At 41.7% G+C, this 243,793-nt stretch overlaps 5 protein-coding genes, 1 long non-coding RNA gene and 3 other non-coding genes across 25 annotated transcripts in view; 4 read left to right on the top strand and 5 right to left on the bottom strand.

Annotated features, from left to right (window-relative positions):
• Positions 1 to 254: 254 nt before the first annotated feature.
• Positions 255 to 14,921, bottom strand: PLA2G4F (phospholipase A2 group IVF). Of its 3 annotated transcripts, XM_019442461.2 has the most exons (20): positions 14,682 to 14,919; positions 13,605 to 13,677; positions 12,872 to 13,008; positions 12,663 to 12,791; positions 12,175 to 12,215; positions 11,869 to 11,911; positions 11,325 to 11,391; positions 9,093 to 9,262; positions 8,848 to 8,961; positions 8,597 to 8,634; positions 8,226 to 8,361; positions 6,403 to 6,539; positions 5,909 to 6,131; positions 4,661 to 4,775; positions 4,298 to 4,435; positions 4,088 to 4,195; positions 2,683 to 2,877; positions 2,265 to 2,431; positions 1,277 to 1,463; positions 255 to 984 (listed from the first exon to the last, which is right to left on the bottom strand). In XM_019442461.2, exons 1-20 carry the CDS (start codon positions 14,790 to 14,792, stop codon positions 764 to 766), a joined length of 2,550 nt encoding a protein of 849 aa, XP_019298006.2. In that variant the 5' UTR covers positions 14,793 to 14,919; the 3' UTR covers positions 255 to 763. The 3 variants fall into 3 exon arrangements, with proteins under 3 accessions (XP_019298006.2, XP_019298008.2, XP_019298009.2); XM_019442463.2 differs by lacking the exons at positions 12,872 to 13,008; positions 13,605 to 13,677 and having other exon boundaries at positions 14,682 to 14,921; XM_019442464.2 differs by lacking the exons at positions 12,663 to 12,791; positions 12,872 to 13,008; positions 13,605 to 13,677; positions 14,682 to 14,919 and having other exon boundaries at positions 11,869 to 11,997; positions 12,175 to 12,211.
• Positions 14,922 to 16,739: 1,818 nt separating this feature from the next.
• VPS39 (VPS39 subunit of HOPS complex) lies at positions 16,740 to 69,103 on the bottom strand. The gene is made up of 25 exons (XM_019442459.2): positions 68,870 to 69,103; positions 61,086 to 61,151; positions 57,785 to 57,849; positions 57,205 to 57,247; positions 55,930 to 56,024; positions 54,641 to 54,739; positions 54,146 to 54,238; positions 51,999 to 52,182; positions 48,764 to 48,884; positions 48,534 to 48,654; positions 41,461 to 41,590; positions 28,404 to 28,546; positions 25,320 to 25,463; positions 24,701 to 24,842; positions 24,474 to 24,560; positions 24,100 to 24,173; positions 23,662 to 23,760; positions 22,952 to 23,069; positions 22,342 to 22,470; positions 21,598 to 21,700; positions 21,320 to 21,365; positions 20,265 to 20,414; positions 19,965 to 20,099; positions 19,610 to 19,701; positions 16,740 to 18,823 (listed from the first exon to the last, which is right to left on the bottom strand). Exons 1-25 carry the CDS (start codon positions 68,940 to 68,942, stop codon positions 18,748 to 18,750), a joined length of 2,628 nt encoding a protein of 875 aa, XP_019298004.1. The 5' UTR covers positions 68,943 to 69,103; the 3' UTR covers positions 16,740 to 18,747.
• Positions 69,104 to 70,731: 1,628 nt separating this feature from the next.
• Positions 70,732 to 111,113, bottom strand: TMEM87A (transmembrane protein 87A). 2 transcript variants are annotated; one of them, XM_019442466.2, is made up of 20 exons: positions 110,958 to 111,113; positions 109,624 to 109,684; positions 106,383 to 106,468; positions 103,202 to 103,315; positions 100,951 to 101,004; positions 100,830 to 100,874; positions 96,094 to 96,211; positions 91,721 to 91,782; positions 90,756 to 90,939; positions 89,661 to 89,760; positions 87,070 to 87,163; positions 86,232 to 86,303; positions 83,410 to 83,518; positions 82,362 to 82,420; positions 81,488 to 81,591; positions 76,452 to 76,525; positions 75,996 to 76,057; positions 75,265 to 75,320; positions 74,744 to 74,774; positions 70,732 to 71,994 (listed from the first exon to the last, which is right to left on the bottom strand). In XM_019442466.2, the coding sequence occupies exons 1-20, from the start codon at positions 111,111 to 111,113 to the stop codon at positions 71,953 to 71,955; spliced, it is 1,683 nt and encodes a 560-aa protein (XP_019298011.1). In that variant the 3' UTR covers positions 70,732 to 71,952. The 2 variants fall into 2 exon arrangements, with proteins under 2 accessions (XP_019298011.1, XP_019298012.1); XM_019442467.2 differs by lacking the exon at positions 86,232 to 86,303 and adding an exon at positions 85,555 to 85,623.
• LOC128773376 (U2 spliceosomal RNA) lies at positions 102,853 to 103,049 on the top strand. Its single transcript, XR_008417631.1, has one exon. It is a non-coding gene; the product is annotated as a U2 spliceosomal RNA (small nuclear RNA).
• On the bottom strand, positions 105,297 to 105,398 carry LOC128773148 (U6 spliceosomal RNA). Its single transcript, XR_008417430.1, has one exon. It is a non-coding gene; the product is annotated as a U6 spliceosomal RNA (small nuclear RNA).
• On the top strand, positions 111,041 to 186,279 carry GANC (glucosidase alpha, neutral C). Of its 12 annotated transcripts, XM_053889156.1 has the most exons (26): positions 111,292 to 111,509; positions 112,116 to 112,223; positions 113,867 to 113,929; positions 115,250 to 115,358; positions 124,910 to 125,037; positions 129,553 to 129,735; positions 133,437 to 133,595; positions 139,703 to 139,748; positions 144,217 to 144,283; positions 145,676 to 145,772; positions 147,439 to 147,619; positions 147,840 to 147,993; positions 155,436 to 155,671; positions 158,832 to 158,958; positions 159,890 to 159,969; positions 161,966 to 162,109; positions 163,166 to 163,262; positions 167,830 to 167,931; positions 169,226 to 169,469; positions 170,878 to 170,942; positions 172,562 to 172,638; positions 176,444 to 176,518; positions 178,942 to 179,055; positions 180,263 to 180,375; positions 183,750 to 183,853; positions 184,443 to 186,279. In XM_053889156.1, exons 2-26 carry the CDS (start codon positions 112,195 to 112,197, stop codon positions 184,550 to 184,552), a joined length of 2,904 nt encoding a protein of 967 aa, XP_053745131.1. In that variant the 5' UTR covers positions 111,292 to 111,509; positions 112,116 to 112,194; the 3' UTR covers positions 184,553 to 186,279. The 12 variants fall into 12 exon arrangements, 11 of the variants coding, with proteins under 11 accessions (XP_053745135.1, XP_053745138.1, XP_053745131.1 ...); XM_053889160.1 differs by lacking the exons at positions 111,292 to 111,509; positions 112,116 to 112,223 and adding an exon at positions 111,041 to 111,147 and having other exon boundaries at positions 115,225 to 115,358; XM_053889163.1 differs by lacking the exons at positions 111,292 to 111,509; positions 112,116 to 112,223 and adding an exon at positions 111,103 to 111,147.
• LOC128773276 (U2 spliceosomal RNA) lies at positions 131,786 to 131,982 on the top strand. Its single transcript, XR_008417552.1, has one exon. It is a non-coding gene; the product is annotated as a U2 spliceosomal RNA (small nuclear RNA).
• LOC128772968 (uncharacterized) lies at positions 142,984 to 143,437 on the bottom strand. Its single transcript, XR_008417108.1, has 2 exons — positions 143,342 to 143,437; positions 142,984 to 143,085 (listed from the first exon to the last, which is right to left on the bottom strand). It is a non-coding gene; the product is annotated as an uncharacterized LOC128772968 (long non-coding RNA).
• A 7,913-nt stretch (positions 186,280 to 194,192) lies between the features above and the next one.
• The window catches only part of CAPN3 (calpain 3), a 51,074-nt gene continuing 1,473 nt past the window's right edge, over positions 194,193 to 243,793 (top strand). Inside the window, exons 1-22 of one of the 3 annotated variants that reach the window (XM_019442450.2) lie at positions 194,194 to 194,811; positions 219,931 to 220,000; positions 221,645 to 221,763; positions 223,590 to 223,723; positions 224,443 to 224,611; positions 225,479 to 225,622; positions 227,685 to 227,768; positions 228,845 to 228,930; positions 231,484 to 231,561; positions 232,341 to 232,501; positions 233,736 to 233,905; positions 234,245 to 234,256; positions 234,974 to 235,182; positions 235,966 to 236,002; positions 237,958 to 237,975; positions 241,136 to 241,249; positions 242,218 to 242,295; positions 242,696 to 242,753; positions 242,849 to 242,913; positions 243,328 to 243,396; positions 243,486 to 243,564; positions 243,779 to 243,793. The exon at positions 243,779 to 243,793 is cut by the window's right edge and continues 102 nt beyond it. In XM_019442450.2, coding sequence (XP_019297995.1) covers positions 194,503 to 194,811; positions 219,931 to 220,000; positions 221,645 to 221,763; positions 223,590 to 223,723; positions 224,443 to 224,611; positions 225,479 to 225,622; positions 227,685 to 227,768; positions 228,845 to 228,930; positions 231,484 to 231,561; positions 232,341 to 232,501; positions 233,736 to 233,905; positions 234,245 to 234,256; positions 234,974 to 235,182; positions 235,966 to 236,002; positions 237,958 to 237,975; positions 241,136 to 241,249; positions 242,218 to 242,295; positions 242,696 to 242,753; positions 242,849 to 242,913; positions 243,328 to 243,396; positions 243,486 to 243,564; positions 243,779 to 243,793 — 2,278 coding nt within the window. In that variant the 5' untranslated portion in view covers positions 194,194 to 194,502. Of the gene's footprint in view, positions 194,812 to 212,525; positions 212,870 to 219,930; positions 220,001 to 221,644; positions 221,764 to 223,589; positions 223,724 to 224,442; positions 224,612 to 225,478; positions 225,623 to 227,684; positions 227,769 to 228,844; positions 228,931 to 231,483; positions 231,562 to 232,340; positions 232,502 to 233,735; positions 233,906 to 234,244; positions 234,257 to 234,973; positions 235,183 to 235,965; positions 236,003 to 237,957; positions 237,976 to 241,135; positions 241,250 to 242,217; positions 242,296 to 242,695; positions 242,754 to 242,848; positions 242,914 to 243,327; positions 243,397 to 243,485; positions 243,565 to 243,778 lie in introns of those variants that run through there. The other 2 variants (XM_019442453.2, XM_053889155.1) reach the window with 2 other exon arrangements.

Raw genomic sequence — 243,793 nt, 5'->3', positions numbered from 1 at the left:
CCATTGAGCTTCTGGGAATGGCGAGACTATTTGCAGGAGGGGGCAGCTATACACCTGACAAGAGAGTGTGGCCCGAGTTTAAAGAGTAAAGCATCAGCAATTAGCAGGGAAACGTGTGCATACCCACCAGCCGGGATGCCATCAGGAGGCTGAGCAGAGAAGGGTGGTGAGCAGTGAGGTGAGGGGGCAGGGGAAGCCAGAGGTGAAGGAGAGTCGGCAGGCAGGAGGGTGGAGTTAGTGATCCAGACTGGCAATCCATGAGGTCTCCCTTTATTCTTGATAGCACTGAGCACTGCATCCAGGAGCCCGGCCATTTGCAGGAAGTGTGGATTAGACGGAGGAGTCTCTGCTTTTGGTCTCAGCTTAACCTGCTTTCACAGCTTCCAGTCTTGGTGAGGGTGTGAAGACCTGGGCCCCCTAAGGTCCTTCTGGGTTTGGGCCATGCCCTGGGGCTAGATTGTGGCCTCATCCCTCTATACTCCAGTGTAAAATTAGCACTGCTCACTCGTGCCCTCCTCCTCCCCAAGGCCCCTGGGGGAGGCATCCCCCCCCCTTTGTCTCCCAGAAACACATATGAGAAGGGTGCAGCCCCAAAGCCAAGCTGCCGTTCTGCAGGAGCTTTCTGAGGCCTGAAGGACCTAGAGCCAGTCCCTGTAACCTGGTAAGAAGAAACCCCACAGAGTCTACCACTCCTCCCCGTACCAAGCCCCGGTCTGGGGCCCACAGTTGCTCCCCTCTCACAGCCCTCTGACTCCAGCCTGACTCAGCCTCCAGCCCTGCCCCCAGCCTGCCGTCGCTCCAGAGCCAGCCGGAGCGCATGCCTCAAGGTCTCCACATTGTTCAGAACATTGTATCGACTCAGAGCCACCAGCCGCTCAAACTCCTCAGGCTCATAGGTGAAGTTCATCATGCCATATGGAGTGTCTGCCCCATTGACCACAAAGTCCCCGTAGGCCTTCTCCTCGGCTGTTTGTCGCTCCACACCTACAGGTGGGAAGTGGCAAAGAGGCCAGGCTGGGGCATTCTGTGGCTGGGAACGGCCAGCCCAGAAGCCTCCACCCCTTGCCCTAGGACATCTGGCGGGACCAACATTTCAGCTCTCTCCACCATCAGGAGGAACCGGGCCAGTGTGGATCCTGAGGCCTGGAAGGTGTGGAGCAGTGGCCAACCTGGGCCCTCCAAGAGGCATGGGGTCCAGGAAATCCACTGTCAGAACGGCACCCCACCACCACCCTGGGCTGTGTGAGTCAGACCCCGCCCCAGGGCCTCCCCTCACCTGGGGCCAGGTGTGTGCAGAAGGTACGGTTGACGAGGGGAAAGTGCAGCACGATGGGAGAGCGGGGGTCCTTGGCCTTGGCGAACAGGTAGCACTCACGGGGTTCCTCCAAGTCCTCGGGGAGCACCTCGATACTTGGGAAGGGGATGCCTCGGTCCAGGCAGTACTTCTCTGTCGTCTGTAAGACCTGGGCAGGGAGGCCAGCTTTGGACCCTGCCTCCGGCTGCCTGCACTCACATAGCCCGCCCACTAGCTGAGTGACTGCAGGTGGGCTACATCACCTTCCCCAGCCAATTTCTTTATTTACATAATAAAAAAGAGAATAACTCTGGGGGGGGTTGTGGAGATTAAGGACAATCATTAGTGTTCCCAGTGTCATTCCTCTCCTTCCCTTCTCTGGCTCCTCCCTGCTTCCTCTTAAGGGCTGATTTCAATGTCACCAGGTGGAAACTGAATGGTTACAGAAGGGCACGTGGGAAGAGGCTTTATTCATCATCTAATCCCAGGCTTTCCTTGGACCCAGGAGGATTAGGAGGAGGAAGCCAAAGATAGAAGGGCTGGTCCAGCAGCGGGACCAGAAAGCTCATCCAGATGATGGAACCCATCGGCTACCCCACAAGGTTTGAGGGAGCTGCCCCTAGAGACTCCCCGAGGGGACCTGATGGTAACTAACGGAGGGCAGACCCAGACGCCAGTCCAGATGGGAGCAAAGAATGCTATCAGGACAGGCAGGGGCCAGAACAGGAGCCTTCTCTTCACCAGTATGGGAGACTTCTGAGGACCTTCTTTGGCCTCTTCTCCCACCTCCCCCTCCATCTCATAGCCTCAGCAATCCCCCTCCTTCAGCTGGGGAGACCAGTGCCACTAAAAGTCTTCACAAGGTACCCGCCCTTGGATTAGAACCCAGGCCCTCCATGAAGGGCAATTCCCAAAGCCCAGCCAGGCCGCCCTGCAGAGAACCTCAGTTCCTCCCCACCACACACCTTACCTCGAAAGGGGCCTCCAGGGAGTAGTCAAAGGACAGAATGAGGTCCACCGCTCTCTGGGGCAGCAGGCTGAGTGGGAACGGAGAGTTGATGGCAAAGCCCCCATCCACCAGGCACAGGCAGTCCCGCATGGGAGTGAGCTGGTTGGGGAAGGCGTCAGGGTGCGTATCTGCAATAGGGACAAATGCTCACTCTTCTCTCTCTGTAGAGATCTCTCCTCCCTTTCTTCTGATGGCAACAGAGTCTCCCACCCCAGCCCCTGGCCCTGCCTCCTGGCAGACATCCCAGTCCTTCCCCATCAGCCCCTGGGCAGCAGGAGCCCACAGCCCAACCTCCAGGAACAAAGGCAGTGCTGGTCCAGGTGAGCCGTGAGCCGGAGGCAAAGGCAGCGGGGGGACCCCCAGCCAGAGCAGCACCCACCTTTCCAGGCCATGAACTCCCGGCCAGCCACATAGTCTTTGTGCAGGCAGAGGCCCCTGGTGAAATTACAGTTCTCCGCGAAGGTAAAGCGGGAGGTGAAGATGTCCAGCACGGCCTGGGAGAAGGGCCCCTGGCGGGTGAAGAGCCTGGTCCTCAGACGTGTGGGATCGTGCAGCTGGAGCTTCTGGCAGTCATCTAGATGGGAGCACGTGGGTGAAATACAGTCAGAAGGGTGCTTCCTGTTCTCCAGTGGCCCTTATGGCCCAGGGGACCTTTCCTATCTCCCCCCACATTCACCCCTCCTTCACACCACCTCCCAAGCCTCAGACCACTGCTTCCCAGAACCTCTTTTAAATGACCTTTTCTTTCAGCGTCCCTATATTTGAAAGTTGCCTATGACAGTGTATTTATTAAGTGATAATTTATATGCCCTTTGAAAATAAAGTTGTGTATGGGGCGCCTGGGTGGCTCAGTTGGTTAAGTGTCCGACACTTAATTTCAGCGCAGGTCACAATCTTGTGGTTTTGTGGTCATGAGATCGAGCCTGGCATTGGTCTCTGTACTGAGTGGAGCCTGCTTGGGATTTTCTCTCTCCCTGTCTGTGCCCCTCCCTCTCTCTCTGTCTCTCTCAAAATAAATAAATAAATAAATAAATAAATAAATAAATAAATAAATTTTTAAGAAGTTGCTACAATCTAAAACCTTTTTTTAAAAAAAAGAAAACAAAGTTTTATATACAACTTCCAATCACAATTTCATCCATTAAACACCTACTGAGCAGTTACTGCGTGCTGGGCTCCTCCAGGGCTTATAGCCTACTTAGGGGGAGAGTCACATAAAGAGATCATAAATCATACCAATGCCCCAAGGTAAGGACAATGGTGGGGTGTGCACATAGTCCTATGAAACTTGGGTGCTGGGGGCATGCAGTAGAACAGAGAAGCCCCCTGACAAAATGATGTCAGAGCTGAATCTTAAGGGATGAGCAGAGGTTATCCAGGGAAGAAAGGTAGAAAAGGTTCTGTGCGGCAGGGAGCAGCCCAAACAGGAGCCCTGAGGTGTGTGGACAGATATCCACCAGATGCCCAGTGGTCCTGGTCTGCGTTGACATAACTGGAACCCAAGCAGAGAATTCAAAGGTGCAGTCTTACTATAGAGCACTCACAGCTCCCACTGGCTTTTCTGAGGTGGGCCTTCCCCTCCTTCCCCTGGTCCCCCTGCCACGCTGCCTCAGCAGATCTCTGGGCATCCACAGACCCTAAGCTACAAGTCACTTCCTCAGGACTTCTCTGAATGCAGTGGGACAGCTGAGTCCTGCACCATCCCCTCCCTCATCCTTTGTGCCTCCACCAGGGCCCCGATGCTGGAAAGAGCAGTAGGGGGAGGTCAGGGTGTCTACCCGCACCTGTGATGTTTACACTCCCTCTGTGGCAGTCTAGGAAGCTGAGGCCCGAGCCGGCAGTCTTCAGGAAGATCTCATCCAGGCTGGCTGCAAAGGCGCTGCCCCACACACCTAAGCAGAAAGGCAAGGCCCTGGGCCCTCACATCTCCTCCAGCCCACCTCAGGGCCTGGCCCAGCCCCTGCCCTGGCCCCAGCCTTCCAGCCCAGACTCACCCTGCAGGTAGCAGATCCGGGGCTCGGGCTGGGGCTGCAGCAGATGCCCCATGAAGAACTCAGATCCAAAGAGCTCAGTGGGAACATAAGCCCCGTACTTGGGGAAGCCGACCTCATAGGGTGTGAACTCGCACCATTCTGGGGATCCAGAGTGAAGGGAATGTCACCAGGGGCCTTCCACCAGGACCCCAAGGTTTCCCCTCACACCTGAGCACAGGAGCGGGAATCTCACTTGCCAAGAGCAGGAGGCAGCAAGCCCGCTATGCTCCAAGGCTCCCATCTATACACTGATAGCTCTGGCCTCTCCCACCTTCCTACCACCCATCGCCTCCACCTGCTTCCCAGGTCCCTGCACCCAGGCACCTGCGAAGTCTTCCCCACTGATGTTGGTGTGGACATTGATGCTGGCGTAGATAGGATAAGGGTTCTGGCCCTGGTTGACGGCCTCCTGCTGGTCAGACAGCTTGGCAGGGTTTTTCTGGTAGGAAGGAAAGGAGGCAGTTGACTTTTGGGGGTCCCCTTCCTCCCACCCTCATGGCTTGAGGCCTGATACCCTGAAGGGGATGCCATGGCCCACAAGGGACTGTGGCTGCCAAGGCCAATGCTCTAGAGACAGCTCTCTAAGGACGAGGCTTTAGGCTGCAGCAAAGGTAAGGTCCCTGTGGGTTTTGTGGAATTCCAGGGGCACTGGGAACACTCCCCACTTGTTTCCCATTCAAGAAAGCATATTGGAACCCAAGGGAGTCAGTGACATTTGTTTTTTTGAGTCAGTGACATTTTTAAAGGAAAAATCGAAAACCAGTTTACTTTCTTTAAAAAGTAAATTGTTTGAAAATATGCATTCTTTCCTCAGACATGAGAAACCACTTGTGATAGACATCCACAACGGAGAGCCACACACTGGGCCAGACTCCAAGGGCTGAGAACCCTGCTGGGTTCTGAATACTCTCACATACCAGCTCATACCCAGCCAGCAGTTCTAGGAGCAGCATGGCAGCTGGAACGCTCTCAAAACACACTGTGCTAGGCCTTCACCCCAGACCAGCCCAAATCAGTATCTCTGGAAGTAGGGCCCAGGCAAGGGTGTTTTTGAAAAGCTGTCCAGATGGGGGGCGTCTGGGTGGTTCAGTTGGTTAAGCATCCGACTTCTGCTCAGGTCACGATTTCGTGGTTCATGGGTTCGAGCCTGGCATGGGGCTCTGTGCTGACAGCTCAGAGCCTGGAGCCTGCTTTGGATTCTGTGTCTCCCTCTCTCTTTCTCTTGCCCCTCCCTTCCTCCCTCCCTCTCTCTCTCTCAAAAATAAAGAAACATTTAAGACATTTTTAAAAAGAACATTTTTAAAAAGAAAAGAAACGCTGTGCAGGTGATTCTAATATGCAGACGGACTTGAGAACTGCAGACCAGCTTCTCTCCTCCCAGGGGTGAGGAGCCAGGAAAGACGAAGTGGTGTCAGCCCACTCAGGGATCCACCTCTTGTCCTCAGAGAGCTCAGACCTAAGGGACCTCTTTGCAAATCTTAGATCTTACCTCAGCACCTAAGGTAGAAGTAAGTGTTGGCGGGGCAGGGGTGGAAAGGAGCTGTGTTTATTTATTATCTGCTCTTCTCTTACCTCCTGGTAGAGGAAATATTCAATGAGGAGACCCCAGATGTCGATGAGGGAAACTCTGTGGCCAGTGCTTTCCAGGCTCCCCAGTTCCTGGGCATAGTATTGTAGGCGCTCTGTGGACATCGCCCCCATCTTACTGCTGCAGACCCGAGCCTGGGCACGCTCAATGGGGCCCTGCAAGGCCACCTGGGACCAGGCTGGGTCCTTGTAGAGTGTGGAAATGCACCTGGGCATAGAGGGAATTGGGGGCAGTGGGACAGCAAGCACAGCAAGGGGAGAGAGGGAATGTAAGTGTTGGTGAGTGACCCTGCCTCTCCATCCCTTGAACCTACTGCCCTGCCCCACCCACTCAAGGAGGCCTGGGCACTCAGTGCCCCTCCTAACCCCCTTGGAGGCAGGATCCCAGCACGCCCTCAGGGACTCCACCTATATCACCAGCCACATTCTTGCCCCTTTAGGGCTCTCCTTTACTCTGTATCCTACCCCACCTCACTTACCAGGTAGATCCAGAGACCCCACTCAGGTAGGTCACAGTGTCCAGGAGGCCAAGTTCCTGTAGCCCTGCCAGGCTGCCGTACAGGGAAGACATGGCTCGGGTTCCACCTCCCGAACCTAGCACAGCCACCACAGGCACCTGGGCACAAAAATAATCATAACATTGACCACCACTGTCGCTTATGAATTATTGCTTATAATGTCAGACATTTGTCTACGAGCCTTATCTGTATTATCTCATTGAATCCTCATAAGCAACCCAGTGGGATCCCCATTTTGCAGATTAGGAAACGGAGGAACAGGAAGGTTGGACAATGTGCCCACAATCGTACGGGTAGTAAGTGATGGGCCATCAGACTGAAGCAGTATGACTCTAGAGATGGCTCTTGACAATTGTCTCGGGATTATATGTAACTGGAAGGTATCCTGGATTTCACCCAAAACTGTTGGAGCAGGGTTTCTCAGTCTTGACACTATTGATGATTTTGGACTGGGTAACTCTTTGTTGTGAGGAGCTGTCCTGTATGTTGGAGGATGCTTAGCAGCATTCTGGGTCTTTACCCAGTAGATGCCAATAACATCCTCTCCCCCGGCCCTGCTGGTAACAATAAAGCATGTCTCTAGACATAGACAAATGTCCTCTGGGTGGGGGGGTGGAGGGATGAAATGACCCCCAGTTGAGAACCATTGGGCTAAAGCGATGAAGACCACCAAAGAGCCTGGACTTGCCCCAGACGTGAGCAGTGCCCAGATGTCTCTTTGGGATCAGAGGTGCCTGGTGGGGTCAGACTAGAAGCTTTCTGGCTGCTCAGCTCTTCCATGAAGCTTTAGCTCATTCTGCCCCCAGACTTTTGGTTCCTTTCCCTGGCCTCCTTTCTTCTATCTTGAAAGAAATGCTCCCTGGCCAGTGCCCACAAGGACACTCTCCCTTCAGAGTGCTGGAGGACACAGAGCTCCCTGAGAACAAGATCTGTGCCCTCTTTACCCTCTACCTCCAGACAGGACATCTGGCACAGAACAGTCATTACCAAATGAACAGTCCGGTCTTGCTCACCTTGTCAGGACTCAGAAGAGGTTCTGACTCCTGAGTACACTTGTAGCAGGAGAAAGCCACCAACTTGTCCCCAATTTACCATAGCTCTCTGCCTTGGTGTGGCCTTGCCTCCTGCTTCCCAGCCACGGCTCCCGTGGACCCTCCACTTCCAAATTCCTTTGTCTACTGTTATGGTCTGAATTGTGCCCCTGCCCCTGCAAGTCCTTATGTCGAAGCTCCAGTATGACTATATTTGTAGAAAGGGCCTATAAGGTGGTTATATAGGTTATGTAAGGTCATAACAGTGGGGCCTTTATCTAATAGTATCGGTGTCCTTGCAAGAAGGGGAAGAGAGAGATTCCCCCCTTATCCCCTGTACATGCACAGTGGAAAGGCCATGTGAGGACACAGCAAGAACATAGTTGTCTACAAGTCAGTAAGAGAAGCCTCACCAGAAACCAACCCTGATGGCACCTTAATCTTGAACTTCCAGCCTCCAGGTGAGAAAATAACTGTTTGTTGTTTAAGCCACCTTGTCTGTGGTGTTCTGTTGTGGCAGCCCGAGGAGACTCATATACCTCCCTTGGCCAGGGCTGTTCATCCCTCATTACATACAGGGTCCTGACTCTCCTGATTTTGCCTATCGGCTCTGGCAAGCAGGACTGCCCCTTCCTCCTCTGTTTCCCACCCTTTCTCAAGGCTTCCTGTAACCACTCGGCCACACAGTACTCTCAAGGGAAGAGGCTGGATTTGGTCTTGGTGACCCTGGGGTCCAGCTCCTCCATTTCATACCTGGCCACTGTCAGGCACCTGGCTCAATCCCAGAACCTGTTGCAGGGCCTTGGACACGATCTGCTTCCTCTTGTCCAGAAACTCCCGTTCCCCATCACACAGGCCAAAACCAAGACGCAGGTCAAGGTCTCCAGAGCTGCCAGAGATGGAGTGGGGGGGAGGGGGCGGGTACTGGGTGACTGTTCATTGGAGGAAAGCCTTGGGCCCAGCCCATTTTTCACAGGAGCAGACCCATATTCCATCGAAACCCTTAGAAAGACCTCAGCAGAACCAGAGATGCCTTCCACCACCGGGCTGAGCTGAGTGGGCAAAGAGCCCCTACATATTCAGCCTAGCATAAGAGCCTTCCTCCTGAAGTCAGCCTTCCTCACCTCATTTCTGCCTTCATACTCAGAACCACCTCCTGGCCCTGAAAGAGACAACAGCCCCATCCCTGAGTGCCCTGAGTTGATTCTCCCACCCACAGCTCCTGTTGCTCTGGTAGCTCTGGCCCGTATGTGAACATCATGGCTGAGCTCCAGGCCGGCCTGAACTTGACCCCCTCTGAGGCCCCTCCCCCCAGCCTTCTTTTGGTGGTCACAGAGCAAGCAGGGGTCCCTCAGGCACCCAGGCAGAGCCTTACCTCCCCTAGGGCCACAAAGCGCTGTTCCTCTTGGCCTAGGGCCAGAGAGGAGAGCAGGATACCCCCCTCACCCAGCTTGTTGGTGTGGGCCTCCAGCTCAGCACTTGGACCACTCTGTAGAGAAGAAAACACCCAAGGAACCCACCATGGTGAAGGAAAACATGCATCCATGGTGGCCCCAGGACGCCCCTCTAGGATGGACTGATTCTATCATCCATCCCTTCCCAGACTATGGGCTCACTCACTTGCAGGACTGTGAGTCTCTCCCCCAGCTCCACATCCAGCCTGGAGCTGATCACTGGGTTCACGTGAAAGGTGAAGGTAGCTGGGAGGCCTCCCTCCATGGGAGGTTGCAGGGGCAAGAACTGTGGCTTCTCGTAGGCCCCGGGCACTGTCAGCTGAATCTGCCTAGAGCCTGGGAGCAGAGGGCCCAGGTAAGGGGGTGAGAGTGCAGGGGTGTGTGTGGCTCATGATGGCAGTGACCTGGATGGCAACTCCCCTTTGTTTCCTCTTTGGAGATGCCAACTCATCACCCTGCTCACCCTGTTCTGTGGCCCACAGCAAAGGCATCATGAAGGACACTCAGGGTCCTACAACATGCCCTGGTCAGAACTGGGAACCTGGGGAGGGTAGGAAACACACAATGCCTAGGGAAGGGAGAAGGGCAGGGAGGGAGAGGACTCCTTGCCCAAAGTTTATGAGGCTGATGATTTTGAGATCATGATATTAATTATATAAAATATAATTCTATAATAATTATAATGTTATAATTATCATACATTATTACATTAATTACCAATCTTCAACTGGTAGTTTCCCCATCTTTTGCCTCCATTCAAGCTCTGTGCTCATCACCTTGGGGAAGGTTTGTGGCCAGGGAAAAAAACAGATAGGCAATAAGTTGTTCTGCCCTTTGTTTCCAAGGTGTAAGACCTTGCGAGCACACAGAGGGTGTGCAGCGGAGGTGAGAGGAAGGTGTGGGTTCCTGAGTAGAGGCTCAGAGGAGCAGAGCAGAGCCAGCCCAGGCCAGAAGGAGGCAAAGAGGGAGGCCTGTGGGCTCACCCTGTTCCTAGCAGCATTCTCGGGAGGAGGAAAAACCCCAGAGAGAAATGTGCATGACATTCAGACAGGGGGGACCCCACAAAGGAGCCCCAGACCCTAAACATGACTTGGGAGCAACAGACACCCAGAAAGCCCAGAATGGCAGATGCCTCAGGAACAGAGGTCCACATGAAACCCTTCTCCCAACACACTCTCCTTGGCACTAAAATGAGACCTGGAGACATGACATGACTCTGGGTGGGAGGGAATTAGAGAAAATAAGGAAAGTGATACTTCTTTCACACCATGGTTTATGGATGGAGATTGATATGTGTTGTTCAGAGTCAGAAACAATACACCCTGGAGTGTCACAGACCTGGGTTTGGTTCCTGGCCTTATCACTCTCAGGCTGTGTGACCTTAAGCAAGTTTCTTCTTTGAGCTGGAGCTTCATAAATTAAGAGGATATAGTTGTATTTTCCAGGGTTGTTATGAGGATTAAAAGATAAAAGCCATGTGAAATGCTGAGCACAGTGCCTGACTCAGAGTAAGTGCTGGACATTTTCTGGACAGGACTCATCCCATGGGCTCAGACCCTCAGTGTCAGAGGAGACCTTAGCTGTCACACAGCCTCTGCTGCACTTCTGCTTCTGCGTCTGAGTGGATACCCTCTGTGGCACACTATACCCGTGGCCTCAGTTCTTCACTTCTGGAATGCCCATGCTTTGTCATGTGACTTCACTTCCTCCCACTGAGAGGCCAAAATGTTAGTTACTGACTATGATGTGACCAAAGGCTTGAAAACCACCTGCTCATCTGGGCTTGCTCTCATACCTCTGCTGATGCCTTAAGAACACAACCAGTCCAGGGCTCCTGGGTGGCTAAGTCGGTTGTGTCCGACTTTAGCTCAAGTCATGATCTCATGGTTTGTGAGTTTGAGCTTCACATTGGGCTCTGTGCTGACAGCTCAGAGCCTGGAGCCTGCTTCAGATTCTGTGTCTCCCTCTCTCTCTGCCCCTCCCTTACTCACTCTCTTTCTCTCAAAAATAAATAAACATAAAAACAACAGCAAAAACAGAACATGACAAGTCTCCTAGTCACAGAAGGTTGTTGAGGGACATATGGCACAAAGCCAGGTCCCTCCTGCCAAGCCCAGCCTAGATCATGATGCATGAGCTCAATAAATGCTTCCTGTTGTCTGCCATTGATATTTAGGGTTGCTTTTTTGCAGAGCAATAGTTGGACTGATATAGCCTCTATGCTTGAACACTTCCAAGGAGAGGAAATTCACTACTTCCAGAGGCGAATCCACCCCATCCTTGGTCAGTTTTGAGTGCTAAAACATTAAGAACTTTCCGCCTCAGACCCACCTTCTTGAAATCAGCAGCCCAACCCCTAGGAGAGAAGGCAAGACCCAAGGTCATGGACCAGACTCACCATACTCTCGATGTGGGGCTGTCCCGCCTTCCCTGAGGGTCCCCTGGATTCTCAGACAGGGCTGAGCCTGAGGAAGACAGAGGCCTGTGGGAGCCACCCATTCACAGGGCCCCACACAGGGCCCAGACCAGGGTGGAAGGAGGGGTCTCTGGGGCAGGGCCCAGTTAACAACCTTCCCAGGGCCCGTGCCTTGTGGGTAGGAGTCTTCTGTAGCAGCCTCCTTCCCAGGACTCAGAGGAAGTGGCCCTGGTGGGAAAGGGGAAGGAGGAGAGGGGCTCTGATAGTGATGCCTTTGGCAATCCCAGCAGCCAGGGGCCCAAGTAAGTGATGTGCTGTGCACAAGGTAGGATGGTGGGCTTCTGAGCTGTCCACTCAGATGTGGGATAGCTTCTTGCCCCTGGTCCCTGGAGATGCCTCCCTAGCACATTTCCCCTCTCAGGAGTGCTTGAGTGTCCTTCACAGGCAAGTGGGCATATAGGCTCAGTTGTGGAGTCTGCAATGCCCCCCAGCCCTGGGCAGCCCCAAGCTCGCCTTCCCTACTCACCACCAGGACTCCATTGGTGATGACTTCAGACGCAGGCACCTGGCTGCAAAGGATGAGGGGCTCATGGGACATCTGGCTCCCCTTGAGATGGCTGTTACTATAATATGTGACTGAAGCAGCTGAAAGAGCCTGGGGATCATGGCCAGGTTTGGGGGTGAGAGTGGGTTTGTCACCAATACTCAAATGGGTGACTAGACTAGGACATTCCCCCACAGGCCAGGCCAGCGTAGGTCCTGGTGATTGACAGCTGGAGCTGTCCTGGAGTCTTGGTGTAAATGGAAGGGTATAGGCACCACCTGGACTCACCTGTTCTCCAGAACAAATTCCACCTGCAGCTCCTGTGAATCCTACATGGATGAAGCAAGGAAGCATCCATTTGCAAAGGGCTCTGAAAGCATCAGAGACTGTCCCTGCCCCCTACCCTGCTCAGCTCCAGGGTCTAGAAGAGGTGACCGTTGTTGTGGCTTTTCATGGGCACAGGACTAGTAGTAGCATCTTCATGAGAAGCTTCATGCCTTCAAAACTGTGTTCCAGGCCCTGTTCTAGACATTGAGGGTTCAGCAGTGACTAAGACAAAGTGCTCTGCCCTCAAGGAGCTTACATGTTGGCTCCACTCAGGGAAGAAGTATTTGAGGGGAACCTTTGTAGGGTTTGTAGGGTTAGTGGTGTAGGATAGAGAGGGGCCTGTCTTGGAGGCCTGGCCTGTGCTGACCAGGAGCCCTCACCTCGGTGTCCTGTGCCCAACTTCCTCTCCTTGAGTTCAATTCATTGCTGGCACAGGTGTGGTGGCTCACCTGGTGGTTGAGTGGGAAGATGTGTCTGTAGGGTTGGCCAGACTTGAGGCTCCTCAGGTCAAAGAGTAGCAGGGAGAGCTGGTCACTGCCCAGGATGTCCTTATCACAGAGGGTGAGCTCCAGGACATTCTGGAAACAGGGCAGGCAAGAGGTGGGAGCCTGATGCAGGGCAGGAACATAGGCAGCCCTCTCCCTCTGCTGGCCCTCACCTTCACAGCACCATGGATCTGGTAGTGGAAGGTCTCGTTCCACTCAGGGTCACTGCAGTTAGCCACCATCCTTGTCTGGGCAGGGCTAGGGGATGCAGTGGGCAGGCGCAGTTCCACATAGCAGTCAGCTTTGGACACTGCAGGCGGGGTGAGGGAGGGGTCCTCACTCTCTAGCTCTTGTTGCTGAATAGGTTGCCTGGGGAAGGCTGGGGCAGAGGGGAAGGAGCCGAGGAGAATAGAAGCTGCCTGTTTGGGACAGGGCGAGGTGGAGAGAGCCAGTGTCCCTAACTCCATCTGGACCAGTTACACCACCCATTCAACTGTATCCTGTAGTGGCCAGTTGAAAAGACCACGTGGCAGCACAGATAGTTGAGTAATTCCCTAAAAGAGCCTGATTCAGACAAAGAACTCTCCTTCCATTGTGAGCACTGGTGTGGAAAGCTGCTGGAGAGCAGATGATTTCTGGCAACAGTGGGCCTCACATGCTCACTCAGGCTGGCACTGCTCCACTTGCTAGTGTCAGAGAGGAGTCCATGGTCCGCACAAGTCTCCCCTCCAGCCCCTCCTGCCTGCCCCCGGGGCTCCCTCACCAGGATGGATTCCCTCCACAGTCACCACGAGCCCCTCTGCCCCACTCCAGATACACACACACACTTCAGGCCAGCCCCTGCTGAGCTCTGGGGAGGCCCTAGGGAAAGGAAGAGAAGAAAGGGTGGAATTGGGGGTCACTCACAGAGATCTGTGCCCTGGATATTTCTGGCCCTCAGCACCTTCACCTGGAGGTCATAGTAGGGGTGGGTTTCCCGCTGAAACAACAGAACTCAGGAACTCAGTTCCAGGAAGTTGGGTAGGGGGCCTGATCTCCTCCCTGCAGTAATGCCCAGCTTAGTCTTCCCCCTTCCAGTCACAGAGCAGGAGCCTGGCCCAAGGTCACTGATGTCGCTGTGCCTGGGAGCTGAGATGTCTTGGCAGGGTCCTGGCATTGGGAGTTCAGCATGTTGGTGATGAGTTCAGGCTGGGTTCAAAGCTAAGTTCCACTAGGGACTAGCTGAATGGACTTGGGCAAATTACTGGATTTCCTCATGCTTCATTTTCCCCATCAATAAACGGGGGGTTACAACCTCACAGGGTTGTGGGGAGTTTTAAACGAGAAGTTGTATAAAGTGCCTGGTATAAGTGCTTCATACATGTGGCCGTTGTTACTAATTATGGTTATGAGGTACCACAAACTGGCAGCTTCCCTGTCATGCTGCTGCTATAGCTTGGGAACATAAGGGAGAGCTGGAGTGATGTACTTAGATTAAATATTAGACGGGAAAGCTGTAGTCCATCCCACACACTAGCTCGCTGACAAAGGCCACACCTAGGAGGCGGCAGGTGAAGGGAAACCAGGTGTCATCCAGCTTGGACTGGTCCGACTAGTCGCTAAGGAGACAATAGCTTGGGCCAAAGAGAGATAACAGCAGGCTGCAGCCTCCTGGGAGTGAGGCTAGCCCCTCAAAATCCCAGCAAACACCTTCCTCCTTTCCCCTGAGGGGCTCTACATCCAGGCTAGGGCATTCTGGGCAAAGCCAACAGCTGTAAGTATCACATGACCTCACTCTCCATTCCTAATTGGGGAGGGTGGGGGGTGGAATTATTTCCAAAAGCCAAGGTCTTGGCCAATCACTTTAAGCTCCACCAGGTTGGCTAGAGCAAAATGGTCCTAGCCCGGATCAAAACCCAACCCTGGGCTAGCCTGTCTTCAGAGGGGACTGAGCTCCCAGGACTCCTGCAGTCCACACGCCCCGGGGAAGATCAAGTACTTTACCCTCCATTGCCTCCACTGAGGTCCCCTCTTGTCTCTCTTCCGCAGCAGCACTGCCCCCAGGAGGGGCAGCCCCTTGCCTGCCAGCCACCTTGGCCAGAGCGCCCAGAGCATGGCCAGCCAGCCCAGTTCTCAGCAGGAAGCCCTGCCTGCTTTCCAGAGCCACTCTGTTCTCCTCTGGCTCCACTCACTGCTAGCTCAGGTCTGACGGTAACACCAAGGTGGGGAGGGTGGAGCTGGCCGCTCACAGGAGGACTGAGTTGGGTGGCCTGCTGGGGCTGGAGGTGGAGTTTGATATGCTCCAGGAAGTGGCTGGGGGCCCAATTCCCTCAGGCAGGAGGCACTTCAGTCCCTCTCCAAGAGGATGAGGAACTGGTACTCTGGCTCCCAAACCCAGCCTCTGGTTATTATTGAGCTGCTCATGGAAAATAGATACCTGAGTCTCACCCCCTAGATGATTTGATTTAGTGGGTGTGGGTCGAACCCAAGTGTTCATATTTCCAACAAGCCTTCTAGACAATGCTGATGCAGCAAGCCCAGGGAATGGAAGCCAGTAAGTTCTGCCTCAGGGCCTCCGCTCCTCCAGGTAGAAAGAAGTCCTAAAACCATCTGCCTTCCAAGTCCCACCTTCCCCATGTTTCTTAAGCAGGAACATGGAAATCTCCGGTTCAGTTTTATCTGGACTCAAAGGTGTTTCTAATCTCTTGTGGCCTCCCTCATTTATTCTCCAAACACAGACAGTCTGCTGTGAACCAAACCTGCACTAGGCCCTGGAACCAAAGATGAGGAGGACCCATCCATATCCTGAGGAAATTCACAGCAGCTTTTGGCCAGGGCCCTCTTCCTGAATGGGTAGATATACCTGGATGGTCCGGGTATACAGATGGGGATACAGTCAGGTGGTATCAATAGTGACAGCTAAAAAGCAAGTCTGCCTATCCTTAAGCTACTAGAAATAAGGCTTTAGTTCAGAGGGTCCTCTTTTGACCACCATAAGCCTCAGGCTACAGATGGTATGTGATGTCCCCTTTTCTGTGGACCACGACACTTTAGGTGGTGTTTTTCCATCCAGGCAGCTTCCAGAAGAAAAGATTTCTGGGGCAGTGAGCTGATGGGAGATAATTTCTATTCTTCAACCAAGACTTAGTCATCTCCACTCTCCTCCCCAAGGCATGAGGTGGAGACTGAAAAAACAACATCCAAAAAAGAGGTGATTCAATTCCAAAACGAACACTGTAGGCAAGTTGAGACCAGAAACTCCCAGAAAAAAAGGGGATGACTGCCACTGGCCAGGCTCCAACAGGAGGGCCTATTTCTGCTTAATTTGAGCCATGAAGCCAAGACCTGTGCTGAGGTCTCAGAAATGCCTTAGTGCTGCCCCGTTGGTGGTATCCATGCACAGCATGCAGGGGACCCGTGGATCCACACCAGAGGGGCATGAGGAAGGGCGCGGAGCTGGCTGGGGCGGACATGGCAGTCTGGCGTCTGTCTCCTGACGGATGTATTTTCTGGGCTGTATAACACTCTCTCCTGGGAGTCACAGGTCCTGTGCCTCAATAAAGCCATGCTTCTTAGTTCCAGATGCTCTTCATTCTCAAAGAACACTCAGGATGACCAGAGATGGCTAAAGACGGGGACAGAGAAAGACCAAACTGCCTTTTTGGAGCTGGCCAAAATGGACCAACCCTTCTCCACTTCTCAAACATCCTTGGATATATGTTTCATGATTCTCCCGGTCAGCAGGAGCTGCAGGAAGAGGCCATGAGGCCCTAATATGTGAAGTGCCCGGGGAGACAACTGGGATTACCTGGAGTTCCTGTGTGTCCAACACAACTTGGTGATGTCAGAAATGTTCTATACCTGTGCTGTCACACCATCAGCCACCACAGCCACACTAGCTGTGCTGGACGGCACAGATCGAGACACACAGGTGCCACAGGTGTTCTACTGTCTTTTCTCTCTTTGTCACGAATTGGCTTATTCTTCTCAATTCTTACCTAAATCAGTATCTTCTCATTGTTATCTCCATCATAGGACGCGTGGAAAAGAGACCCAAACAGGTTGGTTTCTTACTTTATGATGTTTATTATGAGATCCTCAAGAGTCATTACAGAGTTTCATGTCTAGCCTTCTCCACATCTCCATAGAGGGCAAAGAGGGTCCAGGGAAGGAAAAATGGAGTTTGGGAAAGCTGGATCGTTTACATATTCCAAAGGAAGAAAACACGCATTCTTTATTCTATTGCTTCAAACACATGTGCCACACAGGTCGTGGGAATGGAAGATACAAACAGAGCAAGCCAGGAAGACTGGGTCTGCATGGCAGGGCGAGCTTCTGCTGCACAGAGGAGGGCCGGCCTCATGACTTCACTGCTGCTTCCAGGGGAAGCTCCTCTGAACTGGTGCAAACAGGTCCAAGGGCAGCACTGCTTCTCATGGGCTGGCATGGCCAGCTGGGCCTGGCTCTCCTGAAGCGCTGCTCTGTCTCCCAAACCTGAGCAGTCCCCATCTGCGCGCATGATGCCGAGGGCACGCACTCTGTCCCTGCAGACCCTCCATGGACAGCATGCCCGGGAGGAGCCTAGTCTACTACACCAGTACGTCAGCCTACAACAAAGGCCCAAAATGGCACGGTGCTGCGGGTTAAAAAGAACCGTGGCATGTCAAGGACAGGCTACTAAAACACTGTCGGGGCTGGGCACCATCACCCACCCTCATCACCATTAAAAACACAGCAGCAACAAGACTGTGCGTTGTAAACCCCACGGAGGACGGGACACAAGGCTGCTCTCCCCGTGTGTCTGCCTGCAATGCTAAACACTCCTCCTGTCTGTCTCGGATACCCGCGGGGGTGGGGAGTCTCCCTGCCCCCTCCATGGATGTGGTAGGGAGTGACTTCACAAACCCACGTGCTGCTGCCACCTCCTGCAACGCTCTTGGCTGTCCCCGGGCACCTCGCAAGCGTGTCTGACATCACATCCCTGTCAGTTCCCGATGTGAGCAGTCCTGTGTGTGGCAGAAACCCACCCACCCGCAACAAGCCAGCTGGAGAGAACAATGGCCAGGCCAAGCTGTGAGAGGTAAGCGGGCCGCACTGGCTGCAAAGGGAAAGGTGCCCAAGGCACAAAGCTCTCAGCCCACAGACTAAACCAACCTGTCCTGGGTGGCTGGTGGGTGAACCAGGAGCAGGAGGCCCCTCAGATGTCTAAGAGATATGACAGGCCATCCTCAGGGCCACCGTCACACCTGGCCCTGAAGGACGGAGGATGACCCTCTCCTAAGCCTCTAAGCATAGAGCTCTCAGTCCAAGGAGGATCTATTTACAATATACCTGACAATCAATTATCGGTGTATACTGGAAACTGAGAACTCCTCTTGCTTCTCATTTTACCTTGTTTAAAACATTAGTTATTCCCGGTGTCGGGAAAATGGGAGACAAAGCTGGGGTAGAGCAGTGAAGGGAGATAAAGGAAGAAAATAAATAGCGAGAAAGAAACGGAGACTAAAAACATAAAGGGATGAGTGGGGAGCCTCCCAGGGAGACAGAGGGAGTGGTGACTATGGAGAAATGACTGTCATCACCTAGAGAGCCAGTGTCCAGCCTGCGCAGTGAGAAGAAACCTAGGACTGCTCTCCTTCCAGACCCCAGGCCAACTGCGCAGGGGGCTCCATGCAAAGTCCTGCATGTGCCTTCACAGAAAACTCTGAATAAACAATCTCAGGGTTATGGACTCTTGAGACACTTTCCTTGACCAGGTGATTGGTGTACAAAGGCAGGACACTGCCCTTCGTCACCTCCTCCCATCCAAGCAGGTAGTAAATTCTCTGCAACTGCCTGCAACATAATGGTATATAAGGTATAGCTAATCTCTTTTTTCTATCAAAAAGCTGGTAACACCAGACCACAAGTCTGATAAATTCAGAGATGTGCCAGGGCTCAAGGTAGCCAGTAGTGTCCAAATGGGGAGACACCTGGTGGTGGAAGCAGCCCCTCATTTCTAAGGCCAGTGCTCCTTCCCCTCTCTGGGATAGCTGAACTGTCCATCTGAAGAATTCCTGGCATGCTGGGCTCAGGTGTCAGCTGGGTTTACCTCTTTGGAACAGAAGTAGTGCACGACCACGCCATTGGGGTATCTTGCAAATGCACTGTAGGGAGGGAAAGCCACTCAGGAGTGAGGACCACCTCTAAGAGAAGGCGCCTTACCCATATGCGACCCCAGAAGCAGCCCACCCTAACCACGAGGAATGGCCCACCCTGAGGGTCTTCTGGATTTACATAGCCACCATCTCTGTCACATAACCAAACAGAGGATGAGCTCCATGCAGTTTGAAGGCATGGGAATATTTCTTATTAAATCATCAATGTGCAAAATGGGGCAGATGGAGCAGGACACCGGCCTGAGTCAGCACCAGCTTATGCAGATGTGACAATGCTCATTAGAACAAGTTTCAGGCCAATTCTAACAAAAGACAGAAGTAAGGTCTTTTTGGATTCTTCCACCCACATAAGAAAAAGGACAAAACACCATGCTTTGCAGGAAAGGGGATGGATTAGAATATATGCTTTGAAACACAACGTTGCTGGCTCAGGATTTTACTCAAGTCTTTTTCTTCCTGCAGAGGCACATCCTTAAAAGATAAGAACTTTCTGCCCACATACAACTCACACACACCCACTGGCTACATCACAACGCATAGTTGCCAGAAGGGAAAGGCTTTATAGGCAGAAAATCAAGAGCCCCATGCCATTTCAAGTCTTTAAATCCTCAAGCCCACCCGCAAAACACAACATGGACTGCTCTCTGGAGCCTCAAGAACTAACCATGGCCAAGAGTCAGCAGCCATGCTTTCCCCCTCAGTTAAAGGGCAGAAATCCGTCCCGAGCCTGACCACTATCAAGGCTGAAACTGCATAGCTGTGAAGAAGGCTCACCTGTTCCCGATCTTCTTCTTACACACCATGCACACCTTCTCCTCGGTGATGATGCACTTCACCTGCTGGTGTAAAATCCTCTCTTCCTGGACCTGGGAGAGCAGAGCGACTGGAAGAGAAGCCCCACCTTCCAGCACACAGAACACCAAGCAGAGGCTGGCTGGGTCTCACCTCCCAGCTCCCACAGAGTCCTCTAACTACAACACTTGCAACTAAATGTCAAGTCGGTTATTGTATCGGTTTGAGCTATGGTGTTAAAGCAACACAAAGCTCTGCTTTTGTCTACAGGGCTATGTGGTAACTATCTCTCATACTAAAAAGTATAGCTGCACCTTAGAGTTGGGAAAATTCATACCCTCAGAAATTCCGCATGGAGAAGGTTCTTGAGCACTTGATTGAACCGTTTCTTTTGTGCATTTTCTTCCAAGACCTTTTCCAGAAAGATGCGTATATCATTAATCTGAGTGTTTGCTGGGAGAAGGTTAATGGCCTAGGGACAGGAACAGAGATGGGAACACGGTGAAACAGAACAGAAGTAAGCCTGAGGAAATGTCTGAAGCCACAGAGCTCTCGAATCCCAGTCCATTTCTCTGTCCTCTCCTCTCATTCAATGCTCCCCCAAGTGCCCTCCATCTTCCTGAGAAGAACTCCTGACCTTAGTGGTGTCCAGCTTGCTGTGGTGCAGCTCGAGGACCTGCAGGGCAGCCTGGAGGTTGGCTTGTGGCTCCAGCAGTTCCAGCTTGATTGGTCCCAGGCAGTGAACACTGGGGGGTGACAGGTACATCCGGAGCAGGGACAGATACACCTGTGTCTCATACAAGTACAAACCACATACGTCAGGCTGGCAGAAAGCCTCCCAGAAATCCCCCAGCATGACCACATGTAAAAGTACGAGGGGTTAGTCTGTGGTAATAGCTGACAGGGGACACTTAAAACTCATCATTTTTCACATTTTAAAAAGATTTTGGTAAAGTCAGTCAATTGCAGATGTTAAAAATTAAGGGCTGTTTTTCCTGAGAGACAAAACTCAAATGCCTTATATTTGTTAAGCATTACACTACTGACAAAATGCCAACACTGCAAAATGACTCAAAAAAGATCCCTCCAAGGAATCTGGCTTTGAGGCTGAGGCCCTATCACATTTTGGCAGAGAAGATGAACCCAAGATGAGATGTCGTAATTTCCTACTGGTACCAGTAATGCAGGATTTCTCATCCTTAGCACTCAAGATTTGCAGCCGCATAATTCTTTGTTGAATTTTAGCACTCTGTTTAGCAGCAACTCTGGCCTCTACCGCCTAGATTCCAGTTACCCCCATATCCCTAGGCAGGACGATCAAAAGTGTTTCCAGACACTGACAAATCCAAGTGCATTCTAGACGGCGCACGTAAGTGCCCCTTATCACAACCATTAGATGTTCCTTCTCAACAGGCTGATGACATAATTTACCATTCAAGCTAGGACTCTTTTGAAAGTAAAGGGGCAGGGACGCTACTTATAATCACGTGGATGACAATAAGCCAGAAAATATCCCAAGCAAACCAGGATGTACGGTCACCCTGCCTCTTCCTCAATAAACACATGCAAAACCAATCAGTGATCTTAGCAATTCACACCAGTGTCACCTATGGCCAAATTAGAGAGGGTGAGGTGTACTCTGAGGGACACTGAAAAGCGCACATGCTCCCTGGGGCCAGGGTCACTACTTACATCTTTGTTGCCATCTTTATTTTGGTCATAATGTTTGTGGCAGTACCTGCAAGGGAGAAAGTGGTGAGACAAGGCCGGAGCAGCCATGTCTAGACAGAAGTCATCAATGCTGCCTCCTGAGCAGCCTCCTGATGGCGCCACAATCGGGGACCAGTACAGGAGGCGGGGGGGGGGGGGGGTTGGGAAGGGAGGGGGCCTTCTTAACCTCTCCCGCCTCTCCTCTCTCTGTGGGGCCAGCTGTTAGACTCCTTGGGTGGTATGTGGCAAGGTCAACGTACTCCTCAGCCATCTTTGTGTCCTTCAGGATGTGGACGTAGATGAAGAGGGCTTGCTCATGCTTCCCCATGCGCCCCAGCAGCAGTGCGCGCTCTTCTAAGAGGCCTGGGAGGAAGAAGCAGCATTAAGTAGCCATCGCCACACCATGTAAGCACAGGCCAGGGGCTAAGCTGTTAGACAAATGGGTGGCAACATTTTTATTACTTGGGATTTTGTCAAGAACTGCTAAAATTTAAAAAAGGGTGGAGGGAGATATTTTAGGAGGTACTTTATCCCATCTGTTTTGTGATCACTTCTAAAATGGGTAAGAACCCTCACTGGAAGAGACCAAGTACGTGATAAGTAAGCACCGACAATGTGCCAAGCACTCCAGCTAAAGAAAGTTAACACTTGGTCTCTTTTCTCCCGGAGCTTACACATCAGACAAACATGTCCTTTTCAGACAAATTATGCCAGATCACAAATATTGCTAAATAATGATCTTGACCAAGAACATGTACTGATGCAATAAACAGGTTTCAACCTGGCCATCAATTACCAAGTGGTTCACACCCAGAAGAGACTCCTCTCAGTCATGGTACAAAAGTGAGTCTTCAGATGGGACAGGAACAGCAGCACTGGCCTGAAACACGTGGTTTTTTCCAGAACCCAAATTTTGGGAAGACTAGGGCACTGGGGAAAAAGGGAAGAGGAGTTTTTGCATTGCCTTCTGCTGAATGGCTTCTGGCCATAAGGCAGACACTCACCATCAAAAGGGAAGTCACAGATGAGCCGGCCTGGATCATAGTAGCCAGAAATTTCCAAGAATATAAGGAGCTTCCGTCGGTATTCTCCCAGCTCACCTTCTTCCTCTCCAGCAGGAACTGGAGTTTTGCCTTTAAAGAAAACCAAACTCAATATGAAAGGATGCTATGGGGCAGCAATGTAGGGTCATCAAGAAAAACGAATGATATCACCACAATAATCAGAAAGGGCCTCCGCAGTGGGTTCCAATTGGACTTTTCTCAGTTTATGGTCTCTACGTGACCCCAAAACATCAGCTTGAGGTACAAAGAAAAACAAGCTGCTCAAACACCCTTGTAGGCAAACCTGTTTCTTATCGGCACAGCTGTCATCTTGCAGACAAACCTGTTCCTTCCCCCACCCACAAGGGTGATGCTCAGAGATGCCCAGATCCAGACAAGGGCTTGAGTCTCCCCTGCTGGGTCACTTAGCTTCCCTGGATCCTGAGGAACTTCCCACCATCTGGGCCTGCAGGGAAGAGTGGGGTCTGCTTCCCTATGCCACATGTCACCCTCGGGTCCCCAGGTCACTTCTAAAGCACAGGACCAACTGGCTGCCTATGAGAACTGGTACCTGCAGGGAAGGACAGGAGATACTCTTTCATCAGACCTTGCACCTTCTCACAGTACAGCTGGATTAGGCAGTTGTGGAACTGAGAGCCTGTCTCCTCCCAAACGTGGATGACATGTTCCTGAGGCAAAACACAGGTCAATCTGGTACCCTCTGCACTGTGACCCAGTTCCGTCACCCAGTCTCCCTCACATTTGTAAGGCCCAACAGGTCCTATCAGATTGTTCCCTAATTAAGCGATAGCTCTTTTAAAACCACCAGGAAGTTTTGGAATACAACCTACAAACATCAGAGATTATTTTCTTGATTTGCAATCTAAGCTCCTTTATTAATTTTGTCCCATGATCCTCTAAACTCTCACATCAGCCCACGGAGTTAAGGTTAACAGCTGCATTCTAGTACTTAAAACCAATGTGGTTGTCCTGTGGTCACTGATGAGTGGCTGTACAAACGTGGCTTAGAGAAGTTTTTCTCGAGCGTCATTCTTTTATTCCTCTGTACTTTACCTAGATTTAGAAGGCACTCATCAAAAAATTACATTTCCAGCTTCATCTACCAAGATCTCTTTCTTCAGAGGATGCTGAAATCATCTTCCTTACATTCTTACCAATCCCAAGTGACACAAGCCCCAATCCAAATTGCCCAAGAACTAACCCATGTGGTCCTGGATCCCATGTTTAAAGGTTTTTAGTTCAGCCCAAAAAAGATCTTACCAGATAAGGAATAGCCAGACTCTTAAAATTCTCCACCAAGAAGGCAAGCACTCGGTCTCGTGGCAGGGACTCTACCTCTGGGAGATCTTCAGTAAATATCTGTGAGAACAAACCTGAGTTCCAGTGGTGGAACGATCTGTCTGCATTGCCACCAAACACACACACACACCCAGGTGGAGGGGTCAAGTGGACTTCTGAAGGCAGAAGGGTGTGCAAGATGGCACCTGTAGCTAGTGGGACAGCCTAGGTCGCAGGTCCCCCAGTGTCTGTGCAAGGCTCTGTGTGCTACATTACACTGCTGTCTCATATTTCCCAGTCTACTCCTCTGAACACCAGAGAAATTGCATGAATCCCCCCCCCCCTTCATCTGCCACTGCCCTAACTAGAATCAGGACCAAGCATGGTACTAGATAAACCCAAGACACCCCCGTGACCTACCTTCAGGCCATCCTCTGGGAAGTCTCGCAGCACCCACACTGAGTAGGAAAAAATCAAATGCAGGTTTTCTGTGCCTGGAGGGGAAAGTCAGCAGGTGAAGCCCACCTGCCCATAGGACCGGGAAGGCAGGTGCACAGGTTGCCCCAGAATTTACTTTCCAGGGATAGTTCTGTCCAAGCACCAGTCACCTAGGGCTGCTTGGCCCTACTGGGCTGTCACAGTTCCACCACAGGAGGGCTTTTACCCCAAAGTAAAAACAAAGCTGGGCGAACACAAGAGAGAGAGGGCACTGACCAGCCAGAATCAGAAATGGAGGGAGACTGGGTCCATTGGAACACAATCCTTTCCCACTTCCCTTTCAAAGCTGGACTTACCCAAATGTTGCAGATACTGCACGGTCCTCTCATGGCCTTTCAGAGGGGAGTTTGCTTTCTTGGACTGGTCCACCAGCACCTGCAGAGCTGGCCATGAAGCCCAAAAACAAGGTCATAAGCCTCTTCCAGAAGGTGCGTCCCCATGGGAGAGTTATCACACATCAGTAGGCTTCCCCGATCTACATGTAAGAGACCCTCCCAGATGAGAGGAACCCTCGTCCAGCCACCTTTCTCATGGAGCCCCTTCTTCTCATACAGGATTATCAGTTCGCTGTACTTGTGCGCCTTCTTCAGCACATGCTCGCTCTCTTCGATGTGGCAGTGATTGTTCTCCAGGCGCAGCAGAGGGGCCACCAGGGCCACGTTCGTCTGCAGATGAAGCAGGACTTCAGCAGAAAGTCCTGCTTCATGGAGGAGCCCCTGCCTCACCTAGCCCAGGCCTGCCTCAGGCTGAAAGGCCAGGGTGTTAACACAAGCAAGGGAAGGCAAACCACCCCTTTTCAGGACTACAGGTAGTGGCTTTTACGGCATCATGCTCGTTCACACAACAGATGTTAATGTTCTGGAGGGGAGTGGGGGAAAGAAGGTGATGCATTCAGGAAACACTGCCCCCATCCACCCTGTAGCACTAACCCCAATCTTACCAGAGACCAGCCCACTGCAAATTCTGGGGCAATATCTTGCCTTATCCTCTTAATTCCAAGAAGCTCACAGGTGTCATGAAAAGACCAGGTGGTTCCCATCATCAAACATTTCACTTTTACTAGTGGCAAGTACCCCAAAGTAGCATTTTCCCAGTTTCAGCAGACTGGGAATTGTTGGTACCCGAATGCCTGGAGGACTCACATGCAGGTAGCACTTGAGCAAGGTGGTGTCGATGATTTGCAACAGCTTCTTCTTGGATTTAATGGTGGGAGTGCCTTCCATAAGCGGGGAGGTGCTAGACTGGTGATCAGAGTCATTCAGCTTCTTTACCAGTTGGCTTCGTTTCTGCGAAGGCCCAAAACTGTAGGGTCAAGGCCAGGACTAAATCATCCTTATCACCTGAGCTACCAGGTAATTCCAAAAACCTCCAAAACAGTTCACATACCCACCTTGATCTCACATTAGGACATAATTTTTATTAGGGATCAAAACAGATGAATGCCAAATTGCCACAGATACAGTAACAATTACTGATTGGGTAGTTACTGCACACCAGGCACTATGCCAAGAACTTTATGTTATCCTATTTTAAATCTAAAACAAATGCAAGTATTATTCTCCCCATTTACAAGTGAAGAACCCAAGGCATGGATGTTACATCTCTCACAAGCAGCAGAGGCGAGTTTCAAATTAGGGTCTAATCCCAAAGCCCATGTTCTTCTTCTTCTTCTTCTTGTTTGAATCAACTTTATTGAGGTAGAAGTAACATACAATAAAATGTGTCCTTTAAAAGTATGAGATCCATTCTGACGGACACACACGTGCATGTAACCACGACTCCAATCAAGGAACAGAACATTTCTATCAACCCGGAAAGTTCCCTTGCGTTCTTCTGAAAGGATCCCACCCCTTACACCACTGATCTGATTTCTATCATGAGAGATTAGTTTTTCCTATTCTAGAACTTCATATAAACAGAATCATCTGGTTTGTACTATCTTGTGTCTGGCAGTGCCCACAGTCTTATCTGCTCCATCATCTCTCTGGCATAGTAACAGTGTCAGTTAACTTCACACATTCCAAATCTCAGTAGAGAAGTCCAGGGAAAAGTGTGTGCTTGGAGTCTTAATGCAAGACAGTGGCAACAGAGAGCCTTCTTTATCACCACGGGCTTAGGAGACGGTCCACCCTAGGAATGTTTCTCACTTGGCACAGCCGCATGAGCTCTGCAGAGTGCAGACAGAGGCATGTCTGTATGTTCTTTGCAGGCCACCAGCCACAGCTGGATAGCCCTGGAGCCCAAGGTCAAGGAAATGCCAAGGCCATGCATGCCTGATCAGACCCAAAGGACATTTACTAACCCAGAAGCAGGTGGCTTACAATTGCCTAGCAGTAATTCTCAGGGCCTGGACAGGGGATGCCTTACAGAGGTCTTCAGAATATATAAGGGGAAAACATTTGCTAAGTTCTCTGACTCTGGGTGAGTGCCCAGGAAATTAATAGTAACCCTTTGTGAGAGAAGTTCAGGGTGAAAAGTCTTTAATGGAAACATTAGTTTCAGTGTTTACTTGAAAATTTCACTTACCAATCCATAACAGTAAACTGAAAAATAAACTTAAATCTAAATACTCCCTCTAAAAAAAATCATGTTATAGAAGAATACTTATTGATAGGAAAGAACTTTCTCAGTATACAGCCAGATTTTTAAAAAGTAAGCTAAATTTTAAAAAGTAAGCTATAAAACAACTTTAGTTTGATATCCACTAGCAATGATAATCCAATAAGTAAATTTTTTAAAAACTGAATTCACAAATACATATAGGAGCATACCTCAGAGACACTGTGGATTTGGTTCCAGACAGACCACTTCAATAAAGTGAACATCTCAATAAAGCAAGTCAAATGAATTTATTTCACACTGCATACAATGGTATGGTAGTATTATGTCTAACAAAATAATGTACATATCTTAACTTAAACATACTTTATTGCTAAAAAATGCCAACTATCATCTGAGCCTTCAGTGAGTTGTAATCTTTTTGCTGGTGGAGGGTCCTGCCTCGACGATGATGACTCAGGGTGGGGGTGGCTGTGGAAATTTCTTAAAATAAGACAATAATGAAATCTGCCACATCAACTGACTCTTCCTTTCAAGAACAATTTCTTGGGGGGCACCTGGGTAGCTCAGTAGGTTAAGCAACTGACTTCGGCTCAGGTCATGATCTCATGGTTTGTGAGTTCGAGCCCCACGTTGGGCTCTGTGCTGACAGCTCGGAGCCTGGAGCCTGGAGCCTGCTTTGGATTCTGTGTCTCCTTCTCTCTCTACCCCTCCCCTGCTCACACTCCGTCTCTCTCTTTCTCTCTCTCAAAAATAAATAAAGACTTTAAAAGAAAAAAAGGAATGGTTCCTTGGGGTGCCTGGGTTGCTTAGTCGGTTAAGCATCTGACTTTGACTCAGGTCTTGATCTCGCGGTTCATGAGTTCAAGCCCTGCATCGGGCTCTGTGCTGACAGCCTAGAACCTGGAGCCTGCTTCGGATTCTGTGTCTCCCTCTCTCTCTGCTCCCCTCCCGCTCATGCTCTGTTTCTGTCTCTCAAAAATAAACATTAAAAAAAAAAATTAAAAAGACCAATGATCACAGATCATAATTATAAATAATAATGAAAAAGTTTGAAATACTGTGAGAATTACCAAAATGTGACACAGAGACACGAAGTGAGTAAATGCTTTTGGAAAAATGGTGCCGACAGACTTGCTCAATGCTGGGTTGGCACAAACCTTTAATTTGTTTAAAAAAAAAAAAAAGCATCTGTGAAGCACAATAAAGAAGGCTAGTGTGGCTCTAAAGATCTAGAAGGACAACAATATAATGATTACTTTTCTCTGGGTGGGAGAGTTATCAGTGATTTGCACTCTTGCTTTATATTTTCCTGGGGAAAGCACATATTTTTCCACAAGTACGTATGCTCCAAAAAAGTGTTTCAAAAAAATTATTATTTCCTATCAACTAAAATTTATTCTTTTTAGTTCCTTTAACACCTTAGCGTAAATTTATCAGAAATCAAGTAAATTTCCTGGTATTAAGATTTGGCAACAAATAGCTCAATGGTATTAATGAACAGGGAGATGAAGGAGAATGAAATGTGTGAGCCCACCGTGATTGCTACAGGATTCATTTACAGAATATGCCTGTGGTTTAGAGAAGGCCCTCACTTCCATGTCATAGAAAAGCAGGTTCTAGAAGTCCCAGGCAAACTCTTCCACACACCTCTGTACTATACCTACCTGTGTCAGGTAGTCAATCAGAGCTAAGTGTGCCTTCTCCAATTCAGCCCCCGAGAGCACAGGCAGTGGGTTAGGGTACTGCAGCTGTTTCCTGTAGTCTGTGGGCAGCAGGTCCGGGTACAGGCCCATCACATGGGTAGGATCTAAACGGAAGGTAAACGTGATTGCCCAGGAAGAATCATGTAGCAACTTAAGGAGCCAATAAAATGAGACTATTATTATGGCAAAATAAGTTCCAGACTGATTTTTTTTGAGGATTTTTTTTTTTAATCTTTTAAGTAATCTCTACACCCAACATGGAGCTTGAACTCACAACTCTGAGATCAAGAGTCACATGCTCCACCAACTGGAGCCACGCAGGCTCCCCCAAGATGGGCTTTTTAAAAAAAGGAATGACTCCAAGTTCATAACGACTCAATGAGCTATATACACTTACATAATTCGAGCACTATTTATATTTCACCAAACCATCACAAAAATGGCTTGACTCTACATTCCATTCATGGACACATACACATACGCAGAATTCGAACTGAAAATTTATGAGCTCTCTGAAAATGGAGAAAAACTTTTCCAGGAAAAACTGATAAGGCAATTAAAGTTGAAAAGATCAATGACCTTATCTGTCAAAAAAGGAATATTACTAAAACAAATGGCCAAACGATAGGCTAGGGCATATATTTGCAGCATATATGGCAAGAGATTATTAAGTTGATTATATAAAACAAACCCACACAAATTGGTAAAAAAAAAAAAAAAAAAAAAAAAAGAATAAATTTCATTTGATGAACAGGCAAAAGACATGAACATCTGACAAGAAAATAATGTAAGTGGGAAAGCATTCTGTTACATTAAGAATCAAAACAGTACAGGGAGTCTTGGGGGGTTCAGCTGGTTAAATTTCTGACTTTGGCTCAGGTCATGATCTCATGGCTCGTAGGTTCAAGGCCCACTGAGCTGTCAGCACAGAGCCTGGAGCCTGCTTCGGATTCTGTGTCTCCCTCTCGCTCTGCCCCTCCCTGCTCATGCTCTGTCTCTCTCTCTCAAAAATAAAAAAAACAGTAAAAAAATTTAATAAAAGAAAACAGTACACACTAAAAACATGTACACATTTTTATATCCATTTAATTAGTAAAAAAAAAAATTTATATGATACTACCCAGTGCTTGAAATATTATGAAACTGAATCCTTTTTACACTGTCAAGGCAAAAAATACTGCTACCTCAATAAGGAAAAAAGCACCTGGACCCACTAATCCCAGTTCTAGGAGCTCACTCTAACAAAATAGTCTACAAATGGGAGGGGGAAAACACATCTGAATGAACAGGTAATGTTATCATCATTATTTGCAACGATGCAATTCTGGAAACAATGTGGAATTTCTTCAGCAGCAGAAATAAGAACGTATTTTTCATTCGACTAAGAGATTATAATGCAATCATCACAAATTATAATTATGAAGGGCACACAGCAACATGAAAAAACGCTCTAACAATTTTACGTGACAAAAGCTATAAAAGTGTACACCTTTATGATTATAATTACATTAAGATGTGGACATGTGGAAAAAGTTTGGATGAGAAGGAGACAAAATGAGAGTCAAGGCTAGATCTGGAGTAAGCTTCGTTTCCTTTAACACCGTAATAATGTTTTGTACTAGCATTACTTTATTTTCATTAAAAAAAAAATTTTTTTTTTAAGTTGGAGGAACATGAGAAGGCCATGTCCTTTCTGTAAGGAGGCGAGCACCACGCAAACAGACCAGAAGAGAAACGCTACACAGCCCTGAACCCTCCAGGACCCACATCATCCCCAAGGAACCTGTGTCTGGCCACAAAATTTCTGCCCAGCCAGGAAGACGGTGTTCCTCAAAATCAGAGAATCATGATAATGTGAGGAAGACACTCGTGAGAAGCAGCACCTGAATGGCCGAATGGGACAGTTGACAGTTGTACGTGGAGGCCACACAGAAACACAGTCTAAGGAAAGAAGACGGCTGTTGGGGAGCTGGAAGGAAGGGTGGCCCACAATGTGAGCCTCCATCAGCCTCCTGCACCACAGTGTGTGTCTACAAACAGGGCTCTGATGGTGTCATTGTACTTAAAACCGTGTGCCCAAAGCCAATCACCCAAAGCCTCCAATATGATGTCTGAACTCCCTTGCAGCATTCAAGGTCCTCTGAAATTTGGCCCCAGCTTCTCCTTCTAGTGTGATCTATCCAGCGCCACAAACATCCCACTGAGCTGTGGTTCACAGATCCTCAGACACAACTGTGTCCTCCCGCCACCTGCCTTCCTTTACACTCTCCTTTCCCCTGTATCTTCCAGGGCCCAGGTCACCTCCTCTCTCCCCTCCTCTTGAGACCTCCTGACTCAGTTCTCCACAAGCCTGAAGACCTATTTCACGCTTATTCCAATGTTTTACTGAGCAGTTTTACATGCAACCTCTTTATGGACACACAACATGTCTTATTTATCCGTGAAGCCCAGGACTGAAGGCAGAGCTGGTGCTGACCAGGCTTATCTGATCTGCCTTTGGGCTGAGTCCAGGATTATGCCACACATCAAATCCCTAGTAATACAGACAAATAATTAACAATGGGATTATATTTCTTATACAGAACAAATGATACAGATCAACTCTGCTCTGGCCACATGGATCTGGCTGCTCCCTGAACATTTCAACCTCACTGCCTTTCCACTAGCCATTCCCTCTGCCTGCAGTGCACCTCCCCAGACGTGTGCCTGCTTCAATAGCCTCCTTCAGTCCCTAACTTCTCAGAGATGCCTTCCCTGATCATTTAATCTCAAATTTCAAGGCTAATTCTTATCTTCAGTACTCCTTACCCCCCTTCTCCTGTTTTATTTTTCTTAGGACTTACCACTTCCCAACATATTATAATTTTGCTTGTTTATTTCGTTGTCTGCCCTGTCTCCATCAGAATATAAGCGCACAACATGGTATCCAGAATTGTCTTCAGTGCATGGTAGAAGCTTGATAAAATTTTTGTTGACTGAATAATGAATATACTATGTGAACCAATTCAACAGGCTCAATTTCAAGATCTAGATATGGGCTTCAAGAAATACAAAAATTGATAAATGAGAGGGTTCCGGAAGATGGCGGCGTAGGAGGACGCGGGGCTCACAACGCGTCCTGCCGATCACTTAGATTCCACCTACACCTGCCTAAAGAACCCAGAAAACCGCCAGAGGATTAGCAGAAGGGAGTCTCCGGAGTCAAGCGCAGACTAGAGGCCCACGGAAGAGGGTAGGAAGGGTGGCGAGGCGGTGCGCGCTCCACGGACTGGCGGGAGGGAGCCGGGGCGGAGGGGCGGCTCGCCGGCCAAGCGGAGCCCCCGAGTCTGGCTGGCAAAAGCGGAGGGGCCGGACAGACTGTGTTCCGACAGCAAGCGCGACTTAGCGTCTGGGAGGTCATAAGTTAACAGCTCTGCTCGGAAAGCGGGAAGGCTGGAGGACAAAGGGAGGGAGAGCTGCTGAGCCCCCGGACGGCAGTGCTCAGTTTGGCGGGGAACAAAGGCGCCAGCGCCATCTCCCCCGCCCATCCCCCAGCCAAAATCCCAAAGGGAACCAGTTCCTGCCAGGGAACTTGCTCGCTCCACGCAAACACCCAACTCTGTGCTTCTGCGGAGCCAAACCTCCGGCAGCGGATCTGACTCCCTCCCGCTGCCACAGGGCTCCTCCTGAAGCGGATCACCTAAGGAGAAGCGAGCTAAGCCTGCCCCTCCACCCCCCGTGCACCTTGCCTACCCACCCCAGCTAATACGCCAGATCCCCAGCAACACAAGCCTGGCAGTGTGCAAGTAGCCCAGACGGGACACGCCACCCCACAGTGAATCCCGCCCCTAGGAGAGGGGAAGAGAAGGCACACACCAGTCTGACTGTGGCCCCAGCAGTGGGCTGGGGGCAGACATCGGGTCGGACTGCGGCCCCGCCCACTAACTCCAGTTATACACCACAGCACAGGGGAAGTGCCCTGCAGGTCCTCACCACGCAAGGGACTCTCCAAAATGACCAAACGGAAGAATTCCCCTCAGAAGAATCTCCAGGAAATAACAACAGCTAATGAACTGATCAAAAAGGATTTAAATAATATAACAGAAAGTGAATTTAGAATAATAGTCATAAAATTAATCGCTGGGCTTGAAAACAGTATACAGGACAGCAGAGAATCTCTTGCCACAAAGATCGAGGGACTAAGGAACAGTCACGAGGAGTTGAAAAACGCTTTAAACGAAATGCAAAACAAAATGGAATCCATGATGGCTCGGCTTGAAGAGGCAGAGGAGAGAATAGGTGAACTAGAAGATAAAGTTATGGAGAAAGAGGAAGCTGAAAGAAAGAGAGATAAAAAAATCCAGGAGTATGAGGGGAAAATTAGAGAACCAAGTGATACACTAAAAAAAAATAATATACGCATAATTGGTATCCCAGAGGAGGAAGAGAGAGGGAAAGGTGCTGAAGGGGTACTTGAACAAATTATAGCTGAGAACTTCCCTGAACTGGGGAAGGAAAAAGGCATTGAAATCCAAGAGGCACAGAGAACTCCCTTCAGACGTAACTTGAATCGATCTTCTGCACGACATATCATAGTGAAACTGGCAAAATACAAGGATAAAGAGAAAATTCTGAAAGCAGCAAGGGATAAACGTGCCCTCACATATAAAGGGAGACCTATAAGACTCGTGACTGATCTCTCCTTTGAAACTTGGCAGGCCAGAAAGGCTTGGCACGATATCTACAGTGTGCTAAACAGAAAAAATATGCAGCCGAGAATCCTTTATCCAGCAAGTCTGTCATTTAGAATAGAAGGAGAGATAAAGGTCTTCCCAAACAAACAAAAACTGAAGGAATTTGTCACCACGAAACCAGCCCTACAAGAGATCCTAAGGGGGATCCTGTGAGACAAAGTACCAGAGACATCACTACAAGCATAAAACATACAGACATCACAATGACTCTAAACCCATATCTTTCTATAATAACACTGAATGGAAATGGATTAAATGCGCCAACTAAAAGACACAGGGTATCAGAATGGATAAAAAAACAAGACCCATCTATTTGTTGTCTACAAGAGACTCATTTTAGATCTGAGGACACCTTTAGATTGAGAGTGAGGGGATGGAGAACTATCTATCATGCTCCTGGAAGCCAAAAGAAAGCTGGAGTAGCCATACTTATATCAGACAAACTAGACTTTAAATTAAAGGCTGTAACAAGAGATGAAGAAGGGCATTATATAATAATCACAGGGTCTATCCACCAGGAAGAGCTAACTATTATAAATGTCTATGCGCCAAATACCCGAGCCCCCAGATATATAAAACAATTACTCATAAACATAAGCAACCTTATTGATAAGAATGTGGTCATTGCAGGGGACTTTAACACCCCACTTACAGAAATGGATAGATCATCTAGACACACAGTCAATAAAGAAACAAGGGCCCTGAATGATACATTGGATCAGATGGACTTGACAGATATATTTAGAACTCTGCATCCCAAAGCAACAGAATATACTTTCTTCTCGAGTGCACATGGAACATTCTCCAAGATAGATCATATACTGGGTCACAAAACAGCCCTTCATAAGTTTACAAGAATTGAAATTATACCATGCATACTTTCAGACCACAATGCTATGAAGCTTGAAATCAACCACAGGAAAAAGTCTGGAAAACCTCCAAAAGCATGGAGGTTAAAGAACACCCTACTAACGAATGAGTGGGTCAACCAGGCAATTAGAGAAGAAATTAAAATATACATGGAAACAAACGAAAATGAAAATACAACAATCCAAATGCTTTGGGATGCAGCGAAGGCAGTCCTGAGAGGAAAATACATTGCAATCCAGGCCTATCTCAAGAAACAAGAAAAATCCCAAATACAAAATCTAACAGGACACCTAAAGGAAATAGAAGCAGAACAGCAAAGGCAGCCTAAACCCAGCAGAAGAAGAGAAATAATAAAGATCAGAGCAGAAATAAACAATATAGAATCTAAAAAAACTGTAGAGCAGATCAACGAAACCAAGAGTTGGTTTTTTGAAAAAATAAACAAAATTGACAAACCTCTAGCCAGGCTTCTCAAAAAGAAAAGGGAGATGACCCAAATAGATAAAATCATGAATGAAAATGGAATGATTACAACCAATCCCTCAGAGATACAAACAATTATCAGGGAATACTATGAAAAATTATATGCCAGCAAATTGGACAACCTGGAAGAAATGGACAAATTTCTAAACACCCACACTCTTCCAAAACTCAATCAGGAGGAAATAGAAAGCTTGAACAGACCCATAACCAGCGAAGAAATTGAATCGGTTATCAAAAATCTCCCAACAAATAAGAGTCCAGGACCAGATGGCTTCCCAGGGGAGTTCTACCAGACATTTAAAGCAGAGATAATACCTATCCTTCTCAAGCTATTCCAAGAAATAGAAAGGGAAGGAAAACTTCCAGACTCATTCTATGAAGCCAGTATTACTTTGATTCCTAAACCAGACAGAGACCCAGTAAAAAAAGAGAACTACAGGCCAATATCCCTGATGGATATGGATGCAAAAATTCTTAATAAGATACTAGCAAATCGAATTCAACAGCATATAAAAAGAATTATTCACCATGATCAAGTGGGATTCATTCCTGGGATGCAGGGGTGGTTCAACATTCGCAAATCGATCAACGTGATACATCACATTAACAAAAAAAAAGAGAAGAACCATATGATCCTGTCAATCGATGCAGAAAAGGCCTTCGACAAAATCCAGCACCCTTTCTTAATAAAAACCCTTGAGAAAGTCGGGATAGAAGGAACATACTTAAAGATCATAAAGGCCATTTATGAAAAGCCCACAGCTAACATCATCCTCAACGGGGAAAAACTGAGAGCTTTTTCCCTGAGATCAGGAACACGACAGGGATGCCCACTGTCACCGCTGTTGTTTAATATAGTGCTGGAAGTTCTAGCATCAGCAATCAGACAACAAAAGGAAATCAAAGGCATCAAAATTGGCAAAGATGAAGTCAAGCTTTCGCTTTTTGCAGATGACATGATATTATACATGGAAAATCCGATAGACTCCACCAAAAGTCTGCTAGAACTGATACATGAATTCAGCAAAGTTGCAGGATACAAAATCAATGTGCAGAAATCAGTTGCATTCTTATACACTAACAATGAAGCAACAGAAAGACAAATGAAGAAACTGATCCCATTCACAATTGCACCAAGAAGCATAAAATACCTAGGAATAAATCTAACCAAAGATGTAAAAGATCTGTATGCTGAAAACTATAGAAAGCTTATGCAGGTAATTGAAGAAGATATAAAGAAATGGAAAGACATTCCCTGCTCATGGATTGGAAGAATAAATATTGTCAAAATGTCAATACTACCCAAAGCTATCTACACATTCAATGCAATCCCAATCAAAATTGCACCAGCATTCTTCTCGAAACTAGAACAAGCAATCCTAAAATTCATATGGAACCACAAAAGGCCCCGAATAGCCAAAGTAATTTTGAAGAAGAAGACCAAAGCAGGAGGCATCACAATCCCAGACTTTAGCCTCTACTACAAAGCTGTCATCATCAAGACAGCATGGTATTGGCATAAAAACAGACACATAGACCAATGGAATAGAATAGAAACCCCAGAACTAGACCCACAAACGTATGGCCAACTCATCTTTGACAAAGCAGGAAAGAACATCCAATGGAAAAAAGACAGTCTCTTTAACAAATGGTGCTGGGAGAACTGGACAGCAACATGCAGAAGGTTGAAACTAGACCACTTTCTCACACCATTCACAAAAATAAACTCAAAATGGATAAAGGACCTGAATGTGAGACAGGAAACCATCAAAACCTTAGAGGAGAAAGCAGGAAAAGACCTCTCTGACCTCAGCCGTAGCAATCTCTTACTCGGCACATCCCCAAAGGCAAGGGAATTAAAAGCAAAAGTGAATTACTGGGACCTTATGAAGATAAAAAGCTTCTGCACAGCAAAGGAAACAACCAACAAAACTAAAAGGCAACCAACGGAATGGGAAAAGATATTTGCAAATGACACATCGGACAAAGGGCTAGTATCCAAAATCTATAAAGAGCTCATCAAACTCCACACCCGAAAAACAAATAACCCAGTGAAGAAATGGGCAGAAAACATGAATAGACACTTCTCTAAAGAAGACATCCGGATGGCCAACAGGCACATGAAAAGATGTTCAACGTCGCTCCTTATCAGGGAAATACAAATCAAAACCACACTCAGATATCACCTCACGCCAGTCAGAGTGGCCAAAATGAAGAAATCAGGAGACTATAGATGCTGGAGAGGATGTGGAAAAACGGAAACCCTCTTGCACTGTTGGTGGGAATGCAAATTGGTGCAGCCGCTCTGGAAAGCAGTGTGGAGGTTCCTCAGAAAATTAAAAATAGACCTACCCTATGACCCAGCAATAGCACTGCTAGGAATTTATCCAAGGGATACAGGAGTACTGATGCATAGGGGCACCTGTACCCCAATGTTTATAGCGGCACTCTCAACAATAGCCAAATTATGGAAAGAGCCCAAATGTCCATCAACTGATGAATGGATAAAGAAATTGTGGTTTATATACACAATGGAATACTACGTGGCAATGAGAAAAAATGAAATATGGCCTTTTGTAGCAACATGGATGGAACTGGAGAGTGTGATGCTAAGTGAAATAAGCCATACAGAGAAAGACAGATACCATATGGTTTCACTCTTATGTGGATCCTGAGAAACATAACAGAAACCCATGGGGGAGGGGAAGGAAAAAAAAAAAAAAAAAGAAGTTAGAGTGGGAGAGAGCCAAAGCATAAGAGACTGTTAAAAACTGAGAACAAATTGAGGGTTGATGGGGGGTGGGAGGGAGGGCAGGGTGGGTGATGGGTATTGAGGAGGGCACCTTTTGGGATGAGCACTGGGTGTTGTATGGAAACCAATTTGACAGTAAATTTCATATATTAAAAAAATAAAAAAAATAAAAAATAAAAAAAAAAAAGAAATACAAAAATTATCTTACTCATATCATACTCAACCACTCAAGACTCCAAAACCCCAGGGCCTCAATGCAGTGTGTTTTCTTATCAAGCCATCATGCAAATACCGGCAGCACTTACCTTTCTATTTTGCATTAGAGCTTTTTATGTACAAGTTGTGGATTACCACAAGGAAATACTGCTAAAATATTGGTTCTTAAACATCTTTAGGATCTAAAACATCTTAAAGAATTTGATAAAAGGTCCTGATCCTCTCTCTAGAAAAACCCACACATGAAAAAATTTTTGTATCAAGTCTAGGGTGGTTTATAGATTTGATAAAGCCCACTCACAGGTCCCATGTCCCCAGTGGCAGGAGACACAGCTTCTTTCTGACTCATAAAAGCTAGAAATAGGACACCCTTGTAAGAAGCCTATCCGTGGAACACAGGAAAGAAAAGGGCAGGAAAGCAAACCTGGGCCCAGTCCATCCTATACTAGAGGGATGAAAGGACACTGGGCCCGGTAGTATTATATTCCAGCCATCTGAGACTGTTTTCTGCAGCCTGGCCTCGCTCTGTCTCAGAACATGCCTCCACAAAACTTCCTTTTGCTCCCATTCTGTGCTCTTGAAGCATTCTTCTGACTTGGCATCCCAGGTACACTCTTTTCTGCTACAACCTGAGTTTCTTTCATGTGAATTAGTTCATGCACAGTTGGTAAGTGGGAGAATGAGATCATTGTGAAGCAAAAATTGTGTCCATTCGTATGCAAAATTTTCCCAACTTGTTAGTGTTTTCAAGTGACCAGGCAAGCTTCCTCATAATTAAAGAGAAAGCCTAATTATACTGGGAGACCTAAAGAAAGGAACTTAAAAGTGACCTTTTTTAGCCCAGGGAGTGGCTGGTTAGTAGCTTCAAAACCGCTACACTTTCTATTAAGTTAAACCACCTGCAAAAGCTGAGAGTCAGAATGAAGCAAAGATGTTCTCCCCATATTAATTATTTGAGGGCTTCATAAAGAAGTCTATATCCAGGATGAGACGCTTTATTTTGATGAAACTAGTTTCTATTAGAAGCAAATATTCTCAAAGATTTGTATCTCAAAGGAAAAAGCACAGCCCCAGGATTCAAGATTGCCGAGCACTGTCATGCTGGGTACCAACACCAGTGGGAATTTAGTTTTAGTAGGACCGTTATTGTTTTAATTAGTGTTCCACTTACAAAGTTGCCTATGTCTTGAGTGGTCTGCCCCAGTCCCATTTTTCCCACAAGCCCTGTTATGTCCCATTAAGGATTTATTTATTTTAAACTTTGAGAGAGAGAGAGAGAGAGAGAGAGAGAGAGAACAAGCGAGCAGGAGAGGGGCAGAGAGAGAGAATCCTGTGCTGTTAGAGCACAGGCCAACACGGGGCTCAATCTCATGAACTGTAAGATCATGACTTGAGCCGAAATCAAGAGTCAGATGCTTGACCGACTGAGCCACCCAGGCGCCCCTACAGGAGTTATTTATTATAGAATATAAGGTTTTGCAGAACCCCATTCAAAGCATCATAACAAAATGCCTGTACCTCAATACACATAAAAAAGAGCGCCCTGGGTGCCCTGTATGAATATTCTAGCCACTGGAAAGAGATCTGGCCTCTCTACTGTAAATAAATAAAGGGATATTCTGTTAATATACTGGTCTCATGTGATTTTCGTCAGGGTCAGACTATACTGGTAGTCCGATGATCTCTGGATATACTAAGAACATCCACTTCTGGACCTGAGGACCAGACCTTAGTCTGAGGTCAATGGAGATGCTGCCCACTAGACAACATCACCACCAGCACACCTCCTGCCACTGGTAAGGGTCCACTTGGGCCTTAGTTCCCTACAAGACTGCTCTTTGAAAGCAGAATTTGTCTGGTTATAGTTGCTTGGAGCCCAGTGTAGTGCACTGTATGTATTTGTGGAATGAATAAATTAAAAGATACTAACTTCATTAAGACTGACTTTAAAGCTTTAGGATTGGGGTTCAATTATCATTGGTACATAGAAAAAGTACCAAGTTACTATGGTATTTATAGCTTATTATTCCAGGGTTTTCCCAAAGAGCTGGTAGTACACTGAAGATAAATGTCCCAAATGAGTTCATTCGGAGGAAGGATGGTACAAATTTATTGATTCAGGTTGCCCAGCTTCCACCCCCCTTCTTAAATAGGTGAGCTCCTTCTTCCATACCACATGTGGTCTTGGAGAATAGTTCTAGGCACCTACGTTTGCCTTCAGAAGCAAAGGGTAGCCACAACCTCTTTCCCCACCCCTAGTAAAGTCAGAAGATGTGAGACTCTGACCCAATCCTGGTCAATTGGATACCCGTGATCTTGAGAAAGTGACTCGAGGATGACAAGCAGTTATGGTACACACCAACAAAGATCACAGCCTACATGGTTCTTTTATGTAATGTTGATACTCCTCCAGCAAGAGGTAGGGTCTGTGTTCCCCTGCCTTGAACACATAAGAATATGGCAGAAGTGACTATGATAAAAGGCACTGAGGCTTCCACTGAGGTCTCTTGGATTGCTCACACCAGGAAAAGCCAGTCACTAGGAATGAGGACACTCAGAGGGACCCACTTGGATAAGTACTGAGGCTTCCAGCTCACAACCAGCACCAACTTGTCAGCTATGAGAATGAGCCACTCTGGAAGTGGATCCTCTAGCCTAGTCAGGACTCCAGATGAAGATAGCCGAGCCAACATACAACTACAATCACACGAGAGATCCCAAGCAACAACTGCCTAGCTGATTCCTTCCCAAATTCCTAACCATAACACATACCGGGAGAGATAACAGATGATTTGTTATTTTACGCCACTAAGCTTTGCGGTGATTTGTTACATGGTATTAGATAGCTAATACAAGCTGGTGAGGGGCAATTTTCATTGAGGATGTGGTAACAGGCAGTAGCAACAGCTCAGGAAGTAACTGTGCCAGTGGAGGACTGCTCAGCCTGTCCTGGTTCCAAAGGGATTGCTGTCCAGCTTCCTGCTTCTTGTTGGGAGGTTCTCTGGAGCTCCCTTGGTTCCTATCATTCCCAAGCCTGGTCTCCATTAATTTTGTGTCTACCTACCATTCTCTTAATATTCCAAGAAACCACGCTTCATTTACCCAGATACTGCTTTAATTAACCAGAACTGGTCTCCATTGCTCACAACCAAGAACCTTAACTGATACTGGGAGTTATCTTTAGCTCATTATTGGCCAATGATGAGGGAAGGAGAAAAAAAGGCAAAACAAAAGAAGAAAGGATAAATATTATATAGAGTCAAACCAAGTATATATAAACGGACCTAAATTAAGCAAAAATAGAATGTACAGAAACAAAACAATTTAATACTAACAACAAGCTAACTTTATTTGGCATTTATCCTGTACCATGCACTGTTCTAAGCACTTTACATAATCTTCACAATGCTTTGAGATAAGTATTATTATTCACCCTGCTTTGCAGAGGAGAAAACTGGAACACAGAGAGGTCCGCTAACTTTGCCTGAGGTCAGCAGTCAGACTCCAGCGTCCCTGCCCCTCACAACCATGTTCTAATGTCTAGAGAGTTTGTAGGTCTCTGAGAACAGGAAGGGCTTTGCAGCACTGCCTTGTGTGACTCTCAAAAGTAACCTACTGTTTAATCCTACTAAGCTCAGGTCAGGGACTTTTGCCTAGAACGGCATTCAATAAATACTAGATGACTGAATACACACTTGTTCACTTGAATTACTTTCTGTTTTCTTTCTCTAATGGCAAGGGTAAACCACTGTGGGCAACTGGAAGTCTGTGTTTATGGGTGAGACCAGATGCACAAGATGAGGGCTGTAAATATATAACCTGTGGTCACCCACCAGATCCTGTGAGGCATGAGGATCAATTGACATGAGCACTGGTCTCAGATGTCTAGTATCACTTCTTCTGTGATACTATGAAGTCCTTCCCTCCATGAAGTCCTTATCCCAGGGCCATACCCACTTGTTACCTGTGCCAAGCTTAGCAAAGACCTGCATGGACTCATCAAAACGCTTCTGGCAGAAGAGGTTGAAGGCATACAAGTTCTTAATGTGATGGATCTGTTGCTGCTTTTCACTGTCGGAATCATCTTTCATTTCCTAGTAAGACAGCAGAATAGGTAAGAGTTCACTCACTCACCAAATATTTATTCAGTATATACTAGGTACTAGACACACCCTATGAGGTCCACATACCAAAGTGTACAAGACAGCCACATGGCATCTGCCCTCATAGACTGCCCTGATATTCTAACCAAAAGACTGAGAAGAAATTATGTAATTAAAATATAACTGGGTTTCCACAAAATATGTGTGACCTGTATTCCTGAAAATTGTCAAGGTCATGAAAAATAAGGAAAGATTAAGAAACTGTCACAGATCAGAGGTCACTAAAGACATACAACAGCTAAATACAACGTGATTTCTGGACTTGAAACTGGAACAGAAAAAGGGCGTTACGTTAATGGAAAAACTGGTGAAATCTGAGTCAAGTCTAGAGTTTAGTTTAAAAACACAAAAAAATCAAAACCAAAACAAAACAGGGTGAGTGATGACAGAAGCACATGGGAGGGGTATCTAGTCTAGTCTGAGCAGTGGGTCTGAGAAGGACACCAAGAGGAATGTGGACTAAGACATAGGCTGAGCTGGAGTTAACCAGGGGAGTCTGGGCAGCTGACAGATGGAAGGGAAGAAGAGTGTGTTTTCCCAGAAAAGAGGACAGCACGTGTGCAAGGCCCTAATGTGACAGAGGGAACCCAGGCATGCTCAAGGATCAAAGGACATTTAACGTAGCTGGCACAGTAGGGACAGGTGCTGTTCACAGTAAGCTATTTATTATTTTTGTTTCTCCCTTATAACCCTTCATTCCCCTTATATTCTTTTAAACCCATCTTTAGGTTTAATTTCTTCCTTCAAACTGTCTTTCCATTTTTCCCTTCTTTTCCTTTCCTTGTGCCATCTATTGCCTTGTCTAGACCACCATCACCATGCGGCCACACCTGGTCTAAGCCCTCTTGGGTGCTTTACAGGCTTTCAAAACCTGGCACAGCCTCCTTATCTGGATTATTCCCAGACATTCAAGCATCACCCTCTGCTCCAGTCAGGATGGGCTCCAAACGGTTTCCACACTTGTTTTCACTTCTTCAACTTCCTCAGGCTCTTAGCATTCTCTGTTTCCTCACCTGATTCTGATCTATTCAGAAAGGGTCCAACCTGGGGATGCCGTGTCCAGCCAACAGGGAACTGCCCCTTGGCTAAAATTTTGCTCCATGTTTTGTCAATGGTAAAAACTTTAGTATGTTAATTGTCCTCTGAAAGTTTCATGTAGTTCTTTAATTTCTTTACAGAAAAAATAGGTTCCTCAAGAGCGAAGATGGTATTAACCAACCTTCTTTCATCACAGCACAGGATACCTACTAAGCACAAGTCTAGAAAAGAGAAGGAAAAATGGAAACCCACTTCTACCTTCTCCACTGAAGATTAAACACACAACCTGCAGCAGGAAGATCACTGAAAAGACCCAAGATCTTCCTGTGGAGAAAAATAAGATACTAAAAAAGCTATGCGCTGCATCATACCCTTTAAAGTTCAAAAACTAAATACATATTCTAGCACACAGATATATGTAAATGATTAAACAAGAAGCAACTTCTTAAAATTTAATTACAGGGGCGCCTGGCTGGCTCAGTCAGTTAAGCGTCTGACTCTTGGTTTCGGCTCAGGTCATGATCTCACAGTTCGTGAGTTCAAGCCCCACATCCGGTTCCACGCTAATAGTGCTGAGCCTGCTTTGCAATCTCTCTCTCTCTTTCTCTCTGCTTCTCCCTGCTCATGCTCTCTATCTCTCTAAATAAATAAATAAACTTAAAAGGAATTTTTAAATTTAATTCCAGTACAGGGATGCCTGGGTGGCTCAGTCGGCTGAACATCCGACTCTTGATTTCAGCTCAGGTCATGATCTTAGGGTTGTGGGATTGAGCCTCACATTGGGCTCTGCAATGAGTGTGGAGCCTGCTTGGGATTCTTTCTTTCTCTTTCTCTCTCTCTCTCTCTCTTTCCCTTTGCCACTCTACCCACTTGCACTCTCTAAAAATAAAAAAAATAATAATAAAAAAACATTTAAAATTTACTTCCAGTACAATTAACGTAGTATTATATTAGTTTCAGGTGTACAATATGGTGAGTTGACAATTCTATACAATACTCAGTGCTCATCACGATATGTGTACTTTTTTAAAAAAATGTTTATTTATTAGAGAGTACATAGATGCGCACATACGTATGGGAGGGACAGAGAGAATCTCAAGCAGTCTCCGTGCTCACACAGGGCTCAATCTCATGAACTGTGAGATCATGACGTGAGCCAAAATCAAGAGTCTGATGCTTAACCAACTGAGCCACCCAGGCACCCCATGATACGTGTACTCTTAATCCCTTTCACTTATTTTCCCTCATCTACCCACCCTTCTGATAACTACCAGTTTGTTCTCTATAGTTAAGAATCTGTTTTTGTGGTTTGTCTTTTTTTCTTTGGTCTTTTGCTTCTTAAATTGCACATATAAGTGGAATCATATGGTATTTGTCTTTCTCTGACTTATTTCACTTAGCATTATACTCTCTAGATCCCTCCATGTTGTTGCAAATGGCAAGATTTCATTCTTTTTATGCCTGAAAAATATTCCACTGTGTATATATACCACATCTTCTTCATCCACTCATCTACCAATGGACACTTACATTGCTTCCCTATCTTGGCTACTGTAAATAATGCAATAAACACAGGGGTCCATATATCTTTTAGAATCAGTGTTTTTGTGTTCTTTGAGTAAATTCCAGTAGTTGAATTACTGAATCATATAATAGTTCTATTTTTAATTTTTTGAGGAAACTTCATACTGTTTTCCACAGTAGCTATACCAATTTGCATTCCCACAACAGTGCATGAAGGCTCCAGTTTTTCTCCACATCCTCACCAACACTTGTTGTTTCTTATGTTGTTGATTTTAGCCATTCTGACAGGTATGATGTATCATCTCATTGTGGTTTTAATTTTCATTTCCCTGATGAGGAGTGATGTTGAGCATCTTTTCAAATGTCTGCTGGCCATCTGTATGGCTTCTCTGGAGAATGTCTGTTCATGCTTTCTGCCCATTTTTAAATTGGATTATTTTTTGGGTGTTGAGTTATATCAGTTCTTTATATATTTTGGATACTAATCCTTTATCAGGTATGTCATTTGCAAGTATCTTCTTTCATTTAGTAGGTTGTCTTTTAGTTTTGTTGACTGTTTCCTTTGCTGTGCAGAAGCTTTTTATTTTGATGTAGTCCCAATAGTTTGTTTTTGCTTGTTTCCCTTGCCTAAGGAGACATATCTAGAAAAATGTTGCTATGATCGATTTCAGAGAAATTACTGCCTGTGTTCTTCTAGGATTTTTACGATTTCAGGTCTCACATTTAGGTCTTTAATCCATTTTGACCTTATTTTTTGTGTATAGTGTAAGAAAGAGGTCCAGTTTCAATCTTTTGCATGCTGTTGCCTAGTTTTTCCACCACCATTTTTTGAAGAGATTGTTTTTTACCCATTGTATATTCTTGCCTCTTTTGTTGACGAGTAATTGACCATATAATCATGGGTTTATTTCTGGGCTCTCTATTCTGTTCCATTTATCTATGTGTCTGTTTTTTGTGTATTATAGTGCTTTTGTTAATACAGCTTTGTAGCATATCTTGAAATCTAGGATTGTGATACCTCCAGTTTCATTTCTTCCTCTTTTTCAAAATTGCTTTGGCTATTTAGGGTCTTTTGTGGTTCCATACAAATTTTAGAATTGTTTGTTCTAGTTCTGTGGAAAATGCTATTGGTATTTTTATAGAGGTTGCATTAAGTCTATAGATTACTTTGGATAGAATGGACATTTTAACATTTGTTCTTCCAGTCAATGAGGATGGAATATCTTTCCATTTGTTTGTGTCATTGTCAATTTCTTTCATCAGTGTTTTGCAGTTTTCAGAGTACAGATCTTTGACCTCCTTGGTTAAGTTTATTCCTAGGTATTTTATTATTTTTGGTGCAATTGTAAATGGAATTGTTTTCTTAATTTCTCTTTCCTCTATTTCATTATCAGTGTGTAGAAATGTAACAGATTTCTGTAGATTGATTTTGCATCCTGAAACTTTACTGAATTCATTTATCAATTCAAGCAGTTTCTTGGTGGAATCTTTTGGGTTTTCTATATACAGTATCATGTCATCCGTAAACAGTGATACTTTTACTTCTTCCATACTGATTTGGATGCCTTTATTTCTTTTTGTTGTCTGACTTCTATGGCTAGGACTTCCAGTACTATGTTGAACAAAGCAGTGAGAGTGGACAACCTCACCTTGTTCCTGACCTTAGGGAAAAGGCTCTCAGTTTTTTTCCCCATTAAGGATGATATTAGCTGTGGGTTCTTCATATATGATATTGAGGTACAGTCCCTCTAAACCTATTCTGTTGAGAGTTTTTTATGAATGGATACTGTACTTTGGCAAATGCTTTTTCTGTGTCTACTCAAATGATCATATGGTTCTTTATCCTTTCTCTTGATGTGACTTAACACATTGATTAATTTGCAAATATTCAACCACCCTTGCAACCCAGGAAGAAATCCCACTTGATTGTGGTGAATGATTTTTAAAGTACTGCTGGATTCAGTTAGCTGATATTTTATTGAGAATTTTTACATCTGTGTTCATCAGGGATATTGGCCTGTAGTTCTCTCTCCCTCTCTCTCTCTTTTTTTCTTTGTAGTGTCTTTATCTGGTTGTGGTATCAGGGTAATGGCCTCATAGAATGGATTTGGAAGGTTTCCCTCCTTTCCTGTTTTTTTCAAATAGTTTGAGAAGAATATGTATTAACTCTTCTCTAAATGTTTGGTAGAATTCACCTGTGAAGCCATCTGGTCCTAGACTTTTGTTTTTTGGGAGGTTTTTTGTTTGTTTGTTTGTTTGTTTTTTAATTTTAGAGAGAGAGTGTGCAAGCAAGTAAGGGAGAGGGGCAGAGTGGGAGAAAGAGGGAGAGAAAAAGGAAATCCTAAGCAGGCTCCACACTCAGCATGGAGCCTGGGGCATGGCTAATCCCACAGCCCCGGGATCATGACCTGAGCCGAAATCAAGTGTTGGACACGCAACCAACTGAGCCACTCAGGCACCCCGGGAAGTTTTTTGATTACTAATTCAATTTCACTGCTGACAATCAGTCTGTTCAAATTTTCTATTTCTTCTTGATTCAGTCTTGGGAGGTTATAGGTTTCTAGGAATTTATCCATTTCTGTTATTTGTCCAATTTGTTGGCATATAATTTTTCATAATTTTCTTATAATCCTTCGCATTTCTGTGTTGTCAATTGTTAATTCTCCTCTTCCTTATTTCATTTATTGGAGTCCTCTCTTTGGCTAATGGTTTATCAATTTTGATGATCTTTTCAAAGAACCAACTCCTAGTTTCACTGATTTGTTTTATTGTTTTTTAGTTTCTATTTCATTTATTTCTGCTCTAATCTTTATTATTTCCTTCCTACTACTGGTTTGAGATTTTGTTTGTTCTTTTTCTAGCTCCTTTATGTGTAAAGTTAGATTGTTTATTTGAGATTTTTCAACAAGAAACACATTTTTAACGGGCGTGATAAATACAAATTTAGGGTAATGGCTATGTCTTGAGGGAAGGTAGAGAGATGGGATGGGGAGGAACATATAGGTTATATAAGTTATTTTTCTTGGGTAAGATGGTGGATTCATGGGTATTTTTTTTTTTAAATTTTTTTTTTTTACATTTTATTTATTTTTGAGAAACAGAGTGAGACAAAGCGTGAGCGGGGGAGGGGCAGAGAGAGAAGGAGACAGAATCTGAAGCAGGCTCCAGGCTCTGAGCAAGCAGTCAGCACAGAGCCTGATGCGGGGCTTGAACCCACAAACTGTGAGATCATGACCTGAGCCGAAGTCGGCGCTCAACCGACTGAGCCACCCAGGCGCCCCATGGGTATTATTTTAAAAATGAAAATAATGGAGGGCAATGCATAGGTGGCAAAAAAAAAAAAAAATTAGTAAGATGTTAAATTAAATGCCCTAAGAAAGAAACAATCTTTATGGGATATTAAACATGTCTAACTATTAAGACTGGATTTTTGTTTTAAATCCAGAACATGTATATCCAAGATGAGTGTTACTTTTCAAAAGTATCTACCACATGTGACTACAAACATAAATTCCAAAACATGCAACCACTGCTTTCCTTTCAGAAAGAACTGACAAGATACTCTAAAAAGTAAGCTTTTAAAATACTACCTTCATAAAAATCTCTTTTACTAAATTAATTTAATGAGTAGGATCGGAATAATCTTTGGTTGTTTCCTAAACTCAAATCCACTCTCTACAGACAATAATCACCACTGGGGATGTTTAAAAGAGTAAGACAAATCTCAGAGATCAGTCTCCAAAAGTTGGCAATGAGAGAAACACCAAAATAAGAGCATGGTTACTACTTGGCTATGAACCTCGGCTATGAACAATATCCCATGGAAACATTCAAGGACAGTGGCAGCCATAAAGAGTGCAGCCTTCTCAAATGCAGCAACATGAGGTGGTTTCAGAATACCTGAAGAAGGCCTGCCTATCCAAACACAGGGGAACTACTGTTGAAAGGGATTTTGAGTGGCCCTCCAGTTGTTGCATTTAACCAGACTGCGGTCTTACATTTATAATTGCTACTTTAATACCTGCACTGTCTTTAATTTTTCAAGGCTGTAACGTATCTATTAAATTATTTTATTGTCTTATTAATTCTAGGAGATATTTGGCATTCTTCTCCATTTTACAGATAAGCAAACTGAAAGTGTGAAATTATTTAGAGTTTATGGCAGCATCAGATCCCAAATCCAAGTCTCCTAACTTTCAGCTCTGTGCTTATTCTACCAGTCTAAACCAAATATAAACATCTAAAACAAAAAAACCTGCTTTGAACAACGAGAAAGGCAGACTCAGATCCATATCTCAGAAACAATACTTACTGCAAGCTGTAGAGCCAGTTCAAACTGCTTGTCCTGGAGAAGCTGTTGGATTTGGGTTGCCATGGGGACAGGAATGAGTCTCCAAACAAAATGATTGCTGGCCACATAGATAATATTTGATCTGGGGGCAGGAATAAGAGTATCAGCAAAAGGGCACAGGCTTTATGATGACATAGGTGATTTTAAAGCTTTGCAATATGGCAGCTACAGTAAAAAAAGAAATTCCTTACCCTCCCGAAGTAATGAAGCGGGGCCTTTGCAATTCAATACTCTGGACCAGAAGCCTCGGTTCGAATGTTCGGATCTCCACATATCGAGGCAAAACTGCAATGATGTAGGGAGGCTGGTGCTCTAAACAAGAAAGACACCTTGAATTGCAGATCTGATCTATGAACTGCTTCAGTTTCCCATTTCTAAGCTGCACTTAAACAGGATCTCCCAATAGTCCACTAGTCAAATACCAAGTCAGGATCCTACATTGTGATATCCAAAGGGAAAAAATGTTTTGTCCAAGTGACGCTAAGAGAAATCTCTTGCACAAGAAGGATGCATCCAGCTTCGCTGACAGTGACCTGATCCCACTCCTACCATCTCCTCCAAAGGACTGGGTGAAAGCTTCACCTGCTCCCTTTCTCACCAGTCACAAAATTAAGCCAGAGAAAGGTCAGTAGCAGCTGCCCCTAACAATGCATCAGAGGGAGAATAAGGTTACATGACCTCTTCTTTCATTCTCTTAGGAAGGGCAGGAGGAAGGTAACTTCTTTTTTCCCTAAAATGAGGCTAACGAAAGAATTCCACATTTCTGGCCAAAGTTATTTCTGCTTAAGATTTTCACAGGGAAAAGATGTACACTCCACTTAATGCGTAATGGTTACAGAGAAGGCAGCTGGATGGCATTCTCAGGGTAGCAGTTTTCTACCACTGATGTATCTAGAAAGTAGAGGAGTGGTTGCCAAGGGCTGAGGGAGAGAGAAATGGGTTGTTACTTAATAGATATGGAGTTTTAGTTTTGCAAGATGAAAATATTCTGAAATCTGTTGCATGACCATACGAATATATGTAATGACTGAACTGTATGCTTAAAAATGGTTAAGGTGATAGATTTTATGTTATTTTTTATCACAAAACTGAAAATTTTTTAAATGTAAAAAAATAGTAAGAAATGAACCACTAGATGGCATCATTATCAAAAAGAAATGTAACCTCAAAGAATGTATTTGTAGTTTCTTAGTCTGGCTAACTTCCTATGAATTTATTTTCCTCATTTATTTTCTGATAAAAAGTTTTTCATATTATGTTTGCAATTTACACTCTAAATACAGTAAAAAATTTACAGCCAGAAGGGACCTGGCCTAAGTAATACTTCTATCACTTTGAACACCATCACTGTTATTAGGCTGGTATTTTTCATCTTACGAAAAAAAATAAAGTAAAATAAATGTGGTTTTGTGTTGGATTTTTTACTTTTCTTTTTTTGCTGGCCTCCTTTTTAAAAGCTAGTACAATTCCCTTTGGTGTTAATTTGTATAAATTTGAAAATTTCTCTCCTTTAATCTGGTCTAATTTAATGAAAAAGGTAATCTATAATAGAAGCACTCTTATCATTGCCCAGTCTCCTCAACTCTTTGACGATAGAGATGGTCTATATCTGTTTGTATCTTCAAAACTTGGCAGAGTGCCTGGTATACCGCAGATATATAACAAATTGCCAACAATGACAGTGATTCACCTATTCAGCAAGCATTTCCTAAAAGGCTATATGATGTCTCAGGCCCTACTCAAAGTGGATCAAGACATGAGTCCAGGGTTCACAGGGCTCCTACACGAGCACAGAAGACAGCTCAACTGTATCCAGTGAGACAGTGTCGGTACCATGACAGGAAAAGCTGAAAGAGCTTTGGAAGCAACAAGGGGAAGTGACTAATTCTGCCTGTGCATCAGAGAAGACTTCACAGGGGGAAGTGCCACTGAATAGGGCCTTGTCATGTGAGCTGGACAGGGCCAGGCAGAGAAGAAATCAAGAGACAACAGCACGTGTGATGATCACTCAGTGAGGGGGGTTCCACGATGACTGGAGCCTGAGTGAAGTGGTAAAGTTGAGAGCAGAAATATAAATGAAGTTTAAAATGCACACCATCTAAAGAGTTTAGTCTTCTTCTGTCCGGTGGTGATTCTCCCACCCTATCTAGAAAGAATGCCCTCTCCCCACCTCAGTATGTTAAGGCACAGAACTGTTTCTGAGAAACACTGCCAAAGGCAAAGGGCGCTAACAAAGGAACTCATACTAGGGAATCAGAAACATCCTTCAAGCGTATTACACACATCTTCATCAGTTCTCCCACAGCTCCTCTTCTGAAGGGAAAACAAGGGCCGCCTAGAATACCACACGAAGCTTCTCGCGCAGCTCTGAGCCCCTCAAACTTGTTAATATACATAATCTCGGGCCTTATAAAATATTGTCCTTTTGATTTACCTTCCTTCTGAACTGTTCATCTCTAACCACCACCAAAATACCCTAGAACCTGATGCTTTTATCCAAACATTTACCATTTAGGAATCCACTGCTCTGTGAGACCTTTGCACGGGCCTCTAACCGGCACTATCCTTATTCCTCCATAATTTGAGCCACCTGTTTTAGCCAGGGCAGTCTCCCTGCCTGGTCCAGTCCAATCGTACCTATGTAATGAAACTTCTTCCTGACAAGTTGAACAATGAACTTCCCCTTTCTCAACTACTGAATCTCAGCTCATCCAATTTAACCGCTCCAATAGTGCCTTATTTTATCTCTTTATCCAAGATGGAATCTTTACCTCCCCAGCTAGAGTCTTTAAAGATGGCATGTCTGTACGCCCCCCTCCACAGTGGTAACTATTTTTAAAATGCTCACTGTCCTGACTGAACATGAATTGCTGCAAGGGTGGTCACATGCTTCCAGGCAATGCCACTGCTGAGAGCCTGAGGCAGGTGTAGGAGCAGAAACCCTTAACATGGAGGGCAGAGACTGACATCTAAATGCAATGTGCACCTCCAAGCTACAAAAGCAGAAGCAATAACCACCACATCAAAAACACTTCAATATTGAGTTGCATGTATTACAGGAATAAATAAGGAATTGCCACTAATTTCCAAATGTAATCTATCTGGCAGAGGACACAATAAAACCATTAAAAAGAAGGTATAACAAAAAGGACTAAGAAGTAAAAATATACAGCAGTAGACAATCACTTCCTAAAACACACAACTCTGCTCATTTCTTTCCCCCGCAGGGGCAAAACCCAGCTTCCTACAAAAACCAGAATATCCCATTTTTAATGATCTTACAAACTTGTCTACTTATAGGAAGGGGAACTGAGAGTAAATGACACTGTAACCACAGTATGCTGAAGCTATGAAAGGGATTCCATTCTGTGAGGATGGCGCACAACCCCAGCCCACGGTGGGAAACAGCAGCTATGGTGGTCTCACCCATGGCCACTGGTATGTCTGTCCAGTTCAAGGCACACTTCTGTGTGCATATCCCCTCCTCATTGAGCACCACGGTGAGATCATCCTGACCCACAGCCACTTTTCCATCTGCCAGAGGTGCAACTAACGGCTCCAGCTGTTTTCCTGTTGGAAAGAGCTCTTTGATGGACCCCTTTCCATCCACCTATAGGAAGACACAAATTGAATCAACAAGCATTCTCTCGATAGAGGCATGAACATGGCCTGAAAAACCCAAATATAACTCCAAGCCTACAGAAGCCAATAATATTCCTTGCTTGGCATAAGGAAATATTATAGAGTTTGTTATGACAAATTTTGTCATCACAATGACAGAACCAGTTCTCTTTTTCTCTAACACAGAGGCACAAGCATCTGGCCTGGCAACTAACAATGTCAAGTGCTGGCGAGGATGCAGAGTGACTGGGACTCTCACTCGCTGCTGGTGAGAATGCAAAATGGTACAGCCATTCTGTTTGTTGGCTTCTTATAAAGTTAAATAGACACTTACCATACAACCCAGTAATCCCATTCCTTAGGTATTTGCTCAAGAGAAGTAAAAACTTATGTTTACACGAAAACCTGTACGCAAATGTTTATACCAGCCTTATTCATAGTGGCAAAAAATTGGAAACAACGTTGTCCTTCAACTGATGAATGAATAAACAAACTATAGTACATCCATACCATGGAATACTACTCAGCCATGAGGAATAAAATGACACGCACAACAATACAGATGGATGTCAAATGCATAATGCCGAGTGAAAGAAGCCATATTCAAAAGGCTACATACGGTAGGATTCCATTTATATGACATTCTGGAAAAGGCAAAACTATAAGAGATGAAGAACAGGTCAGTGATTACTAGAGGCTGGGGCATAGAAGGAGGGGTTGACTTCAGAGGGGCAGCATGACGGCATTTTTTGGGTGATGGAGCTGCTCTGAATCTTGATTATGGTGGTGGCTACACAACTCAAGGCATCTGTTAAAACTCAGAACTATACATCAAAAAGAATGAATTTTACTGTATGTATATAAATGAATAATTTTTTAATAGCTTGGGTCTAAACCAAGATTTCCCACCCTCAAGACTATACCCTTGAGAAGATGATGCCAGAATTCAAGACAGTCAGAGGGAGCCCGCTCCAGCTTCAGGCTCTGTATCCCTACCCCTCATGGACTTCTTTTGGCACCTATATGCCTCACTGTTATTCTGCTAATCAGTCAGCTGGAGAGCAGTGACTCCTCTATGAGTTTGCAACTCTGATGCTGATAAAATGAGGACACTCTAACAACGTAAATGTGGAACAGATATATTAACTAGATAAATAATGAAGAGCTAACATGGTGGGGAGTGGGGAAGTGGGGAGAAGTGAAGATGGAGAGAAAGACTTCTAGAATTGCCAAGTCTGGAATATGAGAGGGGTATAAAGCTCAGAAGTTTAGGTTATGCTATGAAATGAATGGTATATCAACCATTTCTACATACAGTATGACTACTGGAGGAAAAAAAAACAACGTCGTGGATATTGATACCACTTAGGAGAAGGAAAAAAAGTTGTAAAACAATGTGTACGACATCTTTGTAAATAGGCAGAAGTTCATATGCCCAAAGATTAACAATAACTATCTCTGAGTCAATAGATTATGGATGATTTATATTTCCTTTATTTTCCTTATCTATATTTCCTTATTTTTTTATAATAAACACGTGTGGCTTTTGAAATTTAAAAAAAGAAAGTAAAAATAATTTAAAAAATAAATATACAAAAAGATTTTAGGCAACAGGAAACTCAAGTCTTAAAAATGCTTAATACTAAAGTTAGTTTCTAATTCTTGAGGATTGAAGCCTTAAGATGGCAGTCTATGACAATGCTGTTGGACAGAGGCAAGCAGCCCTTATGATCTGTTCCAATAATTAGATACAAGATATGGATAATTCATGACGCTGCCTAGCTTCAGACATCTATTTGTGGAGATGCTGAGAAGCATAAAATATAACCAAATATACAAACACAAGCCTTGTTATGCCCAAACGCTACTTAAGGCAGTCTCTTGGCCTGTAGTTCAGACGTGCATAATCATGTCCCCCAGGTAAACTAATACATGCAAAATAATAAGTTTACCCTTATTAGGTAGTAGTCTCTCTTGAAACCCACACAGATAGAATTTTCACACCATGCCATGGACTTGGGCACATCTGGTACACTAAAGTCCCCCTGAGGAAAGAGAGCAAGAGTTCAAATGGAAAGATGTTAAAAGAAACCATGATCTTCTGTTATTCCATGCCCACTCTGCAAAATGAACCTCACCCTCATCTAAACACAATTCTGTAAACACAAGGCTAGGAAATCATCTGTGATAAAAATTTAAGTCACCCATGAACTGGATGACTAGATGCCTTTGGAAAAGGTGAAAACCCACTCTGAAATAAACACTGCTTCTGAAGTGTGTATAAACACTGCTTCTGAAGGCCGGGAGACTCTTGATGAGTGGGCATAAAGAGGCTCTCAGGTACTTACGGCAGAGCCTTCACCTGGAGAGAACTCCAAGACTGAGGCCCTGACCTTCAGTATCACTGAACAGGAGTCTTTCAAGTGGTGAATCAACATGGACTTTACCTGCAATTCGTGAAATTCCCTGTCCTTCCAGAAATAGAGCTGCAGCTTCTTTTTCACTGCCACACACATCCGCAACACCTCCTCACCAGTCTCTGTGTGCTGGGAAGAGACACCCAGAGCAAATGAGGATGTGTATACGATGGCTCCACGACTGAGTGACCACTAAATGAGAGACTGCCTACCTTGAAATGGCTACGAATCTGAAAATCCCCTGTAATACAAAGTTACCCTATCAGACAAGCTGGGTGGAAGAACACCATTTTTCTAAAATGTACTTAGAAACAACAGGCTGAGGAGCACTTCCTCCCTGAGGGCTGCCAAAGGTCCCAACCCCAGCACATCTCTTAAACATTCATAATTCACACGGAAAATCCCAGGGCAGGCCTCCACCTATGCAAATGCTTCCTCTTTTTTTCTTAAATGTTTCTCACTCATGGATGTCAATATCTGCTGGTCAGGGATCAGCATGTGTCAGTGACACTTTCAATCCTTAAAGGAACAGGGGAAAAGAAAATGTCTAAACATAAAGCAAAGCAGTGTCAATGTAGACCACAAATACTAAAAAGTGATCAAGCTGAGTAGAGGGTAAGGCAGATTTTGAATAATGTAAGGAGGATAAATTTGGAAAAATTAGGAGAAATGTCTTTCCTGAATAACAAAAAACACCCTCAAGACAAAGAAGACAATAATATGTTCAGAACAAGGTCAATATAATGTCCTATAGTTATGCCAATGATACTCATGGTACTGTTAAGTCTCGATTTTCCCCATAATGGTTTGTCCATGGCAAATGCTTTTTTTTTTTTTTTAATGTTGATTCATTTTTGAGAGACAGAGACACAGGGCAAGTGGGGGAGGAGCAGAGAGAGAGAGAGAGAGAGAGAGAGAGAGAGACACAGAATCCAAAGTAGGCTCCAGGCTCTGAGCTGCCAGCACAGAATCCGATGCGGGGCCTGAACTCACGAACTGCAAGATCATGACCTGAGCTGAAGTCGGACCTTAACCCACTGAGCCACCCAGATGCCCCTCCATGGCCAATGCTTTTATCCTGAGTTTGTTGCCTCCTCTGGTGCTCTGATCAGCACACACACAGGGAACCCAAATGTTTCACCTTCTGACCACATACAAAGGGGAAAATTTCTCTAATACAATCCAAAATCAAACATTTTCTTTGGATCTCTGCTGGATTTGGATATCCATGTTATTCTTCCCATCTGATGGTAGGAATAATATAGGAAAGAATGTATTTATCAAAATACAATGTCAAAATTCATCTTGCCTAAACTTACCTCAAGGTCACATGTGAACAGTGATGCTCCCTTTGCCTTTGAAACCGTAGTGATTTGTTGAAATGTCAACAGGTCATGGACATAAATGTTATTTTCTGTTTGGAAGGAAGTATAATAACCCTATAAATTATCATAATTCTCCACACACATGAATAACAAACAGAAGAACCGAAGTGAATGTTGGTTGAAGATGTATCTTTCAGTTTCACTAACAATGAGTTATTCTGATTTATTATCAGAATTACACTCCAAAATGTTTAAGAGGTCACTTCTGTTCCTTTAAATTTGGGCTGGCTTGTGTAAGAGAGCTGTTTCACTAGCAAAGCCCTCTTATACTCGGTCTTCCTCAAGTCTGGAAATTTGTGATGCAATATTTGTACAAGAATTGGCTTTCAAAGCTACTTCCATTAGGAGGCCTCAATAAAAGAAAGGAAATCCTCTGTGGACTTTGTACGATCCCATGATGAGGAATTCTTTTCTAGCTGCAAGCAAAATAATTTCACTCAGGCCTCCTATCTAGTTTTACTCATTAAGACATAGTTACTTTAAATGTTCCTCTCTAAACCTAGAAGCTAAGTTTAAAATTATTCTACCATTTGGGCCCTGGGCTGAACAGTACAAACATGAGGCAAGTTTCTAGTTCTCTGTTGCCAGTAAAAGGCCTCACTGGCTGCCTTCAATTGAATCTATGGCTTTTCAAACAAGGCCTGAATAGTCTGGCCTTGATCTGTCTCTCCCCTATCTCTTGCCACTGTGTCACTCTTCACCACATATCCTAAGTCTGGTCAGACTGCAGGGCCTCTGCTTAAAATGCTCTGCCTTCTTCTCCCTTCCTATCAAAATTCTAATCATCCACTAGATGATGCTGTCACTCCCATTACTAATATCCACAACATTTTTTATAAATTTCCATTGTAACTTATCACACTGAATCATGATTATTTTTTGTCATTTCAGTCTTCACAATCAGAACATAAACTCAAAGACAGAACCTATGTCTCTTTCAATTTGGTATCCCCAATGCCTAGGGCAGGGCTCAATAAATATCTGCTCAATAGCAATAAATATCTGTGACTGAATGAATGAACAGCACTCCTTGGAGAACAGAGCTCAAGTTTATGAGAGATGCTGTTGTCTTTAATACTCGTGTACCCTGCTGTGTCTGGTGTGGTACAGGTCAGTTTCACTGACTCTCAAATTAACCATGAAAGAGTTAGTCAGGTCACAGTTTTTATTTTTTGACACATGAAATATAACTACAACCCCTTTTCTTACCTAACAAGCTGACCAGAATCTTAAACTGGGAAACCACATGGATCTGGAAAAGAACAAATCATTAGACTCAATTAAACATTTCTGACAGGACTTAACAAAACTTCATTTAACTACAGTACTAAAAAGGGACTTGGGGTACAGGGGTGGCTCAGTCAGTTGAGCATCTGACTTCAGCTCAGGTCATGATCTCGCAGTCCATGAGCTTGAGCCCCGCGTCGGGCTCTGGGCTGACAGCGCAGAGCCTGGAGCCTGCTTCTGATTCTGTGTCTCCCTCTCTCTGCCCCTCCCCTGCGCATGCTCTGTCTCTCTCACTCTCAAAAATGAATAAATGTTAAGGAAAAAAAAAAGGGACTAAAGAGTCTATGCCAATGACAGGAATCTGACTTATATTTATGTGTAATCGCAATTTCTGCTCATTATAGAGGATCTCAGGCACATGATGGATGGACCACGATCTCTGCGTAAGTGGGAGAACAGAGAGCAGAGGATTCAGAGTTATTAAAAATGTTACCGAAGTTCTAGTTTTGACATGGTCCCACAGAAGTCAAATATTCTTGTAGTGACAACCATCACTGCCTACCTGTTGAATCTTTTTGGAGAAGTTTTTATTGGATTTCTCTAGTGTCACTTCAAACCTGTTGCAACCTATAGAAAAGAAACAAACATTCACAGTTCCAAACACAGGGACACATGTAAAACTTAACTATAACAAAAAATGCTGCTCCATACTGCTCTACTACATGAATCTACAAATTCCTAAGACTAGAGGCTAGAGATCTACACTAGAGAGCTCTCTTCACTGAGTATAAGAAGTCACTTTCAATTCTAATTTTAGAACAGGGGGTTTCATGCACCTTCACTTGGCATTGGCAATCATATGATGGAAGTTCAGTGACGCTACAAGGTACTTGTGAGTCTGAAGGTCTTATGCTGCAATATAGTACCTCGGCTAAGTGTTTGTAAAAAATCACAAATATAAGAACCCAAGCAATGAAACCCAGCCCAAAGCATCCTCAGATCTAGACCAGCTAAATCCCAGCAGCTACCCTATGTTCTGCATCACGGGACAGAGCAAACACTCAATACTGACCCCAGGACTAAAGTAATTTAATACATCTACACTTACTGCCACTTTCAGGAGATTCTACATCTGTTGGCACTGCTGCAAAAAGGGAAGAAAGTTACATACCACAAAAATATGTCATGCTAGCTTTGTGGGAATGACAAAAATATTCAGCCTCAAAAATCACCAACAAGGCAAGAAGAGAATAATTATCATGACAATGACATAACAACAAACTAAGCAAAAACTAGGTGCTGGGTTCTGGGTTTAAAAATTGATGTATATTTGCTAAAACCTCACAACTATTCCAAGAAGTAGGTATTACTGTTCCAATTTCATATGTGAGGCACCTGACAGGTCAAGCAGTCCAGTGAGAAAGCGCCCAGAAGCAAACTCAGGGCTGACTGGAAAGCCCATGTGCTGAGCCTACACTCTACCTGTCTCCCAGCTTGTGAAGAGACTATTCAGGCTGCTGACCCCGGGCTGCTCCCCACAACTAGTGGGGCCCACACCACCAAAGCTGGTCTTACTTTTTCCACCTGTCCCTCAGCAAAGGAGATGAAAGGACTCGGGAGATTCAAGAGATTCAGAAATGTGCCCTGTATTCTGCCATTATATTTCACAAGAAAAAAAAAAAAACCAGCCACTTCACACTTGATACAGAGCTCTATATTTGAAAAGAGCTTTATTTTATTACTTCTAACAATTCTCCTCAAAAGCAGAATTATCTAGGACTGAGGTTCTCAAATTTTTTGGTGTAAAGACTCCTTCACAACCTTAAAAATTATGGAGAATCCCAAAACTTTAATATGGGTTGTAGTTATCAATGTTTACCAGGGTAGAAATTAAGACAGAAATTTTTAGGGGCACCTGGGTGGTTCAGTCAGTTAAGCGTCCGGCTCTTGACTTCAGCTCAGGTCATGATCTCACATTTATGGGTTGAAGCCTCATGTCAGGTTCTGTGCTAGCAGTGTGGGGCCTGCTTGGGATTTTCTCTTCCCCTCTCTCTCTTTCACAAACCCTCTACTTTGACTTTTGGTTTCTCTTCTAACCAGGTGCCTTCCTCTTTTCCTATTTCAAGGGTAGCAGAAGAGTAGCAGAATAAGGTAAAGCGTAGCAGAATAGGCCACCCCAAAATCTGCCACTTTTGTACAGGGATTATTTTGAGCTGAAGGCAATTGAGAAGAAACAGGTGCAAGAAAAGCTCTCTGCCCTCCAATTTGCCTAAAAACAGAGCATACATTTACACAGGTGTCCCTCTACCCCCTCTCTATCAAGGACAGGATTTAATTAGTTGGAGACAACACTAGACCCTCAGCGGCCGACAGAGGATACCAGAGCAATCTACTAACAAACCTTACTAACTAGTCCTTTTTCCATTAGTTTCCCATGTGTGTGTCTTCTAGCAGTTTGCCATCCTAGAAACTCTAAGTCCTTTTCCCTTGCCTTACTGCTTCTTTAAAAATTGTTGATTTGTTAAGATGCTATATAAGCCCAAATTCCAACCAGCCCTTTCAGCTACCCATCACTAAATGCTTCCATGTGTATGTGTAATACACATGTTAATACACTTGTCATTCTTTTGTTAATCTGTCTTTTGTCAGTCCAATTTACATATTCCCACCTAAAATTGGTAGAGGGAAAAATATTCCCCACCCCACACACCTGAAGATGCCCTTTTTTCCCATGTTACCCTTGCTTAAGGCTCCAAAGGGAAGTACTATTACCTTAAGCTATTTACTACAGAAAGTCTATTAGGTTGAAAATTATGAAATGTAGTTTTTTCTAATACAGTCAAATAATGAAAGGGGCAGGGACACCTGGGTGGCTCAGTCAGTTGAGCATTCAACTCTTGATTGTGGCTCAGGTCATGAGCTCACAGTCATGAGATCAAGGCCTCTCCTCCCCCTCTACCCCCTCCCCAACCCCCCCACAACTGTGCTGGGTGTGGAGCTTGCTTAAGATTCTTTCTCCCTTTCTATCTGTCCCCCACCCACTCTCACTCACTCTCAAAAACTAAACTAAACTAAACTAGACAATTTCATATGGTTCAACATACTTGGGCATTTACAGCAGATTTCTATAGACTCTACAGCTCCAAAGTATATTATCTAAACACATCAATTTTCCATAAAAAGAACATCGAAGTAAAATTATGAAAAGGGAGTGAGGTACTTCTTCTCCCTCAAAGGAAGAAACTCTGACGAAATAAATTTCAAATACTTTTGGTTATTATTCTACATTTTGCTGACAATGTCACATTTGAGAGAGCTTTAGTTTTCAAAGGCCTTGCATCTGACCTCAACAATTTTCTGAGACAGACAGGCAGTTTATAGAAGAGGGAAATGACATTGGGAAGGACCTACTCATAGTCATTTAGCCAAAGAGAAGGAAAGCTGAGCTCAAACCCAGGTCTCCTCTCTTCTAGTCCACCCCTCACAAGTTAATAAAAGTTTTTAAACCAGTGGTTCCTAATTTTGTTTCCCACCCCCACATCATTCACACAAAAATCTTATACCCATCAGTAATATTTATTTCTGACAGGGAGTCACTAAGAAGTAAGGAGGGGAGGAATGTTCAACCCCACCTACGGGCGGGGGTGGGGGGGGGGGGTGGGTAGGGGAATAGAGTCTGAAAAAAACAAAAAACCCTGAAGATTTTCATATGCTTCTCCCCACTTTACCACAGTATTACTCTCAACCCCAATGGTTTTTAATGATCTAGGGATCACTGATTTCACAGTTGTATATTAGCTATCAACATTTTTTGCATGAGTAGTAAGCCATCTCTTTCTCAATTCTGGAGAGCTGCTACTTACCAGCATCTTTCCGGATCCTATAGAGAAGAAGATGTCCTTGTTTGGTGCCAACAAGAAGCCATTCCTCTGCAAGAGAAAAGAACTGTGAGAAAGGTCAATCAGCTTTACTAAAACCCTACTTCTTGAGCTGGGGCTTGTAATGAGAAGTCAAAGGGTCAAGAAAAGGAGTTGCTTTTGATAGCAGGTATTTTGCAAAACTAAGGAATATTTACATTCAAGAAATGTTTGAGAACCAACCAATCAAAAAAGCATCATTACTAGACTAGACATATCAGGGAACAGAAAATGTCCCTGCCTTCACGGTTTCAAAATTAAACTGACCAAAAATAGGATGAAAATTTATATAATCATAAAATGGGGAGTATAAACATGAAAGTAGGTCTCTAATGTCAGAAACAAAGCTAAAAGGTACCCTTTGGAGGCTTAATGATTTTATCTTAAGGAAAATTAGAAGTGCCACAGAGTATTAACCTTACAGAATTCATTATCTCAAAAGGCGGCCTAGCAGATCAAAACAAACAACTGCAACTCTCACACATTGTTGGCAGCAATATAAACCAGTACAGTCATTTTGGAAAAAAGTCTGGCAGTTCCTCAAAAACTTAAACGTACAGTTACCATGTGACCCAGCAATTCTACCCCTGGGCATATACATGAGAGAAATGAAAACATATGCTCACACAAAAACTTGGACACAAATGTTCAGAGAAGCAGCATCTGTAAAAGCCAAGAGGTAGAAACCACCCAAATGTCCATCGACTGATGAAGGGATAAGCAAAATGTGGCAAATCCACACAATGGAATATAAGCCAGCCACCAAAAGGAATGAAGTGCTGACATGTGCTACAATAGCAGGGATGAACCTGACATTATGCTAAATGAAAGAAGCCAGACGAAAAAGGCTACAGATTTTATGATTCTATTTATATGAAATGTCAAAAGAGCCAAATCTATACAGACAAAAAGATTAGTGGTTGCCTAAGGCTGGTGGGCTTATAGGAAAATGAGGGAGTAAAAACTAAGGGGTATGGGGCTGATAGGATAATAAAAATGTTCTAAAATGGACTGTGGCCATACTTGTACAACTCTGTGAATGTACTAAAGCCCACTTAACAGTATAGTTTAAATGGGTGAATTGTATGGTATGTGAATCACAGCTCAATAAAGCTCTTATAAGGAAAACAAACAAACAAACAAAAAGACGATCTAGGCCAGTGAGTGGTTCTTTGGTATGTATCAAAATTATCTGAGGATTTGTTAAAACACATTGCTGGCCCCTGCCCTCAGTGTCCGAGTCAGCTGGTCTCACAGCAGCCCTGGAAACTTGCATTTCTAACAAGTTCCCAGGTGATGCTAACACTGTTGGTTCAAGGACTGCTTTGGAGACACTAAAATGGTCTATGCGAAAAGTAAAGAGGCTTCAAAAGGGTTTAAATAATTACCCTGACAGATGTATATTAACTCATTAAGGTAAGTTAAGCATGTACAGGTACTTCCTCAGCTTTTTGATGTTGTAACAAACATAAAGGTCATTCATTCCTTTCATAAACTCTCTTGATCCTTTACGAGATAAAATATTGGAAAATGGTACAAACAGATACTTTATTGAGAATGTATTGTGTTCCAGGAAATGCTAAGCACATATCATATGTTAACTTCACTAATCCTCATAACTATCCTTTGAGGTACATCCTTCTGATAAAGCCCCATTTTATAAATGAGGAAGTTGAGGCCTAGGGGATAAATAATTTGTCCCGATTCATACATGTAGTAAGATGTGTACGGAAGCATCAGGACGTAACTACATGCTGTGATGTACTTACTAAGGCATCACATGTCAAAAGAATGGATTTTGGCCAGAGGTTGTCTGAACGACACTGGTTATATTTCTAAAAACAGGTAGGGGTGCTCTGGTGGCTCAGTCGGGTAAGCATCTGATTCTTGATTTCAGCTCAGGTCATGCATGATCTCATGGTTTGTGAGACTGAGTTCCACGGAGGGCTTCTTGCTGACAGCATGGAGCCTGCTTAGGATTCTCTCTCCCCCTCTCTCTGCCCCTCCCCCACTGGTACTCTCTCCCTCTCTTTCAAAATAAATAAATAAAGTTAAAAAAAAAATGTAAAAACAACAAAAACAGGGGTCAAAAGCCACATCAGGAACATTTCTCCTGATTGGAGAAATCTTCCTAAGGTTGATGTCCTTAGTCTTCCAGGAAAAGATAATGACTCTGTCTTCTTTTATTTTGTGTCGACACAGGAAGTAGGAGAATGTGTGCCTTTTTTTTTTTTGAGAGAGAGAGAGAGGGAGAGGATGTGCGTGTATGTGCAGGAGAGGGACAAAGAGAATCTTAAGCAGGCTCTATGCCCAGCGTGGAGCCCAACGTGGGGCTTGACTCACAACTGTGAGATCATGACCTGAGCCAAAACCAAGAGTCCAGTACTTATTGGACTGAGCCACCCAGCCTCCCTAACAGTGCATTCTCTCAATGACATAAGAGAAATCAGAAATAACACTAGCTCTAATGGAATGCTGGAGATTTATGTCAGAAGAGAACACAGAAAACAAAAGAATTAAGTTCACAGTGCTTGCTTTGTTAAAGATATTGTGCTCAATACTACTGTATTGAGCAACTGGTAATGCTAAAGTTGATTTTTAGGACACCCATTGCTATTTCAGATGTCAATAAAATGAAGTAGAAAAGTTTTTAACTCACTTAAAACATACATAAAAATCTATAACCAAAAGGCCAACATAATGTTCACCTTCCCTTCCCACTCTGCTTCCCAAATCCCTACTGTTTTTCTTTGTGTCTTTGAGAAACCTATCTTTACACCCAGGTCTGCAACATCTATCAATTTCACCTCTGTAAGGTACCTTGCAACAGCCGTATCCCAGGTCTCCAGTAACCCCTGTGATGGCCTCACCGGTCTCCCTATATGTGTCCTTCCATGTTTGCTATAGACAGATAGCAAACCTTAGACAGATCTGTGATACTGTCACACTGGGGCTTAAACCTTCATGAAGCTGCACCACTAACAAATGAAGTCAAACTTGTAAGCATGACATTCAAGAGTCTACTTTCCATTTTTATTGCAATGTTTACTTGCCAATAGATGTTTCTTATCAAATGCCTACTCTATTGGTCATAAAGTGGAATCAGACAAATTCATTGTAAATAAATAAACAAATAAATAAATAAAAATTTTAATTGAGATTTTATTTGGCCCTTTTCACGTTTTCATTTGAAGGTGCTGGAGAAAAATGCATTTATCATACATGCAAAGTATTGTAACAGCTTTCCTTTATATAGTAAAAGCAACACACACACACACACACACACACACACACACACACACTGCTAATACTCAAACTCACAAGGGAAAACAGTGCATCATCCAGATGTGATAATGGCACAGAATCTTGAAGAGGCTTCATTTGGTTTTGGAAGTCAGTGGGGGCTCAGGTGACCAGAAGACCTGACCCATGTTGGGCCTCCACATTCTATGACATGTCATCTTATAATACAATAATGGATACAAAACAAAGAGAATGAGAAGTCTCCAGAGCAGGCTCAAAATTTGAGTAGACAGTCCCTTCTGAGACCCAATACAGCAAATCAGAGAGTGGGACACACTACATAAACGGTGTATTCTGTGGATAACACATACATAAACAGATGTCAATCAGCCCTAGAAAATTCCTGACAGACTAATCCTGAGCCACAAGTTTGGAGCTTATTCCTCCTGGGAAGTGAGGAAGTGCTGAGCCCTCTTGCTCATAATAACCCTAATGAAGATCTGTCCAACAGTGCAAACCCAGCCCAAGCTCATGCGATATATAATTCCATTCCTGGCCCTATGCTGGCCACTGCAGGGAATACAGAAATGGAAAAGGTAGTGGTCATTTTCCTTTTTTTGGGGGTCATAGAGCAAAGAACAGTGTTTCTTAAAGCATAATCCTGATTAGCTATATCAGAACGACTTAAACTTATTAAAAATACACATTCCTGAGTGCTGATCTGATTTAGATACAATAAATTCTGCAAGAGTGACCCAAAATCTGCATTTTTGAATTCAATTTTTTAATTATACGACACATTTATGTAGTTTCAATGCTAAAACTGTGGGAAGTCTAGCTTCCATTCTTGTCCACTCTCTCCTGTCTGCTACAGGCAACCATTTTAGTCCTTTTTATCTTTCTATTGTTTCTTTGGAAAATATAAGAATGACTGCATATACACACATACACACACACACACACACACACACACACACACATTTGCATTTTTCTTTACAGGTTCTGAATATATATTAAAGTTTGGGTACCAGTGTCTAGAATCAGACATGATTTACTGGATATAGGACCTTGGAAAAATTACTTAAATTCTCAGGTTATTCCTCTGCAAAATGCAGTTATTGTTTCATAAAAGCTTAATACAGACTAGTACTCAATAAACGGAAGCTATTACTATTAATATCATCATTCATTCATCAAACATAGGTTTAATGAACACCTATTATGAAGAGCTATTCTAGGAACTATAAAGCAATATACAAAACAGAGTTCCTGCTCTGAAGGAACTTCTATTCTAATATGGAGTGAAAGAGACAATAGTATAATATAAAACAGCACTAAGTAGCAATCCATAATAAGAAGAAGGATAAGCCTGAGTAAGAGAATAGCACATTGTCTTTTATATAGCATAGTTGGGGAAAGAAAGTCTTGCTGATTTATGTGGCATTTCAGCAGAGACCTGAAGGAAAGGAGGAAGGAGGAAGGAGCAATGTAATATTTAGAGCAAGAGAGTTCCAGACAGAGGAAAGAGCAAGTGCAAAAGCCCTGAGGTAGGTACATGCTTTGGGTATTATGGAATAAAGAAGACTGTGTGACTAATAGGACAAAGGAGACGGGGTAAGAGCACAGGAGATGGGGTGGATGAGGTGAAGTAACCAGAGGTCTGATGATGTCAGATGTATGAAGCACAGAAAGGGCTTTGGAACTTATTCTAGTTGTGATAGGAAGCTACTGAAGGGTTCTGAGCACTGGAGAGATGTGATCAGATTAAATTTTCAAGGGATCACTCTACCTCCGTGTGGATAAAAGACTGAGAGCAGCACAATAACAAACATGGTGATCAGTCAGACAACTACTGCAGTAATCCAAATGAGAGAGGTGGTGCTCTCATCAAAGTAGAAACAGTACAGATGGAGAGAAGTGACTAGACTCTAGACTTATTCTGAAAGTAGGGCACACAAGATTTGCAGATGGACTGGATGCAGCATGTAAGAGAAGTGAAGAATGATTCCAAGGCTTTTGGCCTTAGTAAAATAGGTACATAGAAATGTCATTTGCTGAGATGTGGGATGCAGGGGGACAAAGCATGTTTTGGGAGAGTGGAATCAAGAACCGTTGTGGCCATGCTACTAGACGTCCAAATGAAGGTATTTAAAAATCAGACGGATTCTACAACTCTGGAGTTTAGGGAGAAGTCATCATCATCAGCATCCTCATTTCCATTTCCCTCATTTCCATTTCCCAAGAGATGGACTATGGTGTCTCTAAGACATCTTCCAGCTCGAATACTGTCTGGCCCTGCATGATCTGGTTTCTCGAGGTCCTGGATGAATTTTAGGTAAAAAGGGTAACGACTAGAAATAGTAGTATTTACTGCTGCTCAGGTCGGAAAATAGTTTTGAGTCAAGAGTTGGTAAATAGCCTCTTGTAGCCTAATATCTACTGCAGTGTCCTAGGAGGTAACGAGCCCGTCCCCTGCTGGGATCAAGGCAAAGAGCTACCTACCATTTCAAGTTTTAATTTATTTACTCATTTTAAGTAATCTCTGCACCCAATGTAGGGCTTGAACTCACGACCCTGAGATCAAGAGTTGCACGCTCTTCTGAGCCACACAGGTGCCCCAGCCCTACCATTTCAAAACTATCTTTCTGGAAAGCTCAAGTACAGAGAACCTTTACGGTGACAAAGTGGAGTTGGTGAGAGGCTGAGATACATGTACTACTAGTTCCAGAGAGTATCAGTCAAGGATTCTGACAAGTATGGTAAGCAGCTGCATTCATCCTTTTTAGAAGCATATGTCCTAGGCTGAGCTGGGTTCCTCTCTCCCATGTTTCTATATTAAGCAGCATATGCCTCCAGTATCATTTATCTTACATCATAATCCGTTCATATGTCTTTGTTTCTCACTCTGTGTCCTAGGAACACAGGCACTGTTTCCTAATCACCCTTTAAGCCCTGTCTTTAGCAGAGAAACTGGTCCATATACATACATCTAATACATATTTGATGAAAAATTAGGGGAATGTGTCCCTTTGTACAGTGTCAAGTCTTTCATTTTTTACATTTCTTTTCTCCTCTATTTATTTATTTTTTTTTTAGTGTTTATTTATTTTGAGAGAGAGAGCATGTGTGCACACATGTGTGCAAGATAGGGAGGGGCAGAGAGAGAGAGAGAGAGAAAGAGAGAGAGAGAATCCCAAGCAGGCTCCGCACTATCAGACCCTATGCGGGGCTCAGTCCTATAAACTGCCAGATCATGACCTGAGACAAAATCAAGAGTCCAATGCTTAACCAACTGAGCCACCCAAGCGCCCCTCCTCTGTTTATTTTTAATTTTTACTGAGCATTTAATCACAGAAAATGGAGGGTTTCTTGAGATATCCAGAGGAAGCAAGAGTCTCTCCTTAACCCAAGGGACTAAGACAGCTGTGAAGGTGTGATTTTAAAGCCCAAGGCTGCTAAAGGCAAGACAGTGCAAATTAACATGAAGACCTGTAGTGAAAGCACCTTACTGAAGAGGCTGTAAGGAACTCTGCAAGACTGACTGGGTGGTACTGTCTGTAAATGATCCAGAAGACACCAGCCACCACCAAGATTCCACCAGGCCCATCTTAGGCACCTAGCCCAGTATAAGATCTGATTAAGACTTCTGGGCCACTTTTTTATGGCCTTTGATTTTTAGCACTTGGACATTAACAAGAAAGACTTAAATTACTTGTTTGGTCTTCGGTGACTGTTATCAGACACAAGCACTCAAAGATAAGAGCATAACGTTCATAACTGAGAGTCAAGGTTTAGACTCCTGAAATCATTTTCATTCTAGAGCATACAGGAGATGCCAGACCCTGTTTTCTGTAATGACCAATCCCAAGAGGATTACACAACTTTTTAATGGGTTAGATTCCATGACAGCCTGGAATGATGCTCTTCTACCCACAGTTAGGTAACTTGGGACATTTTGAATACAAGGCAATCAACCACTTGGCTAAACTGAGTTTAGAACAACAACGTGAGCTACCTAGAAAACTGACAAGTGAACGATGAGTGATTACTAAGAAAAAAGGCATACGGTATTAATGTATTTAATGCCCCCCCAAAATAGTGTTGTCTTTCACCTAGAAAACAACAATCATCTGGACAAGTTCAAGCCCCCGGTAGGTTGAAAACTCCCCAGTGCTTGCTTGCCCCTCCAAACTGAAGACTTCTTGGGAATCGAAATGACCCAAAGCTGAGCACAGTTAATAAGAAAAGTTCAACCTTCAACTCTGTACCGAAAGCAAGGATAAACGTACCTAAAGTCTGGGTCCCTGAGGACTTGCCAAACAGTCCCATTTGACCTCGCTGTCTACAATACTATGCCCTCCCTCATCCCATGCCTCTCGGACAGCGTCCGATCGGAGTCCATACAGCCAGACTCCTGTCCACATCCCCAGCCTTGTGAAAGGCAGGAACCGCTTCTGCGCTAAACCCGCCTCGGGCCCTCGGCTCACCCCAGGCAGCCAGACAGTCGATCTGCAGAGGCAGCTTTTCCAGGATCGGCACTGGCTCGAAGGCGTCATGCATGGCGGCGAGAAGAGTCGCCGCAGCAGTCTCACCCGAAGTGTGCGGGGACGGGCCAGGTTTGGGCCTGGGCCGGGAACCAGCCCAAAGGAAGGGCCAAGCGGGACGCTGACCGAGACCCCAGCTACAGGCCGTTTGGCAACACAGCCAACACCGGACTTCCTGCCGGGCTAAGCCCGCCCCTTCCGCAGCAGAAGCCCACCCCTTCCGCGCAAACTCCTAACGCTCTTTCGAGGAACGCGCCGGCGCTAGGCTTCCCACCTTCACCCTAGACCCAGAACTTGTGTGTCATGGAGCCTGATTAGCGACGGGGCTTACCTAAAAGGCGGGGAGGGGCGGGGAGGGGCATCTTGGAACGGTCTCAGACAGTGTAGCATGGTGGTGAGTTCGGGCTTTGGCGTCACTTAGTCGGGATGGAGACCATTTAGGAAATTAGCCTTTGTTTCTTTATCTGCTAAAGGATGGTAGTGTTCCACACTAACTTGGTGTTGTGGACATTAGCAACTCCTGACACACTCTAAACACCCAATAAATGGTGGTTTTTGCATTACCATTATAATCCCAACTTCAACTATTTTACCCTTTTTTTTAAAGTTTGTTCTAGGCCAGTGGTTCTCAAAATGTGATCCCTAGACTAGTAGTATCAACATCACCTGGAAACTTAGTGGAAATGCAGCCTCAGGCCTCATTCCTGCCCTACTGGATCAGAAAATCTGGATGGGGAGGGGGGTGTTCAGGGGGTCCAGCAGTCTGTGCTTTAGTAAGTCCCCAGAGTGAGTCCATGGACTTTAATGTTTGAAAACTACTGCAAGACTGAGGTGTATCTGGCAACCCCTCCCTCCCCCCCACACACAAAGAATATAGCAGGTAGGTCATTAAAGCATTTGAGTTTAAAACAGAAGTCTACGATAAGTAAAAAAAAAAACTGGCCTTGGTCACTTTATTTTTATACAATGTCAGTTTCTTCACTTGTAAATTAGGATTACTGTCCCATCTTTACCAAATGCTGTTTCTGATAATCCAGTGAAATACTTTCAAAGTGTCAGTATTAACACAAAAACTGCTAAATGAATCGAGCATTATGGGTGATTTTCACCATAGAAATGAACACCTTGAAAATATAGAACTGCCAGCTGCTGTCCTCAAAGAAGGCCTGATACCTAGCAGTTTCAGGCCCAAGGACTAAGACCGATATAAACTCTCAGGTAACATGTCAATGTAACAACTATAAATTACTTCTGAACCAGTTCTAAGAAATGATACGCTGTATGTAATCACAGTGCCATAACCCATAAGAGAATGCAGAAAGAATTATCAGGTACAGTCTACAAAATTTGTTACTTTACACTACTGCTTAACACCTTAAGATTTTTTCCCTAGTCTTAAGTCAACATCTAACCACCCTCAAAAAATATTTGACCAACTATCTTGGTGCATTATAACTATTATTCACTTGTTAAGTGTCTCTATGGAAGAACAGCACACAACAGTACCACTAGCCCTTTGCTAATGGATTAACCTGAGAATATAGTCAGTTCTTCATATGTTCCTTAGAGATACCGCCTAGGTGACTTTTTTTTTAAATCACCACAGCAAAGAGCTATACAGAGATGTCAAATAAATGTAAACACTTCCACTATAGTATGAGTTAGTAAGATTGTGGTCATGTGGTCAATGGTTTCAACAGATAATAAGACAATGTAGAGTAAAAACCATGGAAGGAAAATTCCCACAAGAAATTGGGAGAAAGGATGGTCTTTAGAGAAAGTCTGAAAAAAATGAGGAAAATATATTAATTTTGTTAAAATTTTTTATATTAAAAAGTGGCATGAACTTTCTACGTAAAACAAAAATCTTGGGAAGGCAAAATTGGACAAAACCATTAAAACAAATATAGTGCTTCAAATGAATCCCATCACCTTGTGATGTCTCTTATAAACAGTCTCTAAACCAACACCAGGTATAAGAACAGTCGATCCTAAAGAATGAGCAGCAGTCCAGGGCCTCCACGCTACTTCATGCAGGAAAAACTGTTTCAATTAAGCCAGAAGGACCTGTTTCCTTTGTATTAGCTCCTGCTTCCTAAGCATTACAGTTCCTTTAGCAGGGCACTCATTCACAAGCACTTAGACGGAGTGCCTCTCTGCATCTAGTGCAACACCCAGTGAATGGCATGAAGGCAAACAAAGCACTGCCTAGGACTCTGCAATGCCACCGCCCTTGGAGGCTTACAAAACAGTAGTTAAAAGTTCTGGAGTGTGCACCACATTGCCAGCAATGGGATGTGTCACAATAGCAGATGTCAAGAGTTAAGCTAATATTTCTCTCTAAAGTACATCTGAGATAGAAAAATCTTTAATATACACCATTTGTAAACAAAATTGCACTTGATTTTTTTTTAAATGATCTGAATCATACTGTAACAGTTTGCTTCTCTCTTACATACTCTTTTGTTTTTGTTTTAAATCATCCATAGAACCATGGCTCCTTAGCTCGGGACTCTTTTTTTCTCCAAATTACCTCTGTAAGATGTAACCTTGGCTTCTCAGGAAATGGAAAGGTAATTGATAATTTCCCCCATCACCTATGTAACTCTCTAAATAAATAAAAATTATAGGCAGTTGCTCCTGGAGATTACATATTATGGCGTTGATGTCATAGTTCTTTAGAAGATGTTAAACTTTTTAGTTTGACAGATTAAACAATTTAAACGTTATAGAAGGTTCAGGAACAACACACATAAGTTGCATAAACATCCATGTCAGGGTGTGGGAGGGAAAGGGGCATCAATGTTGTAAATAAAAACTTGTAGATTTTTCTTGTCCTATGAACTTGTTTTCAGTAAGATGTTCTCCTTGTTCTGACACCTCTCACCAGCTCCAATGCACAAAGGTCAAGGAATAGATCAGGTTTCACTGCCTCCTTTAATTCCATGGAGGAGTGTAGAAGATTGACACAGAAGCTGATCTCTTCCGAGTCACTACCCATCTTCAACTGCACATCTTCCCATTCTTTACTCCATTTTGGACCTTTCAAAGTGTGTGATCATTCGTTCCTAGGGGGAAAAAAAGTCTTTTCTAAGCATATTAATTTTAAATGGTCTACATTCCAAGTATCCTCTATAAAGAGGATGCACACACACATTTCCCACAAGTACTTTTGCTTATGTCCACTAAATATTTAGAAATGGTTCCTATCTATGAAGATTTTGAAACACACAGATGCCTAGGCCCCACTGGAAATCAACTGAATCAAAATTTCTAGGTTTCTGGACACCAAACCACAGATCAAAAGGAACTGTATCTTTCTGAGTCAAATAAGATGATTAAACAAATATTTACTTAAGATTAAGCTTAAATGGGGGCGCTTGGGTGGCTCAGTTGGTTGAGCGTCCAGCCCTTGATTTCAGCTCAGGTCATGATCTCATGGTTCTTGAGTTTGAGCCCCGCATTGAGCTCTGTGCTGGCAGTGCAGAGCCTGCTTGAGGTTCTCTCTCTCCCTCCCTCTCTCTGCCCCTCCTCCACTTGCTCTCTCTTTCTCTCTCTCAAAATAAATAAACTTCAAATAACTTAAAAAAAAAAAAAAGATTAAGTTTTAATGAAAATGTGGACCTCCTCTGATTCAAGAATTTAACTTGAAGAAAATGTCAAGGATGTGGGCAAAGATTTAGCCAGAAACATTTCTACTGCAAAACTCAAAATTATAACAAAACAGAATTAAATGTTCAAAAACACAGGACTGTTTAAACAAAATATGGTATATCCTTAAAATGAAAGATTACACATTCATTAAAATTACACTTGACGAAAAAGTTCTAGAGATCTGTTGTACAACAATGTGCATATAGTTAACACTATGCACCTGACAATAATTAGGATGGCAGATTTTATATATTTTCATAATTTTTCTAAAAATCATGTTAAAAATTAGGTCTGATTAGAAAACAGTATTTATATATGCCATTTCAAAGAAGAAAATTAACGTGTTACCATTAAATTTCCTCTCTTATGTAATTTTTCACCTTAGAGTTAACATTTTTCATTTTGTGTTGTTTCACTTGCTAAAAGCACCTATCACCAATTTATCCTGAACTGTAACAGAAGTGTAAATACTTTTTCAATATGATCAATTACATCAGCCAATCTATCCTTTTTATTTTATTCTTAGAACTACTCCTCCTGAAGCTCTCTGGTCTGCTCCATTCTGGACTGGATGCCCTCTAAGACTGTCACCCAGCTATTGCTCTTGGAGTTTCTTACATCATCATCCTGGGAGTTTATCCTTGCCCCTCTGTTGGACCCTTTTTTTTTTTTTTTTTTTTTTTTTTTTTTTTTTTTTTTTTTTCAACGTTTATTTATTTTTGGGACAGAGAGAGACAGAGCATGAACGGGGGAGGGACAGAGAGAGAGGGAGACACAGAATCGGAAACAGGCTCCAGGCTCTGAGCCATCAGCCCAGAGCCTGACGCGGGGCTCGAACTCACGGACCGTGAGATCGTGACCTGGCTGAAGTCGGACGCTTAACCGACTGCGCCACCCAGGCGCCCCTGTTGGACCCTTTATTTCCTGAATCCAAAGTCTTTCTCTTTTTAGTTCTCTCAATTTATAAAGAACATTTTCTATTACTTTCCTGAGAAAGCACATATAGAATGTTAATTATTTTATTTTTTGCATGACTGAAAACATCTTTATTTTACCCTCATACTGACAGTTTAGTTGAAAATACAATTCTAGGTTGAAAATGATTTTCCTCAGGGGCCTAGGTGGCTCAGTTGGTTGAGCGTTCCATTTTGGCTCAGGTCATGATCTCGCGGTTTGTGGGATCAAGCCCCACGTGCTGGCAGCTCAGAGCCCGGAACCTGCTTCAGATTCTGTGTCTCCCCCTCTCTCTGCCCCTCCCCTCCTCGTGCTCTCTGTCTCTCTCAAAAATAAATAAACATTAAAAAAAAGAAAATAATTTTCCTCAGAATTCAAAGACATTGTTCTATTAACTTCTAGCTTCCAAAACTGAGGCCACAAAGTCTGATGCTGTTTTGATTCCTGGTCCTTTAAAACTTGTTTCTCTTGTAATTCATTTAAGTTCTTAGTTCTTGAATAGGTTTTTCACACAGGGAAATATGAACAGATAGGTGAAGTCGATATAACCAAAAGTACTGTAATAAACCTGTAGTGAACTGCCCAACTGGGTTTCACATACTCAGCCTTCTTTGACTGAAACAGAGCGATGGCTAGAGAGCTAAAGTCAAAAGGAAGCCCTGAGGGCAAACTATTAGCAGAAGCCCACAACAGGGAGATCTAGGAACTGCAGAATATACCACAGAAAGCAAAGTGTTACAAAGATAGGTTTAATTCTAAATGGTAGAGTTCTCAATTATTTCAATGCATAGAACTGCTAAGGAATTTGACATTGTATGCCGCATCACACAGCAAGTCAGTGGGAAATGAACAATTTTTCTTAGCAGCCAATCGAACAAAGTAAGTTGGATTCAGGCAGATGCTTTCAAAGGACATTCAAAAATCAAGGGATACTAGAATAACCTAATATTCAGAACAAAAGACCTGTCCTCAAATCTGATCATAAAACTTTGGAAAAGAAATAGGGGACAGGTACAGAAAGGAAACCTTCTTGAATAATATCTGGGTTCTAATATTGGTATTTCTATTCTCATCCTTTTTCAACTATACCAACTACAGCCCTTCAGGCCGTTACCGAGTCAAAGAAATAAAATTCCCCTGAACAAAGGACCTATGATTCCCTATTAAATCATGAGACCCACAGTTTATGCACATGATTTGATTACTAACCTCATCTGAATCCAGAAGGGCTGGAAGTGCTCTGCAGAGAGGAAAACACCAAAATGAACAACGTAAAGTCATAAATGGTTCATAAAGGAAATTATGAATACAATTTAAAGCCCTTTCAATAATTAAGATCTGCATCTTATTAATGGGCACTTCAGGGGGAAAAAGCAAATATGAAACAGAAGAGTTACTGGAATTGTACAGAGAAAAACCATGTCATGCACTGTAACAGGGCCAATATTTAATTAAAAATATAGTCATGGAACTAAAAAATCTCAAAAGGATTATCCCAATGATTTTGGGAAGGTGTACAGCTAAATCTTTCTAAGCAGAAATGTCATCTGAACATATAATCCTGATTGTTTGTATATCATTCCTTATTTTTAACATCTTTTTAACATTTTTAATATTCTTTAATTTTCTATTAGCATTCGCATTAGCATGTTCTTCAGCTCATTTACTTAAAATAATAAAAGTTATACTAACTGAAATAGGATTCTTATGATAACAATTCAAAAACTTACACATCTGTCACAGAAGAAGGAACATTCTCTTCTACCCATTTCAAATCATCTTCCTGCTGGAAACATACAAATACCAGTGGTTACTAAAATGCACCAGATAATACATGTCAAGTAAGGATCTAAAGAGGTCTCAACATTTTTAAACTTAGTCTTTTGAGAATTCTGAAGTAGTATATTCACATAACAACTGGGACTGCTAATAATTTAAAAAATTATATAGTCAATACTTTAAAAAAATCCATGTAAGTGTAATATAAGTATGTAAGTGAAATATAAAATTGTCTTTAAATGCTTTCTTCTCAATGTTCTAATACCTAAGAGTTTGCTTCCTGTAAGTTTTGCTCCTTGCTTCCTGTAAGTTTTGCTCCTTAAAAGTGAGATAAATTCTAAAGCCCTTAATGTAGACTGCATGCATAGTTCTAAAAAACAAACAAGAAACTGCTGAATGAAAAAAAATCTTGATCTTTACTACAAATAGCATCTTAGGTTAACAGGGCTATAACTTCCATTGATGAAAACAATTAAACAGAACCATCAGACTAGTCTGAGGTGCCTTTTCAGGACACGGTAACAAACCAACTAGGTTAAAGATAACTTGATCTTAGAATGAGAATCACTTACTGTTTCTGTTTTTAAAAATGTAAATGTAATATATATTAAAAGATGTATAAAGCAAGCTTAATTACCGCATAGATCTAAAAAATCATTAAGGCCTGTATACAATTACTTACTGCTTTGTTTACTTTACTATTTCCATTTGGTTCTTGTTTAGTACTTCTCATTTTCATTCCTTCTGCAGAGGGAAAACAAAGTAGATGGGTTAAGTGTATCAGAGACCAGCAATAATTTCAAACATGGATTCAGAACTTTAGGTTTATGGATCCTGATTTATACAACAGTTATTTCTCTACTTTTATGCTAGAAGTTCAAAGCCAAATTTCCAGCTCATCCAGTAAGCAAAGTGTACATTTACTGTGCAATTATTCACTGAATTTACCATGGCTTCACCTTAATATTTATACCCTTACTTTTGATTCCCCCTAACTTCACCACATACCAAATTGAGAAACAATATAAACTGTATCAAAGTATCTTGATTTTGATACTCACAAACTGTTATATTTGCTTTACTCTATTTCTAAAAACCAGAAAATAATATTTAAAGCGCAAATCAATTTTATCACTACCAAAGCTTTCTTTTAGCATAGGTTCTTTTTGTTCATCTTCTTCCTCTTCCTCAGACAATGGTGAAAAGGCAAACCTGACAACGGAAAGAAACAAATTAGAAAACTACAAGAAATGCTACACTCTCTAGATTTTACAGACCTTATTACTGAAGCTGCAATGAGTCATTCATAAAATTATTTTAGTGAAAACAAAATAATTCTTCCCCTTCAGAAAGCTCTTATTTGCCTTTATTAGCAAGAGAAGCAGAACAGTATCACATTTACAAGTGCAGGCTCAGCCACATACTACCTGGGACTTGAGACAAGTTACTTATTCTCTGTGCCTCAGTTTTCTCATCTGAAATTGGGGATAAGACATTACTCATAGAGGTGTTTTATAAAAAGTAAACAAGTCATTTCAAAAAGTGCTTAGAACAATACCTCATATGGTAAAGCATTTACAAGCATATATTACCAAGAAGAGGAAAGTAAATTCTCATGTAATTTAAAATCTCAGCCTTTCAATTTGTAGTTAAGAGACAAAATCCTGACCTTGTATGTACCAGGTAATTTAAAATCTCAGGTTCCAAGTGGGGAGTTGAGAAGATGAAGGCTTCATCTGGTACATCTAAGATATCTTTCCTTTACAACTTCCAAGAGATTCAGCAGAGCAGCTGCCAGACAGATATCTCCTAGAAAGCTTCCACTTTGAACTCACTCTGTACTGTTGTCTCTTATTTTAATTCTACTTTGTTTTTAAATCACCCTTTCATGAATTAAAAAACAAAAACTCCACAGAACTCTTTAAAAGCTAGGAGTAACAGGGAACACCCATAACCTATTAAAGGATAATTAGCAAAAATTAACACTAGATATCAAAGTTAATAATACTTGAAAAGCACTTTTTAAAATTCAGAATAAAATGAGGAGGCCCACTCTCAATGCCTCAGTTCAATATTATACAGGAGAGCCTAACCAACAAAGGAAACAGTAATGAGGCAGCAGTGTTAGTTGGAAAAGAAAGAGTAACATTGTCATTACTTTCAATAACAATCAATCTAATGGGGAAATCTAGAAATTATCAGAACTAACAAGACAACATATGAAGGTTGATGGATATGATATATAAAAATCAATAGCATTACAAGGCTCTTGGCTGGCCCAGTCCATAGATAATGCAACTCTTGATCTCAGGGTTGTGAGTTCAAGCCATGTTAGGCACGGAGCCTACTTAAAATTTGTTTCAGGTCATGATTTCACGGTTCTTAGGACTGAGCCCCACATAGGGTTCTGCGCTGACAGCATGGAGCCTGCTTGGGATTCTTCCACCCACCCCTCCTTCCTTCCCTCCTTCCTTTTCCTTCCTTTCCTTCCTTCCTCTCTTCCCTTTCTTTCTGTCCTTTCTCTCTCTCTCTCTCTCTCAAAATAAACATTTCACTCCTATATGGAATTTGAGAAACTCAACAGATGAACATAGGGGAAGGGAAGGAAAAATAACATAAAACAAAGAGGAAGGCAAACCATAAGAGACTCTTAAATACAGAGAACAAACTGAGGGTTGCTGGAGGGGGGTGGGTTAAATGGGTGACAGGCATTAAGGAGGGCACTTTGCCGGATGAGCACTGGGTGTCAATATGTAAGAGACGAATGAATCACTGGGTTCTACTCCTGAAGCCAAGACTACACTGTATGTTAACTAACTTGAACGAACGAATGAATATATAAATAAATATTAAAAAATTTAAAACAATCAATAGCATTCCTACATTTTTGCCAAAGCCACATGTACTATTTTAAAAGGGTGCATCCATAAGAGCCATAAAAATTTTTAAATATTTTAACAAAAGTTATAAAACAGGGGGGCCTAGGTGGCTTAGTCAGTTGAGCAACCAAGTCTTGATTTTGGATCTCATTATGATCCTAGAATTGTAAGACTGAGCTCTAGACTAGGCTCCACGCTGAGGGTGAGGCTCTCGGGGCGCCTGGGTGACTCAGTCAGTTAAGCATCTGACTCTTGATTTCATCTCAGGTCATGATCTCATGGTTCCTGGGATACAGTCCCACATCACAATCACCACGGAGCCTGCTTGGGATTCTCTCTCTCCCCCCTTCTCTCTACCCTTCCCTTCCCGCCCCCCCTCAAAATCAATAAACTTAAAAAAAAAAGTCTCCTCTCTCCTTCTGCCCCCTTCCCTGCTCATTCTCTCTTAAAAAAAAAAAAAAAAAAAGTTATAAAACATAAAGCACTGAAAAGATTAAAAACAATAGGACATACCATATGCAAGGATGGAAAAAATATATGTAACTTCCCTAATTAACCTATCAATTCAATTAAATTCTAATCAAAATCTGATAAAGGTTTTCCTACAATTAAATAAACTAGTTAAATATTTTATTAAAGAGAAAAGACCCAATAGCAATGGATATTTTCTAAAAAAGAAGATTAAGGGGGAAGACACATATGAAGACTTATCAGTAAACTAAGATAATGTGAGAAAGTGTACTACTGATGTAGGATCAGAGAGAGAGAAAAAAGCAGAATAGAGAACTCACAATTAAACAATTCTTGATGAATAAAAGCACAACTGTGAAATTTTGAAAAAATCATAGAATAACTTTAGACTTCACCTTAAGCCAGGAAAAAATTTCTTAGACAAGACACAAAAAAATGGGGCACCTGGGTGGTCCAGTCAGTTGAGCATCCGACTCGGCTCAGGTCATGATCTCTACAGTTCATGAGTTTGAGCCCCACACTGGGCTCGCTGCTGTCAGCAGAGAGCCAGCTTCAGATCCTCTGTCGCCCTCTCTCTGCCCCTCCCCCATCTGCACACTCTCTCAAAAATAAACATTAAGAGGCGCCTGGGTGGCTCAGTCGGTTGGGCGTCCGACTTCGGCTCAGGTCACGATCTCACGGTTAGTGAGTTCGAGCCCCGCGTCGGGCTCTGTGCTGACAGCTCAGAGCCTGGAGCCTGTTTCAGATTCTGTGTCTCCCTCTCTCTCTGACCCTCCCCCGTTCATGCTCTGTCTCTCTCTGTCTCAAAAATAAATAAACGTTAAAAATAAATAAATAAACATTAAAAAGAAAAAAACAATGGGAATGCAAGCTGGTGCAGCCACTCTGCAAAACAGTATGGAGGTTCCTCAAAAAACTAAAAATAGAACTACCCTACGACCCAGCAATTGCACTACTAGGCATTTATCCAAGGGATACACGTGCTCTGTTTCAAAGGGACACATGCAGCCCCACATTTATAGCAGCACTATCAACAATAGCTAAAGTATAGAAAGAGCCCAAATGTCCATCGATGGATGAATGGATAAAGAAGATGTGGTATATATATACAATGGAGTATTACTCGGCAATCAAAAAGAATGAAATCTTGCCATTTGCAACTACGTGGATGGAACTGGAGGGTATTATGCTAAGTGAAATCAGTCAGTCAGAGAAAGACAAAAATCATATGACTTCACTCATATGAGGACTTTAAGAGACAAAACAGATGAACATAAGGGAAGGGAAACAAAAATAATATAAAAACAGGGAGGGGGACATAACAGAAGAGACTCATAAATATGGAGAACAAACTGAGGGTTACGGGAGGGGTTGTGGGAGGGGGGATGGGCTAAATGGGTAAGGGGCACTAAGGAATCTACTCCTGAAATCATGGTTGCACTATATGCTAACTAATTTGGATGCAAATTTTAAAAAATAAAAAATAAAACAAGTTAAAAAAAAGACAAAATACACAATACATAAAGGAAAAAAATAACAAATTTGACTCCATACTTCCAACTTTTTCTATGGCCAAAACACCATTCAATTGTTCAAAGATAAACTAGAAGAAAATATCTGGAATGCTTGGAACAAAATATTGGAATCTAAAATATATAAGGAATTCCTACAAATCAATATAAAAATGATCAATAAGCTGATAAGGAAAAAAAGTCAAAGATATAAAAAGCTGACTGGCAGAAGAATAATATGACCAGTAAATACATAAAGACAAAAATTTAGTCTTAAATGCAACTAAAAATACAGTGAATATTCTCATTTACCAGATCTGCAAAAATTAAATAATAGGGAAATAGGAAGGTAGAGGAGAGAGCTCCTCTCACACAATTGTTGGTAGATACATAATTTGTTTCAGATTTTTTTGAGTGCAATCTGATTTTAATACGTGAAAAATTATAATATGCATATCCTTTATCCCAACAATCCCAAGTCTTCTCTATTTTTCTCAATTTTCTTAACTTTTTTTCAAAGAATACAAACATTAAATGCATAATACGAAAAGACAGGCTATTTTCATGGGATAAAAAGATGTCATTTATCTCACACACAAAAAAAAAATGTCACTTATTTTCTTTCTAAATCTTTTATTGATATGTCTGATTATAAAATTATCCATTTAGTTATACTGCCTCATCCTTTCCTTCTTTGGTGATATGGTTGGGTAATATAAGCTCTTAACCATCTAAACATAAATGGGGGTGGGGGGGTAGCGTACCAAAGATATAGATATTCACCAAATAAAGATAGCCAGTTTCTAAATAACTGAGATTTGCCAACAGCTGAACAAAGCAAATTCACATATAGACTTTTAATTCCCAAGTCTGTCACATAAGTTTTCATTTTACCCTATTGTTACAAAGTAAGCTGGTCTACTGATCATAAAAATTGTTCTTTCTTTCCCAACACTAGACAGATGAGACCCTCATTAAAAGTGTCACAATCTATGTACTTCCCTTCTTTACTCATATACATACATATTACCAGAACATGTCAGAACCGAAAATCACCTTGTATCAATTGATTCAATTCCCTCACATTATATGAAGAGGAAACTAAGGCCCAGAGAAGTGAAGAGAGGCAACATGCCAAAAGTCACAGTGCAAATAGGAGAGTTGGACAGGAACCTACTTCTCTGGATTCCAGACCCAGTGAATATCCTTTCCAATATATGACATGGCCTGGACACTGTCACCCACTGAACTACCTCTAACTGATGACATGGCCATTCAATGGTTAGCAATGTAAATAAGAAGTGTCCAAGAACCTCTGGTTGTTTGCAGATGGTCGCCAGAGAACCATGATGACAAATAGGATCATGGAGAACAGCAACCGCCAGATGGCATCATCCACCCACAGCTCCCGCCAATCCTACCAAAAGGGGGAGAAGCACATTTTTATACATAATCTTAACTCAATTCACAAAGTCCTTAGCAGAGAACAAGAATCATTTATTTATTCGTTCAACTTATACAAACTAAGGCCCTGCTATGTGCTAGGCACTGTGCTAAGTACAGGGAATAAAAAATAAATGAACACTGTTTCTTCCCTGGTAGTGTTTATTGCTAAAGAAAAGGCACCATACTTTGGTGCTTACACTATGTTTCCTATAGCTCTGAGAATCTTTAGGGAAGGACTTTTATACAAGGTAAGAGAAAGTAACGTTATGTTGTTATTTTTTATAGTTTTCATTTTATTTATTTTTACCAGCTTAGCTCTGGCTTCCAAAGAAATGTTTTGCCAGTCTCTGTGCTCAAATCTTAAGTACAGGGCTTCTAGTGAGTAGTGTTATTCACATGTACTTAATGTTTTGGACTCTGGATTTCTTGTTGAAACTTTTTAGTTAAGGAAAGACTGGGTTATGACAAACTATGACGATCATTTATAACGTTCTCTCTCACTGTTGGGATATATAGTCAGTCCTTTCTCCCAACGTCTGCCCAAAAAACCCATAAAACAAATCTATCATACTAAGCACAGTGTTAATATAGAATACTTAGGAGGAGGGAAGGATTCTAACCCTCAAGAGTGGAAACCTAACCCTAATTTCCTAAAAGGTATGAACCTTACCATTGTCATCAACATCATCATCTGTGTATAGAACAGTACACTATTCACAAATGCATGTGTTTATAACTCACCGACTGACAAGTCACTATCCTGAACTTCATGGTTGTCCAGATGATAAACACAATAGATGCTAACAGGAAATGAAAAACCTGGTCACAGTATGAACATTAGTTTACATCCCTAATTACATTCTTTGAGTCTAGTTAAGTGGAATCCCACACATCCCTAACTCCCAATACATCACAATCATTTTCTCTGTTATTTTAACACATTTATTCAATACAAATTTACTTACAACTGCTGTAAGCAAGGCCCACAATTCATACTCTAGCCAATTCTTTCTGTAAAGAATAGTTTTGTTTACCATTTGGCTACTTTAGTCATCCTCAGAATTGGAAAAGAAGGTATTAGAAACATGGCTTTTTCCAGCATTATCAATAATATGATTTTTTTTCCTTTTCTTTAGCCTTAGTATAATAATGCTAGTTTTTCTTTGGTTGGTCGGATGCAAAAAGAGGTTGATAAAATGACTGCAAGACAAACAGAACTGTTGGTTCCAATTATAGGCCAGACCTCTCTATTCCTGGTACAAAAGCCAAAAGGCCGGCAAATTAGCCTACATGGGCTATAGTCTATGCTAATGGATATGTGTAACGAATATGTTATGCACGTTTAGTGATATATGTAAAGCCAATATAATAGCAATGTACACTAATCTAAAATCTAAATACAATTCTGTATTCATTTTAATAAAACCAAATAAGCAAATATTAACATCTTCTAAAAGAAATCTAAATGCTGTATGGTACTAGTGCTCACTTGCCTCAAAAAAAAAAAAAAAAAAGAGTATCTCAGAAAAACAATGGAGATAGGAGAGAGATATACCAAGAGTTGAAATTATATGTAGTTGATCTTCACTTATTAAAATAAGTGGTTCTAAACTTTTTTTGTACCACAGACCCCTTTGAGAATTTGACAAAAGTGAAAGACAACTTCCCCAAGTGAAATGTACAAAACTGTTTATGTAATTTTAGAGAGCCTACCTATGGACTCTCAGGTTAAGAATCTCTGTTCTAAAAGAACTGCATTTAAACAGCAGGGAGCAAGTCTCCAACTTACCTGCCACTGCCAAGATAAGTGTGTTGGTAAAATGTCGGTACAAAGAAAGTTTTACAATGTTCCTCCGAAGTTTTAACAGCTTCATTGTTTGAGTCAGGCTAATAAATATGTGTTTGCAGGTCAAGGAAATCAACATTCAGAAAAAACAATAAGCTAGTAAACTAATCCTTATATTTCTTTGAGAATCTGGGGTCAAACTGACAGAGTTATGGACACCAGGCCTAACAGCTCTCACTCTCAACCTCAAAAATACCCCAAGCCTCACCATGATTAATAAGAAAGTCTTCATTTTCAATGAGACTTAAAGAGAACACAAAACCCAGAGAAAATGAGAATGCAAAAGAGAAGAAAAAATAAGAGGAAAAACATAAAGGAGAAATAAAGATAAGAAGAAGCTTTCTAGAGAAACAAGGAAGAAGAACCAAATGAAAGACAAAAGGAAGAAAATGAAATAAAAATGAGTTAACAGGCAAAAAACGGGAGTTAGCATCCTCTTTCCTCTTTTAAAGTAGTGGCTCTGTTCTCATTGTCCTAGCTAATCCAGTCTAGAGTCACACATTCATGCCCATAACCTCCCACAGTTTATACTCAGTCCCCTTGTGTCATGTTAAGGAACCTGCCATCAGTTGCCTGAGTTATCCTGAATGAAAAGGACCATACAATTACAAACTGGCTGAGAATCCCAGGCAATTAGGCTCTAAAAGCAACAACCCTCCATTTTCAAGACATTATTCTTAAGTACAAGTTGCTGCACAAAGATAGAGGAGAACTAATGACCAATATAGACGATTACCTGCTCTGATGTTCAACTTTCAGAATGAGGGGCAGATATGAAAGCAAGTGTGTTGGAGCTCACTTCTGCCCTTTAACAGAGCCTTGGCTGCTACCTAATTACCGGGTCATCTTCTTGTATGGTCCAGTCCCTCTCCCCACATCTCTCAATATGCGTGGTAGAGGTTCACAAAGCACCCTTGAAAGATACTGACCTAGAAAAGCTTCGGCCTTTTGGGCCCAGGATACTTCAATTTCAAACATTTTTGATATAGGACAATCCCCCCCAAATTCACAAAATTACAACTTTATTTACATTCAGCCTTTTATAACAGTCACAGTCCATCAAGACTATAATATCACACCAATTATATATAGGACCAAATAACACAAAAACCAAAATAAATTTCTAAAAATCCCCAAAAGACAAAAGTCCAAACACCCGAATAATAGGTCAAGTCCCTAATAAACAAATGTTTACTCTTGAAAAGCAAGAAAAGATTATTCAAATAGAAGCTTGTTTGTTATCTGCTGGTTGACTTCTCCTGTAAATGAATCAATATTTATCTCAAAGAACAGAAGTCTTCAAACAATCCCAAGTCTACTTTTAAATTAGAGGATTAAAACACTCCTGTTATCCTGTATGGGTTAAAATCTGCTAAACCTACTTAGAATTTTAAGAGAGTCAAACAACCTGGGGGCATCTGGGTGGCTCAGTTGGTTATGCATCCAACTTCAGCTCAAGTCACAACCTTGCAGCTCGTGGGTTTGAGCCCCTCATCGGGCTCTGTGCTGACAGCTCAGAGCCTGGAGCCTGTTGCAGATTCTGTGCCTCCCTCCCTCTCCCTCTGCCCCTCCCAGTTTATGCTCGGTCTCTCTCTCTCTCTCTCTCTCTCTCTCTCTCTCTCAAAAATAAACATTAAAAAAATTTTTGCTTTTAAATAAAAAGGAGTCAAACAACCTCATATAGTTCCTAAAATCATATTTTAAGAATCAAAATATTTACATAATTTTCAAATGATTTAATAATTGCCAGAGGCTGAAAGAAATAGCAGGACCAGAGCAGTCAGTGATTCTAACACTAAGAGAGATAACATTAAGCCCAAAATTGAAGTGAAATGCTTATTTTTAAAAGAGCCAGAAGCTTTTATCTTGTGCTCAGTCTACAGTCACCAACTCTTACTGCAATTTTTAAAATTAAAAACAAAATAACTGCTTACCTGAACTCTCAGTTCATTAGAATGAAAACACCCTATTCCCAAAGTAAAGAGTAATCAACAAAACCGGTAAAAACCATTTGCAGAAAGATCAATGGAAACCCATCTCCAAGGGGAGAAAATGGACCACCATCAAACAAGCCAATGAGAAGGATATCCACCAGCACAGGGCAGTGTCTAGGAAAGCCAAGGGGATAAAGGCCAAGGAAGCAAGATCAGTCTGGGCCTGCAGACAAAGAAAAAGAGGTGGTGAAAAAGAGATGTCTAGAGAGCACAGAGAAGAAACCAGCACATGATTCTGCATTTACATAATCATCTGGAATGATTTTGCATTCAAACTAAAAGAAAATAAGGAATACTTTGTACCTACACCATTCTGCCCTTCTGACAATCACATTGAATATACAGCTGTAAGCATTTCACACAAACTGTTGATTACAATGTCAATACAATAAAACATGCTGCTAACTAATAAGAGGCAACCACCACAAAACTCCTAGCATGCTAAGATCCATGTTAAGAAGTGACACACTAAAAAGCTGTGGTGTTACAAGCCGACATTCCATTCTATCTCCTGTGATTGTGATTTTGGCTACATGTCTAAAAAGACCGTTCACATATTTCAAAGTACTGCAGCATTAATATATTAAGAATTACTAATTTCCAGAATTGTAATATAATGTAAATCTACAAATAAGAGCATACCCCAAAACAAAATGTAAGGCAAATTATCTGTCCCCAAAACTATGCTGTTTGTTTCACACATTTATGTATATAAGCCGCTATTTATATAACCCTGATTGCCCAATCACCAAGACATTATTGAAAGGATATCCATAAAATAATACAGGCATCAATTGATGAGAGGGCCAGGTTTCCTATCAGAGCCAAGGGATAAGAAAAAGACTACAGCAGCATAAGAAAGAAAACGAAATAGACAAGAGTTAAGATTAAAATTGCTGAAAGTTGAAGGAAATTACATAGAGGACAGTGTGATATGAAAAACAAATATGCATCCATAAAGAGTTTTATTTTACGGGGCAATTTATTGCAAAACTTACAGAGCTCAGTTTTCTTGAGGGCAAAGTCAAATTTACAGTATTTGCCACCATGAATCTAATGGGTTAATGCTGGGAGTAACTTTTAAATAAGTAACTGCTGGAATGACCAAGTTCTTCTTCACATTAATCCACCTCTAACATAAATTTCTTTATCATTTATATTTCAGTGCTTTGGTTCCCTTCCTGGCAAAGGGCATGATTTTATAATCCTCAAGAAGGATGTGAAACATTTAGTTGCATTTTTAGAAAAGCCTTTGAAACTCAAGTGGTGGTTAGCAAAGAGCACTGCCACTTTAAAACAATAAAAAAGATTATGGAGCAAGTACATGATTACCACGTCTGCCCCTTACACAAGAATGAGAGCCCCTGTCTGGGAGGAGGAATAGGTAGCAATATGGAGACAGGAGGGAAAGCATTCATTCCTGGTCACACATTAAACTTACAAAGCTCTAAGAGATTAAAAAGAAAATCTGCATTATAAATACATTTTGAAAATCAGAGTTCTAAGGTGACTTAGAAGAAAAAGCCCACAGACATTTCCAATTCACCCTCTCAAGACAAAAACGATATATATGAACTGACCACAAATACTCAGATTAAGCAGTACTGACCCCAGTAACTCTGAGGACCCCTTCCATTCCAGAGAACAAAAGATAGAGGGCTCCTGCTACCACAACTTTGTGAAGAGTGACTCCAAGTCGAGGCCTAAATAGAAGAAAGCAAAGACAAGAGTTGAATACCAACGCTACAAACTCCAAAATAAGCTAAGTAACAGCAACTCATGTTGATTAATACAGGCCAACAAGTTAGCAGAGATAAGCCAGACATACTTGATGTATCTGAGGGAAAAAAAAAAAAAGGAAGAACAGATAGTCTTAAACCAAGAAAGTGAATACCAGAACTTTAGATCTGGCCCTGGTTACTGCATTTAAAGTTTTAAAAAAAGTCATTTTTATTATAGAGAATTTTCAAACATTCAATAGTATAATGAACCCCTCTATATGTATCATCCAGTCCCAAAAACCACTAACCCATAGCCAATCCCGCTTCATACAAGCCTCATCCACCTCCCATCATCCCATATGATCTTTCAGCGTATTTTTTTTTTTAATCAATAAGGACTTTTTAAAAACATAACCACAATACCATCTTCAAATCTAAAAATTTTAACAATATAAGCAAATATCCTATTGTAACTCATTAGATAACCTGTACAGTTGTAAGCTCAGAATCCAACAAAATATAAAGTCTTCCAAACAGGTTCTTGAAGGAAGTCTTGAATCCATGACATTCAAAATGCCACCCAATCAGAATCTACATTTAAACAAGATCTCCACGTGATTCATTAGTGCACTGTAAGTTTGAGATGCACTGCTGTAAATCATGTCTACCTAAGCCTAAGTGATATTTGTGCTTGTATTTTTTTGTTATATGCTAACAACGTTCTGTATGGGCAAGGATTTTTCTCCCTACTGCCATATCTTAGAAATCTACTTCCTGGAACATAGGAGGCACTCCAATATTTATTAAATGAATTAAGTAACTTTACAAATGAAACCTACCCCATTCCCCTTAACCCACTGAAAGCAAAACTCCTTTAAATGAATAAATTAAAAGAATTGAAACTCAAGTGTGCCAGGGTGGCTCAGTTGGTTAAGCGTCTGACTTCAGCTCAGGTCATGATCTCGAGGTTCCTGAGTTCGAGCCCCATGTCGGGCTCTGTGCTCACAGCTCAGAGCCTGGAGCCTGCTTCAGATTCTGTGTCTCTTTTTCTCTCTGCCCCTCCCCTGCCTATACTCTGTCTCTCAAAAACAAATAAACATTAAAAAGATTTTCTTTTATTAAAATTTATTTAATCTCACTTAAAGCAAGACTACTTGAAATAACTGTCTATACCTGGCTAATTCCAACTCCTCTGCTTCTATTTTCTCTCTTGAATTCACTCCAATCAAGCTTTTATCCTAGCACTTCACCAAAACCGTCTTGTTAAAGGTCACTTACATCTCCCATGAAGTTAAACCCAGTGGACTGCTCAACCCTCTTGATACAATCACTCTCTCCTTGAAACAGTCTTCAGGTTTGCTTCTCACCACAATGGTCCTTCTCAACTTCCTCTGGTCTAATTCTATTTCATCTCACTGAATTCTAAAGAATTAAAATTGTTCAAGGTTCAATCCTTTGACCTCTTTTCTACATACACTCACTTCCTTGGTGATCACATCCCAGTCTCATGGCTTTACATAACATCTATATATTGATGACTCCCAAATTCATATCTCTACCCTACCCTCTCCCCTTTATTCCCTTTGGGCATCTAACACCTCCTAATATTCACTCTACTCCAAACTTATTCTATCTAAGGTCTTCCTGAACTCATAAATATCAATTCCACCATTCCTTGCTCAGACCGAAACAGCTGGCATCATCCATAACTCCTCTTCTCTTTCACATCACACTTTTGATCCATCAGAAAATTCCATTGGCTCTACCTTCAAAATATACACAGAATCTGACCATATCTTAGGATCTCTTCTTCTAAGTGTACATATAGTTCCCTCACCACCTTGAGATCTCTGCTTAATTGTCACTAAGTGAAGCCTTCCTCGGCCACTGTATTTACAGCTGAAAGCTCCACTTCTTGCTTGGCACTCTCTAAATCCTCCCCCTGTTTTATTTGCTCCATAGCACTTATCACTGAAATAAATATTAAATATTTTACTCATTTATTTTTATCTTTGTCCCCTCCCTCCACAAATGTAAACTCCAAGTCTTTTGTTTACTTGCTATATCCCCAGGGCCTAAAACACTATCTAGTATATAGAAGGCACACAATAAAATTTTTTAAATAAAAAGTACATTATTTTCAGACTGTTTTTTCAGACTGAATGACATTCCCATGAAAAACTGTGATTTGCGAAAATATTTTGGAAGATTAGAAGTCACTGCAATTTCACTCTAAAAGTTTGATGTTTTAATTGTCATTCATTATATTGCAGATTTTCCTGCAAATGCTCCTTGAGTTCTAAGAAGTGAAATGAAACACTTTACATTTCCTGGCTTTTATAAATCTACAAAATTTCAGATAACTGTCTTACTGCGGTTCTTACATCAATTCTTTCAGAATTACAATGGGAACCTGAAATACTGATTCAATTTAATCAGCATTTTAATACGTTCTTCCATATAAAAAGTTAATACTTACTTGACTATGCCATATCCGAGGCTGACTATGATGACCAGTGTTCGAGCCAGTGAGCGTTTAACTGCCGATAGCAGCTCTGCAAGGATCAGAGCGCCCTGAACTGTGAGAAAGAAGCAGGAAAGGGTGCTATAATCTAGGTTTGGAAAAAGGCGCGACTCTAGAACCAGAACATAGAGCTAGATCTCTAACAGTCGTCAGAATAAGCATTGGGATTATCCTGTTCAAAGAGAATACCTCTCTTGCAATTTTTACAAGTACACAAGCTGATTTTACTTACCTTGTTCATGTGAACAGCAATCTGGGTGTGCTCAAATCACCTTCCCTCCCCAACCCCACTTCACTAAAACCTCAGGAAAACATCTCACCTACCTGACAGTTTAGAACACTTAGGAACTTTCCCCCATTTTTAAAAACTGAAGAACACACATTGAAAATATATAAACACATTGAATATATACAGTGAAAAGTACAAAATACACAGCTTTCAAATCATTTTCACATCTACTATTTTCACGCCCTTTCAAAGACAGGGGAAACTAATTAGTAATCTTACGACAATAATCATTAAAACTTAAATGTCTGATGAGAAAGAACCAAAACTATCACAAAAAACTTCAGTACAAAACAATTTCTATCATTACCTGTTCACTTTAGTAAACCTACGCACCCTCCTATTTTCCTGATATTACTGTATTTTACCAGTTCTTGGATTTTAACATCTTTGAAATCAAAGTATGTCCTAAATCAATGGTATCTTACTATTAAATTGGCAGTAATTATTTCTTTTTCAGATGCACATAATAATGGTGCCTTAAAAATCAAGGCAATTGAGATTCAATGATGGTAATAATCTTACCCAAAATGGCCACTACTATTGTAACTTGTATATTTCAGTACCATCACTCTTAAATCACTGAACCCATAAGTTATAAGGCTAAAAACAAGAGTCACGATCATAATGATTATGCTTAAGTTATTCTAGTAATTAAGTAACTGAGAAGTTAAAACCATTAATGACTGCTGATCTGAGTTAAACTGTCACATGTCTTACCTTCCAATCATTCACAAACTGGTGAACATTTTTTGGTTACACACCTGATTCTCCTTTGTATCGAATATTCTGAAATTCTGCATAGAAGACAGCTTTCTCAAGCATTCCCAAGAAGATGACAGCACCAATCCAAAACTGAATTCTCAGGAGATCTCTCCAATAGCAGGCAGACCATGCCAGCCACAGAACACCAAACAGGACATATACGATGCACATCACCATGAAAAACTGTCATCCAAATGGGTAAGAAATAAAAGGGAAAATTAGGGCCAAGAGCCAATCTGGAATCAATACGCAGTCTTAAACTATAAGAGAAAAAAAAAAAAAAATTCTACCCTCTACTTTAAGAATTTATCTCGTTGGAGTTCCATATTAACGTAAAAAAATGATCTCCTCTTGCATATTGAGAGACTACCTAAGGACCTATGAATAAGAGTAACCGCTCTTCTGCATTACAAATGCATTTTCAGCTCACTATGTAAAATTACACAAATGAAGATAACACTAAAGAGGAAAAAAATATGGCAGGGTTATGATACATCTGAAGGCAATGAAACATAACAAAGTGGGAAAATTATGAAAGGGAAAAGAAGAAAACCACGAACAAAGGAAATCTGAAAATAGAGTAAGGATATTCCCATAGACACAGACACACATGAGGCAGTGTCATCATTTAGTTACTTTAAACGGGATCAGAAACTATAGGGCTGTAAGAAGTGCCCTGCTTTGGATTCTAGAGAGAATGTGAGATGTGAAATTATCTGTGAGGTACTTTCCAATTCTGAAATTCCACAAGTCATCAATCTCCTCATTCTACAGATGAGAAGACAAGGCACAGAGGAATTCACGGACACTCTGAATGTCACAATCCAGTAAGAAGTACAGAACTACAAGCAGTATTTTCTGAACTGTTCAGGAAAAATTCTTTAAAGAATATTGCCACAAAACATGGACAATCTTTCAGGTTAACTCATGTAATGTTAAGGTTAAAGAATGTAAGTTCACTTACAATCATCAATGGATATTCTTCAAGCGTGAGATATTCATACGGACCCTTCACTTCAACAGTCACTGCCAAAACACAGTCCTCAGAATTAATGTAAAGGATGCAGAAATTAAACAAAAACGTTGTGCAATATTTGACTGATGAAATTAATGAAAATCTCATTGGGTTATTTACTTTTAATCGTTTCAGTTCTGGTGAATATTATTTATAGAGCACTCTGAAATTCACGAAGTTTTATATTCTCAAGGTTCATGCCGTGTACCACACAAACCTCCACTCTCTGCTCCAGTCAGTATCCTAAGTGGAAAAGCCCTCTGTTCCCATATACATATCCTTTAAAGACTAGAATGAATGTATTTCCTCCACAAAGCCTTCTGTGAGCTGCCCACTGGAACTATAACCCATCTCCTCTAAATTCTAAACACCTTTCATATATACTTTTTCTTATAACACATCACTAATGTGCTTTAAAAAGTACAGGACTTCATTCCTTCATTCTGCTGTCCTCTTTGTCCTCTATCTTTATCTAGATTTTCCTATTACTTTATTTTTTTTACCTATTTCAATTTTATGTGACTTTGCGACATTAATGTATCATTTTCAGAAGGTACGCAATAAGTGTTTAATGATAGTAACAAGAATTTAAAGACAGATTTGCCTTACTGAAGCAAAACTATGACTATTTTCTTTACTATGATTATTTTAAAATTATAATTGATAAAACTATTTGGATAAATTTTAGGTATAATTAATAAAGAAAAACTGATTTATATGAGAAGTGATATCTATATCCAGAGACAGACTAATAACTGTCTAGTCAATGAAAATTTCCTAGTTTTTATCAAGCAAAAAGGACATACCATTGTTAAAAGTAAACCTGGTCCCCCTCACCAAAAAAAGCAAACTAGGTCCAACACTCATATAAATGAGCATCCCACAATAGCAATAATGAAAGTTTTAAAAAAAATTTTAACATTTATTCATTTTTGAGAGGCAGAGAGAGACAGAGTGTCAGTGGGGGAGAGGTAGAGAGAGGGGGAAACACAGAGTATGAAGCAGGCTCCAGGCTCTGAGCTGTCAGCGCAGAGCCCAATGCGGGGCTCGAACTCACAGACCACAAGATCATGGCCTGAGCTAAAGTCAGATGTCTAACTGACTGAGCCACCCAGGCTCATAAATCATAAAAATTTTAAGCAGACTGGTTATTAAATCTATACCTTCTTAACTTAATAAAAGAGCAAATAAAATAATTATTTATTATTTATTACACCCTTTGTTTACTCCATGCTAGGGGTCAGCAAAGTACAGCACATGAGCCAAATGTGGTTATCCACTTTTTATAAATAAAAGTTTTATTGGAAAACAGCCACATCCACTTACTTACATATTATCTAAGGTTGCATTTATACAACAATGGCAGAGTGGGGTAGCTGTAGTAGAGAGAACATTTACTCTTTGGCCCTTTAAGAAAATTTGGCTACCCCTTGCTCTATGCCACAACATAAAATAACATTTATTGAGCACTTACTATGTGACACACACTACAGAAAACAGGAGATAAAAAGATACATAAGATGTTTTCTGCTAGAAGGGACAGTAGGAAAGCAATATAGAGAACTATCCCTCTGAGCCAGTCCTTAAAGGATGAATGTGTATTTCCCAGGACAAAGTAAAAGGCCATCTGGGACGAGGAAAAAACATGAACAAGGACAGGTGTGAAAATGCATGATATATATTTAAAGAACACGTAGTCTGAGGCTGCACATAGTACCATATAGTAGCATTTTGAAAAGAAAGCAGCAAAAGGTAAACTGGGACAAGCTGCAGAGTTTTATAAGCCTTCCTGCAGAATGTAAACATTTGACAGGCAATGGGGAAACATCAAGGATTTACTGAAGGGAAAAAAGATGGTAACACGGTTTTCGAAAATTCTAGGAATTTCACACGGTGTAGTTAAGTCCATGCTTCAATGTATCTTCCTCCTAGCTCCAAACAATAGATGAATAAAACAAAATGAGGACATAAGCTCGAAAACAAGATAAATACCTCCAAATATCAAAACTGAACTAAAACTTAGAACAGTATATAAGGCTGAAGCTATGGTCATGTTTGACTCTGGGCCCAAAAAGCAAGCTACGGCAGTTGGGCTCGAACTTGGGAACAGCGAGATCATGACCTGAGCCGAAGTTGGACACTCAACCAGCTGAGCCACCCAGGCGCCCCTCCATTCTTTTCAAAGAAAGAAGGCTGAAAGTAAATGCTGGCAACTGCTGCCTTAGACTATAACTTACTAGAAAGCTGTGGGCCTAGAAATACAGGAAGATACACATATGTCTTAGGCCCAGAAACTGTGCCAGGCCAGCTGCTGGCTTACCTAGATGCTATACCCCATATAACTATGGAGCATAAGAGCCACCTCTGGATTGGGAATTAAAAGCATTCAACCCAAGAATCTATAAAAAACTAAAATTTTAAATTAAGTCAAACAAAAGAAATAACGAAATAGCAAATACCAATAGTTTGTTGGTTTGTTGTATAGTAAAATACAATTCTACAAAGATTTAAAAAGTTAAAAAAAGGAGACACAAAGACAATAATAAGAGTGAAAAGAAAGGGTGCCTAGGTGGCTCAGGTGGCTGAGCATCTGACTGTTGGTTTTGGCTCAGGTCATGATCTCATGGTTCATGAGTTTGAGCCCTGCATCAGGCTCTGCTGACAGTACAGAGCATGCTTGACACTCTTTCTCTCTCCCTCTCTCTGCCACTCCCCACTTGCACACTCTTTCTCTTTCAAAATAAATAAAAACTTAAAAAAAAAAAAAGAATGAAAAAAGCTACAGATACTTATATTTTTGCAAAGAAATACTATTAATAACTTCATGCCAATACAGTTGAAAACTTGAAAGATATGGACAATTTCTCAAAAACGACACTGATTCAAGAAAAAATAGAATCACTAAAAAACCAACATATTATTAAAGAAAATTAATCAGTTGTTTAAAATCTCTATGGAGGAAGGGAAAAAAAGAACATTCGGCCAAAACACTATCATAAGTTAAGTTCTACAAAACATTCAATAACTGAATAATCCTACCCTTACAAAAACTACTCCATAGAATTTAATACAGGGGACATTCTCCAACTCATTGTATTAGACTAGCATAACCTCGATGCTAAAACCCATAGATGACAGTATGAGAAAACAAAATTATAGGGGCACCTGGATGGCTCAGTCGGATAAGCGTCCGACTTCAGCCTGGGTCATGATCTCACGGTTTGTGAGTTTGAGCCCTGCATCGGGCCCTGTGCTCTCCATGCAAAGCCTGCTTCAGAGCCTCTCTCCCTTTCTCTCTCTGCCCTTCTCCTGCTCGCTCTCTCAAAAATAAAGAAAACATTTTAATAAAAAAAAATGTCATAAAAAAAAAGAAAAAAGAAAAGGAAATTATAGGTCAATCCTACTATGAACATAGACCAAAAATTACAAATAAAATTCTGGAAAACAGAAGCCAGCTGTGTGTGTGTGTGTGTGTGTGTGTGTGTGTGTGTGTGTGTGTGTGTGTGTGTAGACCAAATATTGGCATCTCAGAAATTCAAGAATGCTTTAACATTAGAAAATCAATTAATATAATGTATTACATTAAGAGATTAAGTGGGGAAATCTACATGATCAGTTAAATCAACACAATCAAAACAGCTGATAAAGCTGACCATTCTTCATACTAAAAAAAAAAAAAAAGGGCAGAAAAAAATACACTTAGTAAACGAGGAAAAGAAACATCCTTAACCAAACACAGAATATTTTGAAAAGTCTACAATAAGCGTAATTGTGAAATGTGCTAATATTGCCATTAAAGTCAAGAGCAAGAGAAGTATGGTCATTATCACTGTTCCTATTCAATATTCTACTTGAGAAAGGAGGGGTGGAAAGAAAACTATAAAGAACTAAGCAGCAAAAAAAAAAAAAAAAAAAAAAAGAACTACAGAAAATAAGACCGGTTAGTAAATGACCACAAAATTCCAAGTAAGGAATGGTGACCCATGAACTGGGTTAGTAAGATTAGAAAAAACACTAAGTAAAACTGAGACATTAAAAAATTACCAAACTCAATTAATTCAAAAATTTCCAAGTTTTGAGTTGGTAATCAAGTTTTGCCAAGTCTATTTTCAGGATACTGAAAAGATAACACCAATTAAAAAATCTAAAAATAGGAAGATCAAATGAAGGAAAATGAAGAAAGTACAAGCGAAGTACCTAAGACTGTCTGATACACAACAAACATTCTTAATTATTCCCTCCCTTAAAGCAATTTTACACTACCCATTACACATGACACAACTAGATAATACGAATGGTAAAGAGGAACAAAATGTACTTACTGGTAAAAAGACTATTAAGTGAAGTTTCTTTTGAGGATTCCTTTGAGGATGAAATGCCAACATGTACAATAAAAATGTATGGTGCATCTTGCCAAGTTTTCAGTGGATCGTGCATTGCCTGGAGAGAGAGAAAAACAAGGACATCATATCTACAAGTATTAAAACCTAAGAACACATATTAATATGAAAATCTTGTTCCAGAATGTGCCCAGGAATATGGCTGAGTTCTTCATTTCCATTCATTAAAATAGTGGTAGGCACAATAAAACAAACAGGTTTATAGTACATACAATAAAGTAAGTTAGACTATAAGTTACTAAAAGACAGGACATGTTATAGCTTTATGCATAAAAATCACATACTTAACACTTATTTACAAGGAAAACCTCAGCTAAAAATCGCTACATTGAATCTGTTTAATTAAGCCATGCTAGGATACTTGGTTATGTTTCATACGGATGAACTAAAAAGATTTAAATCATCTCAAAACAAAACAAAAACACCCATGATGCTGACAGTGAATTACATTATAAACACTAATTCTTGAATTAATTCTCTTTGTTCAATGTTCTTCTCAAGACTACCAGAATTTCTTAGAAGCATTCACATCTTTATCAAAAATTTAATCATGGTTGGTCTACGTGGAAAGAAAAAGTCACTGTTCCTCAAAGTAAAGGAAGTGGAGGTAAGTGCCTCCATGTTTACAAAACTGGTTACTTGGGAAGAATCTGCTCCAAGGCCAGTGAATTTATACATAGGCTGAGCAAAAAGCCTTCGAGGTTTTGTTGCCACACTTGCTAGGTGGGACAATGGACCTTCACAAACACAAGACTAAAACACAAAGATAAAGGAGATGAACACAGAAAATTGTTGGCTTCTTCTTTGTGTGTAAAAGGAGGTACTGCTACTTAGACTTGCAATTTATTACCTGTGGTCTTAAAAAAAACTTTTGTCCAGACACCACTGAGTAAGCTTCATTGATCTATGAAAACCCTCAAACTGGGTAACAGATTTTGCGTATTTATGTGTTTTCCTGTAGAACCACAGGTTTTCTCAAATGCTCAAATTATCCTACAACCCAAAAAAAAGCTAAAACGAGAGTTCAAAAATTACATTCCATGATACAAACCCAAAGTGTCAAAGTAGATTAAATGATTCCACAGCTATACATTTCCTAGGTTATCTCAGTAACTTAAGAACATAAATGCCATGCTGAATCATTCATTGGTTTATCTCTGCCTGAAGGACTCTTTACGACAAAATTCAGGAGCAATTTATGAGAAAAACTGAGAGCTTCAAAGTTACAGGTACATCATGTACTATTTATCCATATTGACTGAACCTTTCCTGAACTTACTTATTCAATAACCAATAAAACTAGGCATAACAAGCTGCTCTGGTATTAATTTTATATATCTTAAAACTACCTCTTACAAATTTTAAAAGGGACTAATTAAATCTCATATTCTAGTATTTTATAAAGTTTCCGTTTAATTCTGGAATATAGATATTTTGACCCTGTAAAAATAACATTCAGATGCCAGGCACTCTGTCATGTTTAATATTTATCACAGTCTTTAATCTTCACAATAACCCCATCAGATGGGTACCAATATTAGCTCCTTCAAAGATGTCCTTTAATAGGTGAATGGATAAAATAAACTGTGGTACATTCAGGTAATGGAATATTATTTAGCACTAAAAAGAAATGGACTATCAAGCCATGAGAAAACATGAAGAAACCTTACATTCATAATACTAAGTGAAAGAAGCCGATCTGAAAAGGCTATATACATTATACAATGCCAACTATATGACATTCTGAAAACCGCAAAACTATGGAGACAATTAAAAAAATTTAAAAAAGTAAAAACATAAAAATAAATCAGTGATTGCCAGGTGCTTGAGGGGAGGGAGATGACTAGGTAGAAGGAGTATTGAGGGTTTTTAGGGCAATGAAACAATTCTGGTATATTATAATGGGGGATATCTGTCATTTTACATTTGTTAAAAACCAAACACTTTACAACACAAAGAACTAAAGCAGCTAATGTAACTATGGACTTTGGCTGGTAACAATGTGTCCACATTGGTTCATCAATTGTAACAAATGTGCCACAATGGTGCAGGATGGCCATGGTGGGGAAGTTTGAGTGTGCATTTGTGGAGGCGGTATGTGGGAATCCTGCTTTTTGCTCAATTTAAGGAAAAAAACCTTTCTTAATATTTATTACTTTTGAGAAAGAGAGACAGAGCGTGAGCAGGGGAGGGGCCGAGAAAGACGGAGACACAGAATCTGAAACAGGCTCCAGGCTCTAAGCTGTCAGCAAATGATGTCTAGCTATATTTTTGTGCACATTTATGTTTTCTTAGCCTAAATTCCTAGAGGTGGAGTTGCTAGGTCCAAATGTATGCACATTTTATAAGTACTTTTCTTGTGCTTGTCTAAGTGCTCTGGAGAAAAATTGTAGCAATTTATGGTCCCAAGAAAATAAGATTGAGCTTCCCTCTTTCCTCATACTGACTGTTACAATTTCAAATAGATTTTATATAGTTTGTCAAGTTAAATTGTTATAAATTGTATTTTTAAAAAATTGTTGTAAGTGAATATTTATTTATATGCATACAGGACATATGTAATTGTGCATTTTCAGTGGTCTTCTGTGCAAAGCATTCTTTTTAATTCTTCTCAAGGCTTGAGCTCTGTTCCTAGTGATTAAAGCTGGCTGAAAGATGATCCTGTTGAATATCAAAGTAGTATTTGCAGGCATTTAGTCAGAGTATAGTCAAAAGAAGTTAAAAAACTATCTTTCGTCATTCTTCCTGAAATTTGCCTAAGAGGAGAATAGTTTAATAATTCTATTTTTAAAGGGTTCTCACAAGTTTAGCACCTCTATCCCCTTTTATTAAAGCTCTGATAAGACATTTTTTAGACAAAGGGGCTTCTCCCTGCTGCCCCTACTCCCTAAAAACAGATTTAATGCTTTTATTAACTCAATTTTATGGTTCGATTCAAGCAATAATGTGATATATTTGCCATTATAATGTTTTTTAAATTAATAGATTTTTTTAGAGCAGCTTTAGCTTTATAAAAACATTGAGCAGGGGCTCCTGGGTGGATCAGTAGGTTAAGTGTCCAACTTCAGCTCAGGTAATGATCTAGCAGTCTATGAGTTTGAGCCCCTCGTCCAGCCCTGTGCTGACAGCTCAGGGCCTAGAGTCTGCTTCGGATTCTGTGTCACCCTCTCTCTTGGCCCCTCCCCTGATCGCACTCAGTCTCTCTCTCTCAAAAATAAATAAACATTAAAAAAAATTTTTTTAAGAAAAGCAAGCTTGTGGTGTTTTTGTTCATCCTCATCCCATGTCCCTCTTACAAGCTCCCTGAAACCAAAGTTCCCACAGCAGTAACAGCTGTGGAAAAACAGCAGTTTGGCAGCCATTGGAAAAAACAGGAAAAGTTTGGAGATGCCCTAAAACCCAGGGCAGAACTGTCTGGCACTTATCTGTTATGCCCAGGGCTTATTTTTTATGACCTGATTCAACCTCATTCAGTGGAAAGGACCCTATACTCAGGGCACTGTCAAAGACTCTCAGCAGCAACTGTGAAAGATCATGGCTGCCCCAGGCAATGTTAGGAGGTGGGGCTACAGAGAGGCTGACTAAAAACTTAAAAGGAAAAATGGGAGGGGGGGGGGGGCCTGGGTAGTTCAGTCAGTTTAGTGTCCAACTCTTGGCTTCAGCTCAGGTCATGATCTCCTGGTTCATAAGTTTGAGCTCCAGGGCTCCACACTTACAGTGCAGAGCCTGCTTGGGATTCTCTCTCTCCCTCTCTCTTTGCTGTTCCCCTGCCCACGCACTCTCTCAATATAAATAAATAAACTTAAAAAAAAAAGTTCCTTCTTATTTACAAGTAACATTTATGGGGTGATAATTACAAAAACAAGACTGACTATAACAAATATGGAAAATACAGGACACACAGAAGAAAATAAAAGTCACTCATAATATTATCCACAACCATTATTAACATTTTAGTGCTTAAGGTTTATTTATCTATTTATTTTTAGTAACCTCTACACCCAAAGTGGGATACAAACTCATGACCCTAAGATCAAGAATCGCATGCTCTCGGGGCGCCTGGGTGGCTCAGTCGGTTGAGGGTCTGACTTCGACTCAGGTCATGATCTCACACTCATGGGTTTGAGCCCCGTGTTGGGCTCTGTGATAACAGCTCAGAGCTTGGGGTCTTGCTTCGGATTCTGTGTCTGCATCTCTCTCTGACCCTCCCCAACTGGCATTCTGTCTCTCTCTCTCAAAATAAATAAACATAATAAAAAAATTTTTTTTTTTTAAAGAATCACACGCTCTACCAATGGAGCTACCCAGGTTCCCTAACATTTTGGTGTTTAAACCTCCATTTTTAGGTTTTCTTTTTAAATAGTAGGATACCGGGGTGCCTGGGTGGCTCAGTGGGTTGAGCGTCCGACTTTGGCTCAGGTCATGATCTCGCGGTCTGTAAGTTCAAGCTCCACGTTGGGCTCTGTGCAGACAGCTCAAAGCCTGGAGCCTGCTTCGGATTCTGCGTCTCCCTCTCTCTCTGCCCCTCCCCCACTCATGCTCTGTCTGTCTGTCTCAGAAATAAATAAACATTAAATAGTAGGATACCAAGATAATTCAACACAAATATAAGAAAATTGAAATATGTGTCAATGCCCCCAATTTCCTACTACACTTACAGTTTTGTCTCCAGTAAGAGTAAGGTTTGTTCCATTCTCCTTAGCCTAAATATTAAAAAAAGAAAGTTAATTTAGAATTTTTACTTTATGCTTAGAAATACATAACAATGAAAACAATTACCTCTTGTTTTTCTCCTAAGAGAGGCAATCGATGTACAAAATCCCCAGAAAAGCTCTATGAAAAAAACATAACATTAAAATTAATGTTTAATAGTAAAAAAAAAAAAAAAGTTCAAAACCTACAAAAACGTGGTTGAAGCAAAATACACTGTAACACTAAATAATATGGCACTGACAAACAGAAGATTTCCAATTAACCACAAACAAGTGAGAACTAAAAACTACTATCAAACTAAACGGGCCACTCAATTTCTCTGTTAAGAATTAAAAACATTTATGAATAAAAAAAACCTTAAAACAGAAAACATATGCTTAGGATAGAGAGATCTTACGGTTCCCTCTCTTGCCTCATATGAGAAAAATATGGCTCAGAGCTATCAAGCTTTAGATACAGAAATGGAATTTCAACTTGGAATTTTTTTTTACTGTTTATTTTTATTTTTGAGAGTGAGTGAGAGAGAGAGAGTGAGAGAGAGTGTGTGAGTGGAGGAGGGGCAGAGTGAGAGGGAGGCAGAATCTGAAGCAGGGTCCAGGCCCTGAGCTGTCAGCACTGAGCCCAATGCGGGGCTTGAACCCACAAACCCTGAGATCATGACCTGAGCTGAAGTCAGATGCTTAACTAAGCCACCCAAGCGCCCCTCAACTTAGGATTTCTAACTCTTGGGTCTACTGCTCCTTCCACCACAACACTCTCCATGCCTATAAAAAAACCACACTAATGTTTTCTTACCAGGTATCAGCATATGAAGCATTCTCCTTCCTGAGTAATTAGAGCATGTATTCCAACTCTGTTACATTAGACTGAAGAAGGAGAGGTAACCTTACCAATAGGGATAATATGCTAAGACCCTGGAAAGATTATAGCAGATCTAAAAGCAGTGAACCTACGGCAACAGTATACAGCAGGTAGCTTTCCATGATCAAATCTAAGAAAGGCCAACCAATCCTCCCAAGCTAGGGGATAAACCTATAAAAACTAAATGAAAGCCCCCTAACTAACATCACATTTTTTCCAGCTTTCTTATTCTATCATTTTAAAGATATCTTCTTTCTCCTCCAAATCCATAAAATCTAAGCTATGACAAGAACTCAATTATCAACTGTTATAGTTCAATTATCAATTTTATTTTATTTGCTTATCAATTACTAGTTATTAAAGTCTCATCAACAAACTTTATTTCTAGTAACTGGACAGAAAACCTAGCGTTCCATGAATGCTTTGCCTCTTCAAGGCAATTTGCTAAATATTCTGAAGCAGTATTCAAATGCAATAAGAACAAAGAAAAGGCTACAGTTAATAATAACTATTTTCGACACCTATAAAACATGTAATTTTTCTATCAAAAAACTGGCATCATATTCTATTTCTAAGAAAAAAGACTTTAGAATCAAAATTCCACTTACGTGATTACATATATGTAAGCATTAAAAATACATATTATTCACCTCTTCCCCTTTACTCAAAAAAAGTTGAGTTCAGGCCTGTAACAATAAAATCTAGAAACACTGGTATTTCTGGGAATGTATCAATTAAATGAGATCACAAAAGAACTGAAAAACTGGAAGTTTCAAATGTCTACCAGTGGATGAATGGATAAAGAAAATGTGGTATACATGTACAATGAACTATTATTCAGCCTTAAAAAGGAATTAAGTGGATACATGCTATATGGAGGAAGTTTGAAAACATCCTGCTAAGGGAAAGAGGACAAATATTGTATGATTCCACTTCTGTGAAGTATCTAGAATAGTGAAACTCATGGAAAAAAGCAGAGTAGTTGTTACCAGCGATGTGAGGGGAGGGGGTGTTATTGTTTAATGATTATGAAGTATCAGTTTGGGATGATGAGAAAGTTCTAGAGATGACTAGTATACCACTAGCCATCTCCAGAACTTGCATTGCATCGCTTCTCGGCCTTTTGGCTAAGATCAAGTGCAGAACTTGCATTGCACAACAGTGCAAATGTACTTCATACCCTTGAATGGCACACTTGGAAATAGATAAAATGGTAAATTTTACTTATATTTTACCATAATAAAAAGTGGGGATTTGCTTTTTACACACAAAGGAAAGCACATCCTCTTTTTGATGAGATAAATATTAAGTGGCTGAATGTGCAATTAACAGAACATGCTTCTAACTTATTTCTGTCAGAACAAAGAATTCAGAAGTGGGAAATGGAGATCACCAAATATAGAGGTATTATGTAGTTTATCTCTTCTATTTCCCTCCAACCACTATCAAATATTACCTGTGTTTTAAAGAGCTCACTGCAGTTCTGGAACAATTTTGATGATGTCTGGTATTTCCCAGACAAGCCTTTTTTTTCCTTAAGGTTTTCCAAATATGTCTCCACTTCTTCTGCCTGGAAAAACAAGAGAAAATATAACGCACACAACTTACTTTTCACAAGTAAAGTATTTAGAAAATAACAGATAGATTTCCTATAGGGCAGGTACAGTTTTGGATTTGCTATTTTAAAAACTTACAACATCAAGTAAAAACTGTAATAATGTCCAAGAATCTAACGGTAGTAGACTCTAACATACAGAATTCTCCCTTTTTTTCTAAGCTCCAGTTTTGCATCTCCAACTATCTGCTTGTCATTTCTGTGATTCTGTCCTATGGCAACCCAAGATAATTTTGACATTCTTAATTCTTAACTTGTATTACCTATCTGGGGATCTGCTAAGCTCTTGACCAGCTTATCACAAGTTTCAAATGTATGAAGCTTTTAACTGTAAATTCAACTAGCGATTGATTAAGAGAAACATCAATAATGCTTCAAACTACATTCTGGACATATTATCATTTCTCCCTAAGTTCTTCAATCCTTTTGGTCCTCATCATTATCAGTCATACCCAACATTGTATAACAAGAGCAAAAAACAAATCAACACCACAAAAAAGATAATGTAAAACCCTAACACAAGGCAGAAATTCAAAATGCTTAAGGTTTGAAAAACAAAGTGAATGGCAGACATTTTTTAAAGACCAGTTAGATTATCTTCGGAAAGGAAGAGAATAACAAATGGAGAACAGAAACGGAATGAAAAATCCACCCTGGAGCCATATATCTTCAGTGCCCAAGTACAGTGTACTATGTCAATTGTGAAATGAGGTCTAAAACTATTTCCATACTACTACTAATAAAATAATAATGTTATTTGCCTTGTACTGATAATGCAAAGTAATGGTGGATAAAATTGCTGCCCCTTATCAGGAACCAAGGCAGTGGCACCTAATTATACCAGTCGTCATTGTAGTCAGTCACAAACTTACAGCTTAAAAAATAATTTTAAATACCAGTTTTACATAAGAATGCTTCACTAAAACAGCAAAAATTATTAATCTTATTAAATCTGGACTATGAGCACATGCCTTTTTAAATATTCTATGAGACAAAATGGAAAACATGCAAAATACTATAAATGACTTGAGATAAAACACTTCACAACTATTTTGACTTACAACCTAAGCTATCCACTTTTTTCATTTACCTAAAAGAATAACTGACAAACTAGTTATTCACACTTGGTTATTTGGGAAATATTTTCTTGAAAATGGGCAAAGGAAGGCTGTCACTTCAAGGACAACACCTGACAGTATTATTGCCAATGACAAAATTTGAACTTCCAAGCCAAAACTGGACTTCGGAAAACTTGTATCTTCCTCACCATGAGCTCAACAGCCTCCAGTACTTAAGGAGTTTCTGATGTGACAGAGGGTGATGCTAACAAATATAACTTCAAGTTAATTGTAAAATGAGGTAGTATTTGAAAGAATGATAAAAATCAGTCAACAAGTATTTTCTAAATAAACCCTGTTACAAAATCAGACATGGATAAAAGACCAAAGTGGATGACACACCAACTCACTTAGTAGAAAAAGAACCCACTGATATGGTTTCAGATTCCACATTGCCACCAACCTTTAAGAAACTCTCTCTACTTGTTATGTTTTGGTACAGGATCAAAAAACAGTATCTACAATTATCTGAAAACACTATTAAGATATCATTCTTTTTTCCAACTATGTATCTGTGTGACGCCACATTTCAACCAAAATAATATATTACAATAAAGTGAAGAAGATATAAGAATCCAGCTGTCTTCAATTATCCAACATTAAATGAAAGGCGTTGCAAAAATACAAAGTAATACCACCCTTCTACATTTCTGAAAAAGACATTTTTCATTAAAAAAAGTTTTTCATGTTAACATGCAATGGTTTATTATTGCTATTTTAAAATAAATTAATAAATATTTTTTGTATTTTGTGTTTTAATTTCTAATACGGTAACCCACATGAACAAAGGCTTTTTGGAGACTGCAGTAATGGTTTTTTTAAATATTCAACGCTTCACGAATTTGCGTGTCATCCTTGTGCAGGGGCCGTGCTAATGTTCCCTGTGTTGTTCCAATTTTAGTATATGTGCTTGTTAGAAGGTGGGGGAGGGACAGTAAAGTACCCCCCAAATTGAGAAAGTATGTATTTTTTTTTTTTTAACGTTTTATTTATTTTTGAGACAGAGAGAGACAGAGCATGAACGGGGGAGGGGCAGAAAGAGAGGGAGACACAGAATCGGAAGCAGGCTCCAGGCTCTAAGCCATCAGCCCAGAGCCCGACGCGGGGCTCGAACTCACGGACCGCGAGATCGTGACCTGAGCTGAAGTCGGAAGCTCAACCGACTGAGCCACCCAGGTGCCCCGAGAAAGTATTTTAAGACCAGAAAACAAAGCAGGCGACTCTCTACAGTTTATGCAGAGTTTTATTCGGGGTAACTTACTGACAGGGGGAGGGAAATGGGCAGAGTGTGATTCACGGCAGCTGCAGTTATTCTCCACAAAGTCCAGACCTTAGTCCACAGATTTTATACAGTGAGGGGACACACAAAAGGACACTGTAGTGAGATCAAAGGGCTCCCATGTACCTCCAAAGGGCTTGCATGCATCTAATTAAAAGCTAAGCATTAATTAGATCTTGTGGCACCAACTGCGCATCAGGAGGGGGAAAGACTATGTTATCTCTAACAGATTAATGGAAGGCCAAAACAAGGCTCCCCCTGTCCCAGCCTTGGTGGACATTTTTAAGGTATGTATATTCATCTCCAAGGGGTCTGGAACACGTAGCCCCTCAAGAGAGGTAACCGAACACACATGAACAAGATGGAGGGCCAAAGATAGAGTCAGCACTGTCAGCACTTCTACAGTGCTGCCAAGGTAAGCAAGATTCTGCAGTAATTTTTAAGGATTGAGACCAAAAAGTTTGTGAATTGCTAGTACAGTAAGTCTATAAATTGGGAAGCACAGATTCTAACTTCAGCTTGTCTCCTACCTCCCCCTAGCTATGTGACACTCCTCCCTCTATCAGGTTAGGACCTGATGATATCTAAAGTCCAAGAAAAAGTTTGTTAATCTTATACTCCTTACCTTGAAGTTGTAGATTTCATTGTAACAATCAGCACTTTTCAGATACCAGGTTATATTCAAAGATACCTCACAAGGTTCTCCATCAACTATAAAAGAAGAAAACTTTGTGAATAAAGATGAGTCCCAAACAAAGCATTTTTCCTAAACTGTTACCACACATCTTATTTTTTCCTGCTAAATTTAGATACTCAAAGACCATCCCTTCTCCAAACTTGAGGTAATGAAATAATTTATGTAAAATAACTGGATATTCTTCAGATAAAAGTAAGTACTGTTATTCACAAAAGAACAGTTTTTGACCTGCTTAAGTTTATCTACTTTTATGCCTTAAAACCTCAGTTTCTGGTTCTCTGCTGGGAAAAACCTGGAAGTGATAAAGCAGTCCTAAGTTAAAACCACTCTTCTATTATCATTCAAGTATTTACTGAGCAGAGCACTTAAGTATACAAAGCTAACTGACAGTAAGCCAGAGGAGACTAGGACCCTTAAAAGGCTACATTCTAGCTGGAAAGACAAGGAGTAACATTAGGGTCATCACAAAGCAGTACTCAAAGCTTTACTGAGGGAAAAATTAATGGCTTAGACTTTGAAAGATACCAAACTGGACTACAAGACAAAGAACTACAAACAAAAAGCAAACCTGGCTGGGGAAGGCAGAAGAGCAAAAGCAACACCGAAAGAGCATTAGACTCTTTCCAAAACCCACCTTAAGAGAAGCCTCAAGGAACTTCACGAAATCATAGTGGCTGCGTAACTCATTAAACGTAGTTTGGAACACAATATTCTAGTGGACCAATGCATTAGTCTGAAGATTTGAGAGTATAAATCTGACTATATGACTGATCAGCTGTCCCACCTGGAAGTCAGCTTATCTTTGATTGCAGCTGCACTATGGAACTCTAAGATACCTGCTTTATGCACATGACAAAGATAAACATGACGGCATCCAGGAATCTAATTTTGATTAACGTAAGACGGGCACCTAATATTTGCTTTATTTTCTCAAATTAATTTTCAAGTGACACACTTTTTTTTACAAGGTTCAATTAAAATACACAAAACTCTGTAATGCCTAGGTGGCACAGTTGGTTAATCATCTGACTCTTGATTTCAGCTCAGGTCACAATCTCTTGGTTCATGGGTTCAAGCCTCATGTCGGGCTCTGTGCTGACAGTGCAGAGCCCGCTTGGGATTCTGTCTCCTTCTCTCTCTGCCCCTCCCTGACTTGCCAATACATGTGTGCGTGAGCGCTCTTTCTCTCAAAATAAATAAACAAACAAGAAATAAACATTAAAAAAAATGTTTAAAAATACACAAAACTCTGATGTGCTGAATAGAATTTACAGAAATGATAAAAAGGATATTGCAATCTCAATATAAACTACTCAGAAGAACCATACCAAGGAGAGATTAAACAGAAGCTAATAAGAAAATCCCCTAAAAGAAGATCTGCAGGAAAACTTGGCTGCAAAAATACTATTATGTTAAAAAACACCATTCAGAACTTTGAATGGTTAGATTTAAGAGACAAAAATGGTCCTAGCAATTTCATGGAAAGCTATTTACCATACGCCCAAAAGTATAAAATCAGAGTCAAGGCATATGTGAGAAAGCAGAGAAGTAACAAGTGAGAGATAATGTGATTTTCAGGGGCTTCAAATTCTCCAAAAATATGAAATGCAGACACTACAAAATATGCAGCTTGTGCAACTTGGCAAAGCACCATTTGACCAAAATACAGGTAAGAAAAGACTACACATAATAAAAAGGTAGAACAGCATGCAAGTTGTCAGGCTATCTCAAAAGACCAAAAACACTGTTCTCCCTGAGAGTTACTCTTATCTAGCACACCAACCTCTTAAGACTGACCAGTTTGTCAGAGTAATGTAATTTAAACCAAACTGAAGTCATTAGTCAAGAGATTGTATTTTCATGGATATAGTCTTCTCTTCATAGAAATTCTATAGGTCCCCTTCACTCCCACTAAACTGTAAGCTCAGTAAGAGAGAGGACCTTTTCTATCATTTTCCTACTGTCTAAAACAGTGCTTCACATAATAGGTTTTTAATAAGTACACACTAGATGATTAAAACAATAAAATCATCCAATTAAAACTTATAACTTTGCACTTTCATAAAGAAAGATGTGCATAGAAGCACATATGGATGACCTGAACTTTTTTTAAATAATGTTTTTTAATTTATTTATTTTTGTTTTTAAATTTTTTTTTTTTTAACGTTTATTTATTTTTGAGACAGAGAGAGACAGAGCATGAACGGGGGAGGGGCAGAGAGAGAGGGAGACACAGAACTGGAAGCAGGCTCCAGGCTCTGAGCCATCAGCCCAGAGCCCGACGCGGGGCTCGAACTCACGGTCTGTGAGATCGTGACCTGAGCTGAAGTCGGAAGCTCAACCGACTGAGCCACCCAGGCGCCCCAATTTATTTATTTTTGAAAGAGAGACAGAGCAGAGGGAGGGACAGAGAAGGAGATAGAGAATCTGAAGCAGACTCCAGGCTCTGAGCTGCCAGCACAGAGCCCAACGCGGGGCTCAAACCCACGAGCCGTGAGATCATGAACTGAGCCAAAGTCAGATGCTCAACTGACTAAGCCACCCGGGCACCGAGCTGAACTTTTATCCCTGATCTTGAAATAGAGCTATCCATGATCATTTATTCCCTAAAATAAAACCATTTTCAAAAATAAAAGGAAGCTTTTCTTTAATGTGCAATGGGAAATTTTGGATTCAGATACAGTGGTTTTCTCACTGGACAGACTGGTTTAATTCCATGTAATCCCTACTTCCTGATAATATCTTTGAGCTTCCTCTTCCAAAGATCTAAATAGCAAAATACTCCTTCGGTAAACAAAGGATCACTGAACATATTCGTGCAGAGCCAAAGGTCTGACGCCTAAGTCATTTGTTCAGTAAATACCTAACAAGCACACAAAAGCAAAATTGGTGGTATCTAACAGAGGGCAGATTAAAATACCATCAGACATAATTTGTCTAACTGTAAAGTGTAAACACCAGAAAAACAAGAGAAGAAAATAAAGTTCACACAAGTATTCTGAAGATTACTCAGGGAAAAGACCTTACTTATACTACGTGTTTATGCCTAGAAAATGCCAGACTATTAAATTTCAAAACTTATGTCTAGAGAAGATCAGAGATAGAAAATAGGTAATTTAAAAGTTTAAAGATCACTCAAATAAAAACTTCATGAAATGCAAAAACTCACATTTCAGGAAGATAGTGGTATTTTTGAACAGGATCTTTCCAAAACTAAAATAATTTTTCCCCTGCAAAGATAAAGAAGAGAAAGATAATTAGCATAGATCACTTTAATTCCCAAGGCAGAATGTAACTGTTAAAAAAACCTAAATTTATAAAATGTTTAAGTTAGTTTTCTAAACAACAACAAAATCGATATCCTTCCTTTTAGTAAAATTCAACCATATCCAAACTGCAGAATTTTGTAGCTTGGTGCAGAGACATGATTTTTCCCCCACAGGCCATGAAGCAAGGACTCTAGAAAAGAAACTGCTAGAAATCCCAACTTAAATATTCACGGGAGGTACTCCTTAATTAGTTCATTCGCTTTACTCACTAATCACTGTTCAGAATAACCAATCATTTCCTTAAATAAACTATTCTATGAGCAGACAGGTTTAACTATTAACCATTTTAGTAACAATAGGTAAAATTCAGAACCTGAAGATCTTCACCAAACGAACAAAAGCTATAATGCTTACCATTTAAAAGCACAAATAAGATTTGGACATTACAACCAGTGAGCAAAGCAGAATCAAACAAAAACGCCACCGTGGTTTCAATAGGACTATTGCTTTTCGGCATTTCCTGCGTGCATCCGATTTTTGTGAGCTCACAGGACTATAAAAACTCTTACTTCCAATGAGGTGTAAAGGAGTGAGGTGGGGGACAGAAAGGGTCAACCTATCTAATAAGTTGTCCAAAAGACAGCCTACCTTTACCATGTCAAATTTTAGAACACAATTTCTACCACTTCAGCCATTCTCATTTTAGAATATATTTTTTAAATGCCTAGGCTTCCTCATCACACAAGGCTTAGAACAACCATTCGAAAGTGCAAAGGAAATCAAACAACTTCGTAAGTACAATCATCCAGTAACAAAAAGTGCAAAGGAAAAAAGTGATAAAGACACCTATAAACAGATCTCTCTCATCCAACCTGGGGTCACTGGATTCTGTGAAACTTCAGCTGAAAGGGAAACCGTTCTCCACCTATCATCCATCAACTTTACACGTCTCACGTAAGGCACTGAAAGTTCTCTCTGACTTAGCTGATAAGAAACCATTCCACCATTCTTCTCCGCTCCTGAAGCGGCTCTGGCACTCCTGCTAACCTACCCACAGAAGTGCACGGCTTTCCGCTCCAGGGTAGTGGATCCTTGCTATCCAGCGACACAGATGCTCCAGGCAATTCCACCCCTTTTGAAGCGGGCTTTTGCGGAACCTTCATGGACCCCTAGGGCCGCCGTAGCCCCACCCCTTGCTCGTCCAGGCTCAGTTGCTTCTGAAGTGAACACTCACCGACGGTATCGGAATGTGCCACTTGGATCGGTCAGCAGCAGCGACAGGTGCCGGTCCTACACCAAGGAGCGACAATGGGGACGGCTGAGCCCCCAAAAGAAGAAGAATGACAGGCAGCACCTGAAGCCACGCAGCCGCCGCCATCTTCACAGCCATGGAGCGCCTACCGAAAGCATTTCACCGTCTTCCGGTTCGCCCCGCCCTCTTCCGGCTCTGCTCTGGGGGCGGGATCATCCGGGTCCTCGAAACCTAGCGGGGCTTGTTTGTTTTTCCGCCCAGCAGCCCCTCCCTAAGCCAGTCGTCACGGTCTCGAGTGAGGTTTAGAGCGGAAAGCGCAGGCGTCGTCCCGTCGTAATCTGGTCACCTTGGAGCGTTAGGATGTTAATCAACCTCCGCGTAGGTCTGCTTTTCTCCTCTCTCCCGCCCCTTAAAGGGGCTGGGGATTTTAAGCAAGCACCTCGTGTAGCGTTTGGCTCTCTCCTCTCGTTCGCCCCCGCCTCTCATACCTTCTAAGTCAAAGTGAGACGCGGGGTCCAGAAGTCTGGGAAAGCCGTAAGTCTGACTGCCTCTTTGGCAGGTAGTAGTGAGTTCTTGGTTTCTGGAGGTTTTTAAGCAAGGACTGGAATTTGGCAGTGGTGTAGTATAAGCACTTCCTAAGCTGTATCTACTGTACTAGATAAGCCCTTAAAAAAAAAAATCGTTGTAGCCCTGAAAAGCATGATGGTGCAGTAGAATTTGGCTGGAGAACATCCACCTTCAGCACAGAGCAGTACGGCACTTTCTACTTAAAACTAAAAACGGAAAGAGTGAGCCAGTTTTCAGTATCTGTGTTGTGAGGGTCACTGTAATAAACCTGCAGACGTTTGACCTGGACCGGGCAAGCAGTCTCTGTACTACCTGGTTCTCACGCTCTAGATTTTTATCCTCTAGAGCTCTTTGAGTACACGCCCCCTCCACTACAAAGACAGTTGCGGTTCCTAATGAAAGCAGTTCCTTGTTGGCACTCATAAGCAAGAAAATTTTGTCATATCTCCGTAGAAACGCTAGTTTGGGCCTGGAAAACCCAGGAGTACGTGTAGTTTTGCCACTTCTTAAGGACCTGGGGAGGACTCCATTTCCCAAGAACTTGATGGTGGTGAAGTGCTGGTTGTAATTTAGAAAGACTGCCCTTCAGTGTTTTAAAAACCTCTTGGCGTTGGCCTAAGAGCTGAGAGCCGGTCCGACGGGCTGGGAAGCCATGGAAGCTGCTGGGAAAGAGGAAATCAGGTAAAGGCCCACTGGTCCTGCAGGGACTGACTTCAGACAGTAGGGAATAGATAGTACCCGAAAGTACCTGAAAGCAACATTAGGTTTGAAGGTTTTATTGATTGTTTGAATGGCCTCTTATTTGCATGTTGGGTATTTGTGTATTTAATCTTTACCAGTTGTCTCAATTCCCCAGGGAATTAGTTGATATTAATAGCTAGTCCCTCACAAAATATTTTCAGGATGCTTTACAGAACAGTGGAAGAATTGTGATCAGAACCCTAACATGAATTTCAGGCTACACCCCCATCTTCCTATATTATTACAGAGTTCATTCTTCAAAGCTGAAAAGCAAGGATTGCAAATTTCTCTAATCTTTGCACGCTTGATTAAAGGAAACAGTGACACAGACTATGTTAGTGAAAGATTTGATTACTTCCAAGAAAACAACTTTTTAGTACAGCCAAGTGTATCTGTGTGGGCTTGTTTTTATAATATCTTGAAATTTGTGTTCAATCATAGTTTCCTACATAATCATAGACATGCTGATTACAGCCGTATTCAGCAATATGTCTGCTTGAAGGCATGTGTGGGTTTTTTTTCCCTTTTATAGCCTAGAGTTGTTTTAATCATACGGAGGCTAATTTATTTTTTTTAAGACTTTTTTTTTTTTTGAGAGAGAGACAGACACAGAGATAGAGCATGAGCGGGGGAGGGACAAAGAGAAAGGGAGACACAGAACCAGAAGCAGGCTACAGGCTCTGAGCTGTCAGTACAGAGCCCGACGTGGGGCTCAAACTTGGTAATGGCAAGATCATGACCTGGGCCGAAGTTGGATGCTCAACTGACTAAGCCACCTGGGCGGCCCCAAGATTTTAGTTTTAAGTAATCTCTATGTCCCATATGGGGCTCGAACTCACAACCCCAAGATCAAGAGTTGCGTGCTCCACTGAATGAGCCAGCCAGGTGTCCCTGGAGGATAATTTAAACACGTATACTCAAGTAGCAATATATATGCATCTTGTTCGTGTTCTATTCCAGAAACAGCTCTTCTGCGAACTTGGTTTTTTAAAAATTGGCTCTTAGATTGTCAACATTATCTTAGAAAGTAACAGATTTTCCTCCTACATCTGTTTCTGTTTTTACTCTAGCCCCTTGCACATACCTCTAATAAAGCATTTGTCAGGTTGATTCATGCTTGTTTGTTAGGCTCTTGCAGGAAGCTCTGACACAGTCCTCCATATCTTCCTCAGAACCCAGCACTCAGTAAGAATATTCTGCAAATATTTTGTTGAAAAAATGAGTGGATTATTTTTGTTTGTGTGGGTTGTTTTTTTTGTGTGCTTTTGCTCCTTCCTATTTTATTGTTGTAGTCATAGCCTTCAGTCATTATTTTAAAAGACCCCTTCCTCATAAGTGACAATACTCTTCTTCCAGTGCTTTCAGAGTAATCCCAGAACTTGATATTTTGTTGTTTACCTTGAGTGATTTACAAAAGGATGTTATTCTGCAGCACACATGCTATCATGTTAGGTTATGGCCATGACACAATTTTGCATTGCAAAAGTTCATTACCCACGTTCATGCTATAGTTAGAGAAGGAACAAAAATTGGATTCACAAACCTTGTGGAAAGTAAGTTTCTTAAAATGTCTTTTTATTTAGTGTTGAAGATGAAGCTGTGGATAAAAACATTTTCAAAGACTGCAGCAAGATTGCTTTCTACAGGTAAGGAGAGGAAATAATATTACCTAGATCAAAACATTGCAATATTGTAATGTTTATAGGCTTCCTAAGGAAAGAGTCAGTTAGGAAATACAGTCATTAAGAAATTCATCGGACAGGAGACCTTCACCTTTATACACTCACTACTATGTTATTTAAATTTCTTAATAAATTTATATTTTAAAAGTGTTTCTGGCTTTGAATAGATAGTACTTTTACATATTTCAAAAGTCAAATAATATAAAAAGATATTCTTTGAAGAGTGTTACCCCCATGGTTGTCCCCTGCCACCCTATTCCACATCTTGTCCCTCTGAATAACCAGATTTGTCAATTTCTTATTTATCCTCCCGTTATTTCTTTTCATAAATACATTTATTCCTATATCACTGCCCTTCTTATACCAAGTAGCTTCCTATATATGCTGTTATGTACTTCTTTTTTTTTAATGCTAAATAGTTTATCCTGAGTATGTAGAGACTGCTCTCCCTTTTTATAGCTGTATAGTATTCCATTGGGTAGCCGTACTATAATATATTCAGTCTTCTTCCTATTGCTAGATCCTTGAGTTGTTTTTAATCTTTCAGCTATAAAATGACTGCCACAATGAAAAACTATACATATGTCATTTCCTATACATGCAGGAGTATTTATAGGATTAAATTCCAGGAATGGGATGACTGGGTCAAAGAATAAATGCACTTAAAATTTTAACTATTACCAGATACCCCTCATAGGGTTTGTACTGTTTTGTACTTTTTAAAATTGTATTTCTTTAAAATATTTTTGTTGAGTATCTCACTACAATTTTTGGTCATTTTACTTTCACAAAAATTGTATCCTATGTTACAACTTTCTAATTTATTCAGACTGCCCTAAAGGAAGAAAATCAGATCACTTAAATTCTGAATAGGTGCCTTAGAGGGAATTCTATAGGGAACTCTTGGTCATTTTGTTAAATCACTAGATTATACCGGATTTCCGCTAGAATTTATTGAGTTTCTCTTAAAGTATACATTTCATGGAAAGTGGAAGGGAACTTAACAAGCTAATAAATATCATCTATGAAAACTGCCCCACCTTTTCAATAAAGGGGACAAAATGCCATCCTAGAGCAGTGTTATGTTGAACAATTTCATTAGTATTTTATTAGCACTCTAATAACAAAGTGTTCTGTTAGTGCTTTATTAGAGTACTAATACTGTCTGGGCCCGATACATTTATCATCATAGTGAATTTTAATGACTTCCACGTGGTAATATAGTTTGTTGAATGCTGACAGTCACAAATAATTCTCAGGCATTTGTATACTCTGTATCTGTAGGCGTCAGAAACAGCAGCTCTCCACAAAGTCCACCTATCAGGCATTACTAGACTCCGCCACAAAAGGCAAAGACAGCACCAAGTTCCAAATCCTCAATGAAGCAACTAAGGTAAAAAAGAAGTATTTTCTACAGAAAATTGTTTCCATACTAAATGGGGTTTGAATGAAGTAAATTTCCACAAAGGCTAATTAAAACTATGCATGCTTCAAAAATAAACTTTGCTGGAGAAATAATGTGATCTTTTTCATATGTACACTAGTACTTTAAAAGTAATGTGAATATTTACTTACAGACTGCCTGCGTATCAAATGCTTTTCTAGGTATTTTACAAATATTATTTCCTTTTAATTAGTCTTCATAATACAGAAAAGTGACTAGGAAGTCACTTGTTCTAAGTCACATAGCTAGTAATCAGTGTTTTCACCTGTGTCTATCAACTCTGTTAAGCATCCATGTTCTATTAGTGTTATACCCTGTACAGTTGAGCGTGTGGCCTGAGGAAGGTACAGATTGAGTGAATGTCCAAACCTCAAAATGTGGGTGGACCAGAGGAACAAGGGACTATGGAGTTGAAAACCTAAGTCACAAGTGTTCCATCTCCTGAGCTGCTTCACTAGCAGATCACCCTAGCTATTATATACTGAAAGGATTAGAGCAGTATTTTAAGTGCTTTTTCTCACTTGTCAAATCATACCGCTACTTCAGATGGGCCAGCCATAGAGGAAGTCCTGTATGGGCTGAGGTAGGAAGTATGGCTATGTGCAAGTACAGCGCTACCAGCCTGACCCACACTTCCAGATCCTCCCTGTCTTCTAAAGGCATCCGAAGCTTCTAAGGCCTCCCAGACCAATCTGGCTTCTTGGTAATTCTTATAGCTGAAAGACATACTTGAAGCCTTGAAGTGTAAGTTCCCTAACAGATGACTGAGAAGGAATTCCTCCTTTCGCTGCAAAGCTGTGAGATATCTCCCTGTGGCGACCGTAGCTCTCGCCCTGTGGTGCTGCACAAGGGAACCTCCTCAGAGAAGACAGAAGAAAAACTTGCTCCACAACGTCAGGGGGTTCTCTATAACATTTATTAAGCCTTTAATTTAGCAAAGGGTTCCAGCTTTATTCCCACACATGAGGATCTATTGCACGGTGAGGTCAGCTACTTTCTTTATGAAGTTTTAGAAAATGCAGCTGTTTCATAGATGTGGAATTTTCTAACATACTTTTCTTGCCTGAATTCAAAATAACGGCTAGAATTGTATTAACAGTTCTGTGTTCTCTGTCCCTCTCCTGTTTCCAATTTCAAGCTACTGTGATAGCAGTACACTTAGTTCATCTCTCTTAACTACACAAATGGGATGGTTTAACCTTTTTCTGAAACCTAATGCTGCTTTTATGTTTTTTTTTAATTTTTAATGTTTGTTTATTTTTGAGAGAGAGAGACAGAGCATGATTGGGGGAGGGGCAGAGAGAGAGGTAGACACAGAATCCGAAGCAGGCTCCAGCCTCCGAGCTGTCAGCACAGAGCCCAACGCAGGGCTTGAACTCACGAACCTTGAGATCGTGACCTGAGCCAAAGTCAGACACTTTACAGACTGAGCCACCCAGGCGCTCCCCCTAATGCTGCTTTTATACTACCTCTTTTTTTCTGGAGGAATTTGCCCCCTTGCTTGGCATTTCTGATACCTTTGAGTTCTCAGCTCATGGTACCCCCAAAGTCCTCTACAAACTGATCCAAGTCTTTACTAATTACCTTTTTTTAGTATACTTTGATAGCCATTCATGGGAAAATATGAGGCAGCACTGATTTCCTTCCTGAAAAGCCACCTGCCATTTGCATGTGGTCTAATAGCCTGAGACCCAGCCAAACCTCTGTATTCAGGGTCAGCAGAAGCAGTTAGCTCTGGGAAATGCAAGGAGTCCACTAGAAACCTTGTAGGAGTCATTAAGCCTGCCACCAGATGTCAGGTACCTTCCATTCTTTTTTTTTTTTTCTTTTTTGTCATTTGTTCATCTTCCTATCTCTAATGTATCTAAACCCAGAGAGTTGTAGCTATCCCATAGTCAGGCAAGAATCTCTTCCCATCCTTGGAGAACTTCAGTGTATTGAGCATCTGAACATCCACTGTCATGAAGATTCATGCTGAAACAAAGTAAATGAGGCAGAGGCATCCTGTGGACCAAAATACAAGTGTTCATGCATCTTGATACCAATGCAGTTAGTGGTGGATCCCCACACGCAGCCTTTTGCAAAACTATAGATCAGCTCTCTTCACACATCCCTCTTTGGAGCCTGAAAACGTGCAAGACAATGCTGTTCAGGTCATGTGTCAGAACCAGAGCCCACCAGATCTGGATGCCTTCCAAAAAAAAGAAGCCACAGTCCAGGAGGACCCACAAGATCTTAACACAGACAGCACATGGCTCAGAAGGGAGTTGAGAAGCCCTAACAAGCAAGGGTAGGTTATCCAGGATATTAGCAACATAGCTCCCAGGACTGAAAACTCTGTGGCCCCCTTGGAAGAGACTTCATGTTCAGGTATTAGAAATATTGGGGCTGCGGGGCTCAGCTATTGGGCTTTTGGGGCTCAGTCGATTGAGCATCCAACTTTGGCTCAGGTCATGATCTCACGGTTTGTAAGTTTGAGCCCCACATCAGGTTCTGTCATGGTAGAGCCCATTTAGGATCCTCTACACCCCCACCCCATCCCTGTCCCTCCCCACTTGTACTATCTCAAAAATAAACATTTTTTAAAAAGAAATATTGGGGCTGCATAGAGAATCTGCATGCTCTGATCTCAAGCAAATACATGTATATGTTTAGGAGGTCACCCTGAAATTCTGGGCTGAATTCCAATTTAATGTTTTCCTTGTCACTTGGAGTTGAGATGACGAATAGGGACTTAAGTTTTTGTGTCCTCTGTCAGTCTAATATGGGCAACGAAGATCCAGACAGTAATCTCCAAAGTTGTCTGAACCTTGTATCCAGCTTGCTGTATAGTCAAGCAGCCTGCTTTAGAGGTCGTTTCTGGGATAAGATGGGCGTTTCATGGGAGATATCACGTTAGGATATGGTGTGGGTGTGGTCTGGAGATTTAAAACAAGCTGCACATATCTACCTATTCAGAATGATAGCTTTTTACTTCAAGTTCACAGAAACAGAGCCCAGAGTCTAAGAGATCATATTCAGCTCACAGCTGCAGTTCTCAGATTTCACTGATGAAGCAGATTCTTAGTGTCGGCCTGCTCCCACACCCTTAAAACTCTTAAAGCAGTAACTTTGTTGTCAAGGTCTACTGTTAATTTTTGAAATCCTTCTTCTCAATCTTCTTCCCCCAATCTACCCCTTAATAAGCAACCAGAAAACAGAACCGAGCTTCATTGAGCATTTTCTTAGCTTGGACTGCCATAACAAAATACCATAAACTGGGGGTCTTAGACAACAGATATTTCTTTGCCAGAGTTCTAGAGTCTGGGAAATCCAAGATCAAGGTGTCTGTGGGCATCCTCTTCCTGGCTTATAGTCTACCACCTTCTTACTGTATTTTCACATAGCAGAGAGAGAGCTAATTCTCTGGTTTCTTCTTGTAAGGGCACTAATCCCATCATAACCCCACTCTCATGACCTTATCTAAACCTGTTTACCTCCCAGAGGCCCCATCTCCACATACAATCATATTGAGAGTTAGTGCTTCAAAATATGAATTGGACATGGAGGAATACACAATTCAGTTCATAGCAAACATGATGTTACTGAAACAGTAATATTACAGAACAAGCTGAAGTGTTTCCCTGTGTGTTGTCTCTAGGTCAAGACATCTAGGATTTGAAGAAAAGGCAGTTGTAGTTTAAAACGCATCAGTTCTCTCACATAGGGCCCCAGTATAGTATCTTGCCTATTCCTGAGAACAAAATAATCAGGTAGATATTTGATAAAAAGGCTTCCAGAAGAAAATCTTAAAGGAAGGTTAACGGTAAAATGTTGACTGCTTTTTTGGAACTGTTTTTTTCTGTTACCGATTTTTTACCTTCAGTGAAAATTTGACCTAGATTGAGAAACAGAAGATTTAGTCTTGTGACTTCAGAGCAGAGAAATGTATTCTGTCCTCCAAGTCTAGCTAAAAAGCACTGCTAGCAAGGCTAACCTGGAATAGACCTATGCCTTTGACCTACTTTATATTGCCAATTTTTATGCTTTCTTATGACATAGATGACTTTTTGGCAACATGTTTACTTTTCTTTACAGCCTGTTTACAAGTTTTCACTAGAGACTACACTTCTAGCAGCATCTCCAGGGATGCAGGCATATCTCTGAGCACCTCCATGAAGTTACCCCTTGCCTTTGCATCTAAGCCGGATGAAAATGGGATTTCACCCAGCCAGCCACATCCTCAGCAGATGAGGAAGAACTACAACTTGTTAGCCAGTACTGTTTCTGCAGAAGTGGCCGTCAACAGGCAGCTAATTTGGGAATAATAAACCAACTGGCTGCAACAGTGGAAGGAGCAGTTAGTGTCATACAGCACTTTAATGAACTCTTAGACAATCCTCTGGATGCTGGAGGTCTTTTTTATTTTTATTTTTTTCAGAGAAAGAGAGGAGTGGGGCTCACCTGAAGTGGGGTTCGAGCTCACCCGATGTGGTACTCGCTCTCACGAACCGTGAGATCATGACCTGAGCCGAGGTCATATGCTTAACAACTGAGCCACCCCAGTACCCTGAATTCTGGGAGGTCTTGATCAACAACTGGGAGAGGTTGTTGTTCACTCTCATAGGCCTTTTAGATTAACTGTTCTTTAGAGTATAGAGAAGACACCTGGTACCAGAGGAGAGGCAAGATCTATATCCATCAAGAAGAAGTTGATGGAGTCATAATTTCCATTCCTAATACCCACTGCCATTTAAATATGTGTTCTATGGCAACATGTTTAGTTTCCTTTACTAGCAGGTTTTGCTGTTCTGTTAACTCAGTCACAATCTCTACTAGTTGTGATTCCCAGTTGTGGGTAAATAACAGGTTTTGTTTTAATATAATTGTGATCAGTCCACTACTTGAGTACAAAGACAGGGCTATTCCTAGCACCATAGTTTTTACAACCTGGTGGTATTTTTGTCCATGTGGCCAAACAAAACAAAACAAAAACAACTACATAAAACTAGACTTATGGATGACAGACTAGCAGGTTTTGTTTTTACTAAGCATAGAATAAATAGGATAGGAAAAGAGAATTTGTACTCTTTCCCAGACTATGAGAAGTGAGTCTCTGAATAAAGGTTTATGAAAAACCAAATAGAAGCTTGTAGTGCTAAAAGGAACCTCTAAATGTACTCCTTTCTCTGACGATTTATCTCATGTTCTCTGTGTAGGTGGACATTTGCACATCTTAAATACTTTTAAGGAGCAAAATCCATGCTGTCTCATTATTTAAAATGCTTAATTATATATTTCTTCACCTATTTTGCAGTAATCCATCTTGCTGCGATTTGAGTGTAACTGTTACTGTATTCCGAGTATTAACACGCACTCCTAGTTTAAGCAATCTAGCTTCTGTAAGTTAACATACTTTTTCATTGTCATTTCCAATCCTAATAGGAAGAAGAGATTCAATAATTATTTGTGTATTACTTTTTCACCAATGTCCGAGCAGAAGAAGAAGAGGAATGTATACAAATTCTTAATGTATTAGATAGAAGAACATAACATTCATGTCCCCACTTTTTGACACAGCAAGGTTTTGGTGGGAGAACTGAAAAATAACTGGCAATTGAGAAACCCAGAGAAGTGGTTTTTAAACTGTCAAACCACAGAGCCCAGGTTTCCATGGAGTTGTCTCAAAGTTCAGTTCAGGGAGGGGCTCAAAGGCAGGGGCACTGAGTCTTCCCACTGTCTTTAACCCAAGTAGCTTTATTTATTGCACTAGTGAAAATCTGCTGCTATTAAAAATTTTTTTTAAGTCAATAAAAACAGCACGAGCCAGATCATAGAAGCAAAGCATACTAATGTCTAAGGAGATTATATGCTTGGACCATGAGAGCTATGTTGGTAATAGTAGGAGGTTTGAATGAATCTGAATACCTTGAAAAGGATTACCTACTGGAAAAAACCACTTGCTTAATTGAGCTAAAATGAAAACAAAATGGAGCTTTGACTCTGATTCGTATGTTTGGTCGTATAAGGTCATTAGAATAAAAGCAGTGTTATTATCTGCCTCCTCATATAATTAGGATTCTTTCTGAACTGCAGCCTCAGGAACAGAACATACAGACCAGTCTTTGGTTTAAAAAAAAAAATTGTTTTTAAAGACAGTTATTTCACTATAACTGGGAAGATCTCTGAGTGCATAAACTAGGTGCAATTTGTTCATCATATGTAGGCAACCTGTGGGCCCTCTGCTTAGGATGTGCTTGCTCATTCTGCCTACCCAGAGACCAGCTAATCTCTGAAGGTCCTGCTCCCCCAGAGACAGCCCAGAACCCCTTTCCTTACAGTCATCACTAATATTCTCTCTCCTTGTTCTCCCACAGCACTGTCCTTGTCCTTCCATCTCAGCACCTATAAAATGCTTTATGTTTACTATGTGTTTTGTCTGTAAATTGCAGTCTTCCTCTAAGAGTTTAGTCATCTTTTTCACAGCACCTCACAATATTAGATGCCAAATAAATGTTAAATTTGAGAGAACAATGGAAATGTATGTCTCGCTTCGGAGACAATACATAATCTAACAGAATTTCAGCTTTATTTGTATTTGGACACATTTTTAAATCTTAGAATTCTGATGGCACACTTGAAGTAATTAAATTTACAAAAGAATGTTAAACATACAATGAATAATTACAGTATGATTGAGGCAGGGGAAGGGTAATGTTGGTCAAAGAGTATAAACTTCCAGCTAAACAAAATGAGTAAGATCTAAGGATTCTATTGTACAGCATAGTGACTATAACTGATAATACTCTGTTATATACTTGAATGTTTCTAAGAGAGTAGATCTTAAATGTTCTCATCACAAAAAGGAAATGGTAATTATGTGATATGATGCAGTTGTTAGCTAATGCTATGGTGGTAATCATTTTGCAATATATAAGTGTCAAATCAATAGATGATGTACACCTTAAATTTGTACATTATGTCAATTTTATTTCAATAAAGCTAGAAAAAATAATTACACTGCTACTCTACTATAATCCTACTTTATTTTTTAAAATTTTTTATGACATTCATTTTTGAGCAACAAACAGCACACGAGCAGGGAGGGGCAGAGAGAGAGGGAGACATAGAATCGGAAGCAGGCTCCAGGCTCCAAGCTGTCAGCACAGAGCCCAACGTGGGGCTCAGACTCATGGACCGTGAGATCATGACCTGAGCTGAAGTCAGACGATCAACTGACTGAGCCACCCAGGCACCCCTACTATAACCCTACTTTAAGAATTATCTGTAAAAGGAGCCAGAGCCACTGCACTATTTACGTGGTCACTCTTAAGTGTTGGGTCACTACTTAAGCGCCCTGACTACTTTTCTACATTCCCAAAGAGGCAAAGTTCCAATAATATCTTTATTTTAATGCTGTGATATTCTCCCTGCTTCCTATTTTACTTGTACCACATTGACCCTGTTCTACACTATGTCACACAGCCTGCCCTCCTTAGCCTTTGATTTAACAGATGTTACAGTAACAGTACATGTACCCAGTTGTAACCAGAATCTGGCATCACATGAAGGATTTAATGAAGGATTTGCTATCAACCACTGCGGCATGGCACAGCAATTGAAAACTGTCAAAATATTTCTCTGGGGGCGCCTGGGTGGCTCGGTCGGTTAAGCGTCCGACTTCGGCTCAGGTCATGATCTCACGGTCCGTGGGTTCGAGCCCCGCGTCGGGCTCTGTGCTGACAGCTCGGAGCCTGGAGCCTGCTTCAGATCCTGTGTCTCCCTCTCTCTGTGACCCTCCCCCGTTCATGCTCTGTCTCTCTCTATCTCAAAAATAAACGTTAAAAAAAAAAATTTAAAAAAAAAATTTCTCTGATCAAGCTTTTTGAGAAAGATTGTGGCTCTGTGTTGGAGTTGCTTGCTCTCACTCAGGATTCCAAATAATATGATCTGGGGAAAGAGGAGGGGCTTCACCTAACATTGGCAGTTGATACTTTATGCTTTGGGGAACTTTATTTGGCAGGGACTGTTGGTAAAGTGAATGATAAGTGCTATTTTTGTAAGATAAGCATGCAGGTTTCGAAGCTTGGGCACATTTGACCCATTTTAAAAACTGCCATTTAGAGTAAATCAAAGGGGAACAAAAGGTTAGAAAAGCAAATTCTCAGGCATAGCCCTAGACCCATACCTTAAGAATCAGTAGAGTAATAGAATGTTCTGTAGGACAGGTGCCCATTGAAATTTCTAAGGAATCACAGAAGGCATTGGAAATGGGCAGGTCCATTAAAATTCCCAAAGACTCCAGAATGCCTATGAGAAGAAAACTTGTCGTAACAAAAACTAAGATACTACTTGGCCTTTTCCACCATTCTCAAGTAAACTGGATTTTTAAACTACATAACTAAATGGGAAACAGAAATCCATGAGATCCTAGAAGTTTTTTTTATTAAAGATCAATGTCTGTTTCTAACGGACTTCTAAATTATAATAAAGATGACTTCATATTAAAAAATACATATTTCTCTGATCTACATGCTTCATTTTGTAACCTAAATCTGGCCATTTCTATTTTCTTGGGGTTTGTTGTTGTTTTGTGTTTTATTTCTCAAATTCTGTAGTCTAAATAATTCTATGTTGCTTCCATGTCACACTATAGGCAAAATTTTACTTAAGTTCCCCTGCCTCTTAAGAAAGCTGAGAACATCCCAACCTCTAGAGAAAATTCCCCAGGCCCTATTCCCAGGTGTCCAGGAAGTGCCTTGATTAAAATCAAGCAGCAAGCCTCAGGCATCTATCCTAAGGAACCCCAATGACCATTATTTTATTCTCTATTCCTTTCCATTCTGTGGTTGGTTATCCTTCATCTTTTATTCAGCTGGAATCCAGTTGCCCTAGTTTTAATACCAAACCCTTACTCTAAGACACCTGCAGTTTATCATAGATAAAGTGGCCGCATGTCCCAGTTTTCCAAAAGCAGTTTCAGCTCATGCCTATCATTCAGTATAATTATTAATAGAGATCTCTCATTTTTAAAGGTCCTGGTCTGGACAATTATAGGTTTGCCTTGCCATAGAACACATAGAATGAAGGGCATCTGGGTGGCTCAGTCAGTTAAGCATCCAACTTCAGCTCAGGTCATGATCTCACGGTTTCGTGAGTTCGAGCCCCATGACGGGCTCTGTGCTGACAGCTGTGAGCCTGGAGCCTGCTTCGGATTCTGTGTCTCAGTCTCTCTCTGCCCCTCCCCCACTTGTGCTCTTTCTCTCTCTGCCTCTCAAAAATAAATAAATGTAAAAAAAAATTTTTTAAGAACACATATAATGTGTTTCTTGCTGTACCACAAGTATAGCCAAACAAGTAAATACAAAGATTGGGGAGCTACTTCCTTCATGATTCCATTGTCTCCAGTTTACTTGGCCTATAATAATTCAAACATAGTTTCTAATTATTGTAATTTGACTCGAGAACTGGCCATCACTGGTGTAATAACCTGTTAAAACTAATCTCGTGTCTGTTCCAAGGTTCCTCTTCTGGCTGAAGTTTATGGTATAGAGGGAAATATTTTCAGGCTTAAAATCAATGAAGAAACTCCCCTGAAACCCAGGTATGAAGTTCCTGATGTTGTCACAAGCAAGCCACGCACCGTAAGGTAAGCCAAGGAACAAGAGATCTTGGATACACCCTCAGTATGGTCTTTTATTATACCTTGAGTAGCAGATTTTGCATGTTCCTCCTGTTTTTTCTATTCGAAGCTATAATCATTTGCAGCGTCAGTTTTCAGTTATTTGGGGATACATTTATGCTTTTTATATATTGTCCATTCTCCACCATTTGATTTATCAGCACTTATTCATGAGCAGAAGCAGAGCTTTTGAGCCCTGCTGTCCTTCTTGCAAAGGAAATGATTCATCAACCAGACTTTGGGAACAAGTAGAATTTGAGAGCAAGTAGGAGAGCTATTTAATTTACTCAGATTAGCAGCAGGGCTCCAGAGATCTAATATACTAGCCAAACTCCCGTGCTTACCACAATTTATACAATTAGGCTCACTTTTAATTAAGGGTAGTCTCAGAAATGTAACATGTCAAAGATAAATTAATCATCAGTGTCTAAGTGAAACAAAAACTTTGGAGATCAAAAAGCATTTTTCCTACATCTGCAGTATCTTCCTCAGTTCTCAATACTCTTTCCAGTGATATTTCACTGGTTCTGCCTGCTGATTCCTGTTATTTTTTCATATTATTTCACTAAAGGAATATAAGTTTATGCCAAATGCTTTAATTTTCACTATATCATTATCGTAGTTTTATGTAGATTACTTTTTCCATAAAAATTTAATCAAGTCAGTAGATTATAAGGAGAAAGTACTTCAGTGATAGTAGAATCATCATAAATTCAAAATAGGTCTAGTCATTCAGCTGCTGCTATATGCCAAGAACTTAGAAAACTGGAATTAAAAAGAGACTGTTTTCGGGGCGTTTGGGTGACTCAGTCGGGTAAGCATCCGACTTCGGCTCAGATCATGATCTCACGGGTTCGTGAGTTCGAGCCCTGCATCAGGTTCTGCTGAGCGCTCAGAGCTGGGAACCTGCTTCGGATTCTGTGTCTCATTCTCTCTTTGCCTCTCTCCAACTTGTGCTCTGTCTCTCTCTCTCAAAAATAAACATTAAAAAAAATTTTTTAAAAAGACTGTTCTCAAGGTTTTTTAGGTTGGTGCATATGCATGCGTGTGTGTGTGTGTGTGTGTGTGTGTGTGTGTGCTTGGTTACAGTATATTATTTTTTACTATCCTGGAGGATTCACTTTACTGGTAGATCCTTTTAACATTTTTACATCTGTGTTAAGTAAAATTCGTCTGTAGTTTTCTTTTTCTGTGTTATTGCCATGTTTTGGGGTCAGGATGATAACTAGCTTTGTGTGGTAAATATGTTGTATTAGTTCTGCTTCCATTCCAACCTCTTTCTAGAGGGCCTTTGGCTACTGCAGTAACAAGAAAGTTAAAAAATACATTCCTCCACTTCCCATACTCTCATGTAGCTAGTTTCTGGTATAATTCAGGTTCTACCAGTCAGATGCACTTACAGGTATCTTGATTTTAGAACTGAGCTTCCAATTTTGCTGGCATGGATTTGGCAGCTCTAGAATGTCTCTAGAGGCACACTAGTTAGGGTAGTAGTTTATTCATCTCTGGAGCTAATATGGCATGATCTTGGAGCCCAGCAGTTGCCACAGTGACTTCTGATTATCCAACTTCCTGATTCTAGCTGCAATAGTAGTTCAATTGACCATGCAGTAGTATTCTAGGGATCATTACCGGCTGCCCAACCTATTACCTCAGTGCTTCCAATGATGTCATAAGCTCCCAATTCTCCCATCTTAAGTTACTTATTTTCCACTTAAAATAGCCAGAATTTTTTCTTTGCTTTTTTAATGTTTATTTTTTAGAGAGATAGAGAGAGAGACAGAGCATGAGCAGGGGAGGGGCAGAGAGAGAGGAGACAGAATCCTTAGCAGGATCCAGGCTCTGAGCTGGCAGCACAGCTGGACTCGAACCCACAATCCACGAGATCATGACCTGAGCTGAAGTCAGACACTTAACCGACTGACCCAACCAGGCGCCCCCAGAATTTTTTCTTTAATGTACAGTTGAATCTTGGTTGATATAGCCTTTGGTATCAGAAGTAAGTGTAGGCAACAGACCCTCTAGGATGGGAATATGAGATTGGTTAGCTGCTTTGGCAGGATTTGAAAGCAGCGAGGACTTGGTTATCATTAGAGGATAAGAGACTAGTGTTATGGGCTCAATTGTGTCCCCCCCCCCAAAAAAAAACTCATATGTTGAAGCCACAACCCCCTGTGCCTCAGAAAATGACTATATTTAGAGGTACAACCTTTGAAGAGGTAACTAGTTAAAATGGGGTTGTTAGGGTGGACTGTAATACAATATGAATAGTGTTCCATAAGGAGAGGAGATTAGGACACAAGTTGACACAGACAGAGGGATGACTATGTAAGGATACAGCAAGAAGATGGCCATCTGAGAGCCAAGGAGAGAGGTCTCAGAAGAAACCAAACTTGCTGACACTTTGATCTTGGACTTCTAGCCACCAAAATTGTGAGAAAATAAACTTCTGTACTTTAAGCCACCCAATGGGGTATTTGTTGTGGCAGACCTAGCAAACTACACAACTGGTAATAAACCACAGCATTCCATGGCAAAGTTACTTAAATTACTACCTGTGATCAACAGAATTCCACCAAGCCTTCCGTTCCAGCAGAAGCAGCTCCTTTTCCTCTAACAAAGCTGATCCTACCTTGCTTGGACACCCTGTGTTGACCTCACCTAAGATATATTGTCCAAGGGGATGACAGTGCTCATTGTGCCTCACCCCTACCACCCTTCACTGCCTTTCTTTAAGCTCACTACCAGAGCCTAACATGCCTAGGGAGCTAATTACAGTCAAACACTACACCTAAGGAATTATAAGATTTTATATAGGCAAAAACCTAGGAAATACGGATAGAAATGCATTCTGAGGGATTCCTAGACTAAAGAAAGGAACATAATTTTAGGACCACATTAAATTTATTGACAGGGATACCAAAGAATCTAAATTTGATGTGCTAGCTTGGACAGCTGGGAGTGGGTCTAATTATTTGCTTGGTTGGTTAATTATAATCTGTACTCAGCTATGGACTCTGCTGAATGAAGCTGAGATACCAGCTCAGCCTTGGCACAGAGTAGAAAAGATGATCCATAGACTTAGGGAGATAAAGATGTTGAAGTGGATATGTCATATGCAACAGCACAACTAGCCCCTAATTTTGCTCTCCAAGAGGTTTCAAAGAGACTCCTTTCACTGAGAAATAACTTGAAGAAGGAACACTTGGAAAGCATTGTAGTGAGTGAATGTCTTTTATGAGCTAGAAATAATGGTGGAAAATGATGCCATCAAAATGGGCTCCCCGATTTCAGTGGAGATGGTGAGACTCCAGGTGCATAATGAAAGTAGCAGCATTTAGTTATTAGTGACAAGGTGAACATGTTTCCATAATGCACAGCAGGGCATGTATGGTACCCAAAATGTTTAACTCTCAGGGCAGTGAACAATGTATCAAAGGGTCCACTGGACTGAAATAGATGGATTAAAGTCCTATTTGATGGAACAATCAAAAGAATTCCATTTTGCTATTTATTTATTTAGAGTGAAAGGGAGTACAAGTAGGGAAGGGGCAGACAGAGGGAGAGACAGAACTCCAAGCAGGCTCTGCACTGCCAGCATAGAGCCTGACACAGGGCTCGAACCCACAAACCATGAGATCATGACCTGAGCCGAGATCAAGAGTCAGATGCTCAACTGACCGAGCCACCCAGGAGCCCCTGCATTTGGGTTTGATAAACAGTGATATACAACTCTCATACTACTCCAGACAGTTAACAGAACCCAAGTATCTTGCCTAGAATCCAGGGAGAAGGACTTCGCAAGAATATAATAAGAACATAAAATATCCCTCCTCACCTTCCCTAAGGAGGCATGTGACCATTTACCAGAGTGACTGTGCACCAGAGAAGGAAATATCTAGACCTCTAAAGGATTTTAAGTGACTGCCTCTGGGCTTACATGATTTCTGGGGATCCGGAATATCCTAACAGTCTAGCTCTCAAATCAGAGCTGATGGGAGTCAGTAGAGATTGCATCTCACCGTGGACCCACCGGGTCAATAACCCAATCTATGTTATTTCCTTAGTTTTTGAGTATTTGGTTGGAATGAGAAAGAAAAGCAGTGTTTAGACTCTGTGCACCAAAGTGTTCCTAGACTGTCCAGCCCAAGGAAATGATGATGATAGCTAACATATTATTATTTGCCAGGCACTGCCAAGTACTTAAGTACTTTGCATGCATCATCTCACTCAGTTCTCCCCAAAAGCTCTATTTGTTCTTGCTTTTATTATTTCTACTTTACAGATGAGGAAACTAAGAACTGGATAGACTGACTAACTTGTCCAAAGTTATACTCCTAGTGCATGATAGAGCTATATTCAGTCTAGGCTTTCTGACACCAAACCCCTATGTCCCATGAATGTGGATTTGCACATTAATTTGAATTGAAAATCACATTGAGCTATGTAAACCTATTTCTCTCTTCTTGCTTTGTTTTCTAGGCTGATTTCATCCTCAGGAGATGCAGGTAGTCTGGTATTGGCTGATGGAAAAGGAGATCTGAAGTGTCATATCACAGCAAACCCATTCAAGGTAGATTTAGTGTCTGAAGAAGAGGTTGTGATGAGCATAAACTCCCTGGGCCACTTGTACTTTGAGCACCTGCAAGTTCCTCTCAAGAAAAGGTATTTTTGCACATTACTTGGCATAAGAACATAAGAGGGGTGCTTGGGTGGCTCAGTCAGGCAAGCATCTGACTCTTGACTTTGGATCAGGTCATGATCCCAGGGGCATGAGATCAAGCCCCCTGTCAGGCTTCATAGTCAGCATGGAGTCTGCTTACGATTCTCTCTCCCCACCATCCTGTCCTCTTTCTCTTTAAAACAAAGCAAAACAATGTCAGAAAACTTGATCATGATTATCAATTGCCTAAATAGTTGATATATCACCATGAAAACTTAGTTCACCTTATTTGCTGGAATATTATTTTGAGAAATTTCATCTTTTCACCCATGCAAATAAATGCAGGCTTGATGACAAGAATGATTCGCAGACTTTTGCAACTTGACCCTCCTAACACATCCCATGCGTTTAACTGATGGCATTGTCTACTCTTAAAAATCACTCTCTGTTGAGAACTGATAAATGTTAATGCGAACTGATAAGTCTTCAGAACTTCATTTTAGGGGGTATAGCTCAGGGGTAGAGCATTTGACTGCAGAACTTCATTGTATCCCCTTAAAATAACTTCAATTAACTTACACTTGAATAATTTCCAAGAATTATCTGGAAACAGTCACTCGATCAAAGCTGTTTGTATGAGGGTCACATGAACTGGGAGGTAGTAATAGGGGAAGATTCTTCCATTTTTTTTTTTTTTACCAATATTGTTTTTAAATTCTCCAGTCTGTAGCTCTTTCTGTTTTTATCCTAATAGTTAACATCTTATATGTTCTGTAGAAAGCATTGAACATTCATTATTGCCACACAGTGGTTTTTATATTTAAAAACCTTATTTTCTAAAAACAAACAATATAAATCTTATTTTTTTTAATTTTTTTACATTTATTTATTTTTGAGAAACAGAGTGAGACAGAGCGTGGGCGGGGAAGGGGCAGAGAGAGAAGGAGACACAGAATCTGAAGCGGGCTCCAGGCTCTGAGCAAGCGGTCAGCACAGAGCCTGATGCGGAGCTCAAACCCATGAACTGTGAGATCATGACCTGAGCCGAAGTCGGATGCTCAACCGACTGAGCCACCCAGGTGCCCCAAATCTTGTTTTCTTATTACAGAGATAGTTTCTGTTCATTATAGGAAAAATAAAAAATATTGAAAAGAAAAATTTAAATACCCATAATTCTGCCGCTTGTTAGGACCTTATGAATATTCAATTATTTTTTTTAACTGAAAAATACTAATAGCATAACAAATACCTGTAAACCCAGTACCCAGGTTATTTATATTTAAAATATTTTTTCTTTTAATAAACTCCCATTATTTTTGTTTTAGAGGTGATAACCTAAGTTAGGCCTTAATCTTTTTAGAATAAGCATATGCTACAAAGGAGTATATAGTGAAAAATATCCTCACCATTTGTCCTTGAGCTACCTAGTTCTATCTTTGAAAGTAATCAGTGTTTCCAGTTTTTTATGTATCCTTCCAGAGATAATTTATGTCCATCCAGTAAGATATATATATTCTTTGTCTTATCCTTTCTTGACACATATGATGCCACTTTTACACATTATTCTGCACTTTGCTGTTTCTTCTTTACCAATTTGATAGTTCCTAATTTCTTTAAAGCAGGTATATAGTTTCAATTGCATGCTTATACAATGACTCATTTAGAAAATTTCCTCTTGGTGGACTTTAAAATTATTTCTAATCTTGTTTTACAGCTACTCACTTCATGGATAACTTTATATATGTATCATTTTGCATACATGCAAGGATATACATAGACGAGTCGTAGAAGTAAAATTGCTGATCAAATGGTTTGTGAATTTGTAATTTTGACTCGTGCTGCCAGATCACCTCCTATAGAAGTTGTGAACTAGTTTGTATTTCCACCATTTACATTTGTGTTAGGAAAATCAGATTATCCACCTGGAAAAATTTTTAAGTTAGACCCAAGCCTCGCAACATTAGGAAAAATGAATTCCAGATGAAAAAAATCACAGAGTAGGAACATCTTGAGCTTACCTCCTCCCACACACACATCCAAATCTACAACTCCATCACTTCTCGGCCTTTTGGCTAAGATCAAGTATAGCAGCTGTCCTTAACAGTTTAATATCTGCTACACCCTCAATGTGAGGACAATACAGTATATTAAATGGATTTTTTGGAACTAGGAGATGGAATAGGAGCTTGCTCCATCCACTTCACGCATTGACCTGGTATTGGAGTACCTTAAGGAACAGTGCACCTACCCCTTGGGTGGGGAGTAAAGATTGTACAAAAAAAATTCTACAACTACGCGTAGAAAATGATCTCTGAGAATGAACTAAAGACTAACAACAGAACATACAACTAAGGATATAAAGAGAAAGACACATTAAGGTGCCAGGTAGGAGGAGCAGAGACATGGTTTATTTAGTCAGGTTCCACATCCCCAGTGCAGCAACCCACAAGTGGGAGGGATATTACAACCAGAGAGACCTGCCCTGAGGAAGAAGAGGCCTGAGTCCCACATGAGTCTCCATATGCCAGGGGACCTGCACCAGGAAGACAAGCTCCCCTAACGTCTGGCTTTGAAAACCAACAGGGCATATGTCCAAGAGAGTCAGAGGGCAGTAGGAAACTGACACACTGCTCTTTGATGGCACGTGCACAATCACACCTGCTCTGAGTGCCAACACAGAGGCAACCATGTGAAAAATCCCTGGGTTACATGTGAAGGAAATTCACTGACTAATTTTAGGGGATGTGCCAGAATGGCAGGTATCTGTGGGAATGTCCTCCAGGGACAGATGCACTGATGGGTACCATTTTTCTTACTCCTTCTACCTAGTTGGCCCAGCATTAGTGGATATCAGTTCTGGCACTCTTTACTATGCTAGTGCCACTCACCCCACCCCAGTGCTCCCCTGAAGACTTGTCCCACCCAAGCCACCTCCCAGCCTAAAGACCTTCTCAAGTGTTTCTGCACCCTGGCATTCCTGGCAGGTGCTTTAGCTCACATTAGAGCTCCTGCCAAGCAGCCTCCAACCCCAGCACTTGCAGTAGGCAACCCCAGCTGGGACCAGAACCACTCCTCGGCACCTCTGCCCCAGGAGGTCATCCCCACACACTAGAACACCTACAGCAGTCACAGCTGGACCCTGCAGCAAGCCAAGCAGGAGACATGCCCCACCCACCAGTGCACTCACAGCTGTCATTGCCAGGCCTCACAGCCAGCCATGCCAGGGACCAACCCCACACACCAGCATATTCACAACAGTCACAACCAGGCCTCTCAGCCAGATGGGCCAAGGGCTAGCCCCATAACCAGTATGACCATAGCAGTCACAGCCAGAACTCACAGACAGTCATGCTGGAGGATAGCCCCATACACCTGTGAGTTTGCATCAGTTGCAACCTGGCCACAACAGGAAGGTGCACACAGCCCACACAGGGAATGCTCTTGGGGCACCTGACCGGGGTGATGAGGGTGTTTGCGCTACTGGGCCCACAGGACACCTTCTGCATAAAACCACTCCTTCAAGATCAGGAGATGTAACTGATCTGCCTAATACATAGAAGCAAACAGAGACTTAGGCAAAATGAGGAGACAGAAGAATATATTCCAAGTGAAAGAACAAGACAAAACTTCAGAAAAAGAACTAAACAAAACAGATAAGCAATCTGCTTGATAGAGAATTTAAAGTAATGTTCTCCAAATTCAGGAGAAGAATGGATGAACACGGTGAAAACTTCAATAAGGAGATAGAAAATACAAAAAGAACCCATCAGCTGAAGGATAAAATAACTGAAATGAGAAATACACTAGAGGGAATCAGCGGATTAGATGACGCAGAAGAACAGATCAGCAATCTGGAAGACAGGTAGTGTAAATCTCCCCATCAGAACAGCAAAAAGAAAAAAGAATTTAAAAAAATGAACATAGTTTATTTATTAAAAAATTTTATTTAATAATTTAATTTAATTTTAATTTAATTTAATTTTAATTTAATTTAATTTTAATTTAATTTAATAATTTAATTTATTAAAAAAATTTTTTTCCAATGCTTATTTATTTTTGAGAGACAGAGAGAGACAGAGTGTGAGTAGGGAAGGGACAGAGAGAGAGGGAGACACAGAATTCAAAGCAGGCTCCAGGCTCTGAGCTGTCAGCACAGAGCCTGATGCGGGGCTCGAACCCACAAACCATGAGATCATGACCTGGCTGAAGTCGAACGCCCAATCCACTCAGCCACCCAGAAGCCTCTAAGAAAAATGAGTGTAGTTTAAGGGACCACTGGGACATTAAGCATACGGACATTCACATTATAGGGGTCCCAGAAGGAGAAGAGAGAGAGAAAGGGACAGAAACTCTATTTAGAGAAATAATGGGGGGCACCTGGTTCTTTGAAAAGATAACAAAATTGATAAAACTTTATCCAGATTCATCAAGAAAAATAGAGGGCCCAAATAAATAAAATCAAATGAAAGAGAAGTTACAGTCAATACCACAGAAATAAAAAGGATCATAAGAGACAACTACAAACATTTACATGCCAGCAAATAGGAGAACCTAGAAGAAGTGGATAAATTCCTAAAACATACAGCCTTCCAAGACTGCATCAAGAAAAAATAGAAAATGTGAACGAATTGTGAGTAATGAAATCGAAACAGTAATCCAAAAACGCCTAGCAAACAAAAGGCTAGGACTAGACAACGACTTCATAGGTGAATTCTACAAAACCTTTGAAGAAGAGTTAATATCTGTTCTTCTCAAAATATTCCAAAAAATTGAAGAAGACTTAATGCTTCCAAACTCATTCTATGAGGCCAGAATTGCCTTAATACCAAAACCAATACCAAAAAAAAAAAAAAAAAAAATTAATTACAGGCCAATATTCTTGATGAACATTGATATAAAAACCCTACACAAAATATTAGCAAACCAAATTCAATAATGCTTTAAAAGAATCATACATCATGATCAAATGAGACTTATTCTAAGGATAAAAGGATGGTTCAATATCCACAAATTAAGCAACATGATACACCACATTAACAAAAATAAGGATAAAAATCATATTATTATCTCAGTAGATGCAGAAATGGAATTTGGTAAAATTCAACATCATTCATTATAAAAAATCTTTCAACAAAGTTGGTATGGAAGGAACATACCTCAACATAATAAATGCCATGTATGGCAACCCACAGCTAACATCATACTCAACAGTGAAAAGCTGAAAGCCTTTTCTCTTAGAACACGAACAAAACAAGGATGCCCACTCTTGTCACTTTTATTCAAAAATACTGGAATCCTAAACACAGCAATAAAACAAGAAAAAGAAATAAAAGCCCTCTAAATGGGAAAAGAAGTAAAATTGTCACCATGTGAAGACTACATGATATTATATACAGAAAACACTAAAGATTCTACCAAAAATAAACACATAAATCATTTTTAAAAACTCTTTGAATTAATAAATTAATTCACTAATACAGGATACAAAACAAATATACAGAAATCTGTTGCATTTTTTGTATACTTATAATGAACTATCAGAAAGAGTAATTAAGAAAACAATCCCATTTGCAATTGCATCAAAATGAATAAAATAACTAGGGTTAAATGTAACCAAGGGGGTGAAAGACCTGAACCCTGAAATCTATAAGACATTGATGAAAGAAACTGAAGACAGCACAAGTAAGTGGAAAGGTACACTGTTCATGGATTGGAAGAATTAATATTGTTAAAATATCCATACTACCCAAAGCGGTCTGCAGATTGAATGTAATTTCTATCAAAATACCAATGGAATTTTTCTTAGAAATAGAATAAATAATCCTAAAATTTGTACAGAACCAGAAAAGATTCCAAATAGCCAAAGCAATCTTGAGAAAGAAGAACAAAACTAGAGGTATCATGTTCCTTGATTTCAAAGTATACTACAAAGATACAGTTATCAAAACAGTATGGTATTGGCACAAAAACAAAACATGGAGAGTTTTGGAACACAATAGAGAGTCCAGAAATAAATACATGCATATACAGTCAATCTTCAACAAAGGAAGGAAGAACATACAATGGGGAAAAGATAGCCTCTTCAATAAATGGCGTTGGCTACTAGGTATTTAACCAAAGAAAACAAAAACACTAATTCAAAAAGATATGTGCACCCCTATGTTTACTGCAGCATTATTTGCAGTAGTCAAGATATGGATGCAACCCAAGTGTCCATCCATAAATGAATGGATAAAGAAGACAGTGTCTACACACACACACACACACACACACACACACACACTATTACTCAGCCATGAAAAGGAATGAAATCTTGCCATTTGCAACAACATGGACAGATCTAGAAGGTACCATGGTAAGTAAAGTCAGTCTGACAAAGACAGATACCTAATAATTTCACTCATATGTGGAATATAAGAAGCAAAACAAATGAACAAATAAAAAGACCAAAAAAAAAAAAAAACAAAAAAAAAAACCCCAGACTCTTAAATACAGAGAACAAACTGGGCGTTGCCAGAGGGGAGGTGAGGGGGGGAGGGGTGAAATAGATGAAGGGGATTAGGAGTACACTTATTGTGATGAGTATTGGGTAATGTGTAGAAATATTGAACCATTATACTGTATACCTCAAACTAATATGACACTGTATATTAATTTTACTTGAATCAAAATATATTTAAAAATGAATCTAGGCACAGACCTTACACCCTTCACACACCTGAGGGGCTCAGTCAGTAAGCGTCTGACTCATGATCTCAGCTCAGGGGCTTGATCTCAGGGTCATGAGTTTAAGCCCTGCTTTGGTCTCCACTTTTTGAGTATTAAAAAAAAAAAAACCTCAAAATAGACCATAGATCTAAATGTAAAATAAAAACTATAAAACTCCTAGAAGATAAGAAAACCTAGATGACCTTGGGTATGGTGATGATTTTTTAATATACCACCAAAGTCATGATTCACGAAAGAAATAATTGATAAATTAGGCTTCATTAAAATTAAAAACTAGGGATACCCGGGTGGCTTAGTCAGTTGAGGGTCCAACTCCTGATTTTGGCTCAGGTCATGATCCCAGGGTCATGGCATTGAGCCTGCATTGGGCTCCACACTGAACATGGAGCCTGCTTGAGATTCTCTCTCTCTCTCCCTCTGCCCCTCTCCCTGGCTCATGCTCTATCAAATAAATTTTATTTATTTGATATACTCTCTCAAATAAAATTTTAAAAAACTTTTAAAGATAATAAAAATAAATTTAAAAAAATTAAAAACTATTGCTCTGTGAAAAACAATGACAAGGAAATAAGAAGATAAGGCACAGACTAGGAAGAAATATCTGCAAAAAACACATCAAATAAAGGACTGCTATCCAAAATATACAAAGAACTCTTAAAATTCAACAGTAAGAAAGTGAACACTCAAAAATGTACAAAGGAGTCGAACAGAAACCTTACCAAAAAAGATAAACAGATGGCAAGTAAGCATATGAAAAGATGTTCAACATCATATGTCATTAGTTAAAACAAGAAACCATTACATATCTGTTAGAATGACCAAAATCCAGAACACTGGTAACAAAATGCTGGGGAGGATGTGGAACAACAGGAACTCACATTAATTGCTGTTGGGGCTGCAAAATGATATAGTCACATTGGAAGACAGTTTGATAATTTCTTACAAAACTAAACATACTCTTACCATGTAATTCAACAATCATGCTTCTTGTTATTTACCCAAAGGAGATGGAAATCTATGTCTACGCAAAAACCTGCTCATGGATATTTATAGCAATTTTATTCATAATTGCCAAAACTTAGAAGCCGTCAGGATATCCTTCAGTAGATGAATAAACTATGGTACATCCAAATAATAGAATATTATTCAGTACCTAAAAGAAATGAACTATCAAGCCATGAAAAGACATGGAGGGAACTCAAATGCAAGTTTTACTAAGTGAAAGAAGCCAATCTGAAAAAGGCTACCTACTCTATGTTTCCAACTATATAAAATTCTGGAAAAGGGAAAATTATGGAGATAGTAAAAAGATCAGTAGTTTCCAGGGGTTAAGTAAGCCAAAGGGATACCTAAGCAGAACACAGATTTTAAGGGCAGTGAAATTACTCTGTATGATACTACAGTGGTGGGTAAATGTCATGATACATTTGTCAAAACCCATAGAATGTACAATGCAAAGAATGAACCCTAATATAAACTATGGACTTGGGGTGATAATGATGTGTCAGTGCAGGTTCATTGATTGTAATAAATGTAGCACTCTGGTACAGGATGTTGACAGCGGGGGAGACTGTGAGTGTGTAGGGACAGTGGGTCATATGAGAACTCTACACTTTCTGCTTAGTTTTGCTGTGAACCTAAAACTGTTGTAAAAAATAAAATTTGTTAATTTTTTTTTTTTTAATTAAAAGGCACCAGGGATACCTGGGTGGCTCAGTAGGTTAAGTGTCCACTTCAGCTCAAGTCATGATCTCACGGTTTGTGGGTTCCAGCCTCGCATGGGGCTCTGTGCTCACAGCTCAGAGCCTGGAGCCTGCTTCCGATTCTGTGTCTCCCTCTCTCTCTGCCCCTCCCCTGCTCATGCTCTGTCTCTCTCTGTCTCTCTCAAAAGTAAACAAATGTTAAAAAAATTTTTTTAATGAAATAAAAAAAAGGCAACATACTAGTTGTCTTAAATTTCACCACAAATTTTTAACATGTATAAGAATTCAAAAATTAATATGCCTCTATAGGAAGAACCTATACAAATCGATAAGAAAAAGAGGAACACACAAATAAACAATGGGTAATACAAACTGCAGCAGCATATATTAACATGATGAATATCAAAATTTTTTAATATCAAAAAATTTTTAAGGCAAAGCCAAATGTGCGTTTGAGGACTCATACACTCGTGGGAATGGGATAAAAAACAGCAAGGGAGTGATTCCACACAAAACTTGGTAAAGCGGTTACCTCTGAAGAGCACAGCGAGGAGATGGATGATAACATTTGAGGAGAGGAGCTATGATGCCAGACGAACAAGTCTGTTGCTTATGTGGCTTCGTAGTCGTTACTTTAGTATTCATTTTTAACCTCTGAACTTATATACTCTTCTATATCCGTACTGTATTTTACACTAAAAAAATTAATGTATAGTGAGGGTAAATAGACAATTCACAGAAGAAATAGAAATGCCATTTAATGTATACAAAAGCACTTTACATCATTAATGAAAGAAATTCAAAGTGAAATGCATTACCTTGTCTAAAATTTTAGACTGCCAACGATTTTTGTTTTTAGTTTTAGATTTTTTTTTAATCTTTATTTTTGAGAGAGACAGAGACAGAGTAAGAGCTGGGGAGGGGCAGAGAGAGAGGGAGACACAGAATCTGAAGCAGGCTCCAGGCTGTCAGCACAGAGCCTGATGGGGGGCTTGAACTCATGGACTGTGAGATTGTGACCTGAGCCAAAGTCAGACGCTTAACTGACAGAGCCACCCAGGTACCCCTGGCAACGATTTTAAAAGTGTATAAGGTCCAGTATTGTTAAGAACGGGGAGAAATGAGCACTCAAATCCATGTATGCCCAATAGTTTAAATTGTTACAATTAAATTGGAAGACAGTGCATTATGTTGCTTTGTAGGAGGTTAACATTGGAGAGAGGGGAGCAGTGTTCCACCTTGCTTGCTTATATTTTGTTTTGATATTGTATTATGTATTACATGTATAATAAAAAACTGATAGTTTTTTAAGGGTTAATAAGAAAATTCAAACATATTACATTTTAACAAATCAGGCTATTGGATTAATGTTCATCATAAATGTTCCTCAATTTCATAAACTTATTTTTATAATTATTTTAATAAGTTACAAGACATAATTTATGGGGTCTCAAAGTTAGAAATTAAAATCTTTATCATTGAACAAAATTCTGTTAGTCTTCCCTTGAGTAAAACAACTTTATTTATATTAAAACAGAGCTACCAAAGAAAATAAGGAGGACACATCAGTTGACGCTTCTCAGGTAATACAGATTGAGCAATTTATCTTTTTTTCAAATCTCTTTCACCATCAGTATGTGGGATATAATTGTTCTGTTCTTCCCTTCTTCTTACAAATGGGTACTTGATAAATACTGCATATAAATGAGACCATCTATCTCTTGCTCACCTTATTATCTCATTGATTCATTCGTCTACTCATGTATTCATTCATTCATAAAACAGGTAATTCTTGAGTGCCTGCTTTTGTGCCAGCTCAAAAAATTATGCTAGGCAAGAAGAATCAGCCATGAATAAAACAAATCTCAACCTGTCCTCATGAATCTTAAAATCTAATGGGAAAGACAGACTCTGACAAGTACAAGCATGAGGAGTGTTACAAAAGAGTGCTATAGGAGAAGATAGCAAGGAACTTGACCAAGATGAGGGTCAGGAAAGACCTCCTGTAGGACATGACTTAACAGCTAAAACTGATGCGTGAAGATACATAAGCTAGTCAAAAGGTGGAAAAACACTATTCCAGATAGAGGGGATTTCATATTCAAAGAGCTTGAGGTAGGAAGGAGCACATTTGAAGAAATTTAAAAAATATATATGTATATATTTTAGCAGGAAAAAGAAAAGCAAAGGAAACAGTGTTGTGTTAACAAGGCCAGAGAGATAGGCAGGGGCAATTCAGTGGAAAGTCTTACAATAATTCTTTTAGTAGACAAATATTGGTTGAGTATTTCCTATATGCCAGGCACTGTTCAAGGAATTGGTGAGATATCATTGAATAAATCAAAGTCCCCCATTACCATGAAGCTGGCATTCTTTTATGTCTTGTTAACCTTTTTTGACTTTAACCTAAGAGCAAAGGAAAACTATGGAAAGGTTGTAAGCAGCAGAGATACATGGTCTGATGTCTGTTTTTAAAGGATTATTTTAGCTGAATTATGAAAAATGAATATTCCAGAAATCTTCTCTTCATCCAAAGCCACATGCATCTTTGAAGGATCCCTGACAGTAGGTATGGCCACCAGGAATAGTGAAACATATTTCCAGTGCAGTAAGGACATGCTTCTTCCTCTTGAGGACTGACCCATGCTGATGAATATGAGAGAGAATATTTTTTCCATTTCCAAATAGAGAAGGACAACGAAGACATAGCCTTAGACAGTTTTGTGACCATATGTCAAATCAGCTGTGGGGAGACCTCTAATTAGATAGCTTAAATAGTGGTTTTGCATCACAGATGCAAAGAATCTGCTGAAGGCTATGAGCCTTCTCTATAAAACAGAATTTTTATACTGTTTGAGGGAGTTCACAAACTCTAAAGGCCATCCACAGACCCCAGAATAATAGTCCCTACAATAAAAATTCAGATGTGATTTAAACACACACACACACACACACACACACACACACACACACCAAAGCTCACTTTACAGAAGCTTATAATTATGAAGAAACCACCTAGAAATGGGCAAGGGGCTCATTTTTAAAAAGAAACATGCATTTCGGGGCTCCTGGGTGGCTCAGTCGGTTAAGTGTCCAACTTCTACTCAGGTCATGATCTCACGGCTCGTGGGTTTGAGCCCTGCGTTGGGCTCTCTGCTGACATTTCAGAGCCTGGAACCTGCTTCTGATTCTATCTCTGCCTCTCTGTGTCTGCCCCTCCCCTGCTCATGCTGTGTCTCTCTCTGTCTCTCAAAAATAAATAAATGTAAAAAATAAATAAATAAATAAAAAAGAAACATACATTTCATGCACACATACAATTTTTAGAAAACTTCTTCATTCTGCCAGAGAGGAAGAATGAAACTTGTAAAGCCAAGAAAGTTTTGGGCTCTACATCAAAAGATTGTGAACCTGAACAGCCTCACTTCTCACGTAGTTTGGCTAACTGGAGGAGGGCGGCAAAGTACGCACCTCAGCCAAAATGTTTGCTTTTTGACCTAAGTTATTTGATTCTCAATGTTGTTCCTCACACGTTTACAAGGAAAAAAAAAAAAGGATTTAAAAGATCTTACTTATGTAAAGACCGAATTTTTCTTTTTTTTAATATATTTTTAAAATTTTTTCATGTTTATTTATATGTGAGAGAGAGAGAGAGAAAGAGCCTGAGCAGGATAGGGGCAGAGAGACAGAGGCAGGATCCAAAGCAGGCTCCAGGCTCCGAGCTGTCAGCACAGAGGCTGATGCAGGGCTCGAACTCAGAGCAGTGAGATCATGACCTGAGCTGAAGTTGGTCACTTAACCAACTGAGCCACCCAGGTGCCCTTTTAAAAAAATTTTTTATTGCTTATTTATTTATCAGAGAGAGAGAAACAAAGAGAGTCAGAGGACAAGTGGGGGAGGGGCAGAGAGAGAGGGAGACACAGAATCTGAAGTAGGCTCCAGGTTCCAAGCTGTCAGCACAAGGCCCAGCATAGGGCTCGAACCCATGAACCATAAGATCATGACCTGAGCCGAACTCAGATGCTTAACTGACTGAGCCACCCAGGTGCCCCAAGACTGCATTTTTAAAAGTGCTTTCACAGCATTTTGGCCTGTGTAAAGATACTCATGTCAAACAATTCCTCAGAATTATATAGAATTACAATATGATCCAGCAATTTCACTCATGGATTTATATCTGAAAGGGGAAGTAGGGACTCAAGCAAATATTTGTATACTTGTGTTCTTAGAAGCATCATTCACAGTAGCCAAAAGGTGAAAACAGTCCAGCAACCCAAGAGTCATTGACAGATGAATGCGCACACAAAATGTGGTATATACATACAGTGGAATGTTACTCGACCTTAAAAAGGAAGGCAATTCTGACATATGCTACAAAATGGATGAATCTTGAAGATATTATACTAGGTGAAATAAGCAGTCACAAAAAGACAAATACTATATGACTCTAGTTATAAGAAATCTATGTATCTAGGGGCGCCTGGGTGGCGCAGTCGGTTAAGCGTCCGACTTCAGCCAGGTCACGATCTCACGGTCCGTGAGTTCGAGCCCCGCGTCAGGCTCTGGGCTGATGGCTCGGAGCCTGGAGCCTGTTTCCGATTCTGTGTCTCCCTCTCTCTCTGCCCCTCCCCCGTTCATGCTCTGTCTCTCTCTGTCCCAAAAATAAAATAAAAAACGTTGAAAAAAAAAATTAAAAAAAAAAAGAAATCTATGTATCTATAGTAGTCACATTCATAGAGACAGGAAGTAGAAGGGTGGTTGTCAGGAGCTGAGGGAGGAAGAAACGGGGAGCTATTGTTTAATGGGTGTGGAGGTTCAGTTTGGGAAGATGTAAAAGTTCTGGAGATAGATGGTGATGATAGTTGCACAACAATGTGAATGTACTTAATGTCACTTTAAAATGGTGAAAATGAGGGGCGCCTGGGTGGCTCAGTCGGTTGAGCGTCCGACTTCATGATCTCACGGTACGTGAGTTCGAGCCCCACATCGGGCTCTGTGCTGACAGCTCAGAGCCTGGAGCCTGCTTCCGATTCTGTGTCTCCCTCTCTCTCCGCCCCTCCCCTGCTCATGCTCTGTCTCTCTCTGTCTCAGAAATAAATAAAAAAAATTTTTAAAAATAATAAATAAATAAATAAATAAATAAATAAATAAATAAAATGGTAAAAATGAGGGGCACCTGGGTGGCTCAGTCAGTTAAGCATTGGACTTCGGCTTGGGTAATGATCTCATGATTTGTGAGTTTGAGCCAAGCTCCACATAGGGTGAGCCTGAGCCCTCCTTTGGGTGACCTCTCTGCCCCTTGTGGGATTATCTCTCTCTCTCTGTCCCTCTCTCACTTGCGCCCTCTCTCTCAAATAAATAAATAAATAAAATAAAATAAAATAAAATAAAATAAAATGGTAAAAATGAAAAAAAAGGGGGGGGTGGGATAGCACACCTGGCTGGCTCAACCAGTAGAGCATGCAACTCCTCATTTCAGGGTTGTGAGTTCAAGCCCCACATCGGGTGTAGAGATTACTTAAAAAATAAATAAATAAAATGTTTAAAATGAATAGTAAATAAATAATTAAAATGGCAAATTTTATGTTAGGTCTATTCTACCACAATAAAAAATCATATTCATGTCAGCTTCAGTTCATAAGGAAGATGATTACTGGCATTTATGTAGAACACAGATCAAATTTGTTAAATATACTGACATCACAAACAGGTCTTTTAACATTTTTTAACATCCATCCAATTTTGAAAGACAGAGCATGAGTGGGGAAGGGGCAGAGAGAGAGGGAGACACACAATCTGAAGCAGGCTCCAGGCTCTGAGCTGTCAGCATAGAGGCCGATGCAGGGCTCCAACTCAGAGCAGTGAGATCATGACCTGAGCTGAAGTTGGGCACTTAACTGACTGAGCCACCCAGGTGCCCCACAAAGTGGTCTTTTAAAAGACTCATTTTCTCAGTCTAATTTTTTAATAATCCAAACAAAATGTACTGTTGTGGTAACCACATTTGTTGCAATGTATAAACTCAATTTGCTCCTTTTTTTGTGCCACCAGGAAAACCAAGAGGATCTAGGCTTGTGGGAGGAGAAATTCGGAAAATTTGTGGATGTCAAAGTTAATGGTAAAATTGAAACTTGTGTAGTATTAAAGCAGATCTTGCCAAAATCACTAAATGTTGCTACCTATAAGTCCCTTGAGCTCTGGCACCTAAAGAAGTGATTTCTGTAAGGGGAACAGAAATGTCAGATTTGGGTCCTTTATTGTTCAATAATGTATATCAACAGAGAAATAGTGAGTATGTACCTTCAGTGGTCTCATGTTAAGGGCCTAGGTCAGCACACTGCTGGTACTACTCAGTATACAGACAGCCGCAAATCCCACATTCTATTTTTATGAGAGTCAAGTGATGAGAAACAAAATTCTAAAGCTCATTGGCTCCAATATTCCAAGCCATTGGTTCTCAACCTTTTCCAAGCCTCCCCATCATTCACACAAGTATCACATACCCATATGTGAAATTTCTCACTAGACTTAGTGATAGTATGTGTGTGGTGGGGAGTGAAGTTTGTCTCTTTTGGATATATGGTTCAGATACTTGGAGCTTATATAGTTGGAAGAAATACTTTCCTCCTTCCTCCTTCCTACCCAGTAGGATAACAGATCCTCCCTAATTCCTTGAGAATTTCTGTCCTAGCATCTGTATCTATAACCTAGTATAATGATCAGGGCTGACAATGTGTTCAAAGTTTGTAAGTAGGGGGGCCATCGGGCTTTCCTTTCTGTAACATCATAATGTTTTTTACCTTCTCTATAGCACCCCCTTTCCAGAAATTCCTTTAAATAAGGACCATTTGATATCAAATACTTTTACCTAAGAGTGAATATAAGTCTGTTATCTGTCCTAGTTACTTGCATTTTTCCCACATTTCTAAAATAATTGTTAAATAAAGGACCTTGTCTTTGGTTAAAAACAAAACCAAAAATGTATCTACAGTCATAGGGAAGGGATATTTTGAGGAGCCAGGGAAGATCCTCCTGATGGTCTTGGCATTATAGTCCCTGTGCACAGTAAGAATAAATGATCAGGCAGAAGACATCCAGTCTTTCATCTAGTGAAGATTAAAATTGCTCAGTATCCTTTGTTTCCTAATGCAAAGAAGCATGAAGTACATTTTAGGAACTTTTAGATTAGAAAAAAAAAATCTAAAACTTCATAGGTATGCTTTACAGATCGAAAGAATATTTACTGTAAATGAGAACACAGAGAGCTTCAAGCGTATAGCTAAGGAAACACTAACAAGTGACCAGAGCTTTGCCTTGTGTATGTTTGTATCCCCACAGTACCTAAATGTAACATCTTACAGAAAGGGCACACCATGATTTACTGATTGATCAGGGCAAGTTCAGGTCTCTCAATCCCTAGTCTAGTCATCTTGCTACACTCATAAGTAACTGAGTTTCCTTAAATGATTGTCCCATTAAGAAGCAAAATTCTATATCCTGGTCCCTACAGGCCCTGCTTCCATTGGTTTGGATTTCTCCTTGCACGGATTTGAGCATCTTTACGGGATCCCACAACATGCAGAATCACACCAACTTAAAAATACTGGGTAAAGTAAAAACAAAAATTCTTACAGGATGCTCTGGTTTCTGGACTGTAAAAGGTTTTTTTTTTTTTTTTTAAATGTTTATTTATTTTTGAAGGAGAGAGAGAGCATGAGCGGGGGAAGAGTAGAGAGAGAGGGAGACACAGAATCCAAAGCAGGCTCCAGGCTCTGAACTGTCAGCACAGAGCCCAACGCGGGGCTCGAACCCACAAACTGAGATCATGCCCTGAGCCAAAGTCAGATGCTTAATCAACTGAGCCACTCAGGCACCCCTGGACTATAAAAGTTTGAAGGGAAAATATGTGAGATGTCTGAGCCTGAGCCAATATGTGCCTGGTCTTGTCCTCCTTGAGCAGTGGTTTTCCATTTTTATCTTATTTTTGGCAAAAAATTGAGAACTATAAAACTGTAATTCTGAACCTAAAAATATATAGAGGAAGTAAGAATATGGAACTATTGTGGTTGAAGCAGGAGAGAGAGCTTCATCACACCACCTCCCTAGGTTTTGCTTTCACCTCTCTAGGCCTTTCTGCGGAACCTGGGGAGAATACAGGGTGAAAATCACTGACCTAGAGAAAGGTGTTTACCAACCTCTGAACCAGAGAATGAGACATTGTGGCATCTTGTGGCCCTTGGGTGGCTCAGTCAGTTGAGCGTCCAACTTCGGCTCACGTCACGATCTCATGGTTCATGAGTGCAAGCCCCTGCTGTCAGTGCAGAGCCTGCTTCAGCTCCTCTGTCCTCCCCCCTCTCCCTCGCCCTCCCCTGCTTGTGCTCTCTTCTCTCTCAAAAATAATAAAACATTAAAAAACAAGAAAAATTGTGGCATCTCATGTCACCTTTGATTCCCTTAGGGGGATCATTTCAGATTAACACTATTGACAAGTAAATGCCAAAGACGTCAGACTAAGGAAGCAAAACCAAAGACAAACAGTCTGATCAAAGGTTCAGATGCCGTTTCCACAACAGTTGGGCATGGTAACAAGTGAAGCAGAAACTATGCTGCTCGCACACCAAGCCAAGCTCTATGCTTCCCACCCCAATTCAGTTCCCCATCTTTCCCTACTCAGTACTGTAGAAGCATGTTAGGACACTATCTGTCATTTTGTTTTAGCAGCAGAGAAATACACAATTTGCCAATGATATTTACTGTGTGCTTGCTATTGTAGAGGATTCACAGGAAATAGTCCTCACAAGAGGTATTCAGAAAAGATATCTAAGGGGTACCTGGGTGGCTCATTCGGTTAAGTAGCCAACTCTTGGTTTCGGCTCAGGTCATGATCTCACAGTTCTTGTGTTTGTTGGGATTCTCTCTCTCCCTCTCTCTACCCCTCCCCTGCTCCTGCTCTGTCTCTCTCAAAATAAATAAACAAGAAAGAAAGAAAGAAAGAAAGAAAGAAAGAAAGAAAGAAAGAAAGAAAGAAAGAGAAAGAAAGAAAAAGATATCTAAGATATGAGACCATGCATGCCAGTTGTCACAGAAGGCGATGCCAAAGGAATCAAAGGAGGAGAATCACATTAACCTTGGTTGGGTTAGGAAAGTAGTACGAGTAAAGCCTTGAAAGATGCATAGGTCTCAAGTGTTTGCAGGGGAGAATGGAGCTATGCTATTCATTAATAATATATTTGTGATTGTAATTGATGATAGTCCCATCTTTGTGTGTTTCAGTGATGGCGATGCTTACCGTCTTTATAATCTGGATGTCTATGGATATAAAATACATGACAAAATGGGCATTTATGGTTCAGTGCCTTATCTCCTGGCCCACAAACCAGGCAGGACTCTAGGCATTTTTTGGCTGAATGCCTCAGAAACGCTAGTGGAGATCAATACAGAGCCTGCAGTAAAGGTGAGCTTATGGATCATGGCTGCATGTCATACTTACAAAACAAAACAAAAAAAAACTAGCGTAGTCATAGCCCTGGGCTTTGTAGTGGCAATTCTCTGCCACCAAAGTCTTTGCAATATAATCAAGTGAAAGTTAACAGTATGTACCAGTTAGTTACATATGGATGAGTGTTGTAAGCTAGAGGGAAAGTTTTCAGACCCTCATTCCATTCTTTTTCTAGTACACACTGACCCAGATGGGCCCCGTTGCAGCTAAACAAAAGGTCAGATCTCAAACTGATGTGCATTGGATGTCAGAGAGTGGAATCATTGATGTTTTTCTGCTGACAGGACCTACACCTTCTGATGTTTTCAAGCAGTACTCATACCTTACAGGTACAGCTTCTTGTTTCATTATATTTCTTCTATTGCATGTGTCCTAATTTTCAGTTAATATTTGTTGTACACTGTATAGAACTTATAAACAATTTGCCCAAGCTTTTCAAAAGGCAGGCATTTCTCTTCTCACCTTTATCCCATTCAGCTTGGTAAAATGTTGCACTGGGGCTACAACTCTCCACTCTCTAATCCCTAATACTCTCCATCTACTTTCCTTGGAGCCTTTAAGCCCTGGGCTTTCTTTGCCTTTATCTCAGATGATCAGTGATCAGTGTCCCAACCTGAACTTTTTCTATGTTCTCTTCTCCATTGAAATATACCACTGGTTTTAGCACTAAAGCATTTTATCTTGAAAAGATGTAAAAGATCATCTTTGTTGATGTGGAAAAAGCATTTGACAAAATTCAACACTATTTCATGATAAAAACTCTCAGAAGGCTAGGAATAGAAGGAAAGTTCCTCAACATGATAAAAGGCATTTATGAAAAATCCACAGCTAACACCCAATTCAGTGGTGAAAAACTGCAAGCTTTCCCCAAAGATCAGAATCAAGACAAAGCTGCCCACTTTGACCATTGCTATTGAACACTGTAGTGGAAGTTTCAGCCAGAGAAGTTAGACAAGAAAAAGAAATAAAAGGTATCCAAACTGGAAAGGAAGAAGTAAAATTATTTCTATTCACAGATGATGTGATCCAACATGTTAGAAAATCCCAAAGAATAGGGGCACCTGGGTGGCTCAGTCAGTTAAGTGTCTGACTTTAGCTCAGGTCACGATCTCATGGTTTTTGAGTTTCAGCCCCGCATTGGGCTCTGTGCTGAGAGCTCACAGCCTGGAGCCTGCTTCAGATTCTGTGTGTGTGTGTCTCTCTCTGCACCCTGTCCCCTGCCCTGCCTCCACTAGTGCGCTTGCTCTCTCTCTCTCTCTCTCTTAAAAATAAAACATTAAAAAAAAGTTAAAAAAAAAAAAAAAAAAGAAAATCCCAAAGAATCCACAAAAACTACCAGAGCTAATAATTTCACCAAAGTTGCAGGGTACATGATAAACACACAAAATCAGTTGTGTTTTTAAATACCAGCAATGAACAATCTAAAACAGAAATTGAGAAAACAATTCCATTTACAATAACATCCAAAAGAATAAACTACCTAGGAATAAATTTAACCAAGGAAGTGAAAGACTTGTACACTGAAAACTACAAAGCATTCTTGAAAGAAATTAAACAGGCCTAAATAAATGGAAAGACATCCTATGTTCGTGGATTGGGAGTCTTAATATTGTCAAGATGACAATGCTACCAAAAGCAATGTACAGATTCACTGCAATCTCTACCAAAATTCCGGTAGTCATTTTTTGAAAAAGTGGGAAAGCTGATCTTCAAATTCATATGGAATTGCAAGGGGCCCCGAATAGCCAAACAATTCTGGGGGGGGGGAGGGGTTGGGGGTGGCAGACTTACACTTCCCAGTTTCAGGCCTTACTGTAAAGTAATCCAAACAATATGGTACTGGTATAAGGATAGACACATAGACCAATGGAATAGAATTGGAAGTCCAGAAATAAACTCATACATCCCTGGCCAATTGATTTCAGCAAAGGTTCAAGACCACTTACTGGGGAAAGAATAGTCTCTTAAACACGTGGTACTAGGATAAGTGGATAGACACATGCAAAAGGATGAAGTTGGAACCCTACCTAACACCATACCACACACAAAAAACTCAAAATAGATAAACAACATAAATATAAGAGCTAAAGCCATAAAACTCTTAGAAGAAAACAGGGGCAAACCATCATGACCTTGGATTTGGCAACAGATTCTTAGAAAAGACACTAAAATCATGAGCAACAGAAAGAAATAATAGATAAGTTTGACTTCATTAAAATTAAAAACCTTTGTGTATCAAAGAACATTATCAAGGAAGTAAAAGGCAATATACAGGATGGGGGACAATATTTGCAAAGCATACATTTGTTAAGAGTCTAGTATCTAGGATATATAAAGAACCCTTACAACTGTACAACAAAAAGATAACTCAGTTCTAAAATGGGCACAGTACTTGAACAGTCTCTAAAGATATACAAATGGGTTAACAAGCACATGATAAGTTTCTCAACATCATTAGTCATTAGGAAAGTGAAAATTAAAACCACAATGAGATCCTACTCCATACCCACTATGATGGCTAATTTTTTTTTTTTAATAGAAAATAGTAAGTATTGGTGAGGATGTGAAGAAACTGGAACCTCATACACTGCTGTTGGGAACATAAAATGGTTCAGCTGCTGTGGAAACATTCTGGCATTTCAAAGAGCTAAACATAGCATTTAATATGTCAACTTGCCTAGGTCACAGTACCCAGATATCTGGTTAAACGCTAGTCTAGATGTCACTATGAAGCTATTTTTTAGATGAGATTATCCTGTCAGTACTATTAGTTACATTGATAGACTTTGATTAAAGCAGATTACTCTCAGTAACGTGGGTGACCTTCATCCAATCAGTTGAAAACCTTAAGAGAAAAGGACTGAGGCTCTCTAAAGAGAAGAATCTGTCTCCAGACTGCCTTCATATGTAAGCTGCACCTTCCCTGGGTCTTTGGTCTACCAGCTTGCCCCGTGGAATTCAGAGTTACCAGCCCCCACAATCACATGAACCAGTTCTTAAAATCATTCACTCTGTAAGTGTAGAAATATATATATATATACATACATACATATACATACATACACACATCCTGTTCTATTCCTCTGCAGAACACTGTCTAATATCCTTCATATATATATATATATATATATATATATATATATATATATATATTCATTCCTGTATATCCTTTATATATCCCAGCAATTCCACTCTAGATAAGTGAAAGCAAGGACTTGGAGGGACACTTGTATGGCAATGATCATTGCAGCACTATTCACAATAGCCAAAAGAGGGAAACAAGTACCCATCAAAGATGAATGGATAAACAAAATGTGTTAAATACATAAAATGGAATATCATTCACTAATGTAACAAGGGATGACATTCAGATACATGCTGCAGCATGAATGAACCTTCAAAACATTATTCAAATGAAATATGCCAGACATAAAGGGACAAATATTGTATGATTCTACTTACATGAAGTACCTGCAATAGGCAAATTCATAAAGACAAAAAGTAGATTAGCAGTTATCAGAGGCTGGAGGGTGGGATGGGTATTGGAAAGCTATGGCTTAATGGTTCAAATTTCTGTCTGGGGTGATATAAAATTTTGGAAAGAGGTAGTGGTAATGTTTATACTACATTGTGAATATAATTAATGCCACTGAATTGTACACTTTAAAATGGTTAAAAGGACAAATTTTATGTTCTCTTTTGCCATTTTTTGTAAAATGGTAATATAATATTACCCCCCCCCCAATTGAATTGTATGCTTTCATTTGGTCAGTTGTATGGTATGTGAGTTACATCTCAATAAAGCTGTTAAAAATAAAAGAAATGTAGCATCGCTTCTGATGCATTCTCTTGCTAAAAGTTCCTGGGTCCAGCCCATGTTCAAGGGAAGAGGAATTTGATTCCAACTTTGGTGGGACAAACAACCAAAAATTTATGGATATGGGAAGACACACATATAGGAATAAGCACTGTCAAGGCCCACTGATAGGCCTTTTCAGCATTGTTATTGGGGAGAATAAGCCTGGTTTATAGGAAGATGCTTCAAAAACAGTGGGTCTGCCACCATGTTCAAAGAAATCCAAGTTTTAAGTTTATAGACTACCTGTTGACTCCTGATGAGGACTTAACAACATCCCCCCTTCTTCTCTCCCAATATTGTTATATCATAATGTTTAGTTAAATCAATATTTAGTGTTTATACTTTTCAAATGCTCAAAGGTGTCAGATAATTTACCCAACCCACTTTTCTCTCTCTAACCTTCCCTCCCAGCTCTCTCTGTCCTGCCCCCATCTAGGTTGTTGCTCTCCAGGCTCCCTGCACAGCTGTCATCCTAGGACTTTTGCTTACTATTTTCTGGTGTTTGATCCCCCTTCTCTTGGGTTCCATGTTTTTCTTTCTTGTGGTTTATTACCTTATTGTTTTTGGTTTTTGTTTATAGCATCTTCTGGTAGTTTCCTAAGAAAGTGCCTGTGAGGTACATTTTTTGCATCTATGCAGGTATGAAAACATCTTTTCTACCTTCACTCTTGATAATTTGGCTAGATTGAAAATTATTTCTTGGTGGGGGGCTTAGTGGTTTAAGCATCTGACTTTTGATTTCGGCTCAGGTCATGATCTCACAGTTTGTGAGATCAAGACCCCGCACTAACAGCATGGAGTCTGCTTGGGATCCTCTCTCTCCTCTCTTCCCTACCCCCCACATGCACACACTTTCTTTCTCTCAAAATAAAGATTCTTTTAAAAAAGAAAATAATTCTCCCTATGACCCAGAAATTGCACTACTAGGAATTTATCCAAAGGATACAAAAATGCTGATTCAAAGGGGCACATACACCCCAATGTTTGTAGCAGTGCTATCAGCAAAAGCGAAAATATGGAAAGAGCCCAAATGTCCATCAACTGACGAATGGATCAAGAAGATGTGGTATATATTTATAATTGAATACTATTCAGAGATGAAAAAGAATGAAAGCTTGCCATTTGCAACAACATGGATGGAACTGGAAGGTATTATGCTAAGTGAAATAAGTGAGAGAAAGACAGATATAATATGATTTCACTTACATGTGGAATTTGAAAAACTCTACAAAAGAACATAGGGGAAGGGAAGGAAAAATAAGGTAAAAACAGGGAGGGAGGCAAACCATAAAAGACTCTCAAATATAGAGAATAAATTGGGGGTTGCTGGAGGGGGCTAGGTTAAATGGGTGAGAGATATTAAGGAGGGCACTTTGCAGGATAAGCACAGGGTGTTATATGTAAGAGATGAATCACTGGGTTCTACTCCTGAAGCCAAGACTATACTGTATGTTAACTTGAAAATAAATTAATAAAAAAATTATTTCTCTATTTCCTTCCATCTTCTTGCTCCAAAATCACTCTGAATTCTGTTTCCTTGTGTATGATCTATCTTTTCCTTCTGAAATATATTCCGAAATTTCTAATACTTTGAAATTCTGGAAATTGACAATAAAATGCCTTGATATAGATCTTTTTAAAAATTTTGTTCATGTCGGGGCGCCTGGGTGGCTCAGTCGGTTAAGCGTCCGACTTCGGCTCAGGTCACGATCTCGCGGTCTGTGAGTTCGAGCCCCGCGTCAGGCTCTGGGCTGATGGCTCAGAGCCTGGAGCCTGCTTCAGATTCTGTGTCTCCCTCTCTCTCTGCCCCTCCCCCATTCATGCTCTGTCTCTCTCTGTCTCAAAAATAAATAAACTTAAAAAAAAATTAAAAAAAAAAAATTTTGTTCATGTCAGTGCAGGGCTCGAACTCACTAACCGTGAGATCATGACCTGAGCTGAAATCAAGACTCAGATGCTTTAACCGACTGAACCACCCTGGCACCACAATATAAATCTTTTTTTTTTTTTTTTTTTCAAATAATCATTGTGCTGGGTATTAAATGTGAGCTCTTTCAGTCTTTAGAATGGTGTCCTTCACTTTTGGTAAACAGTCTTGGATTATTCCTTTGATAATTTCTTCCCCTCCCTTTTCTCTTTCTACTGTACAGATCTTATAATCTCCCTTATTTTCTAAGTTTTCTCAATTTTATCTTCTAGGCCTTCCATTTATGCTGTATTTCTAATTTCTTCATACTAGTTCTTTTTCTCTGATTGTTCTTTATTTCCAGTGTCTTAAACTAGTCTTATTTCAGTATATTTTTTCATCTCTCTGACATACTAATGATAGATAATGTTTTGATGTTTACTTTGGTTCCTTGTATTGTCTCTGTTTTCTCAGAAATCCTTTTATTCTATTTCTTTTTTTTTTTTTATTTTTTTTAATGTTTATTTATTTTTGAGAGATAGAGAGACAGAGCTTGAGAGGGGAAGGGCCAGAGAGAGAGGGAGACACAGAATCTGAAGCAGGCTCCAGGCTCTGAGCTGTCAGCACAGAGCCCGATGCGGGGCTCGAACTCACGAACCACGAGATCATGACCTGAGCCAAAGTCGGGACACTTAACCGACTAAGCCACCCAGGCACCCCTCATTCTATTTCTTTATATGGATCCTTCTAATCTTGGAGGCTTTCAATAAGGTTCTGCCTCAAAGCGCTCTAGTATTGGGGGTGGAAGGGGGGGGGAATCTTCCCTCTAGGAGTTTTCTGAGAAGAGAGATGAGCTCTTCTCATCATATTCCCCTTTCAAACACTCTGGTGAGAGCCTCCCTCACTTTGCTCAACAGTTACCACCTCTCCTCTGTCCCACACTTCCCAAAGTTTTGTTGAAATTACTCCTCTCCCATTCTTTTTGTTCTTGTGGCTTTATTCTTTTTTTTTTTTTCTTTCCTTTACTCTGATTTTAGTGGGACTTTAGGAGGGAAAAGAGAAATGCAGGTGGTTGACCAGAAGTCTGCCATGTTATCAGTAAATGTTTTGATAGCAATTGATAGTTTTCCTGCCTTTAATCCCCTTCCCTTTTAGTCAGTCTCAACACTGCTCCCTAATTTTTCTAAAACATAGGTATGCTAAGATCACATCTTGCCAAACTTTTGATGACTTCCCATAAGATTTAGTATTCCTAGCCTGAACTACAGGGACCCTTACAAACTGACCCTCTCCAGTTTCGTCTTCTACTGGTCTCTCTCACAATGTAACCACCCTGGATTATTTATTTTTCCCTAAGCTTATCATGCACTCCTCTGCCTCTTTGTCTTTTCCATTCCCTGTGCCTCAATGCTCTATGCATTCTCTCTAGTAGATTCCTCCTACTTACTCTTCAAGGTCCAAAACCAAGTGTTACTACCTCTTTGAAGCCTTTTTTTTTTTTTTTTTTTTTAACATTTATTTATTTTTGAGAGAGAGACAGAGAGCAAACAGGGGAGGGGCAGAGAGCGAGGGAGACACAAAATCTGAAGCAGGCTCCAGGCTCCTTGCTGTCAACACAGAGCCTGACATGGGGCTGGAACTCACAAACCATGAGATCATGACCTGAGCCAAAGTCGGACATTCAACTCACTGAGCCACCCAGGCGCCCCTAGCCTTTCAAGTCTCCACATTTTACTGCAGGCAGTATTAACTCCTCTGTATTCCCATAATACTAGGCTGATACCTTTAACATAGCAGTTACACCTCTAAGCAGAACAGTTAATTTACGTACCTGCCTCATCAGCCAAATTATCACTTTCTTGAGGGTGAAGACAGTGTTCTCTTCTCCTTGATATTCTAAGTACCAAGCTCAGTGCTTAGACCCTGTAGACATTTAGGACATGTTTATCAAATGTGTAATTATCATTGTGATGGTAGCTGGCTCAGTTGTCATCTTCCACTTTCAGGCACACAAGCCATGCCCCCTCTCTTCTCTCTGGGGTACCATCAGTGCCGCTGGAACTATGAGGATGAGCAGGATGTAAAAGCAGTGGATGCAGGATTTGATGAGCATGACATTCCTTATGATGTCATGTGGCTGGACATAGAGCATACCGAGGGCAAAAGGTACTTCACCTGGGACAAGAAAAGATTCCCAAATCCCAAAAGGATGCAAGAGCTGCTCAGAAACAAAAAACGTAAGGTAAAATAAGCTGACGCTTTGAAACCTTTTCATTACAAAGCATTTTTTTTTATTATTTAAAACTTGCATTGGCACATTAGTGGAGGAGAGCCATCTGATAAAAAATGGCCATGGAAATAGTACCTTCAAATGTAATTGTAACTGTGATAACAGGAAAGCAATGATGGAAAGATGGTCACACCATCCGTCCCTGCCTTAGGTGTCGAGGTCCCTGCAGGACAAAGGGACCTAGAATTCAGTCTCATTTGTTGTGGCCATCCTGTAGTTATGATAGATACCCCAAAAGCATGATTTGGTTCTGATGTCAACATCAATCTCGAGATTGAGGACATCACATGGACACCAAGAGGGTCTGAAAAGGTTGATTAGTCACATAGGCATTCTTGGGGGAGTAGGGCTGGCTCCCAGGCTGCTCTCAGGATGTCTTGAGAGAGCTGGGAATGGAGACATCTCAGCTTTTGTGGTGCTTGGAGGTTTGGACTGGGGTGAGGATTCCTATGCATGCTCAGGGCTTGTGTGGTTTGAACTTCCTGCTGGCACCCAAGGAGGGAGCATTAGGGCTTTCTTTGTCAGATGTGGGCAGAAGGGTAAGGGGGAGTGGTGGGGCTAGAAAGCTCTTAACAGTCCATCAAAAATGGAGTCATATTCTTCATCATACCATTTTTTCTGCATGCTTCCCTGATGGACTCCACCTATCAATCTGGCCAAAGGAAGAACTAAAATAGAAAATGGAGAGGGGAAAAAAGACACTGGAAAGTATGTAATACAGGTGTGGTGGTGGTAACAGCAATAATGAATAGAAGGAGGGAGAGGAAAAAATTGAGAGAGGAAAAGGAGAAGAACCCTAGATGTTTCATATAAATGGATCCCTGCAGTCCCTCTCCTTGAGATTAAAGTTGTCTTTTCAATCCATTCCTTTGAGCCCCAGGCCTTTCACAGGTGACCAGAGCCAATTATATTAACTCCTAATTTCCAAGTTAATAAATAGCTACCATTTGGCAAGCACTTACTATTGGCCACAGAATTTGATAGAACACAGTATTCTATCCAGTCATCACGAAATTATGAGGTAGATCTTGTTAGCCCATTTTTTAGGTGAAGAAACCGAGGCTTAGTTTTGTATTTTGCACAAAGGCACATAATAAATAAGTAGGAGGCCAAGAATCTGAACTCTGATTTGCCTGACTCCAGAACCCATGTTATTCTAAGCAACTATTTATTGAAGCCATCAGATGTTCAAAATACCGTGCTATACAGATGAAGGGAATGCAAAGATGAGCTCCTTGGGGTCTTGCAGTGAGTTGGGGGAAAGACAAGTATACAACAACCACAATGTAGGGCAATAATGTAACAGCCAAAGAAAGATCAAGGTCAGGAGGGGACTAAGAGAGAGAGAAGATTGCATCCAGCTAGATTCAAACTGGGCTTTGTGCATTTTAGATGAGCCCTGAAGGATGACTCTCTAACTAGCTGAGAAAAGGGGAGGAAGCAGTGCAGCCAGAGGCTGAAGCACCCAGTGGTGTTTGGAAAACAGTACGCAGGTTGGTTTGGCAAGAAAACCATGTGCAAGAAAAGGCATGTGCAAGGTTTAAGTAGTAGGGAATCTGACCTTATTGTAGGCTGCTTTGTATACATTTGGAGACATTAAAAGTTTTTGAATAAGAGGTTAGTATGAAGAATATGTGAAGAACACCTACCACTCAACAACCAAAAAACAAACAACCCAATTAAAAATTGGAAAAAGGACTTAATAGACATTTCTTCAAAAATATACAAATAGTCAACAAGCACATGAAAAGATGCTTAACATCACCAGTCATTAGGAAAATGCAAACAGAACCACAATGAGATATTGCCTCATATCGTTAGGATGGCTACTATGAACAAACAGAAAGTAGCAAGTAAGGAGGTACAGAAATAGAAACACTGATAGTGGAAAATAAATGTAAAGTGTTGCAACCACTACAGAAAACAGTTTGGTAATTCCTCAAAAAGTTAAAAATACAATTACCATATGATCCAGGAAACCCACTTATGGGTATATACTCAAAGGAATTGAAAGCAGGTACTTGAGCAGAAATTTATATGCCCATATTCATATCAGCACTATTCACAATAACTGAAAGTGGAAGCAATCCAAGTGTCCATCAGCAGATGACTGGGTAAACAAAATGTGGTAAATACATACAATGGAATATTATTCAGCCTTAAAAAAGAAGAGATCCCGTCACAAGCTACAACATGGATGAACCTCGCAGACACAATGCCAAGTGATATAAGGCAGTCACAAAAAAGATGAATACTGTATGATTTCATCAATCTGTAATACCTACAGCAGTCAAAATCATAGAGACGGAAAGAATAATGGCAGTTGCCCAAGACTGGACAGAGGAGGGAATTAGTTGTTTTTAATGGCTATGGAGTTTCAGTTTTACAAGACGGAAAGAGTTCTGGACATTGCACAACTCTGTGTATGTACTTGTACCCTTAAAATTGGTTAAGATGGTAAATTTTATGTTATGTGTATTTTACTACAATTAAAAGTGTTTTAAAGTTTTTGAGCAATGGAAAATTAAACTTCAGTTTGCAGAATAGATTTGAATAGATTTGAGGAAGGGTGGTGACAAGGTTGTCCTAGACAAATAAAGGGTTTTGATGCCCTGGAGTAGGAGGTGATGGTATTAGAAAGGTAGAAAGATCCTAGAGACACAGAGTTGTGATGACAGCTCTTCTCAAACCTCCTTCCTAACTATACCTGTACCATTGGGTTTGGGCTTTTTTGTTTTTAACACGCTATTCTCTTGTTTTCTTTAATGTTTGCTTTTGTCAGTGTTAACTTCTAGATGTCTAGGGAGCAGGGACGACTTAATCCTCTATGTATAGCACCCAGCACCTCAGACAGAAGCTTAGTAACTGCTATTTTGAGAACACATATTGGTTGGGAAGCAATAATTATGGAAGAGCCCTGGCCTAGTTTTGATACTAATTATATTTCCATAAGCATGAAAAGTTATTGGGTTTTACCAGTATCTTATATATTTCAATACTAGTAGTTATTTCTGAGTAAAATTTGAACCCCAAAACTATGATGAAAAGTATAAAAACCAACATATAACTCCTGTGAAACTGAAGAGCTCTTCAAACCTCTATGTCCTGACAGCTTGTGGTCATCAGTGACCCCCACATCAAGATTGATCCTGACTACTCAGTGTATGCTGAAGCCAAAGAACAGGGCTTCTTTGTGAGGAATCACGAAGGAGGAGACTTTGAAGGGGTATGCTGGCCTGGTAAGATAGCACTTTATATACTTATTATTTCCACTTGTTTAGTCCCAATTAATAAAGATTGCGTGGCCATCACCCTCATTTCTTATGGATGTCTTTTGCCACAACGTAAGCACTTTTAAGAAAGTTTTCTTTTGTATCAAAAGATCCTTTTGTATCTTCCATAACATCTGGTACAGTGTCCTCTGTTATACATTTCTCAGTCAATGAATGAATGAAAAAAAAAAAAAACAACAAACAAAACAAAACAGGGAAGCCTTAATAGTACTCTAAGCAAATGAAAGTAAAAAGCCAAGGGATGAGAAAAGGACAGGAGGAAAAAAAGAACAAGTGGCCTATAGTCTCTCCCTGTCAATCTTTTTTGCCTTGTTAGCCCATAGTTTTGACTTCTCAGACTTCCGTGAGTGACCTCAGCTGCCTCCAGCAACTCTGGATGCTTTATTTCAGAAGGTATTAATTTAAAGCCTTGGTAGAACCTTGGGGACAAAAAGGAATCACCACTCTATCCTCTCCTGGCATTCCATCACAAATCCAAGTACTGCAGAGAAACCCCATGCATCCTTCCCCCCGCTTCCCCCTGCCCACCCTTATACCACTCATGAACACTTCTTTGTTCTCTTTAAGAACAGAAGGGTCACTCCAGATTATTTGTCATGATTACTTGGGCTATCCTGGGCCATCGGTGAGGGACAGGCTCCGTCTGGATGCTTGTTCATTGGCATTCCCCTGGGCCTCTCCGGTTGGAAAGTCTAGTCCAGATTATCATTGGAGTCCAGCAATGCCTTCATGCACTTCTTGACAGACTGCACCTCTGTATCAACTACCTTACATTTAGGGTGCCCAGTGATTACCCAACTTTGACATCTTCTCTACAACATATCTAACCATGAGGACCACTGTTTCTCACAGTCTGTCTACTCTTCTGCCTCTACAGGTCTCTCCTCTTACCTGGATTTCACCAATCCCAAGGTCAGAGAGTGGTATTCAAGTCTTTTCACTTTCTCTGCCTATCAGGTTTGTTTTTATTCTTTTGCTCTTTCCTAGTGACTTGGGAGGATGAAAGAAGGAAAAACATGATTGAATAGATAGAGTGCTTCATTGAGTAGCTCTTGACAAGTAATCCTGGGATGAAAATGCAAGGAAGGCAACCACATTACAGGCTTTGATGGTGCGAGGAGAGGTGCCACATATATTACCAAGTGCACAAAAGCTGTGATTTCTACTTCCATTATAATAGACTCTGTGATGTATCAAAGTACTTAATAATATTATATGTTAAAATTACTATATAAATTTTACATAAAACAATATTCTATAGCTTATTTAAAGATGATGATAATGATATATGTGAGAATATCTTGCAAATTATAGGGGCGCCTGGGTGGCTCGGTCAGTTAAGCGTCCAACTTCTGCTCAGGTCATGATCTCGTGGTTCGTGAGTTTGAGCCCCACATCAGGCTCACTGCTGTCACGCAGAGCCCACTTTGGATCCTCTGTCCCCCTCTCTCTCTGCCCCTCCTCGCTCATGCTGTCTCTTTCTCTCTCTTGAAAATAAACATTAAAAAAACGAAAGATGTGATAAGAATTGAAATTTTTAAAGAGGTGTAATAATAAATCAATTCTTAAAATATTATAAATATATATAAAATATATAAAAAAAGAAATATATCAAAAACTATAAGAAAGAACTGGAGAGGCCCCTTCTAGAAAACAGTTTTCAACCCATTATGAGGATGATAATAATGATGTTTAGTATAAATTGAGTATTGCTGTGTGCCAAGCACTGTGCTAAGCACTTTATGTACATTTTACCATTTCATCTTCAGAGTAACCTCTGAGGTTGAAACTATAATGAACTCTAATCCCACAGATGAGGAAACTGACATATGGACAAGTTTAAAACCCCGCTAAGTTCGCTCATCTTAGTAAGTGGTAGACCTAAGATTTGAACTCAGTCTGTTTGTCTCCCAAGCCCAAGTCTTAACTACTAAACTCTAGTTTCTTTTTTTTTTTTTTCAATTTAAATTCAAGTTAGTTTACATATAGTGTAATAATGATTTCAGGAAAATAGAACTTGTTGGGATGAGCCCTGGGTGTTATATGTTAAGTGATGAATCACTAAGTTCTATTTTCCTGAACTCTTCTTTATCCATTCATCAGTCGATGAACATTTGGGCTTTTACAGGGCCTGGATGTTACAAGGAGCAGGACATTTAGAAAGCAATGGAATGAGCTGCCTGAAGGACTCCCTGTCATTGTAGCTATGAGTCAAATGCTGAGAGACCAGGATTCTATAAAAGGGATTTCAACACCATGGTGACTAGATGACTCAAAAGCCCCTTCCCACCCTAAATTGAACAATTCTATGCAGAACACAAACTCTAGACCATGCTACCAAACAGGTATTTTACCTTTCAAATCTTGCAGAGTATTAGAGGGAAGGCAGAATCTTATCATGGACAGCTATAAATGCCCTTAGTTAAGAGTTTTTGGGGTGCCTGGGTGGCTCAGTCAGTTAAGTGTCTGACTCTTGATCTCGGCTCAGGTCTTGATCTCAGGGTCATGAGTTTGAGCCCTGCATTGGGCTCCATGCTGGGCATGGAGCTTATTTTTTAAAAAAAGGTTGCAGCAGATAATGGATGTTATAGGACCTAACCTTGAACACTCACACAACCTTTCCTATAGGGGTTCTCCAGGGTAGGTCTTGAAGTGTACTTGCTAGGCAGTATTTCATATACAATACAGCACAGTATTCTCTCATTTATCAGCAAATACTTATTGGGAACCTTCTGTGCCTCAGGTACTGTTTCAGGTGTTTATGAGCAAGACTGATAAAATTCCCCACCTTGTAGACCATTTATTGTAGCATTGGAACAGAAGACAGAGCATAGATAATAAACATAATAAATAATAAATTAAATAGAGTATGAAAGAGGAATAGGGTGGCTATCATATTAACATCATCACTATAGGAGTATTATCATGGCTGAGGAAGAAATTTACTTCTTAGGGATCTACTGACATCCTCTACATATGGAACGACATGAATGAGCCCTCTGTCTTTAGAGGACCAGAGCTAACCATGCAGAAGAATGCCATTCATCATGGCAATTGGGAGCACAGGGAACTTCACAACATCTATGGTTTTTATCAGGTAAGACATCCATAGAGAAGTCACCTGGACCCAAATGCCCTGACTTTGGGGTTGAAAGTCATTTGTAATAGCCATATTATATTGTTCATTTCTCTTTGTGGGTCTTATCAAGTTGTAGCCAATAAAGGACTTACTATTTCTCCCTTTGCACCTTTTCTTTCTATAATAAACTTGATGAATTATAGATATATGAGATTAATGATAACATAGAAACATCTTCTTTGGCAGGAGTCATTAGTAAATGACATTGAATACTTAAAGACTTTTTTTGAAGTAGGGTAGGCAATGTGTAAATACATAAACAAAGGCAATTAAAACAAATGTTTTGAAATTTCACAAATCTTATATTCATACCAGGGGAACAAGATTTAGAACATAGATATACAGTTTCACTAAGTCTTTAAATGCAGACAGCCTTAATTAACTACTTAGCCTTTTCATTAGAGGGTGGTAGAATTGTCTTCCATTTGCCAATCACATCCAAAACATATGTCAGTCATTTGCCCCTACTGATATCCGTAGTTCTTTGTTATTTTCATCCTGTGTTCCTATGGCTCTCCCATCAATTGGTATTTTCTAGTGGGAGTTGCTGTCTATATATAGCACAGTTCAGATTATGTGTTTACTTCTTTAAAAGCCTCTTGCTATAACTGCAAACTACTTTAGAGAATTTTCTTATGTTGGCCAGGGCCAGTCACTTAACAACCTCTTTGAATCTCATTTTTTTCCATCATTGAAAATGCTCTGTCTCAGAGGTTGTTCTGTAGATTATAAGAGAAAATCTTATAAAATGCCTAACAATAGTAAGCATTGAATAATTCTAGCTTATTATTTACTATTATTCCATTGCTATTTTAATCAAAGAAAATCTTCCACTCAAGATGGGAATTTAGAGTAGTTTCATTGCATTATGAAAATTATTTGATAGATTTATTTTAATATTTTCCATTTATATTCCCACCTATTTACTTTTGCATGTCTAATAGCTTATTAGGATGTTTGCACAATGCTCTAATCTAATCATCCCTTTGAAAGTTTTCTCCTTTGCCTTTGTAGCAAATGGCTACTGCAGAAGGACTGATACAGCGATCTAAAGGAAAGGAGAGACCCTTTGTTCTTACACGTTCTTTCTTTGCTGGATCACAAAAGTATGGTAAGGCATGGCTCATATGATCAGACTTAAAAACATAAATTAGCAAACTTTTTTTTTTGTATGGTATATGGTGCTACTGTGTTGATGCCTTTTTTTCCAGTGGCCCTTCGGCAGGCCTAGGATTGTAGCAAGTGACGTTCCCGGAAGTATGCCTTTTGTCCTGTGACACAAAGTACATCAATTTTAATAAAGTTTAGTTACTTGTTTCCCACTGAAGAAACGGCCACTTAGTTGCTGGGAGAATGACTTCAGAGTATCTCAGTTTGCTGGGATGGTCATCTCTGATTCTGTCTATTTGATTTATATAAACCAGGGGAAATCTACTTCTTACACATTCCTTCAACCACCTGTTCCACTTAGTAATATGGCTTAAAATAGACCTGGCTGTTGCTTGTGGTCAGGGTCATCTATAACTGGATTCAGTTTACTAGCTAATGCAGATCTAATTCAACTTAACCACCTTCCAGCAGGAAGGCTATTTTAAGTCCCCTGGCCTTGCATAAATAACTAAGAGCTTAGGTTCTAGTCTGAAGAGTCCAGCCTTTACTGTATCATACACATTATTAGGCCTCCTCCGCCAGCCCTGAAAACCAGCCCCTGTGGTACTCTGGAAAAGGCCACAATATTGTTATCTCAGGCAAAGATTCATGTACATAGATGCTCACCATAGCGTTAGTCCTTGAAACAGAAAAAGAAAGAAAATCCAAATAAGGGAATATTTATAAAAGCATGATATATCCATATGATAGACTATCATAAGGCTATTTAAAATAGTACCTCTTAATTGCATGAGCAAATGTTTGTGACATCATGATAAGGGGGGGGGGGGGCACCAGAATGTTTAAATGTTGTTACAGTATATTATCACAATTTTGTTTAAAAAATAGAGATAGCAATCTAAATCAATAAGTTTAGTACCTTGGTGATTATGAGTGATTTTTAAATTTTCTTCTTTTTACCTATCTCCATTTTCCAAATTCTCTACAAGAATCATTTTTAATCACTAAAAAATGTCAAGTATTGGGGTGCCTAGTTGGCTCAGTTGGTTGAGCGTCCCATTTTTGGTTTTGGCTCAGGTCATGATAGCACAGTTCATGAGTTCAAGCCCCGCATCAGGTTCTGAGCTGACAGATTCTCTCTCTCTCCCTCTTGGGATTCTCTCTCTCCCTCTCACCCTGCCCCTTCCCCACTCGCGTGCATGCTCCCTATCAAAATAAATAAACATTTTTTTAAGTCAAGAATTTTTTTAAAATTTCTTAATGTGGATTTTATTTTTTAGAGAGAGAGAGAGAGACAGACAGACAGAGCCCAAGCAGGGCAAGAGCAGAGAGAGAGGGAGACAGAATCCAAAGCAGATTCCAGACTTTGAGCTGTCAGCATAGAGCCCAACTCGGGCTTCAAACTCTCAGACTGCAAGATCATGACCTGAGCCAAAGTCAGACGCTTAACCGACTGAGCCTCCCAGGTGCCCCTAAAAAGTAAATTTTATGAAAATACTAATATGAAAATGAAAATACTAATAAGTAGCAGTTAAAAAAGATAAAAGATATGAATACTAAGTAATCTCCAATCTCTTAAATATCAGCCTACTGCCTAGTCTTCAATACTCTGTGAAACTATCAGCCTTCCCCAAAGTGTAGCAAGTGAGGCATTACAGAGAACACTACTGTGTTAAGTTTTCTGCTTAGACCAATAGCCAGAGCTCGCTTCTGACTAAACAACCATATGACACATGAAAATATCTGCAAGAGAGAAAGAGGAACTTTCTCTCTTGACCAGAATGCCACCATGTTGATTTCACAATCATTTTGTCTCATTTGAAGTCAAGGAGAAATTACTAGAGTACCTTAAAAAAAAAAAAAAAAAGCAGTCCCTTGAAAATATTTTTCTTCACTGGCCATAGGACAACCTAAAATTTCTGTGGAAGATTAAAACAAAAATAGCTTCCAGAACTATTTTGATAGAAGATAGACAAAAATGCCTCAGGACTAATTTAGATTTAGTAAAGTAAGATTTTTTTTTTCTTGTGTGAATCTCTTTAGTGGTATATAATTTATCTTCACAATGTCTTATCAACTATACAATGATCAAGAGCAGTGGCTTTAGAGTCACACACTCCCTGGGCTCAAATCCTGCCTCTATCACTTAGTAACTATGTATTTTAATCCACTGTTGGCCATATTTCCTTCATCTGTAAAATGAAGTTAACTAGTGTTTACCTGATAATGTTGTGATGATTCAGTGAGCTACTACAGGCCAAATAGTATCACCTGCCTCCATCAGGCCTTGATAAATGTTAACTAATGTCCTTGCTACTGTTGTTATGCCTCCCTTATACAGTCTGTACCACTCCTCTTAAATTATAGAGTGGCTTTTTTGAGAGGGGGTGTAGGAATAGGCATAAAAATCAATGCAACAGAATAAAGAATCCAGAAAGAGTCCAACACCCCTATGATTAATTAAATAGGAACAGAGTTGCCAAGGCAATTCAATGGAAAGAGGAGTTTTTCAATAAATGGTGTCACAACACTGGGTATGGAGGTGGGGGAAGGAAAGAACCTTGACCCTTACCTCTTACCATACACAAAAAGTGATTCAAAATGGAATATAGACCTTAACTATAAAAGATAAAACAAAAACTTCTAAAAGGAAACATAAAAACTCTTTGTGACTTTGAGGTAAACAAAATTTCTTGGATGGAACACAGAAAGCATGAACTATAAAAGGAAAAAAATGCTAAGTTGGACTTTATCAAAACTGAAAACTTCTACCCTTTCAAAGATATTAAGAAAATGAAAGTCATAGATGCCTGGGTGGTTTAGTAGGTTAAGCTTCGACTTCAGCTCAATTCATGATCTCACAGTGTGTGAGTTCGAGCCCCACATTGGGCTCTGTGCTGACAGCTCAGAGCCTGGAGCCTGCGTCGGATTCTGTGTCTCCCTCTCTCTCTGCCCCTCCCCTGCCCGTGCTCTCTCTTTCTCTCTCAAAAATAAATAAACATTAAAAAAAATTTTTTTAATCAATCAATAATAAAAAGACATGTACTTTTAAAAATAGCAAAAGATTTGAATAGACACTTTACAAAAGAAAACATATAAATGATCCATAAATACATGAAAAGATGCTCAAAATCATTAGTCTTTAGAGAAATACAAATTAAAACCACAGAGAGACACCACTACACATCCATTACAGTAGCTGTAATTAAAAAGACACATTACCAGGGCACCTGGGTGCCTCAGTTAAACGTTCAACTCTTGTTTTTGACTGGGGCCATGATCTCGTGGTTTTTTAGTTGGAGCCCCACGTCGGGCTCCACACTGAGAGTGTAGTCTGCTTGGGATTCTGTCTCTGTCTCTGTCTCTCTCCCTCTCTCTGCTCCTCCCCCACTCACTCTCCCTGTCTCTCTAAATAAATTAATTTTAAAACAATTCTAATTAAAAAATTTTTTAAAAGACACACTACTTGGGGCGCCTGGGTGGCTCAGTTGGTTAAGCGGCCAACTTCGGCTCAGGTCATGATCTCGTGGTCTGTGAGTTCGAGCCCCGCGTCGGGCTCTGTGCTGACAGCTCAGAGCCTGGAGCCTGTTTTGGATTCTGTGTCTCCCTCTCTCTGACCCTCCCCTGTTCATGCTCTGTCTCTCCCTGTCTCAAAAATAAATAAAATGTTAAAAAAAATTAAAAAAATAAAAAAATAAAAGATACACTACCAAGTGTTGCCAAGAATGTAGAGCAACTGAAATTGTCATGTATTAATAACGTAAAAGTAGTACAACCACTATGCCAAACAGTTCGAAGTTTTCTTAAAGTATGCAACATACACTGAACACAGACCTAGCAATTCCACTCCCAGATAGCTACCCAAGAGAAATGAAAACATATGTCATGTGATTGGGACACAAATGTTTATAGCGGCTTCATTCATAATAGCTAAAACTTGCAAAGAATCCAAATGTCCATCAATAGATGAGTGGCTAAACTTGTGATAGATCCATGCTATACAAAACTATTCAGCAAATAAAAAGGAACAAACTATAACATTATGCTGAGTGAAAAAAGCCAGAACACAAAATAGTATATGTTTCCATTTATATAAAATTCTAGAGAAGATATAGAAATCAGATCAATTGTTAGGTAAAGTGGAAGGTTATTGACTGCAAAGAAGCCCAGTGATCATTTACACTGTTTCTGTACCCTGCTTGTGGTGACAGTTACAGGTTTTTGAGCTCAGACTCTTCACTTAAAATAGGTACATTTATTATATGCAAATTATATTTTAGTAAAGATGATATTTTTAATGTTTCTCCTAAAATCAGACTTGAGTTATACTTCAAAAATAAGTGCAATTTCAGAATATTTTTACAAAATGTTTTGTGGATTTTAAGAACTTTTTCACATTAGAAAATCAATATATTTTCATTGTAGAAACCAGATTTTGTATATTTTAAGGTAAGAAAGAAATGTTTTCCTTTATATTAATTTGTCTATTTCAAATAAAGAATCTATGAAATTGAGTGCATGAGCTGATTTGTGATTTTTTTTTGATACCTTGTTACTGGTGATCAAAGGTGCTGTGTGGACAGGCGACAACACGGCAGAATGGAGCTACCTGAAAATTTCTATCCCTATGTTACTCACCCTCAGCGTTACTGGGATCCCTTTTTGTGGAGGTATGATGATATCCACAAGCTTGAAGTGAGAGAAAATAAAAAACTAGGGTGTTTCTCCATCCAAGCTGGTCACAAATGCCTTCTCATTAGCTGCTTTGGGAGGGATAACTGTGGAAAAAAGAAAATGAGGAAATTGAAGGGATACTTCCAAGCTGTTTGTGTCTCGTCTGAAGTGAGGACATGAAATAAAGTCATCAGAGAGCCCAGAGTGCCTGGGTGGCTCAGCTGGTTAAGCATCCAACTTCAGCTCAGGTCATGATCTCACAGTTTGTGAGTTTGAGCCCTGCGTCAGCGAGAACATGGAGACTGGAGGCTTCTCTGCTCGTGCTCTCTCTCTCTCTCTCTCTCTCTCTCTCTCTCTCAAAAATAAGTAAACATTAAAAAAAAATTTTTTTTTAAGTCATCAGAGAGCCCGAGTGCTTTTTTCCCTCTTTCTCTGATTCCTCCTTAGATGCTCTTGATAACTGAGTTTTTCTGAAACATACCTTTTCATCAAAGTGAGAAAAATGGAGAGAAGTACAAAGAATTTAGCAAATCAGAGATAAGCCTTACAGAAATCCTTTTTTACTCAGCAGGTTTAAAATTGTGTGACATATTTTAACTGTTTAAAAAAAAAAAGATATGCTCTTGGGAAAGATAAATTTAGTTAAAATACGATTCCCTGATGGGTTGCTTTCCCTAAATCCTAGTAATTGTCTGCGGATGAGAAATCCCAGTATGGAAGGTGCTCGGCAAGATTAGTTCCAGCTGCTCCTTGTTTTCTGTAGGAATAGAAGCAACTTAATGTCACACACATTTTAACAGATGTGTTTCTTATGGTATTGGTCCACAGACAAGAAATATGTATCCTCCTTAGGGACCAAGCATCACATTCTCCCTAAGTCTCTAATTCTGATTGTCTGTTTTTTAGTTCAGTAACTTTTATCTTGCTTTCAGCTGTTGCTTTCAAAAGGAAATCAGTTGCCAACCTCCTACCCCGGCCCTGAACATACTTATTGAGACAGGTCGACGTTTTGCAATTTCTGGGTTTGGGAACATAACAGAAATGTTAATCTTGCGGCAAAACCTCTGACCTTTGGACAAGAAAAGAGTATGCGAAGAGAATATTGTCAGCTCCCCAAACAGGCTGAGTTTTTAAATACGTGCTCCCTAATTTCAGGCCACAGTTTTATCCTGTTATTTTGAGTGTACATACAGCACATTTATCCCGTCCGTCTTCAAGCCCTCATTTTACCGGTGTGCAGTATTTGTTAGAAGACCGGTTGCCTCACTTGGCCTTTCTTTGCCTAACCAGCTGACGTAGGTGGCTTCATTGGGAATCCAGAAGCAGAGCTGCTAGTGCGTTGGTACCAGGCCGGAGCCTATCAGCCCTTCTTCCGGGGCCACGCTACCATGAACACCAAGCGGCGGGAGCCATGGCTCTTTGGGGAGGAACACACCCGGCTCATCCGAGAAGCCATCAGACAGCGCTACACCCTCCTGCCCTATTGGTATTCTCTGTTCTACCGGGCACACGTGGCTGCCGAACCTGTCATGAGGTAAATAGGCTTCACCAGTTGGGGCCCCCAGCACCCAATCTACACCAGAAAAATCCCCTAGCCATTGGGGAACTCAGTAATTACACAGTGATTTCAAGAGAAAAGCCATGTGTTTAATCAGCTGTCAATCAGATTATTGAGCACCCACTGTGATCAGGGTCAAGGAGTTGAGGTCAAAGAAAAGCCAGATCCCCTGCTACTTTGTAACTTAAGTGTTAATATTTGCTAGAAGACAGAAATAGAGATTTTTTTCAAAGAAAAAGGAAGTGACTATAACTGAATTCATGGTTTTAACCCACAAGCATCCTCTCATGAAGAGCAACTTACTCTGCTGGTCTTGGAGTCTTACTCTTAGGGCTAAACCATTCCAAGTTGGAGGTGAACATTTTTTCCTGGCGTATAAATTATATTCTGATTCTATTTTGGAGGCAAGATGTGAAAAACCTACTTTCTAGGTTACAGAATGATACAGAGACACACATAGTACACCAAGGCTTCCAGATCAGCACTTCCTAAACCTGGCTCAGATCAGAATCACCTGGGGAGCTTTTTAAAACTATAGATTTCAAGGCCATACCTCCAGACCTACTAGGAATCTCCTTGGGTAGATCTCAGTATCTGTATTTGTTAGAAGTTTCCCTGGTAATGCTAGACATCAGCCAGAAGGAAAGACTACTGCTTTGTTACTATTCAGTAGAAAAAGGATCTGTTATTACAAAGGCTAGTGAATAAACTAAAAATAAATTTATCTTACTAAAAAAATATCCTTTACTCATGAGGTTGAAAAAGCATTAGAACCATTAAGCTGATATCCAGATACATAGATGTTGAAGATTTTATCTTTATAAGCCCAAAGGCCTCCTAGATAGTTGTGTAAAAGAATAAAAAAACAAAACCACACAGCTGTTTCTCAACCCTCCAAAAATGTTGCCAGCATGAAAACAAGTAAAACCAGTTCTTTTCATTTAATATAGGTAATAATTAAGGATGCATGAAAGGCAGTGACAGTATGAAAACATGGCACAGATTTTACATCATCATAAAAATACGGTTTTACACACATTTAATTTGTTCCACACTGAATGTGTTGGGCATTTGGACTTGCCCAAAGCTCTGATTCTGCCTTCAGAGTAGTCAGTGCTCAACAATCGGAAGGCAAAATTGTACTTACCAGAATTCTCAATCTTTCATTGGAACGTTCCAGTGAGTAGATAGGTCTTTCACATTAGAACAATATGTAGTAATCCTAGCAATTGCTCATAAAATCTTAAATCATATGAAAAGAGTCTTGACTCTTTGGCTTTTTCTAATTTCCTTTGAGTAGTTATAAAACTGAAAATATAAGTGATTTAATAGTAATAAAACATTTAGTAATGTTGAGGTAAGAATTTTTTTTTTCTTTCCCCAGGCCTCTATGGATAGAGTTCCCAGAGGAATTAAACACTTTTGGTGTGGAAGATGAATACATGCTAGGTGAGCAGTTCTTATCACTATGATAAATATATTGTAATTATGTTTTTGTTATATTTCCTAGTATAAGAGCACTAAAAAAAAAAAATCGCTAATCTCAAGACAGCCAAATAATAAAAAGTAACTCTTTCATTAAGATTTTTAGTGTATTGGGGCGCCTGGGTGGCTTAGTCGGTTGGGCGTCTGACTTCAGCTCGAGGGTCGTGATCTCATGGTTTGTGAGTTCGAGCCGCACGTAGGGCTCTGTGCTGACAGCTCGGAGCCTGGAGCCTGCTTCAGATTCTGTGTCTCCCTCTCTCTGTTCCTCCCCCACTCGCACTCTGTCTCTCTCTCTCTCTCAAAAATAAATAAAGATTAAAAAAAAGATTTTTAGTGTATTAATGGAAAGATAGTTCTATTCTGTGGTCATGTTGCACTTCTCATATTGTTAACTTCATATAAATCTATTCTATTTGTGGATGCAATTTCAGGTTCTTGTTCTGGTCCACTTATAAGCTTTATGATACCACTATAGGGAATGGAAGTAGAAAACAGTAGACCAGACTCAGAGGGCTTACTTCATATGCAAAATAGGGTTGTTGATGTTGTTGGCCTCTTCTTTAACAAGGTTTGGCCACCAAATCCACAATAGGGACATTTATCATCTTGGAAATAGGACTCAAGAAACCATGCTCAATAGAGAAATGCCCAAAAGGTGAATCCTGTTTCTAAGGAGTGGAAATCCTAAAACACAAAAAGCTTCACGCTGTCTCTCTCTCCAATCATTCTTAGGTCTCAGTTTAAATAGCTACTTCCTTGGAGAACATTTCCCTGACCAGAATTGCTTCTAATACCCAATTACACCTAAATTCAGTCAAAGTCAGTCCCTCTTATTACATAACTTTCATTCCGTTTTGTGCTTTTGCCTTTTTGGTTTTTGTCCCAACTCTAATTTGTAATTATTTGTTTAATAACCGTCTTTACTGACTGCAGACTCCATGAGGATAGGCATATTATCTGTCTTATTTGCCACTGTATCTCCAGAGCCTAGCATAATGCCTGGCACTCACCCGGAACTCAATAAATATTTGTAGAATTAAAGAGTGAATTCATAAATGGATGAAATTTATATACATATGGGGCCATGGTCAAAACAAAATTAATAATCCAGGTTGCCTTTAAGAGAATTCCAGCCTTCCTAATGATAACTGCCCACTGCCCCACTGATACACTCCTATCCATGCTGACCACAGTTCTGGATAACAGTTGTAGGCTCACCGTTTTCAAAGTCACTGACAGCAAACAGTGACGCACTTGGAGAAGTGCAGTAGCTCCTCCAGACTCCTGGCATACGAGCAGCTGTGCACAGGAGACTGTGATGGACTGTGGCAGGGTCCCTCTCCATTACCCTAATATGCCATAAATAGATTAGTGATAATTAAGAATACAGTCCCCGATTTGAGCACTGGTCCCCTCTCCAAAGTGCATCTCTCTGATGAATCATTGGTTCAATTCACCAAGGTCTCTACTTTCACCAGGTTCATAGTTGAGTGATCTCTACAACGACAAAAGCACACAGGGGAGAAGGGTATTTTCAGACTTCTTAGAATGATGTTCAACTTTATTTCTTCTCTGTTTTTCAGGAAGTGCTTTATTGGTTCATCCAGTCACAGAACCAAAAGCCACCACAGTCAGTGTGTTTCTGCCAGGATCAAATGAGGTAAGAATAAATGAGAAACAGCCACATATCTTACATGTCTCATATCTTCTCCCTTCACTCTGATGAATTAGCCCCTGTTAGGACATAGATTTCTGCATCATGCAGTTGGGAAGACAGCCCAAATGTCTATAGCAACTGAAGATTCTTGTAAATCGTGACTTCAGAGGTCAAGAAACATAACGAAAGAGTGGGGAGAAAGATGAATAGGTGACAACACCGGGGAGGGTCAGAAGGTTCTTTACCTTCACCCTTTGACTTGTGTAAGTGACTCCTTGTTAACACATGGAGGCTTTGAGTAGGAAGAAATCTTCAGTCTACTAAGAGGTATGAGTGTGTGGGGGGAAACATAAGTAAGAAGAGACTTTGCTCATTGGTTCTGGCCCTATCTAAATCCTAAGTTTTTGGTACTAAAAGCTGTCTCCAGGCACTTGCCAAAGTGGGTAAAAAGTAACAATGGTGACTTTCTTTGTGCCTCCACCCCCCAGCCTCCCAGTTCTTTTATTAGTTATTGTCTTTGATGATTATCACTGTATAAAATACCACCCTGGACTTCTGGAGCCCAGGGCACTGAACCAAGGCAGGACACAGGAAGAGGTGGGATTAGCCCATGGGATGCAGAGCAGAGATCCACAAGCAGTAACAGCAACATCCTCCAGAGACAGACCATGGATGGTGCAAAGGGGCCAGGAGAAGAGGCAGGGCAGAAACTTGGGGCACCAGACCAGGTAAAGAAGGTATGGAATGGAGAGAAAAGAGGAGACAAATCCTGGAGAGAGTCCTTGGGCACTGGAACATCGCCAGAGACCTTTGCAGCCAGGGGGAGGAGGTGTGAAGGTTACCAAACTGATGTGAGACGTCCATGTCAACATATTCCTGGATTGTCAAGGCTTGTGGTGAGGTAGCTGAGCCGGGCCATGCTTAGTGCTCAGTACTGTCGAGTGCCGGCGAGGCAATACCATGAAACATCCAGCACTGGCATTCTCTCTCCATCCAGCTCTACCTGTGGGGTTGCTGTATTCGTTTCCTGAGGCCGCTGTAACAAATTACCACAAATCTGGTGGCTTAACATAGCAAAAATTTATTCTCTCCCAGTTCTGAAGGCTTGAAGCCCCACATCAAGGTGTCAGCAGGGTTGGTTCCTCCTGGAGGAGAATCTATTCCATGACTCTCTCCTCGTTTCTGGTGGCTGCCTGCAGTTCTTGTGGTTCCTAGCTTTGTAGCCACAGCACATCACTTAATGTATGCCACCATTGTCACGGCACCTTCTCCTCTGTGCGACTGTGTCTCCTCTTCTGTCTCTCATATGAGGACCCTTGAGATGACATTTAGGACCCACCTGGATAATCCCAGATAATCTCCTACTCCCAAAATCAAATTTGTTACCACAGGAAGGAATATTCACTCCTAGGGATTAGGAAGTACATACACCTTTTTGAGGGGCCACCATTCAGCCCACTATGTTTGTCATTATTGATATAGCAATACCCTGGCTCTTCTCCAGAATGTTCATGAGTTATGTTCTTTCCTCTTGGTTTCTCCAGTAATTTGCAATTCTGAAGTTGAGGGCTCTTTACAAAGGTTCCCCCTGAGTAAACAACAACAGCTAAATAAATTGTTCTGCCAAGCACTTCTGCCGAGAGTTTTGCAATTCGATTTTAATAAAGCAACAGCCTCGGGGCCCCTGGGTGGCTCAGTCGGTTGAGCGTCCGACTTCGGCTCAGGTCATGATCTTGTGGTTCGTGAGTTCGAGCCCCGTGTCGGGCTCTGTGCTGACAGATCAGAGCCTGGAGCCTGTTTCAGATTCTGTGTCTCCCTCTCTCTCTGACCCTCCCTTGTTCATGCTCTGTGTCTCTCTGTCTCAAAAATAAATAAACGTTAAAAAAAATAATAAAAAAAATCAATAAAGCAACAGCCTCCTGTTAAGAGGAACTAGTTCCCTCATGACTTAGCCACAAATTAATTTTTTTATTAATTTTTTAACTAATAAAACATGTTCTTAATGATCTATCATCATTGCAAGCACATCGTTGTGACTGTGTAACATATTCCTTCAACATCATTTCCCAGAGTGTTCTATGATTGTTTCTCTCATTACATCTTCACAGACCCTGGATTGGAGAGCCAAGTCCTTGACCTCATCAGTCAGCTAGTATAACATCGCACTGTGCAAGGGGGCTACCTAACGTCCCTTGTTGTCACTTTTCCTCATATTTCTAGATGGCCCATTCCCTCTACTTAAAGTCTTTGCTCAAATAGCTTTTTCTCAGTGAGGCCTTCTCTGACCACCTAGTTAAGATTACAGATCACTCCCACTGCCCCTGGTACTGTCCAGCCTGTCTTCATCCTTCATTTTTCCCACAGAACCTGCCACCTTTAACATACTGGATATTTACTTACATGTTTTGTTTATTATCTTTCTCTCCCATTAGAATGTTAGCTTCTTAAGGGCGGTGATTTTCATCTGTTATGTTTACTCTATATCCTCAGCATCTAGATGGGTATCTGATGGGTAGAAGGCCTTTAGTAAGTACTTAGTGAGGAGCTTGGTGACTGAGCACTAGGTCTGATCTACATGGTACTTTATATCAGTTTACCCTTCCTAGGCTGGGGATGTTTGTATATATTACCAGAGCACATACTCTATACCCCTTATTCTAATTAGTTCCGGAAATGACAGACAGGTAATTCCAAAATCTTATTTAAGCCAGTTTTTTGGGGTTTTTTTTGTTTTGTTTTGTTTTACCTTTCACTCCCACTACTCTTTATCTAAAGGTACTGCAATTTGCCAAAGAAAGACATTATAAGAAAAGAAAGCTATGACAATATCCCTCATAAACACAGATGCAGAAATCCTTGACAAAACGTTAGCAAATTGAATCCAGCCAAGGATAATACATAGAGACAAGGTGGGTTTGATCCAGTTGAATTAAGAGTTCCCTGTAGCTGAGGATGGTCAAGTCACAGCCCTCTCACATTCACAGCAGGACGGTGACAGAGTTAACAGTGCAGCTATATAAAGGATGTGGTAATCCCAGGAGGTGAACTTGCGAAATAGACTCCTTGGCTGCCAGAAATTATACGGCTAGAAGAGAGAAAAAGAGGTTTTTGTTTCCATGCTGCTGCTGCTGGGATCTTAAGGATTTTATTCCATCAAATTACTTTGTAGGACCTTCTTGTTAACTTCAGCAACTAAACCCCCTTGATGAGGATCCCAGATAAGAATTTGAACCTTATCAGTGAATCGTACTCTGCTTTAAAAAAAAATGATATCATAGTAGCAATCCAAGTTTCCACTTGCCTTTCTCTAAAACCTGTTTCCTTCTCTGACACTTTCCTTTTCTCCCACTCATTTATAATGTATTTGCTTGCACTGTGCTTTTCTTCGTTATTGCTTTTCCTTTATTCCATCGTCTTTTTTTTACTGCTACACACAGTAAGTTTATAAAACAACCAAATTATAAAATCCATGACAGCAGGAACTCTGTGTTTCTGTTCACTCACGTATGCCTAGCAGTGCTGGGCATGTGGCAGATTGTTCGATAAATAACTTTTGGATGGACAGATGGACAAATAAGTGGCCTTTCAGTCAACTTAATCTATCACGGTACTAGGTTAGTCCTTTGGGACCTTCTTAAAAGCATATGTTCTTCCTAACTTCTACTCCAGATTTTTAAAAAATTGTGCCTATTTTTTTTTTAGCTTTCTGGGTATTTGAAATCCAGATAAATGGATGTTTTACTGAATAATGAAATTGTGAGCAGAGTTGCTCATATACTCTCTCTCATTAGGATCTGTTCCTTTTCAGGTCTGGTATGACTCTAAAACAGGTACTCATTGGGAAGGAGCATGTACTGTGAAGATCCCAGTAACTTTGGACACTGTAAGTTGTTTTCAGGCTGTAATTTTTACCTACTGTGCTCTATCAGTCTGCTTGGACTGCCGTGATAAAACACCATAGACTGGGTGGCTTAACCAACAGAAGTTGGTTTTCTCACAGTTTGGGAGGCCAGATGTTCCAGATTAAGGGGCCAACCAATTCATTTCCTGCTGAGGACTCTCTTCCTGGCATGTAGACAGCCTCCTTCTTTCTTTGCCCTCACATGGCAGAGGGAGAGCATGCACTCTTTGGTGTCTCTTCTTATAGACACTAGTCCTATAAGATCAGGGCCTCACTTTTTGGCCTCATTTAACCTTAATTACCTCTTTAAAGGTCCTGTTCCCAAATACAGTCACATTGGTGGTTGGGGCTTCAACATATGAATCTTGTCGGGACACAAACATTCAGTCCATAACATGTGCCTGCATAGCGAGAACCAAGGACATAGTGTTCTGCATAACAACACTTCTATAGAGAGAGTCAAAAAGCAGATTAATGGTTGCATAGGGATGGGGCAGAGAGAGGGCTTGGGAGCAATGGGGAATGACTGCTAATGGGTACAGAGTTTCTTTTTAGGGTGATGAAAATGTTTCAAAATTGATTGTGGTGATGGGTACATGACTCTCAATATGCTAAAAAACATTTAATTGTACATTTTAAGTGGTTGAATCATATGGCATGTAAATTATACCAATAAAGCTGTTAAAATGTGAGAAAAAAAGAATAAACATATAGCCTGGTCTCACGGTATGAAACATCAAGAACAAACAATTCTTTCCCATATATTTACATTTGTATGTGTAAGAAAAATAGTAACGCTGAAAATGGAGTAAAAATCCGGTCACCACACACACCATATGGAATGTCTTTCTACCAGACCAAGTCACAAAACATGAGTTTTCAGTTGTAACCCTGGACCTCTAGGTGCAAGGAAGGCTGTCAGTTTCGATGTTGGAATCACAGGGGCCCATCCCACCTGAACTTGTGAAGGGGAGTTTGCTCTTGCAGCTAAATCACAACCACTACTGCAGGCCCTAAGTAGTTTTAAGAGTAAGAAACATTTATTGATGTTGTTTTTTGAAAGCTGTCATCAGCAGTATGAACTCCATAATAAAATGATTTCAAATTTCAACTTTCAGATCCAGAAGAGACTTTAACATTCATCGACTTGAGTCTCTCATGCTTACAGAGGAAGAACCTGAGTTCAGAGAAGTTAAATTACTTGTCCAGGCTTATGGCTAGATTTTGGCAGAACTGAGATAAGAACCCAGGCCAGCCGCACTCCCACTTCAGAGCCCATTCTGTACTAACCTACTACCTCGGTCTTTGAGAAAAGAAAAGACGAAGCGATGGGCTGATGAGGGTGGGGAGATAAATGCACTTTACTCCTTGCTGCCAACTGTGAGTCAGGCAGAAGGTGGACATCTTATCTACTCCACCCTCACACCCAACTTCATCTGTATTCGTGTACTTTTCTCCCTCTGGTACTTTACTCAGTGAAGTACAAGCCCCCATGTGATCTAGGGAGCTTCCTTACAGAGGACTGTATGGGGAGGCAGGAGACCTCCTGGGCTTTCTGTGCTGGGAATGCCACTCCAGAAGAACCATAGGTATGGGCCATGTCTATAACACTGTTGTTAGAGTCACTTAAAGTGCTTTCGGGGTTTCTATAACAGAAGTTTCACAAATTTACTCTCAGAATTGAATCAGGCATCCTGGTGACTTAGGAAAGCAGGGAGCAGGAAGGGTATGGACTCTAGTGAGTAAGGACAAAGTCATCTCCCTGAAGCCAAGAAACTATAATTTTTTATAGGCACACGTACATACATGTGGGCCTACTTACACAGGCAGAAAAACTCACTCCTTAGCAGGGCCCTGGTGAAACATGTGTACTATGTTGACAAGCAAATTAAAAGTACAAAACAGGAACTACTGATAGGATAGGCAGAAGAGGTAACAAATTGATGAAGGGTGAAAAGTTTCCCTAAGAATTAAAAAATGGACCATTTTTTTTTTTAGTGTTTGAACTCTTCCTTTTAATGCCAGGGCTTCCATATTTTCCATCTCTGTGCTCACAAATTTACTTTGCTGTTGAGTCTATACTTGTAAAGAATGTGAATCTTAGAGCACCTGGGTGGCTCAGTCGGTTAAGTGCCTGACTTCAGCTCAGGCCACAATCTCACAATTCATGGGTTTGAGCCCCATTATCGGGCTCTGGAGCCTGGAGCCTGCTTCGGATTCGGTGTCTCCTCTCTCTGCCCCTCCCCCACTCGTGCTTTGTCTCACTCTGTCTCTCAAAAATAACTAAATGTTGTAAAAAAATTTTTAAAAAGAATGTGAGTCTTGTACCATGAAGTATTTTTAGATTCTACTTTGAGATTGCCTTTTACAAATGCTCCTTCCCCAAGAGTATTGTTCTGTTATAGATACCAGTGTTTCAACGAGGTGGAAGTATAGTGCCCATAAAGACAACTATAGGAAAATCCACAGGCTACATGACTGATTCCCCATATGGACTCCGGGTGGCTCTCAGCACTAAGGTATTTGGAAAATGTTACCTTTACACAACTCATTCGTTACTACTTTATCTCTTTACAGGAGTAGTAGCCTTCTGAGTATGTGGTAGTATTTAAAAATGATACACCCCAGTTAGTTATGGGATGGGTGTTTCTGATGTTTTGAAACATTTCACATTCACTGTCCAGCTTGTCTGACTTTCATGGAATTGTACTTAAGAGAACTCTGAGAACTAGAAATGTTAGCAATTTCCTCTGGAGCATCATGACCTTGGTGCTCTGCAGCTTGGCCTTGATTACCACTGGACTAAATGCTCACTGGGCATAGTCAGCCTGCCACATGGATTAGCCCTAAAATTCAGTCTCCTCTAAGAGGGTACCTGTATCTATGCAACATTTCAGCAACACCGACCTCACCCAATGACTTTTGTTCTCATCAGATGGCTCAAACAACTAAAATTTCCTGGGGTAAAGCTTAGAAGGATCCAGAATTTGTATGTCCTTTTCAGAAGATCTTTTGAGCCAAATGAAACCTATAGCAGATTTCTTTCTTATCCTTTTGCCCAAATACACTTCCAACACAAATTCTTACTCTTGCACAAATATTATAAAATAATTAAACTTTATTTTTCTTACATCTTTCTTTTCCATCTACTTTACTTAGACATGTCTTCTTGGACCAAACTATGAGTCTCAGACCACAGAATAAATACAAGAGACTCGAGATCCATAGCACATCAAACATTGTCAATAACAATAAACTGCCATATGGAGTGCTGTGACATTGTTTGACATGCCAAAGTGGTCCTCCTACTGAAACGAAGAAGGAACTTCCATTGTCTAAATGGAGGGTTTCTAAAGATAGTTGATCTCCTCCATTATATACTACATTTTTTTTAGCTTCGTTTTATTGTGTGAACTTTTCTTGACCTGTCGTCTCATTTTAAGATACTATTTTCAAAGAAGCCACCTGTGCCACTGACCATATTTCGTAGTTTAAATTTTTTTCAGCAAGGTCTCTTTGTGCTCCTCTTATGTGACTTCCTTATTCATATTAATTCTCCAATGGGCACTGAATGTATATATTTGTATGACTACATTGTGCAGCTTGAATAGTAAGCTTTTGTTTAATAAAATTTTTCACAGATTTTTTAATCCCTCTAGTGGGTGACATTCTTTTCCTAGTAAGCTATTATATAAGCACATTCTCTCCCTATGATTCACTCTCCAGGGTTCTGCCATGGGTGAACTCTATCTCGACGATGGCCATTCATTCCAGTACCTCCACCAGAAGCAATTCTTGCATAGGAAGTTTTCATTCTTGTCAGGTGTTTTGACCAACAGGTAATAGCAGCTAAAAAGCTGTGTGCTTTCTTAAATAAATTATGCTATCCTCAAAAGCACAGCTGTTGTTTTAAGGTACTATTTAAAGAAAGTAATGATGAAGGCCATTTGTGGAGTACTTTTTTTTTTTTTTAGCTTCACTAAGATATAATTGACAAGTAAAAATGTAATGTATTTAAAGTGTACAAGATGGTGATTTGCTGTACGTATATACTGTAAAAGGATTCCCACCATCAAGTTAATTAACTCACCCATCACCTCACAAACCTTTTTTGTTTGTTTGTTGTCTTGTTCTGTTTTAGTGAGAACACTTAAGTTCTACTCTCTTGGCAAATTTCAATTATAGGATATAGTATTGTCAACTATGGTCACCATCTTATATGTTAGATCCTGAGACCTTATTCATCTTATAACTGAAAGTTTGTACCCTTTAACCAGCCTCTCCTTCCATTTGCAAATAGAAACAATTTTACTACTTCCTTTCCAATTTGAATGCCTTTTATTTCTTTTTCTTGCCTAATTGCTCTACCTCGGGTGTCCAGTACTATGTTGAACAAAAATGGTGAGGAGTCGGCATCCTTGTCTTCTTTCTGATGTTGTTTCAGCTTTTCTCCACTGAGTATGATGTTAGCTGTGCACTTGTCAAAACAGCTTTTATTATGTTGAGATACATTCATTCTATACTCAATTTGTTGAGAATTTTTATCATGAAAAGCTGTTGAATTTTTTCCAATGCTTTTTCTATATCTACTGAAATAATCATAGTATTTTTATCCTTCTTTTATTAATGTACTGTATCACATTTATTGACTTGCCAATGTTGAAGCATCTCTGTATCCCAGGAATAAATCCCACTTCATCATGGTGTATGATCCTTTGTTGAGGAATTCTGCATCTGTGTTCATCAAGGATATTGGCCTGTCATTTTCTTTTCTTATAAGTATCCTTGCTAGCTTTGGTAGTGTTCCACTCTTTGGAAGAGTTTGAAAAGGACTGATAATTCTTTAAATGTTTGATGGAGTTCAATAGCAAAGCCATCTGGTCCTGGACTTATCTTTGTTGGCAGTCTTTTATTACTGATTCACTATCCTTACTAGTAACTGACCTGTTCAGATTTTCTATTTCTTCATGATTCAGTATTGGTAGCTTGTATGTTTCTAGGAATTTATCCATTTCTTCTAGCTTATCCACTTTACTGGTGTGTAATTACTCCTAGTAGTTTCTTATGATCCTTAGTATTTCTGAAGTATCAAATGTAACGTCTCCTCTTTCATTTCTTATTTTATGTATTTATTTATTTAAATTCTAGTATAGTTAACATATAGTGATATGTTAGTTTCTGATTGTACTTACTTGAGTCCTCTTTTTGTTGGTGAGTCTAGCTAAAGATTTGTCTATTTTGTTTATATTTATTTTTCTAATGTAAGTAATCTCTACATCCAAGGTGAAGCTCAAACTCACAACCCCAAAATCAAGAGTCACGTGCTTTACTGACTGAGCCAGACAGGTGCCCCAGCTTATTTATTTGTTTTTTAATTATTTCTTAGTTTCATTGACCTCATATTGTCTTCTTAGCCTCTGTTCCACTTATTTTCACTCTGACCTTTGTTATTTCCTTCCTCCTACTTTCTTTGGGCTTAGTTTGTTCTTCTTTTTATAGTTCCTTGAGGTGTAAAGTTAGATTGTTTATTTAAGGTCTTTTCTTTTTCTTAATGTAGGCATTTATTACTATAAGCTCCCCTCTTAGAATTGCTTTTGCTGCATCCTGTAAGTTTTGATATGTTGTGTTTCCATTTTACTTTGTCTAGGATACTTTATTTCCCTTTTGACTTCTCTTTGACACATTGGTTGTTTAGGAGCATGTTATTTAATCTCCAAGGATTTGTGACTTTTCCAGTTTTCTTCTTGTGATTGATTTCTGCTCTCCTACTATTAGGGTTAGAAAAGATGCTTGATATAATTTCAGTCTTTTTAAATTTGTTAAGACTTATTTTGTAGTCTAATATATGGTCTATCCTGGAGAATGTTCCATGTGTGCTTGGGAAGAATATGTATTTTGCTGCTACTGAATGGAATGTTCTATATATATCTATTAAGTCTATTTGGTCTAACATGTAGTTTAAGTCCACGTTTTCCTTATTGGTTTTCTGTCTGGATGATCTATCCATAGTTGAAAGCGGGGCACTGAAGTCCCCTGCTATTACTGTATTGCTGTCTATTTCAACCTTCAGATCTACTAATATTTGCTTTATATATTTAGGTGTTCTGATATCGGGTGCATAAATATTTACAAATGTTATAACCTCTTAATGAATTGACTCTTTTATCATTATATAATGATCTTTGTTGTCTCTTATTACAGTTTTTGGCATAAAGTCTGTTTTGTTTGATATAAACATAGCTAGCTCTGCCTTTTTTTGATCTCCATTTGCATGGAATATCATTTTTCATCCCTTCACTTTCCTTCTGTATGTTTCCTTAAAGCTGAAGTGGGTCTCTTATAGGTAGCTGGGTATTGACTTTTTAACCACTCAGCAGCCGTGTCTCCATTGATTGGAGAATTTCGTTCAAATACACTTGGAGTAATTATTGATAGGTGGTTTGAGGGCTCATATCTCAGGTGGGAGGCCTTAAAACTGGGGTACTAGAAGTGTGGTCCAAGCCCTTCACTCTTCAGGGAGAAGTTGGGATTTGGGAGTTCCCCTTCCACTTGTATGGCACTGCCCTGGGGGTAGGGAGTGAGAGTGTGTCTTAGCCTTTCCTACCTGTTTCGATGTGGATATTTTCGCAGTCACTCAATGTGTGGGAGTCACTCAGGTAGTTTCTGTATCTCCAGAAGGGAATTGCTCCACCTGTAGCTTTACGTTCAGTATCTCCATGAAAGGAGGGAAATTCAGGGACCTCTTGTGTTGCCATCTTGGTCTGGAATTTCCCTGGAGTATATTTCAGTCACTCCATGAATCTTCCTTCCTTATTGTCTCCATCTTCCTTTTCCTCCCTCTCTAAAACATAAAAAAGAATTCAATTTAAGTTCTGATTAATCCCATGTATTGCCCCATTCAACAAGTGATTAAATATCTGAGTTCTTAATTTGATTGCAGTGTCAAAGTCACATTTGTGACTTCAGTGTCCTTAGGTGATATCTCTCCAAATGGCTTGTCAAAGGGAGACTGGTTTGTCTACTGGTTAGGCAGTCCTCAGCACATGGAATTATCTTTTTCCTTCTCTTCATCTTAGTAAACGTGACAACCGTATTGTTCTTGCCTCCATAGGGAAAGATGGGAGAGGAACCCACAAGGCTGGGATGTTGACCTAGTAACCAGTCCAAACCCCTATTCTCCTCCGTTTCCTAATGCCCTTTGCATCTATTCCAGTTGTGCTGACAAAAGAGGTCATCATCCCAGCAAGTGTGTGGTGGAGCGGGTCTTCGTCCTTGGCCTCAAGAAGCAGCCATCTTCTGTGACCACCCATTCATCTGGTGAGGAAACAGTTCATTTGTTTTTGTAAACATGGAAGTATCTCTTCACCCAGTGAAGAGATGATTAGTCCCAAAACTGATGTCGTGTGCTCAACTGAGTGGACCCTGTACTTTCTGAAATACACTGGTCAAATACCCAGGTGTCTAAAAGGAGCAAAGCCACCCTGCTTCTCCTCATCGACTGGTCTTTCCACGAACTATAAGATGTTAACATTTTTCTAAGGGAAATTATTTGGGGCTTGAAAAATATTGTAACTTCTCTGAATATTTTGTTTAACTGTAGCTGTCTGAAGCTGCAGAGAATCGTACCCATGTTTATGGAGTTTCTTAAAAGGATATATCCTTTCTTACCTGCTGAACTTCTTTGTTCCTTACAACTCCTTTTCAACCAATCTTGCACTCAAAATGATAGAGGGTTTAATCTTCAAAAAATTCATGGAAGTCCATGGGTAAAAGTGCTACTCAGCTGGATTTTCCTACATGGGGCTTAAGGTTTTATGACCAAGTCACAAATATTTTATATTTGAAAGAAAGATCTTTCTCTCCTAGATATTCATCAAACTTTTCCTGCTATTGTCTTGATATTTAGACGGTAAAGAAGAGCCTGTGGTTTTTACATATTGTACCACAATGGCCACCCTGAGCCTGGAGAAGCTGTCACTGAACATCAGCGCTGACTGGGAGGTCCACATCAAATAACTGTGACGTGCACCCAGTGACGGGCTCAGGAAGCAGCCTGCACCTTTCAGCCTTTCCCTTGGCCTTTTCTGATATTTGTGCTGCGTGCTAATTGACTTCTCTGGCTAACAATTAGCTTTCATTAGGTACCACTTTACTAACAAAAACAGATTTCAGGTTTTACATTTTTAGAGGTACTAGGAATACTTTTTGGGTCAAACACCACCTCATCTCCTAGATGCAGGTAGCCCTGAGACTTTAGTTCATCAATCTTCCATTGCTTCTTGGACTGTGGCCCTGTGGTCAGCACTGTGGCCCAATGAGTAGCTTCTCTTTGAGCACAGCTGGATGGTTTTGTGTGTGTGTGTGTGTGTGTGTGTGTGTGTGTGTGTGTGTGTGTGTGTGTGTTTAACTAAACTCTGCCCTCAATGTGGGGCTTAAACTTACAACCCAGAAATCAAGAGTTTCATGCTTTACGGATTGAGCCAGCCAGGCGCCCTGGATGGATTTGTTATATATGAGATGTGGGCCAAACCCACTGTTTGTGGCCCATTTGTGGAAGCTTGCCTCAGGCCATGCAGCAGGATCAGTCTGGCTACAGTGGCTGAGCTACTCAGGGCCTGTCTCCAAGGGGACAGCAGCCTCTCATACCCCTCGGTCATCTTTCACCCACTTAGATGTGGGCAAAACCACCCTTTTCTGCTTGCACTGCATACGCTGAAGCAACAGGGAATTATTCTCCCCTAAAGATTGACTGTGAAGCACAAAGGATTCTTTTCCCTGTTGTGCTTGTTGGGCTTCAAAGTTCCCAATTAATCTTCTTAAAATCCTAATTTACCTTAATTGTTTTTCTTAAATACTGTTTACTGACCACAGAAGATTTGTAACATGAGTAAGCTATATTTTATAATTAATAATAACATGAACACCCATGTCCCCACAACTGAACTTCAGAAATAGAACACAGGGCTGGGATGAGGGTGAGGTAAGTCAGGCACAAAAACTCTTGCCTCAGGCACAAAATTAAGGGGGTACCAAAAAAATGCAATAATCAAAATAAATAATATTTCAGTGTAGTATTTTTCAAAATCAAAATTAATGCAAAAAATAATCCATGATGAACAAAATATCAAAATTTTAAATAAAGACAGGATCAGTACTACTAAGTTTTCTTTCTCCCTTGGTCCCCCATATGGCTTGGCATGGGCTAAAAAGCATTATGGAACACCAGTTCCTCCGGCTGCTTCCTGCTCTGGAGACACCAGTGCCTCTTTGCTGCCTGTTACTGCATCTGTAGGGCAGCCTCGTGTGCTCAGCACGTTTTCATGTTTCCTCCACTGAGCGACTTGACAACTGCCACCTCTGTGCCTTCTGTGCCCTGGGCCCCATTATCCACCACTTTCCCCCTTCCCATGCAGCTCTTACCATCCATTGAGGCCCAACTCAAATGCCACTTTTCCATTAAGCCTATCTAAATCCTCTGTCACCCCCACACCCCTGGACCCATGCGCGGTTACTTTGCTCATCTCTGAAATGCTGTTCCACTTATAATATGCGCTCTCCCAGCATCCTCAAGGCAGTCCCTTAATGTTTCAGCTTTGTCTATCTTGTTCCCCTGCTAGAGTGCATGTTCCTCGAGAGCATATTTGTCTTCTGTCTGCCAGAGCACCATTATACTTGCCTTTCAGTAACCAATGGCTACAATTAGTTAACTGATGGATTTGACTGATTAAAAAGTGAGAATTTAATGTATTTGTTTCCGATTTACTTTTCTGACAGGACTCTTCCCTCCAGATGTAGCAAACATTGTGCATTTCCTTGTGGACACATTGCATTATATCAGTTGAGATTTCAGCTTTGCACCACACCACATAGACATTCACAGATTCTTTGCTATTTCTGTAAGTCTTGCAATTCAGGAGAAAGGAAGAAGTCTACATTAGCTGAAGCCGTATTTCCCAGCTTCGAACTTCCCTTAGCAACCTACAGTAAGACTTAACCTGAAAACTGGGTGCTTTTACCTAATACATGATGATGGTTTTTAATGGCATGTGAAGCTGAATAATTAAGACCTATCTTTAGATTAACATGTATTGCATTTATTCTTCCATGTAAAATATTTTTTGGAGAAAGGAATGAAACTGCTCTGTCTTGACGCAGAATGGTACTGAAAAGTTCTCCGAGAGTCAGAGTGGAGAGAAATACAGTCTGGGTGTTCATTGTTCTCTGCTTTTACGGCTTCTCACACTTCACCTGCCTCCTGTTTCTGCAGCTGTTACCAGAGCGTTCTGTGGGCATGGGTTGGCCTGCAGGTGTTCAGTTACCTTGTTGGTTGTGGCTAATTCTTGATATGTGTTCTCAGGAAACTGGATTTCAAGTAAGAATTAGAATTTTCAACAGTTGGGAATGCAAGCTGGTGCATCCACTCTGGAAAACAGTATGGAGGTTCCTCAAAAAACTAAAAATAGAACTACCCTATGACCCAGCAACTGCACTACTAGGCATTTACCCACGGGATACAGGTGTGCTGTTTAAAAGGGACACATGCACCCCCATGTTGATAGTAGCACTATCAATAATAGCCAAAGTATAGAGAGAGCCTGAATGTCCATCAATGGATGAATGGATAAAGAAGATGTGATTTATATATATATACAATGGAGTATTACTCGGTGATCAAAAAGAATGAAATCTTGCCAGTTGCAACTACGTGGATGGAACTGGAGGGTATTATGCTAAGTGAAATTAGAGAAAGACAAAAATCATATGACTTCACTCATATGAGGACTTTAAGAGACAAAACAGATGAACATAAGGGAAGGAAAACAAAAGTAATATAAAAACGGGGAGGGGGACAAAACAAAAGAGACTCATAAATGTGGAGAACAAATTGAGGGTTACTGGAGGGGTTGTGGGAAGGGGGATGGGCTAAACGGGTAAGGGGCATTAAGGAATCTACTCCTGAAATCATTGTTGCACTATATGCTAACTAATTTGGATGTAAATTTTAAAAAATAATAAATAAAACAAGTTTAAAAAAAGCCCCCCCCAAAAGAATATTCAACAGAGATTGAAACAAAGCTCTCAAATGCATAATGTGCCAGGAATGAGTTGACAAATCCGTTTAAATCAGAAAGTGCCCAACAGAAAAACAGGCAAAGGTAATTCATAAAAGAAAGTAAAACAGACAAAATGAGCATGAAGAGTGCTCAGCCTCAGTCATAATCAAAGAAATGATTTTTTCCCCCAACTGGCCAAGATTTAAAAAAGTGAAAATGTCCAGCACTGATATTAGTGTAGCGAATAGGCCTGCTCATGCATCATTAGTGGAATTATAAATAAGGATAATCTACCAGGATGAGTAGTTGGCAATAATATCAAAACCTTACATTTGCATACTCTAACCCATCGATTCCACTTTAGATAAACCAGATGAATTGCTCAGAGCTCCTAATTGCAATGTGGTTTACACTGTGGACAACTAGGAATGAGCTAAGTGTTCTTTAACAGGGGACTTGTTAAATATAGCCCTTTCATACTGCAGAATACTGTACAATTATTAAATAACAGCCTTAATGTATATCAACATAGAAGTATGTTTTTGTTAAATGTTTACTGAGTGATTTCATTTATGTAAACATTATCATAAACTGAAACTGAGGGACATCCTATACTCTTCAAAATGTGAAGGCCATGAAAAACAACAGGTCTGAGGAAGTGTTTCAGATTGAAGGGGGTACAAAAGAGAAGTGACAACAGATATGTGATCCTGGGCTGGAATCTGGGCCTATAAAGGACATTATTGGGACAGTTGGCAAAATTTAGATGGGATCTTTTGATTACATGGTAATTTTCCTAATTTTGAGGGTTATCCTGTGATTACATAGAAGAATTTCCTTGCTTTTAGGAAATGTATACTGAAGTATTAAAGGGTAATGGGTCATCCCATCTCTAAGTTACTCTCAAATGGCCCAGAAAAAAATTTTATTTATGTCTGAGAAAGAGAGACAGAGAAAAAGGCAAAATGTATTTAAATGCTATGATTGAAGAATCTGGATGAAGGGTATATAGGAACTCCTTACGCTATATTTTCCACTTTGCTATAAGTTTTAAACTTTCAAAACAAAAAGTTGGGCCATATCTCTATAGGATCTAACAGCTTTTAAATGTTTGCTTTCTGTTACTGTAAAAGCTTATAAGCTGTGGCATATAAAATAGGGTGAAGCAAATGGATTTAAAAAAGAAGATACCTTGATTCTGATGCTGCAGACCACTTCAGAATGTTCCTCGGATCAGCTGTTCTCCACCTGAGAAGTGCTGGGCCAAGCCACGTCCTCTACTTCAGGAACACAAACAGCATCCTCTTGTTAGCTAGGATACCAAGGGGGAGTTACTCAGATCTAAGGGCTGAAAGCCTTCATCAGAAGGAAGGAGGGGGAAGGAACAAAAGCAGGGAAGGAATGTGTTTTGTTTTGCAGAACCAGCAGCCAGCTAAGGGGACTCCCCACTAGGTCTTTCACCTGATAGCCTCTTGTGCGAGCCAGTGTAGGCCAGTTTGGACTGTGGACCTGAGCAGAAGCCTCCCTGAGTGGTCCTAAAGTTAACTTTGGCTCATTATAATACCAGATCTCCTCCTTTGGGCTGAGTGTTCTGCTGTTTTTCAAACATACAGCGTGTTCATTAGCATGTTGACATGTGAGTTATACGCAGTTGAACCAAAATGCCTAAGAACAGAATATAAGGCTCTTAATATATATGCAAGTTCCCTGCCCCTGCCCCCTAATACACTGAATGAAAGCTTCCTGTACTAACCCCACAGGAAGACAGTACTTTCAGAGCTATCTGTCTTCTTACTTGTAACAAGTAATACAAAGTTCTTTGTTTTCAGCACTTCCTTGGGTTGTGTTCAACTTAATGCACATCAAGCGGCAACGCCCTTGAGTTCAGTTACACTCTGAGCAGCAGGCCAGCAGCCCCTGACCCTACACACCCACACTGTGGCAGCACTGTATGTTGCTTCACCACAGAGGTCTTAATTGACTGCGGGAGCTGACCAAAGAACCTTTGGAAGGGTTCACACGAAGAAATAGAATACGTGTTTAGGGGGGCATTTATTTCGGGCAGATGACTAGCATCGTGGCCAGAGAAAGTCCTTCATGCATTTGGAAGGCCAGTTTGGTCACCGTCCTACTCTTTCCAGATCTGAGTTATCCAGCAGATCCTGGCAATGGTGGATCTGAGGCTGTCAGTTCCTCAAAGAAGTGATCCCAAGAAGTAGGTTCCAGTTTGGTACCAAGACATTCTCTGAGAATGCCCAAGGAGGTTGGTTACACTTAGGATTGACCTATAGGACTAATTATGCTCCAGGCACAGCTCACTTCAGAACCAGGTGAACTTCCATGTGTCAGCATCACCAGGACCAATCCCAGATCAGGCCATCCTCCTAACTGCTCCCTAGAGGAGAAAGGGTAGATTGTTGCCAAGAGTTTGTCTTAAAGTTGCGCTGAGCCCTATATCCTGGTTAACTAAAACCAGTGAGTCAGATTGCCATAGCCTTAGAGGAGACTGCAAGTCTGGAATTTTGGGCTGAGTGCAGAGTTCTTTCACTTTCTCACATCTCTTTCAGTAGCAGACTATCATAATGATAAGCAGCAGAAAGACAAACACATAAATATCTGGAGCTTAATGAATTTTTGCCCATAATTGACCATCTTACCTAAGAGCGTTCTGGATAATGGAATTCCTATGACCATATCAAGCTTTCCACTCTGCTTTTAAGATTTTCACCTACCAACCCCTCTGAATGCCTTGCGTAAATTCCAGGGGCAGCACCCTAGACTAAAATAACTTCTTAGCCCCGGGCCTAGAAAGCCACCTGCAGCTCCACTGGAAACAGATTACTATATTAACCACAGACAATAGAGGCCATATAACTAGCATTCTAGGTGAAATTGGCATCTGATATCAGATCTGCCTGTCTTATGACCAACCTTGCAAAAGACTGCAGTGCCACAGAAAGGCCAGCCAGAATTCTACAGCTGCTTCTTGACAGTTGTTTCCAGCAGGGCTGTGGTATTAGATTCCTCTCCAATCAGAGCTAAGGGAAGGGGAGCCCTCACTATTTATATGCAAGGATCCAGTGTTCTTACGCCTACTTCACATATTAGAGTCCTAGTTATGCCTTTAGTCGCTCCCTGGAAATCAGAAAACCTGGGGTCTGGTTTGGTTCTGCAGCGAACTGAGTGATCTTGGCCATGCCGTTTAATCTCTCCAGGCCTTGGTTTCCTCATCTCTTAAAGAAAAGAGATCATTTCTAAAATTCTGTGACTTTTCCATGATGTCACTGTAAAATTACGGCAGATATCTCGCGTTTCCTCAGTTGTAAAATAGCATTAATCAAACCTGCAAGGTTGTCCTACAGATTTAAAATATTCTATGTGTGTGGAAAGGAAAAAATAGTAACTTTACTTTGGAGAAACGTGGTAGATACCACCTTAGCCAGGTGATCAAGATTGACATCACCTGTGATAAAACACCTCTAGATCCTGTATCCCCAAATGAGAAGGGCGCATGACTTCTATGATACTCTTCCCCCAAATCCATAACTTCAGTCTAATAATATGAAAAACATCAAACTCCAGTTGAGGGACAATCTACAATGTGATTTCCAAGTACTCTTCAAAAGTAGCAAGTCATGAGAGGCAAAGACTGTGGAACCATCAGAGACTGGAAGACACTGAGGAGACATTACAATGCAGTACAGGATCTTGGATCAGATCCTGTAACAGAAGAGGGAAAAAAACCATTAGTGGAAACACTATCAAATCAAAATATGTCTTGTAGTTTAGTTAATACTATTTTACCAAAACTAATTTCTTAGTTTTGATCATTTACCATGGTTACATGAGGTGTAAACACTAGGGGATGCCGAGCGAAAGGTATACAGAAACTCTGTACTATCCTGTAACTCTTTCGTAAATCTAAAATTACTTTAAAATTAAAAGTTTTAAAAACTATATGAAGAGGCTAGCTCACAGTGGACGCTCAATGAATGATGGGTGTTATAAGCAAATGCATTTCCTCCAATAGAGTTGAATCAAAGAAATATTTATTGGGGCACCTGGGTGGCTCAGTCGGTTGAGGGTCCGACTTTGGCTCAGGTCATGATCTCACAGTTCATGAGTTCGACCCCTGCATCGGACTCTGTGCTGACAGCTTGGAGCCTGGAGCTTGCTTTGGATTCTGTGTCTCCCTCTCTGCCCTTAACCCACTGGCATTCTGTCTCTGTGTCTTTCAAAAATAAACATTAAAAAAAAAAGAAATATTTATTGATGGAAAAGACAGTGATACAAAGCCATTGATTGGCCTTGTTGGTGCAAAAGAAACCATTCCAACCTCAGATAGCGTGTGACATTGCCTGAAATATGTTGTAAAAGCTAGTTCTTTATCCTTGACGAGACTTCTGGGAATCGAAATGCACAGCTGTTCATTATCTGCCCTTTGTTCTTGGGCTCAGATTGGATTTCTCCCTGATGGCATGAGGCAGCTGAATAAACCTTGTGTTTGGACCCACTAATCTGAGGGGGTTTCATCCACAACGATTGATAGAGCAAAGTGAATAGCACCTTGCACTCTGTGTTTGATATTCCCATCCTGCTCTGACAATAGGCTCATCTTATCACATACTCAACTTAGTTACTAAGTTACTTAGTTAGACTGCCAAGGAAAGAAAAGTCGGCAGGTGTGTGGCCCAGAGACAGCTCCACCCACAGGGGCAAATTGACCAAGAAATTTTTATTGCATTAGCAAAGCAAGAGAAGGGTAAGAAATTTCTCCTCGCATAGGGAAATTTCATTCAGCAGATATACAACACATATTTATTAAGAGCTTTCTATGTGCTTAGCCCTGAGAGTGGGATGGGGGCCCAGAGTTTACAATCTTGAGGGCAAGTGGAAAGCTCAATAAGCAGAAACAATAAAATGTGGGTGCGTGCTGTGAATTTAAGAGTATAGAGTAGGGCTGGGACTCAAGCTTTTGATGGTGGAGAAAGGAAACTCCCCCACTTTGCTTTCCATGCCACTGGGGAGTTTGAGAGTGGAGGTCAATCTTTTTAGAGGACTTTTTAGTACAGGCAGATAGGCATGCCTCTGATTGGAGATGCTGTGACCATGTGATGCTGGGCAGACTGCACCTATCCCAGGGATGGACACATGGAAGATATTCAGTAAATAAATCTCGTAGACTGAACGCCGACTGACTGTAATTCAACCTGATCTATTAAATTGGGGTCACCTCTAAAAACAACATTTATTGAGTGCTTAAGACAATCCTGTCACTATCTTAAATGTTTTACATAAATTAAAATTGTTTAATTTTTATGATAACTCAGTAACAGAATGACTATCCACATACCCACTCTATAGGTAAGAGAACTGAGACACAGGAAGAAAGGAAGAGGTAACTCACCTAAAGTTACACAGGCACAGCCAGCAAGCAGCAAGCCCAGGCTTTGAAGCTCGGCAGTCAGCCTTCAGTCTGTCCTCCCATTTTCTGCCTCTCCAAAAGCAGTAGTAAAGGTCCTTGGGCATTTTCTTAGGGGACAGGAGGATAGGCTGATGGTTCCTATAAGCAGTAGCTCCAGACACAGGGCTCCTCAAAGCTGCAACCCCAGGGACAGTGAGCCTGGTAGTATTCCCTGTTTCGGCTATCACTTCCCACCTTGTCTCACAGCCTCTAGCCTTGGGCTGATGAGACTGGTCACATGGAAACAGGCATGGCTACAGTCTAGCACAAGCCTCCACTGAGCCACACGTGGAATGTAGCCGTCTCCTTACGGCCTGGGTAGAAGCTACCACGGATGGGTATAAAGCAAGATGGAGGCCAAGTAGGCAATTCCCTTCTCCAAGGCCACTTGTGCTCTTATCCAAGAGCCCTGATACCAACTCTTTCTGGAATGACATCCCCCAAGACCTGACAGACAACCTGATTCAGTATCTAGTTCCACCTGCTGACTCAGATGCCTAATGTGTGCCTGCATAGTCCATACTCAGGTGTGCTTTTTGTAGCAAATCTGGTCCAGTGTTTATTTTGGGGTGTGGGGAGAGATGAGAGGTGTCTAGGTCAAGTGGGCAAGAAAGACAGGGATTTTTCTCAACTGGGGACTCTGCTGAGTGGCATTTTCCACCCAGACAGTTCCAATGAACGCTGACACCATAACATTCTAGAAGAGATGCCAAACGCAACTGAATAATGTTGATATCCTAGAGTTTTAGAAACTAAAAATTATGTTCTCAAAAATATCTAAAATATTCTCCTAGAATTCAGTGTCTCACATTCAGCCTGGCTACCTTTTCTTTGATATTGTTCTCCATTCATTCAGTGGCCTATAGTTTGATGATCTATATAGGAGCCGATTCAATAACACATCAGCAGTACTTTGTTAATTTTCAGTGTTCAACTTCCTCAAGTATTCCCCTTTCATTTCCTGACAACACCAGCACTTAATGACAACCCAGAAATGTTCCTATTCAGGTCCTTCTCTGTCCACCACGTAGCCTGCCTGCACATAGCTTCTTTTGCTCTCATACTCATAATCTTTCTTCATGCCTATTTTTAGTTTTCTTGGCTCAAGCTTCTCCAAGCCACTGAAACACAGCCCTCACTCTCTCTCTCTCCCTCTCTCCCTCTGGCATGCATGCTGCCGGTAGGAGCCCCCAGGTAAACACTCCTGCAGAAACCCTTTAGTGCTCCTTCCTCAGGAAAACCTATTTCTTCCGGATCACAGCTCAGCTTTTAAGATGGACGTAAGCTGGATGACCTTCTGATGGGCTTCGAGCTTTGAATTTGGATGTGGACATTTTCTCTCAGATGACAGAATCACTCCAACTTCCCCTTTGCCGTTGCTTCCTTTCCTTGAAGGTAGTTCTATCTTGTTTTCTTTAAAAAACCTTTTCCTTCCAAATTTGCCTGCCATGCCAACCGTCATTAGCGCATCTGTGGCCCCACGGACAGGGGCTGAGCCCAGGTCCCCGGGACCAATTCCCCAGCAAGGCCAAGGCAAGACCACCGAGGCCGGGGGCGGAAACCCAAGTGGCATCTATTCAGCCATCATCAGCCGCAATTTTCCCATTATCGGAGTGAAAGAGAAGACATTTGAGCAGCTTCACAAGAAGTGTCTAGAAAAGAAGGTTCTTTATCTGGATCCCGAGTTCCCACCAGATGAGACCTCTCTCTTTTACAGCCAGAAGTTCCCCATCCAGTTCATTTGGAAGAGACCTCCGGTGAGTAGCTTGCTGGCTGCCCGTTGGGCTTTTTCCCCTCCTAGAAGTCCTCCCACTCAGCACCTCCCCGCAGCCCCACGGTGCACATGGGTGCACATGGGCGCTGGGGGAAGGGTCCTGGCAGAGGCTCCCCAGGGCTCTGCCCTCGACTGAGGCCGAGCCCATTCTCACTCTCTTGCTTTCTTTTCCTAAAAAACATCTTGCTTTCTATAAAAGAAATTGGAATTCAGTGTAATCCAGCCTATAAAAGTAAATATCCCTTTCCCAGAACAACAACAACAAATTCTTTGTAAGAGTCCTTCAACTTCTAGGGCTAAAATCACAACGAATGACATCTTTAGTCTGCCAGCAGCCATGACTTTCTGCAACAGAGAAGCCCCAGAAAGAGGAGAGGAGCTGGCAAAGATCACTTTTTCATGCATAGAGTGTTAGGATTAGAAGGAGAAATCCTAGCAGTCAGTTTCGTCCACATACTTCGCCTCACACATGAGAAAATAAAGGCGCACAGAGAGAAGTACATCCAGAGAGAGCATGACAGCCCAGAATAAAATCCTTTCTCTTTAGGTACCTCTTCCAGCCTCTGGATTTCATGGACAGTGATCCGCCAGAAAGAAAAGCATATCCTCTTGCCTCCCTTCTCTGATCAGACCACCCATATGACTCTGGTCCTTAATTCAAGAAATATTTATTGGGCATTGGTAGGGCCGGAATGCAGGCAAACAACAAGGGAGACAGCTGTGGATAAGAAAGACAAGAAGTCCTGCTCTCCTGGAGCCTAGAGTCCTGAAGGGAAGGCTGTCAGGAGATAGCGTTCTGGGTACAGTGAGCTCAAAAGGCAAGAACTAACCTTCCTGAGGAGATCCTTTAAGCTGAGGCCCCGAGCTATTCATTAACTTAATCAAGTGACGCTGAAGTCCTATTCATTAGCCACGTTTTTCTTTATAACCTGAGATGAAACATCCAACAACCCTGTTCTCAGCCCCTGGGTTCCCCCAAGGGCTCCTTTCCTCTCCCGGGAGCCCTGTGGTAAGGCCTGTGACTATCCTGAGTTCTCTCTTTAGAAGAAAGTACTGGAAAGAACTTCATTCTCCAGCCCAGTCACCGCCCTGCTGCCAGAGCACTGGGATATGTCCCATCCCTGCTGAAGTATCTTCGGTGACACCGTTCTGCCCTCCCCCCATGCCTTCAGGATAACTCCAAACTCCTGAGCTGAGCTATCAGCCCTTTTCAGGCTGGCACCCTCTCCCCCAGACGGTGACACACTCAGCTCCTCTGTTGTTCCAAGTCTCCTCAGACCTCAAGGCCTTTGCTCATGCTCTCTGTCTGGAATGCCCTTGTTTTTTGTTTTGTTCTGTTTTGCTTGTTTTAATATAATCTATTGTCAAGTTGACTGACATACAGTGTATACAGTGTGCTCTTGGTTTTGGGGTAGATTCCCATTATTCATTGCTTACATACAACACCCAGTGCTCATTGCAACAAGTGCCCTCCTCAATGCCCATCACCCATTTTCCCCTCTACCCCCATCAGCCCTCAGTTTGTGTTTAAGAGTCTCTTATGGTTTGCCTCCCTCCCTCTCTGTTTGTAACAAGTTTTCCCCCCTCCATTTCCCCCATGTCTTCTATTAAGTTTCTCAAGTTCCACATATGAGTGAAAAGTGGAATGCCCTTGTTTTTATCTGATTTGCTCCTCTCACCCTCTCTCCAGTGCTCAGGTGTCACTTTCTTCAGGCTTTCACATGTCTGTTCCCTATCTGATAACAGGACCTATTCCTATTCAACGCTGGACCCCAGTAGTCAGAGAAGGGCCAGGCCCACAGTAGGTACTCAGCTGCTGGTGGTGAATGAAAACTCACATCTGAGGGCACTGACCACCAAGAGATAAGGACAGCCCAGCATTCCAAGGCTGGGGGTTCCTAAAAGCCTTTTCTAAAATTTTTTTTTTTAACGTTTATTTATTTTTGAGACAGAGAGAGACAGAGCATGAACGGGGGAGGGTCAGAGAGAGGGAGACACAGAATCTGAAACAGGCTCCAGGCTCTGAGCTGTCAGCACAGAGCCTGACGCAGGGCTCGAACTCATGGACCACGAGATCATGACCTGAGCCGAAGTCGGCCGCTTAACCGACTGAGCCACCCAGGCACCCCTAAAAGCTTTTTCTAATATTACTACAGAGAAAAAAACCAAAAACCTTACAAATATTGCTTTTAGTGAAATTATTGGTGGCTTTTAGTCTTAAAAGCTATACTTGCATTTCGATAAAAATGCTACCAGGGTCTATTATGCTCTAGGCACTACTTCAGTCCTAAAACTTACACTGCCATTGTCAGTGTGACATTAGGGGCACCAAAAGACCTCTTTCCAACTGTGCTCCTACCACCAACACCCCCTCACATACAGTTGAAGTGATTAAAGTCCAGAAAGGACAATCACACAAGTTGACTGAAATTGAAAGAGTGAAATGATCCCAGAACTTTCTGAAGTGTAAAGCACTTATTGGAAACGTCAGTTTTGCCTGCATTCCATAGATGTAGTGACTTTTATCAGGTTTGAGCAGTCTGAAATGGAGACTATGTCCTACGAGAGACCATTCCTGCTTTTACTATCTGAGGCACAGAATCAGTGAAAGCCAATCCGAGCTTTTCTTCATAATCAAGTTTTACTTGTTACAGTTAGATGGTGGTGGTGGTGGTGATAAGGGGAGAATTATTCAGGCCAGCTACAATTCTAGCTAAGATGATGCTGCACTTTCAGCTTTACCCTCTTAAAAGAAGAGACACCCAGGCCACCTGTCTGGGCACACCTATAATCTCTTTTCACTTGCCTATGAGTGCTACCCTCACTGCCTTTCCTCTTCTATTGGGGAGCTTCATGCATTGTGTCTCGAGGCCAAGCTATCTGATTCCTCTTGCCCCTATTTCTAGAATCAGAAAGCAAACAAACCATACAATACTTCCCAATTGTTGAGCCAGATTTTCTTGATGACAAACCCCTGGACAGAAGAGAATGGGCTTCTAGAACAGGGCCTCTGGGAAACTGATTACTCTTGCCCAATTTCATCAGGGAAATGCCAATCAAAACCAATGAGATATCACTTTGTCAGAACGGCTAAAACCTAGAAAACCATAAATAACAAATGTTGGTGAGGATGTGAAGAAAAGAGAACCCTTGAGCACTCTTGGTGGGAATGCAAATTGGTGCAGCCACTATGGAAAATACGTTCCTCAAAAAAATTAAAAATAGAAATACCATACAATCCAGTAATTCCACTACTGGGTATTTTTCCAAAGAAAACAAAAACAGTAATTTGAAAAGATATACGCACCCCTATGTTTTTTGCAGCATTATTTACAATAGCCAAGATATGGCAGCAACTCAAGTGTCTATCAATAGATAAATGGATAAGGAAGATGTGGTATATATGTATATATACATATATATGCATATTGTGTATACATATATATACATATTGTGTATATATACATATATATACATATTGTGTGTGTGTGTGTGTACACACATATACACAATAGGCCATAAAAAAGAATGAGATCTTGCCGTTTGCAACAACATGGATGGACCTAGAGAGTATAATCCTAAGTGAAATAAGTCAGACAGAGGAAAATACCGAATGATTTCCCTCAAATGTGGAATCTAAAAGACAAAACAAATGAACAAAGAAAGAAACAAAGAGACACATAAACAAAAAAAGAACAAACTGGTGGCTACCTTAGGGGAAGAGAGTTAGGGGATGGGTGAAATAAAGAGGATTAAGGGGTAAAAACTTCCAGTTATAAAATAAATAAGTCATGGAGATAAAAAGTACAATGTAGAGGATATAGTCAATAAGATTGTAATAATGTTGTTTGGTGACAGATGGTGACTGCCCTTAACGAAGTGAACACTGAGTAACGTATAGAATTGTTGAATCAATATGTTGTACACCTGAAACTAATATAGCACTGTATGTTAATTACACTTCAATACAAAGAAAAAGCCCAAAATAATAATAAATAAATCATTACATTTTTCAGGTTAAGTCCTGTTAACCACTACAAAAACATCTTTGATTTTTTTTTAAGATATTTACAAGCATGCTTAACAAAATGTGAATCCTTAACATGTCAGACTCTAACTTTTCTCTTCATGAGGAAAACTCATAAGGAAAAATCAGTAAGATTCTTATAATTACAGAAAGGATAATTTCTCTCTAGGAGGGACATGATTGTTGTTTAATGGGGAAAAAAAAGAGGGAAAAATGCTAGTTTATTTACAAGAGGAAGGGAGCTAGAACAGAAACCAAAGTGGGGTGGGGGGAAGCAACAGGGCAGAAGGCCACACACTCCAATGTCATCCCTCCACTTGACCTGACACTCAAAGGCATCTTTACTCATGAACTTGTGACATGCCTGAGGCAAGTAAAAAGTAACTTTTTGGTAAAGGGGGAAGTTAGTGTCTTGAGTTACACAGGCAGAATGAGCCAACACACCCAGAAGTCAGAGTGTGGAAAGCACAGGAGTGGGGAAAGAGAGAGGCATCTAGAATCAAACTGCCAGGAACCCACTGAACTGTGGTGGGGGGGAAAAGGCTCTGCCCTCTCAGAGCCTATGAGGTGGGGGTTCAAGATCTCCAAGGAACTGTGAGACCCCAACTAACACTTGGGAAGTGGTCTGCTTACAAGAGGCTGACACATGGTGAAGCCACTGTGGAAAAGAGTATGGAGCTTCCTCAAAAAGTTACAAATAGAACTATCCTATGATCCAACAATCACACTACTGGGTATTTACCCAAAGAATACGAAAACACTAATTCAAAGGGATACATGCCCCCCTTTGTTTACTGCAGCATTATTTACAATAGCCACGTTATGGAAGCAACCCAAGTGCCCATCGATAGACAAATGGATAAAGAAGAAGTGGTATATATGTACAATGGAATATTATTCAGCCATAAAAAAGAATGAAACCTTGCCATTTGCAACAACATGGATGGAGCTGGGGAGTATAATGCTAAGCAAAAAAAGTCAGTCAGAGAAAGACAAATATCACATGATTTCACTCACATGTGGAATTTAAGAAACAAAACAAATGGGTAAAGGGGGAAAGAGAGAGAGACAAATTAAGAAACAGATTGGTACTTACAGAGAACAAACTGATGGTTATCAGGTGGGTGGGGGGATGGGTGAAATTGGTGATGGGGATTAAGGAGTTAACTTGTGATAAGCACCAGGTTGTCTAGGGAATTGTTGAATCACTATATTATATTATATATGTTTATATATTATATGTTTATATAATATGTAGTAATATAATATATAAATATAATACATAATTTATATATATGATGTATAAATAATATAAATATAAAATATTTATTGTAAATATAATTATTATAAATTAAAATATATTATAATTATGAAAATTATTGTTATAAATATAAAAATATAAATAATATATAATATATAAGAATAAGAAATAATAACTATATTATATACCTGATAATAACACTTAATACAGTTAACACTGTATGTTAACTGGAATTATTTTTTTAATATGAAATTTAATGTCAAAGTGGTTTCCATACAACACCCAGTGCTCATCCCAACAGGTGCCCTCCTCAATAGCCATCACCCACCCTCCCCTCCCTCCAACCCCCATCAACCCTCAGTTTATTCTCAGTTTTTAAGAGTCTCTTATGGTTTGGCTTTCTCCCTCTCTAACTTTTTTTTTTCCCCTTCCCCTCCCCCATGGTCTTCTGTTAAGTTTCTCAGGATCCACACAAGAGTAAAAACATATGGTATCTGTCTTTCTCTGTATGAATTATTTCACTTAGCATAATACTCTCCAGTTCCATCCACGTTGCTACAAAAGGCCCTATTTCATTCTTTCTCACTGCCAAGTAGTATTCCATTGTGTATATAAACCACAATTTCTTTATCCATTCGTCAGTTGATGGACATTTAGGCTCTCTCCATGATTTGGCTATTGTTGAAATTGCTGCTATAAACATTGGGGTACAAGTGCCCCTATGCATCAGCACTCCTGTATCCCTTGGGTAAATTCCTAGCAGTGCTATTGCTGGGTCATAGGGTAGTTCTATTTTTAATTTTCTGAGGAACCTCCACACTGTTTTCCAGAGCGGCTGCACCAGTTTGCATTCCCACCAACAGTGCAAGAGGGTTCCCGTTTCTCCACATCCTCGCCAGCATCTATAGTCTCCTGATTTGTTCATTTTAGCCACTCTGACTGGCGTGAGGTGGTATCTCAGTGTGGTTTCGATTTGTATTTCCCTGATGAGGAGTGACGTTGAGCATCTCTTCATGTGCCTGTTGGCCATCTGGTTGTCTTCTTTAGAGAAGTGTCTATTCATGTTTCCTGTCCATTTCTTCACTGGATTATTTGTTTTTCGGGTGTGGAGTTTGGTGAGTTCTTTATAGATTTTGGATACTAGCCCTTTGTCCGATAAGTCATTTGCAAATATCTTTTCCCATTCTGTTGGTTGCCTTTTAGTTTTGTTGGTTGTTTCCTTTGCTGTGCAGAAGCTTTTTATCTTGATGAGGTCCCAATAGTTCATTTTTGCTTTTAATTCCCTTGCCTTTGGAGATGTGTCAAGTAAGAAATTGCTGCGGCTGAGGTCAGAGAGGTCTTTTCCTGCTTTCTCCTCTAGGATTTTGATGGTTTCCTGTCTCACATTCAGGTCCTTTAACCATTTTGAGTTCATTTTTGTGAATGGTGTAAGATAGTGGTCTAGTTTCATTCTTCTGCATGTTGCTGTCCAGTTCTCCCAGCACTATTTGTTAAAGAGACTGTCTTTTTTCCATTGGATATTCTTTCCTGCTTTGTCAAAGATTAGTTGGCCATACATTTGTGGGTCCAATTCTGGAGTCTCTATTCTATTCCATTGGTCTATGTGTCTGTTTTTGTGCCAATACCATGCTGTCTTGATGATGACAGCTTTGTAGTAGAGGCTAAAAATTTGAAAAGCCCAAACAAGGGGGCCCCTGGGTGGCTTAGTTGACTGGGTGTCCAACTCTTAGTTTTGGCTCAGGTCATGATCCCAGGGTCATGGGATCAAGCCCTGCATCAGGCTTCACGCTGAGGGTAGAACTTGCTTAAGATTCTCTCCCTTTTCCCCTTACCCACTCACTCTCTCAAAACAAACAAACAAAAAGAGAGAAGCTGACGCTTGCTTTACCATTTCATCCAAACTTCAAGTCTAAATAATCACCATCAGAACTTTATTAATAGAAGTTTATTATAATAACTTCTATAACTAATAGAAGTTTATTATATTCCCCCAGAATACTGGGAAGATAGCATTAAAACTGCTATCAAAAACTCCTTATAAATTTTAGTATTGTTTGGGATCTTTGGAAACCTTTTCTTTCAGCCATTCCATTTCAAAGTTTCTTTCCTGATGTTAAGATTTTGAAGGGAAAACAGATGCTCCCAGCTCCTTCAATAACCTGCCTATCGTTAGTACCTTTCACAGCGTGAAAGTGCATCCTCATTTCTAGCCAGAACTCTTCTGGCCACAATTTTTGCCCCTTATCTCTGGTCTGATCCAGAATACAGTGAAACAGTCAGCAGATTTCCTGTACGTAGTAATTCTCCCTGTTCATCAACAATCTCATCCTTCTTTTAATTGTTTTCAGATCAAATAGTTATAAACCTCCCCTAACCTTCCCCTGTAATATGGTTTTTCCAGCACTGGAGGTGTCAGTGCTATGATCTGTATACAGTCGATCCTCATTACTCCTGGGTTCTGTATTTGTGAATTCCCCTACTCACTAACATTTCTTTGTAACCCCAAATCAGTCTCCAAGGTGCTTCTGTGGTCATCTGCAGACATGTGTAGGGCAGTGAAAATTTTGAGTCGCCGTCCACGCACATTCCCAGATGAAATCAAGGGGACAGTCGGCCTTCTCAGCTTAGCTCTCACACTGTAAACAGGCATCCTTTTCATAGTCTACACAGTGCCACGTTTTTCACATTTTTGCACTCTTTGTTGGTGATTTCTCTGTTTAAAATGTAAAGTGCTTTCTCATGTTCCTAATGCAAGAAGGCTGGGGTGTGCCTCAGGGAGAAAATACATGTGTTAGATAAGCTTCATTAATGCTTGAGTTGGTTGTGAGGGCAATGTTAATGACTCAATAAAATATATTAAATAAGGTGTCTTTAAACAGAAACACACTTAAGAGTGTGTATTGATCAGTTGATTAAAATGTGACTAGAGGGTCACAGGAATCTAATTCTGTATTTCCTCCAGGAGCAATGGTTCAATATTCACTAATTCAGCATTCACTGGCACCTCATAGAACATAACTACCATAAATAACGAGAATCGACTGTAATTCCTATGTTCTCTGCATTCTTAAATATCACAGCTTGGAACAATACCCTACTAAGGGTATGATTAATAGTAAACATTGCAACATGTTTTTATTTTTTAATGTTTATTTAATTTTGAAAGACAGACAGACAGACTGCGAGAAGGGGAGGGGCAGAGAGGGAAGGATATAGAATCTGAAGCAGCTCCAGGCTCTGAGCTATCAGCACATGGAGCTGAAACTCACAAACCACGAGATCCTGACTGGAGCCAAAGTCAGAGGCTTAACCGACTGAGCCACCCAGGCACCCTACATTGCAACATGTTTTAATCCATTACAGTCATGACTTTCTTGATGCTCAAATTGTCCCATCTTTGGCCAGTGGGAACCCCCTATAAATTGCCTATATCATTTGACATGACCCCATTAATCTTAAACAGATTTCTTGCTTTCTGGCCACAACAGAATGTCCCAGGCTCATCTTGTATATTTCTTGCCCCAGACGTAGAACAATTTATTTTTTCAAGTAGCCTGGCTCCTTTCAGTCTGAAATGAAGTTGAAGGAAGTTGTAAAATGTGGAGGAGAGCTGACCACCGACTCTTGAGGACCCAGAGCTTAGCCACTGCTTCAGTGCTCAGAAGATGAAAGCTTTCTGACAATGTGTGGTGACACCAGAGGTCTCTTGCTCTGATGGCCCCTTCCGTGTGCCCCATCGCTTGTGTAACTAACACTCTCCATGTGTATGTTCCCAGCCAGGGGGGTTACCTGGCCTGCACTACTAGACTCTGAGAAGAAGAAACCCTAGGTTGGCAAAAAATAAAATTACTCCCTTCCAATGTGGAATGAGAGGGAAGAAACAGAACTACAGGAAAACCCAGGCTGTGTGCAGTGAGCCCTCTGTTCCAGGGCTGAGGGCTCAGTCACTGGCTACGCAGCTTCTCCTCTCAGGGATATTACTTATCTTTCCCATAAACCCGGCTCAGGAGGTCTGCTTGTAATCTGATTTAGATGTGTCATCTTCTGTCAGACAGTTTCGAGAGAAGTGGGATCACTGGGCTAGACACAAAGAGGAAGACCTGAGGGCATCGTGCAGAGTAGTTAAGGAAACTAAATTTAGGGGTGCCTGGGTGGCTCAGTCGGTTGAGCATCCGACTTCAGCTCGGATCATGATCTCATGGTTCATGAGTTCGAGCCTCACATCTGGCTCTCTGCTGTCAGTGTGGAGCCCGCTTCAGATCCTCTGCCCTTCTGTCTCTCTGCCCCTCCCTTGCTCATGCGCGCACACTCTCTCTCTCAAAAATATATAAACATTAAAAAAAAAACAAACTAAACTTAGAACCAAATAAACCTGTGTCTGGACTCTGGTTCTGCCACTAGCAAGTCACATAAATAGAATGTTTAGAAGTTTAAATTAAGAAATTCCCTTAAGAGAGGGAAAAGGCAATTCATGAGGTGGGAAAAGATATTTATAGCACATCTAACCAATAAGCAATCAATAGCCAAAGAATGACCACAATTCAAGTTGAAAAAGACAAACTCAATAGAAAAATTAGCAAAAGACTGGTATTTCATGAACAGAGAGTAACAAAAGATCAAGAAATACATGAACATATGAAAGATGTTCTGCTTATAAAGGACATAGTGATGTTCTCATCACGTGGCTATTCTGAACTAGCAGCCTTAAAGTCCTGGTAGGTGCTCAAGGTAAGGTAGCAATTACTATGAGTGGAGGCAGCAAAGGACAGGAGCATAACACAGTGATGGGGAAAGCACATGCTTTCAAATCAGACAAACTTGATTCAAATCCCAGCTCCACCTTTTAGCGAGGTGACCTCCAGCAGGTTACTGACCATTTTTGGGTCTCAGTTTCCTCATCTGTGAAAAGAATATGAAAATTCTTACTTTCACAGAGTTTTAAGGATTAAATGAGATATTGTAAATGACATACATTAGCATGATGAGTCAACAAATAATGATGATGGTAATTCAAAGGTAAAATGAGGTACCCAGCTGGGAGCCAGCCCTCTCTTTACTCGGCAGAAAATCACGATGGCACCATGCTGGAGTGGGGGTGGGGGAGCATAAATTCTGGGGAAAGTGACAATTCAATAAATAATTAGGACTGCCTCCTCTTATATTCCACAAGACAACAGCTCCTCCTAAGGGCCATGATGAAGACAAAGCTCTGGACATCATAGTGAAGAAGCTAAAATAGCTTAGCAGTAAGATACTGAAAATGGGGGTAGAGGGGCAGAAATAGCCAAGAAATGTATGAAAAGATGCATTTCCCTGATTATGAATGAGGCAGAGCATCTTTTCACACATTCATGTATTTCTTGATCATTTGTTATCTTGATGTCCATGAAATACCTTGCCTTTGCTAATTTTTCAATTGAGTTGTCTTTTTCAACTTGAACTGTAGGCATTCTTTGGATACTGATTGTTTATTGGTTAGATATGCTATATATATCTTCTCCCATTTTGTAACTTGCCTTTTCACTCTCTTAAGGTGTTTTTTTTATTTTAAAAATTCTTTTTTTTTTAACTTTTTAAGGTTTATTTATTTTTGAGAAAGAGAGACAGAGTGGGAGCAGGGGAGGGGCAGAAGGAGAGGGAGACACAGAATCCGAAGCAGGCTCCATCCAGGCTCTGAGCTATCAGCACAGAACCCTACACGGGACTCGAACTCAGGAACTCAAGGTCATGACCTGCACCAAGATCAGAAGCTTAACCCACTGAGCCACTCAGGCACCCCTATTTTTAAAATTCTGACTTAAAAGTTCTAAATTAATTTTTAATTATTATTTTTCCTTTATGGTTAGCGCTTTTCATGTTCTGTTAAAGAAGTTTTTCCTAAACTAAAGTCATTCTTCTTTATTATCATTTTTTTTAATATATGAAATTTGTTGTCAAATTGGTTTCCATACAACACCCAGTGCTCATCCCAAAAGGTGCCCTCCTCAATACCCATCACCCACCCTGCCCTCCCTCCCACCCCCCATCAACCCTCAGTTTGTTCTCAGTTTTTAACAGTCTCTTATGCTTTGGCTCTCTCCCACTCTAACCTCTTTTTTTTTTTTTCTTCCCCTCCCCCATGGGTTTCTGTTAAGTTTCTCACGATCCACATAAGAGTGAAACCATATGGTATCTGTCTTTCTCTGTATGGCTTATTTCACTTAGCATCACACTCTCCAGTTCCATCCACGTTGCTACAAAAGGCCATATTTCATTCTTTCTCATTGCCACGTAGTATTCCATTGTGTATATAAACCACAATTTCTTTATCCATTCATCAGTTGATGGACATTTAGGCTCTTTCCATAATTTGGCTATTGTTGAGAGTGCTGCTATAAACATTGGAGTACAAGTGCCCTTATGCATCAGTACTCCTGTATCCCTTGGGTAAATTCCTAGCAGTGCTGTTGCTGGGTCATAGGGTAGGTCTATTTTTAATTTTCTGAGGAACCTCCACACTGCTTTCCAGAGTGGCTGCACCAATTTGCATTCCCACCAACAGTGCAAGAGGGTTCCCGTTTCTCCACATCCTCGCCAGCATCTATAGTCTCCTGATTTGTTCATTTTGGCCACTCTGACTGGCGTGAGGTGATATCTGAGTGTGGTTTTGATTTGTATTTCCCTGATAAGGAGTGACGTTGAACATCTTTTCATGTGCCTGTTGGCCATCTGGATGTCTTCTTTAGAGAAGTGTCTATTCATGTTTTCTGCCCATTTCTTCACTGGGTTATTTGTTTTTCGGGTGTGGAGTTTGTATTATCATTTTTTAAATGTTTATTTATTTAAGAAAGAGAGTGTTTGTGAATGTGAGAGTGGGGGAGGAGCAGAGAGAAAGAGAATCTCAAGCAGGCTCTGCTGCTGTTAGCACAGGGGTGGGGTTCAATCTCACAAATCATGAGATCATGACCTGAGACAAAATCAGGAGTGGGATGCTTAATTAACTGAGCCATCCAGGGTGCCCCTTTATTATCATTTAGAAACTTAATTTTTCTGCCTTTATATTTAGGTCTATAATCCATCCAGAGAAGATTTTTCTTACATAAGATAGGGATCAGATTTTGTTGTTTTTCCATATGGATAGTCAAAGCTCCCAGCAGAATTCATTTTTTTTTAAAAATCCTTCCTCTGTTGTTATGTAATATCACTTTTAAACAGATCAAATGTTTACCAATGTGTGGTTCTGTCTCTGCACTCTCTACCATGTTTCACTTGTGTTTATTGGTCTATCTTTGTGCCAACTCCACACCTTGTGCCAATAAATCTTGACATTCAGTAGAGCCAGTCCTTCTAACTTTTCTTCTTTAATATTGTTTTAACTGAATCTGGCTCCTTGTCTTTCCATTTAAATTTTAGAATCAGGATATTGCGTTCCACAGAAAATCCTGTTGGGATTTTTTTGAGATTGCATTGAATCAACCTGGAATAATGCACATCTTGACAATACTGAGTCATCCTATCCATGGAGAAGGGATGTCTCTCCATTTAAATGGGTCTCGTTTAGTATCTTTCCATCAAGTTCTTTTATAATTTTCTCCATAAAGGTTTGAACATCCTTTGTCAGATTTCTTCCTAGGCATCTTTTGCTTTTGCTATTATTTTTATAAAGGGCATCTTTCTTAAAATTGTACTCAATTTCTCAGGCATAAACATGCATTTGACTTTCATATTATATACAATATATTTCCTAAACTCTTAGTAATTCTAACAATTTGAAAACCCCAAGTTATTTATCTATAGATTCCATTTCCATACAGATAGTTAGGTCATTTGTAAATAATGACAGGGCTGCCTGGTACATTATGCACAACTGTATTGAGCAACCTAATTCCTGTTTTATTGCACTAAATCTTCCAGCAAAAAGGAAATAACAGAATCTGTCCGGCTCCCAATTTTATTTTTTAATTTTTTAAATTTTATTATTTTTTTTGAGAAAGGATGAGCAGGGAAGAGGTACAGTGAGAGGGAGTGAGAGAATCCCAAGCTGGCTCCACGCTGTTAGGGCAGAGCCTAACGACACAGGGCTCAAATTCGCAAATTGTGAGATCATGACGTGAGCCGAAATCAAGAGTTGGACATAACTGATTGAGCCACCCAGGTGTCCCTGGGTCTTAACTTTAAAGGGAACTTAATCTTAGCTGCTTCACTGTTGAATAGACTTGCTATAGATTTCTATGTTCTGATGTCTTGGGTGTGTTTCTTATAAACTGCTTAGAAGGCTGTTGTTGTTTTTTTAATGCAATCTGAAAACCTTTGTCTTTTAACTGAAGGTTTTAGTCCATTTACATTGATTATGAACATCTATCTCTATTGGATTTATTACTGTCATCTTAACCATAACCTTTCCGTTGGTATTACTTTTTAAATGTTGCTTTTTTCCTCTTTACACCCTTTTAAAAACGTATTAAAAGTGTTTTCTCTTTTTTTCTATTAGTTCAGATGTTATTGACTATTTCTGTTTTTTTTCTGTGGTTACCCTAAATACTTAACATATGTTTCATCCTGACAAAGCCTGAAGTTGATCAATAGCTTTAGTTTCCTCAAAAACAATATGAATACCATAAGGCACTTTGACTCTAAATATTCTTCTCCCAACTAATCTGTCATTGTCGCTCAGAATTTTAGCTCTATATTGATTTTTCAACCTTAAAAAGTAGGAAATATACTTTTCTAAAACAGTCAATATTTTACACACGTTTACCAATTTCTCTGTTTACTGTTCTTTCTTGAGTCTTAGACTTTTCCTTCTGGAATAATTCTGCTTTTTCCTAAAGTATCTTGTTTAACAATTTCTTTGGTGAGAATCTATTTGTAGTAAGCATTCTCAATTTTTATTTGTATAAAATTAACTCTCATTCATGAAATCGTTTTCCTGGGTAATCAGTCCTAGGCTGATTCTCCTTACTATCTTCTGGCTTACATTCTTGCTGAAATCCGCAATCATTCTAATTGGTATCCCTTAATAGGCCATCTGCCTTTTCTCTTTGACTGTGTTTAAGATTACGCTGTCTCTGGTATTCTGCCATATTGCTATGTTGTGTTTGTTTCAACATGTATTTCTGCATCTTTCCTGCTTAGTATTCCTTGGGATTCCTGAATCTGAGGATTGGAGTCAATGATTAACTGTAAAAACTTTCTTAGAATATTAATTCTTTCCATATTTTCTATTATCTTCTTCTGGAACTCCAATTAGATATATGCTGAACTTACCTTGCTCTAGCCCCCATATAGCTTAACCTTTTTTTCTTTCTTTTTAAAAAATTTCCCATCTCTTTGCTTCTCTGTGTGATATTCTAGGAGATTTCTTCTGACCTCCCTTCCAGTTCACTAATGCTCACTTCAACCTTAATTGGATTCTGGCTTTTTTTTTTTTTTTTTAAAGCAGCTATAAAGGACATTTGGGAAACTGAAGAAATTAGCATGTGGAGGGGCACCTGGGTGGCTCAGTTGGTTCGGTGTCTGACTTTGGCTCAGGTCATGATCTTGCGGTTCGTGGGGTTGAGCCCTGCATCGGGCTCTGTGCTGGCAGCTCAGAGCCTGGAGCCTACTTCGGATTCTGTGTCTCCCTCTCTCTCTGCCTCTCTCTCTCTCTCTCAAAAATAAATAAACATTAAAAATTTAAAAAAAGAAATTAACATATGGATTTAGATTTTAGATAATATTAGAGAATAATAGTTAATTTTCTTAGCGATAATGGCATTCAAGTCAGTAGGAAAGTGCTCTTGTACTTAGGAGATGCCTGCTGTAGCCTAAGTATACCTTTAAGTATTTAGGTGTGGAGTGTCATGACACTGCCAACATTTTTTCAAATGGTTCAGCAAAAAAAATAGGATCCATATATACGTATATAGATCAGTAAAACAAAGATGGAAAAATGTTAACAATTGTTGAATCTAGATGTAAGCTATATGGGTGTCCCTTCTTTAAACTTTCCTGTAAGTTTGAAATTTTTCATAATATAAAGTAGAAAACTATGAGAGTGGAAATTTACATATTTTAGTAGTAGGGCTAAAATATAAAATCAAGGAAATCTAGGATGTAGAACACAAAAATAGGAAAATACAATAAAATTAGAGGAGGTTTAACATTGGATTTTTAGAAGTTTCACGAAAAGGAAGGAAGGAGGTAGGGGGAAAGGAAGGGAGTAAGGAGGGAAGGAAGGAAGAAAGGAAGGAAGGAAATAATTGAAAGGGAGAGAAATGTCAAAGAAATAATGTAAGAATATGCCAAAACTGAGGACAAAAGTCCCTATATGGAAAGGAGTCACTGAGTGCTCAGCACGAAGAATTTAAAAACAAAACAAAACAAAACAAAACAAAAAACCCACCTCATACCAAGGCACATAAATTTGGTTTTTGGAATTGGGAGTGGGAGGAGTAGGAGGGAAGGGCAGAAAACCCTAAAATCTTTTGGAGGGAAAAGACAGGTCACATACAAAGGAATATTCATCAGAATTGTACCATACTTCTCACAACTCCAGATGCTAGAAGCAATGAAACCATGCATTAAAAATTCTGAAAGGAAAATGCTCTTCAATCTAAAATACCTAGCCAAATTTTCAATCATGAGACAAGTAGAAAACGTAGTTAGATGGGCAAGGACTGAGGCCACTTACCTCCTGTGCACCCTTACCTAGGAAGCTGCAAGTTGTCGGCCAATCCAATCAAGGAGTAAACCAAAGAAGCGTTAAGGTCCGGGAAGTGAATGGCACCAGAAGGGCCCAGTCCATCCCAGGCCACTGCTCCAGACCTGAAGGGCGGCCAGTCCGGTCTGTATGGGAGAACGAGGCTGCAGAGGAAGGCCTTGGTGGGAGAGCAATGGAACCACTAGGTTATCTGACGAGTTTAAGTATTTGGAAAACTACTGCTAAGGAAAAGCATTGATCAATACATAGAAAATCAGAAAATTATAAAGAATAAGAGGAAAAAAATTCATACAGAAAGGAAATGTAAAACAGCATAGCACTTAGCTAAGAAGCGAACAATAGTCACCTCATCATACTCACGTAAATACTGAATTTTAATCTTACCAAAATTTATGACATTACTATTTTGGGAAGGTGGTGGGCAGAGCTTCATGTGAGAAGTTTAAATCTCATTGGCCAAAATAGGAATTCTGCTGATACCTTCTAAAAACAATAAATTAAAAAGTAATAATATACGATGTTTTTTAGAAATACAGAGGTAAATACCAAAAGAAATTGCTACAAGAATTAAAAGTGGCTGTCTCTGAGGAGGGGGATTTGCAGGGCAAGAGACTCCTATTCCTCTATGTATCTTTTGTACTGATTTTATTAAACTTTGTTCACGTATAAACAGAATAAAATATAATTATTTCACAAAAGACCCGACCTCAGAAATTATTTTGAGTGCCCTGTAATGCTAATGTCATGGTTTCAAACCCCGGGAGACGTAAGAATCTCCTGGGTGCTTCTTTAGAGTGAAGAGTCCCAGACCCCTACCAAGAATAGTTACATCCTTAAGTCTAAGGTGAATCCTGGGAATCTGCATTTTAAACCGGCATCCCAGGCAATTTTGATGCAGGTAGTCCAAAGCCCACACTTGGAAAAGCCCACAGTAGATGCAGGCTGGCAGGAGCCAGTGACTGGGTGGGGACAGCGCCCTGCTAGTGGGCAGCCTGCCAGGCCCGAGTGTCCACCTGCCATCAGCTCCCAGCTCTCACATTGAGTTGCCCACTGAAGCATGGGGAGGCTTTGAAAAAGCGGGGCTTCCTTGTGAATATAATTCTGACAAACACATTTCTCCTTCCTTCCCCACCCACATTCTCTGCCTCAAAGATTCTGAAGTTGTAACCGTGGATGTCTGTTTGTTACCATGGGGCCTACTCTACCAGGGCCAAGTTACCTACCCTTCCTAAATGGCCCTAAATGGCCCTAAATGGCCAGTCAAGGTCTTTGGGGGGATGGGGCAGGGACATCAGGAGAATGAAGGCTTCATTAACCTCAGACAATGGCTTGGAGCAGATTCCTTCTATGCATTCAGCAGCCTGTATAGGATTAGTGTATACAGCATGTTTCGAAGGCCCCATGCTATATCCCATTGGCCGCCAGTGTCAAAGGCATGAATGCCTTTTGCTGAGGCAGGGTAAGCCTCTCGGTAACTATATTTTTTCCCTTTAAAGAAGGAATCCCAGCAAGGCTGATGGAAGTACCCTAAAGGTCTACAAGCCATTGAGGCCTGTCCTGGGCTGTCCTGGCTCTCTCGCTCCCCTTGCTGGCTCCCGGACTGGCATGGTGTTGCCCCTTGACCGTGGGCTCAGGGGCCTCCAGCCAAAGCTGCTGACTCTGACCACGGCCTTTCTCTGGACTGTGTTCATTTGCATCGCGCTGCTGAGGGTGGAGGAGCTATATAGGCTCCGGCCCATTCATGGGAGGATTAGGCCTGGACTGAGGGCGCAGTGGGAGAGAGGCCGCAGTGAAGGTCCAGTTCCACTCCCTGAGCGGTCACCATGCCCTACCTGCTGCCAGGATTTTTCTGTGACCGCGTGATCCGGGAGAGGGACAGGAGAAATGGAGAGGGCACCGTCTCACAGCCCCTCAAGTATGAGGGGCAGGATTTTGTTGTTCTCAGACGACGGTGCCTTGCTCAGAAGTGCCTCTTTGAAGACCGTGTGTTCCCAGCAGGTGTTCAGGCCCTGGGCTCCCATGAGCTGAGCCAGAAAACCAAGATGAAGGCCATCACGTGGAAAAGGCCAAAGGTAGGGATGGGAGGGACAGGGCTTCAGGAGACAGCTCTTGGGGACAGGAGGTCAAGTGGTCCAGGGCCAGAGGCCATGGATCCACGATCTGAGCAAGTGGCTTATCAAGGTTCTCTTCCCTATGTGCCCCCAGAACACCTTTCTGGTTCCTCTTGAAATGGTAGGTGTTATTTTCTATTCCTGAACTAGAGATTGTTATAACGCTTTAGAGGTCCTGAGCCTGTAAATATTTTTAAGAGAGCTAATGCGCTGGCTTTATTCAAAGTTAAACAGTAAGGCATAATTGATTATCAAGGCTTCTTGAGAGCAGGTGTTCTGGGGGTGGGAAAGTGGAGTGGCTGAGAGCACTGAGGCTCACAGTTTCAAGGAGAGTTCCATGAAAAGTGGTGAACAGTTAAGAAACAGGAGGCTGTGGGAAGCTGGAGATGCCTTCTGAACCTTTCGCCTAAGGCTGGCTCATCAGGGACATGCCACTTCTGTTTAAACAGAAAGGTCTGTGCTGACCAGCCAGACTTCTTACAATGCAATGTGGTGCGTCCACATTTAGGACTATGTATTTTCTCAGAGAACGGACTCCTTCCTTTATCGCTATGTGATACAACTCTTTATGTCTAATATTCTTTGTTACGAAGTCTGCTTTGTCTGAAATTAACACAATGACTCCACCTTGCTTTTGATTAACATTAGCATGGTGCATCCTTCTCTAGTTTCTTGTAGACAACATATAGTTGGGTCTCTTTTTTTATCCATGCTCACAATCTCTATCTTTTAATTGGTGTATTTAGACCATTCTCATTTAAGTGATTATGAAATAGCTGGATTCCTATCCACCATGTTTGTAACTGTTTTCTATCTGTGAGAACTGTTCTTTGTTTCTCCCCCTCCCCTTTTCTGCCTTTTCCAGTAATTTAATATTCTGTATGAGACAATTTTATGTTCTCTCTTAAGTGTATCAGTTGCATTTTTTAATGTTAATGGTTATGCTACAGTTTCCAATATACACTTCCAACTAATCTAATTCTACCTTCAAATAACACTATGCTATTATATATGTAGTCTGACACCTTATAATAGAAAATGTCCAATTCCCCCCTTCCTTCCTTCCTTCATTTCATCTATCCACATGCTATAATTACTCAACACATTGTAATTATTAGTACTTTAAACAAAGTTATCTTTCAATTAAGAATAAGAAAAATAAAAGTTTTATTCTACCTTCATTTATTCCTTCTCTGATGCTCTTCCTTTCTTTACGTAGGTCAAGGTTTCTGACCTATATCATTTTCCTTCTCCCTGAAGCACTTCTTTTAACACTTCTTGCAGGGCAAGTCTATTGGCAATAAATTCTCTCTGGTTTTCTTTTTCTGAGGAAGTCTTTATTTCTCCCTCGGTTTTGAAACATAATTTCTTGCATATAGAATTCTAGCTTGATGGGATTTTCTTTAATCAATTTAAATATTTCTATCCAGTCTTTCTTGCTTGCATGGCTTCTGAAGTCTGCTATAATTATCTTCATTTCTCTATAGGAAATGGATTTGTTCCCCTGTTGACTTCTTTCAAGATTTTTTTTTTTTTTTTTGTCTTTGGTTATCTGCAGTTTGACTATGGCATGCCTAAGCGTAGTAGTTTTGTGTTGTTGTATTTTGCTAGTATTTATGCCATTTCATGCTCTTTGAGCTTCCTGGATCTGTGATTTGGTATCTGTCATTAATTTGAGAAAGTTCTTGGCCATTATTACTTCAAATGTTTCTTCTGCTCTGTTCTCTCTTTTCCTCTGATATTGCAATTATCCATAGGTATAACACATGTATAAGTTTTCCCATGGTTTTTGGATGTTTTGCTCTGGGTTTTTGTGGGGTTTTTTGGTTTTGGGTTTTTTTTTTCATTGTTTTCTCTCTTTGCATTTCACTTTGGGAAGTTCCTATTGTCTTACCTCCGACCTCACTGATTTTTCCCTTGTCTATATCCAGCTTGTGGATGAGCCCATCCGATACATGTTATCGTGTTTTTTCATTTACAGCATTTCTTTTTTATTCTTTCTCAGACTTTCCACCTCCTTGCTTATATGACCCATCTTTTCTTGCTCATTATCTACTTTTTCTGTCATACTTCTTTACGTACTCATCATAGTTATTACTAATGATTCCTGCCTGGTAATTTCAATATCTGTGTCATATCAGAATCTAGTTCTGATGCTTGCTTTCTCTGTTCAGACTATTTTTGCTTGCCTTTTGGCACCCTTTATAATTTTTTGCTGAAAGCCAGACATGTTGTTTTGGGCATTAAGAACTGAGATAAATAAGTTTTGGTGATAAGATTTATGTTAAGCTGACTAGGAGTTGTGCCGTGATTAATGCTTCCTATAGCTGCAGGTGTCAAAGACTTCAAATTCCTCTAGTATTTTTGTTTTACCCCCATATTGCCCTCCTCTTGCCTTCAGGTTTCCTGCACTCCCCCTCAGTGTTTGCACCTTGAAGATATTTAGCTTTAAGTCGCTGTTATTATACTGAAGCCCTGTTGATGCACTGTTAAGGTGGGGAAGGGAAATGTTCATTAACGTAATGACTAAATCTCCATCTTTTAATGGGCCTAGGTCTCTGGGCTCTGGCCTTCATACACATTTCCCCATTGGTATAGCATTTTTCCCTTCTTAGGTGAGAAAGGAAGGGGAGCTTCCCAGATGGGGCTGTATGGGGAGCAATGCCCTTCCCCCAACTTAGGTAAAACTCCGGAAAAGCCTCTGTAGATCTTTCTTAGATCTTCACCACGAGAACTTGGTGTGATTTTCAGAGGTAAAAACCATGAAAGTATATAAGAAGGGGGGAAGATTGTCCCAAGACTGTGGCCTCCAGAAATTTCTCACACTCATGCTAGTCCACACTCAGCTTCTGGAAATTCATCAAAATTACCAGTTGCTTGTTCCCACCACTTTATGGCTCCAGCAGTTTCTGCTCCGGGCAAGCAGATCTTGGCTGTAACTTTCTCATTTCACTTGTGCCCATATTTGAGGGTAGTGGTGAGCTGCCCTGCGACTTCTGTTCTCTGATGGGTCCCAGCAAAGTCAGTGATTTTCAGTTTGCTCAGCTTTTTCTTGTGGTAAGGACAAGAGTGAGGACTTCCAGGATCTTTACATGTTGGAACTGAACCAGAAATCCTCCATATGGATCTATTTTAGCACCACCTTTTAAGTGTATGTTTTGGTGTATTTTGTAATACACAGTATAGGTGAGGACAATCGATATACACATAGGTAATTTACAACCAATAAGATTACTTACATAGGGTTGCACATTCGAAATATTTTACTGATGGAGGTACACAATAAAAGTTTCAAATTGCTGTGTGAACCACGGTACCCAAAAACTGAGGAAATGGTCATGTGTTGCTCATTGCTGGGACTGCATCATTGACAGATCAAGTCCCCAGGCTAAATTATAGCCAAAGGAATAGCTAGCAATCTTAGGTCCCCAAGCTAAAGTGACAGAGCTGGGACCATTTACCCTTTGTACATATCAACCAACATAAACAGGTCTCAGACCCTCTAAGGGCTATTGACACAGTGTTTATAAGTAAGGAAAGAAGAAGTAGGTGGTAGAGAGGGGGTATCTAGGCAAATCAGAGCTTTTTTTATGAATCAGCCTTCAATAAGCTTGGTAACAGATCCTCACCAAAGAGGTATCTCTTATGAAGACAAGTAATTAAGTGTCTCTAGGCTGTGCTTTTTGTGGAAGGCAGGCAGGGATGATTTCTCATTTTTATTGTACCCTCAATTCCCCCAGTTCTGTACGTACTTGGGGGTTCAATTAATGTTTGGTGAATTTAGCTGAGGTGGTGTTGAAGGTAGATGTGGTGTATTGGGGAATCTACTATTGCAAAAAATGTAACTCCGCCCAAATACCTAGGCCTCCTAATAGATGTAAGAGAGACCAGGGTAGTCACTGCTGCCTTTCCAAGTAGTCAACCCTGGAACTGGTGGGCAGTGGGAGGATGAATTTATGGTCCCAAGGAGAAGAAGCTACACCTGTAACAACTAAAAAATGTAGCTATAAGTCTAGTATTTGAGTCACTATATAATACATTCCGTCAAACAGGCAGAAAATATAGTAGTCAAAGGTCTCAGCTGGCAAGTAACAGAGGCCCAACTCAAACTAGCTTAAACCAAAAAAAAGCTCGTATAATTCAAGTGTTCAAGAGTGATGCTGGATTTAGACACACCTGAATCCAGGCTCAGACCATGCCATCAAGACGCAGTCCCTAATGGTATCTATCTATAGATCTATCTATTTTCTGCTTATCTGTCGTCATCTCCCTCCTCTGCCCCCCATCTGCATCTGTTTCCTCTGAGTCGGCTTTATTCTCAAGCAGACTAACTTTGCAATGGGGCAAAGATGCCCCAGACAGCTTCAGGCTAACATTCTACCAGCTTTAGCAGCTCTGGCAGAAGAATGTACAGTTGACACTTGAACAACACCAGTTTCAACTGCACAGGTCCACCTACACACGGATTTTTAATTTTTTTTTTTTGTAAATCTAGTACAGCACTGTAAATGTATTTTCTCTCCCTTGTGATTTTCTTTTTTTATATATATAATTTTTAAGTTTATTTATTTATTATTGAGAGAGAGAGAGAGAGAGAGAGAGAGAGAGAGAGCGCGCACAAGCTGGGGAGGGTCAGAGAGGGAGACACAGACTCTGAAGCAGGCTCTAGGCTCTGAGCTGTCAGCACAGAGCCCGATGCAGGGCTTGAACCCACAGACCATGAGCTCATGACCTGAGCCAAAGTCAGACACTTAACTGACTGAGCCACCCAGGCGCCCCTTCCTTATCATTTTCTTAATATTTTCTTCTTTCTGGGGTGCCTGGATGGTTCAGTTGGTTGAGTGTCTGAGTTGTGATTTTAGCTCAGGTCATGATCCCAGGGTTATGGAATCAAGCCCTGTGTCAGGCTCCACATTCAGTGAGTGTGGAGCCTGCTTAAAGATTCTCTCTTTCTCCCTCTGCTCCTCTCCCCGCGGCACACACTCTCTCTCTAAAAACAGAACAATATTTTCTTCTTTCTAGCTTACCTTATTGTAAGAATACAATGTATAATACATATAACATACAAAATATGTGTTAATCAATAATGGGGAAACCAAAAAACCTGTCCACTATGCCTTACTTCGCTTCATTTTAAGAAGAAGGTATATTGCTATTGCTTCTAGTTTGGGAGAGTTGTTTTGGGGAGAGGGGACTGTTTGTTTTTAGTGCAGAGAGATGGGGAATACTTTCTTAGACAAAAAACAAATCCTGAGTCACGTTTACATACCCAGTTCAACTCTAACATTGCACGGCTGTTACTTAAGTTGTTCAGCTTTATAACTTTACATATTTTCTTTTATGCTAAAAAAATCTTGGTGCCTACGGACATTAATATAAATTCTTATTTATCATACAACATATATGACAAAGTTTTGAAATATTATTATTATTTCTTATGGTTCATATTTCTTTATGGTTTGGGTTTTTGACCTTAGGATATATCCCAAAAGGGATAAAGAGTCAAAATGTTATATTTTAAGTCACTTGAAAGAATTCTTTTTACGTGTGAGGTCATGCCACCGACTTGATTTGCAGTTCGGTTCCTTTGTTTCAATTTGCTTTCAGCTTTTACAGACTGTTTTCTTTGGATATAATGTTTGTCTTATTTTTGAGAAAGAGAGCACACACACATGCATGTGAGTAGGGGAGCGGGGGGAGAGAGAGAGAATCCCACCCAGGTTCCACGTCCAGCATGTAGCCTGACACGGGGCTCCATTTCATGACTATGAGATCATGACCTGAGCTGAAATCAAGAGTTAGATGCTTAGCTTAACTGAATGAGCCACCCAGGCGCCCCTACAGACTGCTTTTTAAAATTGTCTTTCCTTTAATTTTGGCTTTTAATTATGTAAAAATTGACTTGGTTCCTAAGTCAGAACTATTTTCAGTTATATTCAGAGTTTTACTTCCATCCTTATTCCCACCATCTTATTCCCTTATAGGTAACCTTTGTAAGAATTACGGTTTGGGGTTTATCTTTCCATTGCATTAAGAGTTTCAGACGGGAGGGGCATGTGGTGTGGTCTAAGCAAGACATTCCATCTAGTAGGAGGGAGAGATTCCCCATGTACAGGGAGCTTCAACTCACTTTGGTGCATGGAATTGTTGTGATGGGGGCAAGAATGGGGAGACACACGCATGCACACACACAGGAAGAGACGGGGGAGGGGGGTTTTGTCACAGGGATAGCAAGACTTCTTAAGCCTCTGAAGAATGGTGTTAAAACCAAAAAACAAAGAATCTACAATTATTTCAAAATGTTCGAAGTTAAAAAACAAAGCACAAGACATGGGAAGAAAAAACAAGAGTGCCCTCTGTTGGCCTCTGTTGGGCTGCACATCATCTGTAGTACCTGAATTTGAAAACTAATGGGGCCCGTGATGCCTTATGGGGTTAGCTTGAGTAAAGCAATGAACCGTCAGCTGACCAGGACACCTACAAGGCCCACACTAAATTTACTTTCTGCTCTCCCCAGCTCTCATGTCCTTAGGACCCTGGCATATATGGTGACTAAATATCGCTGTTACCACATCTTGGGAATAAATCTTTTCCCTCCTGCACCTATTTTCCTGGCACAGGAAAAAAAAAAAAAAAAAAAAAAAAAAAAAAGATCCACGCTTTTCCATTGTCCCTTGCCAAAGCTGTGACAGTAATGATACTGTAGTAACTCCTAAGGTACATCTTTACTCACGCAGTATGTCAGTGTGTGGGACCAATGTAGAACAAAGGGAAAAGGAGGCAGGCTTCTGGCTTCCACCACTTACTAGCTGTGTGTCCTTGGGCAAGTTTCTTAACCTCTCTGAGCCCTGGTTTCCTTATCTGAAAAATAAGAATGATACTATCCAACTCACAGGCTGTTTGGAGAGGCTTAAATGAGTGGCGTATATAATGCCCCCGATATAGGATGTTAGTACTACATAATGGGCCACTACAAACAATTGCTACTACCACTGTTATTATTTCCTTTTTTTTTTCAACAGGAAATTTGTGAGAATCCTCGATTTATCATTGGTGGAGCCAACAGAACTGACATCTGTCAAGGAGATCTAGGTAGGAAAGTACCCTCGGGTCATATCCAGCCAAACAATCAAGGGGTGATTAAAAGGTGATTAACATCTGGTTTTGCTTTTAAAGAATTTTGAGGAGGAGGTTTTTATAACACTACTTTGTGCCCATTTATCTATGTGCTGGTGATGGTTTCATTTAATTTCTGTCCCCACCGCCCCCCCCCCCCCACGATCTCATGAGTTCACAGGGGATATGCCTCAGTCCACAGCATCCTCCTGACAGTCTGAAGGACATTTGCACACCCCACTCAGGAGGATAAAAGCCCTGCTTTTAACTGCACCCATTTCCTTAAAAGAGAGCTCTGAAACTGTCTGAATACCAAGCATGTCCCTTGAATATATATTGAATCCATATGCACACAAAAAGTGCACTTGTAACTCAAACTTTTGTTTAAAATGCCCCAGCCAGAGTGGCTCCATATTAATAGAGTCTTTCAACAAGGATGACATTTGCCATATTGACGAGCACCCAGCATTCTGTCCGGGTGGTCACCTTGCCTCTTCTACCAGACCTTCCTCTCTCAGGAAGTACTATCTTTGGCATGAACTGCAGGAAAGCTCTACACTTGATCTTAGCCAAAAGGCCAAGAAGCGACTGGACTGCAGGAAACTCTATGAAGCAAAGGTGGAAAGAACATCAACAGACGTAATTTAAAATTTGAGGGAAAGGTGCACTCGAGACCAAATGAAAGGAATTTAGCCCCAGAAAGAGAGGCTGAAGAGGTTTTCAATATCGGGGTTCCTGCACCCGGGAGAAAGATGTCTGCAGAGCCCTGGGAGAGCTAATAACCTGGACTTCCTAACACTTTTTCAAAGGAGAGGCTTGCTTCTTCAGGGGTGGGGGTGGGGAGGACGGCTGCTGGAAGCTCTCAGTCTCCCCTCTACAGTCTCAAAGGTGCCGTCACATCCACACAGGAAATCAAAGGCCTTGCACAACTCAACCCATCTGCTTAGAAGGAAATTCTATGACTGTCAGTGTGCCAGGCATGCCCCTTGAGCATTCTATTTCTCTTTCTCTCTCTCTCTCTCATACACACACACACACACACACACACACACACACACACACACACACACAGCAAAATCGCTAAATACAGTATTCTGCCAGAAAGGAAGTTCAGAGAATAAGAAAATATCCCCATCTCATTCCATGGCCAGCAATATCTCAGCGCCCTCATAAAGTGGCTGCAGAGAAGCTGCTTTACTGGCTTTCCTTCCAGTACAAGAGGTCTTGGCCGATGGCTCTCAGATGCTCAGTCTCCACTGAGGTATGCACTCACATTGCAAAAGTCCAGGAAGTACAGATTTCATCCAGGTGTTAGGAAGAATGACACATTTGACCTACTGCTCTGTGTTCATTGAGGTCCAAAAAGGAAGTGAGCTTATATTACGGAAGGAGCCATTGCCTATACCCTTCTGGAAAACCAGTCAGAAGAGAGTAAGTCACCCTGATCGAATTGTCGAGGGACTGCCATCAAACTCCTCTGGGTCGACCTCTCTGAGGTCAGATCTGGAAGTAGGACAGTGAACACTAAGTGAACTTGTACTTCAGAGAAGCAGAAGAATCAGCTGGGATTGGGCCTTTTTCTTCCCCAGAGGTGACCTATGCCATGTACTTTCCCCGCAGGGGACTGCTGGTTTCTCGCAGCCATTGCTTGCCTGACCCTGAACGAGCGCCTGCTTTTCCGAGTCATACCCCACGATCAGAGTTTCACTGAAAACTATGCGGGCATCTTCCACTTCCAGGTGAGGTCATTGGAGTGTGGTGAAGAGGGCCAGCTGCTTTTTGGAAACCCACCTTTTCAGGAACACTTACCTCAAACACCACAAGCGTGTGGAGGTTTTCCCATCACCACAATGTGTTTGGAATGTACCACTTACATATGTTATTATTTGTTTTCTGTAATATCAAAACTGATTTTTGAGAATTCTTATAGATCATTTGTATGATTAAACTTTTATTAAGTGTTTTCACAATTGTGTTTAAAAAAGAAAAAACAGTAAAGGAAGAGGGCCAGCTGCTGTCCACCCACCGCTGGTCTTCTGGCCTTGACTTTCCAGTGGCTTCAGGAAAGATTCCACCCACCCTCCCAGTCTTGGCTGTGGGCAATGACCCCCCTAAGGCCTCAGGCCTGTGAGGACGCAGTTGTTTATCTCTGCCCCCTCAGCAGCCCCCCTCCCAAAACCCCATCTTCTGCCATGCTCCAGAAAGGCAGGAAGACATCCTGTTTGCTGGCCTGTGGATCTATTTTTGCCTTTCCAGCTGGCTGCTGTGTTACCTGCAGCCTTTCTCAAGTAGGTTCCTAAGATATTAGCATTGGCGGTTCATAGGGCCCTTTAGTTTGCAAAGGAAACCCCCTGAATGACTATGGCTCCTTTACCTGTTTTGCTTTAAAGACAGGTCGATACCAAGTCTATCACTCACCTTTTCCAGGCCTTGGAAGGAAAATCTGGTCAATCTGGGGACCAGGCTTCTGGCTCAGCCCAGAAAGGAGTCTTTTGTATCCAGAATCAACTAAACCATTGGAAATTTTTCTAGATCCAAAATCTAGACGCAAAACCAGAGAGCCAGATCCTGGTGCTGGCCAAAAACTGAAGTGAGCTCCACACGTGGGGATCTAGCAGATGCTGGGATTCTGAGGCATCCATCTGTTTCCAGCCCTGAAAGCCCCCCCCCCCCCCCAAACACACACACACGTCCTGGGACTGACCCAAATCATCAGTTGACGTACCTGCTGATTTTGTACCTCAGGACTGAAGGCTTGACAGAAGGTCTTCTTTTCAGGTTCAGGTTCAGGTCCTGCTGCCCTCTGAACACGGGTAAGGCAGCCAGGCCCTCATTTTCGCTTCTTCCCTGTGCCATCAAGCTGCTAGTTTCCCTCTGATATTTAAAGGGTCTTCTACCTAAATAGGGCCACAAATAGAAAGACCACATAGATTTTTTCCCCCTCTTTTCAATAAGGGAAAACAATGTCATTAGAGGGGAAATTAAACCACATTTGGCAGTCTTCAGTTAAAATTGGTTTGTTCAAAAAAGAACATTCAGAATTGAAATTATTTGACAATGTTCCTGTTATAGCCAGAGTATATTCTGGGACACTCTCCTTTTCCCTATCAGTCTTCTTCAGCAGCCATTTCTACCTTGTTTGTCATCAAGAGATCCATAAATCAATACATCACCTTCACCTAGGCCAGCAGTTCTCAACGCTGCTGCATATTAGAATCAGCTAAAATACCTAAAATATGATACGTAGGCCCCACTCCAGACTTACTGAGCAGGAGAATGACAATCTCAAGTCCTCAGATATTCATGGGGGACCTACCATCCCTGAGGCTGGCCGGACTGTGTGCAAGAGAGAAAGCAAGATGTAGCCCACGTTCCTGCCCCCAAGGAACTCACGGTCCAGTTAGAGAAAGATACACACCCTCCAAACCCAAAAGAGTATGAACAAGGACCAAGTGCAGAGCTGAGGCAATGGGACCGCTTTGGGATCAAAGAGAGTCTGAGGAATGTGGAGGAGAGGCACGTGGTAACCTGACGATGTGACTCTGTCCTTGGTGCCTCTGTGCAGTTCTGGCGCTACGGAGACTGGGTGGATGTGGTCATTGATGACTGCCTGCCGACTTACAACAATCAACTGGTTTTCACCAAGTCCAACCACCGCAATGAATTCTGGAGTGCTCTGCTGGAGAAGGCTTATGCTAAGTAAGGCAACACTTGAGGATGTGAGGCAGGGCTAAAGGTGGTGGGCTGCAAAATCCAGCTGAAGTCTTGTCACAAGAGGCAGCGTGCGTGCACATGTGCGCATGCGTAACAGTTCAACTGGGTCCCTAAGTCTGAGGGGGTCGGGTCCAGGCAGCAACGGCTATAACTAAAAAACTGTATTTAAGGGGAGGATGAAGACATGTGTAGGAAATCTTTAGCTTTAGCTTCCCATAGTGAGCACTTTAATTCTGCCTTCGTGGTGATGTTGCAAGTCTTATATTTGAGCATTAGATCTTTGAAGCTCACATTCCCAGGGTCTTGCTTGGCTCAACCTCATGATCACGCGGGATATTAATAAAGCCATGTTATCTCTCAACTTGGAAGCTCCACCCCAGCTATTTCTAAGGGCTCTATGGAGCCCTTCCTTGGGGTTCAGAGTATGGTGGAAAGAGAAGAGTCAGGAAGTGAGAATGGCTGGGTTCCCATCCCAGTGTTTCTGGTTCTCTGTGGCCTTGGGTAAGCCACTTAGCCTATAAGACTCAGTTGCTCGAATGTGAAGAAAGAGAATCATAGTAGCTACTCCATTAGCTTACAGAGTTGTTGGAGAATTAGATAAGAGAACATCACAGGACCCAACAGTAAAATTCTGGTGGCCCAGGGCCTGGGTCATGTTTCCTGGAACCCTGTGACCTCAGATTGGTCTTCATTCTCTCTCCAAGGCTCCATGGTTCGTATGAGGCCCTGAAAGGTGGGAACACTACAGAGGCCATGGAGGACTTCACAGGAGGGGTGACAGAGTTTTTTGAGATCAAGGATGCTCCCAGAGACATGTACAAGATCATGAAGAAAGCCATCGAGAGAGGCTCCCTCATGGGCTGTTCCATTGATGTAAGCCTGGGGTGTGGTGTGCAGGGCAGGGAGCAGGCAACTATCGGGAAGCCATTCATGTGATGAAAAGCAATGTAGGGCTTTCCTCTGGGACAGGGTGGATGTTTTGTTTAAGGAAGCAGGAACTGGCTCTCAACTTTGAAAATTACTAAAGGAAGAAGAGTTTCTAGGGATTTTCACTAAAGAGACTGGGCAAAGACACTCCAAGGCCTAGACTTTAGGTAGAAATAGGTCCAGAGGCCTGTGTCAGCCCCGGCCTCTGTGGCCAGTGCTGCTCAACCCCAGCATGCCCCCAATTAAGCTGGCTGCATATCTGGTTCTGGACCTGAGCCAGCCAGTTCCCTGAGACAGCCTCTCAGTCACTGAGCTGTGATCCTGTCTCTCACTTAGGACACGGGCCTTGTGTTGTGATCTGGGAGAAGGTTGGCCTGCAGGCACACTCTCAGCACAACAGAGTAGTGTGATCTGACACTGGGGCTAAGGGTATGGAGACCCACAGAGTGGCCAGCCCTCCTGAGTTTCAGGAGACACACCTGCCCTGGGGGCTGCTCAGTGGATAATAGTCTTGGCTGGAGCTTTCCATCACTGAGGAAGGAACTGAAGCTGAATTCCTGAATTTCCTTCCTCTCCCAATACTCCAAATGGGTCCAAAAGCTTGGGAAGATCAGCTAGCATTAAACACCCCTGGATGAACATTTTCTTTCTGCATCACTTTTCTCCATCTTGTCTCCATTCACACTGTTTCTCTCTCCTCTTTTCCTTTGTCCCCTCCCTTCTTTCTGTCTCCTTCCCTTTCTATCACCCTCCTTTGTTTGATCTCTCCCTCCTTCTTCTGGACTGTCCCCGGCCCATCCCGTCGGGCCTCAGGATGGCACAAACATGACCTATGGAACCTCTCCTTCTGGGCTGAAAATGGGGGAGTTGATTGCACGGATGGTGAGGAATATGGATAACTCGCTGCTCAGGGACTCAGACCTCATCCCCAGGGACTCAGATGACAGACCAACCCGGGTGTGTACGCCTCCAAATGTCAGGAATGACCACCCCTCCTACCTGCATGACCCTGCATGAGGCCTGTTGGTGTTAGACTCCCCTCAGCAGCCAGGGCCTTACATGCAGACCTCCACATGGGCCTTCCAGGGGGCTGGGGTGGAATAACTTGCCTGCTCCAAGGCTCTTGGAGAAGGTGGGGGAGACAGGATTTGGAGGAACTCTCTGTGGGAGTTCTTTCATACCCCGTGGTCCAGGCAGTTTCTCTGATAACAAATTAACAAGTAGAAATACAAGAGACTTTGTTCATTGTTAAATATTTCTTCTCTTCTAATTCAGGTATTCATTCAATGCAGATTTGTTGAGCTCCTACCGGGTGCCAGACACTCTTGTAGTAAACAAACAAAAAAAATACATTTTGTTCACTAAAAGAGTCTCTCCCCTCATAGAGTTTATTTTCTAGTACTTTCAGAAGTAATGCATGCTCACTGAAAAATACTTATAGAAAAGCATGGAGGAAAAATTAACACATGTTTTCTCCCATCTAAAGGTTGCAACTCTGAGTATGTAGTATATGTCCTTCTAGGATATTTCTTTGCGTACAGTTAATCTACATTTTTATTTTTAAAATGTTGTCACACTGTATGTACCTCTTCGCATTGTGTCTTTTTTCAGTTAGCTTTATGTTCTTAATGTGCCAATATGAACTATGTTGTTAATGTGTCTCCCAAAACATTCTTTAATGTTTATTTATTTTTGAGAGAGAGGGAGAGTACCCGAGCATACGAGTGTGTGTGGGGGAGGGGCAGAGACACAGAGGGGAACAGAGAATCCAAAGCGGGCTCTGCACTGACAGCAATGAACCCAATGCGGGGCTCAAACTCATGAACCGTGAGATCATGACCTGGGCCGAAGTCAGTTGCTCATCCTACTGAGCCACCCAGGTGCCCCTCAAAACATTTTTTTTGGTGGTTGCACAGTATGCCAACACACAGATAAGTTATAATTTATTTACCCAATACCCTGTCATTGGAAAATTAGATTGTTTTCTCTTTCTTGTGTTGGCTATTATTTTTAAATGCTATCTTGAACATCCTAATAGATATATCTTTGTGTGTGTCGTGATAATTTCTTTGGGACAGAATACCAGTGGAGGAATTGCTAGCTGTGCGAAAGTAATGCCAATAGAGTCATTTCAAGTGGTTTCCCAGGTCTAGACTTGAAAGATGCATGGATCTGCTTCCACATCCTTTCTATTCAGCATGGTCTGGGTCACATAAGGACTAAGATGTGGAAGAGGCCAAGATGCCAAAAGCCCTGGCTCCACCTGCATCCCTGAAGTTGAAAAGGCTCACAAATTGCACAGCCTAGCATGGCTCCAGGAAGCTCTTCTTAAAGCTGTTATGTTACCAGGCAAAGGAGAGCCATAGAGATATGGTCTAGGGTTCAATGGGCATTGGAGATCCTATCCCTCTACTGAGCATCTTCTGGGGCTGAAACTTGGTAATTTCTACAAATCTAAGAGATTCCCCTAGACCGGTAGGCCAAATCATGTCTGAATAGGACTCGACTCTGGCCTCCTCCAAATTCCTTCCCTGGGCACTGTGACTCTTGATTTCTTGAGTATTCTGTTCTTGATGGGTATGGAGGGGGGAATGGGATATACAGAGAGAAGGTTAGACCTGTATGTTTCATCTAACCTCTTTTTTCAATTCCTTTCTCTTCCAGGAGTTGTCAAGTCTGGGTGGGCTCAAGGGAAGGGGCCTCCATTTGTCCCTGTTCCTCCTTTGAAAGACCCCAAGAGATCCAGAAAGGAGGGCCAGGGATCTGCTTACCTACATCGACATTGTCCCAGCCTCATACTGTTCTCCGATGGTCAGAACAGACCTTTTCAGGGCAACCAGCTTGAGGGAAACCACTTGTCTGGGCTATGTCTTCTTGACTCTCTAAAAGAGCCAGGGAGGGCCTTCTCGTGGCCAGGAGGTCCACATTCAGAGCACAGAGGAGTCTTTGTCCTCGCAGAACCTGGAAAATGATCCAATGTGTGCAGGCCCTGATAGGCTGTCTGGTTTTTGCTCCACAGACAATTGTTCCGGTTCAGTATGAAACAAGAATGGCTTGCGGGCTAGTCAAGGGCCACGCCTACTCTGTCACTGGGCTGGAGGAGGTGAGGCTGATGGCATGGGTGGCTGGGGAGCTATTTGGGTCAGCCTCCTGAAGTCAGGACTTAACTTACTGGGCCCCTTCACCTCGGCAGAGCTTGCCTCCTCTCAGGGGCACCACTCGCGGTCTGGGCCCAGCACCTGCATGCAGTTAGAGGGGCCCATTGGGACTGGTAGACGTGGATATTGCCACAAGGTGGTGCTCAGTTCATCTTTGCTTTTAGCGCTAAAAATGGCAATTTTCCCAACAGTTCCAGGGAACAAATAGAAATCACTTTGGTTTTATGAAATTGATCTCATGGGCTCTCATGTCTCCTTTTCTTTGGGAGTTGAACAGATACAATACTTTGCTCCCCCTGACACGTTGAGCTGAAGACAGGAAATTTGTCAGGACTATTGTGCACAGCTGGGCAGGCAGGCTGTACCCTGTTCACAGGGATGGGCAGAGACTGGAGGAAGGGGTGCCTTTTTCTTTACTTTTTTTTTTTTTTTTTTTTTTTTTTTGAGAGACAGAGACAGCACAAGCAGGGGAGGGGCAGAGAGAAAGGGAGACACAGAATCCGAAATAGGCTCCAGGCACTGAGCTGTCAGCACAGAGCCTGACTCAGGGCTCAAATTCACAGACTGCAAGACCACCTGAGCCAAAGTTGGACAATTGACTGACTTAGCCACCCAGGTGCCCCAAAGGGCACCTTTTTCTAATCAGTCCATCTATGGTGGCCATTTCTGCATAGTTACTCAGCCAGCAGGGGTGTTTTTTCTAATTCAAACAAAGACACCTAATGAGTTAGAGTGGCCCTACAGTATATGCCCTCCCTCCTCCCCCAAAGCTCATAATGGCTGGGAAAACCACTTCTTAGAAGATGGTCAAGCCCTAACCTCTGCAGACTCAGTCCTAAGGTTCTGACCATTCACCTTGCCATTCTGCAAGAGTGCCTCTGATTAGTGTCCCCGACCAGGACCAGGCAGGACAGCCCCCTGTACAGGATTGTGTCCCCATTCCCACCCCAGCCCTCAGGGCAAGACAGAAAACCCCCTTTCCAGAAAGGCCCATAGCAAGAGTTTTTTCTCTTTGCCCAAGACCCTGTTCAAGGGTGAGAAAGTGAAGCTGGTACGGCTGCGGAATCCCTGGGGCCAGGTGGAGTGGAACGGCTCCTGGAGTGACAGGTAGGTGAGGGGGACGGTCCATGAGAAGGGGACAAACAGCCTGGGGCAAGGCTGGGGTGCATATCAAGATACACGAGGATTACAAATGCGTGGTCTAAAATTACCCTCCAGACCCATGATCCACAAAGGGGAAGTGGGTATGTGGGCTCTAGGGAAAGGCCCACAGAAGAGCCAGGAGAGCTGGGGATCCAGAGACCTCACTGATGGCCATTGACTGGAAAGTTTCTAAAAAGCACGGGCTAGGTCCAGGTAGAAGCAAAGTGTGAATGCAGGGGTCTGGACTAGACAAGGGATTTCCCTTCTCAGAGTCTCTGTGTCCTTATCTGTAAAATGGAAACAATACTAACACTTACGTGGTGGGCTGGAGAGTGCCTAGCCAGTGCTAAGATTTCCTGTCCCTTGCTGTCCCCATGAAAAAGGTGCACAGTCCCCCTGAAAGATCTTACCCCTTATCACTGAATGGGATGAACTGGGGGCAGCAAAAGTACAAACACGGGGGACATTTACAAAGAAACATTTACAAGTCTTCATAGGCTGATGGCCAATTGCCTCACTGAGTGGAGAGAAGCCCCTTGAGTGCCTCTTTTATTCCCAAGAGGAGATAGCAGGACTCAGTAGCCATGTGTGCCTTCAGCCCCTGTGCTTACCTCCACCCAGGGCACCATCGTTACTGGTTCATTCAGCTCTTCATTTGCTGAGTAAGTCTTATTGAGCACCTACTGAACAGCAGGTACAGACCCAGGCACTGAGGATATTCTGTGAATAGGCAGCCTCCCTGGATGACTGACGGGCCGACTCTAGTCCTCTTACTGCCTCTTGCAGCCATTCTCTGGCATTCCTTCACTCATCAGGGAGACAAATCCTTACTTCCTCTGTGCTGAGTGTGCGGCCAGTTCCATGCTACTAGCTGGGACCTAGAGACGAACAGACATAGGCCCTGCCCCTGCAGACTCCAGTGGGAAGGACAAAAAAAGCCCCACTGATGATTAAAATAAATGCTATCATAAAGGTCACAAAGAAGGAGCCCCTCACCTAGTTTGCATGGGACAGGAAGAATAGAAAAATGTGGCCTGGTGAGAGTGGCATTTGACCTGTGCTCTCTGCTCTGGGAAGACCCTCAGTGCCCCAGCAGTTGTCCACTCTACTGGGCCAGGTCACCCACAGGGACCCTCACTGTGTCCTCCAGCCTCATTGTTTGGTGTCCAGCCTTAACTCATGTCCTGCCAATGCCTCGGCTGCAGGGACTGCTGACAAGTGGGGCCCATCTCTGGGTCACTCAAGACCACCCTCCCTGTATTGTGTCCTCCCCCCCCCCTTTTTTTAATATTTATTTATTTTTGAGAGAGAAAGAGAGGGAGGGGCATAGAGAGTGGGTGACAGAGAATCACAAGCAGGCTCCACACTGTCAGAGGAGAGCCCAATGTGGGGCTCAAACTCACAAACCCTGAGATCACGACCTGATGCTTAACCAGTTCAGCCAGTTGAGCCACCTGAGCCACCTAGGGGCCCTCCCAACCCCCCCCAACCCATGTCCCTCCTTCTGCTCTCTCAATAATCTCCATTTCCCCTCTATTATTCCCTGACCCCAAGAACTTCCTCAATCTTTTACCTTTCCAAGGACAACCCAGTTTAGTTTTATTCTCCTCAACAAGCCTGAAACACAGATGTGTTGTTTCCTCCCTCTTGAGGAGAGATGTGGAAAAATCATCCTGCCTTTAGAAACATGAAGCCAGGCTATTTCCTGGGGTGACAGGAGAAAGGAAATGTTTACATACTTGGTGTTTTTCTCAGTAACTCAGTTACTTATTAGATGGCAGGCACTGGTCTAAAAGTTTTACATGTATTATTTCATTCATTGCTCATCACAGCCATATAAGTAGATCATAATACTCATTCTTCTTTTGCAATTGAGAAAACAGAAGCTGAGAGGTTAAGTGCCATGCCCAAGGTTATGTAGCTAGGAATGGTATTATCAAATGGCATCCAGTTAATCTATTTCCAAAGGTCAACTCTTAACCTTTAAAGTGAGGAGGGATATGGGGCACCTGGGTGGGTCAGTCAGTTAAGCGGACGACTTCAGCTGAGGTCATGATCTCGAAGTCCCAGAGTTCAATTCCCGTGTTGGCCTCTTTGCCGACAGCTCACAGCCTGGAGCCTGGTTCAGATTCTGTGCTTCTGTCTCTGTCCCTCCCCTGTTCACTCTCTCTCTGTCTCTCTCAAAAACAAACAAACAAAAACAAAAAAACAAAAATGAAAAACATTAAAAAAAATTTAAAGTGTGAGGAGGAAACAAAAAATTGTCCAGAGAAAGGTTAAGCCCTTACAAACCCATTTAAGGCCTTACTTACTCCTGAGGATAGTAGAAGGCCATTACTGGGTTTTACACTGAGGGAATCAGATCAGATTTCCATATCTGATGCTTCCTGCTTGCTGCAATTTGGAGATGGGCTACTCTTTCAACTTTTTCGTATTTCTCTTGATACCTCCTGTCCCATCCCACATCAGGCCTCTCCCGTTCTTCTTCCTTCCATAATTCCTCCATTTTCCCTCCAGTTGGAAGGACTGGAGCTTTGTGGACAAAGCTGAGAAGGCCCGTCTGCAGCACCAGGTCACTGAGGATGGAGAGTTCTGGTGAGTCCAGGACCCAAGAGGACCCTGAAGGGTAAGGGATCCAGTGGGGAGCTGAAATCTGAAACCTCAATCCCTGGAAAGAGGCCATCACATTGTAGCCCTCAGGAGATCTGGGCCCTGCTCTCTTCCTCCAGCCCAAAGCCCAACAGGATGGGGTTCTGAGAGGAGCCAGCCAGGTCACAGAAACAAGGAGAGCCTGGGACCAGGCCAGCACAAGGTGGCTCCTGCTTCGCCTATATCCCTCCGACGTGCACATGGCCCCGGCCACTTGCTCCCTGTCTCCTGGGCCAAAGCAGCTCTGCTTTGCTCACCCAATGCCACCCTCATCCTCACTCGGCTCATTTCTACTCAGCCCTTGAGTCTCAGCTTAAAGGAAATTTTCCGGATCCCTGTGTTTTGCCCAGAACTGGGATTAATTAGTGAGACTCATCATCCTTGAAATTGCTTGCTTAGTTGTCTGTCCTTCCTCAAACTGTCTTTCTTTGCGGTGAGCCCAGCACAGCACCGGGGCCCAAGGCAGAGGCACACGGTGCCATTGGGAGAACTGAATTGCTACCGAGCTCTCCCATAGAAGACACAGGAGTTTGAGCTATTACTGGAAGAGACAGTAGTTTGGGGTGGAGACATGAGAACTGACAGTGTTTACCTGAACGAGGAAGGGCAGGGGCGTCCCTGGGGCCATGCCCGAGTTCCTGTGAACTGTGGGATCGTGCTGCTCCGGTCCCCGAGTCTTACCTCTCCCAGCCTCCCATATGGGTCTCTCTCTTCCAACCTCTCAGGATGTCATATGACGATTTCATCTACCATTTCACAAAGCTGGAGATCTGCAACCTCACGGCTGACGCCCTGGAGTCCGACAAGATGCAGACGTGGACGGTCTCCGTGAACGAGGGCCGCTGGGTGAGGGGCTGTTCTGCTGGAGGCTGCCGCAACTTCCCAGGTGGGAGAGGCTCGGGATGGGGGAGGGTCCAAGGGCAACAAGTTCCAGGTGGAATAATACCATTCACTGAGGCTGTATTAAGTTCCAGGTGTATCTTATCTTATTAAACCCTCCCCGTTTTACCAAGAAGGAAACCACCTGCTGAGGAGTGTGCGGTGGGGAGCTGGTAACAACTTTTAAGCAGGACACTGTGTCGGAACAACACTACATTCATAATGCTGAGGATGGGACTGGAAAACGGAGTTAGCAGAGCCTGCCAGGGCACAAGCCAGAGATGATGAAAACCAAAGCAAGTCGGGGGCAGCAGAGATGGAGGGAAGAGGGCAGATTTAGGGAACAGAATATTGAAGAGTGACTTCAAGCTTCCCATTTGGAGGGCCCGAGTGGATGGTGTCAATGTCGCAATGTAAAACATACAGGAGGGAAAAATCAGCATGTTGTTTGTTTTTTTGGTGGAGTTGGTTGTGGGCTTGTGGGGAGAGGAGTTCGGTTTGGCCCATGGGAAGTTGAGGCACCTGTAGAAATATCCAGGTGAAGACGTGTCCTAGAGAATTGGATACACAGATTAGAATGGTACTTGGTTGTATGATTAGAACTTGATATATATTTGTGGAATATATATAGTTCAGGCATCATGGTCATGCAGGGACAGTTAAAAAGTGGATAAAACAGGAGCCCCTGGGTGGCTCAGTCAGTTAAGTGTCCGACTTTCCATCTCAGCTCGGGTCACGATCTCAGGGGTTTGTGAGTTGGAGCCCCACATGAGGCTCACAGCTGTCAGTTCAGAGCCTGCTTTGGATTCTCTGTCTCCCTCTTTCTCTGCCCCTCCCTGCTCTCCCTCTCTCAAAAATAAACATTAAAAAAAGTTTTTTTAAGTGGATAAGACAGCCTAGGGGGGCAGAATAGTGGGGTGGGAGAGAGGCCTAAGACCACATCCCAAGGACCAACAACATTTAAAGGGCAGGTGAGGAAAGGGAAACCATCAGCAGAGAATGAGACTCACAGCTCCGGGAGGGGGAAGAAGCCACACACAGCCAAGCAGTGAGGCTCCATCTCTATAAAGGTGGAGGCTACCCACACTTCCCCCCACATAGTTTGGCAAATGCCTGAGTCATGCCTTCTCTATTTATTGAGCGCCTAGATGCAGGGGATAAATAGGTTCCCTCTTATTTCCCTTCCTGACCTTTCTCTGAGAGGCAGATCTGAATGTACATTTCCTTCCTTGGGGGCACAGACACTTTCTGGACCAACCCACAGTACCGTCTGAAGCTCCTGGAGGAGGACGATGACCCTGACGACTCGGAGGTGATCTGCAGCTTCCTGGTGGCCCTGATGCAGAAGAACCGGAGGAAGGACCGGAAGCTGGGGGCCAACCTCTTCACCATTGGCTTTGCCATCTACGAGGTGTGCAGTTCCTGACCAGCTTTAGCCCAGGAAACACATTCCTTGGGGGTGGGGAGCCTCCCAAATACTCAGTGCCCCCACCCCGGGCCCCGAACTCCTAGAATCAGACCCTCATATGTCAGAATCTCTTAGATATTTGTAATGAGTGGAAAAAACCAGGTTGGGGGAGATGGAGCAGGGCTGGGCTGGGGCCGGCCAGATAGATGAGGAGTAGATGAGGAGTCAGACATCTGCATTCACTCCACGGTTGTCGGCATTCCCTCCCTGCAAGAGTTTCATCCTCTTTCAGATCTGAAGTCCACAGAATCTGAGCGTCTTCTTTTTCTGTTTCTCCTCAAGGTTCCCAAAGAGGTACAGAAGTGGCAGCGGCCAGCAGTTGTGTGCAGCATTACCTGGGGGTCCTGTGTCCATCAGTGGCACATCGGGAAGCTTCCTGGTGGGGTTTGAGGACAGGACTATGATAGGAGAGGGTCTCGCCTGGGTCACGCAACTCCAGAGCGGGTGCCTCAGGGTACTGCATGACCCCCTGACTATCACCCTCATGAGAAGCCCTTTCTCCCTTCCCACCAGAGACTCACACATACGCTCTCACACATTCATACGCACTTCTTCTCTCACACACACGCATACACTTGCTCACACTCATACACATTTGCACTCACAGTTACACACTCACGCACACAATCACACAGACACATTCTGAGGGTGACTGCCCTCTTTGGGATGGAGGAATCGCCTCCCTCAGACCCCAGCCAAGGCCCCTCCTGCCTCCTTGGGGTCCTTCCCCAGCCTGGAGGTGATTTGGAGCTGACCAGCAGCAGTTCTGGTAAGTAGGGGGAATGATAGACTTGACCTTCACTTCTGAATCACAACAGAAAAAGAGGAGGAAATGGGGTAGGGAGCTCCAGGGATGTTGAGCTATTTGAGGCCTTGGGAATCGGAAGTAGGTAGGTCACGACTGTGAACTGGGTAACCAGGGAGTTGGGGTAACCCCTGGACGGGGACTGTGAGCAGGACAGGACATCCTTCTGGAGGAGCTCAGGTCTCTCGGGCTCTTCTCCCCCTCAGATGCACGGGAACAAGCAGCACCTGCAGAAGGACTTCTTCCTGTACAATGCCTCCAAGGCCAGGAGCAAGACCTACATCAACATGCGGGAGGTGTCCGAGCGCTTCCGCCTACCTCCCAGCGAGTATGTCATCGTGCCCTCCACCTATGAGCCCCACCAGGAGGGAGAATTCATCCTCCGGGTGTTCTCTGAAAAAAGGAACCTCTCCGAGTGAGTCAGCCTGCTTTCCCCTCCTGTCCCTAAAAGCCCATGTGGCCCATTCCAGAGATTGGAGATGTGAGGTAGCTGGACCTGTCACCTCCAGGAATCCTGGGATATGTTGACCAGGCTGCCCTTCTTCCTCTGCTCCTGAGTCACTGGCCACATCTCCTCCATTTGTTTAGTCAGTCTGTCATCCCACAGATCTCTATAGAAAACCTACTAAGTTCCAGGCACTCTTTTTCTAGGGACTAAGGATAGAACAATGTATTAAACAGAAAGAAATCCCTGCCCTTATGGAGTTCAACATTCTAGCATGAGACAGCAATGCATAGGGGGAAAAAATATGCATATATGTGTTTGAGGGAGATAAATGATAAGGAGAAAGAAATACAGTAGGGAACAAGGATAGGAGGCATTAGGGGTGACGGAACTTTTAGGTGAGGTGACCAGGGAAGCCAGCAAGGCCACATCCTGCATTTTTTGTGCACTGCAGATGATTTCATAAGCCCAACTACTCTGGACTCTGCCCTTGAGAAACACAAAGTCTAGGGGTAGGTGGCTGAGTCTGGGCACCTGGGCAAAGCCAACAAGAACCCATGTGTCTGCACTTGGCTGCTGGGGATGTGCCTACATGGGGTTGGTTCCCGTGGTGGGGTATTAGTTCCTGTGGTTCCCTTGAAATCAGCTCTGACTTGGCCCTGAGGACCTGTGTGGCCTGGGCGAATTCTCTCTATGCTTCCTGCTTGCTCCTGGGGACAGTGAGAACCCGCTCATGTTTGTGTTTCTCCACAGGGAAGTTGAAAATACAATCTCCGTGGATCGGCCCGTGGTGAGTGCTTTAGTTCTTATGTGTGAGAAGGTCCAGAGGCTCACCTTCCCCCATCCAGGCAGGGGACATAGGGGCGGTGGAGGGGAGAGTGGGTATTGGCAGAGAAGATGGGAGTCTGGGGCCTGCAGGGCAATTCTTCCATGTTAGTGCAGTTTCTGTTTGTCCCAACTAGAGGTAACAGGCCTCACGGTACTGGGCCGTGTACTCAATCCAAGGTCTAGGAAACACAGAAGAAGAGTCCTAGAAGGGAAAAGCAGTTTGAACAGCGAGAGGGAGGGGTCAAGGCCATAGTAAGGGACAACAAGAGCAACAGATTGGATTATGAGAGTCAGTCTCACATATGGAAAAGAATACACACCAGCTCTGGAGTCAGCATCAAAACCTGGGTCCTCCACCTAGAGCTGGGTGATTTGGACAAGTTACATAACCCCTCATTTTCCTACTCTGTAAAATGGGGACAATAATATGTGCCTTGCAAGGCTCTTATGAAGTTTGAATCAATGAGATCATGTATGTGAAGTGCCTGGCATAGCACAGATCCTTAAATGGTGGTTATAATTCATATGCTTTATATCTCAAAAGGTACTTCCCACATGCATTACCTCACTTGATCCTTGCAAGGTTTCTGAGATGTGATAAGGTTATTATTATCCCTGGTGTTAAGGAAGTAGAGGCTCAGTGGGGTTAAATGGCTCCCATGGTTCACAGGTCTCATTAAATGGCAGGGATGAAACTGACATTCAGATTCTCGGAGCCCAGATTCTCCAGGTTCTCAGGCTGCTTCCCCAGTCGCCATGTGGAGACCAGTTCCCACTTGTTTGAGTCCCTGAGTTAGAAGCACAGAGTTGGTATATGTGGCTTCTCTTTGTTAAGGAGTCTTGTGACTGCCTTGGGCCTTTGGGCCTTGGTTTATAAACATCCCCTGTGCTCTGTGTGACTTGGGCCAATAAGAGGACAGCAAATGCCCCACTGAGCTATCTTCTGGGTGGTGACACTCAGGGCTCCAATCCTGACCCTATGCCAGTGCCAGATCTCCAAGTGCCTTCTGAATTATCACAGGACATTCATCTTAGGATTAAATGCATTTGGTTCTATTCTTATCTGTGAAACATTAGTAATCAGGGTAGTATATTGATCAGGAATCTCAAACTCAGGAGCTTATGGGAGCTGGCATGCCACTGAACTGGGTAGGGCAGGCACATGTGGGGCTTTTGATGTCCCTCCACAGACCTGTTCACCTGGAGTTCTCAACTGACACCTAGCTTTAGTGTTGGAGGGACAACCGGAGTGGTGGTGACTATGGCATCTGGAGGGTACAGGCAGCAGCTGCCCTCAGCTCCCCAGATCGTTGCCAGTGCAGCCTGCCAGACCTCCTAGTTTTATTTTGTTTTAAAGCCCCAAACTTAGATTTCCACATTAAGTCTCTCCCTATGTTATAAATATCTGCTAAAACAAAACGGGGGCGCCTGGCTGGCTCACTCGGTAGAGCACACAACTCTTGATCTCAGGGTTGTGAGTTTGAGCCCCATGTTAGACATGAAGCCAACTTTAAAAGAGTTTTAAAAAATTAAAACAAAACAAACCCCCCCAAACTCTGGAAGTCAAGCAAAATCCATTTTCAGGCCAGTTTGGGTGAGCCACTTTTTTTGGTGTTTTAGAAACTAACTTCACTTAAAAATATAAAACTTTAGCCAGAAGATTCCTTTCCTTGGCCGTGTCTAATAGGAGTGGACTATAAGAACAGCCACCAGAGCGGCCACCAGTCTCTGAGCATGGAGAACTCTGACCTCCTTTCACCCTCCAGGCCTCTTTTGGCTCTGTGTGGCCCCGATTTCTGGACCCCAGAGCCTCACTCCAAGCTGAGGCCCAAATCACAGGAAAGTCAAAAGCCACTGGGTTTTCTGGAAACTTGATTTTCACTTATTCTGCATTTGTTGTTTCCTTTCCTTATGCAGAAAAAGAAAAAAACCAAGGTGGGTGTAACAGGGTGAGTGGGTAGACAGCAGAGTGTGTTTGTGCATGTGTGTGTGTGACAGCATGTGTACCAGACTTGCCTCTTCCCTCACTGACCCCCACCTCGCCTTCCTGGGCCCAGGTCACAGCTAAGGGTGTGGACCAATGTTAGCTAACACTGGCCAGGTGAAGGCTATGGGCCAGGCACTCTTCCAGGTGCTTTCCATGGATATGCTCAATCCTCACAACAACCCCATGACATTGGTACTTTTTTTTTTTTTTTTTAATTTTTTTTTTCAACGTTTTTTTATTTATTTTTGGGACGGAGAGAGACAGAGCATGAACGGGGGAGGGGCAGAGAGAGAGGGAGACACACAGAATTGGAAACAGGCTCCAGGCTCCGAGCCATCAGCCCAGAGCCTGACGCGGGGCTCGAACTCACAGACCGCGAGATCGTGACCTGGCTGAAGTCGGACGCTTAACCGACTGCGCCACCCAGGCGCCCCGACATTGGTACTTTTATCCTCCCCGCTTTCAGAGAAAGAAAAGGTACAGATGGATCCGCTAAATTGTGCAAGTGTGGCAGAAGCAGCACTAAGAGTCCAGGCAGTCTGGCTCCAGAGTCTGCCCTGAACCACCATGCTCACCTTTCATATGAGGGAGGAGGAGGATGGCCAACCAGTGAAAATGGGCCTGATATGGGGGCTCTTGAAAAAACCAGGAGCACCCCTTCTTTCTCAGAAGTGCTAAGAAGGGCTTGATTCTTTGGGGTGGGGGGAACAGCAACTGTTTGTGTTTCCCAGGGTACAGTGAGAAACAGGTGTGTGAGGGTTTCCATGGAGAGAGTCTCGAGATGCCAGGTGCTTGCCCTGGAGGCAGGACTGCTCCTTCTCCCTCCTTTCCGTTCCCTGCCTCCTCCCCACTCCTCCTGTTTCCTTAGCCTGCTCTGTAGGGGATGACAGAGGATGCCCAGAGAGGCTAAGTCACAACCAGGGCTCTTGTTCCAGGTGAAGCTTGTTCCACATCCCTTTCTAGGCAAGCAACCTCTCCATAAGCCTGCTCCTCACAGCCATGGAACCCAACAGACCTATGTCCAGGTAGCAGTGGAGAAAGGGAAAGAGAACTTCACCCTCATAGCCCCAGAGTTGCTGATCAACTTGACTGGTTTAATGGGGAATGAGAGCTACTTGGACAGCTTCCCCTCTTGGGGTCTTGGGAGGTTGCTATGATCCATTGATTCACCAGGGCCTCAGTGTCCTGATTATAACCACTTTGCTATAACCACATTGCTAAAGGTGACCATGTGTGGTAAGAGCATCTCAGGGACCTCAGAACAAAGCTTTCATCTGGGACCAGCGGCATTGTTTCCTTTGTGTGGTTTTGGAATTCAGAAGTACAGTTGTTTAGCAACTCAAATCCCCTCCTATATCCTAGCTCCATGTACCCCATAACCTTCCCCTTGTCCCCAGGGCCTGTAGTGATGACTAACCCTTTCAGAATTTTGGTTTGACCGCTCAGAGTGCCATACAGAAATGACTGACCTTTGGGCATCCTCGGGCCCATGAGGTACTTAGCCACAGGCCTTCGGATGAGGTTTGGCATTAGTGTTTTATGGTGGTGCCTGGAAGGATCTACCATAGAGGTCCTCTAAGTGTTGACGCTGGTGCAGACCAGAGCTGACACTGATCAAGCACCTACCATGCAGCAGGCACTGTGATAGGGGTAAAACATACATTGTTTTCAGTTACAACAGTATCTACAAGGTGGGTGCTATGACTATTCCCCTTTTATAGATACTTTACAAGTATTCAGAGAAGTGAAGAGACTTGCCAAAGAAACAACTAATGAATGGGGAAACTGGAAGCCACATCGATCTGCCCCCAAACCCATGTTTCTTGCCCTCACTGATCTGGTGCAGGCCCCTTACACTCCAAAACCTGTGTTTTCCAGACCCACACTTGGGCCCAGAGATGTGTGCCTGGCAGGGGTGACTCATGGCCACACCATGGCCGAACCATGTCCATAGGCACACATTTCCCCTCCAACTGTGACCCACAGTTGCTCTAGGATCCTCACAGGCATCATTTGCTTGCACAAGACCCTTTGCTTGGAAGGTAAAGCAAGCCAGGGCTGTTGGGGCCTGCTGGGAGCCAAAGTTCTAGGAGCTGTTTCTGTAGGTCTGACCATTTGTGCAGTTCTAGATGAACCACATGGAAAGGCAGAAGGGGATTCAGAAACCGGTCCCGTTGCTTTTTTGCTTAGAGAGATTCTGACTGTCGCATTGCTCTCTGCACTGCAGCCATGAGCCCCTATAACCTTGCCTTCCTCTGGCTTTCCCTGTGGGGTGATGGCACCAATGAAGGGTGGCACAGCATGGCAGCCGCTCGCTGCTCTTTTTGTGTCCTCTTCACTTGCTTGAGCATGTCTTGAAAATATCCCTTATATTTGGGTGGCATCTTCAGTGTTTTTGCAGTAGCTCTATATTCAGCCTTGCATGCGATCCCCACCAGAGTCCCATGAGAAAGGCCGAGCAGGTTCTGTTATCCACATTAATGGATGCGTTACGGGAGGCCAGAGAGGTTATTGCTCGTTTGTGAGGACAGGACTGGAATTTTAGCCCTGTGTTCTGACTTCTCACCCATTAATCGGAGTCCTTTTTTCAGTCTGTCCTCTGCGGTGTCGCAGAGGTTCCTTGGAGGTGCCTCCGTAGCTGCCACAGCTGATACAGGTGTGCTGAGGGAAAAGAGCTCTGCCCTCTTCATCAAGCGGAGAGGCTTGTTTTTAATGACGTGAGATATGCTGGGCTTCTGGGGAAATTTAATTTGAACAGTGTTTCCATTTGAAAAAAAAAAAAGCCTAAAAATAATAGAACATCATTGTAGTGGATCGCACTACTTTTAACATTCTTAGCGTTTTACTACCTACCTTGTCGAACCCTCCTAGCTCTACCATCAGGAGATAAGGACCTGAGGTCCAGAGAGACTTAGCATCTTACCCCAAGTCACACAGCTTGTTAGCGGCAGGGATGGAGCTTGAACTGAGGTTCAAGAGCTCCCAGCTCTGCTCTTTTCCTCTTCACTGGACAAAGCTGCTCCAGGAGGGAGGCTGCCTCCATGTGCCCGCTCAGCCTGTAATCCTTGCTTCCTTCCTGCCCCTTCCCCACTTCCCTCTTCTCTCCAGCCCATCATCTTCGTTTCGGACAGAGCAAACAGCAACAAGGAACTGGGTGTGGACCAGGAATCAGAGGAGGGCAGAGACAAAGCAAGCCCTGATAAGCCAGAGAAATCCCCACAGGTTTTTGAGCATGTGGCATGAATGGGGTGGCTAGCAAACAGTGGGGGCCTCTGGATTGGAGGGGCTGTATGGTGGGGTGTCCCTTTAACGTCTGCAGGTTTGGATTTATCCCAGTGACCTTTTCTCTCATCACGTTCTCCTAAAATTTGGGATGCTGCTTGGGCGAATGTCTTGAGGGGGTGGCAGCCACACCAAGCCAGTCCCAGGCCTGGGAAGGACAGGCTAAGCCTGCCCACTGGAGCCCCCCAGCCAGGACAGCGAAGGAAAAGGAAGGCAGAACCTGGGACACAGCCAGCTTGAGAGAGCCCAAGACAGAACAACTCCTGTGCCCTGGTGTCCTCGAGCTCTTGACAACGAGGGGATAAAGAATAGTAGCAGAAAAGGGATGGACATCCGCACAGGAGTCCTGTGGAGCCCAGGGAAGGGTATTAGATTGATGTGGGGAGAGGAGGTCATATAAAGCTTTAGTGGAGATGAGGCTGAGGGACCAAAGTCCACAGATCAATCTGGGGCCACCTCCTCCATCGTGGAATGTCCATTGTGGAATGTCCTCCTCCATCGTGGCATGTGGGCATCCTCTGAGGATTTGGCCTCGATGACAGAGGTGGCAGGAAGTACCAAAATGGTCTGGTCCCCTTTGTCCTTCTAGAGCTCATTTGGTTCGGATGGTCAAGCTCAAAACAGTGGTGGGGGTGGGGAGAGAAGACCAAGGGGGCTGTCTACATGTCGGCATGGCTTATCTAACTCCTCTGGCTGGGATGTCTGGAGTGAAGGGTCGCTGGGCCTAGAGGATTGTCACTCCCGCTCTCTAGGTTCAACTGAGAAAAGCCATTTGTCCTGTACCCAGCTCCTGCTGCCACCTAGGGCTGGTTTAGGCACTCTGGCTCCCTCGACCCGAAGGAACTTTCCTCGTGGGTCCGTATGTCTCCCTGATCACTGTGAACCACTTTTCCTTTGTGCTTCCACAGCCACGGCCTGGCAACACCGGCCAAGAGACTGAGGAGCAGCAGCAGTTCCGGAACATTTTTAGGCAGATAGCAGGCGAGGTGAGTACCGCCAACCTGGACTCCTACAGAGGCTCCTCTCCTTGATTAGCTGCTCAGATGACCAGTTATTTCATTATTGTTCAGTAGGGGTCCTTCTGGCTTTTGGTGGAAACGGGGGATATGCATGTGTGCCACAGAAATCCACACACAAATCCTCAGGTCCTTGAATTTAGACCAACATCCACTTGGGTGCCTCGGAGGCCTTTTTGCTCCGAGCTGCCCACTGTGGTCTGGACACTGAGGGTGCTGTGTCTTCCTTGGAAAAACCCCAGCCTCCCGTGACAGAATAGCACTGACAGGGACTTTACCAACATGGAGAGCTGGGATTTGTTTTGCAAACCCTCTGTTCCATCAGCTACTGTCCCCTTGGACTGTCATTCTCTACTCCCTTCCTCCTCAGGATATGGAGGTCTGTGCAGATGAGCTCAAGAATATCCTTAACACGGTTGTGAACAAACGTGAGTGGCTCAGACTGTGTGTGGAGGACGGGCAGGCAATGAGTGTGTGTCCGGTTATCTGAAAGAAGCTCCTCACTCTTCTCCATACCTCCCAGATAAGGACCTGAAGACACAAGGGTTCACGCTGGAGTCCTGCCGTAGCATGATTGCTCTCATGGATGTATCCTTCCCGCCACCCTTCCCCCGCCCCATGCAGCCCCTGGGGGCCAAAGCAACAATGAGGGTGCCCAGTGAGAAAGAGGGGCCGTTGGAGGAGGCACAGCAGGGCAAGACATTGGGTTGTAACCAGCCCCTAACCTCTGCCCTCACTTCAGGCCTGGGATTCTGCCTAAGGCCCTGCCCGAGCAAAAATGGTCCTGAGGAGATAGGCTCCTTGGGTTTTAGAGCAGACACTAACTTTGGCTGAGAAGGTGTGGAGGGGAGGGTTAAACCCCAGGACAGGACAGTGGGTAGGATATCTGGGGCAGAGCCTTCCTGTGAGGCGACCTTCCCTGTAGTCCCCTAGACCCCCCTTCCTTCCAACCCAGGGGGATTTCGCTATGTGTGCCCTGTAGCCCTGACCTCCTTCCTCCAGACAGATGGCTCTGGGAGGCTGAACTTGCACGAGTTCCATCACCTTTGGAAGAAGATTAAAGCCTGGCAGGTGAGAAGAGAACGAAGCAAGGGAGTGAAAGAGGGGGTTAATTCAAGGGGTTACTATGTGACCTCTGTCCTGAAATTTTCTATTGCCAGAAAATTTTCAAACACTATGATACAGACCAGTCTGGTACCATCAACAGCTATGAGATGCGAAATGCAGTCAATGATGCAGGTGCTGGGGAAGCAAGTGGGTGGTGGGGATGTGGACTCGGGCTGGTGGAAGCAGGAGCTGGAGGGTGGGGGCAGAAGGCCGCTAGGGGCCTACTAGCCAAAGGAAGGAGAAAGTGCTTCTCATCCCCCAGGCCAGAGTGGCTGAGAGGCAGGGAAAATAGAATGCCAGGCTAATCCTCAGCCTCCTTCGTCCTCTCCCGTGCCGCCCCCTACAGGATTCCACCTCAACA

Source organism: Panthera pardus, unplaced genomic scaffold (assembly GCF_024362965.1).
Source record: "Panthera pardus isolate Hobbes unplaced genomic scaffold, ASM2436296v1 HiC_scaffold_24, whole genome shotgun sequence".
Taxonomy (NCBI): Eukaryota; Metazoa; Chordata; class Mammalia; order Carnivora; family Felidae; genus Panthera; species Panthera pardus.
The sequence above is the reverse complement of the archived record's forward strand: the minus strand, read 5'-3'. Positions and strand labels throughout refer to the sequence as shown.

Bases quoted from the DNA above. Each gene is read 5' to 3' on its own strand.
- PLA2G4F (XM_019442461.2), bottom strand. From the start codon at position 14,792: ATGCTCTGGGCGCTCTGGCCAAGGTGGCTGGCAGGCAAGGGGCTGCCC. The intron at 12,216-12,662 runs GTGAGCCACCAC...TCATCCATGTAG, and splicing joins TCTTCCCACTCAACCACCAG to GATTCACAGGAGCTGCAGGT. The intron at 11,392-11,868 runs GTGAGTAGGGAA...TGTCTTCCTCAG, and splicing joins TCACCAATGGAGTCCTGGTG to GCTCAGCCCTGTCTGAGAAT.
- VPS39 (XM_019442459.2), bottom strand. From the start codon at position 68,942: ATGCATGACGCCTTCGAGCCAGTGCCGATCCTGGAAAAGCTGCCTCTG. The intron at 48,655-48,763 runs GTAAGGAATTTC...TCCTGCCCCCAG, and splicing joins CGCTTCATTACTTCGGGAGG to ATCAAATATTATCTATGTGG. The intron at 20,415-21,319 runs GTAAGTAGTGAC...TATGAGACACAG, and splicing joins ATAAAGATGGCAACAAAGAT to GTGTATCTGTCCCTGCTCCG.
- TMEM87A (XM_019442466.2), bottom strand. From the start codon at position 111,113: ATGGCTGTGAAGATGGCGGCGGCTGCGTGGCTTCAGGTGCTGCCTGTC. The intron at 86,304-87,069 runs GTCAGTACTGCT...ATGCTGCTGTAG, and splicing joins GGGTCCTCAGAGTTACTGGG to TCTTTTTCTTATCCCTTGGC. The intron at 82,421-83,409 runs GTAAGTTGGAGA...ATTTCCTGTTAG, and splicing joins ACTTATCTTGGCAGTGGCAG to CATCTATTGTGTTTATCATC.
- GANC (XM_053889156.1), top strand. From the start codon at position 112,195: ATGGAAGCTGCTGGGAAAGAGGAAATCAG. The intron at 169,470-170,877 runs GTAAATAGGCTT...TTCTTTCCCCAG, and splicing joins GCTGCCGAACCTGTCATGAG to GCCTCTATGGATAGAGTTCC. The intron at 170,943-172,561 runs GTGAGCAGTTCT...TCTGTTTTTCAG, and splicing joins GGAAGATGAATACATGCTAG to GAAGTGCTTTATTGGTTCAT.